At 46.2% G+C, this 288,358-nt stretch overlaps 3 protein-coding genes and 1 long non-coding RNA gene across 13 annotated transcripts; 2 read left to right on the plus strand and 2 right to left on the minus strand.

Annotated features, from left to right (window-relative positions):
* Positions 1 to 42,881: 42,881 nt before the first annotated feature.
* On the minus strand, positions 42,882 to 58,025 carry LOC118984227 (uncharacterized). The gene is made up of 3 exons (XR_005065884.1): positions 57,785 to 58,025; positions 44,833 to 44,926; positions 42,882 to 43,148 (listed from the first exon to the last, which is right to left on the minus strand). It is a non-coding gene; the product is annotated as an uncharacterized LOC118984227 (long non-coding RNA).
* Positions 58,026 to 75,457: 17,432 nt separating this feature from the next.
* On the plus strand, positions 75,458 to 162,295 carry ADRA1B (adrenoceptor alpha 1B). Of its 2 annotated transcripts, none has more exons than XM_037055031.1 (4): positions 75,458 to 75,557; positions 119,612 to 119,674; positions 119,906 to 121,333; positions 161,206 to 162,295. In XM_037055031.1, exons 3-4 carry the CDS (start codon positions 120,385 to 120,387, stop codon positions 161,805 to 161,807), a joined length of 1,551 nt encoding a protein of 516 aa, XP_036910926.1. In that variant the 5' UTR covers positions 75,458 to 75,557; positions 119,612 to 119,674; positions 119,906 to 120,384; the 3' UTR covers positions 161,808 to 162,295. The 2 variants fall into 2 exon arrangements, with proteins under 2 accessions (XP_036910926.1, XP_036911690.1); XM_037055795.1 differs by having other exon boundaries at positions 120,191 to 121,333.
* Positions 162,296 to 183,606: 21,311 nt separating this feature from the next.
* On the plus strand, positions 183,607 to 215,810 carry TTC1 (tetratricopeptide repeat domain 1). Of its 3 annotated transcripts, XM_037057421.1 has the most exons (9): positions 183,610 to 183,694; positions 185,788 to 186,147; positions 203,130 to 203,190; positions 204,604 to 204,716; positions 207,536 to 207,572; positions 209,573 to 209,721; positions 210,613 to 210,667; positions 215,210 to 215,343; positions 215,434 to 215,810. In XM_037057421.1, exons 2-8 carry the CDS (start codon positions 185,818 to 185,820, stop codon positions 215,341 to 215,343), a joined length of 879 nt encoding a protein of 292 aa, XP_036913316.1. In that variant the 5' UTR covers positions 183,610 to 183,694; positions 185,788 to 185,817; the 3' UTR covers positions 215,434 to 215,810. The 3 variants fall into 3 exon arrangements, with proteins under 3 accessions (XP_036914086.1, XP_036913316.1, XP_036912682.1); XM_037058191.1 differs by lacking the exon at positions 210,613 to 210,667 and adding an exon at positions 211,135 to 211,189 and having other exon boundaries at positions 183,607 to 183,694; positions 215,210 to 215,810; XM_037056787.1 differs by lacking the exon at positions 183,610 to 183,694 and adding an exon at positions 184,691 to 184,846 and having other exon boundaries at positions 215,210 to 215,810.
* Positions 215,811 to 223,588: 7,778 nt separating this feature from the next.
* Positions 223,589 to 257,832, minus strand: PWWP2A (PWWP domain containing 2A). 7 transcript variants are annotated; one of them, XM_037061301.1, is made up of 4 exons: positions 257,165 to 257,831; positions 237,439 to 238,403; positions 227,896 to 228,015; positions 223,589 to 225,404 (listed from the first exon to the last, which is right to left on the minus strand). In XM_037061301.1, the coding sequence occupies exons 1-4, from the start codon at positions 257,731 to 257,733 to the stop codon at positions 225,391 to 225,393; spliced, it is 1,668 nt and encodes a 555-aa protein (XP_036917196.1). In that variant the 5' UTR covers positions 257,734 to 257,831; the 3' UTR covers positions 223,589 to 225,390. The 7 variants fall into 7 exon arrangements, with proteins under 7 accessions (XP_036917196.1, XP_036915843.1, XP_036919310.1 ...); XM_037062770.1 differs by lacking the exons at positions 223,589 to 225,404; positions 227,896 to 228,015 and adding exons at positions 251,519 to 251,588; positions 255,844 to 256,320 and having other exon boundaries at positions 235,685 to 238,403; positions 257,165 to 257,253; XM_037059948.1 differs by lacking the exon at positions 227,896 to 228,015 and having other exon boundaries at positions 236,709 to 238,403; positions 257,165 to 257,832.
* Between the last annotated feature and the right edge of the window lie 30,526 nt (positions 257,833 to 288,358).

Below are 288,358 nucleotides of genomic sequence, written 5' to 3' on the forward strand. Positions count from 1 at the left end.
GAGGGGTCGATTAAGCTATGTTTGGGCCAAAGATTCTTTAGAATCAGTGAAATATTATGTGATTATAAATCATTAATCTTTCATCTTATGTTACTATATACAAAGGGGACCCAAAAAGTGGAATTTATTTATAAAAATTTGTGTATTTATTCTTACATGTTTAAATTTCAGTCACCTTCAAAGTACTCTCCATTTGATGCAGTAAACCTATCCAGACATTTTTTCCACTGCTCAAAACAGTTTTTGAACTCAAAGATTTTATGCCTTTTCATGCTTTTGTTGTTTTTTGTTTCACCTCTTCCACATCAGCAAAACATTTTCCCTTGAGGACTTTTTTCATCTGGGTAAACAAAGAAGTTGCTTGGGGTGAGATCAGGTGAATAGGGAGGGTGGGTCATGGGGGTCATGGGGGTTTTGGTCAAAAACTGCTAAACACCCAGAGGGCAGGTGCTCTCGTGAATCACCCATCATGAAGTGGGCAAACACGTTGAAAGAGTCTTCAAAAGAATTCACTGAATTTGTACAGACTCTCCCAACAACGCCAACTGGTAGACTGATGCAGGCGGGCCCCTAGAACACTCAGGTGGTGAAGGAAGCCTGTACCACAAGGGGCCTACCCTCCAGAAGATAATTCTGGGTTTTGGGGGATGCCTCCTCATATGAATGTTTATTATGTATTTATATAAAATGTAATTATCAAAATGTACATCTGTCTAGCCTCACTGCAGTAGATTAATTGCATTTATGGCCCCATTTCTTTTTTTCTCCCTGTTACCCACAGCCTTTACCGTGCAACTCTGTAGTGCCCTCCCACTCTGATTCTGGATTTGACCATGTGACTGGCTTTGGCCAATAGTATGTCAGCACAAGTGACCCAAACAGAAGTTTGAAAAGCACTCATACAAAAGGGCTTGCACACTCCTGCTCCTGTACCTTCACCGTGAGAGCATGCCCAAGCTAGCCTGCTAGCGGAGAGCCACGTTAACTAGTCAGTCACCCCAGTTGAGGTCACCCTAGCCCAGCCAATAGTAAGTCAGCTCTCAGACATATGAGATTAAGCCCAAAGAATTGCCCAGATGAGTCTAGATTAAACTGCCAACTTGCAGATTTGTGAGCTAAATACATGCTCACTGTTTTAAGCCCCCAGATTTCCTAATGGTTTTTTCCACTCATTATTGTGGCAATAGAGAAGTGCCATACTCCCTAACTAGGAGAGCAAAAATCTTGTCATTTATCTCATCCACCATAAAGCTGAAGCTCTCCGATTTCCCCAACCCTCTTAAGAGAAGTCAGAAAAATGGAATTCTAACATTGTGGAAAGCCTTCTAACAATCCAGTGCTCTGTGGGGTAGTTTTTCGTGAAGTGCTTTGTTTAATTTCCACAATATCCTTGCGAAGTAAATCAACATGTTCTCATTTTGCAGATGAAGAAATGAAGGGTCAGAGAGGCAAAGTACGTTACCTAAGATGGGGCAGGAAGAGTGGCAGCTGGATTCTCCCCCAGGTGAGTCTGTTCCTCCTGAGAGTTCTCGGTTTCCACTGCCTTTGCCAGCCTATGTCCATTGCTGTGTCCTCCTACGGTGTTGTTTCCCTTCGCCTTGAATCATAGATCGATCTCTCTTGGATTTTTTCTTCCCTTATCACACTGCAAGATGATCTGTTTATTAGTATACTGATTTGACACCTAAAAAATTCACAAATTATTAATTCCCTTATAATTGTTTCTAAGGAATATTGTTCACTGTAAATAACTGCAGGGGGGTGCTTTCCAAAAATCTTAAGAATCTAGCACTTTCTTAGCCCAAATTTGGCCCTCATTCTGAGTTTTTGGCCCCAATATTTGAGTTGTTCTCCTCTCCACACCCAGAAGAGGTTATTTTTAAGTTGCAGTTTTATCAGAAAAGCATTTTTAACAGAATGCCTTGGAAGGTCCTGCACTTTCTCTTCAGCTGAAGAACGGTCCCTCAACCATACTGCCTTGGTCTAGGAGATTATTTTGGTCCCTGAAAAAGCCACATGTTTTCTTTTGATGAAGTCATCAGAGTGTTTTGCTTCCAGGCCCTTGATCATATTTCCTCAAGGAAGGTTGGACTCTCTGTGAGCTTCCAGAGGCAGAGATGTGGGCACTAGTTGATATCAGGTCAGAAGTGGAAAAGCCACAGACTAAGACAATGCCTCTGCACCCCCAAGCCATGCCCATGCCCATGCCCTGAAGACCCCCTATCTAGTTCCTTTCTTTTCTCCCAACCCATTTTCCTCTCCACAAAGAGTTCCTTGACTCCAGTTTCATGATACTGCCCCTCTTTTCTGAATGATCAGAGTCTAAAACACTTTATAATGAAATACTTAGCACACCCATGTGCCAGGCTCTAACCTCAACTGAAGATAGTGAAGCCACAAACAAATAAGATACAGTTGGATAGTGACAACAATAATTTGTTAAATATAATAATTGGATAAATGAAGAGGAGGGTAGGAAGGGCTACTACAGATAGGGTAATACTGGAAAAGATCTTTAAGATGGTGACATTTACATGAAAGTATCCAACCCTCTCCTCTGAAGGAAGAGTGGGCTGGGTGAAGACACAAATGCAAAGGCCCTGAGGCAGAAAGTAGCCTGGTAAGCAGAGAGGATGAGGGACAGTGGTGCAGGACAGAGCTGGAGAGGAAGGGCTGACCACCAACTCTGCTGGAGTAAGGAGTTTGGATTTTGCTCTAAATACAATTAAAGTATTTGAGGGTTTTAAGCAAAGAAATGATATCTGATCAATGTTTATTAAAGATCCCTTTGACTGCTTGTGTTGAGACTAGATTAACTAGAGAGATGGGAGAGAGTGATAAATATTCTAGAAATAATAGAGATTTGGGTAAAGATAGGAGAAAGATTGTCGTGATTGTTTGCCAACTTTTCTTTCTCCTTCTTCTGTATATTAAGTCTGTTTACTCCTAAACTTGGACTGAATCTTGTTTGGTTCTATTATTTACAAACACAAATCAGAATAGAACTTGTGGTAGGTATTTAATTAACTCTGCTTAGTTTTAAAGGTCGGTATTTAAATTGGGCATCTGGTCAGCCCCCTTAAGCTATACATTAAATTTGGAATACACCCAATAAATTTGGGAATCTTTGTGGTTAACCTAAACTTTTAATCTGCCACCTAGTAAAATCGTCCACGTCAACCTTCTTCTAGACTGAGGCACATCAAAAATTCCCACGGTATTATTACCACTGTGAAACCTACTTCTAAAAGTGTGGCCACCTGGGAAAATAAGCCTCCATCCTCTGTACGCCGTTATCTGGTTCCTGTACCTTGGGGGCACTCGCTGTCCTAACTGATGTAATTGGTCTCTTGAACATCGTTCAGACATGCCTCCACCTGCTTCCACTTTGTGAAACAGTGACAATGGCGGTGGCTCCTGGGGCTCTGCCAGACACCATTTCATGGCTTTCACACATTCACAAGGCAGCAAGTGACGCCTGAGAAGACTCCAAGCATTTCCAATGCCTCCTCTTCAACTCGTTCCTCACTTGCTGTCAGATTTCACACCTCACCAACAGAGCTTATTATTCAAGGTGCCTAAACAACTCCAGGTGAAGTGAGAATATCTTGACCTTTATCTGTGAAGCATCACCCTTTGGGAAAACTGGAGCAGTGTTGCTAATGGAGGATGAGATGGTCTGCCAAGCACCCCGGTTCCTATAGATTCCTTAGGTTTATTTGAACAAGCCTTCTCTCTGCCTTTGGTAGCTGGCTGGACCAAAGAGATGTAAACTGAATGGAACTGAGGATAAACTTGTAGTTTTATCTTAAGCCAAAGGTTTTTTGGGAGTAAGAGACTGGTTGAGTATTTAGTATAAGATTTTTAGAAACAGAGGGTTTTGAGCTAGGAAGGGTCTCACAGTCATCTGGTCATCTGGAAGAAGGGAGATGTAGAGCAGAAAGCTTGATTTAATTTCCTATGACTATGGAGTTATGCAATTTTAGCACCAAGGCAAGGCAATCTCTTACGAATAAGGTGTCTGTATGTACTAGGCACTGTAGTAGGTTTTATACACATAATCTTATTTCATACTCTCAAAAATCTCAGGAAACAATGCTAATATCAGCATATTACACATGGGGAAGCTGAAGCTCAGAAAGCTGTAGTAACTTGCCCAGGGCCATAAAATCTTTAGATGATGTATTAGATTACATAATCAGTTGTAAACAGTCACTTCTGTCTCCCCGTATTGGAGTGTATTTCCCTACCCAATGGATGTTAGGCTTGGCCATTTGACTTACTTTGGCAATGGAACATGAACAGACATGGCATTAAGTCATCCAAGTAAAAATTTAAATGTGATTGTTCAGTTCAATTTTGTTTCTTGCTTCTGTGCCCTCTGCCATGAGGAGTCACGCCCCAGTTGTTACTATTCTGTTAACCTGAAGCCTGGAATAAGAAATGGACTTGAACGCTACCATTGCCTGAAGAAGAGCTATACTGACCTGCAGCCACTACCACGTCACATGAGAAAGAGAGAAACAGCTTCATAAGCCATTTAGACTGATGTTATACAGATGGCCTTGTAAGCCACTAAATACAGATTGACAGAGCCAGAACCCACACCCAGGCTTGTCTGCCTCCAAATCGGATGCCGGTTTGCCCACTTCACATTCCTGTCTGTCTGTTCCAGACTGTTTTGGCCTTGGCCAATGGGTAGTGAGTTTTTACACCCATGCCTTTAATCCCTCCCCTTTCTAGCTCTCAAGACATTTTCTTTTACCATTTTCCTTGTATTCAGAATCCTGCTCACACAGATGCCCTCCTACGAGCTCTCATCAAAGAATGAATCTTCCCAGCTCATAAAAAAGACAGTCTGTAATGAATGAGCTCCTTCAACTTCTACCCTACATTTTCAGATTTATTTATGCCATGGCTCCTCCTTCCTTTTTGCCTCTCAGCTTCACAGAAAAGCTCTCCCATCTCCTGTCCAAGGTAGACCCCTCAACTGTTCTCTTAGTGCTCCTTCAGAATCCCTCTAACAGTTATCTCTTCTTTCTTCATTCATTCACTTCCTTCTCTGCATTTTCCCCCTGCCCACCTACAAACATACAAGTCTTCCTCTTTTTCTAAAACAAAACAAAACAAAAAACCTTTCCTGATCCTCTCTTTTTCTCAGGCTACTTTTCTGTTTTTTACATTCCTTTGACCCCAAACTCCCTTGGCACAGAACTGACTCCCTCACTAACTCGCTTCCTCACCACCCTCACTTTTTCACCATCTTTTTTACTTGTCACCAACTCACTCCTCCACCCATCAATGTCCAGGTTCTTCCCATGCTGTTGTGGTGGTAACACTGTCCATGCGTAGCACCTCAGTGGGTTCCTGATGGTCAGAGCCAATGAGTTCTGGTCAGTGTGGACAACTTGTAGGGTTAGCAGATAAAGTAAAAAAAAAAACAGTTATATGCAATATTTGAGATATATACCTATATGTATTTCAGATACATGTTAACTTTATATATCATATGATAAAGTTCCACTTTATATATAAAGTTAACATGATATATGTCATAGGATAAAAATACATAAAGTTAACATATGAGATATATATACACACAATAGGATATATATGTGTGTGTATATATATATGATAGAACAAATGTGAATGCTTTAATATGATATTCAAGACTCTTCAAAATATGATCTCACCCTGTTTTTTTTTTCAATTTTACCTCCTGACACATCTATTTATAAACCCTACAGTGGATGATTCATCATTTCTTCATCACAAACTAGGTATATTTCATTTGTGATACCCATGTATTTCCTTTGCAAACATTGTAAAAAATATTACCATCCCCTCTACCCCACAGACTTACCCCTTCTGCCCTGCTTACATACTCTTTTTCCCTGGAAAAGTTGTATATACGCTGCAAAGACCAGTGAAATGTCATGTCCTCTCTAAAAGCTCCCCCAATTCCTTCCACAAGGAGTTTCCCTGGATAATTCAGCACATGGTAGATTCCACTTCAGATTTGTCAGTGAGTGAGTGAGTTTTCTCAGACAAGCTCACGTGAATGAGTGCATCTTATTGGACTCATAGGCAAAGAGAGTTCGGTTCTCCTAGACACTGACTTCAGTGTTCAGGTTTAGGTGGTAATGAAGCGTGTGTAGCTTAGTGTCAGTGATGGTGGTGGTCAGGCTCTGTCACGCCACGTTGCCGACACGAATGGACTGCTCTGGCCAGCTGAGCAGATGTCCTTCCTATCCCATCTAACTCCACATGTGCCACCTAAAACTCTCAATTTTGTCAAAGAGGCTGACTACACAAAGCGTAAAATAGGATTTGCTGGGTGACAAACATGGTCCATTCTTAGACCAACACCTTAATCAATTAATAATGCCCTCCTCAAGTGCTATATTAAGACAAATTCTAAAGCCACATCCAGATTTATAAAGAAGAGCGGCATACTTAATTACTTTTGCCCTCTGTAGACCTAGAAAAATGTATTTAGGTCATAATTTTGCCATCTTATGAAGGACATTTGAGTAGCTGCAATCCTATTCTGGAGTCACCAAAAAAACTCTCATGGTTACATTTTTAATGTACAATCTGTGTTTGCCTAAAGTCCTAAATGACAGTGACATTTCCTTTAAATGGCATTTTTGTTTATTATACTTTATAACTCTTATGAGGAATATTTAACACAAATATTTAATTTCAAGAAAACCAACAAATACTTTTTGAGTACACAGTGTACGGCAAAGAAGCATGTACTATATAGTCTCAGCCTTTGAGAAGATTGCTCTCTGGAAAAGAGAAACAAGCCATAAACTCATTAAAAGTTTTTCTTTTTAGCCCTGGCTGGTGTAGCTCAGTGGATTGAGCATGGGCCTGCGAACCAGACGATAGCGGTTCCATTCCCAGTCAGGGCACATGACTGGGTTGCAGGCCAGTTCCTGGCAGGGAACCCACGAGAGGCAACCATACATTGGCATTTCTCTCCTCTCCTTCCCTTCCTCTCTAAAGATAAATAAATAAAATCTTTTTTTTAAAAAAGTTTTTCTTTTTCACTCAGAGTTAAAATAATGATACAAATAAAAATGCTAACTATATCAGAATCACTGCATGGTTAATTGCCAAATGAGCACTTTGAATTAGTGATGGGGAGAGCATGAGATATTTGTTACAGACTTGATCCTCCTGCAATTTGAAGAAAATGGCTGGTGAGATTGGGTTCTCGCTAGACAATGTAAGGCGTGAAATGCACAAGGCATTTCTGTGGGCTCTAACCACAGTATCTCTGAGGAACAGTAAGATAGAGATTTTAGTTTTAAACAGATGACTGGTTGCTGGTAGTGATGACTGATTTACATTTTATTTTCTCTAAAGAGTTCCTCACCAGTTAGTCTTCTTGGTGGATATTTGAACTGTTTTGACCACCCAGCACCACTGTATTTCCCTTCCCCTCCATATGGTGATACACATGGGGCTTCCCACTTCTTACCCCAGGGATAAAACCTCTGTCCCAACACTTAGATCTAAGCCAACTCCATGTCTTGGCCACACTGCTGGAGTTCAGGATAGACATGTGACCCACACCAAACCAATCAATCAGTTAAAGTTAACAGAGGGACTTCACTTGCAGGGCCAAGAAGAAACTCCCCCTTTTCCACCAGGCTTGAACTTGAGAGGCTGTGAAGCTCCCTTGTCATCACACAAGTCTAAGAACAAGGGCACCACACAAAGGAGAGTATTGCTGAGTCCAGATACAAGGTCCTCTAGCCTCTCTTTGTCCTGAATCTAGTTGTGCCTGAAGCAAGATTCAACCTTGAATTTTTCAATCAGATGAACCAATAAAGTCTCTTTTCTTGCTCAACCTATTGAAAGTTAAATTTAAGAATCTTTAGTGTTAAAGTCTTTAGCCTCAGTTTAATTAATATGTGGGATACAACATCGAACACACTTCATATTGAACATCTCGCACTACCTCTTTTACGTCTTCTTCCTAAGTTGGCCCATCCACTGACTGACTGAGTTCCCACCACAATTTTCTGAAGTTGATTTGGGCCAGTGTTATTAATCCTGGTTGACAGAAGCATTGACTGTGACCCAAAGAGGCTGAGTTACCAACACTCCCACTGGGAGTCCCCAGGACTAGAGCCCAGATTCTTCTGCTAAAATTTTCCCCTTCCCAATTTTGCCCCCACATTTTGTTACTGCACCTGCCTCTTGTCAGAATTGTGATTCTAGTTTGATTTTGGTGGAATAGACACATCTTTCTTGTTGAAAAGCTTTATAGAGGTTGCTGCAGTACCAAAGAAATTTTGTTAATTAGGGCCTGTCTGCTTGCACAATTGTCCCTGTTAAGGGACAATTACAAACCTACCTGATGGGGCTTAATCCATATAATAGAATTGATGATGATAATGATGATGGTGATGGTGGTGGTGGTGGTGATGGTAGTGTTGGTGATGACAATAAAGCATTAGAATGAGGAACAACTCCACATGGTGGCAGGCTCCAAAAAAACAAGAGCTAGAGAGAAATTAGCCACCTTTGCCACTTGTAGTGACCACCACTTGACAACTCTTTGCCCTTAGTAGCTTTCACCCTTGGCAGTCACACTCTCTGCTGAATTGAGATGTGCTCAGGCTAGACAACGGAGTGTACCATCACTGGAAATCAGACCCCCCAGGGGCTGGGAGTCAATGGAGCCTGGTATATAGGCTGAGCCAATTGGCAGTACAATGTCCCCCTTGGGGAGCAAACTGGAAGCAAAATAAATGAGGTTAACAATATATGCTATTGTCAAGAGTAAAACTGCTTCCCCTATGCTGTCACTTGCAAGACAATAAGAGAATTCTGTCCTGCAGAGAAGGGGTTCCCAGTGAGAAGGGTAGAACTTTCTGGTGGGTCTCAGCATCATCCCAAGTAGATGCCAATGTAGCATTTGTCAACTTCACCTTGCTGATATCAAGAGCTGATTCACCTCTAAGCCATAGTAACTACCACCCATGGCATACTTGTCCTTCCTCTAAGCTTTGATGGGTCTCCCACATAAAAATTAATTTAACTCCCTCTTCTGGGCCTCCTGGGAATCTTAATTCAGGACCTCTCCATTTGACCGAAGTACTCAGAAGTACCCTCCACACCTCTACCCGACCCAATTCTTCATGGAATAGTATCTACTATTCCAAAAACACTGATATCCTATGATTTATAAAGATGATTTCATTATGTTTAAGTCAAGTTACTACAATCAACCTCAAGTTGACTATGAATGTACATTCATTCATTTCTTTAGCAGAAATTTATTCATCACCTACCATGTGCAAAGCACCAACATGTCATAAACTGAGAGTTCAGACTCTCATAGTGCAGTGCCTAACCCTTGACTTGGCACAAAGCAACATTCAGTAAACATTTGCTGAATAAATTACTAAGAGAGTTAGAGAAATTGAACATAAAAGCATGTGCCTCAAGGAACGTGCAGAAAATGCCCTGCTCTGTAAAACTGAAGAACAGGATTGTTGAGATCTGCCCCCCACCCCTAAAACTCTATGACTCCATGGCTCCTAGTCTTGGTTAGAAGATGTATAAATCAGAAGGCTAAATGACAGAGCAGCAGAAGATGCCACATTCAATAATAAGGCCTTATTAGAGATAAGGATGGATGGTGCTGGAACTGAACAGAAGAAGGAGAGACCCCTGTGGCCTGGGGAAGGAAGTTACGGAAGGACTTGAGAAGGGGCTGGGATGGCACGAGACCCTGAGGAAAAGACATGCTTGGTGTGCTCACAGAGCTGGCAAATCTGGGATTTATTCAAGTGAGACAGAAGAAGCCAGTGTCTGTAGATCCAACTGGGACAGAGCTTTACGGCCAGGAAGAAAAAGACACGAACAGGATTCAACTCTTCTCCATATGCGAAGTACTGTTCTACCTACCTGATGGACTATCTCTGCAGACATTCAGGTCGTAATCACAGCTCCATTATTTATGGAGCATGTCTCCTCACGTGCTAGGGACAGTGTCATGAACAAAATGGGTAAACTCCATACCCTCATGGACTCCATCCTAGTGGGATGAGCCATTCTAGTGAGGTGAGCCATTCTAGTGAGGTGATGGCCAGAATAAATAGGTAGTGGGCTGGATGGTGCCAGGTGCTACGGAGGAAAATAAAGCAGGAAGTAGGGACAGAAATTTGAAATAGTATGAAGGTGATGATCTGAAATAAAGCAGCCAGGAAAACCTCACTGGTATTTGAGTGAGGACCAGAAGGAAGGGAAGGAGTGAGACTTGCAGTGAAGAGCATTGGCAGCAGAGGGAATGGCAAGTGCAGGGCCCCGAGGCAGAGTGTGCCGAGTAGCATGAGGAACAGCAGAGAGGCCAGGGGGCTGGAGCTCAGGAGGGAGCACAGAGTAATCAGAAGGAAGGTCCAAGAGGTGACATGGGTCAGATGAAGAGGGACTCTGAGGCTATTGTGGTGACCTTTGAACCTCAGGTTGACTCATGAGCCACCTGCCATTCATTCTCCTTTACAGAGGAGAGGATTGAAGCTAGAAAAGGTGCTGTGACTTGCCCAGAATTCTACAGAGAACAAGCAGCAGAGCCAGGGTTCTAACCCAGGCCTACCTGGCCCCTCTACTTCACTTGACCCCAGCCTCCCCTCTTTTAGTACAATCCGTTCATGCACACGTGTGGGAATGTTCACACACACACACCACTGCTTTCAGTCTTCCAACCTACCACACTCTTCCCTACTCAGTGACTTCACACACACTGTTTCCTCTGATGGAAATGCTTTCACCCCTGCCCTCCATCCAACTAGTGCACCTGTTGGGCTTTGGTTCGAATACAACAAGGTCAGAGGGGCTTTTCCTGACTCTCCACTATGGACTGCCTTTGCCCCTACCCCACTACCTTCTCTCTCAAAGCCCCCAGTCCTACCTTTGTAATTGCATAGTTATTTCTGTCCATTTAACTTTTCCCTCCTCCCAGACTGTCTCTCTACCTAGCCCAGTGCCTGGCACATAAGAGGCACTCAATAAACATTTTTTAAATGAATGACAAGACCAAAGGGGTAAAGAAGCGAAGTAGGAAAAAAGCACAGAAATGTCCGGGCATCTCTGGTCAAGAGAGACCAATGGCTGCAGTGAGAGAGATTTCGGGCTGTCTTTGGCCCTGGCTGCTTCCTCCTCGATTTTGGAACAAGACAGAGCAGCTCCACAGTCTAATACACACATCACGTGACTCATCCCCTTCCCCCAGCCTCTGGAATGAATGTTATTTGGAGTAATTGGCCAAGCACTTAGAAAATGCTAAGGTTTATTTTTAAATGTGATTACAACCTGTCTCTTGCTTTCCAGAAAATCACATGCACTCCTCAGAGATACAAAGTATTCATGATCGTTAAGCAACTCTTAAAACCAACCTTTTTATCTTGTCTTTGCAATGAACTTGCTAAGCTGGTTTAGGGCAAAGCATAACCATCCCCATGTGGCTGATAGAGAAACTAAGAATCAGGGGCGATTGGATGTGTACCATCCGAGGCTACATAGCTGGTCAGTGGGACCAAGTCAGGGGCCGGTCTCTAAACCAGACAGCAGCCGTGTCCACCCACCAACCTGCCTCTCACTGTAAATTAAAAATCCTTTCTCCATGCAAATAATGCAGATGGTCCCCCAAACAGAGGAATAATCTAGACAAAAGGAGCCGCTGCTTTCTTGATTCAGTGTTTTCTGCAGCAGGGCAGGGCAACCAATCCTTCTAACTAGGCCACAGGAAGCTTGTTTCTCTTTAAGAACCCATTAGCAAGCTGGCAAAATCTCATCCCATTACCATGTAAATAAATAAGGATAAATTTTCCCATCTCAGCCTCCCAGGCCTGAACCAAAGCTCTCCCCCTCTGCACATCTTTGATAACCTGCTCATTCTGGAATACCTTGCAATTAAAGATAGCATGTGCTGGAAGTCAATAATTCATCTTGGAAGGGAAAAAAGAATGAGATAATTAACATTTTCTGGCTGGCTTTGGCTGGGAAATAGCTTAGTAAGCACAAGGACATTTGTGTGGCTATTTCCATCACAAGGGTAGAATAAATAAAATGGATCATTTCCCTCTCTGAACCTGAAAGGCCCATGTCAGGCTGGTTGGCCCCAGGGCTCAGATGAGTTGGGTTCAGACCCTCCACCTGTGGCGAGGAAACTGACCAGCAGGGGCAGCCATGGGGCTGGGCTGAGTGGGTTATAAGGGTTGGGGAAGGGTGTTTCCAAACCACTCCTTAACCTTCTAGCCTACACCCCAAGCTTCAGCTTTCCTGTGATCTCCACTTTTTTTCTTCTCTGACTCCCTTATCAAGTCATGCAACTTGGCTGAGCCTTGCTTACCTTGCCCTTCTGTAAAATGGGAAAGAGCATGCCTAGCGGGCAGGTTACCAAATTGAAACTTTACCACCGTCATCAGCACCCCACCACTAGCCTCTATGAATCATTGACCATGTGTCAAGATTTATGATGTGTTGAATGTACTTCATTTGCATCATTGTATTTGATGCCCACTGGGACAAATGGCTACTCTTTGAACCTCAAACAAAGTAAGCTAGAAATAGAGTTTTTAAAATTCTGTATCACACAGTGGGAAATAAACTAATGAAACACATAACCCCAAGGGGGATGTTGCAGCCACTTGGAGAGGGTTTGAGCATATTTATGCATGACAGAGCCATAAATGGATGCTGGGATATACCTAACCTTTAGGTTGACGTCAGGGGGGAAATGGTTTTTCTGTCTCTTAACCAAGATCAAGAGTGGGTACAGCATGACTGTGCCCTCTGGGTGCTCATCCCATGGGATTCTGTTGGCAGCAGAGGATCAGTCTGTGGGGACCATGGGTCTGTCCCAGTATGGCAATTCTTATATTTTATGGTGTTATGATTCCTAAGATGAAAATTTTTTTCAGCTATAACTCTGGTTTCTATGCTGATCCCCTGACAACTAGCTCAGCCTCTTTCTTCTCTCTAAATTCTAGTTTCTTGATCTAAGTAGTGAATTATTGGACTTAGTATAGCGAGTCAGCAAAGAATTGTCCTAAAATGTCTGAATGCTTTACCCAGCACCTGGAAAGTTGTCTCCACACTCATCCTGACTTACACACCTGCCTTCACCTCCTTCCCTTCGTGCTTGAGGGAAGGCTCATCCTCCTCCGGTCCAAGGCTTATCCTCAGTGGCCCTTGGGATCCCACCCAATATGTACCTCTTCTATGACCTGACCTCAGCCCTTAACTTTGTCTCTCTGTCCTTTACCCTCAGACCTTCCCTAGCCCCCAGCTGGCCCCTTTCCAGATGCAACTAAATGTATTCATGTCTGTCATTCTTTTAAAAAAAAAAGATGCCCTCCCTTGATCCCCATCCTTTTCCAGCTACTGTTTCATCTCTTTCCCTGTCAAAGTCAGTGACCTGAGAAGGCCACCTCCCCCTGTGCCTCCAGCTCCTCACCCCAAACCTGTTTCTCCCTGCTGTCAGGCTAGTTGGGCTCCTGCTCAGCCTCTGAAACTGCTCACAGCAAGGCCGTGCTCTCGGTGATGAAATCCAACGGGAGCTTCCAATCACCTTACAGGATGACTCTGTGGTGGCTGACAGGGGCGGTTCCTTCTTAAAACACTATTACCTTTGGATTCCCCAAAACTAGATTTCCTCGTATTTCTCAAAGTCTTTCTCATTTTCCTTTAAAGATTTCCCCTGAGTTGAGTCCTTGCCAGGTTGTACACTCCTCTCACTCTATACTTTCTTCCTAGGAGGTTGCATGCCATTGTCCAGCCCGCTAGCCAACGACTCTCCATCCTGCCCGTATTTGCAGCCTGGATATGTTCTCCCCAGGGCCTGTGCATCCCCACTTGGATAGCCTACAAGCCTCTCGCAGAGTTCCCTATTGCTGCTGTAGCAAGTTTCCACAAACATAATAGCTTAAAACAACTTAAGTTTATTCTCTTCCCTTTCTGGAGGTCAGAACCCTGAATCAGTCTAAGTGGTCTCAAACAGAAGTGTCATCAGGGCCATGTCCCTTCTGGAGGCCTCAAGGAGAATTCATATTCTTCCCCTTTTTAGCTTCTCCAGCTGCCTGCATTCTTTGGCTCAGGCCCCTGCATCACTCCTGCTTCTGTGGTCATATCTCCTATGACTCTTACCCTCTTCTCTCCCTCTTATAAGGTCCCCTGTGATTACACTGGGCCCACCCAAATAATCCCCAGGATAATTTCCCTGTCTCAAAATCCTTAATTTACATTTGCAAAGTCTCATTTGCCACGCAAGGTAATGTAGTCACAGATTCTAAGAATTAGGACATGAACATCTTTGGGCAGCCATTGTTCTGTCTACCACATCCCTCAAATTTAGCATGTCCAAACTTCTTTTTACCAAGATGCCCCTGCCTTGGTAATGAACCACCTTCCACCCCACTGGGCCAGCCAGAAATGCGGCATTATCCTTCATCCCTTGTTCTCATCCCTACATCCAGATAATCAGCCGATCGTATTGATTCTTACTATCTCTCAGCAAAATCACTTCTCTCCAGCCCTACTGCTTTCTGGAATGTTCATGGCACCCAAACCATCATCACTTCCAGTCCGGACTCCTGCCACACACTCTTCACCACAGTTCTTGCCTCCAGTTGCTGTCCACAGAGTGTTCTCTTGAAAACACACGTATTAATCATCTTAAAATTCATAGTTTCCCACTACCACCATGACCATTAGAAGGATAAGAGCCAAGCTCATTAAAGTAACTGCAAGGCCTCCCATAATCTAGGTCTCTGCTTACCCTTCAGGCCTCATCCCCTGCCACCCTCCTTGCGCCCTCTTAGACAGAACCACTAGCAATTGCCAGATAAGAACTTTAGATATTGGCACATGCTGGTACCTCTACCCCCATTTCCTTTTCCACCACCTGTTGCCCTTTCATTGCACAATTCATTCTTAAAAACTAGCTCAATTATCACCTCCAAAAAGTCTTCCCTGATGTGATATATGGATAAACTGGCCTGAATTCCTTACCCTTCTCTGTATCCTCACCTTTTGCAAGGTGGCTTAACAACTCATGTAGTTAAGAAGTAGAGTCTGTTTCCTCATATCTTATTCTGAGATTGACGATATGGCTTGCTTTGGCCAAGGGATTTTAAAAGCTGTCACACAAGGAGAAGCTTAGAAAAGCAACCATACTTTTTTTTCTCCTCTGCCTTTACTATAAGAACCTACCCAGACTAGCCTGCAGCAGGATAGGTGTGTGGAACTCAGCAGAGTTAGGGCAAAGCAGACCCCAGCCATGGCCGTCCTTGACTAACCAACAGTCAGAAAAAGTCCAAATATGTAAGAGCACCCAGCCAAGCTCAGTAGGTGTCCCACTGCATTGCAGCTGTCTGGTTACCGTCCTTCCTACTAGCACACACTGTCCATGAAATAAGGGTCTACATCTAATTCATCCTTGGCCTTGTACCTCCATGCCTTGCATAGTTCCTGGCATGCAGTAAATATCTGATAAATAAGTTTCAGCAGAGCGACTCCGACACAATTTTTTCATCTCACTATTGTTGAATGGCAGCTTCAACTTACAAATGCTTTCGTTTGTCATTCGAAATAAATAAGCCCTCCTCTGACCCTCTAACCCCAAAGAGCAAGAGAGCAAGTATTCAATCTAGATGCAAGGAATACTTTGCACAACAACAGGGAATGGGATGCACATAGAGTTGGGAATGAATCTGCCAAATAAACGCCTTTAACTGGAGTAGAGCTTCATGAGAATCAACTGTTAGCACAGCTGGGATTTCCTCTCAGCTGAGCTGCTTATTAATGGTTTACCCTGGACAAACTAAATCACCTTTTCAAGCCTTAATTTTCTCATCTTTGAAATGGGGACAGTGGTGCCAACCTCATGGATGGAGCTTCCCATTCCTCTAGCCTAGCAGGGAAACAAAGAGAACGGAAACGAGAGGATGTCAGCAGCAATTATAACAATCGTCTGCCATGGCAGCTGCTCTGATTTGTAACACCCCAAGGTGAAAGGGGGTCCCTATAAAACCTAAGGTAAAATTTCCTGTCAACCTTGGGGGTTCAGCCTTAAAATTAGGGTGATTTATAGAAGGCGAAGGTAGTGGTATTTTTTGCATTCTTGACTTTGTAGGCTACTGAAGTTCATGCCGGCTAGACTAGATCCAATCATGTGAAGTCCTAAATCTTGGCTCAGGGAGATGATAGACTCCCCATGTCCTAGAGGTCCCACCATGTGGGCTTCTTTCAACCCTGACTTGTAGTTCTTTTCCAACATGAACTTGTGAGGTAGCCTTGGGAAGCCCCACCTACAGGCCTCAGCTTCCCTACTGGTAAAATGAGGGGTGTCAACAAGATGAGCCCTATGGACTCTCCTGGTTAAATAACTGGGAGCAGGTCCTGTGGACTGGTGGACTGGATGCCTCTTTGACTCCACTCCAGTGTGCAGAAGTGCAGACGCTGGAAGTTGAACCCAGTGTTTCCCTGACTGCCTTCCAGCTAGGGTTCAGATGTGATTTACGTTAGTCAATGAGATGTAGATGCACAAGATTTCAACTGACTCCAGGTGAGAGGGCAGAGCGAGGGACATACATTTTGCCAGTGCGGGGGGGCAGAGGTATAGCATGATTCTGGAGCCAGTGGCCACTGGTGGCAGTCTGGTGGCAGTCTCCTCACTGTGCGGTTCTGGAGGCTCAGTTCTGGGCTGTCCTTTGCCGAGCTGTCTCCCTGGAAGCTTGCCTAAGAGTCTGTCTGTTCAGCCAACCCAACAATTGTATGAACTATTTAGCAATAATCCTCCAACAATAGCAAAAATAGTAAACCCAGTTGATTTATTTATCATTAAGTCCTTTTCTAATTTAGCTAACTGGAGGAGATTCTATTATCTGTAGCTAGGACCTCTGACCACTGTGGAGGAGGAGGAAGGGAAGAGGCAGAAGAGACAGAGCAGAAGGAAATAAGCAAGCAAGGAAGAGCAATCAAGTGGACAGCTTACTTTAGCTTTAGAGATTTCTTAGCAGTGAGGTAGACCCAGGGGAAAATGTCCAGGGCATACAACATTGTTAAAAATGTTTATAATACCCATTTTTCGGAAAGAAAAATATACACCTACATTCATATATATGCATATTAAACATTTTCAAGAACATAAACTGGAATTAGTAGCTGTTATTTCAAGAGAACAGAATCACAAAGTTTTACATTACCATTAATTGTTCCATAATGAGCGTGGATGATGGTAATGGGTATGTCTCATCTCCCCTGGACCCCACCGTTATTCTCCAACCCCAGCCACCTGCACGTCTATCAGACACATTCATCCTTGTAAATGGCCGAACAAACGCATTATCTCTGAAAATGAACTCTTTGGCAAAAAAGAAAACTGAGGCTGAGAGAGATGTGTAGCTGATGCAGCGTAACTCCTTTTAATGTGTTACCTCTCCCAGGTACCAAATGCCCATATATTGACTGGAAACACTGGTTTCAGAGTCAGTGTCTGGTTTCCAGTCCTGTTTGGTCATTTAACAGTTGTGTAGCCACAGGAGTTTCTTAACTTCTGTGAGCCTCTGTTTCTTTCATCTGAAAACTGGGTGTGATAATGGTCCCTACCTCCCAGGCTGGTCTGAGGGTCCAGTCAGACCCTGCATGTGAAAAGCTTACAACACTGCTTGGCAAATCCTGCTGAATAAATATTAGCTACTACCATTATGATCTTACTGTTAATAGGATCCCTCTGTGCATATTTCTTTAATTTGGAGAGAAATAAGGGCAAGAGCTTTTCTCCTGGGATGCATTAAACCAGGCCGACTGAGCTCTGCAGCAGTGGAGATGTCACCCTGATAATCATCTTTGTATTCTCAGCACCCAGCACAGTGGATGCTAATTGGAATGAATGAGTAGGTAGATGCACAGGTGGATGGGTGGATGGACTGAGACAAATGGATAGGTGGGAGGTAAATAAGTGAGTATATGGATGTGGGGAGGGAGGACCTCAAGTGGCTTAGTGTGTCAAATGCCTGGGTAAAAAGGCAGGTGGCTGAGTGGAGGAGCTGGAGGATGGATGAAGGGTGGAATGGATGGGTAGGTGGGAGGAAGAGAGTCTCCAGTGACTTATTGTGTGGGGAATACCTGGTTAGATGGGAAGGCTGGTGGCTGGGCCAGTAACTGGAAGGATGGATGGACAGCCGGACAGGTGGCTGCTTCCTGGTTTTCCTCCCCTCCATCATCACAGCACACCCTTCCTCATTTCTAAGGCCCCAAGTCACCCAGACAGACCCTGCCAGGCCCCCCCTGAGAGTTGAGCATCCTTAGTGAGCCCGCTGGTGACCGGGCAGCTCTGAGCAGGCCAGGCCATGGGCTGTGAGATGGGCAGGACAGTGGCCCAGGGGCGCCTCCCTCACTGACGGGCTGCAGTGCCCCGCCTGCACTTGGCTGGTCTGCACTGACGTCGGCTCTCCAGAGCCATCGTGAGTTAGGATGCACATCCAGCAAGGCTGATAAAAACGGGGTGGGCTTCTAAAAAACAAAGGGCAGCGACTCACCACTGGCTGAGGAATCCTCCACAAGTGCGGGCAGCTCCAGGACTGGATGGAGGCTGTGACACATGGAGTGCGGGGAAGCAGTAGTGTCTCGAAAGCAGAACAGCAAGGACCGTGGCGCCAGATCAGAAGGGAGCCCAGGAGTCTTCAGGCCTGGTTCCACTGCTTAGAGCTCAGACACAGCCTTTGTTGGGATGAAGGACTTTGTTTAGGGGGTGGCAGAGTAGCAGGTGGCTCACCTTGGTCCTCTCCTATGTGTCCTAAACACTCTCTGGGGCTTCATTCACTTAATTCTCGAAGCGGCAGGTACCAGAGATAATATGACTCTCCCTTTTTTCAGATCAGAATACTAAGGACAGAGAGAGAAAGGGACTTGCCATAGGCAACACAGCTGGTACAACCAAGCCTCTCAATGTATTCAACAAAATTGTCATTTGACATCCACTGCAGAACGCCTGCTGCATGCCTGGTCCAGTGACACAGAGCTGGATGAATGGTCCTGCTCACATGGAGCTCAGTGCCCATTTCTACAAGTGTTTACCTGAGGGAACTGAGTACCCCACAAACATCTCTGAGACTCACTCTGTGAAGAGCGCAGTGGCAGAGGAGACAGATGAGACTTACAATGGTGACTAGGGCAGTCCCCAGCCCCCATTCATTTGCTCACCCACCAAGTAATTGTTAAGCATCTACTATGTGCCAGGTGAGCAAAAAGACCCTGACTGGCCCTTGCCCCCGGGGAGCACCCGCTGCACAGCAGATGGGTAAACGAGGTGTGAGAAGGTTGTGTAAGGCTGCTAGAAAGGAACCACACAGGGGGAGCGCCAGCCCACCCCAGGCAGTCAAGGATGGTGTCCGGATGGAAGCAGCCTTGATGCCAAGGCTAGAGGGAAATTAGAAATTAGCACCTGGAGAGGAGGTGGGTGGGCAGGGATTTTCAGCCAGCAAACAGCGTGTGCCTGAGTCCAGAGTGTGACAGACCGTGGTGGGTGAAAAGAACTGAAAAGCATTCTGTGTACCTGCAATAATGAGGGCAAAGGAGGAAGTGTGGTGAGAAATAGGAAGTGGGAGCCAGGTTAGGAAGAGAAACCACTAAGGATTTGGGACTTAGCCAGAGGTCAAACAGACTAACAACTCAGCACACAGCCAGCCACACTCACAAGGAGCAGTGACATCAGTTCCGTTTGTATGGAGAGAGCAAAACTGAAGCCAGTGCTGGTGGGGAGGGACTGCAGGGAAGGATTTGTGGTGGTGGAGGAGGAGGAGGTGTTCAGGCTGCACCATTGTACATTGAAAGAGGAAGAGGAGAAGAGATAAAGGAATAGTCTGGGAAGTGGCATGGATGCCAGAGAACTTCATCCAGGCTTTTCATAGACCGTCATAAAAAGGCCAGGGAGGTGTTCAGATGATGGAGGCTAACAGCATCATTCCTTCAGGCCCAGGTGTGGACAAAGTTGCCTGCAGTGAGCACCATGGGAACAGAAGACACAGCCCTGGTCTTTAAGGGGCTGATATGCATGAGTGCCGGCAACTGGAAAACAAAATTGTTTAATTCCTCAGCAATATATGTTCCACAGTGTGGAGCCTTCACTGTGTGGCAGGTGCTGTGATAGGCACTAGAAATCCACTGGCGAACCAAAATAGACATGAAGCTCACTCTCATGGAGACTAATTCTAGAAGGAAAAATATTAATGAAAAAAAGACCCAAATCAATAAAAAGACCCAGGCATAGGTGTGGTACTGTAAGAAGGCAGGAGAGTCGCTTTGTTCTGGAGAGCCTGAGCAAGAATCTTCAGTGATGTGATGATGGCGTTGGAGCCAAAGGATGAGAAGTCGGTAGTAACAAGGCAGAGACGGGAGGGGAGAGTGTGTCAGGCAGAGGGACCAGTGTGCACAAGCTCCTCTGGGGGAAAGACGGTTGGGGTGACTGGGATGCAGCATGAGGGGAAGCCTCAAACAAAGTGAGGCTGGTCAGCAGCGTTTTATGAACTGCCATAACTATTGGGAGTTGTATCCTAGCAACAATGAGAATTGAAATGTGTATGAACTGGGCAAATTATAGGCAACATACTCCAGTGCTTGGGATGTGCAGAGAACCAGAGGAATTGGGCTCACCCTTTACTGACCTCACTTGGTATTCATCTCACCTCATTTAACTTTGGCAATAATTCTGCAAGGTTCTGATCTCCATCATGTTAAGGAAAAACCTGAGGCTCAGAAAAGTTAAATGATTTGCCCATGTCCACAGCTTGTTAAGTAGAAGAAACCAAGATCCGAGTGACAGTCTCCATAATCCCCCGATCCTTCTAATGGATGGTTAACCTCCCCGAGGTTGGGACCAGAAGTCAGTGTAGAGTAGGACTTGGGTAGCCTGAAAGGAGGTGAAGAGGCTTTGGAGCTTAGGCTAAGAATGGCCTAGAAGAGAAGCAATGCAGGAGCTGCTTACATGGATTATAGCGCAGGAAAGGGACCTATACAAAGAGGCTGCTCTCAGAGGCTTACCTCTAAGGGTTATGGGTAATTCTGTTTTTTCATTTTTGCCTGACTGTGTTTTCTTACTTCTCCATCATGAATAGATGTTTCTTTTGTAAAAAAGGGAAGCAGTCACAGTTCTATTTTAAGGGGCTCGTGCAAGCTTTTTCAGTTCTTGCAGGCAGTATCTACATCTTGTTTATTTTTTCATCGTCCTATAAAGCCCAGCACAATGCCTGGCGCATAATAGGTGCTTGGTAAAAATAGGTTAAAAGCTGAAGTAGTTGGAAACAAAGGTTAAGGATGGTCGAAGGCCAAATCTGGCTTTTTTTTCCTGAAACAAAGTTCAGATCCACATGTAAGAAATCATTTTGTCTTGAGACGAACTCTGGGAACTGTGACTTCGCCTGAGTCGCCTTCATAGCATGTAGTGCCTGTACCCTCACTGCGTGCCACTCACAGCCAACAAGTCCCTCGTAAGTTTCAGCCGCATTCGTCAATGCGCCAGCCCTGCACAGACTCAATGGGGGCATAGAAACAAGAGCAGTATCAACCAGGGCCCCTTGCCAGAGCAAATCTTTTGGTGCTGAATGATTTGGCTGCATCCGAGCAGGCAAGACCTGAGAACACTCACTCGCTCAGGAGGCTGTCTCTCTCCTAACCAAGTGACGCAGCATACCATGATGTTACAACATTAGGTTCTTAATCATGGAAACACTGGCTTCTGTCTCAGCGGAAGCTCCCTCCCAGATGGCGTGCCCCCTGTTATTGTCGTCTGGAACACTGTGAGGTTTCTTAAATGTCTTGAAGCTTCCTAATCACCCTCTACACCATGGCAGCCTGTTAATTAAGTGGTTCCTTTGTGATTGCATTTGATAAATATGAGATGAGAAGAGCTTATTGAGACGTGAAAATAAAAGCAAGGCAAAGCAACAGGGAGGAGGTCTTAGGGGCAGAAAGGCTGCTGAGTGGGCGTCATCCCATGGGCTCCGAGGGAATGGCGGTGGCTTTGGATGGACAGAAAGGAGGAGTCTGGGGTTCACATTCACACAGACGAAGCCCAGCCGGACGCAAGTACTGTGCAGGACGCTCCCTGGCCTCCGTACTTCTCCACGGGGGCAGGGAGGAGGCTGGAGACCTTCCAGTTCTTTCTCAGAGCTGAGCAACTCCAGCCACTCACTGCTCGCCTCTGTGCAGCTGTCAGTCACACTGCCAGGCGCTGTTTTGACGCCAGTCGTCAAGATTTGGGAAGTGCAGCTCCAAAAAAGGTCTCTGCTTTGGAAGCAGCGGTCCGAGTTCTTGGAGCAGCGGATGGCTGGTGACAACATATAATTAAATATAAACTCTGGGGCCAGAGAGCTTGCCTTGGAGGGTTGGAAGTTTCAGGTCTGACTTGTTAAACTTGGCCTTCACCAAAGAGGAGGTAACTTTTGCCAAAAACAGTGCTCCAGGGAATCAGGCCTAAAGATAAGTGGAAGCTTTAGATGAGCAGAGATCTTAGTCAGCCACCCTCCTGCCTCCAGGCAGAAACATATCAGCCCCAGGCAAGGACCAGTGATGACTGAGGACTTTGGCTCTCCTGCTGGTTTGATCTTAATTCAACATGCAGGCGACAAGTATCAACTGGGCATCTTCTAAGAGGAAGGCTTGTATCTGGGAACATAGTGACCAGGCTGAGGGGCTCCTGCCCTTAGGAGCTCACAATTCTGTGAGCCACTTGGGGACAGAGGCTTTGGCTTTTATTTTTATACTCCCAATACCTAGCACAGTATCTGCTGCATAGTACATGCTCAATAAATGTTTGCTGAATAACCGTGTAAGTGAATACTATTTTGCACCCTCTCTTATAGTTAATATTGTTCTTTGTCTTTGTTAACTTCCTCCTCCCGCTGCTACTACTGCTTCTGTTTCTGGCTTTGGTGGCTGTAGACACCAGCCGTGTCTCTCTTCTGCACTGTAACATTTCGCATACTGAGAAGTAGTTAATAATTCACCTTTGGCCTTCATTCCTCCAGCTCCCTCTCGTCTCCCCCTGGTGTGAGCCTCTGCCCTTGGTGACCTAGAATAAGAACATTAATTTGTTTTGACATCTAATGGTCCTTTACAGCTTGCAATGATTTTCGCTTGTTCAAGTATGATTCCCTCCTAAGAAGCCCCAACATCGTTCAGACTGCACCCACCCAGACACCAGCCCTAGTCCCCACACCAAATTCAAAGTCCAACATTAGCAGATTTAAACTTTCATTCCACCAATAAAATGAGAACAGGCATCATATTGACATTCAAGAGTTTTTTTCACACTATAGTGTACCTTATACCAGACCCTCTGCTGGAGGTGGGTTATGATATAGAGACAAGAGAGCTGGAAAACCTCAGGAAAGCCCACAAATTTTGCCCCAGGTCAGACCTGCTCAGCAACGAATCATCTTTGACAGGAACGTAGAGATTGAGCCATTACTAACATCTCTTTTATCGCTGTTGCTGTCGTTAGGACTCCTACCACTGTGACATTGGTGTGTTTCTGCTATCTCAAGACTAGTCCTACACATTTTCGCTTCTCGGATGAAACATAAGCTTGACTGTTGATTGTTTCTTCATAGCTATCCACAAACTAGACTGATCTTTTTGTTTTTATTTGTTTTAAGTGTCAACAGATGTTGTCTTAAAATACTCACAAGCTATATCCAAGGGGAAGGTTTTGATGGCTAATAAATTGAAATAGAACTGAAATGAAAAGGAAAGGATTTCCTTTGGGTAACAAGCACAAGACAGCATTGTCTTCTGATGAAGATACTTAGTTCCTTGGCTGTTGTAAGCAGTTTCTTCTTCTTCCCAGGAATGGGACATCCTAGGTTTCAGAGGTTGATTTTGGAGGATGTGTGTGGAAACTGGTTAAACTCTTTGTCACATGTTCCAGTGATAAGCCAGTAGCATCCTTGGCTGAGTACCTCCTCCCGCCACCAGGAAGTTATCCGACTTTGTCCTTACCATCCCTGGGGGTGTGAAATGGGGTGGTCCCATTTCATATCATCTGTCCCCGTGGGAGAAAGCTGATAAGAGACTTTCTCATTGGTCAGATTTTCTCACTGCTTCGCATCCATTACCTGGTCTATTCCCTTGGCTTTTGATCTCCTACTTCCCAAATTCCATGTATTTCTTAACTCCTCACCTAAGGTCTGTTTGGACTTCTCCAGATGCTTCTCTGAGATACATGCTGCTGCCCTTTTGCCTAATTTCCTCTAGCTTCCTTCCTGGTCCCCACAAGCCATGCGATCACAACCGCCACAGAGCAAATTCGGAGAACACAAGCCATAACTTGCCTTACAACCCCTGGAGATGACAGAGCGCAGCAATCTGGCTGCAAATTGCTGGACAAGAAGTGGGTCACAATCTGCCACAAACAGGGCCTCGCTCATCCTGATTCTTCCCATCCTCTCACGGCCGCAGCTGCACTCTGGCCCTTCTTTTTTCCTGACTGGCCTGCCTGGTAAGATGCATGACACTGAAGGGCCAGTGGCAAACCCATAGAAAGACTGGAGTGTTGAGCTCTCCCCTCAGCCTTGCTCACAGAGTGCCACAATTTCCCCTAGATCCACGGAGGAGAATGCTGTTGCTGTTTTAACAGACTTTATTTTTTAGAGCAGTTTTACATTCACAGCAAAATGAGCAGAAAACACAGGGAGCTCTGTATAACCGCCGCCCCTTCCCACACAGAGCCTCCTCCACTACCAACATCCTCCACCAGCGGCACATTTCTTACCATCCATGGACCTGCGTGGGTACATCATTCTCACCCGAAGTCCGTGATCTACATTAGAGTTCATTCTGCGTTTGGACAAAGCTATGATGGCATGTGTCCGTCATTATAGTGTCACAGAGAATAGTGCCACTGCCCTGGAAATCCTCTGTGCTCTGCCTGCTCATCCCTCCTTTCTCCCTAACCCCTGGGAAATGTTTATCCTTTCACTGTCTCCATAGTTGTTCCTTATTCAAGGCGTCAGGTATTTTGTATTATATAATATGTAGCCTTTTCAGATTGGCTCTTTTCACTTCGTAATACACATCTAAGTTTCTCTCTGTCCTTTTATGGTGTGATAGCTCACTTCTTCCTAGTGCGGGATAATATTCTGCTCCCTGGGTGTACCACGGTTTATTGATCCATTCACCTCCTGAAGGACATCTTGGTTGTTTCTAGTTGTTGGCAGTTATGAATAAAGTGGCTATGAATATCCTTGGGGAATATTGCTTTCAGTTATATTTCTTATCAATGGTGGCCTCTTGAGGAGCAGGGATGCGTTAAAACAAACATGTGACTCAGCGGGTAGGATGCGTTGCCAAACTAAGACTTCCCAAACACCCGTCCTCAAATTGTTTCTGAGTAAGTCACCCAGGGGCCTGTGAAAGCCATGGGTGTTTGAGCCCCACTCCCAAAGGCTGATCGAGTAGGCCTGGGAAATCACCAGGTATAAGGAGCACAGGCTTAACCTCTGAAAGGAAGGAACGTTAACATCTCCTTGTTCTCACCAAGGAGGATCATGTACAACGAGAAGGCTGCAGACTGACATCCAAAATTCATTTGATGGGGACATTTTGTTCTTCTCGGAGCCTCTAGGGAAAATGACATGGTGACTAAAAAAATTTCTGATATGTGCAATCCTCTCCCATTAAAAGGAGCTAAAAAAGCCATGGGCACCAAGATGTGAACTATTTCCTTCAGGGTAGAATGGAGCCACTAAAAATAGCCTTGGAAAATAAGGAGTTGTAGAGGTTCAACAAGGAAAACAAAGCAGAAATAAATTTGGCTCTGAGTAAGAAAGGAGGCAAAAGAGACGAACCCTCACAGACAGTAGAGAAAAAGAGGCTATTAACTGAGGTTCATAAAAGCAGGTACATTTGTTCCCACCCACAGAGCTGCTGGCTGGCATTTCTGCTGTATAAATCAGTCCCTTCAGAGCAAAGGACGAAGAAACAGAGTCAGCTAGCATAGGTGAAGGTATGCCAGGGTAACAAACAACCCCCCATCTGGGAGGCTTAAAAGCACAAAGGTTTGTGTCTCGTTTGTGCTCTCTGTCCAGCGTGTGTTCAGTGGAGGCTCTGCTCCTTGCAGTCTCTAAGGAACCCAGGCTGACAAAGGCCTCATCTCCATATGGGCTTCCAGGACCACTGTGGGAGGAGTTGGAGGTACTACACTGTCTGGTCCTGACAATTCAGTGCCTCAGCCTGGAAATGACATGTAGCACATTCACGCATACGTATTGGCCAGTGCAAGTCACATGGCCCCGCTTGTGTTCAAGTGGGATAAGGAAGTGCAATCATACCATGTGCCCATGAGGAGAAGAATGAGAATAGGTGCAAACAGCTCTTCCGGTTGCTCTAGCCAGATAAAGTTGCTGAGGGAGGGCAGGTAGGGGAGGCACAGTAGAGAGAAAGGTGTCTTTGGAACCACCAATTTGCAATTTGAGTTTTATCTCACTCCTTACCAATCAAGAGGAGCAGACCCATCCAGTGCCCCTGAGGGTGTCCCGGGCTCCGTGTCCTGCCTGCACATCAAAGGACAATGCAGTGGTGAGCAGCCTGGACCCTGAAGTCAGCCAACCCCGTTCATGTCTGCAACCAACTTGTCGTGTGACCCTGGGCCAGTCAATGAAACTTTCTGGTAGATAAGGAAACAGTACCTTCATAGAAGATAACAGCTCCTTCCTTTGTGGTGGTGGTGTGAGGAGTAGGTGAGATCATCTAAGAAAAGAGCTTCAGGTCAGAGCTGCTCGAACAGGGCTGTGCCAGGGAACCGTTCGGGAAGCTCGTTATCAAGCATGTCTGACTCAGAGGCCTGAGATCTGGCATTTCCAGCAAGCTCTCGGGTGATGCCGATGTTGCCGGTTCACGAGAGGTGCCAGAGGTTCTCCTGCCCTTGCCCTCCTTGAATGGCAGTTACAGCTGCTGTTGGTGCACAGGTTCATGTCTGATGCTTCCAGAGCCACATGTGCCGTGGAGGCCTGGTGGTTAACGGAGCAGGTGCTAGAGTCAGGAGACCTGGGTGTGAACCGAAGTAGCTGAGCTACTCATCAGCCCTCTGGTTTGGACGAGTGGTGGAAAGTCTCTGAACTTTTGTATGTACATCTGTAAAATGAGCACAGTAATACCACCTTCCCTCATCTGGGACTCCACAGTCCAAAGAGCCCTGAAAACCACAAGTTTATTTACCAGCGGCAAAAGCTGACCTACATGGACATGAGGCTATTTATAGCCTTTATGTTCTCCACCTTCTGGGACTATTACTCTCTTTCATCACAGAAGTATGAAGGTGTTTGAAGACGAGATGCTGCTACATGTTATCTTAACACTCACTGCAAACTGATACAGGCCTTCTAGTCAGTGTGCAGAAATACTATCCTAAATGAGAGGATGGAGGGATTTCTTACCTGGTCTTAACTGAAAAATTCTGAGTTCTGAAATATACCTGGTCTCAAGGTTTTAGAGAGGAAACTATGGACCAGAAGTTTCTTTTTCTGCAGTAATTGAAGAGAGTAACAAAAAAAAATGCTTGTGAAACATGTAGCACATACCTAGCACAAAGTAAGTGCTCAATAAATAAGAGCTCTTACCGAAATTATAGTTCCTTCTGGGCTTCTGGCGGACAGAGGGGAAGGGAATGTGAGGAGCAGTGCCTAGGCTTTCTCCTTAAAAAAAAAAAAACTGCGTAGAAATGAATATGTACAGTGAGTGCAGACAGGGCAGCTGAACAAAAGCAAGACTTGGGCAGGTAGGAAGGGCTCTCCCCTGTGCCTACAGAAGCCACCCAGCCGGAACTCAGCTTCACAGGCAACCAAAGACGCTTGCTTTCCTCGAGGCCTCTTTGAGCAAACTGTGGAGAGTCTCACTTGAGCAAGGACTCCTCGGGAGGGAGGAGACAGGATCCTTAGTCTGTACTCTGCCATTCACCTGCCTGGCAGAGTGGAGTTCCAGGATCCTTCCTCATCTTCATCAGTCTCAGTCTCCTGTTGAAAATGGGGCAATCATGCAGCCCCTGCTCCTACTGCCTGATTTTAGGGGACACACACAAAGCAGTCACCAACATGAATGTTTTGAAAGGGAGAATCTGTGTTCACAAGGAGAGTATAATTACTAATTTGACGGCAAGCAGGAGCTGGGTGAGAGGGCTGACTCCACACGGGGAACTCTGGTTAGCACGCTCTTTAATCGCATTTCTGTTGTCGACTCTAATGGCATTGTTATTTGCACTTGGCTCCCTCACCTTGGCCAGAGCCATTTGTGCTTGTCAATTAGGCCAGCCAATTGTGTTTTCATGAGATGTGAATTAACTGAGCCACTCTGTACCCACTGTGGCCAATGAAATCAAAGCTTTTAGCTATTGTTTATCAGGCTGACAAATGACAATTATTTGAAAGAAGGCAAATATAAACAGGACACTGATCTGAAAACTTATCCTCCCCCCACATCTATCTTTATCTGCATCTGCAAACGTTTTTGCTAATGTCTTTCTCGTTGTCTCCATGTCCCATCTTTAGCTTTGGGGTCAAACAGACCAGAGAGAGACCCAACCCAGACTCCTCCACTGCCTTGCTATTTGTCATTTGACAAATCACTGAACTCTCTGAGCCTCAGTGTCCTCATCTTTAAAATGGGGCAATTGGAGCTAGCTGGCATGCATTTAGGTATGTAACAGGGGGCTGAATTTAAATGTCATCAGGGATCTGGAAGAGAGTCTGAGAGCATTCAGGGGTTCAGCTTCGGAGGTCAAAAGATATCACCTCCTGTTTGTGTCCCCCCCTTGAGTTCAGCCCACTCAGTAAACAGGGTACAACTACCAAGTGCTTAACTCAGGTACTGGTACCTATCTCAGTTGTCAGATGATAGTGATTATTCACATTATCTTATCTTTTTAAAAGATTTTATTTACATTATTTTTAGAGAGGAAGGGAGGGAGAGAGGGAGAGAAATATCAATGTGTGGTTGCCTCTCTTGTGCCCCCTACTGGGGACCTAGCCCACAATCCAGGCATGTGCACTGACTGAGAATCGAACTTGTGACTCTTTGGTTCAGAGCTTGGCACTCAATCCACTGAGCCACACCAGCCAGAGCAACTATTATCTTATCTTAACACTCACTGCAAAATGATACAGACCTTTTAGTCAATTACAGAAATACTGTAGTAAATGAGAGGATGCAGAGATTTCTTACCCTGTTTTAAAAAATGTTTAAGGCTGCTGTCTTCACAGGCAAATTTAGAGCTGTCTTTATATCAGGCTGCTGTGTAATCTGTTGATATACTGTATCGAGACCTGCAAGGGCCCTTCTCTCACCTTGGAACATCATGGCAGCGTTGTGTCTGCCACCAGCTGCAGCCACATGGGGTTACTAATGTGGCCCGCTATCTTCCTGGCACCTGGTGAAGGCATCATGAAAGTTGGGTGCTGTTGGACTCCCTCTCATGGACCCCCATCAAAATCTTCCCATTCCAGGAATCCTTTCCTCTTGCTTCTGTTCTGTGCTTTCTGAACATGTCTGATAAATCAAGGCATTTGCTGTCAGAACTCCAAGAGTACGGGGGTCCAAATGCAGATCCTCACCCTGCCATTTATAGTCTCGGATCCCAGGGCAATCATCTTCCTCTCACCTGGCTTCTGTATCCCTCTCTGTAAAGTGGGAGTGGCAGTGCCTGCCCTGTTTCTCTCCCAGGGACACTCAGGGCTCAGGTGCAGCTATGGACGTGGGCTTGGGAAACTTGAAAGCACCACATACATGATTATCGGGATGCTCAGGGTGCAACATCCTCATTCACGGAGCCTGGATAACACTACCTACAAATATGCCGGGCCCCAGCGGACTTTAGAGGTGGGAGTTCTAGCAGTGCAATAGGTCGGTACGGACCGCATTTTGACGAAGCTCAGGCTGTGTCACTGAACACCCACTGTGCTTCTGCTACTAAACATCAGTCCTGCTTCTGGCCTAGTGGCCTCCCAGATTCAGTGTTTGATCTGACTCACCCTGGGATCCACCCAAAATTCTCTGTTCTTTTGTTTTTTTTTTCAATTACTATCAAAATAAGAAGCTTCTTGGGAATTCTCTCCGTCTTCCATGTAAACACTGCCTGGGCTGGGCACTACACGCCCCACGGCGGCCCACACAGTGGCTCTGCTCAGCGTGCCTCTCACACCAGGGACTGCCTTTTGTCTGTGCTCCAGTGCAGACCACCTCACCTGTGCATCTGGTCGGACTCACCTGTGCAGCATTCTGCACTGGCCCAGAATCTTCTGAGGAAAGACCTTTGTCCCCAGTGCTGACAAACAGCCCCAACCCTCTGGAGCCAAGAAAAACATTTTCATAGTCCCCTAAGAGGTAATGTCCAAGTCCAGTGTGGCTCCAGACTGAATCGAGCAATTAAATCCACATCTGCCCCTGCCCAAAACCTCAAAAATGTTAACATCTTGCACGTGTCAAGAGGGTTATTTATGAAACTATTTGCTTGTCAACCCCAAAAGGACATTCTGTACTTTTTTGCTGGAATACTGTATATTTATGAGCCATGGCTCAAAAACTAACTTTGGCAGGAATATTTATCTGAGAAATATTCTCTCTGCCCCTCGCAAGGCACAGCCTGCATTCAGTCACCAGCACAGTGGCGGGGCAGGGTCCGGGCAGAAAGCTGGTCCACGGCATGTTGCTGCTGGGAATGAATCCCAGATGTGTGCTTCTTCAGGAGGAGGGTTTCGGTTTCAGAGAAGAGGCGCTCTCTCTCTCCTCTCTCTCTCCCCTCTTTCGTCTTGCCTCCCTCCCTCTAGCTCCCCATTCCCGATCTTGACTAGTTAGCCTTAAACGTTTAGAGGATGCAGTCTATTTGATTCCTCCTGCACTCGAAGCTCTAGCATCCCTCCCCCTTCCCAGACCTTGTCAAGTCTCCTGGTTTGGACGACTAGCTTCTGAGCTCCCAGTTTTAGGATCTGGCTATGTCCTTGTGTGGGACGCAGAGGGCCATTTGGAGAACAAGGGAGGTTGGTGTGGTGCGGGACAGACTCTAAACTGGGACAGTAAAGTACTGTCCAGAGACAGCCCCCTTGACTGTGAGCCTCCAGCATGTCCCCATGTCAGCTTCACCAACAAACAGAGTCTTCTGTTAATAGAGACGCGAGTCCATTCATCATCCCAGAGAATTTCTTGCTCCCTCTTGAGCTAGGGCAATGAACTTATTTATTTTGCTGTTCTCTTTAGGAATGAAGGACCCAAGGGGAGAGCAGTCTGTGCGTGTGTGTATCTTGTTCAGTGATAGATAAAAGAACATGTATCCTGGGACCTAGAGAGACCCAGAGGAACAACGGAGAGATCTGCGATTCAGAAGTGACATGTGTGGTTGACCCGCATGCAGGCTTGGCAGTGTTTTCCCATGGCTGTAGTGCCTGTAATTTTGTCCTTAAAAGCCTTTGAGCCTTGATTGAGGGCTCATTCTGAAAAGTCTTGATCGGTAATGACACACCTGGTGGGTGTTCTTGGGATATGAAGTGAAGTCCTCTGGCTAGCTTCCTTACCATGCCACATAATAGTAATACCAAGTTATTGCCATCATTGCCACTGATCAAGTACGTAGCATTTAACACACTCTATTTCCAGTTCTCAGAAACTATAAAGATTTTACCACCCCTATTTTACAGGTGAAAAATGTTGAGGCACAGAGAGGTTGAGTGGTTTTCCAACAGCCACAAGGCTGATTATAAGTAGAACTGGTATTTGAACCCACATTGCCCTGGCTCTTCGATGGGAGGCAAAAGAGATAAGAAGTTGGAGGGAGGGAGGGAGGGAGGGAGGGAGGGAGGAAGGAAGGAAGGAAGGAAGGAAGGAAGGAAGGAAGGAAGGAAGGAAGTTAAAGCATAAAACACAGCCATCAGCTCTTGGGAGTTTGGTGTAGTTTACCCCCAACAGCTCCCCCAGCCTCGGTTGACCTCCTTGAGCGATGCACGGTGCCTGAAAGACATGTTCCTGTGGGGGGGCCCAGTGTGTCCATCCAAGGGTGCTTGGGGGTGGAAGGTCTCTGTGGGAGAAGACACATGTCATCCTTGGGCTTTTTGGCATCAGCAGATCTAGCAAGAGGTTACTCAGGGCCAAGTCAGGAATCCAGAAATCACTGAAAGCTTCTGGGGCTGGTCACTGGGACTCGGACTCCCCCAAATGTCTCTGTATGCCAAGGTCAGGGCCCAGAATTCAGTTGTGTCTCTACTTTTTCCTCCCCTGCCCTAGCCTGAGCCCACCCAGCCATGATTGGCATTTTGCCGAAGGGTGCAATGTCTTCTGGGTAAGTCGAGGACTGGCTGTGGGAGGGTCCCCGGGCATGTGAGGGCAGACCAGGGTGTATAACTGGCCAGACTGGGCATAGGCACAGAGCCAGAGAGCTCCCAAACAGCATTGATGACTGGGAGGGAGGACCCTGATAGGAAAGGCCTCGGGCAGCCTCCAGACCTTGGTGGAAGGGCGCTGTGCCTGGAGTCTTCCTCCAAAAGCAACTTGTGTCTTGGAGTCACTAGTACTGACTGCATTTCTGAGTCTCCACATCCTGTGAGTTTGAGTGGAGAGGGGGTAGGATTGTATCACAAAAGCCCCATTTGTTAACCCCTGGCTGGTTCTACCCCTTATCATGCTGATGCAAGAATTTAAGTATATCTCTTGACACTTGGGGAATGAGAAGAACACTGTATAATCTAATAAAGATTAAAAGGTAGTAGGCGTGTATTTTAACTCTTAATTCAGTTTCCTTCACTTCTTAGATATGACTTTGGATGAGTTATTTAATCTCAGTTTCCTAATCCTTAAAATGGAAATAATGAAATACCACCTCCATAGCGCTGTTGTGAGGATAAACTAGACCATGAATATAAACAAATTTGGTTCCTGGCACATAAGTACTCCGTTACTGTGAGCTTTTTATTGTTGTTATTATCAATTTAACTTTCTGGAGATGAAATAAAACTGTGAGAATGTGCTTGGGACACTGTATATTCGTGTGAGGAATTATGAGCTCCTCTGTACAAGAGTGAATTAAGTTCAGAGATGTTACCAGGTTCGACCAAGCAGCATAGCCAGGCATCGCTGGTTTGGGAAATGAACTTATATTGGAGATTATAAGAAAATTGCTCCCAGGCTGACTTTATAAAAGGAAAGTTTATTTGCTGGGGAGGGTGGTGGGCTGGCGGAAGAGCTCTGGATGTGGAGGGATGCACTAGACTGGGTCGATCGATGCCAGTAATGGTGTTGTTAGACCTTCCCAGGAGGGTGAGGCCTCCAAACTGTACCTGTACCAGTCACCCAATGGCCTGCCCTTGCTCAGGTTCACACCGCCTAAGGGAGGGAGGACAGCTACAAGTTCAAGGGCTGGGTCTTTCAGATTTGGACTGCATGCCAGGCACTGGGGATGTGAGTAGAGCAACTGCATTGAAGGTAAAGAATCCTAAATTCAAGTCCTCTGTTAACCATTTCCTCGCTGGCCTTGGGCGACTTACTTGGCCTCTTTGAGCCTCAGTTTCCCCAGGCTCTGCTCTCTCTCAGAGGACTTTAAAGAGAAAAATCACCACATTCCTGGTGGGGACTTTGCACTCAGCAGTTCAGAGGACCACAGGCAGATGACCAACCATTGCAAAAGGAGTCTCTTATTTGCACAGACTAGATTCATCACAAATTGACCAGGTCACGAATTCCAGATACAGCATTTCTGCTTTCACCTGCAGACTGAAAAATGTGGGGATCGCAGCCCCTCCTAAACCACATGTTGTTACCAGAACATGAAGGGCAAAAAGATGTTCACCCTGGGCGGAAAAAGAGTACAATAAAGATACTTGGATTAGGAGAGGCACAGACTTCTTAAATTCACAAGAATAACCCTTTGGGGCAGGCAAAACTGAAAGTGGTTGAACATTGCTAAGGATCAAGCCCCCAAGTTGGCAAGTTGGCGCAAGGACTTTCGGTCGAAGAAGCCCTGTAACACCTGCCCCTCGAGCCTGGGGGCATCAGTAGTGGGGTACATGGCATCTGAACCCTGTAGACCAGAACAAGTGCTGATGCCAGAGCCATTTTCAATTAGAAAATGCAAGTCATCCTTATTTGAAGGTGGTGAGGAAGTGTTTTCATTGAAATATATCTTAAATACCAAAACAGAAGAAGGAGAAAGAGGAGGAAGAGACGGCCATGACAGCTGCAAATGCCAGACCGGTTTCCCTTCCCTCTGCAGACCTGAGCTTGTGGAGGTAGTCTACGTCATACGCAAGCAGGTAGCCCTTTCCCACAGTCCTCCGTGCCTGTCCCTCTTCCACTAGAAGAGGAGGCACAGGGAGGATCACACACCCCGTACAGCTAAGTCCTGCTCAAACAACTCCCAGGTTCTGATGTTCCAGTCACACGGACACGGGCGCTGCTTCAGAGTCGCCGCACAGTTTCTCATCGTTACAGGGGCAGCCCAATAGTGGCAGCTGAAATCATAATTAATGTTATTAGAGGCAACGAGAAGGGGCCCTGGAATTACCTAAGAGTAAAATCAGCCTGCAGTAAACAATCCACACTAATTGTCTAGAAAAGAGAAGCTTCCATCTCTACCCCCACGTCTCCCATCCCCTTCCAGTATCTGTTTCAGAAAGACAAAGACATAAATATAGATGAGAGCTCAAATAAGAGGCATGTCAAAATATTTAATGGGAAGGGATCTCTGATTCAGATGCCTCTTATTGCTGTTGTAAGTGCCCCTTTCATGACTAATGGGCTTCCTGGGCAAGACTGGGAAACCGAGACAGCCCGTTGTAGCAGCCAGTTTCGGGGCTCCCGCATGTCATGTGACTGTGCTGTATCAGGGTCCGGCCTCCTCCGGAAAGTGCCAGATGCTGTGGAAGAAATGTGAATGTGTCGGTAGGGATGCTTGGAATGCTGAAGATTACAGCTAGGGCACAGGGAATTCAGGCTGGAGAGTTGTTCAGAACCAGAGGTGAGGAAGGACAAGACCTGGTGTCCACCCTGCCACTTACTGTGTGACCTCAGACAAGTGACTGAACCTCTCTAAGGCCCGGGCTTCCCACCTATGAAATTTTATGGGGCTATTGAGAAAGTTAAATTTAAACACTGATGCAAACCATGTAGCCCAGGGCCTGGCACATAGCAAGTACTCTGTAATGTATTCATTCGACATGTGTTCAGCGAACAAATAAACAATGACTTGATATTTTGAATGGAAATCTCAGGCCCAGAGGAGACAGGTTCTTGGCCAAGATAAGTCATCTAATCCTTAGAATTCATGAAACCCAACTCGCAGGCCAGTACTGTTGCCCTGGCCTGGGAAGTACAGTCTCAATCTTTCCTCCTGCACTCGGACTAACCTAGTCACGGCGAATCAAGCCTGACTTGTTTGGGGGACAGTCACCAACAGAGCATAGAAAGGGGGTCTGAGATTTTGCTCCACTTCTTGCTCCAGGGAATTTGCTGCATCCTACGCCAGGTGGGAGTCCGAGGCCAGGAAATCAAGCCGAGGGTAGATACTTAGAAGCTAAAACACTAACTTTCAAGAACTGGAAAGACAAAGACTGGCATTCATAGATGTGAGGCTGAGGGGCCTGTTTAAATCCTCCAGGCTTCCATGAAGACCAAGAATAAGGTGAACAAGGAATAGACAAACTCCCGCTAACTCAGTTTAGACCAATCTCCACCACTGATTGAATAGGCAGTGGAAGAAAATTAAGTTTCCTTTGGAGAAAATAACATCATCTAGAACCTCCACAATTTTTCACATACAAAGTCCAGTAGTTTCTTCACTGTGGCCCTGAGAAGCCTGTCGACTTCATAGAAGACCTAATATGAATTCCACGGAAGTCTGAATCCCCTTGGACAGGCCCAGGCAGATCCCAGGAGCAGAGCACGGGGTAGGGAGAGGGATCCGGGGTGAAAAGACAACGATGACAATTTGGAGTTGTTAACTGAGAGTTCAGCTGCCCGGAATTGCACTTGGAAAATGAAAAGCTGCCTACAGTGCCGTCAGCACACAGACGTGGAGACCCTATGCAGAGAGCATGCAAAGCAAATGTCAGCCAAGAAATGATTTCCCTTTTGACCAGCTCTCAAATTGGCTTCCAGTTATTAGAATAATGTAATAGTACAGCTAGAAGGGCCTTGAAAATTTAACTAAGCCAAACCTTGAAACCTTTTGCTTTTATTGACTGACTCCCCAACATAGGAAATGATCCTCCTACGTCCACTCAAAATATTGAGTTCTTTCAGCCCTGGCTGGGTGGCTCAGTTGGTCATCTTATCCTCTAAGGTTGCAGGTTCAATCCCTGGTCAGGGCACATATAAGAAGCAACCAATGAATGCATATATAAGTGGAACAACAAATCAATGTTTCTCTCTCTCTCTCTCCACCCCCTCAAATTAATAGTGCTTTCTTAAACACATATGACTGGACTCCTCACCCAGCTGGGCTCTTCCCCAGCATCACTGCCTCACTGAGGCTCTGGGCTCAGCCAGCTCTAGCCAGCAGCCCATCAACACCGCAGACAGCTTCAACAAGACTATAAATTCGATGTTAGACGTCAGGTGAGAGATAACATGATTCTCCTCAGCAGAGAGAGCCCTACTGGGGAAATGCAGCAGGATTCCCAAGAAACTAAATTCCACATCTCCCCAAGGCCACCACAATTTGCCGTTTATAGCGCTGTCCTGATAAATACAAGGGAAGTCATAATTCACTGCCATTGTTTAACTTAGTCATGCTGTCCTGGCTTTTACAAAGCCACTTGGGCAGGATGTTTTCTATCAAGTAACAGCTGGGCCTTTAGAAAACACAGAGCTGGCGCATCCCTCTGTGTTGTTACCTTGAAGGTCAGCAGAGTCGGGGGAAGGGCAGCCCACGTGGTGGCGCAAGGGCCAGGTTCTAATCCTCCTTTTGGCACTTTCTGGTCTGGATGCTCTGGGCACCTCTCTTGAGCTCAAAATAATGTGAGCCACTTGTTCAGTTCTGTGGTGAGAGCTGACAGGGCTCCTCTCCTATCACCTCCTTGACAAGCTGCTGAGGTAGGGACGGCAGAGATGAAGGCTTAGCGGACAATGGACTTGGGGCCATTGGAACCGGTCTGACAGCTGGGATTCAAACCCAGTTACAGGAAGTTGGGTTCTAAGACCAGAATCAGTTTGTTGTGTTGTGTTCTGTTTGTTTTTGTTTGTTTTAACCCATGTGTGGTTGCCTTAGCTTCCTCATCTGCATGTGACCCCAGTGTCAACTGAAGCTGCCCATCCCTGGGGTATCTAAATAACCTTGACTCAAGCATCTTCCTATCCACAGCCTGTGGGAGACTATAATCTCTCCAGATAATCAAGTAAGGGCTTTTTAGTGAATATAGCTTGTCTAGATTCTCCAAATGCCTCATCATGGTGGTCTTGGACCTCGCATCTGCCAAGTGCTTTCCCTGTTCACCCCATACCAACATTCCCAGATGAGAAACTCAGGTCCCATGCATTCAAAAAATAAAAATAAATAAATAAACAAACAGAATTACAGCTAGGAGTCCGTGGGGTGAGTGACTTTAAAACAATTTGAGAGGTCATAGCCTGAAGTTCGGCCTCCCCCTCACCGCACTCCATCAGCTCTTCTCGGGAACAGTCAAGCTCTCTCAACTCTTCTTCTCCTTCCCCACGGACCCCCCAAATGTCTTGAATGCAGCACTTCTGTCCCTTTCTCAGAAATGTTGAGCTTGGCCAGCACTCATGGACGGTAGAGACTCACCTGGCCAAGCAGGCGATGCAGGCGATGCTCTCACCAAGCACCATCCCCGTAATGCCAGAGCCTCTCTAGACAGTTGCCTCGGGCATCTGCTAAGCACACTAGCCTTTCTCTAGGCATTGCATGCAAAGTGTAGTCAGGATGCCCAAACTCTTCTCTGGACCCCTTGGATCATGAACTATTTTCAATATTTCCAAAACCAGATAACTAGTGCACAACTATCTGCAACAAAGGTACGTACAATATCAGGTGTCTTCGTCTGGGGCTTGAATTATATCAGCTCTGTGTGGTGTCTGTGGTTTGCTCACCCCATCACAGAACTCTTGAGACACAACTATTCCTGTTTCTGGTTAGCTAAAAGAGCTTGCATAAACCCCTATTACTTAGCATGTGTTCATTCACTCCTTCAGTGAAAGTTTATTGATCAGTTATTTTCTGCCAGGCTCCGGTGTTCAGTGATAAGCAAGATAAAGTCCCTGCCTTCAAGGTGGTGATAGGCAGTAAATAAACAAATACATTTGCACAATAGTGTTAGTGACTTGAGGACTTGAAATTTGGAAATATGTGCCTCTGTAATTCCCTCATGCAAACCCAGCGTGAAGAGTTCTAATTGGTTTGACAAGTCTTTCTGCCACGGTTTTAACCTAGAACACGTTCCAACCTAGGATGTGAGTCTAGGTGAGAACTGGCATTCGGCTTCATTATGAACATGAAAATGTTTCTTTTCGGAGGGGGTTGTGGAGCTGGGCAGAAAAGGTGGTGGATTAAGCAGGAAAAAAACAACTCATAGACAGAGACAACAGCATGGTGATTGATTAGCAGAGGGAAAGGGAGGGTGGGGAAGTAGAAAAGGGTAAAAGGGAGATAAATGATGATGGAAGGAGACTTGATTTAGGGTGGTGAGCACACAGTACAGTGTACAGATCATATATTGCACAGTCATATACCTGAAACCTATATAATTTTATTAACCAATGTCACCCTCAGTAAATTCTATTTAAAAAATGAAAAAGAAAAGAAAATACTTCTTTTGAGGGCCATATGATGCTACTTCAGCAAATGCTACAGGCTGCAGAGTTACACCTCTAGTTCAGTATGTGATTCGCATACACTCTAGCTTGGAGCTTAGTTTACACCTGGGTGCCCAAGCCTTCGCCACAGGAAGGGGAGAGGGCTGAGGAAGTGGCTCAGAAGAACAAAGCTCCTTCACGTTCCTCCCTCCTGCTTTAATCTCTGCAGAAGCACAATTAACCAGGCAGCGCCTGCCCACTGCTTTCATCATGCTCACTCAGAGATGAGCTTTCTCTGGGCACAATCAAGTGCTTTCAAAGCTAAAAGTCGTGGCTTTTCAGTGAATGTGGCTTGTCCATTTCCATTTCATGAAGAACATGAGGGAAACGGATTGTGCTTTGTCAAGTGGATAAAAAGAGAGGGGTGGCAGGGAAGACAAAAGACCAGAAAGAATCTACATTCTAAGAGCATGTGAGTTACTCCGAAGTGATGTTTAAATCTACAGGACAGTGAACAGCCCATTAAGATTTTATAGACCCATAGAAGGTAGAGTTGGAAAGGATCGTAGAGACCAACAAGCCCAATTCTGTGCATTGACGTAAGGGGAAACTGAGTCCCAAAAAGAAAACACCGGTCTTCCTAAGGCCCCATAACTGGTTGGTGGCAGAGTAGTGACCAGAACCCTGACATTGTGTCTGGTGCCCTTTCTGTCACACTAGAGTGTTCCCGTATTCCCTTCCTTCACTTACCCTCTTTCAGTTGGTTTTTATAAATTTGTTCCAGTGCACAGAATCTGCCCCCCTGTATACTAACCCCCAAATTCTCTAGTTTTCCAAGACCAGTCTCTATTCTATGTGCTTCAAGAAGTTAACCCAGTTATTCTAGAAATAACTTCTGCTCCATTCTCTGAAACCACGGCATTTGTAATCTGAGTCATTCACTTGTTTGTGTTGTAGCTTGCAAGTGACAATTTACAATTAAATTGTCCTAAGTAAAAATAAAAGGGACAGTTTGTTCACTGGAAAACTGAAAAGCCCAGGGGTAAATCTCACTTCTGGCAGGACTGGATCCCGAGACTCGACTGACAGCATCAGCACTCAGCATGACTCTCTCCACCTCTCTCCTCCGGGCGGGTTCCTGTCTCGCGATCCCCACCTCAAGGTGGCAGGGTGGCTGTCAGCAGCTCCATGTCAAATTTGTCCTCAACCACAGCATCAGGAAGCAGCTTCTGTCTTTCACAGCCGTTCCACACAGTTCCCACGTAGGAGTCCATCTCATTGGCTCTGCGTGGGTGCGTGCCTGTTGTCAGCCTGCTGTGCCCGCCTCCTCCTGGACCCCAGAGGTCATGGTCATCATTAGGTGGCTGTGGCGCAAGCATAGTGATGTTTGGCTGTTATTAGTACATGCCTTGTGGACAATGCAGCATGCTGCTGTCACTGGTGAACTACGACATCAACAAGACTTGATAAAGTTAGTGTGGTAACCATGGTGTTATAGTATAACGCCTCCTGAGACCTGTCAGGGCCTCATGGCTGATGGGCCCAGTTCTGTTACCACCAACCCAAGTGCCTCTCCCATTGGGAACGGGGGCATCTCAAGTAGTTGAGGTCCTTAAACATTCCACAGCCTGTTGTTGTCTCCTGGCGTGTTCTGCTAATAATACATCCTTTGAGCTTACAGAGTACTCTGTAACTTTTGTTAACAGTTTGGTTCAGAGACAGCATTTTCTGAGATGACTTTCTGCCCATCTTTGAAAAAATCACTGGAATGTGGTGCTCCAATTGGTCAGGGCTGGGTCACATGACTTCCTGAGCAGCTTCAAAACCCTCAAGGCAGAAGTGGCTATAATGTTGGATTCTTTAATAATATATTTTTTCTTAGAGACTGCTAAGTGCTCCTAAGAACATGGGGTGCGGAGCAGCAATTTTCCAAACCCAAAGAAAATCGGGTTTCTTGCCAGAAAAAGAGAAAATGGTTGTTCAGCAGGGAAGAAAAATGGTGACTCATCATAGGTAGGGTTTTCTTATTTTTTCATGTGTGTAGACCTTGATTTTTCCAAATCAACTTTAAGCTTCTTGAGAGTGAAGACAGAGCTCAGTGTCTAATCAATAATCACCAATACATTCTTCTTCACGAGTCAAAAGCAAACATTTATTTGGCACCCACAGAGAACCAGGTGCTATGACGCTTCGAGGAGTCTTAAGTATCAGACTCGGACTCCAGTCGGGCACAACAGACATCTGCACATCTACCGTATGCCAAGCACAGGGCTAGTGCTGCAATTACAGAGTTGAACAAAATATAACCTCTGCCCTTAAATAGCCTCATCTGATGGAAGTAAGACCAGTAATACCACCATCCACTGAGTGCCCACAATGTGCCTATATTTCATATACATTAATCTTAAGTCTCAGCACCCTTCCCTGGTATGACATATTATTTCACTATGATTTTACTGAGACCCACAGAGGAACACTTAACATTTGATCATTAAGCTTGGAGGTCAAATAAAGCATTAAGAATGTCCAAAGACACAGGGCTCGTATGTAGTAGAGTGAGGAATTCTGGCTGTAAGGCGTCTCAGAGTTGGTCCTGATCATTTAGGTAAGTAGACATCAGAATAGTGGGGGAAGGAGAGTCCATTGCAGAGGACTTGTAGATGTCTCTCCTCTGAGGAATTCTAAGAAGCCCTTAAGACCTTACTACGCCCCTTCACGTACACACCCGCCCCCACCACTCTATTTTACTTTTGAACACACTGCATTCTCAATCTTTTTCTGTATAAATTACAAAGCCATTCAACCATTAGAGGAGCCCAGTGCCAGATAAATACAATATACTATAATTACCATTCTGATCATAATTCTTTTTTTCTTTAATGGAGCATTCTTTGTATGGCCACTGAACACTACTTCTGGCTGATTAGGCTTTTAGTATTTCATAAGTTTCCATGGGAAATGAGCAGGATTAGTACAGTATCTTGAATAATGAGCTATTAATGTATTTTTAATGACCAAGCTGTTCCGACAAGAAACTTGTTGATTTTTGTCACTGTAACATTATTGGGAAAATGATCTGCACGCAGACTGAGTGGCGCTTTGTTATGTGAAGTGGGATGAGGTTTTGGTGCATTCAGGGCACTTCTTTGGAAGCCCAGCTGATTTAGGAGAGTTGTCACAGAAAGAGAGAAGAGCTTAGATATGAGACTAGAGTATGAATTGCAACATTGTACGGTATTCTAGCCATAAAAATCTGTATTTATTCTCATAGAAGCTTTCATTTTGTCTCCTTTGCTCCTTCCTTGTTAATATCTATTAACCCATTTTACAGGTGGGTAAAGTGAAAAGGCTTGTCCTGCTTCTGTCTGGATCTGACTTTCAAAACAACCATAGAATCAGTTTACTAGAGTTTTGTTTTGTTTTTCGTAGGAGAGATAATATAACTTCTCTGAGTCTTGCTTTCTTCATCTGTTAAATGGAGATAACAAAATGTGTGTTCCATAGGATGTTGCAAAAAGGAAATGAGATCATGTGAAGTACCACTCGGTCTTGCCCTCCTTCAGTCCCTAGACCAAGTCAATGAATGTCCCCATCCTAAGACAGTACCTTTGGGGGAAACTTTGTGTTTTAGTAGCCTCTAATATCCTGCTTGGGTTGGGGCTTCCTGAGGTCAAGGACTATATCGTACACATATTCCTTTTTGGTCCTTCCATGTACACAGCCCTGGGCACAGAGCAGGTGATCAATAACCATCTGTCAAAGACTGCGCCCCAGGCCTCCCAGCACTTACATGCTTTGGCTGGCTCCCGCAGACTTCTCCAGGAGCACTTGGCTCATTCAGTGGTCGTTCGCTGTGACATTAAAACTTTTTATTTCCATGGTAGTAAGAAATTTAATTGCAAGGAATCTATGGATAGACACCATCTTTCCAGCAAAAATGTAGCTGCAAATGCTTCTTAGGGTTAAATTTGAAGAGTAATACTAAATAGAGTTGACCCAAGAAGAGGAGGAAGAAAGGAACCAAGTATCTGGGATATCTGTGTGTAGTGTTCTATTTTAGGTAGCGATTTTGAGTAATGAAGTAGATTGGGTTATTTAAGGTAGCTTAAACAAACAAACAAACAAAAAAGCTATTTACATGTTTCCTCCTTCTCCTTGCTCCGCTCTCCCCAGGGGAGGGGCGTTGCCTTTATCCCCGTGGCCGGGACAGCTCATCACCAAGTCCTTACTCTGTCCAGTAAGGAGAGGAGACAGGGTGTTCTTTCCCTTTAAGAGCACCACCAGAAGTTGCACACGCTTCTGCTCCTAGCTGGTTGGTTAGAGTTTAGTCACGAGGCCATTCTAACCTGCAAATGCAGATGGAAAATATAGTCTCTATTCTCTGTAGCCAAACGCCCAACTGTAAATCATGTAAGTCATGGGTTTTATTGCTGTAGAAGAAGAGAGAAGGGTTACCAGGATATATGACTGGAAGTCTCAGACACACACCATTTTCATGATGTCCTTACTTGTAGAAGGAAGGAGTTTGTCACATCATGTCATCCTAGATCATAAAGCCCAAGAAACTTCAGGGGGTCACCTGCTGTGGCCACCACTTTAGGTTTTAAAGGTGAAACTGCCTTTCACAGGCCTTAGAAGCCCTCAGGAGGCCATGCTTGCTTGCCGTCCTTGCCATCTCAGCACCTGCGACAGAACCTGCCTCGAGGGAGAGGTGCAGTAAAACTTGTTGATACACGTGCACACGTTTCTCAGGTTCATTTCCTCGCTGTGTGGGAATTTCTGGGTCTGGTCCATTAAAAGCACAAGTTGGAAATCATTTGGGGCCCCATTTGACAAGGAATGTTAGGAATCTTCTGAAGCGACTGAAAAAAAGCTCTTATAAAAGGGGGCAGAGAGAGAGAGAAACACCAACAATCTCCTACTCAGGGTGGACTTCGTGAAAAGCCCTGAGCAACTGTGGCCCCACTTCGCAACTTCCTGTGGTTTCAGGCCCTCTCATCCAAAAATGTCTCCCATTGGCCTGAAATCCTGCCACTTGTTCTTTCTCTTGCTTAGCTGAAGTTCCACAGAACATCCCTAGTTTCAGAGCGGGCACCGCCACCCATCAGGTCGCTGTCAGTTAGTACCACTGTTATCTACAGCAGCAAGCAGGGGCCTGAATACAGGAGCAATAAGAAGCCATTTTTTTAAAGATTTTATTTACTTACTTTTAGAGAGGGGGGAAGAGAGGGAGAAAGAGAAAGAGAGAACCATCAATGTGTGGTCACCTCTCGCACGCCCCCCACTACGGACCTGGCCCACAACCCAGGCATGTGCCCTGACTGGGAATTGAACCGGGGACCCTTTGGTTCGGCAGGTCAGCACTGAGTTTATTGAGCCGCACCCGCCAGGGCAAGAAGCCTTTTTTTTTTTAATTGTAGGGAGGAGCTTCTAGAAACAACAGACCAGACTGAGGGGAGAAAGTGAACAGACCAGCCCAGCCAAGAGGCAGCCTGAGCATACCGGGCACGAGGGAGTCCGGGGAATGGACCAGAGACCCAGGCTCACAGCTACCATCCCCCTAACTTCCCAGGTGGTAGCAGGTGCTAGAGAAATACTTGTAGAAGAGGTCAGTGGGGTACAATATTTATTCAGTTAACTTATTTAATAAACACTTATATCATGCTTACTATGTGCCAGGCACCATTCTAAGTGCTTAACAAATATTACCTTTAATTTCACCGGCCAAAGGCCTTGTCGAAAGCCAGAGCTTGAGAGCCATGTCCACTCGTTTCTGCCTGTGTGACCTTGAAGTACTGATTCATGCCTTCTGAGGCTCATCTTTATCTCCTATAGAAGGGGTACCGTAATGAAAGTACCTCAGAGTTATGGTGAAGACCTATAAAGCTAAGAGCTATAAAGTTACTTTATAGACTGAAATCTTTAGCCAAGCATAACTAATACTGTAAGTAAGCCTAGGACTGGCTTAGCCTGTAGAGCCAATAATAACACCAAAAATCATCCACATGGTACGTATCATCGATTACCTACCTCGTGGGCTTTGGAATTGGGTGACTTCGTGCAGGTCTCTCAGTTGCATGGCTTTAGGCAAGCTGCGTTATTCTCGGTGGTTCTGTGTTCCCCTCTGTAAAAACAGGGGTAATAATACTATCTGCTTCATAGAGTTGCTGTGAAAACTTTAAAAAGATGATAAAAATAAGGTGCTTAGGACAACAGCCTAGAGCAGGGATGTCACATTTATTGTCACCAGGGACCACATCAGCCTCATGGTTGCCTTCAAAGGGCCAGATGTAACTTCAGGACTGTATAAATGTAACTACTCCTTAAGGAGGGGCAAAGACCTTGGCGCTGCCACTGGGTAGAAACAAGGTGCTGGGCGGGATAAAACAAGGTGGAGGGTCGGATCTGTGTTTGCCACCTGTGGCCTAGAGTAATATACCATAAATGGTACATGCCTCTCTGCTCTTGTAAGCCTCATTACAAAGTAGGTAATTGTTGTTATTGTCCTTATTTTGCAGAGAAGGAAGTAGAGACACAGAGAGGTTAGGTCACTTGCCTGATGCCACATATCTAGGGAACAATAAAGCTGGGGTTCCTAGACAGGCCTCTCTGACTTGGGCATCTTTGTGGCTGCCTAAGCGAAGATTCATACCATCCGTAATGACATACCAGAACCATGGAAGAAATTCCTGAGCAAAAGAAAGAATTACAAAGCTAGAAAAGAGATAACAAGTACCCAACTTCTCTGTAAATGCTAAGTTGTTGCGAAAGGGAAACACAGTCCATCCACATGGATGCGGGGACTGGAGAGGCCCCCAGAAGCCATCTGCTCCCAGCTCCTGCCCAACGCGGGCACGGCACAGCTGGTGCACTGCAGCCAGACCTGTGCCCTCGCTCCCCTGGGCCCTGACCCAAACCCTGCCATGCTGTATGTGGGTGCTAGTCAATGGAGTGTGAGTGGAAGGCAGGTGTCCCTCTGCCAGGCACAGCCTGGAGCCCCCTCTGTGACCTGAAAAGCCACAGTTGGAAATGATGGAGCCGCCAGATGAAAGGGGCCCGAGTTCCTGAAGCGCTTCCTCTCGAAGAGCTGCCCGCCCATCAAACCCAGCCAGCTAAGACCACATGAGCTACGATAACTCTCTTTGACGACTGAACCGTTGTATAGTTCGGGTCTGTTTGTCCCAGCAGCGGCCATAACTAGCCAGTGCAGGGAGGGGGAGGGAGGGCTTTCTAATGTCCCTGACCATTGGCCACGCAACCTGCTTGAATGTTTTCAGTGGTGGGGAATTTATTTTCTCCTGAAGTATCCACTGGCTTTTCATCCATTCCATCACCAGCTGTTTACTGTGTGCCAGGCCCCACACTAGGCACTGAAGAAGCGAGAATGAACCAGACACAGAGGCCTCTGCCCTCGTGAAGGGTGTTGCTCAGACTGGTTAGTAGAAAGTGAACAAGTGAGCGGCAGTACGCACAGTGTTTATTGGCTTTAATAAGTAAGTTTAAAAAAATAAGCAGACTGATGGCACAGAGAAACGAGGATGGGGGGAGCAGCCGACTTAGCTGGGGGAGTGTGGAAGGAGTTCGTGGAAGCCTTCTCTGAGGAGGTCACGACATCAGCACAGTTGGCAGACAACTCTGTAAAAAAAAAAAAAAAACCAGTTGTGTTTGTTGTTGTTCTGCTTGTATTAACAGAAAAATGTGTCTTCTTTAGCTCTGCCTCCAGTCCTAATTGTAGCATCTGAGGTCCCGGAGAAGTCTGTTTTTCAGTTGACAGCTTCTCCAGCATCCCACTTGTGCAGACAGCTGTCACATCTCTCCTGTCCCCCAGAGTCCCATCCCCACCCCAAGCAGCCCACAGGGTGTAGTGGCCCAGGCACCTGCCCGAGTACACGCTGCAGGTATTAGAAACAGCAAGTAGCTGGTACCAAGGATCCAGGTAAACAAGGGGATCCCATGCAGAGGCTGTGTGGCCACCCCTAGCACCTCGGGGATAATTGGTCCCACTCCGTGACGTGGCTTGCTCCTCTCCCTAGGGCTGCTCGCTGGCTGCTGGCTCCCATCGGACGCTGATTCCTGACACTGTGAGGGAGCAACGGGGTTAGGGCCTTCGGGGGCTCCCAATGGAGCCTCTCTTCTCTCTCTCTCCAAAAATTTATGTTAAAACCATGTCCCTCGCCCCTGGTTTGAACACCAGAACAAACTTCCCTATCCCCAGCGTTGGCCCCAAACCGCAGGCATTTGGCTGGAGAGCCAAGGAGGCAGCGGGAAGAGCTGCTTGGAGTTGGGCTACTCCAGATTCCTGCCAAGTGTCACTCAGGAGGCAGGGAGGCCGAGTTGTACAGAGGCCCAGCCTCCCCCTCCTCAGAATTACCCAGATCAAGGCTGCCCTGCCCCTGCGAAAGCTCTCAGGAGGCAGGGGCTTATGCAAGCTCCGGGGGGCCCCTGGGCTAGCCGACAGCCCCTGTAACAGCCGCCGGCTCAGGGGCTGAACTGAGGCCTTTGACCCCAACATGGTGCCCACGGGTGCTTTTCTTGCTTGGTTTGGAAATAAAAACTGCTGCTACTTGTTTTCTCACCCTTTCCACGAAGATCACTTGGGGCAAGTGTAAGTCGAGGCTTCCAGAAGGTGTGGCGTTATCAGAAAAGCAAACAGTAGTACGATAAACACAGGACACACTCTGACCAGCTCCTTCTGTGTTAGAGTAGAGAGCCATACCACCTGTAAAGCTGGCCTTCCATGGTCTTTACACACCTTGTCCACTCCCTGGGGTCTTCTCCAATCAGTCTGACCTGTAGATATGGGTCCCCTGACTCATGGCTGGTCCTCCTTGCCCCCCTGCACACCCCTGCACACCCCTGCACTCAGGTGAGGGAGTGAGGCACCTAGGGAGCAAAATTTAAGGAAGTGCTCCCTCTCCAGGTCATACAAGTTCAGGGTCATCTCTGAGAGTGCCTCCTTAAATGTGGCTCCCTCGACAACTCCCTCACCTCACCTATTCCTGGCCCTGCACTTGCCACCCAAACTGCTTTCCATGAGGTTCCCTGAGGAAACATTTTATTTCCTTGCTCTCCCTGATCCCCCGTCCACTGGAAAGATCTGCAGATGGCTTTATACTCCTATGTAAAATATCGAATCCAGCTTGGAGAGACAGAAGTGTTTTCTTTGTTTTATTTTGTTTAGGGGTCAGATAGTACTTTGACTTTTGTTGTTGCTGTCGTTGCCAATGTTTAAAATTCAGAAGAGCTCAGATTTTAAAAAAATGTTCTGCTTTGTCTTGAAAACACAGACGATATGACCCCTCTGGCTGGAGCCGGCCATGCTGCTCCTTTAGGCCCATGGGCACAGCCTGGGCTCTCCAGAACCTACTGTCCCACTGTGCCAGCTCACCGTTTTCATTACCTGCTCAGCCCCCTAGGCATTTGAAGTTGCCACCTTTGGTCTAAGGACAGATTATGTCTAGATATAAAGTGCAGTTTCTGGCAGCAGTGGCTGGCCAGCAGGGGGTACTGGGCCAGGGAGCCGGGGGAGGAGAATTCCTGATGTCCTTCGAATCAGGCCACGAAGGCCCTGTTCCACCAGCCAGGGTGCATGAAGAATTGACACCTGCAGCTTGGGAGAAGAAACATGTTATGTGACGACATGAGAAGGGCTGCGGGGCCACACAGACTGACCCTGAATGAGGGTCAGGAGGCCTGCCTGCGTAGCCCACGTCTACCCCTGTAGTTGTGTTGAATACACCTCCGCCTGAGCTCCTCACCCCTTATTAAGGAGAGTTGAGCTGGGTTATTTTTAAGGTCCCTTCCAGCTCTTAGTCTCTTGAATTGAGCGCTTGCTATTCTTAGGTGGAATTATTCTAGTAAAAGAGTCTCAGAACATTGTTCGAGCTTAGCTTAGAAGTGCAATTGAGCAAACATCAGAAACGACATTTCATTGATAGCATGGAATTTTGTAACTTTCTCGGCTCCCTACTTACCCTTTTATAATTTCTCTGATTCTGCTGAGTATATACACTTACAGGAGCTCAAACAATAGCCTGACTCAACGATTTCTTTCCTTAACAATCACTTGTCTGCTTGAGAATTCGCTAGGCTTGAAAAATAGTTTGCTAAAGACAGTCTCTGTTTTTAAAATACCCGAGGAAAAGAAAGCTTCCTGTCCACACTGGGGTTGGCAACCATAGTGGAACCCAGTGCGACCAGCATCAGCAAATATCTGGGCAGCACTCTGCTCTGTGCGAGCTGTGGACCAGGAACTACAATCAGAGTAAAGCCCAGTCCTTGTCCTCAAGGAGTTTCCAGTTGGGCAGGGGGGTTAGCACAGTGCCTCCGGAACCCAAATGCAGGACAGAGTAAGATAAAAGTCTACCTGACTTACAAGGTGCCAGGAGGAGTCCGAAAAAGCAAGTAGTTACATAGGCCAAAGGACAAAGACGATGAGGATGTGCAGAAAGGAATTTGGGCCCCGGTCATTCCTTCGTCTACGGAGGATAAAGGCTTCCTGCTGCCGCCCTCCCCTGCGACACCTGGGATGTAGAGGTCACAAGAGGGGGCGGAGTCCTGCTGTCACGGTGCTTACTTTCTAGGGAGGGACAGACAAGTACGCCAGTGCCCCCAACCTTTTCACATACTGTTGAGTGCTGTGAAGGTACTAAATGACTGATCATCAGGGCGGCAACTACGAGTTGGACAGGGAAAGCTTCTCTGAGGAAGCTCCAGTCAGGCTGTCATGAGATCGCCTGGGAACAGCGCCCCAAGTCATGTCCAGACATTGCACAAGGCCAGATATCCCTACGGGGAGGGACCAGTGCCCCCAGTCCGGGACTGATGTGGACCACACGACAGCTGATACCATCAGGCCACTGGAGCTAATTCTTTCTTAACCCAAGAATCTGATGTCTAAAATGGTTTTAGCCACCAAACCAGGGGCAGCATGAATTGCTCCCCTACAGAGAAAAGACAAATGCCCTCTTGCAAAATGTCGTTTTCCCTCCATATTCTCTGGCATACCAGACTTCCTCCCCAACTACTTTAGTAAGTAGTGAGGGGGCAGGAGTGATGAAGCCTGGTAGTAAGTGGAATATTTCATTCCAGGGCTCTTCATTCCCAGACAAAGGGTGGGGCAGTAGCTCCTATTTGCTCTTTTTAATGCCAGGACCAGCCTCCTATAACCCTGACTTGGACACGGCAGCTTCAGGAATTTATTCAAGCCTCCCCATTGTTTAAGGCACAGTCTTCATAGCTAAGTTTATCTGTTTTTATTTTTTATTGTGTTTTTTAAGGATAACAAGAGGAGAAAATAAAGTGTGATTTGATTCAACAGATATATTCCATGTACCTCCCTTGTCTCCATTAGACCAGCGTTTCCGATGGGCACCAGCCAAGACACAGTGCACTTGGGGACAGCCAGTCCCAGGTCTGGGCCCAATAAGGGGCCAAGCCACAGGGCAAGACTGAGGCCACATCTCTTCTTGAACACCAGGCTAAGGAATTTTACTGTGTCTCATAGGGTACAGACAATAGGGAGCCATGGACGACTCTGAAGCAGGAAGTGTCACTCATTCAATATCTGAGTGGCTTCGGGGTTCATATGCACCTTCAGCAGAGCTGACCCCCAACCCCCAGGCCCTGCATTTCAACTCAGCTCTGTTTCTTCACTGTTTGCCACAATCCAGCGCAAGGGGCCCAGAGGTGGGAGCCAGGAGGAAGACAAGCAATGGCTTCGTTGCTCAGGACAGACTCTTATCCCCAAAGGGTCACAGGGCCTTGCCTCTGAGGGAGGGGATGATGAGCTTCGGCATGACCCAGAAAACAGATACAGCCTTGGCAGCACTTGAGAGCATTTGGGAAACTTCTTACCATATTTTGTTTTGCTCTGTTCTGTTCACAGGCCCTTAGAAGAAGCTGCAGAAGTAGCCTCTGGGGGCTCGGATCCCCCATCATTCTCCAGCTGCCATGAGCTGCCCAGGGCCTTTCCTGACCTGGCACCGCCCACAGCCCTTCATCCGTGTGGTGGTCTTTCCGGAACTGAGCCTACCTACCACAGAGGGAGCAGCGGTCACCAGGTCAGCTCCAGGCAGCAGTGAAGAATGACTACAGGCTATGAATACCCACCACCACAGTCATACCTGTGAGTGAGCCGGATGCCAAGATCAATGGGTGTATCCTATCATCTAGTGGCCAGAACAGCCTAACGAAGTAGGTACCATTACTTTCTTTGTTAAGTAGACTGAGGCACAGAGAGCAACTTTCCCAGCCACGCAGCTAGTGTTTGGCAGAACCTAGCTTTGACCTGGTTCTGACTCCAAAGCCAGATCATTGGCTCCCGAATCTCCCATTTCTCAACACTTCCTTTAGGCACTGCCCCTTCCTCTGCCCGCCAGCCACCCATTGCCTGGCTCCCGACTTTCCTCAGGTCACATCCAGTTCTTCCAAAGCACAGCATATTTTTCAGGACATGGTGGAGTCTCAGCTCCGCCATGAATTGGTTCTATGACCCGGGAAAAGTCGTTTCATCCACCTGGGCCTTAGTTTTCTCATTGGTACAGTGGGGGTGCCCTGACCATCCCAGAGTCAGTACAGGGACGAAATCACTTCGTGTCCCCCAACCCCCCAATAACCTGTGATGGGTACAGAATCAGAAGGTCTTACCCTGATGGTGCAGGGACGACGGGCAGAGTCAGAGGCTTGAGCCCTGCTGTGAGCACCCAGGAGGCCGCCACAAACAGTTTTGAGGGAGAGGCGTCTGCACCGGGGTACCTGCTAACTTTGCTGGCAAAGCTCACTCTAGGCTTTTTCTCCAGAGAAAGGTTGCATTCCACAGTCAGGCAGCCCCACACAAGGGAACAGCCCTGCCCAGAGACATTCACTGGAGAAGTGAACAGGGAAGGGGCTCTGTTTGTTTATAAAAGATTTGTTGCTGAGGCGAGCAACAAACGTGAGGAGGGGAGCGTGCAGGCTCTGTGCTCTCAGCTGGTAAACAGAAGCAAGCAGTTTTGGATCCCTTGGATCCAGACTAGGTCAAGTGCCAACCCCTGAACCGATCACCAGAGTCTGGGTAAGAAGATGAGCCACCTGGCTCGATCTAATCGAAGTCCTCTCTGGAGCTGGGGATGGGATGACTCACCCAGACCACTTGGCTTGGAAACTCTTCATTCTGTTGAGAAATGAGGTTTGCCCTAACTGGTGTGGCTCATTTGGTTGGGTATCATCCGGCAAAGCAAAAGGTCGCCAGTTCAATGCCCAGTTGGGGCACATGACTGGGTTATGTGTTTGGTCCCCAGTCAGGCTGTGTTCGGAAGGCAACCAATTGATTCTCTCACATCAATATTTCTCTCCCTCTCTTTCACTCTCTCCCTTCCCCTCTCTCTAAAAATAAATAAATAAAATCTTTTTTTAAATGAGAAGGTAGGAATAGTTGTTTGAAGAGCAGTCAATGAATGTCCAAGGTAACATCACAGATCTGTATTTATTGACCAAGGAAGATGATCACAATGTGTCTAGTAAAATCCCCATCAACAGAGTTCACATGTATGCATGTGTACGTGTATGTGTATAAACATATATCTTAGTGGCCATGACTGGTGGATAGGATAATGGGTGGCTATGTACTTTTGTTTATTCGTTTGTTTTCTGGTGATCTAAAAAGCTTTTATGTAATAAAAAGTATAATACTTAATGTAAAGTTTCCAATCAGGGACAAGTCTAAGATCCTATAGATTTTTGAAGCATAATCCCCAGCCATGCCATTCTTTACTCCCAACACGCAGTAGTCTCACCTCCTAGGACCCAAGGCTGACCTTAGCTCCTGCCGCCCAGTGGACCCCTAGGGAAAGGAGGGGCTGAGCCAGTGCAAGAAACTTACATTTGCTTAGACACCCCTAAAGAATCACAGAACCAGGATCTCTTGCTCAGAATAGAAAATAGTCTATTTTCATTCATACGCAATTCTAATTTGTATTGGTTGTTTTCCCCTGTCCTCTCCTCTCCCCAAGTCCTCCATCAGCTCCCATGACCTCATCGTGATATTTAGTGTAATAGTTTTTTCCCACAGGTCATCAGCTTCTAAAATAAATATATTTCCATCAGCGGAAGTTGCAGAGTCACCAAAATTATTATACCTCAGTTCAGAGTCACAAGCTCATTAAAGACTGATTATTGTGCTTTTCCAAAAAGAATGGCAGTAGAAGGAGCAAGATGATGCTTTTGCATTTAACTAGGGAGAGAGATGCACAGGCAGATTCACATAAAAGGCAGCAGCCTTTGGAGGAGGTAGCTGAGATGGTTAATAGGTAAGAAAATGAGGGAACAACAACAACAGAAGTCTTGCTTGATAAGCATTTCATTGGCCTCTGAATTTCCCTGGAAGACTCAAACAGCAGTGAGACAGTTTAGTCAAAAGGGAAAAAATTCAAGAACAGAAGTCAGGAATTCTAGATCCCATACTGCATCTTATTCCAGGAGGGACCTTGTCCACCTCCCTGGACCTTTGAAGTTGAATAAAATCAGAGATGGCAAATGACTGACACTGCTCCACTACCCCCCTCTTCATCCTCCTGGTGGCCATCACTAACCCTTTCCCAGTGAGCCCAGATGCGGCCTGAGAACTGGCGCCGTGCTCCAAGCAGCTATTTGCCACTTATCGGTGAACGCAAGAGGCTGTCTGATTTCCCTGGGCTAACAATTTCTAAAATGCCCATGAAATCCTGACTCTGGCTTCCCTTTGTTGACCCAGGCTTACTTCATTTGCTGAATGCTCACCGCTGGCATTTAATAATCAGTCAAAACATTATTACCATCATTCAGAAAAACAACTGAGAGTCATAAGTGCTTACCATGAGAGGAGATTAAAACAATGGCAACACATCTGACTCTGCATGTCAGAGGAATTGTCATGTGCAAGAGACAGGAAAATCTGTGTAACCCCGAGATGGAACTGGGGTGATTCAAGACCTTGGGCTGCCCCATACACACGTATTTCTCTACCTCTGGATGTATTTCCAGCAAAGTAGGCTCAGCAGTACTCCAGGGAGGCTGTAGAGCAGGGTCACAATTATGTGAGATGGACCCAGTGGAAGTGAGGTGACCAAGGAGCACATGTCCAGTCTGAAGGGGACAGGAGCCAGACGTTCCAAACAAGTGCAGCCCCGCGTTTATCTCCCCCTGCCCCCCCCGCCTCCAGCTGTCCTACCTCCTTCCACACGAACTCCCTCTTGTTGTCTCCCTGCTAAGCAACTAGCAGTGTCTGCCACAGATTCGAGTGTACATAACGAGAAGGTGGCATAAATACATAAACAAGGAGCCATTGGAACACAGAGCAAAGACAGGGATTTTGTGTGGTGGGGGTGATGGAGACCTCCTAGAGAAGATGGTGCTGGCTCCAGACTCTGAAGGGGCTTGGAGTCCAACAAGCAAAGACAACAAGGCAAAGGCCCCCCACCCCAGGCAGGAAAATAGCACAGGCAACAGCATGGGGATAAGGAAATGTGGGAGCAGAGGGCCTTTTCTTTTCTTCGCAAAGAAAAGAGCGATACAGCTGGAAACATGGGTCCCACTCAGATCATGAAGGTGCTCGGATGCTCCACCAAGGAAGCTGGATTTCATGATGTGGTTTAGGGCATTAACGCTGCACCCACCCCTCAGCTTTCCCAGAGCAACCCTCCTGGCCTCTCGCCTCATTCCTCCCCAGAGGAGAATGGGAAAGAGGCAAAACTCATCTGATTCTGTCACCCGCTACTTAATCTCATCCCAACTGGTTCAGAAGGACTATGAACCACACCACTCCCTGGGATGGGCTTATTCAAATTATGTGGTCAGTCAACAAACTGAGGACCCATAATGTGTCCTGGGGACAAAATGAGGGACAGAGCAAACTATGTCCTGCTCTCTTATTGCTTCCAATCTACTGGAGGATATAGATGGTAACTAAGTCAATAAATGACAAAATAATTACAAACTATAAGAGCAATAAAATAAACAATTATGGTGCTGAGATATAGAATGGGGGAGGTGGCAGTGATCAGAAGACCTACAGTAGACATGATAGTCAAAGAAAGCCCTCTGAGGATGTAATGTTTAAACAGAGGACAGAAGAGTACAAAGGAACCAGCCAGGTGAAATGAGGGTGGAGGGAGGAGATTTGCAGAAAAAAAGGATGGCATGAGCAAAGGCCCTGGGGCAGGAAAGTGCCAGGTCAGAAAAAAACTGAAACTGGACCCAGGTAGCCAGGATATCAGTGGAGCAAAGACAGTGATTCTCACAGAAACTGGTATTGACCGACTGACACGTGGAACAAATCTACTTGAAATATAACCTGCTGGCCCTCCTATGTATGTATTTCCCATACAGCCTATGGGAAATAACTTCCCAAGTATAATGAATACCTCTGTGAAGCCAAAAGGCATCTCCATGGCCAAAAAGAAGGGGCAGACAAGCTTGACTATATTGTGGGGCAGAGGGTGGTGATGGGAAAACAATGGTGTTCCTGTTGGGAAATACACCTTCGAGGAGAAAAGGGTGTATCCTTTCAGTTTCTTCATAAGTCCATCTGCTTTCTCAGCCAAACATGCCACATCCCAGGATCTTCAAGATACCACGTGTTAGCATCTTTTATGAATTTCCACTAGAATAACAGTGCTCAGTGGGTAGCTTTTCAGGAGGGAAGGGGGAAAATTTTTTTAAAGAATAGTAAAAGTTTCCGTGCCAATCAGAAGGGAGAATGGTGGAAGAATCACAAGTCCCTGGCAGTTTCTCCAAACCAAGTAGTGAATATGACCAAGAGGAGAGAATTAAGCAAACATTCCTTATAAAAGCAAGCTGGTGCTCCAAAAGCATCGATTAGGAGCACTGAGGCTCTTGCTTCATGTATAGAAACTGAGCTCATCTCAAAGATTTGGGTTCAGTAAGAGGGGGAAGGGCCCAGAGATCGTCTTTCTCCCCAGGACCATGTGTCTCTGCTGTCACGGAAAAACACTGCCCGACTTGGACTCGGGGAGAGAAGGCAACGGAGCCAGAAGAAAGTCAGGGACAGAGACTCCTCGGGAAGTCTGCGCAACTCCGGACTGTGTTGCTGTGCAGCTGGAGACGCACCTGCCTCAGCCTGGGGTTCTTCGCTACTTTTTGCCTGTGATCACTCGTCACCCTCCGCACCATCCTCAACTCCTGGCGGTGCTCCCACTCTGCCCAGCCCTGAGTATCCATATGTCCAACTCTCTGCCATGCCCATTGTGGCTTGACAAGAAAACACAAACAAGGCTTTTAGGCCATGAATCTCCAGCCCCCTCCGCTGACCTGACTAAAGCCAACACTTCCACCTATTCAGGGAACCAACCCCATTTCTCCTCTCCTACCCAGGAACATGGCTGACATCTCTGTCCCCATGCTCTCCCCCATGAACGTTCAGTCCTCCATTGGATCATCCCCTAGGCCTATGGACTTGCTGTAGCATCTCTCATCACCTTGGCACCCACAGCCCCTCCAGCCACCACCCCTGTTCCTCTGTTGCCCTCCTTTGCTCTCCTTTGTCCAGCAACCCTCCTTGACTAAGTTGTTTCTACCAGCCACCTTCAACCCCTCCCCCTGCGCCATCTCTGTCATCCTCTTCAGCCAGGCTTCCAGCCATCCACTCTACAGAAACTCAGTCCTCTAGGATCCCTAGCCCCTCCTAATACCATTGCACTGGGGGTTAGGGTTTCAAAATAAGAATTGGGAGGGTGAAACAAACATTCAGGCCATAACATACAAGAATGTAAGCATCCAGGTGTATCCCCAGCCACACCTCAAAATAGGCAAAATTAGTTTGCAAGTTTCCAGTCCCATAATCATCATGTACCCACCATGGACCTACTGGGTGCTCAGGTGGAAGTCAGGCCCAGACCCCCTCCCACACAGTCAGACTAAGAGCCTGGCCTGTTGTGCCTATAGAGTGATTTGAGAAGACTTCTCTTGATAAGTGTTCTTTTAAAAAAGGTACATACCCTGTGTACACTGTGCACTGTTTTTCTTCCTCCTCAAGTGGTCATGAAGTGTATAAAGTTCTAAACCCTAGGATAGAAAAACCTGCTCAACTTGGTTTAACCCAATGCTTCCCCAATTTATTTGCCCATAGAATCCCCATTTTGCAGAGTGCCTATTTGCATCCTACAAATGTGTGTTCCAAGGTACAACCTTAGATAAACAATACCCCACCCTGATGCTTCCACCTCACCCCAGTCAGCCCAGTCCTAAGCGGTGGGTTCTCCAAGGGGGGTCATAGCTAGGCCTGGGGTCCTCCTTTCCCCTGGTCCCCTTCCTTCTCTTCTCCCAGCCTAGTGTCTTTGTCTGGGCTCCAGGGATCCTGGCGGGGAAAGACTGGCTGTCGATCTAGCACCAGGCCTAGGTAAGCGGATTTCATGTTCACCAGGAAGTTGCTCCCTGGAGCAGCCCCGAAAACGGGGCTATTTTGGTCCAGGCAGGCGATAAATCTCCACACGGAGACAGCTGCCCACTCCTCCTCCTGTCAGGCTGCCCTGTGAGATGTTCTCACTCTCCGCCGTCCCCTGCTGCTCTTCTCGAATGTCACCCTAGCTCTGCAGTGTTGGAACAGAGCCGGGCTTACACAACTTGCCGGGATAGTGCATGCTGCCTCCCTGCCCCTTTGGACTTCCTTTCTGCCCAGAGTTACAAGAATCCAGAAGTAGAAGGAGCTCATCTCTCGAGTGCATTGAACAGTTGAGGGAACAGACGTAGAAAAGCTCAAAGTCAGTAATTAAAAGCAGTAGCCCAAGCTCGTGAGCCCCAGGTCCAGGCTGGTTTCCACCCTGTAATGAAGAGTCAGTAGTATCAGCGGGCTGGAAACCAGCTATGCCCTGTATAACTTTCTGTGGCATAAATATATACATACATATCTGTGAAGAATATATGTACATATCTATGCATATTCTTTTAAAAATTATCAGTTGGCTCATACTGAGTGCTCCTGCAGTTTGCTTTTGTTTTCTTCACTTACCAGTGTTTGGAACGTCTTCCTCCCCCTCGATCACAGTTCGCTTTCCATCCGTACGCAGTCCTGGTCTGCCCGCCGCGGCTTTGCCTTTCCACCAGCCTTGCTGAACACTGCAGTCAGAAGAATCTTTCTAATATGTAAGTCAGATCCTGTTACCTTCAGGCTCAGAAAACTCCAGTGGCCTCCTATTACTCTTAAGACAAAGGCCAAACTGATCTCTGAGGCCCCAGGTGACCTCGCTGCTCACTCCCTTCCCGGCCTTAGCTCGGCAGGCACTCAGGCTTCTTTCAGTTCCTTAAAGCCACCCAGCTCCTTCCCCAACCCCACGACGCACTCAGGGCCTTCTAGAATGCTTCCCCCTCTACTTGAAATGCCCCCACACATGCACACATACACATGCACACACACGCACGTATTTATGCATGCATGCATGTTCACATCTGCACACAGACACAAACCTCATCTAGTCTTTTAAGATTTTATTTACTTATTTTTAGAAAGAAGGGGAGGGAGAGGTAAAGAGAAGTAGAGGGACATCGATGTGAGAGAGAAACATCCATCAGTTGCCTCTCGTCCACTCCCCAGCCAGGGGCTGAACCTGTAACCCAGCCATGGGCCCTGACCAGGACTCAAACCAGAGACCTTTCACTGCACAGGACAGTGCCCAACCAGCTGAGCCGCACCATTCAGCAGGGCAAACCTCACCTGGTCTTCCAAGTTCTGCTCAGACACGGCTTCCTCTTTCTCCCGGTATCCCCTCCACTGCAGCCTCACTCCAGACTATATCAGATCTGTTACTATGAACCCTTATAGCAGCATCAGTTTGCCTTTAAGTCTCTATCCAGGTGTATATTTGCATATTAAATATTTGCATATTTGCATATTAAATATTAAATATTTGCTGGATTGTGCGATGAGCGCGTACCTCCCCCTGAGACTGTAAGGTCCATGGGGGCAGGGGCAGGCTTTGTACACCACTGCATCCTCCACACTTAACCCAGCACCTAACAAAGAGTAGACCCTCAGTTAATGTTGATGGACTGAATGAGTACATGGACAGGCCAAAGATTGAGTGCAAGTTGTACTGGAAATATTGCCCGGGGAAAAGATGAGTCTTTGCCCACGGTTAAGAAGGCAAGTACAAATTCCAGGCCTCAGATGCTATCTGACAGAAATAGCACCTTCTGTATATTTTTATTTAACATCACTTTACTTCCTACTCTGAGCCCTCAATCTGCCAGAGTGGATATGGAAGGGGAAAGTCTTTATTGGGAGTCCCTACTCCCTCCCACCCATGCACAGGAACACAGTACATTGATGGAATGCTCCAGAAACAGAAAAAATCATCGGCAACCTCCAGTCTATCATGGAAAGCACTGGTGTCTTCCAGGCCCACCCCTGAGTAGGGGTGTCCAATCTGTGGCCCAACACAAAAATCATAAATTTACTTTCAACGTCATGAGATTCTTTGTGATTACATGTCACAATGTATTTAATGTGTGGCCCAAACAACTCTTCTTCCAGTGTGGCGCAGAGACGCCCAAAGGTTGCACACCTGACAGCCCTACTTGCTCTCCGGCGCCCTCATGGGACACAGCCCTCCTCCACTGTGACCCAGGCCCCCAGGCACAGGGTCCTGCCTTCCCGGGGGAGGATCAGGCCCATCCTCATAAGGTCTTCTCATCTCCTCAGGGAGTTGCTGCAGGACCTCCACGCACAGCAGGAAGCCCCACTCTGAGAGTGTGCCTGGGAGACTCGTCCTCTGCTTGCTAATGTCCTCTGCCCCGACCCAGACGTCCTTCCCTTTCATTCCGGGGAAAACTGGCTCAGTCTCTCCCCTTCTCCTCCCCTAAGGACACCTAATGGCATCTCCTACCAAGATGCAGGTGATCTGTGGGCTGCAGGCTGCTCCTGCCGACAGGAATCCCTGCGGTAAGAAGCCCTAGAGGGCCAAGCTGCTTTCATAAAATGAGCATGGGAGAAGAGAATTGAGGAAGCTGAAAAACAAATTAATATTCCAATAAATCACCTTACCTCACAAGTCGCTTTNTCATCGGCAACCTCCAGTCTATCATGGAAAGCACTGGTGTCTTCCAGGCCCACCCCTGAGTAGGGTGTCCAATCTGTGGCCCAACACAAAAATCATAAATTTACTTTCAACGTTATGAGATTCTTTGTGATTACATGTCACAATGTATTTAATGTGTGGCCCAAACAACTCTTCTTCCAGTGTGGCGCAGAGACACCCAAAGGTTGCACACCTGACAGCCCTACTTGCTCTCCGGGCCCCTCATGGGACACAGCCCTCCTGCACTGTGACCCAGGCCCCCAGGCACAGGGTCCTGCCTTCCCGGGGGAGGATCAGGCCCATCCTCACAAGGTCTTCTCATCTCCTCAGGGAGTTGCTGCAGGACCTCCACGCACAGCAGGAAGCCCCACTCTGAGAGTGTGCCTGGGAGACACGTCCTCTGCTTGCTAATGTCCTCTGCCCCGACCCAGACCTCCTTCCCTTTCATTCTGGGGAAAACTGGCTCAGTCCCTCCCCTTCTCCTCCCCTAAGGACACCTAATGGCATCTCCTCCCAAGATGCAGGTGATCTGTGGGCCACAGGCTGCTCCTGCCGACAGGAATCCCTGCGGTAAGAAGCCCTAGAGGGCCAAGCTGCTTTCATAAAATGAGCATGGGAGAAGAGAATTGAGGAAGCTGAAAAACAAATTAATATTCCAATAAATCACCTTACCTCACAAGTCACTTTAATACCTTACACGCCCCCACTTCCTGTCTGAGCTGCTGCCAACTGCTATTTGCAAGAAAGCCCTCATCACTGGGGCTCAGACCTTATGTGGAGAGGGGGTGAGGATCTGAGGAAAGGGAGGAATTTGAAGAGGGACTGGGGGGAGGGGGCCAAAAATATTGACAGTCAGGAGGCGGGGCATCTGGTAGGTCACTTCCCAAAAGCCTGCACTGGCAGATTCTTCCCCCTCCCTCATAGGCACAGTGCCACCCCGCCCCCACGTCCTCCCTGTACTGCTGTAAGGCACTCTTCCGAGATCTCCACGGTAGAAATGCTTCCACCTCCCTGGAACTTCAGTTGGGTTTAGCCTGGGCAAGAGAAGAATGGTAGACTCAAGAAGAGGACTCTTGCAAAGGGAGGCGGGCCGGTAGGTGAAGCTAGCCCTTCCATATTAGACTGTGAGACAGAACAGGCCACAGGTCAGCTCCTTCACAACCACTCAGCCAGAAGGATCTGCTTGACCCCATGGAACAGGAAGGAGGTGGAGCTCCTGAAATGGCATAAATGTGCCCACCAGGGAAATCCTTTGGAGTAAGTTACGACCTCTGGGCAATTGGAAGACAGGCCGAGGGGTGGACTGGGAAACCATGGCCTGCAGATAAAACAGGTAGTCACACACCCTCAAGCCCGGGTGTCCTCATCTAAAAAGCCCCCACCTGAGCCCCGCTGTAACCTCTGGCGGCTCCCAACCACCCTAGGAAGACCTGCCCAGACCCCACTATGGCGCCAGCTCCTGGCGAACCACAGGAGGCCGGGATGACTTTTTTCCTAGCTGATCAGTAGCAGTCACCCAGGTGGCTCGCGCCTCAAAGGCAGAAATCCAGCCTGTAGTTCATCGGCACTGCTTTCTGCCAAGGGTCAGGGACAGGGACAGGCTCTGGCCTCCCACAGGTCCCCGCCTGCCACATGAGCCCAGACGCAGACTGTGGCCAGTGGAGCCACTGACTACACAGGACCTGAGGGTTAGTCCAAGATGTCATCCGAGGTGGAGTATCTCCTTACCACAGGCCCTCCTGGGCCGGAAATCTCCACCTGGATCCCAGTGGTGATAACCAAGGGCTGATAAGTGCCTCACCTCACCCCCCCTGGGTGGAGATAAGACTGCGGGGACCGAACACCAATGACTGTGTCAGCCCCCAGTGAATGCATGTTGAGTGACTGAACACCTGAGGGGACTGCGTGGCTTTGTATCCACAAACGACAGATTGTGTAGACTACACAGTTCAGAACGTGCTGTGGAGGACGCGAAAGTGTTTGGGGTGATCTTCTTATAGGATTACAGCCCAGGTGAAGACACCAATGAGTGACGTTCATCTGATCAACATTTACTGAGCACCTACCCTGTGCTTGTCACTGTGCTGGCACAATGTCTGTCACCATTTGGGGGCACACTCAAGGAGCTCACTCTCGTGAGTACGACAAGAAATTCAATGAGTAATTCACAGTAAAGTCCAGTGGATATTTCTGAGTGCTGTGAAATGCAAAATGAAGAGAACTTCACTGGAATGCGCTGTTCAGGGAGAGGCTTCCTGGAGAAGGCCGGGGACAGGAGAGAAGACAGGAGCTGTGCTACCAAAGCTCGGAGAACAGGCCATGGTAGACAGGCCAGCTCAGAAGCCAGTGCAGAAATTGAGACGTGACCAACATGTCATATTCAAACGCCACCTCCACTGCTTACCCTCGTTTGATCTTGGGCAACTTTCTCATGTGGAGCCTCGGTACCATCATCTGTGACTAGATGGTGGTAATAATGGTATTTATCTCAGGATGGTTAGGGGGGTTGGATGAGGTAAGTGATACAAGGAAAGATCTCAGCAGGACTGGTCTCCATGTTCAATAGTTAACATTATTGTTATTGTTATCCTAAGAGCTTGGCTGAGGCTGGAGCCAGGGAAATTATAACAATAGGCCGAGTCCAGGCCATCCTGATGGAACAGAGTCATGGGATTAGTGACAGGCCGTGTCTAGGCATCAAGGAAGAGAAAGAACTGGCAATGACTCCCTCATTGCTGGTGAACAGTGTGGAAACTGCTCCGAGCCGTGAAGTAGGGTGTCGGAAGGCCTGTGCACCTCATGAGGTGGTGGTACAGAGCAAGGAAAAGGTGGGCGTGTGGGCCCTTTGGTCGAATTGTGAACCGCCACCAACCTGTGATTATCACTATCCTGAAGGTTCTAGCTTGAGAAACCAAAAGTTCATGTTTAGCATTGTATCCAACAAAGGAGATTCTAGATTTCTTTTTCTTTGCTTTTTATTTGCCTTTGGCTCTGAAGCTGTACTTTTCAAACGTGACTTTCTCTGCAAATCCCCTGGGAATCTCCATAACTGCCGTTTGATCCAGTGGGTCTAGGGTGGGGCCGTAGAGTCTGCAGTTCTAGCAAGCCCGTGGCTGATGGTGCTGCTGGCCCTCGGACCACACTTGGAGCAGCAGGTTCACTAGGGGACCGCACAGTGGCCACATGCCTCAGGCTGAGCTGACAACATAGCCTAAGGGGAGAGATAGGACCCTGTGAGAATGTTCCCGATCCATTGCTGTCAGGGTTCAACCTTTAGTGACAGTCACTCTATGGTGTTTGCTCAGTGTCCAGCTCTATCCTAAATGCCTGGCAAAAATTTATTCACTTAATCCCCATAACATCCAGTTGTGCCCCTATTTTACAGATAAGGAAACTAAGGCCCAGAGAGGTTAAATTACTTGCCCAAGTACACACAGCACAGAGTCTTTATACCTCCAACTCCAGAGCTGAGTCCAGAGCAGAGAATGATAAAATAATACATCCTGTGATCAGTTGTCCCTCCAAACCACAGAGCAGAAAAGCAGCTGCTGACATATCACCCACTGGCAAGGCCGGTTAGAGCAGAGCCACTCGGTGGCAGTGGGCTAGAGAGACAGTGTCAGATCTGCCCTGGGCCCTGTCCTGGCTGAGGTTCTTCTCCCTTCCGTGTTGTGAGCTCTGTAGGATCCGTCCAGTGATCTCTTCTTTTTGGAAGGTGTGGCTTTGAATCCTGACGCCACCACTTCCTAGTCACCTCGCTGCTCCAAGGCTCAGTTTTCTCCTCTGTAGCATGGGTGGGATAACAGTATTGACCCTGCTGAGTTCTCGAGAGGGTCAAAGGTGACTGGGCATGCTGAGCACGTAGCCCCGTGCCCTGTCCCCAGCATGGACTCTGTAACTGTAACCGGTATGATTATTAAGACAGTAGTAAGAACAGGCCCTTAGCTCATGTGCTGTGAATTCAGCCCACAACCACCTGGCCTCGTCTTCAGATGGGGCGGAAGTCACCCAGGGTCTCGTGGTGCCAGCGGCATGAAGAACTTGTACTTCTGGCAGGAAGTTCCAGGCCACTGCACCTGCCAGCCACATTCAACACTGCCTCTCCTAGAAAACGGGGAATGTGTCACAGTTATGGGGCCCTTTATCGCACTTCAGAGAAGCTCTTTGCGCAAATGTTTGGATCAACTCTTCATGATGCTGGCCCCGGGCCCACTGTGAGTCAGCCTTGCAGCCCAGCTCGGCGCCACACTGCTCCAGCAGTGGTCCTGGGGTGCCAGTCCCCAGTGCCGCCTGCCTCCCACGGTCCCCTCCTACCTGCACTTGCCAGCCACCACCCTGCGTCCCCTGTAACCCAGAATGAAAGAGGAAGGGGTTGGCTGATGTGACTGACAATTGCCCAGGAGTCACACCGGCCCTCCAGGATTTGTTGCCTGCTATTAAAAGATAGTCCAAGTCATTTCGTGGCCTTGAGGGTTCTTAGCCAATGGCAGCTAATCCCAGGCTCCCTTTGTGTCCCTAATGGAAGGGAACACCCCATGTGAAAAATCCCATTTTGTGCCTTTCTTCTAGAATTTAGTTTAAGAAAAGTAACTAGAGTCAAATGTGATACTCAGCCATTGAAAATGAGGAAGATCAGCGTGTAGGTACAAAGCAAGGGACTCGCAGAACGGAACTGTCCCCAGTGAGGCGGACGTTAGGGACCACAGACTGACAGGGTTGAGGCACCTGGTGAGCCAGTCGCCCTCCTTCGGTTCTCTTCTGTGCCCTCAGCTCCATCAGTGAGAAGCTCTCCTTTGGAGCAGTGAGCCTTAACACCCTCTGGCACAGCCAGTCTCTCCCTCTTCTGTAACGGGGATACCAACAGCCCCTTTCACAGAGTTACCATGAGGACTGAATGAGTAAGTTCAGAGGAAGCAGGCTTGGCACAGAGCGCTTGGCCGATGCCATTGTTTGGCAGGCAGCAGCCTCCGACTGGACCGTAATTGCTTTGTTCTCATACTTCTTACGGTTAATGTCCGATTCTACTCAGGGACACTATATTTGTTTTCCATTTTTAGTAGTAATATAAGGTGCATTTGTAAAAGAGAGGTGCTCAAAATTTAGCCCAAAATAGTATATTAACAGTGAAATACATAACATGAGGTTGTAAGAAGTTCACTGAAAATAGTATTTAATGACTGAATTTGGGAAGCTTGATTCAGTGGAATTCACTATTTAACCAATGAAGACCTGAAGCCCAGAGAGGGAAAGTGACTTCCCTGAGGTCACACAGAAGGCTAGAGGCAGAATGGTTCTAGAATCTAGAACCCTAACTCCCTGCCCAGTGATTTACCCAAGTAATGTATTCAAGTCACTAAGTCAATAGTGTCATTAGAAAGGGCCAATGAAAGGGCACCTTCGAAGGGAGTGGCCACTCCCTTTGAAGCCCTGGAACTGCGGGCATTATAGTGGAAGGCCTCGGTTACAATGAGGCACCTTCCACACACACACAAAAAAGGAAATATTATTTTCAGGTTTTCAAAAGCTTCAGGCAGGACACAAAAACAACTCAGAACCCGGGATACTGTTTTCACTGGATTATGAGCAAGATATGCCTTTGGCATCCTTCTCTTTCCCTTCCTAAAAGATATTTTGGCTGAAGTAGAAAATACTGTAATGATATTTTTTCTAAAAGCAAGAAGGCAGGCAAGAGGTGTCTGTGTCATTGGAGAACAAAGGCAGAATTTACGCGGTCCAGTGTAACCACAGCCTAACAAGATGACATCGCAGGGGGAAGATCAGTCCAGTAGCAGTTGGAGAGCAAAACCAAACCGCCTCTCAGCCCTGGTCTGAGTGGTCCCTGGCTCCAGAAGTGACATCGGACTCAACCTTCATCATCTCTCTCCCACAGGCAGGACTGAGGGTACCTTCTCAGTTCTGACTTTCCTTGGCACCAGGTTTTTGCAAATGCTAGCACCTAATGAATGGTTGCCTCGTAACATGGGCCCAGCATTGCCAGATCTCTCCATCATCAGAGAGAAGCCAGGAACCTAGATTTTACATCCTATTTGTTCTAATTTTTAAATGTTGATGACTAATTTCTTTCTTATCCAAAATTCAGTGTAGGCTCAACACAGGCACCTAAGCAGCAGACCCAGCCTCCTGGGGCCTCGGCTCTGCACTCGCTCCTGGGGCAGCCTCACCCTCTCTGTGCTTTGGGCACAGAGTGTGAGCAGCGACACTCCAGCCTGGCCCTCACCAGGGCTCTCAGTCTGCATGTCTCAGCACCAGCCTCTCTCCTGATTGTGGTGGTGGTGGTGGTGGTGGTGGTTATTTTGGAGCAACATTTAAGGCATGGATGGAGAAGGAGGCGATGAAAGACACACGAGGAACCTAGTCAACATCATCCAAGAGGGCAGAGAAGTCAGGACAGTCTCTTGTTCTCTCTTGTAGCCTCAACCCTGAACGCAGTGCCTGGTACACAGTAGGGGCTTAATTAATGTTTGTCNCCAGGGCTCTCAGTCTGCATGTCTCAGCACCAGCCTCTCTCCTGATTGTGATGGTGGTGGTGGTGGTGGTGGTTATTTTGGAGCAACATTTAAGGCATGGATGGAGAAGGAGGCGATGACAGACACACGAGGAACCTAGTCAACATCATCCAAGAGGGCAGAGAAGTCAGGACAGTCTCTTGTTCTCTCTTGTAGCCTCAACCCTGAACGCAGTGCCTGGTACACAGTAGGGGCTTAATTAATGTTTGTCCATGGATGACAAATGAAAGGATAAACCAGAAGACAAATAGAGGCACTGTGTTGTCCATAAGGAATAATAACCAGGGTGTGAAGCAGACAATACCAATCACTATAATGGAATCAGAAATGAAAAGACTTGAGCTTATGAAGTCAGAGGTCAAACAAGGAGAGAAAAGAAAGGTAAAGAATTTTAAGTCCCACAGCCTGAGTCAAAGTTGGGATATATCATCTGGAGACAGAAAGCTGGATGTGGGTCATTGCTCTGCTAATTAGTAGCCACACGATTCAGAGCAAGTCATGAACCCCACTGGGCCTTGGTTTCTACATCTGGAAACTGGGGCCAGGATTAGCTATCTCCTAGAGGTGACATGAGGACCAAATGAGATAATGGATTTTAAAATGCTCTGCAAACTGAAAAACACCCCAGAAGTGGGAGAGGGGGGCAGGAGAGTCAAATCACGGAGCGGACTGTGAGTCAGAAGGACGGCGCAGGGCCAACGTGCTTCTTGGGCTGTCTGCACCATTTAATGAGTCAAGACAGCTGTTGGCCTATCCTTCAGCTTGAGTCACCCTGATGAACAGGTGCCTTGCCAGCCAGGAGTTTGCCTCTAAGAAGACTGGACGACTTAATGGGGAGGAGTTCCCTCCTGAACTTGGCTGGTGACCGGAGGAGGAGGCTAAGACGAGCCGAAAGGGAAAACAACTTTCCCCATACAGCCCAAGGACAACTGGGTTTCTATAAAACTCATCCTACAGTCTGTCTCCGAGGGTACCCATGTGACAGTTCTTCCAGGTCTCCGTGGTAATGAAGACAGCACGCCAACAAACAAACTCAAAGCTCATTCAGGGTGTGAATTATTTATGTTTATAACATGCAAATTTACCCAGATCCATTAACAAAAATTACATCTGGCAACCACTTCCAAACAATTGCAGTAACTGTGGTTTTAAGTGGTGACTGAGATAGTAAAATAGAGCAGCCATCCTCAGGCCTGCAGAATATCTCTCCTTGACCTCAGCAGCTGCAAGCTAGATAAATGGTTCAGAATGAGGGCTCTGGGGACAGACCTGGTTCATTTCAGCTCTGTCACCTTGGGTCCCTTACTTAACCTCCCTGCGCCTCAGTTTCTCCAACTGTAAAATGGGAATAATAATAATAAGAGCTGCTTTTGAAAGTGGTTGTAGGATTAAAGGAGATGACCTTTGCAAGATGCTAGGCATAGTGCTTCTCTCAAAGAAAGCAGTCCAGACATGGTAGAAAGCAGGTCTGTTCTACAGCCACTTCCAAATTCTGTCTTAGATTTAGTCCATTTCCAACTGGGATCTGGGGGATTCTAGACTAAGGGAAGTACCACTTAATTAAGGCTAATGAGGACAGAGGGTTTTTTCTTTTCTTAGAGCCAGGGGGTATCTTGAAGACCCACAAAAAACTTCTAGGAGACCTAGAGGACCCCAAATTAGAAAAGCTATAGGTCACTTATGAGTGCTTCAACCAAAATGGATCCATTTTGATCTGTTGGGGTTTTTTTTGTATTAGAGTGTGGTATAGGATTTTGCTTGATGAAAAGTTTTCACCAGTGGAAGTAATTCAACCTCTTCATTTTACGAAGAGAGAAGCTGAAACCCTGAGATAAGTGGCTTGTCCCAGGATATCTTATAAATATGTAACAGACACAGGACTGGCTTTTATGTCTCCAAATGTTTTTTAAGCTTAATAGTAATTAGTCTAAATTATTAATTATTAGGTGATTAATATCCCCAATGCAACTACTCTGTCAGATCAAAGTTACGTTCAGTCCAATATGCTTCTTTTCCTTTGAGACATGGGCTGAAAAGGCATGATCTCAGGTCCAGAGAGATGAGGAATGTCACTAGGCATGTATACTGTGTGCCTGGGATCTGAAGTACAACCCAAGAACCTTCAACTTCTGTGGCTTTACTCTGGCTTTTATTTTCGAACTCGCGAAAGAGCAAGCCAAGCCCATTTAAAAGAGATAGCAAGGAAATAAAGAGGGTGGGAGAAACAAGAATGCATGAAATCCAAATTAGAAGAGTTGTGAATATGCAGAGAGTGTCTAGCCCCCGGGAGCACCATTGAATTACCATCACCCTGTCCCCATGTGCATCCCCAGAGCCAGCAGCTGCGGAGTGTTTATCAGAGCCAGGCCTGGCGCCAAGCACTTTGCACATGTTTTCTCATTTAAATCTCCCAAAAACCCTATGAGGTAAGTATTATTATTCCCATTTTACAGATGAGGAAAGAAATACAGAGACATTAAGTACAAGATCACAACACAGGGGCAGAGCCAAAGTTAGGATTCACATCACAGTGACTCTAAAACTCTTGCTCTTAACCATGGCGTACAGTGGACTCACATACCCTACGGCCACGTGGAACTGGCGCAGATTCAGCTAGATACATTTAAACAAGGAAGAAAAGCAACCAGAGAGAAAAATAACCCAATAGTGTAGGTGGTTCCGGCTGTCCTTCTAACCATTGACCGTGGCCACCTTTTGTAGCATTATCACCACTACGTAGGGAGAGTGATTCCAGACATGTTTTCTCATTTCACCTAAATGGAGGTCAGCTGTGTCATCTGAGGCTCCGAGAAGCAGCAGCGGTCTGGTCCAACACTGGGAGAAAAATGGCTGTGTTTCGGCCCTCGCAGTGTCCAACAAGGGCCAGTCATCCCGAGAGATGTCCAAGGGAAATTTCAACCACACCCAGTTTTTCTCCTGGGTGCTCCCTTTAGAACCCAGTCCCCTTAGAAGTTGTGCATCCTGTCTCTGAACCGACAGGGAGCCTGGTGAGGCAGGAGAGACAGCTTCTGGTCCTACTATGCCACCAACCTGGAGGGACACCCCTTCTCATTCTCTGTTATATGAGGGGCTGGACTAAGCTGATCACTGAGGAGCCAAATGATGAAGAAGCCAGGACCTGGGATTTGGGGCTGGTCTCTGAAGGCCACGGGAACTGGGTTAGACCAAGCTGAGCTCTACAAGGGGCCTGTCCAAACCCACAGGAGAACCCACATTCGGCTTTTTACACAGTGGACACCCACTAACCCCACCCTTCCTGGGAACCCCATGTTGTTTAATGGTTGAGCTTTCTCCTGGGTCTGTGGGCAGATGAAAGGGGACAGCTTCTTGGCCTGGAGGCACAGTTGCAGCTGAGCTGGGGCTCAGACTTGGGCCTGAGGAAACGAAGACAGGCTGCGGAGCCTCTCTCCATCCAAACCAGCCGCCTTCCCTACCCCGGCAACTGGCCACTAATAATTCATAATCTCGCTGACAGAGAGAGGTGGGGAGCCAAGAGAAGACAAGAGAGCCTTTCCAGCCCACTGGGATCTGAGCTGTTGCATCCAGAAGTTTCTTCTATCCAAAATGAGAAGGGACAAGAAAAAAACTGGACCAAGTGTGATTCAGAGTCTGCCATTGCACGTGGCTGGGCTGCCTGGCGAACAGTGAGGACTCGCTCCTTCAGCCAGTGGTTTTGTCTTCCTCGTGCCAAGCAACCAACCACATCGGCTTTGTTTTCCTTAAACAAATTGACCCGTTTTATTCGAACAAATAGACCAATTGATTGAGTGCCATGGAACTTAGCCTTCATGTTCTCCTGCAACTTAGCAAAGTTTCTCATATGACAGCTTTGCCTGCCTGCCCAGGCTGATAAAACATACAACTCAATCATCTAGGGCCCTGAGCCAACGCAATTGCTGGAGGAGACAAACAGTCCATGTAAGGAAGGTCCAAGTCCCCATGGAACCCAGTAGAAAACAGTGCTCTTTGGGGCTGGAACCTAGGAAGGTTCAGTCCTCCCGCAGTGGAGTTTCAATGGTAAATACTGAAAGGATCCAGAACAGGCAGTTCTCGATGGAGCCATTCTGCTGCCCACACTGACTTTGTCATGCAGTACCCCAAACTCCTGGGGTCTGCCACTTGGAGAGGTTCCTCTGTCCCCAACCAGATGTGCTCTGTGCACCAGCCTGCTTGACGAGCCAAGCTCCTCTCTGTCTCCAGAAGTTAAGGCCAGTACCCATTTGTTACTGGTACACTTACTCTCCAGTTTCAGGAAGTTCTGTGTGTGTGCGCAAATATGTATTTAATATTAATGGTATATCTCATACCTGTGAACTATAATACAACCCAAGAATCTTCCTCACTTGTTGCCTGCCTTTTATTCTCAAACTGGTTTGGGGGGTAAGTCTTTCCTTCTCTTTGCAGGCTAGGAATATCTCTTGTTTCTCTAAATCAAGAGAATTCCAGTGGATCTTAAAGTAGGGCTCTTAAAAGTTCCTTTTCCCGTCCAGTGTTTGACTTCCTGTCCCAGAGCCCAGTACAGGATTGGCTTATGGTTGCCACTCAGTAAATGTTTAGAAACTTCATCAGAAGGTTGGTTAAAAGGCTGCCTGGGGCCCCAACCAAAGGCAGTGTCAGGTCCTTGGCTCTGCTTCTTTGACCACACTAGAGCTACAAGGACCTTCCTCATCATCTAATACACATGCATACACGATTGTAAGCTCGTGTAAGCCAGTACAGTAAGCCAACCACTGTACTGTAAGCCAGTACAGTTTGGAATTCCCACTTTCCCAGGGCAGCCCCTGAGCCAAAGACTCAAGGTCAAGTGGTTTATTTCGAAGGTGATCCCAGGAAGCACCGCTAGGGGTTTGGGGAAGTAAGATGGAAGGGAAAGCAGCCAAGACTGGATGTGTTCACAAGCTGCTGAGTCCTGTTTCTAATGGGAACCTCTGGGACAAGGTGGAGAACATGGCCCAGAGGCGTTACCACTAAGGGGTATATTCTACCAGCTCCCATCTGTGAACTGAGGGCTCCTCCTAGAGATGCCAGTCCTCACACTGCCAGCTCCTGGGCTGAGCTTGCTGCTGCTGCCCACGAAAGTCCTGAGGCAGAGTGGAAGGAGCCGGCCCTGAGAAGCTGGTGTGCAAGGGGAGGATGAGTCCTGGGGGAAGGGGACAAGCAGGACACTGACAGCCATGGTTACAGCTGGACTCCTGGGGCCCATCACAGTGCCTGGCATGTAATTGCTGGTGCTCAAAAACAACGTTGTACAAATGAATGCATTTATTCTATTGATTTTTATAAAACTTTTGAATATTTCTTTTAGATTTTATTTATTTATCTTTAGAGAAGAAGAGAAGGAGAGAAGGAGAGAAATATCAATGTATGGTTGCCTCTTGTGAGTCCCCTGCTGGGAACTGGCCTGCAACCCAGGCATGTGCCCTGACTGGGAATTGAACCCCGATCGTGTGGTTCACAGGCCCGCACTCAAACCACTGAGCTACACCAGCCAGGGCAAAACTTCTGAATATTTTTTAAAGGAGGATACTTTCTTCAAAGGAAATCTTATATGAAAAGTTCAGAAGGTAAAAGAGATTAAAGAACAGTGGCCTGACCGAAGGACCGAAGTCCTGTTGCCTCCCCGCACTGTGCACAGGCAGCTGTGAGGAACAGCCAGGTGCCTCGGAATGAGAGATAGAAAGTCCCGATTTAATTCACTCCCCTCATTTTATAGACAGGATCAGGAAGGTGCTGTGTCTCTGGTGACACCATGAGTTAGTGCTGAAAGCCAAAGGCCGCCAAGGAGAGTTGGTCACAGGGCGTGGACACCCCTCTGAGCACGAGCTCAGTCTCAGCAGGAGCCTCTGCTGGAAGCCCCTGGAAAGCCCTGGCTCAGGGGTAGATGCACTGCCTGCAAGGCAGGCCGGGGAAGAGAGAGCTATCTGTTGCAATGTCGTGACACCCCCACTTTCTCCAAGAACACTTTGCTCTCCTGCCCATTCCGTCTCTCCAGGACCATGTGTTAGCAGCCAAGAGGGGTGTCAGCACCTCCCATTGTCACCATTACTGCATCCACTGTCCACGGCTGCCAGAAGGGCTGTCATCTTGGACAAGCAGACCCTGTATCGCATGTGGAATTGAGTCCCCTCTTCCCTGGGAAGGCGTGCCAGACGTGCTGAGGGGAGTGCGCTAGAGAAAAAGTCCTGAAGAACTTAAAAACACATATTTATGCTACAAATCCAAGTTTGAGGCCACTAAACTGGAGTGAACTCAGTCTGGACAGAGAAAAAGATTGACATGTAGAAGGAAATATTTCATTAACTTTCAGGAGCTCTTGGATTTCCAGTGGCAAAATTTGGATCCACACGGCCACCCCTCTGAGTCTAGGGCTCTTGCAGCCAATACTGAAAACCTGGGCTCAGCCAACTTCCTCTTTCCAGTCCTGCCATCAGTCTGAAAACCAGGTGAGGCAGCCAAGACCACCTACCAGTCTTACCAACGCAAGGGGAAATCCCTCTTCCTCAATCTCTCTGGAGCCCCTGGGCCTTCCCTCTGCTGACCACAAGGAGAAAAGAAAGAAATGGTCTGGTGTGAACCCCAGTGGAAAACAGCTCTCCATCCCAGCCTTGTCTCCAAAGAGAAACATTCAACAGACTGTTCCAGCCAGGGCAGTGTGCCCAAACTCCTCGTTTTCACAGGTGAACATCTGAAGCCCAAAATGGGGTAAGTAACTGGACTAAAATTTCAGTTATTCAGTAGAACATCTACAATTGAAGTAATAGTTTTTCCTCATTCCTGGTCCAGTGCCTTTTTTAATACTAATTTTAAGTAAAATCAATCTTTTTTCTTTTTGCTCTACTTTTTCTTTTTTTATTTTTATTTATGTATTTCTTTATTATTTAATGTTTAGTTCTGTGTCTGGCACACAAACTCTTGTCCATTATCTGTGGAATGAAGGATTGTATACCTATATGAATGAATCTCCCCTCCGAGGGAAAGCTTGGGACTTCTTTTTTTGGCCTTCAGAGAACTCCCAAATGGTACAAACACACGCTTATCAGACGAACCACATTCTCGGTAGGAGCTGAGGTTTCCAGATGGAGGGCAGTACACTTGAGTTCAAGATTAGCAGTGATGGAGAGAGAGCAACATTTGGCAGCACGTCCTTGGGGGTTCTTGGATCCCTTTCAATGGCCCAAGGCAGGGACAGTTCATCCAGAGCTTGCCTTGTGGCAACACTGATATCGTTTCCAGTCCTAAAATGCTATAAGCCACTACACCAATTGACTAAAAATTAGGGTGTGTCTTCTAATAGATGTAATCACATGTCCACTGTCCAAATACTTAACATGATGTGATTGGGGGGGGCGGTATTTTGATCCAAAACAGCCACAGTGGTTTCCACCTATGAGAGGAGTCTCCGACATTAGCCTCTCCTTGCAGCCCAGCTTGTCCTGCTTCGGCTTTCCCTAGGTATCATTAGCAGTAGAGCATTGCAGAGCAAGCCACAGGCTTTATCTTTGTGTAAGTTTTGCTATTTTCTTTTCCATAAAACAGGCTTGCTGTAAACACAATTCTTTCCCAACAACACAGACACTGACAATGAAGAAAATAAAAATCACCGTCACCATTTTTATGAGCGCCCTCCCTTTTACATCTCTGACTCTGTGGTCCACGTGTTAACCCCATCATCCTGGCGTTTCCTGTCCCCACACTGGGGGATGTTGGAGCATGTTGGGCTGAGTCTTCATTTAATTCCCACAACCTCCCCACACAGTGACAATCACTATCCCCATTGTATAGGCTGAAAACTGAAGCTCAGAAAAGTTGTGACCTGCCCAAGGGCACACAGCACCTAATTGACAGAGCTGAGTTTCAAATCCAGGTTTACCTTATTCCAAAGATCAAGTTTAAAATATATATATCACTTTTTATATTTTTACTATGTGCCAGACACTGTGCTAAATGCCTTATATATTAACTGAAACCCTTACAGACCGTTGATAAAGTGGCTTTCATTCTGTTGTTGGGAAATATAAAGCATAGAGGGGCAAAGTGACTGCCCCAGACTCGCACAGCTGGTAAAAGGCAGAGCTGAAAAGCAAAGTCAGGATTTCTGACTCCTCGGTCCATGCTGTTGCTGGAACCTGCATGGCGCCTCCACTCCCCTGGTTGAGGCAGATTTACACATGTGGAGACATACTCTACACAATGTTCTATAACTTGTCTGCTTTTTGCATAGGTAAGGGTAGTGGGGTTTCAGTGCTTGCCTTTGAACTTGAAATGACATGACATGGTCCTGATCCCTTTGGGCAGCACTTGGCCCTGACCCACCTGGTGTCCCCTGCTACTTCATCACAGCCCACACCCTGACCATCCATCTCAGCCTCTGGCTCTCTGTCACTCCCCGACTCCTCATGATGTTCTCACCTTCAGGTTGTCGGTTTATACCCACCTCTGGAACTGGGTGCTGCGAACAGACCCTCTGACCCAGACCTCAAGTTCCCAACGAAGGCTCATCCCCGGGGTTGGCCACTCGGACCACTCTGACGTACCACCTCACCCCGTCCGGCCCGCTCCCCAGCACTCAAACTCTCAACACAAGTCTGTACCGTACAAGCACTCGCCACCTGCCCAAGATTGGCTCTGGCTGGCTAAACAAGCCAGCAACAGAGATTCTATCCCATAACCACCAAATGCCCTATAGTTGAAAAACAATACCCAGTGTTTGCCACCTGCACTTAGATGAGGAGATGAGAGTTTCTTGGTAAATATGCACAGACTACACTCCCCGAGGTTGTCTGATGTCCATTGCTCTGCGTAAAGTAATTTCACTGTGTGACTTTGAGCAAGTTGCTTTAGCTCTTGCCATTAGTTTCTCTAGCTGTCCAAAAAAAAAAAACAGGTATAAATAAATGGTCCCAGGCCTTGGCAAACTCCGAAATTCTGTTATCCTGTGATTAAGGAAATAACAAGCCTGGCAGATATTACTCCCATCAGTGTTTTTGTCCAATCATTTACCAGACTAATGAGGCCATTTATGCAATCCAACTGCAAAGTTCACTTTTGGGGACAAGGGGGCCAAACATTAAGTGGATGGTAGAGTGCTGTCCACAGAGAAAGGAAATCAGGGGGATCCTCACAGAAATGGGGTGCATCTTGGAATGAGGGAGCACTTGTGGTGAGTAGAAAACTTATCTGGCTGAAGCCAAGATAAAATCTACTTTTTGAAAATGTTTGTTGTCTTTTAAGTTTGGCTCAATCCCTTGTTTTGCTCTGTTCCTTATGTAATCTTGTGGGATGCGGTGTCAAAAGTCATAAATCATTCATGGTGCTCTAAAGGAAATCACTTTTGCAAAGCAGATGCAACTTAAAATGAAATGGGAGAAGTTTTTGAACAAAACACCAAGAAAAAAATATAACTCACATGGTTCATAACCCACATGGATCGCTAATTCCCGCCGTCACTCTGTGGCTTGGTTTTGTTTCTGGCTTCTTGGTGTGCTTCATTTTCAATGGAGGCTGAGTTAGCCCTGACCAGTGGGGCTCAGTTGGTTTGGTTCCAGTCAGGGCACACACACCTTTTGTGGGTTTGATCCCCTGTCAGGGCCCAGAGGAGGCCACCAACTGATGTTTCTTTCTCTCTCTCTTCCTCCCCCCTGCCAATAAAACTCAATAAAAAATGGCCTCAAGTTAGGATGAAATAAATAAATAAATGGAGACTGAATGAAAGATGTAGCCTGTCACAACCGTACTGTGTTTTTTGAGGAGTCTTAGAAAAGAGGCTGTACTTACCGCATTTGCACGGGCAGCTGAAGTTGGCAGCTTTTATTTCCTGCTTCAAGAAACCAAGAAAGCCCCGTCTTTGTCCAAAATCCCTGTTCCAATATGCCCATCACTGCTGTCCACAACTCCATGGGTTAGTTAAATTCCCTTTGTAAATGTACTCTTCCCCAGAACCCACGTACAAAAAATAAATAAAAAACAAGTAGCCCCCAACAGAGGGAACCCATAAAGCTAACTCCTGAATACTAATGCCTTAAATAAATTCGGTTAGCTTTATAAATTCTAATGTGGCAGCTAGCTGTGATGAGGTTTCTAATAAACAAGAAAATTATGGGTTTCTAGAAATCTTTCATATTCATGAACTCATTGGTGCTTCACAGAAGTAGTGAGCACAGGTATATGTTCATTCATTAATTCATCCCTACCACAAATTTTACTGACTGTCAAGCACTGTGCTAGGGCACTAAGGTGCAGACGATACGAAGCTGCTTGCCCTTGAGCCCCTCGCAGTGTATGGGAAACCTCTGACCAGAGCTGTATAGGAGACACTCAAGTTCTTTTACGCTGAGGGCAGAACAGCAGCCACGGGTGCAAGTACCACGGACATGGGCTTCAGCTTTGTGTAAGGAAGAGCATCTCAGTTGTTAAGGTTCCCCAGTGAGAGAAGCGAGGGGGTCCACATCGCCAGGTTGTTTCAGAAGAGTCTGAAGAACTAACTCTCGGAGTTTCTGTAGGAGCCATTTCTACATTGCACAGGCTAGAAAGTTAGCCCAGGAAGACAGATAGAGATAGATCCACCTAGTTCCAAGTCCCAAAGCCCCTCAGTACTTATCATGATTCACTCATTGATCCAACAAGCAGCTAATGACTGGTGCTGACTTTGGGACTCTCTGGCTGGGTGTGAATCTTAACTCGGCCGCTTTCTCCCTGTGAGACTTTGGGCAACTGAGCTTCTCCCTGTCTCAGTTGCAGCATCTATAAGACAGGAACAATAATCGTTCCTGCTTACAGAGTTGCTCTGAAGGTGAAAGGAGAAGGTTTTGAACAGTGCCTGGCACATAACACACAGTCAGTCACTATCAGACATTGGTATCAACAGGAGCACGTATCAGGTGCTAGGCTGCACCCTAGGTCACCAGGGTTGAGAAAAGAGACACGAACCCTACCTTTCTTGAGCTTAAAATTGGCCAGGATGTGGGAGAAGATAAAAGATATTAAACTAAATGTGACCAAAATACAAATGCAGCCCGAAGCTATGACAGTGGCTATGAAGGGGAAAGAGAGCGCCTCGAGGATGTGTGATGGAGGAGGGGGACTCATTTAGAGTGGGGGCGTGCGTGAGATTTCTCTGAGGAGCTGTCACTTGAGCTGAGTTGCAGTGCAGTTGTGTTCCAGCGGAGTAGTGAGTGCCGCAGTGCCTTTCTTCAAGTCAACAGAGGAAGGAGCCAACCAACTCTGCGAGGGTGTGGAGTCCCCTGTCAGTCTGGGTCCCAGTTTGTGCGTCAGACCTCACATCACACGGTGGAGGTATAGACAGGATCTCTTTGCTTTAGCTATTGGTTTCCATTCGATGTTTCTCTTAACTGTATAAACTCATCAGTTTATCCATCCAACCATGCATTTATCCAGTCTGGGGGGGGGGGGTTCAAAGATATGTAGCCCCCAAATGCAAGGCACTTTTATAAGAGAGGCTGATATGTGCACAGGTTCCCATAAGCAAAGATGCACTGAGGAGGTGGAGGAAAATGTTATGGAAATTTGAGGAAGCTAGAAATGCAACACAGATGAGGGGGTGAAGGGAGAATTGTTTTAAAGGTGGCACATTGAAGCATGCCAGCGAATTCTAAGCAAGTCGAGTCTGAGGGAATCAAATCTTACTCAGCATTTGAGTTCTAAAAATCAATGCATAAAGCCAAAAAAAGTCATGACTAGACAGTAGTCAGAGGTACCCTTGAAAATCCCTTCAGCAGGGACCGTGTTGGAAAAATGATGTAATCTCTCTCAAGAAATCCAGTGTAGTCAGTGTTTCCTCTAGTCCCGAAACCGATTGCTGTTGCCTCAGCGAAGCATCAGATGAATGTGTGAGCCTGCCTTGAGGCACCAAGTTGTGTGAAAAACAGGAATCCTTAAATGCAGAACTCACGCATGGGCAAGGTCCGTGGGCAAGGAGAGCAGGCTGGCATCACCATGCCTCCTGCATCCTCTGTGGAGGGCGCTCTCCGACTGCCCCATGGGAAGTGGGCAGAACTGCTCCCCGTAGCCTCACCGTTCGTTCCCTCTTGCTCCACCCCTCTCTGTCAATCAATTGGCCTATCTCTGTTCATTTTGCCAGATAGTTAAATTTGCATGCATTAAATATAAATATGATACGCATGTCCAATAATAATATAATTAAAGACCTGAGATCAGCAAAGAGCTGGGCTTTCAGGAAATAGCTCAGTGACACAATACAGCTGAAATTCGAGATCTGTGTTAGTTTTCTAGGGCTGCCATAATAAACCACCACAAACTGAATGGCTTAAAAAAAGAAAGAAAGAAATACTCTCTCACAGTTCAGAGGCCGAAGTCTGAAGTCAAAGTGTCAGCAGGACCACACACTCTCTGGAAGCTCTAGGAGGAATGTGTTCTTTCCCTCTCCCAGCTCCTGGTGGCTCCCATGTTTCGTGGCTAATGGCAACACAGCTCCAGCCTCCACCTCTGTCTTCAAGTAGCTGTCTTCCCTGTGCCTCTGTGGCCCTCTCCTTTCTCTTAAGAAGATGCCTGCCGTTGGATTTAGGGCTTGGTCTAAATCTAGGATGCTCTCATCTGGAGATCCTTAATTTAATTAGCATCTTCAAAGACCTCATTTCCAAATAAGGTCACATGCATAGGTACCTGGGGTTAGAATTTAGACACGTGTTTTGGGGGGCCACCATTCAACCCACCACAAGGATCAAGAAAGAGAGAAATAAAAATGGGTTGAAGCTCTATTTTGATGGCTGTAGAATGCCAATTTCAGATGTCTTTGAGGGTCTAGTTATTTGCAGATTTACAATGCTGTTTAAACATCTTGTACTGTAGGGTCTCCTTCTCTACCTCCCTGCCTCCATCTGATGTCCTGAAGCCCTGCTCCCCATACTTTAGTCACTCAGCAGGGCCCCTGCAGCGCAATAAGCCTTGACATATTTTAACATCTGCTTTTCCATGTCCTGATCAAAATTCCCATCTCATATCCCATCCTCTACACAAGTGATGGTTAATCAACAAAAATAGTCTTTATGAAGGCGCTGGCTTGTCAACATTGTTAAAACTTGTACACATAGCCCGTAAAGTGTGATCATGTTAATACCAGCTCCCCACCGTGGAGATACGCTGCTGCCAGAGACACTGCCAGAAGCTGATGGGGAGGAGAGAAACTCCCCCAGCTAGCTGCTGCTTCTTGTCCCCAGAGCTCCCACAATTGGCCAAACTCAGCTAGAAGCCAGCTGATACAGGAGTCTGGGAAAAGTAGCCTGAGAGCTCAGCTCCCTGTGACACAGAGCAAAGGCATGGATCTGAGGACAAGTCGGCTCAGGACCAGCATGTACTATTGCTCCTCATTTTACAGAGTAGGACACGGAGCTCAGAGAAGGTGATTCATCTCCCAGAGTCACATAGCTAGTAAGCATTAGTGTGGACCTTGAATCCAGGTCTATCTGAATCTAAAGTCTGAGTCTTTGCTCTGCTGTGCTCTGCTCTCACCACCATCACAGAGAGTTCAGTGGCTTTGTCCAGCTGCCTTGGTCAAGGACATAATTTCAGGTTCCAAGAGGCTGTTTCATAGCTATCACAGCAGCAAGAGGACCTTCTCTGGGTTTGAGATTTGGATCTTGTGAAGGACACAAAGTTGCCTCGCTGAGATCTCCCTTCAAGGAAGAACTCACCGTGTCTGCCCCTGTGAGTTGCTACGAGCTCATCTTGGCCCATAACCCTTCGATGTACACATACTAGGTGATGATGGGTCACTGTGGGTCACAGTGGAAACACTGGGAGTGGTGTCACCTCCTTTTCTCTCACACAATCTGCAAACTTCCAAACCTGCCCTCCCTAAGATTTCTCTGAGTAATTTAGACTGATAAGCAAGTGAAGATACTATCAGATGATGAGGCATTTGGTCATTCTCTTGATGACCATCCTCTGCAGGTCCCTCCAGAATGAGTCACCAAGAAAGTATTTGATCTCTAGAAACACAACCACAAATTCTTAAACCTCACATCTATTTCTTCTGCAGAGGCCAGGAAATGTCTTCTGAACCATTACTCACCTGGTGGCAGGAACTAAAACCCGTCTCAGAATTGCTCAGCACTCCTGGAGAGGCGGGGCTCTGCCTTTCTGCAGGATGCTCATTCTAAAGAGCCCAGGGTGCTTGGAGGAGAGCTCAGACTCGCTGATTTCTGACTGCCACCCCCTGGGCCAGGATGAAGGCCTGGAGCTTGAAGGGGCTTCTGGAAGCCATCAAGTCCACCTCTCTGCCCTTGACAAAGGGCCGCTTTCTTCGACACAGCCACATTTTTTTTCCTTTAAAAAATATGAAATTCCCTATTTTTTTGGTTACCCAATCAGATGGCAATGAGCTACAGAAGCTCTGTAGGACTGTAGCTGGCCTCCCCCACAGACTGTTTTCTTCTCTGCCAACTAATCCTGCCCTTAACCTTCTTAGGTGTCGGTGCAGAGCCTATTATTCATTCTTCATTGACATTTCTTCTCAATCCCTCAAGCTGGCGGTGACTCACCTGTCTTCTCATCAAAGGGCAGCAGTGGGCTACACACAGCACCCTGCACGGAGTCCCCGTTAGCTCTTCCCTGATGCCTTTCAACACAGGCACTCCGAAAACTTTCCGACTTGGTGACCTCGAGGCGAACCTGCAGATTTCCAATTTCACAGCCTGTGGACTTAAATTAAGCAACTCCCTGGGTCATACCATGGCCAGGACTCTGGACTGGCCATTGGGGAGCAGAGTCCTCGGGTCCATAGAAAGTTACTTTAACAAAGGTCTTCCCTAGTTTGAACCTACCCCCCCACCACCACACCGAAATGCTCTTAACACAGAAGGGGAAGGATACTTCAGTGCAAGCCTCTTTCTGAAAACAGCGTCGTTGAATTTTCCGTGGAATATTTTTATTTCTCTGAAAAGAACTGAGCCCTTACTGGGCTAAACGGGACTGAAGAAGCTTGCTCCCAGACAAAATGTGTGTTTCCACAGCACTGAGGAAGTCCTATGGAATGGCTCTTTCCTGGGAGCTTGCATCCAACTTCCTAGCCTTGTGGCTGCTTGGTGGAATAGATTCTCCGCCTGTCTGTTCTTGGAGCCTGCAACATAGTGGTGCTTGGGTAAGAGAAGGGAGCTTCTGACAGTGGGGCTTAGTGGAGCAAGGCAGTAACCCTCTTGGTAAAATCGCACCCAAGCCCTGTGTGAAGAGAAGGTTTGTCCTAGGGTAAAGGTTTGTTGTCCATAAAATGTTCCCCCTTCACCACAGGCCAGAGTTTTGGTCTGTGTCCTCCTAACCCCCATCTTCTAGCCCCATTTCTGTATCACCCAAGCCCATAACCACAGCCCCACCCAACAGGAGAATCTGAAAGAAGTCACTGAGACCCCACATTGGAGGTCAAGCCCAGGGAGAGATGGAACTCTGGGATTAAAGCCAAGTCACAAATGTGTGCCCTCTGGGCTATGCACAGTGCTCAGAAGTGCTGGTTTGGTCCGAGGAGTATCTTTATTTAAAATTTAAATGCATATATAGAATGGAGAGATTCCATGTAAAAATACAAATTTCTGCTTTCTCTTAAAAAAATAAAATAAAAAACATCTGGCTCTGCTAGCACCCCCACATGGCCACCACCAGTTGGAGCTAGTAGCCAGCACCAGCCCCTTTACAAGGAGCACTCACTCTCCGGTTTGCTTCTCTTAAACCAGAAGCTTCACCGTTCTGCATTACTGCCCTGGCCCCTGCAGGCATCCAGGTCTGTGTCCCTTGGATTGTGGCCGGGAAGGCAGAAGAAAGAAAGAAGGTCAAATGAAAAGAGATTTCCCTGATGTATCAGTTGGGTTGCTTTGGGATACAAGTAACAGAATATCTGACTAAAAGTTGCTTAAACAACCAGGACTGTTAATACTTTAACGGAAAGGCTAAAAGCAGGCTGTTGGATGCAGGGCTGGACTGGTGTCTCAGCAGCTTCAAGGCTCTAGGTCAGCTTCTGTGTAGTGTCCTTGGCCTTCTCCTCATGGTGGCAAGATAGCTGCCACAGCTCCAAACAACCACACCCTCACTCAATGACCTACAAAAGAAAGAAAAAAGAGACCAGAGTGTCTCCTCCCATGTCTCTCTCTTATCAAAGAGCAAAATCTTCCCAAAAGATTCCAAAACTTTGCCTCAGGCCTCATTAGCTACAGATGGACCACATGACCACCTGTAAATCAAACATTGGCAAATGGGGTAGAGTTGTCATGTTTGAGTAAGACCAAACATGGTTCATCTCTGGATCTGGTGGAGGGGTCCCCCTTAGTACATTGCTGCCCACACAGTTCTGCTGAAAAGGAACATGGAGAGGATGGTAGGTGTTTATAACACCTACCCCCTGTGAGAGGGTGGTCAGACAGGGCATCCCAAAATTCCACTGTAATGGCCCCGTATGAACTGGGTTACTGAGGAAGAACTGAAATGTGCCTAAGGGGTATCAGCCACTGTGGTGTTTGTAGGGGATACAAGACAAGGCTGGAATGCAAAGTAAAGGACTATTTGTCCCTTCTTCGAGACTTTCTGTATGCCCAGCTGAGAGTAAGACCATTTCCTTACAAACTCTACCGGCTTTCCCTTCCCTTAGGGGCCTGATTCTTATGTTCTGGGTATTCACTGGCCAATAGGAGGGCAGGTTTCTATCCTGACCCAGTCCCAGAATTTGCTCTCTGGGTTTTCTTCCCACTTGGGTTGCATTAGAGGGCCTGGCCTTTGGTATCAGGCCTGAGACTCAGCCCTGCAGCTGGAGGGCATGCCGTTCATCTGCATAAAGCTTTTTCCTGCAGGGACTGACAATGTGGCTTTTGGAATGCGGGTCTTGGGTCATAAATCAGGGCTTGTTGCTGGATCCTTCGTCACCTCATCTTTGGCTCTCTCAGTCCCAAGCAGCCTCAGAGCCATGGGCTCTGGGAAACAGCAAATAAAGCTTTAGCTCCTGGTCCAGTGTGCCCTGCCCCCTTATAAACCACTCCACTAAGCTGGAAGGACTGAGCAACACTGATGGCCTCAGAAGGCCCCGGGAGGGGCCCTCTCACCCCTTATGCCCACTGCACCAAATTGAAATGTTACACAAGAGCCAGAACTGGAAGAGTCCATCAGGCCCTCTGTCAGCCAGGTGCCCAATCCATGTCCAACAGCTCATCAGTTGACAAAGTTCGAAAACTGAGAAATAAAGTAATTATTTTAATAATCTATGTGATGTCATGCTCTTCAGCCCTCTTTCAAATATGTTCAAGGCTCTTATCTCATCAGATCCTCCTGATAACCCTGGGCAGCCCCTAGGACAGGGGTCACAAGAATGAATCTCAGACACCATAGCCACCATTTCATTGGCTGCCTACTGCACACCAGGCACTGTGCCAAGCACTTCACACCCTTTGTCTCATTTAATGGTCTCAACAGCCTTGTGGGACATGGACTATTACTGACCCCATTTTACAAGTGAGAACCTAAAGCTCAGAAAGATGGTGCAACTCACCTAAGGCCACACAGCTAGCAAGCGACAGAGCCAGGTTTCAAGTTCAGGTCGATCTGGTTAAAAGCCTGGGCTTTTAATAACCACTACAATATTCTGTCAGCCTAGGAAGTGGTGTTTTAATTGTGGCAGGAGTGACTACTCTTTATCTCAAGAATAGGATGGGTGTTATACCATTAAGGTGACTGTCCTCCACTTCCTGACTCTTCCCTCTCTCCTCAGCCTCACTTCCTGCTCTCTTTTGCCCTCTGTCTTCCCTCAGGAGTAAGTTCAAAACTCAAGTGCTGGATTTGGTGCTCTGTATCCTAGAAGATCCAAGTTCAAGGTGCTTCAGCATGGTCCCCTCAGGACTCCAGAGCTAAACTAGGCCCAAGAATCAGAGATGGAAACTAACAGGCAGGAACAAACAGCAGGCCACTCTCAACCCCACCATGTTGGGGAGGTCAGGACCAGCAGACTCAGAGTGAACCACTTAAATCAACAGAGTTCAAGAACAAGCTGTGACTGCTACCTAAGCCATGTTCAGGGCCAGAAGCCAAGGGCCAAAAGGAATTTGTGTGTGGGCAAAGCACAGGGTCTGCACTGACTGATGGGGTCCAGTCTACAGGGTCTCCCTCAACCTGAAACAAAGGTCCAGACACACACAGGTGCCAATGGAGACCAGTGGGAGCTGAGAGGAGAACCCACACTCCAAACAGGGCTTGGGGCGTAGCAGGAGTGCTCGCAAAAGGCCAACACAACAAACACTCCCAAGCAGTCTTGGGGGTCTCTGTTTCCTGCCAGGTGTAATCTGATCAATTAATCCTACTGAAGTGTTATTGGCTAATAATAACTTCATATCTATTCCTCCCAGGATGTGGATATGGATTATAATGAAATAACATACTTGCACCATCTCTAATTCTTAGCATGACCACCAAAACATAGTAAGTATCAGTGAGTCCCCATTTTATAGATGAGCAAACTGAGGCTTGGAGAGATAGGTGGCCTGCCAAGGTCTTTTAAAGGAAGGGGCAGGTTTAGAGCCCTGATCTTCCTGGCTCCCTAGAAAATATCCTTTCCTCTTTAGCCTGCATGGTACCCCAGAACTATAACTGGAGTCCTTGTGCACTAGGAGATTAAAGAGAATATATGCGAACCCATCTTCTGGGTGCTACCTCTATGTCAGTCAGTGTGCTGGGTGCTAGGGGTGCAACAGTCGATGAAATGCAGAGACCGCACTCAAAGAACTCGCTGACCCCACCGTCATCACCACCAACCAGATTGTGCTGGTGCCCCTCAAAGCGCAGCAGAGGGTCAGCTGCCTTTTCCCACCCGGCCCGTGATGGAAGGTTGAGCTCAGCAACATTTTCTTCGTGCCACTTGCTCTGCTCATTACAGAAACCACACTGTTGACAGAGGCAGGACTGTTGGACCGGCGGATTAGACTGGATCATTTTGAATCTAAACTGCATCCTCCCTGATCAGTGGCCCCTGCCGGCCCAGAGAGGTTTCTGTTTGCTTGGAGCTGGGAGGATTTGCTGGGATTAGCATACAGATTGCTGCGCACTGGGGAAACGGGCCCAGTGCTGCCCAGTGGACCAGCTGGAGCACAGTCAGCTCCACTCCTCGCCGTGGACCACAGTCCTAGAGTGACACAGCGCTTCTCGGGGCTCCGGCAGCAACAGGAGCCTGCCTCCAAGATGACACAATGGTGGGAATGACATCTCTTGGCTATCTTACCATCACTGAAGCTCCTTAGGAATGATTTCAGCCTTCTCTCCAGCAACCAGAGCTATAAATAAAGATCCCCAGGGGAGGCTGAATCCTGCCCTCATCCCGGCCGCCCATGACTCATCCCGCAGACAGATTCATCTTCCATCTTCTTGATTATAGGAAGAGGGAAGTGAGAGTCAGTCAGTGTACACGGCCGTGCTCGTCTGCATGCTGTGTGCATGAACTTAGGTGCAATCTGTGTACATGCTTGTGTGTCTGTGCATGGAATTCTCTGTGTACATGTGCCTATTTATGGCCAAGTGTTTCATTTTAAGGGGTAGAAGAAAGGTGAATTCTCATGCAAGTTTTAGTGTGGAGACTGAAAGCTAAAACTCCAAGTTAAATCTCATCTACTGTTACTTTCCAATCCCTTCTTTGTGCACAACCCTATGCTAAGCAAGGAAAACAAGACACAAGCTCTATAATCTGATGGACTGCAGCTGCTTGAAGCAAATACAATTTCTGACATGGCAGCAGCAGTTGAAAAGCAGCATTTCATGAGGAAAAAGGAAAAAAAGCCTGACGTGACAGGAAAGAACCACGAATGCGCTCATGGAGCTCTCCTCAGTGCCTGGCACTGACTAAGGGCCTCACAATGTGCTCCTCCCCACAACACAGTAAAGGAGAGTTTCTCATCCCAGTCTTCACAGATGAGGAAGCAGCCCCAGAGAAGTTAAATAATTTGCTTAAAATCACGTGAGCCGTGAAGGTCCAGGGTAAAATGGGAACCCAAGGCTTTGTGCACAGTCCCAGAGGCCGTATCATCATCCAACCTTCCTTCTGCTGTTTACATCTCCCCTATAAGATCCCTACACACTGGTCATTCAGCCCTTTGGTAGGAGAAACTCAGCCCTTTAGACAAACTGTTCCACCTTGACACAGTGCCCAACCGCAGACAAGCTCTCTCCTGTGTTGAGAATCCCTCGTCTCACTTTTGCCCATCATCTCCCACATGTCCTCAGAGGCTAACAAGGCCAGTATAAGTCCACTTCCTGTCCCTTCCCTTCAGATAAAGATGACAGCCATCATTGTGCCGTTTCCTCACCAAGCCAGGCCCTTCAACCATTCCATACCTGAAGTAATTTTGAATCCTTAAATATTTGTACATCACTGTGTCCCTCCTGCTGATGTCCACAGTTTGGGCACATTTAGATTAAGTAAATATCAGTTGCGTAAATAAAGAGATGAATGGACCCTTGTAGGTAGATGATATCACAACATATTTCATTAAGTCTTTTGTCTTAATTAAGTATTGTCTGGTTGCCAGGAACAGAGCCTATTTTGGCTAAATCAAGTAAAAATTTGAGGTTTAATGGAAGGATCCAAGGGACTCTAAAGAAAGCTAAATGTAGGAAAATTAAAAGGCCTTGTGGAATGAGAACAATATCAGAAAGTGCTCACTCTCTCTCTCCCTCCCCATTTATGTTTTCTGCTCTCTACCTTCTTTTTGTGTCTGTGCCATGTCCTTCTCTTGCTACACCGATTCCCCTCTATTGCTCATGGCCCAGCATGGCAGCAATCCCAGAACCATATTCTCACTTGTCTCCATGTCCATCAGCATATAAATGACAGGAGCTCTGTGTCCCACTAGAGAGGAATGTATTGGTCACTCTTCCATGAAATGGCCACTCTAGACCAATCAGTGAGAGCTGGCAGGCACAGGGAGGAGTCACCTAGCACCAACATGCATCCTTCAGCACCTCTTCAGCAAGGATTTGAAGGGTTTGTTAGAGGGGAGAGAAAATCCTTTGGAAAGGAGTATGGGTGAATAAAAATGCTTGTATCTCTTGTATACCTTTAAGTACCAGGATTATAAATTCATTTGAGAGGCTCAGGATGCTCTCAGAGAAGCATTTTATCTTTAGGATGTCCAAACATGAGTGCTAGGGACTTGCGGCCTTCAGAACTTCTTGTGCTTCTAGAATTCAGCTTTAGGGCTGTGGAGTCATGAAAGGCTTTCCCAGTGACAATAGGTGGCCTGGAAAGAGTTCAAGCTTCCCTTCTGTGGCACATGGTATTACTGAAATTAGTAATGACTCCTTAGCATCTTGTCAGTGATCCTGGTCGTCTTCGGGTTCAACCAGCAAGTCCTAGACATATAAATAGCCCTTCTTGTTCCCTGTGTGCATGGGGAAGGAATGTGTGTATAGTGTGATGAGGGTTATGGTTGGGGAAAGGCTGGAGAAAAGGAGAATGTGACTGTTTTGCAAAAGTAATTCATTGGATTGTAGACTAGAGAGTCCCTTAAAGATCATCTAGCCATGTAGTTATCAAACTGTGCTCCTCAGACCTCTAGGGTTTCTCAGAAGTCCCTCGCTAACCAAAAGAGGAGGTAACAGGGAAGATTGAGTAGGCAGACTTTCAGCCGCCACCACCACCTGGCCCACCAGTATTTGTTCAGCAACCACAGCAATTCTGGTATTCTTAATATCATATATTGGGTTGCTGTGTTATTTACTCTTTTATAGGTGAGGAAAATGACTGTGGAGAGGGGTGGAGTGACTTCCTCGTGGTCACACGGCTGGCGAGAGCCTGAGCTTTGCTGGTTGCCTTCTATGCTGACTCCCAGAGCCCTCTTTCTGCTGGCACAGGTCATACTGAGACAAGAAAGAGAGCAATGATTTTTGACAAGGATAAGTATCATGACAGCTAACCATCTGTGTCTGCAACCTGCAGGAAAGCATCAAGCATTCACTACTGATACGTTCTCGTTGCCCAATAGCCTGCGCATACAGCTGTGCTTGGCAGTGTTCAAGCAGGACAGTGATGAACTGGTAGCTTCAGGGCTCAAGTCCTCTAAATGGTCAAACTTACTCCTTGGGTGCCTATTTTGCAATTAGCTCATTCATAAAGGGACCCTGTAACAGTTAGGGTAATTTAATTACAATCAACAGAACCAAACTCTAACTAGCTAGAAACAGGGACTGAGAGAGAATGTTGAGGAGCTCTCCAAATTGGCAATGTCAGGACACCGTGGCTGGAATAAATGAAGGTCAGCCAATCTTCCTAGATACAGGTCACCAGAGGGAGATTGACAGATGAGCTTAGTTCACATGACCACCTGCTTAGTGGGCACTAATGTTCTCTTGTCCAATTCCTATTCCAGGCTCTCCAGGCCAACATATTTACAGCTCCCCTTGTGCTAAATCTTGGTAACATGGTTCTGACAGTGACAGGCAGTCTAGCTCAGAAGTTGGTCTGACCCCTTCTTTTCTCTCCCATTCTGACCTAGCTCTTGTCGTGCCTCCACCACTCTAAGTATCCTAAGACCAAACTCTTGTCAAGCTCCCAGAGTTTTCTTGTGTTCTTAGTATCTTGCAGCCTGATAGTATGTCTTTCATTTGACTCACACATACAATTTCTTACCTTGCCCTCTCTTCTAGGCACTTGGGAGAGGTTTATTTGGGGCTGGAATAGAGAGCAAGATGCAAAAAGTGTACCATCCAAAATTATTCCCCTTCTTTCATAGGCCATCCAAGAACTGGACTCAAACTTAGAGTCAGTCCAATTCAAGAGTTAAGGGGCAGCCCCTGTTCCCATTTTGGTTCAAGAATTTTAGCCTAGAGCAAACAGTCAACTCCAACACATTCCCTCACTGGTTCCCCTAGAAGGCCTATGGGGACTTCATACAAACAGAATCTTTGCGTCAGAGTCCCAGCAGCAGACACAAATTAGACCCACCCCATGGAATTTGCTGCAAAAACATTCACACACATAACCTCCAAAGTCACTTCTAACTCTAAGGGATCATGATTCTCTGATGAAGCAAAGGGGATTAATTTCTAAGAAGGGGGTAATGGATATCTTATTCAATGACCCATAATTCACTCTGCCAGATTTTGGAGACTTCCCGATCATTGAGAGCACTCCCATGGTGCTTCACTTCTGCCATTTGCCTGGGAGTTTATGACATCAGAGAGCAGGGTCTGACCTGACCCTTGGAGGAAAAATGTTTTCTAAACTATGAGATATTGTTTCTACTCCCAGAACCAAACACATCACTTTCTGTTTGGCTCTGACCAGCCACCAAGGGGTCGCTGATGGTTGATTCAACCAGCCACTTGCAACAGCAAGGAGACAGTGGTCTGTGCCATCTGCTCAACAAACAGCCTTTATAGTGGCCAAAAGCCAAGAATAAATTAAAAAGAAAAAAATCAATTCAATTCTGCATGTGGAACTAAGCTATGTTTCAAAATGGAGGAGCTTAAAAAATTGGTTGTTCCATGATACTAAGGAATATTTTCCCAACCCCCAAATGGCATATCATTATGTTTTCAATTGTTTCTTCAAATAGCAATGTTTTTTCACCAAATCATCCACACTGGTCCTTCTTTTTTAAAAAAAAAAGGTGCACAGTCTGTGACCACAAAACACAGGGGAGGTATCTCAATGAGCTAAAATGCTCAAATCTACAGTTCTTCAATCCAGAACACTATTTGAGGAGGACTTGCCAGCTTGGATAGAGGGAGGATTTTCAGGTAGGTTCCGGAATTAGAAAAAGGCGGATGCTTTGGTATATAATCAACTGTATCCTCGGCTCAGTTACCCAATTCACTGTAGTGAGGGACAGATGCTGGCATCTTGACATCAGCTAAAGCTGATTCTTAGTAGCTTGGCTTGAAGTATTTCTGAGAAGGAAATAAAAATGGTACATTTCAGTGGCCCTCTCATCAGTAGAGTCAGGGGCCAAACTTAGCCCCCCACACACTGAGAATACTAAGTAAAATCAGGCTTCTGAATCTCAGAACAGGAAATAGACTGGGAGAGCAAGTAGTCCAAAGCAGAAACTGATTTAAAAACCAGTAATAATAAAAATAACAACAGTGAATTTTAATGATGGTAGAGATTTCTGTCAGATGCCTAGCCAACATTCCTAACTTCCTTCCTTTCCCAACAGAACTTCAGTTTTCTTTGGGCACCCAACTTCCTTCCATGTACCCTCAGGGGAAGCTGACTGTGCCCCTCACATCCAGGATGAGTTCCATAGGTCAAGTGCTTCTTACAAGTACAGTGTAGCCTTGGTTCTCAAACTTAATGCATTCCAGAAAACTGTTCCAGAAGCAGTTGGGGCAGAAAACGAAGCTCCTTTGTTTGCTGCCTGAGAAATGCATGACTGCTATCAGCATGAAACAGTTGTCAAGCAGAGAATGGAGACCCAAAGTTTCGTTAGGCAACTGAGACATATTTTCTGTGAACAGCTTGGTCAAGAACCAAAGTTTAACCATAATTAGTGAAAATAGGCATTTGACCCAGTTCTGGCTAATAAGATATAAGCAGGTTTGGTGGTGGAATACAAAAAAAAAAGTTTCTCTACTTTACGTAGTCTGTGGAGATACATCCTTCTTCCCCAAGACTGGTGCATCTAGATATGGTGTCTGAGAATGAGGCTGCCACAGTGATATGGGCCTAAAAGTGGAGCCAACTGTCAGGATCACAAAACAAACATGGGAAGAGCCTGGTTCCTGATGAGATCACTGAGAGATTAATTTAACCACCTTTGAATACATCATCTCCTTGAACTTCTGATTACCTGAGCTATTACATTTCCTTTCATAAGCCATTCTGAGCTGGAGGTTCAGTTACTTGCAGCCAAAAGCATCGTAAGTTAGAAAGAATGCTTACCATTGCCAGTTCTTGGTACCCTAGCAGTATTATTTTTCTTAATCTTCGTGGCAACCCTATGAGATGCATATTACTGTTATCCCATTCTACTTTTGAGAAAACTAAGTCTTAGGGAAATAAAATAATTTTCTCAGAATCAGTTGGAAATTGTGAAGATTAGATTTAAATCTAAACAGCCCAATCTACAAGTCCTACACTCTTACCCTCCATTGTTTATAACCCAAAGAAGGGAAGGACTTCAAAAAAAGCACCACAAGTCAGTATCACTCTGGACTTGAAACCAGGGCCCAGGGTTCTTTCATTGCTCATGCAGGTGATGACTTCAGAGCTCAGGAGCCAGTATAGACTCTTCTACCCTTTCCCCAAGGCATCCCTTCTCACAGAACCCAAAGTCTGGCTTAAATGACTGTCTCTTCTCTCTAATCATTGGCTACAAGGCTGGCTCTCCGTGTTTATCTCCCTTCCACCTCCTTCTTCATTGCAGCCTTTTATCTCATTAATTGACTTTCTGCGGCCATTGCAGAGAGACATATCAGTCTCCTGGAAAATATCCCAGGGCAGGGGCAAGATCATTGCTAGTGAGGAGGCCTCACCAGCAAAGAAGTTAGTCTGCTGCTGGAGGTGTGGAGGATGAGTTGGCAGGTTTCCCATGCTAGTCGGTTTCAGTCTTGATTCAGTGGGTCTCCCAAACCAGGCGACAGCTCTATAGTGTCCAGCAGTTCCAGACACAGAAAGAAGGCAAACACTTGAAGCTGCTTCAAGCAAAGGATGAGTCACCAAGAGCTTCACCATAGGAACCCCACAGGCCTGGAATTGTCCATGAGTGAGAGGACAGGCTGATGATGGCATGACAGGCTGACATCACCACGCTAACAAGAGAAACAGGAATGAGGAGCCCACCCTTGTGTGGGTAGTTCTGGAAGTGGGGCGGCAGTGGGGTGCCGTAGTTGTGAGCATGGTCTTATAACTAAGCAGATGTGGCTTTGACTGCAAGTTCAGTTACTTGCTAGCTGATAAATGCAGAAAAAAAGTGAGTAATGGAATTTCTCTGAACCTCGGGATTTTTTCCTCTGTGAAAAACAAGAGTAGGATAGTTGTATTAGATGTGATGAGCATTATGCCTGGCACATAATAAATGCTCAGTGCCTTTGAATATAGTGATACTGGCTGCAAAGCTGATGACAATAATGATGAAAAACTGAGTGGATGGCAAACGTGTGTTCATTCTCATGGTCAAAGTTTCTCCTTCTTAATAACAACCCCAGAAAAGGCCCTGACTCATTTGAAGGGACTCTCATCTCCTATTTTGACCCATGTTCCCACAGTTCTTCCCTCCTTAAAGAAAACAAAGTTCTGTGCACTTGAACTTTACCCACACAAGCAACTGGCTCTTCCGCAACTGGCTACAAAGATGATTTCCTATCATACCAAGTTGTACTAAGGGAGAACACCCACCTCAGCTTAGTACAGCCAATTAATCAGACGACTACATGCAGAACTAGAAAAGGTGAATCAACACAGATATGGTTAATTTCAAGAGGGGATATTTTTATGGGGTGACTAAGCCTCAGCACTCAAAGCTAGTAGAATGATTTTATCAGGTTTATGGTGAAAAGACTTGGTCTATGTTTACTCAAATTTCTCCATAGGATTCCATTTGCATCCACCAGTGAATATGGTGTGGTTATCCAGTTGCCTAAAAGACACGACTTATTTGACGTGGCTTTAGAGAAGATCTGCACCTAAGTTTTTAAATCTGTTGGCTGAAGTAAGGCTGTGGGCAGGCTATCATGTGAGCTGTGCATCATATTTAATTGGCTCAGCTAGTTGTTCCTGTATGTGTAAAGCTGAAATATACAGAAGATGTGACATAGTGCAGAGTTATAACTCTGCTCCACGGAACCCTAAGGGTGTGGAGAAGGCGTCACTCAAGGTCACGACTAAGGGAGCACTGGAGTTCTTAGAACTCTAGAATGCCCACCCCTGGCTTCACCCAGAGCATCTATCTCTGGTTTCTATATTAGGCTTCTACATAACGTTACTCACAACTTTAAAAAAATGTTTGGAAATCACCCTCCTGATTGCACTCGCTCATATTTCAGGAGAGGAAATTATGACCCAGAAAAGTCAGCTGACTTGTCCAAGGTCGCACAGCTAGCTACTGTGAAATATGGACTCAAGTTCTAGACTCAGAGATCAGCACACCTGCCTAAGAAAAGCTACTGAAGCTTTCTCTTGCGAATACACACTTCTGATCTTCGTGACTGTCTCTATAAACACTGCTACTGTCACACACCTACCTGGGAGTGTGTGGTACTGTATTTGGTACCCTAGGGCTTAGGAAAGCAAAGTGCAGAGGCAACATCAGGAGAATTAATGCCCGAACAAAGTTTTGAATAATGCAATGAGTTTACCAAATTGAAAAACGAAGAAATTGGAGCATTTCAAACATTAAACCTCTTTGATTGGGAAACATGTTATAAATGCAAGGCATGTTGTTCTCGCCAAATTATCATGTGTATCAGAGTCCAGTCAGGGAAAAGGAAGCATATTAGTATTTCAAATCAGGGGATTTAATTCAGGGAACTAGTTACAAAAGATTGGAAATGCTGAAAGAACAAAAAGGGGAAAATGAAGTCAGCCAGAGACTAGAAAAGAGCAGAAAGCAGCTACTTCTCTGAGGGCTGGGACAAGTGCAGGTGTGCACTTTTGACTTCACCACTGGGGGTGCCAGAGAGTGTGATGGCACCACCAAGGAGGGACCACCTAATCAGTACCAGGACTAACAGGAAGGGCTGTCCCAGGCTGGTACCAAGCTATAGTGGCTGAAGATGGAATTATCACGGGTGCTGTCACTCCCAAAGATCACATGAAGGAGGAAAGGAGGGAGGGAGGGAGAGAGGGAGAGAGAGATCGAGAGAGAAAAGAGCATGCTTTCTCACTTCCTCTGACCTTTCAACTTCCTATCAATTCTTCCCATTGGCTGGACCTACAAAGGGGGCCTGCAATCTGTGGTTTGCAGGGGTCCAGGCCCTGTGACGTAGGGCAGGCCATGAAAGGGCAAGAATTGTGCAAAGAATAAGCAAGAAATGACTATCATGCCCTATTTCCTAAATGTAATATTCGTTCTGGAAATTTCCCCAGGGTCTGTGCTTCCTCTCCACTACATACACACATTGGCACACTGATGTACCCACATAGGAACGAGTCTAGAACAACCCGGTAGTAGACACTTGCCCTTTTTTCCGTTCCCAGTACCTGGAACCTCTTCCCATCTGGGGAAATCCCCCATGGTACAAAGGTGAAACTAGATCCTTAGTTTCCCAGCTCCTCATGCAGCTAGGTGGTGGCACATGACCAAGGCTCTATGAATTGATGCATCTGTTTCTGGGCTTGGAAACTGTAGCTAATGACACCACAAAGTAGAGACTTGGAGGTTCCATCCCGATGCAGAAATAGCCACACCCAGTTTCCAAGGGCTGTGACTACTAGGCCTTTATTGTACTGGTTTTCTCAAGTGATTTGGCCCTTAATCTCTAGCCCTTTATTGTACTGGTTCTCTCAAGTTATTTGGCCCTTAATCTTCTAGGGTTTTCAGGAGTATCCAGATATTTCCAATAATTTCATTTTGGCTTAACTTATCTAGAGTAACTGTTTGTTGCTTGCAACCCAAAACATCTACTAGCATAAACTCCTCTCTTGTTTTGTGGCTAGAGATCTTATATCTTTTTCTTATTTTTTAAAATGTATTTTATTGATAATGCCATTACAGTTGTCCCATCTCCCCCTTCATTCCCCTCCACCCTGCACACCCCCTCCCACCCACATTTCCCCACTTTAGTTCATGTCCATGTGTCATAAGTTCTTTAGCTTCTACATTTCCCACACTACTCTTGGCCTCCCCCCTGTCTATTTTCTACCTACCATCTATGCTACTTATTCTCTGTACCTTCTCACCATCTCTCCTCCTCCCACTCCCCTGTTGCTAACCCTCCATGTGATCTCCATTTCTATGGTTCCGCTCCTGATCTAGCTGTCCTCTTAGTTTGCTTTTGTTTTAGGTGTGGTTGTTAATAACCGTGAGATTGCTGTCTTTTTGCTGTTCAATTATTCATATTTTTATCTTTTTTTTCTTAGATAAGTCCCTTAACATTTCATATAATAAGGACTTGGTGATGATGAACCCCTTGAATTTGACCTTATCTGAGAAGCGCTTTATCTGTCCTTCCATTCTAAATGAAAGCTTTGCTGGATAGAGAAATCTTGGATGTAGGTCCTTGCCTTTCATGACTTGGAATACTTCTTTCCAGCCCCTTCTTGCCTGTAAGGTCTCTTTTGGGAAATCAGCTGACAGACTGATGGGAACTCCTTTGTAGGTGACTATCCCCTTATCTCTTGCTGCTTCTAGGATTCTCTCCTTCATTTCAATCTTGGCTAATGTAATTATGATGTGCCTTGGTGTGTTCCTCCTTGGGTCCAACTTCTTTGGGTCTCTCTCAGCTTCCTGGACTTCCTGGAAGTCTATTTCCTTTGCCAGATTGGGGAAGTTCTCCTTTATTATCTGTTCAAATAAGTTTTCTGCTTGTTGTCTTCCTCTTCTCCTTCTGGCACCCCTATAATTCAGATGTTGGAACATTTAAAGATGTCCTGGAAGTTCCAAAGCCTCTCCTCATTTTTTTGAATTCTTATTTCTTTATTCTTTTCTGTTTGGTTATTTCTTCCTTCCTTCTGGTCCACTCCATTGATTTGAGTCCCAGTTTTCTTTCCATCATTATTGGTTTCCTGTGCATTTTCCTTCATTTCACTTAATGTAGCCTTCATTTTTTCATCTAATTTGCAACCAAAATCAACTAATTCTGTGAGCATGCTGATCACCAGTATTTTGAACTGTGCATCTGATGGATTGGCTATATCTTAATCACTTAAAATTATTGGCTCTGGGGCTTTGATTTATTCTTCTGATTGAGCAATTTTTGGTCAGTTCACACCTGTTATGTATGAGGGGGGAGCCTGAGGTGTTCACCAGAACATGGCAACCCAGTTGCTGGGATGTGATGCTGTATGTGGGGGTGGGGTTGGTAAGGGAACAATGGCACTTGCCCTGCTCTCTCTCAGACTTCAGTCCCCTCTGCCACTTCCCACAAGCAAATTAGGCCCTTCTGGTGCTGGTTCCAAGGTGGGTGGGCTTGTGTATGTTCTAGGACCCTGTGGGTCTCTTCAACGAACTCTCCTGTGAGACTGGGAGGCTCTCCCAGCACCTCAACCCCAAAAAGTTTTTCCAATTGGTGCTTTTAGGCTTTATTTCCCATTGCTGAAGCCCTGGGTTGCATGGTCTGTCTCACTGCCCATTTTTGCCTGGTTTATCTGCACTCGAATGTGTGTCCGCAGTCAGCCAGCGGCCTTGCGCACCTTACTGGGTTAGGTCTGCTCATTTCCTCCCCGTGCCTAAGTCTGCCAACCACCACTTTTTCCTGCTGCGATCCCTCTCCACCGGCCGCTGGCTGCACTCCTCTTACAGGTCTGTATGAATGGTTCATTGTCGGATTTCTGTACAGTTCAATTTTCTGTCTGTTCTGGTTGTGTCTTTGTTTCTAAATCTTTGTTGTCCTTAAATTTGGTTGTGCGTGAAGGCATAGTGTTTCCACCTACGCCTTCATCTTGGCCAGAAGACTCGAGATCATATATCTTGAGTCTAGTACTTGATTGCCCATAGGTTTTAGGGAGCTTCATCTCCTACAATATCCAAGAGAAATAGGCAATGGGAGTTAAGTAGGTCTTGGCGCAGAACCCCCCAGAAGTCCTGAAGGGCTGCAGTTTCCTGTGAGCTTCCAGCATTTAGAGTTGTAGAAACATGTTATTTCCAACCATGAAAATCAAGAAAGGTCATTTTCCTTGGGGACTGAGTTCAAAACCCAACAGCAGAGACTAAGTCATCTTTATGCCTCTCCCACAAAGATTCGCCCCATCCAGGAACTCTAGGCTTTGTTGCATCTCCTACTCTCTCCCAGGACAAACACCGTCAGACCTTTTTTATCTCTACTTCCCTGCAATTTCAGAACCTCCAACCTCCTTGAAATTCCAGCTAAGGACCTCCAAGGGGTAGGATACTTGCCCTGCTCCTCCTGTTCTAAATCATCATCTATTAAACTGGTCATCTACTGCTGTACAATGAATCATCTCAAAACTTGGTGGCTTAAAACAACATCAGTCCAGTATTACCTCTCATGGTTTCTAGGGGTCACAAATTCAGTCAGAGCCCAGTAGGAATGGCTTATCTCTGCTCCACAGTGTTTGGGGGCCTCAGCTAGAAAACTCAAAAGCTGGAGGTTGCGTTCCTCTGAGGGCTGTAGGCTGGCATGGTCAACTGAAATGCTTCCCGCACATGGCCTCTCCTGGCTTGTGCTTCCTCACAACATGGCAGCCTCCAAGAGCCAGGTGGAAGCTGGATTGCCTTCTGTGATCTAACCTCGGAAGTCAGGTGGCATCACTTCCACCACATCCTGTTGGTCAACACAGTTACTAAGATCCACCTTATTTCAGGAGGAGGAAAGAGAGACCCCTGTCTTCTCAGTTGAAGGCTGTCATGGTCATATTGTAAAACAAGCCTGTGGAATGGGAGATGTATTTACACAGCCATCTTGGGAAAGTACTTTCTGCCACAGTCACCTTCAGTAACTCCCAGGTTAAGAAGGCCTCTTTGGACTCATTCTTCTTGGACCCTGTAGCAACTCATTCTGCTCCTGTTCAATGTATCCCCACCCTCAGTGAGTCCAGAACACCCTTCACCACCCACCTTCTGAGAAGGAGGCTGCACTCAGCGAGTCCCAGATGGTCTTCTGGATCCTTCTTCTGAAGAAAAACAAATAAAGGCAAATATCATCTCAGTATTGCTCCCTGCTACACACATGATCCCAGTGATACTAATTTCGAATACTCCTCGGAGCTATGCATGGCTTTATAGTTCACACTGTGCATTTGCTTGCATAGGCTCATTTCATCAATAAACTCCAATATGACTTTTCTGACAAAAAAATAAATAAATGAAACTACAGTGTTAAGTAGAAACGTGGCTCGAAAATCGCTCACGCAACACTTTCCCAGCTTAACTTCTGCCACCTTTAATTATATTCGTGAAGACCCAGCCCCCCCCCTCCCCAGGGACTGACACCTCCGAGTGAAATGTGTTCCACATCAGCACACTTGTTGAGGTGGGAGGGGAAGCCAGGTAAGAAGGTGGCTTATACAACAAGAAGAGGAGGCCTTGGCAAACTTGAGTTAATGTTCCCAAGCTAAAGATCGTGGAGGAGCTGGGTAATTTGGAGGCGGAAAGGCACCAAATAAATTGACTGTGCTTTAGCTCTCAGGCAAAGCATCAGTGATTCATTGCTGAGAGTTTTCACAACACCCTCCCGCAGTCGGGCAGCCTCCGATCTTCAGCTGGAGGGCAGGTCTGACTGCATGTGAGACGAGGGCAGAGTGGTGTCAGGGAAGCAGCAGTAGGTACAAACTCTAGGCTGGTCAACGGCAGAGAGATTGCAGGCTCCACTCGTGGTGGGGGAGAGTCTTAAGCTTCTACCATGGCCGTAGGATAGGAGTCACTTGAACTTGTCAAAAAGCTTGAGTTGTCAATGCTGAATCTTGAAATGGATTCCTCATGGCAAGTAGAAATAATAACTCTCCTTTGAAGAGGCTTGGTTCATGCCACTCACTGAACTGTGTGACCTTTATAGGTATTATAGGGTCAGCTACATGCTTCCACAGAGTGCCTGCCCTAATTCCCAGCTCTTGTATCAGTTCCCCACAGCTTAGTGGCACCAACCAATTTCAAGTGATCAGATGTGTCTCTGGAACTCTCGGGTGCCCCCCCCCATTCAGATAAAAGGTGTGAGCTCAGGAAAGAGAGGGAAAATCTGACAATCTACTGTTCACTGAACGTGAGTGTGGAAGGGCAGAGAAGGATGGGGCCACACAAGTCCCTTATTTCACAGGGTTTGGAAATTGAATATAAAGTGAAACCAATGGCAAGTTGAAGATCACGTTAGGTCCTCTGTGAAATCCATTGTTTTCTGATGTAATCATCTCAGGGTGACACACCTATCAGCAACACTCCACTGGAATCTCAAATCTCACAGCTCCTCAACAAAATCCTAACGGATAGAAAGTAGTGCCCAGCACCAGGCAGCAGAAGCATCTTAGTTCTCTAAGTCACCAAAACAGAAAGATGCAGGACCACTGCACATGTTCAAGGAGAGAGCAGGTGGCAGTGCCTCACTCAATGCCCGGCACATTGGAATCTAAGAATCCCCTTCTGCAGTGAAAGAGCTCCAAGCAACCAAGCTCTGACCAGATCCCAAATAATTACTTACTAAACATGAGACCATTTGGAAATTGCCCACCTTTCTTTTTGTTTTCTCTCCAGCAACTCTTTGAGGCAAATTGGCAATGGTTTTATCTCCATGGAGATGAAGAGGAAATCAAGGCTCAGGAAATCGAGAGAGTGACCCAAATTCACACAAGGAGGTGGCATGGCTAGGATAGAAGGGATGCTTTCTGGACCCCAAGGGCTGCTTCCTTGGAGTCCTCTGCCTCTCCTACTGGCTGATTTGTCTATGTCTTGAACTGGCCCCACCCATGCATGGAAGCAGGTAGTCATGTAAGCAGAGTGACGTTTTTAACAATTTCTGTACACCCAAAATGTTTCATCCAATGGACTTGCAAGGTGCCTGAAATCCTTGTTCACCTCTCTTCAAGATCAAGTGCTCCACAGAGCTGACCCATATGAGTCTTCAAATGAGCCCAGGCCTGTGCATGTTGGTGAACATTTGAGTCAACATTTTGCTTCTGGACTCCCATTGCCTTCATCTATAAAATGAAGAGTATGCAAAGTCTGATACTAGGACATTCTCTGTCACTCTGATTTAAGCAGACATTTAAGGAGCTTGGCCACCTCTTCTTTGTTTACTTATAAAAGGCCCGGTAGCAAGATAAGGACAAAGAGCACTGGTGCCTGCAAAGAAATGCTCCTGCTGGAGTCTGGCACAGCTCCCTATTCCAGTGCCATCTAGCTAATAACACACCACCCCTCCCTGTTCTCCCTCCTCACTCTGCCTGGCCAGGCTGGCAAACCACGGGCCGACAAGTCCTCAGGCTGCTCTGGGGTGTCTCCATTGGCTCTGCCTGGTTCCACTTAGAGAAACCAGCTGTGCTGGTGGCTGTGGTCCTGCCCAACGTGTGTGGCTACTTCTGCATTGCCAGTGAAAAACACCGAAGGATGGCCTCCCTTGGCACCGGCCACCACCACAACCCACGGGTTCACTGGTTTCCTATGGACACAGACAAGCCAGGGTAGGGGAGAGAGAGAGAGAGAAGAGAGACCAACTCAAGGGATAGCCATGAGGCATGGGACAGAGCGAATTATCACCCCTGGACCTTAAAAGCCACCAGATCACAACACCTGATTTCCAACAGGAATGTGTGTGTGTGTGTGTGTGTGTGTGTGTGTGTGTGTGTGTGTGTAAACTAAAATTCTGATAAATATTTAATTCTCAGTGATATCTAGAAACTTCACCTTTGGTTTATGTTCTTACCTAAAGAAATGGATGGGCATTGGGGATTGTTAACACATCAAATATTTGTTTATAGGCTCTAACAAGGTGATTTTTTAGTATTTTGTTATAAAGTTACTAATTATTGATCACTTGCAAGATGTCAGCCACTATCTAAGAACTTTACTTATATTATCGCATTTAATCCTTAAAACATTCTATTAATATGATGTTACCGTGGCTATATTGACTGTTTTGTGTGGGACTTCTCACTATCTGATGCCAGTATCAATGATTAGAAGCTAAGCAGAGGTTTGGGAGGGAGTCATTCTGAAGGCAGATCTGAGCTACTCACTTTAGTACAAGAAAACAAATAGATTTTAGTTCCAGGGCCAGCTACAGTTGAAAACTGGGAGCAACCTAGAAGGTTGAGAGAAATTCTAAGATTAACTCTGAGCTTAGTTGAAAAGAGTAACGTAACTGACAGGCAATGCCTGTCATGGAGGGAGAAGTGTCACTACATGTGACAAGTAGTTGCCATCCCTGCTGAAGAACAAACCCCAGGTCCATCCTCCTGTGTAGGGCTCCTGTTCTCACCCACACAGGCTGTGCTCTGCACAAGTCTAGAAGGCGCCATTCACATGGACTTCAATTAAATGGAACACCCTGAAGTTGAGCAGCCTGTAACCTGCACAGCTGTGTGGGGCAGCCCTGCACCTCTGGTCCTTCATGGAAACGAAGTAGGAGATGATGACCCAGGCTGTAGAGATGGGTCCTTAGAGGGCAGGTGCTTCAGTGCAAAGAGCTCCAAATGGGAAAGAGTGTGTCCTTGGCCCTGCTCTCAGTTTTTATGTGTCCAGGGCAAACTCTTTCCCTTTGCTGGGCTTCAGCTGTATAGCTTATGAAATGAGCTACTTAGATCACAAGGTCTCCCCAAATTCCTGCCAAATGCGTGTGTGGTGAACTTTGTTGTTGATTTTACTCTAATCCAACATCTCCACCTCTTGTGACATCATACCCCAATTTTGTTTGGAGGAGCTGCCCACCTCACACTCAACTTTTAAACCGCATTCATGAACCTATGATTAAGCTAAACAGAGCAGTGTATCTCATCCACCCCGGACCCCCAGCCACAGTGACTGGTTCAGAGTCAAACCCATAATCCAAACAGGGCCAATGAGACTGAAGTCCGGGGAGTTTTTCTAAAGCTAGCATAGAGATGAGCTTCAACTCTCCTACTGGAAGTGAACTTAGAAGAATGTAGCCCCAAGAAGTGTTGGCAGTCATTTGGGGGATCATGAAGGGACATCCTGATTAAAAATGGAGCCCTTACCAAAGAGGCAAAATCAGAAAATAGAGAGCTGTACACCAGTTGCGTTGTCTGAGGCCTGGACAAGCTACCCCTGAAGCCAGGCATTCTCTGATATATGAGGTATGTATGGAAAAAATCCAGCCATCGTTAATATAACAAGAATGATTCGTACAACATCGATGTAACCTGGCAGCCAAGGAGAGTGGACAGAAGTATACGTGCATGAACAATGTCAACTTCACTGTACTAGTCAGTACGGTTGGTAGACACCCATCAAATAAGCATGTGTACTGTGTGGCCTTCACATTCAAAATGACTGATGAGTAGAGCAGTGAATCTGCATCAGATTTTGTGTTAAGCTTGAACATTCCTCTGTGAAAATTATTCAGATGATTTAGGGGCCACAGCTATGGACAACTGGTGATTGACAGTGTCATCACAACAACATGCCTGCTCATGTCTCATGCAGAGTTTTTTGGTGAAACATCAAATCACCCAGGTGACTCAGCTCCCACTACAGCCCAGGTTTGGTGTCCTGAGACTTCTGCCTTTTCCCAAAACTAAAATCACCTTTGAAAGGGAAGAGATTTTAGACCATTGATGAGATTCAGGAAAATATGACAGAGCGGCTGATGGCAATTGGGAGAACTGTGTGAGGTCCCAAGGTACCTTTTTTTAGCAAAGAAAGTTTTTCAGGAAGTTGCCTATGTCCAAAGACAGGTGAGCCAGGGCTCAAAAAAGATCTGACTCCTTGGTTACTTTCAGGGGAAAATCACTAATCATGGTGACGAGGGGAGTTAGGGTTGTGGTCAGGGTCATGTTCTCTTCTGATTGGTCAGCACTGGGGTGGGGAGTAGGGGTCAGTGCCTCTGGTCCTGGTGTCAGCCATGGTGTTGCTTCCCTGGTGTCACCACTTTTCTGGATCTGGAGCTGAGACACAGCTGAAGTCTAGATGTTATCTGTAGTTTGAGGACTCTGTCTCTGGGGTCCAAGGCTTTGTTCCAAAGATTGTTTGGCGCTGATCAGAACCTCATTGTCCTGAGGGCCTGATGATTAAAGGAGCAGACAGACTTGCAAGGCAGAAGCAGGCAGGTGAGTCAGTGTGCTGGATGAGGCCAGTTTGGATCAAAGGAAGGAAAGGACAAAAGTTCACATTAAAGAAATGAAATTTCTATGTGGTTATATATCCTGGAAGGAAACATTTATTGCATTCTAAATTTATTATGATTATCTCTATTTTCCTCATGTGAAGTAAAATCCCACTGATTTGGGCTCTGCTACATCAGGCATTTCGGAATTCAACATGTCAACATAAGAAACTTCCAAATCTGTAGAAAAAATTATGAGTTTATTTGAGCTGACCAAGGTGCCTACTTTGAAGGGGACAGGGGCGTCATTGTCCTATACATAGTGTTTCTTGTATCTTGTGACCTCTTCAGTAAATGCCTCTATATTTCATAGAATATGGCTGGATACCTTCTGGACAGACCTCGTAAACCAATAAATTCCTTTTGTTTAAGTAGCCTGATGTGGGCTCTCCAATCAAAGAATCCTAACTGAAAACATGAATTTATGGGCCAAGAGAGAGCAAATGTTGCACCCTATAACTGGCTGAAACTGGTCCCAGATCAGTGACAAGAGCCCAACAGAAATGGGCCCCAGTGTGATGCTGTGAGACGCTCAGTGCGCATCCCAGATTCCTCGTGAGCACTGTTCTCACACACGTGACGTGCACATAATGGGACTGGGGAGTGAAATAAATTATTGGCATGCACCCCAAGACTTCCACTCTCAAACGAGTGTTGTCATCAAGGCTGTCACCTGGGGAAGGAGGCTGTGGGTTTATTTCTTTATGTCAGAAATGCTTCCAGTCCCCTGTCTGAAGGCCTGCAGATCCAGTGTGCAAAACCTCCAATTAGGACACTCTCTAGGTCAACATTTCAACAAACTTATATTGACTGTCTGTTAGGTGTAAGAGGCTGTAACAAGCACTGAGAGATGAGCAAACAGCAGTGAAAAAGCCCAGGACCTCAAAGCATTTATAATTTGGGAGGAAGAAAAGTAAGGCATGTGGCCAGTCCATCCAAGCATTATATTCCTGCTGGCTCATTAAACTAATCTTCAGATGTTAAGTGATCTTTCAGGCACACCCTCAGGCTCTGCTCCATCCCATTTTGGATCCTTCTGTGCTCTGTAGTGAATCCTGTGAGACACCTCTTTTCTAAGAACTGCTCCCTCCTTGTGGGCAGAGACACCATAGAAGTCACCCCAGCAGGAGGCGACCATTCTCCCCAGCTGAGGCTGACAATCCAGGGCTAGTCACCTACCCAAGCTGAGGCAGTAATAGAACCATTACCTAGTGGCAGCTGATTGGTCCAAATGTAAGCTCCTGATGCTCAGATTTCCCTGATCCCTTCCGTGGGAGTTTTAGAACAAGACTGGTATAAGGGAGCCAGCTTTTTCTGTGGCTGCTTACACTCTAGAAATGTGAAAAGTAGGACTTTTGTGGTCTTGTATCTCATCATGTGGGTCAGAGAAGAAAAGGTTTTCTTTCTGTTTGGGGGCTGGGGACAAAGACAAAATGCGGTGTGTGAGGCATTGGCCCAATGTCCTAAACCCATGGGTCCAGCTGCTGCTGAAGTCCAGCAGAGGTTTTGAATTGCTTATTATACTCAACTAACATAATAAATTTCTGGTTTTGCTTCCACCGAGTGGAGCTAGTTTTCTAGAACTAAGAATCCTTATAAGCACACGGTCCTGAGAGCTCTCATGTCTTTAAAAAGAAAGACTTGCTAAATACCAACATGTACTAGTGAACTAGCTATAAAATGTCATTTCAATTCTGTATCATTCAAATTCCTTAAAGTCAACCTTGAGAAAAATCCGACACCTTTCTAAAAGCTCTTTAAGGGATTTCTTGTTCATCTCGGCTGTCCTCATCACCTAGTAGATGCAGAAAGAATAAAGCAAAGCTGAAGCCATTTGAATGCCAGCGACTGGCATGCTCACTCTTGGGGCTGTCCCACACTTAGAATCCCACCCTGGTGACAGTCCCCTGTTGCATGACTGAGCCCTCTGTGTAATCAGTAGCATCATTGACAGCAGAGTCTGCGTTTTCCCCACCGTTGGATTTTCCACACAATCCTGCACAGCCTGACACAAAGCTCAGCAAACGTTCGAGCCATAAATGAAGGAGCAGATGAAGTAGGGCCTCGGTGTCGCTGTCCGTAAAGTGGGAGCCTCGAACATCTGCCTTTTGAACAGTCTGTGTGAGGGAGGAGTTACTCTCAGTCTCTCTGCCTGTGGGAGGTGAGAAGGAGGCGGGTTTCTTCCTTCTGTGCCACCCACAGGTGTCTGCGCCCCTCCCGATGAGTCATCTGGGAGCCAGACACCATCCGTCTGGGACAGAACCTGTCAGGTACTAGCTCAGGAACAGCAGGGCCATAAATCCATGCTGCATCCCCTGTGGTTACCTAGGGAACACTGGGGCACAGCCAGCAAGGGGGTACTGCAGCCAGAGAGGGCTCTGGCCAGTGTCCAGGCCTCCAGGTGACAGCCCAGCAGGGAGGGGGCTTCCCATTGCCTAGTTTGGAACCCATGCCCTGTACCCTGCAGAGAGCAAGGTGGCTCCCAGCCAAGAGGACCTGGAAAGCACCACGGTCCCCCTACTGAACATTCAAAGAGGCAAAAGGGGTCCATTAGCAAAATGAGTGTGACAGGAATCGGGGCAGCTGGAGTCAGGCCCTGCGTTTCACTCCTTCACCTTCACACAAAGCGTCATAGCAGGTCCCCCCCCTCGGAGACTGAATGAAACAGTGTATTAAACTGCTTGGCAGCAGCCCTGACCACAGCAAACAATGAATAAAGCAGCTGTACATTTAACTGTTGTTACTGGTATTGGTGGGACTCATGGTACGTTACCCTCACTGAAATCTCCCAAGTAGTATCCCACTTTACAGATGAGGAGGCCGGGCTCAGGGGGACCAAGTGGCTTGCTCAAAGGCCTTCTATACTAAGACCTGGATCCACTGGTGACGGGCCCTGGGTACCCTGAAGCGCGGGAGCTATGCTCGTGGGAATAAGCCCTGTGTGAGCGTGTGGGGAGGATGGACAACACCCTGCGGCTCTGTGCAGCTCCGTTCCTGTACAGGTGCCCTCACTGTGGTCGCACAGTGGCTGGAGAGACCTTGCTCCAGGTTCTACTTCCCTCATCTTCAAATCTCACGGCAAAGGGGTCCCTGGGCTCCTCTGGCTGTCTTTGGGTTAGGGACCCCCTTGAAACACAGGGGAGTCTTAGCCTGGGTCCGTGAGACGGGGGACTGAGGGGACAGCTGTGGGTACCGGGAGAGGGGGCCTAACAGGGTGCACATGTGTGTGTGTGTGCACTTGTGTGTGTGTGTGTGCGTGCACTCGTGTGTGTGTGTGTGTGTGTGTGTGTGTAAAGTCTAGAAAACATTTGCCAAAATGTTTACAGTGATGTCCTCTTGGGATAATAGAAAAAAGGGCAATTTCCTTTTTGTTTTCTATACTTTTTTGTAGTTTTANAGCCTGGGTCCGTGAGACGGGGGACTGAGGGGACAGCTGTGGGTACCGGGAGAGGGGGCCTAACAGGGTGCACATGTGTGTGTGTGTGCGTGCACTTGTGTGTGTGTGTGTGTGTGTAAAGTCTAGAAAACATTTGCCAAAATGTTTACAGTGATGTCCTCTTGGGATAATAGAAAAAAGGGCAATTTCCTTTTTGTTTTCTATACTTTTTTGTAGTTTTACCAAAAGCACAATTTACTTTGGTAATTATTTTTAAAACCAATTTTCCATTTGCTTAGTGATTAAATAAAGTAAATAACATATAGTTATATGAAGCGTATTTATTTTTGAAAGTATGGAGCTGGACATTAGGGGCTTCGGTCCTGGTTCTGGCTCTGGGTGACCACAGTCACCTCACTTGTCTGGCCTCAGTTTCCATCTGTGAGGCGAGGGAAAGGCCACACCGCTTCTGCAGTCCCTTCCAGCTCTGACTCTGAATGTGTCCCTACTGTGCACACACAGCAGGCGAGGGAGTGTGGATCTGCTGGGTCCTAGGGGACCCACTTGAATGCAAAGAGAGTAATGGTGTTCAAATAGAAACCGGTTCTGAATGCAAGTGGTAGTCTTATGAAGTCCAGAAAGTTTCTTCACAAGTTGGATATGCTCCCCAGAACCGCAAAGAGAACCCCCCTCCTCTGTGGAGACCAGCTCACCTACTCCGGCCCTGAAAAATCTCTTCGTCCATTAGCAGGAAGAAGAATTAGTATGGCTGAGTGGGCCTTCTGGGTGTCAGGCCCAATGTAAAGTGCGCTATACACAGAATCTAATTTAAACTCATGGCATTTGTGGCTGCCATCATTTGTTTGGCAAGCAGCATCGTCTCTAAAAGTATTACTTAACTGCCGTTAAATATGAGTACATGGCACCTCCATAAATACCGTGAGAGGAAACATCACTTTTTATTCATCTTTGCATGTCTCTCGGGCGCTAGCACTGGGCTCAGTAGACTTGCTGATCATCAGATTCCTCCCCCGTTGTCAGCGCTGCTGGGGCTCCGTAGAGGGTGATTCCTAACATCAAAGGTTTCGCCAGCTCGTTGGAGCACACACACCTTCGGCTAAGAAAGTGATGAGCTGAGTTCAAATTAAAGGGGAGGAGGAGGGGCAACAAATTAGGTTATGATCCACTGTTGGCAGGAAGCCATTCCTTTGAAGAGTTGTCCTAACACCAGGCCTTCAAGAAATAGGACATTGGACTGGAGTGACGTTGACCAAGAACGGGAGGTTAGACAAGGTCGGGATTCAGCGGTGGCTGGAGGCAGCGGAAGAGCACTGGGACCTTGGGCCAAGGTCAGAGTTGAAAGGAATGGAGGCTTCCATAGAGGAGAATGGATCCCCAACACAAAGGTTGCTGCAGTAATAGGAAGGTTAAAGAAATGATAGCGAAAAGAGACAAAGAGACAAACAGAAAATTCAAGAAAACAAACCTCCTCCGGCACAATTTTGCCCACAGGAAGCTGTGGTTTCAGGGATAGATGGGCAGTTGGGATCAAAGAGACCAAAAAGAAGACCGGGAAAAAAAATCTCAAAAAAGAAAGCTCATTGAAAAACAAAAGTTTCCCAGATTTTGCTTTATTTCGATTTTCAGTTAAGATTGCAATCAACCTGCCCTTTTCATTCACTCTTTCACTCATTCACTCATTCATTTACTTACTATCTAATAAATATTTATTGAGCACCTACGATTTATCTATCACATACTGTGCTAGGCCCTTTCATGAGCAAAAAGAAACCCCCTGCTCTCATTGAGCCTGAAGCCCAGGGAGGGACGAAGATACTGATCCAATAAGCACACGGAGGCTCTGGAACCCCAAACCAGGCTGAACACTGTGAGGGAGGGGGGTGCAGTTTTCTGAGAGCAGAGAAGGCACCTCACCTAAACCGAGGTGGGGAGGAGCAAGACAGACTTTCCCTGAGGAAGTGACCCTGATCTGAGCTGTGAAGAACAGGATGGTCCCTGGCAAGGAACAAGGAAGAGCAAGTGGAGGCCAAAGTCATTTCCAATGGGTCCAGCCGAGGCAAGACTAACAGGACGGGTCAGCAGAAAACCTGGGTTTGAGACCTGGACCCTACAAGACCCCTCTCTGTGAGACATCAGCCCAGTCATTTGTGCTTTCTGGGCCTCCATTTGATGATCTGCAAAATGGGGGGGATGGGCTAAAATAACGTTTCTCAAAATGCAGTCTGCCATCCTTCTGCCGTGGAATCATTTGGGTGACTTGTGAAAAATACGAATCCCTGGACCTCACTCCAGACCTGCTATGGCTGGGACCCAGGAATCTGAATTGAAAGGCCCCCCTAGGTGGCTCATTCCCAGGGAGATGTGGGCGTCTCTGGCTGTGTGGGCAAACCTCGGTCTGCTCCGTGGCTGCATGTCTCTTCCTTCTCCATTCCTTGGCTCCCAAGAGAGCAGCACCAGGAAGTCATAAAGTGGGTCGTCCCCTGGATGGAGCAAAGGGACGTTCTGAAGTTTTCAGGTGACAACAAAGGACTGAACTCTCACACCTAGAGCTGCTTCAGGGACAAGTTCCCCAACGTGGCTTGAGAAAAAAACAGCTCCAGACTGAATACTTTTTTCCTTCTGACTTCTCCACTCGGCCCCTGGAGTCTGATTGAAAATATACGTATATCCACTGCAGTCTGTTCTCTGCCCCTGTTGCTCCTTCTCTTCTTCCCTTTCGTGTGGATCTGGGCCTCTCTGTGATATTGGGGCCAGGTGGAGGTTCTCGTGTGCCCCCTTTCCTTCCCTGTATTTCTAGGGCATGAATGGTCAGACTCTGCGGTGGCAGTTTGTAGTCTGTGAACCTCTTCAGTCTGATTCATGAGGAAAAGTCCCTGTTGACACTGATTGTACAGTGACTGAGAATTATGGGCTGACAGCGCTCCGCCTGTCTGCTGGGCTAAGCTGTTCCCCTTTCTCTCCTCGCAGAGAGCTCACAGGGCCCACTGCCCACCACACCCCATACCCCAAGCCCACCATCACCCACACTGGCTTTGTCTCTAATCCTGCCAGGAGTTCTCTGCGGAAGGAAATATTTCCAGCAAGCCTGAGCGTTCTGGGTGTGGTAGAGGCAATCTCAGAAATTGCATCTCAAAGACCAGATATATTACCTCTGCCTACCTAGGATTCTTGTATTAAAATGAGATAATGGCCCTGGCTGGTGTAGCTCAGTGGATTGAGCGCGGGCCTGCGAACCAGAGGATCGCGGTTCGATTCCCAGTCAGGGCACATGCCTGGGTTGCAGACTGGTTCCCTGCAGGCCAACCCCCAGCAGGGGACGCACGAAAGGCAACCATACATTGATGTTTCTCTCCCTCTCCTTCCCATCTAAAGATAGATAAATAAATAAATAAAATCTTTTTAAAAAATAAATAAATAAAATAAAATGAGATAATGTATGTAAAGCCCATAATGCAAGCCAAGCCCATGGAAAGTTCTCAACAAATGTTAGCTGTTGTTATTTGTATCATTGTAATTTTTCCAGCCACTGGGCTCTTTTTAGGACTATTTGTATTAGGGGGAAAAAGGAATCTATTACATCAATTGGCAAGTAAGAGGTTAGACGATTCACTGAGAAGCCAGCTAAGAAAATCTGTACCTTAATACTCCAGACTCTGAGACATCTGTTGTATGTTTTTATGAGTACACAAAATACCAACAATGACATATTTACTGAGAGCTTCCTGGGTGCCAAAGTCTTGTTGAATCCTGACAATAACTCAATGGGGTAAATATTATTAAAATACCCATTTTACAGATAAACAAACAGATGGAAGTTTAAATAAATGAATTAACCTGCCCAAGGTCACAAAGCTAGGAAGTGCCATAAACTAAAATTTGGTCTGAAGTTTTAATGAGCTACTTCCTTTGGTCTGACTGGCATCTCTCAGGCTGTCTTTGGAGTCTAGGTTCTCTCTCTCTCTCTTTCTCTCTCTCTCACAACAGTTGGTTATCATCACGGGATCAATAACCTTTGTACTCCTTAAAGACAATTATCAGATCAGGTCTTCCACTCTTCTTCTTGGAAGACTAGAGATCCCAGCCTGACACATGACCTTGAGCTCACTTGAGTTTCCTTGCAGGAGCTAGGAGGGGAGCTAGAATCCTTGGACCCCACCCCAGAGAAGGGCCCTCGTTTGCACTGGGCAGTGATACATGGCCCAGGGCAACTTCCGCCTCCCTGAATCCACCCACATCCTAGGCTTGCTGAGGTTCGCCCAGATATTCCTGTAGTTTTGTTTGGCCATGAGGCCAGCCTATAGCCAAATTTGGGTAATCTGAGAGATGAAAAGTATTGATTTTGAGTCAAAGCACCTCTGCCCTAATCCCATCTCTCCGTAGTGTTGGGCATGTTAATTAATCTTATCCTCAGTTGCCTCACCTGCAACTGGAGCCAACAATGTCTTCCACAGACGTGTGGTTGGGAAGACTAAATGGAATGTTGCCTGTGAATTAGCTTAGCACAATGCCCGATGCATCACAGCACTCAATCAGTCGTATTTAATTAAAGTGGGACCATGGGAAGAGGGCGGTGCCTACCTCTCAATGGATAGCTCTCCAAAAGGCAGGGGAGATATTTGGAGGCCCCTCTAGGAACTTGTGATTCGTAGCATGCAGCTAACTGCCATTATACAAGATTGTTCCTGTGTAGAAGTTTCCACAAAATCTCCCTCAAACTCCACCCCCCAAGGACAGTCTCACACGAGGCAGAAAAACCAAGGCTCCTCCTCCTTCCCCTTCATCTTTCCAGGACTCCAAAGGCAGCCTTCCAAATCTGCCGGTTTGGCATCCAGTAAACAGCTGAGAAATGCTGGGCATTTCCTGTCCCAGCATTCCTCATACATGAAGGAGATGGGCAAAGAAAACTGCCTTTCTCACACTCTTCCCTCCTCTTCCATCCCCATGGAGGCCCCAGAGTGAGGTACACACCATTTCCCAAGCATGTCCCGCCCCATCCAGGGTCCCACCCTTTCGTCTCTGCCAGAGAATAGATGAGAAGGCAGAAGTCACCCACTGACTCCACTTCCTTGCCTTACTCCCCGGGGGCCTAGTATGTCCTCTCCAAAGCTGGGCTCTAACATTTAATCCAGATACAATTTTTAGAAGCCCCTAAGGAAAAAGGTTTCCACCACTTCCTGCAGACCTTTCTGAACTTGGGCGCCGCCACAAGTGAAAATCCCCCCAAAGGGTTGGATGGTTTGGTTCAGAGGGCCACGGGAGAGGAAGAAGAAGAAGGGTGGAGAAATCTGAGACCTACATCACATATTTGATTTGTTTCCTTATTTAACTCGTATCTCTGTTCGGTGTCAGACACAATTCTCCGTGCATCCTCAGATGCGCATTCCCAGTATTTATCTTAGACCAAAAACTCCAGGAGGACAGGAAGGCTGGCGTCCATTCCATTCACTTTATTCAGTTCGGGTTCTGTTCCATGATGGATGGGGAAAGGCTGGATTGGTTCTGTTGCCCAGGACTGAAAGAGGTCACACTGAGATACAGTTAGCAGCAGGAGAGAGACCCAGCAAACAAAAATAAGCGATAGTAGGGTGAGTATCAATTAATCAAGGGGCCCTGCGGGGAACTTGGCACTGAGGAAGAGCCCTGTAAGGAATTCAGGAAAAATGTGGAGTAAGGCAATGTGCCCACAGCTTGCAGGAGCTTCTCAATGAGACCTAGGATCTAAAAAGTTAAAGAACCAAGGAATAGCCCTTTCCCTTATGAAATGTAGAGTGGGAAGGACCAGATTAATGCACGTAAAATCACAGAGGACATTGATCTAATAATAGGAGTTGTTTGAGTTTGCATTTTCTTAAGAGCCAGGTCCCAGCCTATGCATTACAGACTCCTCTAATTATCAAAACCACCTACTATGTGCATTATCTCAAGAAATGGAAAGCATTATCCCCAGGTCTCACATGAAAAAAAATGGAGTCTGACTGTGTTTATATAGCTTGTCCAAGGTCATACACCTGGTCAACTAAAGCTGGGATTCAAACTCAGAACCTACTCCAGACTGCAGAAACAGGTGAGCACAAAAAAGAGTCATGTGGCAGAACCAAATCCCAGGCTGCTGATCCTGGCTGTATCTGCAAGCCCCTCCCCCTTTCTGGGCCTTTGTGCCCTCCCATGTGAAATAAGAGGGATGGGCCAGACCAAAGGTCAACAAACAATTTCTACAAAGGGTTAGAGGGCAAATATTTAAGACTTCGCAAGCACAGGGTCTCTGGTGCAGCTGCTCAACTCTGTTATTGCAGCATGAAAGCACCCACAGACAGTGTGTAAGGGAATGGCTGTGTTCCAATAAAACTTTATTCACCAAAAAAAAGGCACAAGGTGAGATTTGCTGCAAGAGTTGTAGTTTGCTGAGCCCTGGGCTAGGCAATCTCTAGGGTCCTTCTAATTCTGAGATTCCTCAAGTCCACAATTCTAACTATTGCAGTGCAGCCTTGAAAAGTCAGCCATAAGGAGCCCATTGCCACAAGTTTTGTTTTGTTATGTCTCACTTTAACCTTTAATGGTCTCAGCACTGTGATTAGAAAGTACATTCTGGCAGGGCAACACAAAGGCAGCTCGGGAGAGTTTTGGTGCCAGTAAAATCATCGGCAGCCTGCCTTCGGTGTTAGGTATGGAGAGTGACATTGGCCTTGTGGAGACATGGTGCAGTCACTATCGCACACCCAGCTCCAAACCAGGTCACGACCTGAAGACCTTTCCCCAGTCAATTTGGGGGTCACCATGGATTCCTGGACAAAGTGATGGGCAAAACCCATGGCCACAAAGGGACAGCTAGAGTCATATAAGAAAATGCTACACTCTCCTCCTGGCCCTCGTCTCTGCAACACCTTGGGCTGATGTGGGCAACCTGTTTATCTCGTCCCACCCTCCAAGGGAGAGCAGACCCATTCTCCAGTTCCAGAGTTAGCAGGTTTAGCACACTCCCCACTCCCGTGTCTTGTGCCTTTGCACCCCAGCCCCCAGGTCAGTGCTGTCCCCGAGCTCGGAATGTGAATGCAGCCCTGCTGACGTGGCAGTCCATCTTTACCAGCCCACTGCCGAGGGCCGTGCCTGAGCTCCCTACCTTGCCTGGAAAGGCTGTGCAGCAAGAATTTCTGAGTTGGGGGAATCAGTGTTCAACAAAGATTGACAAAATGTGATTACCAGAGAGAAAAGCAGGCTTGCCCCGAGGGGGCTGAAATCCCTCACTCCCAGAAGCCTCTGGCCTGCTGCCTTTGGAGGCAGTGGAAATGGCTCTGCTGAAGCCAGTGTCCCCTGCCCAGGAGAAAGCATACCTCTCCTCCTCCCTTCAAGTCCCCGGAGACCCCAGTGTAGCCCATGAAACAGATGCCTCCCACCTCCAATTCTTTTTTTCATCTTTAGCCTCATTCACTGGATGCTTTGTATTCCAGCTGCACCAGCTGCTAACCCAGCGGCCTTGGGCAGCCATTCTGAGACTTGGTTTCTTCGTTTGTAAATGTCAGTAGTAATAGCATCCATCTCATAATGTTACTATCAGGATCAAACCTGATAATGTCCATAAGGCATTTTGGGCACCCAGCCAACACTCAATAACTCTTAGCCAATATTATTCCCACTACTATGCGCTAGGCGCTTTACACACATTCTTGCATCTAACCCTCACCTCAGCCCTCTGAGGCAGAGACTGTTACAGTCTTCATTTCACAGATGAGGAAACTGGGGCTCAGGCTGCTTAGACAGATGACTCGCCCAAGGACACACAGTGAATAAATTAGTGGAACTGCAACATAAATCCAGGCCTGTTGGATGCCAGAGTTCAGGCTCTTAATCACTTTACTCTCCTCCCCAAGGTCATTTAGCAGCTATTAAATGAGGGAAGCGGGATTGGCCTCCAAGTCAGCTCTCAGATTCTCCGCAGACCAGTGCTGGCCAAGGAAGGCCGCCTGAGGACCTCCCCTGCAGGACCTTCTGGCCAGGACAGCTCTGCCTGCCGTCCCCTCCCTGGCCTCTGCCTCACTCGGGAACCTGATCACATCCTGTCTTCTGCTGTAATTTCCTTCAAGGCAAACGCTGAACCTTCTGCTGTCTTCCTTCCTTCCTTCATTCCTTCCTTAATTCCTTCTCTCATTCATTTATTCATTCACTCATTCCTTCCTTGTTTTTTTAAAATCAGTCTGGTGCAGAGAGAAGGATGCAAGCTTTGGAGCCAGACGACAATGCTCTGAATATCAGTGCTGCTTACTCACTCAATAGGCTTGGTCATGTCACAGAACCTCTCTGGGCCTCAGTTTCCTCATTTTGTGAAACGGGGATGCTTCCTACCTTGCTTTGTTGTGAAGATGTGTGTAAATGCACACAGAGTACCCAGCGCAGTGCCTGGCACATAGTAGGTACTCTCTGAAGAGTGCTCTACCATCCTACTCCTTACCCCTGGCACCTAGATCAGTGCAAGATTATTTGTTTGATTTAGTTAATCTTTGACTCACCCACAGCACCTAGCACGGTGCCTCACGTGGAGCAGATGCTCCTGTATATGGCCGCTCCAATGGAAAACTGGAGAGAGCTGGAGAGGGAGAACCACACAAAACTGCATGGCCACACGTGAGAGCTCTCCTCCCAGAGACCCTCAAAGCAGATTTCTGAATCTCCCATTGCCTTGGTCTCCCCAGTGGTCAAACTCAGTGGCAGCTTCTCCTAGACGGCTCACAGAAATGGGAGCCTGCAACATCAGAGGTTGGTAATGTAATCACGGATAATGAAAAGGTTCTTCTCCAAGCCTCGAGTGAGTCAGAGCTCTGTGCTTGGCTCTGGCCCTGGGAGTACCAAGAAAATGAAATATCATCTGTATCCTCATGACACCTAAACAAATGGTCAATTCCGTGGGTCAGACATCAGCTCGGGGGGTTAAGAGGCATCTCCAGCGATGGGAGGGGGGAGCAGTAAGGAAAGGACCATTAGCAAAGGTTGCTTCAGTGGGGTCCTGGTACATGGCTGCTGCTGAGGCTAATAACACCTGTCTGCCCTATGCCGGGATGTTTGTCGGGTCTTGATGAAAGGCACCGGTAAATGACAACACGTCTGAAATCAACGAGGATTTCCAACCTCTCGAAACGGTTCAACAACCTCTCCCACATCCTGACACCCGAATCAAGCACAAGTTCTCATCTAGGTAACACACTGTTCTCTTTCAAAACAAGTATAAACCAACCCTGAAATCTCAGATCTGCTCTTTTTCTTTCCCTGGCCTTTTGCCACCATAGAAAAATGTCTGATAGGCCGAGTTTTCGCACTGCAGCTGGTGACCGCGATTATGTAGACACAGCCTCCGTAAATTCAATGGTGTGTTGCCGGCTGTTCAATAGCTGGTGAGATTAGTGCCCAGGGAAGTGGGAAATGGGCCACCGCCATCGATATGTGGGCTTGGAACTTGCTCTTCATTCTGTCCCACCCTTTCTCTCCCACATCCCTGCTTTTGTGCTAATCGCCAGCTTCTGCCAACTTCCTGGCATTCTCTTCCTCCCCTCACTCCCCCGGGGAATCGACTAGTTCAAGAGAAGCACCATCCTCCTAGATTGAAGAGACACAAGAGGGGTGGGAACTGAGTGTGTGACTCTCTGCTCTACCATCATTGTGGAGGAAGAGGAGAAAAAAGGGCAGCAAGGTGCCTTCAGGGCTCACTCGACCCACCAGGGGAAGCTGATTACCCGGGGCTAAAAGGCCTCAAAACACCATCTGGCCTAGCTCCTATCTCCAGACAGATTAGTACTAGAACCACTGGAACCACCAGGAACAGACCAATGTCCCCTCTTCATAAAGACTTCATATTAGTACTGGAACCACCAGGAACAGACCAATGTCCCCTCTTCATAAAGACCCTTGGCAGATGGCCATCCGAGTCTCACCCTCCGGCCTTGCCCCCTCCCTCTGGGGCAGAGGACAGAGCCCCGCCCTGGGGGCCAGGGAGAGGGTGTTCGATGGCCAGCTCTGCACCTGCTGCTCCCCAATCCCCGCTGCTGGGGACCCCCTCCCAAGTTCGAAAGTGGCAGGAGAGGATTCTAGTAGCTCTTGAACAGTGAAATCACTATAAATCTGTGGACCTCTTATTTTAAAATCTTCAAAGCCAACTTAAGCCAGTTTAATTAAAATAGGGGAAAATATCTGTTTTCAGGGCTGCCTCCACCACAGATGTCTTCATCTCAGGGAACCCCTTGAAACTGTGTGTTTTGTGCACTTGGGAGTCTGTGCATTTGGGTGCGAAAAGGCTAAAACTGTATGTGTGTGATAACCACCTACCCTCCCCCAAAAATATATACGAAAAGTAAGGAGGAATTCAGGGCCTTCCTCTGTGTTGAGGAGCTGAAATGGAAATTGCCCCGAGTGGGTCCCCTGGTCCTGCAGATCCGGTGTGGAGACTGCCAAGGGGAGAGGGGGGCCCTAGGCCCAGTCTGTGGACAGGAAATGGAGAAGCGTGGGGGTGTGCTTTAGGGTGTCCAGCTGTCACAGCCCATTGCTCTGCCACGTGTCCAATGGTCACTCAAACTCAGGATGTACAGACTTTCTCCGAATCATGGTTTCCTCGCCTGTCAGTGAAGACAGGTTATGCTTCTCTCAACGGGATGTTGGGAGGAATAATGGAAAATGAGCAAAGACTTGGCTATCAATAAATGTGGGCTCCCTCCCAGCCCTCAGAGCTTGGGGCCCCAAAATTTACTGCGTGGAAGTCTGCTCCTTCTCTAACCATCAGTCCACTCTCTGTCTCAAATTTATATTAGTACAGTCGCTATGGAAAACATAGGAGTTCCTCAAAAAATTAAAAATAGAATTACCATATGATCCATCAACCCCACTCCTGGGTATATATCCAAAGTGAATGAAAGTAGGATCTCAAAGAGATAGCTGTACTTCATGTTCGTTGCATCATTATTCACAATATCCAAGATATGGAAATAACCTACATGTTCATCAATGGATGGATGGATAAAGAAGATGTGTATACAATGGAATTCTATGCAGCAGAAAGAAAGAAGGAGCTCCTACTCTTTGCAACAGCATGGATGGAACTGGAAAGCATTATGCTGAGTGAAATGAGCCAGGTGGTGAAAGACAAATACCATACGATCTCACCTTTAACAGGAAGCTAGCAACAAAACAAATAAGCAAGCAAAATATAACCAAAGACACTGAAATACACAACAGGCTGACAGGGACCAGAGGGGAGAGGGGAGAGAACCACAGGGGAAAAGGGGAAGGACTCACATGAACAAGTATAAAGGACACATGGATAATAACTAAGGTGGGGGTGGAAATGGGAGGGAGGTGGGGAGCACTGGGGGGGGGCTGGGAATATAAGACAGAACACTGTACTTGAACAATAATTAAATTTTAAAAATACTTAAAAAAAAGAAGATGTGTATATATACAATGATGGGAGGGGGAGCTGAATATTATTCAGCCATGAGAAAGAAGGAAATCCTGCCACTGAGAGCATTATGCTAAGTGAAATAAGATAGACAAAAAAAAAGACAAATGCTGTGTGGTGTCACCCATAGGTGAAATATGAAAAGCTGGACTCAGAACGCTGAGGGGCGGTTACCAGGGAGTCGGGGAGGGGACTAGGGAAGTGCTGGTCAAGAGGCAGAAACTTCCCGTTCTGAGATGAGGTCCAGGGATCTGGTGTCCAGCGTGGTGGCTGCAGTTCACACACTGTGCTATATATTTGAAAGTTGCTAAGAGAGTACATCTTAAAAGTTCTCACCCCAGAAAAGGCATGGTAATTATGTGACGTGATGAAGGTGTTAGCTAACAATATGATGGCAACCATTTTGCAGTTGAGGAGTATATCACATCAACCTGTTACATGTGAACAATGTTATATGTCAATTGTGGACGTCTCCCACCCACAATGATGTCTCAATAAACTTGAGGGGGAAAAAAGCCACTGCTTACCCCACTTCCAGGGGGAAGGGTGTGACACAGCAGCCAAGTGTTCCACTTGGGACAGACCCACAGTTGGGTTCAGTCCCCAGTTTCTCTCCCTGTGGCTGTGTGGACGTGGGCCAAGAGTTAAACTTTGCTGGGTGTTGGTGTCCCATCCACAAAACTGAGAGGTCACTGAGGAGGTTCCTCCTTTCACAGGGCCATGAGGAAACGCACAGAGTGCTTAGCACTCCGTCTATGACCAAGTACCCAAGTGTCGTTCGGTAGCATCCGGCTCTCCCGGGGCATCTCTTGGCCCACACCTTTTTTCCCAAGTACCATTTGCCCACCTTTGGGAGTGTGTACCTAGAGCTGAAAGTCCAGTGTGGCCAACGGACAGGAGGAGAGGGGATCCAGGCATAATCCAGATTCCCCAAGCCCCCCCACCCCACCCCACCCCATGCCCAGTGATCTCTTACCCCCTCCCACCGCCAAGCCTTTCCCCTGATAGGCCACTAGCTGGTTCCTCATTTCTTTCAGGTCTTGGCTCAAATACCATTTCAGTGATGCCCTGAGCACCCATCCAAAAGTTCAAATGCCACCCCCCCCCCCACAATTTCCCCCTCCTAGCTTTATTTTCTGTTATACCTGTTGGCATACCACACGCCTCACGGTGTGCTTACTTTTTAATGAGTGTCTTCTCCCATTAGCATGTAAGCTCCTGGGGGCAGGGGGCAGGGGGCAGGGGTCTTTGTCTGCTTGGTCCGGTTGCTATGCCCACAGCACCTAGAACAGATCCCTGGGCAGAGCAGGGGTTCTCGGTTAACAACCTGTTGAATGAATGAGTGAGTATCTGAGTGAATACGTGAGTGAGTGAGTGAGTGAGTAAATGAATGAATAGAAGAGAGGCCTTATTTTTATTTTCATGGGGAGGTAAAGGATAGGGGCTGGTCCCTCATGTGACTCAAGTCCCCCCCACCTGCCTAATCTTGGAATTCTTCCTCTTTCAGGTGCCGCACAAGTTGCACGTCCCCCTAAATCTGGGGCTTGACTCCAGACGCTCCCCATTACAGGTAAGCATCCCCGCCCCACTTTTTAAAATGAAGAGTGAATAGGAGGGGGAAGAATCCCAGGGGGCCACCTGGGGTGGGGCGCACGGGGATCCCCACGCTCCAGTCGCTTTCCCTCACTCTCCCTCACACACGGGCGCGCGCGCACAAGCGCGCACACAAGACTGGCCCTGGGGCGGCGGGGGCGCCGCGGCGGGGTGCGGGCGCCTTCGCTGGACCCGCATTGCCCCCTAGTGCCGCGCGGAGTCAGGGCGCCGGGCTCCCCCGCCTGATGTCACCGGCGTGCAGTCAGCCCAGCGGAGGCTCATTGAAAGCAGACCCTCCTCGGCGCTGGCTGGGCGGAGGCGCCGCTGTCCGCAGACCCGCCGCGGGCCCGGCCGGGCCGAGCCGAGCGGGCGCCCCCCGCCCGCGCCCCTCCTCCCGCGCTCCCTCGCGAGCCCGGCCGGCGCGCCTGACGTGGACCATTAACTTGGAGCTGCCGCCTGGTCCCCTCTCTCCTCCTCCTCCTCCCTCTGACAGGCAAGCGAGCGGCGGTGCAGGAGGAGGCGCGGGCGCTGCCGGCCGGGCTGCTTGGGGAGATGACTCCTCGCCGGGAGGGTGCCTCTGGGAAGAAGACCACCACAGGGGAGGCAAAGTTTCGGGGCAGCTGAGGAGCCTTCCCCGCAGCCCTTCCAGCCCTATCAGCCCCGTGGCGATGGAGGGCGGACTCTAAAATGAATCCCGACCTGGACACCGGCCACAACACATCAGCACCTGCCCACTGGGGAGAGTTGAAAAATGCCAACTTCACTGGCCCCAACCAGACCTCGAACAACTCCAGACTGCCCCAGCTGGACGTCACCAGGGCCATCTCCGTGGGCCTGGTGCTGGGCGCCTTCATCCTCTTTGCCATCGTGGGCAACATCTTAGTCATCTTGTCTGTGGCCTGCAACCGTCACCTGCGGACACCCACCAACTACTTCATCGTCAACCTGGCCATCGCCGACCTGCTGCTAAGCTTCACCGTGCTGCCCTTCTCAGCCGCCCTGGAGGTGCTGGGCTACTGGGTGCTGGGCCGCATCTTCTGTGACATCTGGGCCGCCGTGGACGTCCTGTGCTGCACCGCCTCCATCCTGAGCCTGTGCGCCATCTCCATCGATCGCTACATCGGGGTGCGCTACTCTCTGCAGTACCCGACGCTGGTCACCCGGAGGAAGGCCATCTTGGCGCTCCTTGGCGTCTGGGTCTTGTCCACAGTCATCTCCATCGGGCCTCTCCTTGGGTGGAAGGAACCAGCACCCAACGATGACAAGGAATGCGGGGTCACCGAAGAGCCCTTCTATGCCCTCTTCTCCTCCCTGGGCTCCTTCTACATCCCTCTGGCAGTCATCCTGGTCATGTACTGCCGCGTCTACGTCGTGGCCAAGAGGACCACCAAGAACCTGGAGGCCGGAGTCATGAAGGAGATGTCCAATTCCAAGGAGCTGACCCTGAGGATCCACTCCAAGAACTTTCACGAGGACGCCCTCAGCAGTACCAGGGCCAAAGGCCACAACCCCAGGAGTTCCATAGCTGTCAAACTTTTTAAGTTCTCCAGGGAAAAGAAGGCAGCCAAGACCTTGGGCATAGTGGTCGGGATGTTCATCCTGTGTTGGCTACCCTTCTTCATCGCCCTGCCACTTGGTAAGTTGGGGCCCTGGGCACTGTCCCATCTCGGCCTTACTGATGAGCTTACTGTAAAGTTTTTGTGTGTGTGTGTGTTTTGTGTTTTTATGCAGTCTCTGTGTGTGTATGTGTGTGTGTGTTTGGAGCCTGGAGAATATTGTTTGTTGTACAAAGGCTTTGCAGATTGGGTATCCGGCTAAGACCCAACTCAGGTGTTAGTGGAACACGCTGAGGGACGAGTCACTTGAAATAGAACCACAGGAGGAAAGTCTGGTATGTGGAATGACTCATTTAGCAGCCTCGGTTTAATAATTAAAAAGGCCACTGGACTTGAACATCACACCAGCCTTATTTCAGTAGTAATCATGTGTTGGCTAAGGCAGCGTCACGAATGCAGCATACAAAGTAGTTTGTAGTTACCGCAGACGCGGCGTTTGGAAAGGAGGGAAGCAGCTTGTACACAGAGAGGCAGCTTTCATTCAGCATTTCCAGGGCTCTTGCAGAGAGCCCCACGCTGCTCAAGAGCTTTGCAGAGGCTGCGTTCCCCTTCCTCCCTTCACGGCTTGCCATCACCTCAGTGCACTCCTTTCATTATGCATTAATAAGAGCATTTTACAGCCCCGCAGCCCCACAGCCCCAATGTGCCGCGCTGGTAACTTATCTAAAGCCTGAGATTCGAAAGAGCAGGAAGATGACCTGAGGATCACACACTCTCACACCCAAAATCCGGTGATTTGGGGGAAAATCACCAGAATTAAATTATAGCTGTCCTTCACCTCCAGCTGCCAGACACCAAACCCTGCTAAAATGAAATTGAGTCCTTCCCCTCCTATAAAAACATGTCCATCTTCTTCTGTGTGGTAGTCCTCCTGAGTTGTTCCAGAGACTCCCCCCGATTGAGTTCTTCTAAGGAAGAAGAGTCTGGTTAAGAGGCAAACTTAAAGGACAGTGTGACATGGTATCCACATGGCCTGGGGGACACTTGTCCCTCCTCTGAGGCCCTGGTCCGGTGTGATTTCTCCTCCTGTCTCTGGGGACGCTCCAGAAAAATGAATGGAGGGAGGCGATCACGACCAAGTCATGTGCCCTGGTGGCAGGAGAGGCACCGGCAGCTACGCCGTGGACCACACACACCTGCAGTCACACCTGCAGTCACACCAGCGGCTCGGGTAGAGCTCAACACAGAGGAATTCCTCACGTAACTGCAACCCTGAGACACACTGCTGCTTTCAAGAGAAAGAGACAAATGGCAAGAAAGCAAATTGATATCAGGAGTTTCCTTTTAAAAAAGATAAAGGAAAAAGGCTGTTTAACCTTCTCTCCACGGTGTCATTTCTAAAGCCCGCTAATGCCCATCAGAAGTGTTTTCGATGTGGTAAGTGGACAGGGTTGAAAGCTCTGCCCCCGCCGACTCCCCACCGGGAGTGATCATATCTCACTGCAGAGAAGCTTGCTTCCCTTTCCCAAGGTCTCAGGATCCTTTTACAGGCTTGTTGGGTTAAGGTGGGTGACACTCATACTGTATTGGGCCATGCAAAGATTGGGGATGTGTGTGGAAGTGATATGACCACTTACTGTTAGCTAAGTGACCTTGGGCAAATGACCACTTCTCTGTGGGCTTCAGTTTCTGCATCTGCATAATAGGGCTAATTATGATTTGCTCCATGGGGTTTGCACTGATACATGCAAAGGACCTCATACAGTGGTGCACCGCTGATGCTCAGGGAGAGTTAGCTCTTGGTACTACACACCCAAGCCCAGTCAAGCCCTCAGCTGTAACTGTGTGTTTTCTCCTTCTCTACTCATGCGCCAACCCCACACCTATTAATTACTAAAGGCTCAGAAGAGAACTGGGCCCGTCTTCCTTTTGCTCCTGCCCCCTGGCCTGCATCCTCAGGAAGGAGCAGACCCCAGCAGGAGTCGGAGGCGGGGCGGGTCAAAGGTGCAGGCTCTCGCTTAGGGGGGGCAAGGGAAACAGCTCCAGATAGGAGAAGAGGCTGCCAGCCTATTGAAATGCTCTGGGGCTCAGGAGCCACCTGGTCGTCGTGAGAGCTTTGCTATCAGGTAGATCTGTGACCTGAGGCTTTGCTTTGCCTCTGTGGGCTTCACAGCCCGCTTCCGGGGAACCACAGGGTTGGACTAGATCAGACTGCAGTAAGTGTCACAATCATCTGTGGTACCTGATAAACTTTCAGCTTCTTTTTTTTTTTTTAAGTATTTTATTTATCTTTAGAGGGGAAGGGAAGGAGAGAGGGAGAGAAATATCAATGTATGGTTGCCTCTGCCGAGGACACACAATGTATTGTGTGTCCCCTGCCCGGGAACTGGCCTGCAACCCAGGTATGTGCCCTGACTGGGAATCGAACCGCGATCCTCTGGTTCGCAGGCCCGTGTTCAGTCCACTGAGCTACACCAGCCAGGGCAACTTTCAGCTTCTTAAGCCTAACCCAGTGAATCTGACTCAGTAGATCGGGTAGATCCCAGGAGGCCGTATGTTTAACCAGCCTACCAGGTGATTCGGAAGAGGTAGTCCACTGACCAGGCTTTGAAAAGCTGGGACAACCCCCCGGCTCCCTGCAGGCTCCAGCCTCCTGGAGGCTGCACTTTGAAATGCTGCAAAGCTTAGCCCTTCCACACCCCTGCTATTGGCGGTGCCTCTCTCTGGGCCTCTCTCTGGGCCCCCAGTTTCTTCTCACTCACATTCTCTCCACTTTCCGAGTTGCAGAGACCTTGTCCCCCTCACATCTCAGGTCCTTGGCTTCTACGCCATCGAAAGTGGGACATTCTTGCTACCGGGATGCCCTCAGAGCTTGTTTCTCCTCTCCTCGCCATGGAAGCATCCATGCTGTTGTCCCCCGAGGTGTCCCAGTGTGCTGTCCCTGACCCCTCTCCACCCGTATTCTACTCCCATGGAGACCCAGGCCTTAGCAGTTGAGGAATCTGGACTCCAGGCTTGGGGTCTGGGATGGGCTCCGAGAGGTTCACACTAGCTTCAAACAGTGCCTAATCAACCTGTCCTTAATGAATCAGCAAGAGCATCCAAGCAGAACCAAGATGTGGGTTTCTCCTTCTTCTGAGTTCAGATAACACCCAAATAAAAGCAGTGTGATATAGAACAATAACTCCTTTGGCATCTGAAGAAGGTTCCAAATTCTAAATTTTCCATGAAAGGCTTTCCACTCGCAAGGCGAGAAAGGAGATCTGGGAGGCAGTGGTTGGCAAACACACGTGCAGATGGGAGTGACTTCCAGCTGGTGACTTCCAGGGGCCGGATGGCAGGAGATTTCCATAGCCATGTTTGTCTTCTCCATGGGGGAGAAGGGTTGGGATTCCTCTTGGGAAGGAGGGCAAATAGCCATGCCCCCCGCGGTGTCCTGGTTAGGGGCCCCCTTTGTTTACCTTCCTCCATTGTTTTTATTTTGGGGAGCAGGGTTGGGCTGCCTGCAGAACAGGACCTCTCATGTCCTGCAGAGCCCCCCCCACCTGTAACACCCTCCCTACCTCCTCCCCACCCTTTCCCTGAGGCCTCAGACCAAGTTGGGCCAGGGACCAGTTCTTACTTACTCAGGAGCAGGGATGGACTCCATCAAACAAGGACCTCTTTATTCAGCCCCTGGAATCAGGCCATGCAGGGACAGGGAATCATTGGAATATAATATAGCAGCCTTGCTACTCACTGGGTCATGTGCAAGATGTCCGAGGAATCTCCAGCCACCCAGCATGATGGTGAAAGCCAGCTCCCATCTGCCTGGGAAAAACCTGGTCAGGGTCTCAGAAAGTGACTGGTCTGTGGAGGGAGGCACACTGCATTGGGAAGAAGGATGGGGTTGGGGGGTGGTTAGGGGATAGCAGGAAGTGCTGGGCAGCCAACTGGTAGCTGGGCTTAGTGCATTACTTAGAAAACACTGGAACCTTGCCTTGCTCCGAATCTTTCTTCCATCTTTTAAAATGCTGAAAGGCACCAGGAAGCCATTATTGAACTAACTGCTTTCCCCTCCAAATAAATGAAGGTCAGTTTCAAAGAAACAGTTGTACTCTCTATATACTTGAACCAAATAGGAATTCCTCTCGCCATTGGTTTGTTTCTCCAGTCCTCTTATTCAAAGTGGAGCTGATGAATGCCCCCCTCCCCCGAGAGCATGAGGGAGGGTGAGGGTCTCAGAGATGACTCAGGACAGAGTCCCCCACCACAAACACACCCTAATCCTCCAGCTCAGAGGCTTCAAAACACAAGGATTTGAGCTGCTCACAAGGAAAGCCGTTAGTTTAAGAGAGAAGAAATTTTTACACGTAGGGAATCCTTCCTGGAAGGGGGAAGTCCTACTGAAGAGATCCCTAATGAAATCATGTGATCCCTAATGAAATCATTAAGACTTCCTAAAGCATCTACTGTGTGCCAGGCACTATCTTAATTACTGGGCTGTTGGGCCAGAGTCAAACATGGCTCCCACCTGCAGGAGTCTTACAGCCCAGTGAGATCCTATTACCATGGAGCACATCCTGTAAGGCAGACACTCTGTTAGGCCCTCCGCAGACAGCGTCTCATTAATCCTCACAGCTGCACTGCAGAAGAGAGGGATTGCTTGGTGTCATCTACAGATAAATATACTAAAGCCCAGAGAAGTTATCTTCTCACTCAAGGTCACACAGTAAGGAACTGACAGCACCAAGAGTTGAATCCAGGTCTGTCAGAGCAGGCACCGACCTGTTCTGCTGCGCCCAGGAGGTGTCTGGTCTTTCTGCTCTCTGGTCCCAAGCTACTCCCATTGCAAATGCTCTCCAGGAACCCCAGAGCCACCTTGCCAAAAGATGGTTATTGTACTTTTGTTATAAGTCCCTACCTTTCCACTCACCCCTGAGAAAAAGATGCACATACAAAATGTCGGGGACATTCATCCACCATCCCAGCCTAGGGCTGGGTTTTCTCCACATCTCCTGCACCTCCTTTTCCTATTCATTCACTCTCTCGTTTCACTGAATAAGTATGTGTTTATAGCATGCCTACTGTGTTCAGGCATGTGCTAGACATGTAGTGATGAGCAAGACAGCCATGCTCCATGTTCTCACAGGATCTGGTTTTAGTGGGAAACACAGATAATTTTAAAAACCCATGCACACAAACATGAATGCAAATTGGGATAAGTGACTTGAAGAAGGGGGGTGAGATGCTATTAGAAGTCTATAGCGGGAATCAGAATATCATAGGGGTCCCTAGGTGACATTTAGGGAGAATCCTGAACAGTTTGGAGGGGCTAACTCGGTGAAGGCAGCGGGTAGAAGGAGAACGGTCTAGGCAGAAGGAAGGGCACACGTGCAGGGCCTGCGGCAGGAGCTAGCAGGAGGCTCACACAGCCTGGAGAACAGGGGAGGTAGGTGCAATTACAGACTGGAGGTGTGTTCAGAGGCCAGACCATGCAGGCACTTAGGCCAAAGTTATATTTTATCTTAAGTTGCATTGGCCACTACCGAAGGGTTCAAAGCTGACAAGAGATAGGATCTGAATTATGTCTTTGAAAGACAACTAGGCTCCCACGTGGAATGCAGACCAGAGATGGGGCAGGTAGAAGGCCACAGTCCCAATGAGAGCTAGTGGCAACTAGACCAAGCGGATGGCTGTGGAGATGGAGAGAAGTAGGCAAATTCTAGAGCTTGGGGTTAGGTTGGTTATGATGCAGAAGGGTTAGCGGGAGCAGGCAACATGTCCGGGACAACTCTGAGGTTTCCAGGTGATGAAGGGACCATTTGTTGAGATAGGGAAGATAGGAAAGGGGGGTGGCATGAAACACACAACCAAGAGAACCCCTCCCAGGATCTTCTTCAGGCCCCATTCATGAGGGCCCATAAGACACTACCCCAGGAATGATCCACCAGACATTCCTGTGAGTTGAGTGGTCAGAATGTCCCAACCCAAAAGCCAGAGAGCCGTGATCAACAGCTAACCGAGCTGCTCGCCAGAAACATGAGGGCTTGGACCCCCCTGCAGACCTGTCCCATCAGTCTCTCCTGATGGAGCTGAGAATCTTGATTTTTAACAAGTCTCTGCAGGTGACCCTTATGCAGCCAGCACAGATGGCATCAGCCCTCCCCATGCCCGGGAACCCCTAAATCAGCACCCCGTGGAGAGCCCAGAAAGCTTGATGAAGCCTCCCCTGGCACAGCCAGAAGCATCCCATCCAGCCCAGTCCCTCTGAGTCCACGTGGGGGAGGGCAGCACGGCTGCCAGGGCAGAAGGGGATTCTTTCAACTAGAGCCTCCCTAAAGACATGGAGGAGGGGAATGAGCCCTGGGGAAGCAGCGCCTTCAGTGTGGCAGGTGCACTGCTCAACCCCTGCCGCCCGTAATGCTCACGGCTGCTCTGCAGAGCAAGCGTCTCCATCCCTGTGTCAGTAGGTGAGGGAACGAGAGTTCAGAGAGGTTTGGTAACTTGCCCAAGGTCACACAGCTAGCAAATGTCAAAGTCCGTTCGACTCCACTTTTGGCACTCGTTACACGATCATTATATCATTCCTTTCGTAATTATAGGGCTTCTCAAACAGTTTTCTGGTGTCTGGTGCCACGCGTGATAAAATTTTCACTGCTCACGACAAAATGAGAAAAAAGGAAATTTCTGTGTTTTTCCAAAAGTAGTTAATATAAAATGTCTTTTTATTCTAAAGACTATGTCCTTTCTATTTTGGGACACTGAAACAGCATTTTTTTATAGAATCATGCTTTTTTTGATGGAATGATGGTAGTAAGTGGTGGTGATAGTGTGTGTGTGTGTTTCATGTCTTACTTGCAAAATAAGAAATTGGTAATTCTGTGTCCCCTCCACAAAAACATTTTTTGAAGTTTCACTGTGAGAAATTTCTAAAGCCTTGGAACCGTGAGCGGTTGGGCACAGTAACTATTTGTGGGAAGGAGCAGTGAGGGAGGGAGGGACAGGGTGGAAAGCAGGAAAACAAGGAGGGAGTGGGTCAGTGTTGGCCTTGGCCTTGCAGAGGGTGGGAGCAGAGGGCGGGGAATGGGGAGGTGGGAGTGAGGGGTCCTGCCTGTCAGGTACAACAGGACGAGGGCCCTTTGGGGTGCCAGAGATGCCTTTACCTGAGTGCGTGTGTGGCTCATGAAAATAACTGGTGGCCTCCGGGCCACACTGGGAAATTACTTTCTCCCGTGTCTGCAGGTGTCACCACAGTCCCCGTGCTCCCTGAGCACGTGTGATAATAACAGTGCCAATAGCTACCATTTATTAGGTCTGGCTGTGTGCCGGGCTCCTCGTACTGCACCAGGCTGCAAGTGCGTCCTGCGTGTTCTCTCCTGCCCTCCTCTCCAGAGGCTTACAGAGGGGACGCCGTTATTTTCCCCATTTGATTGATGAGGAAACTGACACTCAGGGAGACTGTGGGATTTGCCTCGGGTCGCCCAGCTGATTAGTGACAGGACCTGGATTATGTCTAGGCAAGGAGATAATGCTAACCAGTCCATCACTGGGAATACCCTCTGTGTGGGGCTCTGAGCTCCTTTATGGAAACGAGAGCCTGTTCTGGGGGGGAAAGGAAGGTGAGGGGCTGCCTGTGTGTCAGCAACCGAGGGGCACACCATCCTGGTGAGCACATAGAGAATATCAAAATAAGTGGGTCTTCCTTCCTCTAGCAAGGGAGGTCAAAATTTCCCTTTTATTAGGGTACTCCAGACTTTTTTCGGCTTCACAACTTATTCTTGGTCATGTCACACAGCATTTTCAAGATTTGTATGAAATTTGGGAAGCCATCAACTTGGGAAGACTTTTCCACAGTGCGGTTTCTGACGGCATGCGTTGCCGACCTTGGTTCACTCCCCCACCCACGCCCGCGAGCTCCCAGCACAGCAGGGCTCTCTCCTGTGAGGGACCAGCCTCTGGCCCTGCCTCCCCACGCCACAAGTCCCGGTGAGCCGGCATCGTGGACAAGAGGCTATTTCTAGAAGCTCTTTCTCCACTTGGCCCTCACTCTGGCTGGTGATCACCTAGTTATACAGAGAGAAAAACCTGCAAGCCACACACGTGTATTCAACAGAACTGAAAGTGTCTCTTAACTCTCAGCTAGTTCTCCAAAACGCCCATGGCTCTATACTAACCCCACAGGAGGGAAAGTCTGACCTGGGGAGGGGGTCAGAGTGGAAGTAGGCAGTGGCCCTAACCAATTGCGGTAATAGGTCTTACTTGTGAAAACTTTAAAATCATGCAGTCAGGAGAAAATAGTGCTGAGGTTCCTCCCAGGGCCCTGGAGGGCCCCTGAAGAGAGATGGAGTAGGTGCCCCTCGTCCACACCCAGACGCCACAGGGATGGCTCTCTATAGCAGCCTCGTGACTGGTGGGCTTCCCTGTCTTCTCTCCAAACTAGGACCTTCTCATAAGCAGTGGCCACAGTTTGCCTCTCTGCCTGACACAGGTGGTGACAAAAGTTGAAGGAAGGAGTGAGTGCACAGTGCAGTGAGTTCAGAATAAGGAGCATACTCTCTCTCTTAAACAAATTTGCCATTTCACAAACACACCTTGTATTTTCCTGTCCCTGCGCCTTTGTTCCTCTTGTCCCCTGTTCCGGGAACGCTCATCCTGTACCCTCTGAACCTCCAAATCCTGACGCCTGTCAGCCCCCAGTCCTGTGGACACCATTCTCATGACCATGCCTGGTCCCCACTCCCTTTCCGGTGAGCACGCCAGGTGTGTCTTTGGGTACTGGCCACATTTGTCCATGGGGACCAGGACTGATAGGGATACTTTTAACAAAGGTAACTGTTGCAAACTTCTGGAGGACAGGGTCCAGCTTTGACACCTCTTCTTGTCCCCCAGCCCGGGGATGAGTACCTAGATGACTCGCCGTAAACACGGCAGTTGAAGCATTGATTCAGGATGAGCCTGACTTTCAAACCTCCTGACTGCCCATCAGATAGGGATTAGTGTTTCCCCCATTTGGTAGGTCAGGAAATGGGCTCAGGGGGGTGAGTGACTAGTCCCATTCCCTGAAGTCACCGCCAGCCCAGTGAAGGCAGCGCAAGGGGGGAGGAGAGAGAACCTGGCCCCCTCAGCCGCAGCAGTCCAGAGAAAGATTAATAATGGAAGAACGAAGTGAGCATCAATTAACAGAGAAAAGATGCAACTTTCACGTGTGCATTTTCCATGGGAAATAGGAGTTACTGTCAGTGTGGGTTTGACGTTTTTAAAGCTTCAGTTAATTTACCCCAGTTAACACGAGTGAGCGATTGTGCCGGGATATGAATCCATGGCTGGCTGACCCTATGTACTTGGCGAATGAGTAGAGGAAGGAATGGATCTGTTTCCGCACGAGGCAAATGGTGTGATCGGAATGGTGAGTGTCTCAGGAATGGAGGGGAGATAGAAAGAAGGGTGGGCTGAAGCGAGGTGGGGGGGGAGGCGAGCTCCGTCTGAAGGACTTGTAAGGCTAGAGTGACTTGCAGGGGAGGCATCTCACCCGACCCGTCGTCACCCTCCCTCCTGGCGTGACAGAGCGTGAGTCAGCCCAGGGCGCAGTCCTCGCTGGCAAGCGTGTGTTCTCAGGACTCTGGCAGCAGCACACTGGTGACCACACCTACCCCAGCACATCTGAGCCCCCTTTGGACACTCAAGTGCCCCTCTCTGATGGGAGCGCACAGATCGGGCTATAAAAGTTGCACCACTGAGTTCAGTTCAGACCAAAATGTTCAGAAACAGAATGTTCTAGACCCTGTGAGTGGGCCATCCCTCACAGAGCCCCGTTCAACCTTTTTTGTAATAGAGGCCCACAGCAACTTGTTCCCCTGAAGCTGCGATGCTTCGCACGCTTGGCTTTGCACACTTTTCGAAATTCTTCTTTAAGATCGAGTTTCCTGTCAGGCTGACGTGCATCGCTCAGAGGCTGAGCTCAGCACCCTGGCCGGGCCCCAGAAGGAGGTTAAAATGGGACCAAGGGCAAGTCGGGCTCACTGTCATTCACAGGCATGGGCCCCAGGCGCCTTAGCACCAGCTCCGGGCTGGGCAGGAAGCCAGGGAGGCAGCTGGTGGGGGTGGGGGGGAGGTTCCACCAACTGGAACAAAAAAAATTACATCTCCAATTTATATATTCAGGCCATAAATCGCCCCCTGGCATCAAGAGAAAGGGATAGGGCCCCTCTTTCTGCTGGCAGGCACACTGTCACAGTGTCCCTTTGTGACTTCGTGTCCCCAACCCTTCAGAATTTATCTAAACACAAGGGCTCCCTGAGCCCCTGTGGCATCTGGTGAAGCCCCTTTGACAGTAGATGTGTAAAAGAAGAGGCATGGGATTTCAAAGAAAACCAGTGAAGTTGAAATAGTTTATTATAATGTTGAAAAAGCAAATTTATTATAATAGAGTAAAACAAAGTTCTTCGTTACTAACACATTAAATAAACAAGATCTAACAGCAAGTCAAATAAACAACTTCTATAATTTTGAAGTAGTGACTAGTGGAAATATTTCAAGATATCTGCAATAAATGTAATGTGATATCATAAATCTGATTTCTTTGGGTGAAAAATTCTGCTAACTGTGGCTCATTGCCTACATTCCTATCGAAGGAAATGCTAATTTACAGCCAAAGGTTTGTTTTTTGTTTGTTTTTTTATTAAAGGTAATTTTTCCCATTCAAGCTTATGGTCCCCTGAAATAACAACCCTGGATCCCGACATAATAAAGATCTACCTCAGGCAACAGGTTTTTTTTTATCTTTTTTATTTCCAAAAATATAGTCTTAAGACCACAGGGAACTAGGATTATACCGTTGTGCTTTGTAACAACTTTCCATGACTACTTGTAGCAATTTTAGTATTTTTATTAGAAAATAATGCATAGACTTATTTAACAGAAAGGGAAAAAAGCAATGAATAAACTCCTCTGCCCCCACCAGACCCCAGGTTCACTGCCATTGTGCATCCTCAGTTATTTCTCCAGAAGCAACACTTATCAGATTATTTGTTTCCAGAAATATCCTGTAAATATTCACCTGTAAACACATACGCAAGAATGTGTGTATATTTGAATGTGTACAGGTATGAAATGTGTGTGTTTCCATGCTGTTTATTTTTGCACATGGTAATTTATAGACGATTTACACTCAGCAGCGTATCTTGGTCATGCTTCTGTGTCAGAATGTTTAGGGTTCCTGCTCTCCTTTTTGTGGCCATTTAGTAATCCAGTTTGTGGACTACGCTGTGTTACTTAGCAACTCCGCAATTCATTGGCACTTAAGCTATTTTACCTTTTACTGTAATACACATCATTGCAATGAATACTTTTGTATATCTGTCTGTGCCCACATATTCAGGACAAATTAAAGAAGTGGAAGCACTGGGGCGAGAAATATTGGGTATTTTAGGGTTAAGCTAATTATGTTCAATTTTACTAAATAAGGAATTTAAAATACAGTAAAATGTAAAGTTGTGTTAAAACACATAGGTTAGCTCTGGCCAGGTAGCTCAGTTGGTTAGAGTGTTGTCCCAATACACTAAGGTTGTGGGTTCGATCCCCAGTCAGGACGCATACAAGAAGCAACCAATGAGGGCATGAATAAGTGGAACAACAAAGTGATATTTCTCTGTCTCTGTCTCTCTCCTTCTTTCTCTCCCTTCCTCTTTCTCTCTCAAATCAATACATAAAATACACAGGTCAAATCTATGTATATTAAGCTATTGTTTAGGAGGGTCACTCATGATATTTACATTTAAAAAGTTAGGCATAGAGTAATATGTAATCAATCCCATTCTTAAAAGCTACTAACTTAGTCACCTCAGGGGGTAAAATGAAGTGAACAGGAATAGATTAACTTTTTTTATATACTTCTGTATTATTTCATATTCTATTTGTGATTACGAAAATGTAATATACTATAAATTGAGTTGTGATAAAGTTATAATGGGGACCATTTCATTTTTATGATTTTAGGAGAAAAATCTTTTTTCAAAAAAGAAAAAGATTATTATCCTTAGTCATTTCTAATCTTGACGTACATTAATATCATTTACTTGATTAAAACACCCATGTGTGCGCGCACACACACATCTCCTGCTATTTGATCACCAGCTCTAGAGCAGTTAAGAATTCCTTTGACCACTTCTGCTGCTGCATGTAGTCCTGCCCACCCCGCCCCCCAGCTCAAAAGCATGTTGTTTGTTGATTGGGGGGGTTAAGGAGGAGCTTTTTAAAAAGATTTTATTTATTTATTTTTAGAGGGAAGAGAAGGAGAAAGAGAAAGAGAAAGATCAATGTGTGGTTGCCTCTCATGCGCCCCCTACTGGAGACCTGGCCTGCAACCCAGGCATGTACCCTGACTGGGATTCAAACCAGTGACCTTTTGGTTCACAGGTCCACACTCAATTCACTGAGCTACACCAGCCAGGACTGATTTTTGGTTTTATTTTTTCAATGAGAATATATTTCTCTCTTGGTAGCAAAAAAATAATTCACACACAACAGCAAGACATAAAAAGAGAGGAAAAGTCACCTATAATCCTGCCCTCTGTATTACCATGTTTAATATTCTCCTGTGGAACTTCCCAGAATTTTCCATGTGTGTGAGTGTGTACACAGATAGGATCATCTAGTGTTTTTACCACTGAACATCAAGCATGGATTTCTTGACATTTCCATAAATGTGAATCTTTTCATTTTCATTATTTTTCACATCTTCTGAATGCTGCATCACATTCCATAATAGAAGGTATCGTGATGTACTTAACCAAACCACTTATGACAACCCATTTATTTAAATAGGTGAGACATACACAGAGCACAGGGTATCACACGCACAAGGCCCAAGTGTGGAGTGAAAAGAATGTCCCTCTCACCTCGCTGTTCCCCAGATGTCCCATCTCGCTCCAACTGTGAGACAGTTACTGTTACCAGGTTTTTCTTATCCTTCCAGAGCTATTCTATGCAGAGGTAAATATATTTATATATTCTTTTTTCATGGAAATAACATACTATAAACACTATTCTGCACCTTGCTTTTTTCACTAAATAATATATCTTGGCAATCTTTTAACTTCAATATAAATAGAGCCACCTCATTCTTTGTAACAGCTGCATAGTATTCCATTGTAATTTTTTTCAAGTAGACCTGTTTTGAAACATATTTATGTCATTTCAAATTGTTTGTTATTACAAACAATACAGTAGTAAACATTCTTTTTTGTTTTTAAATACATTTTATTGATTATGCTATTACAGTTGTCCCATTTCCCCCACTTCATTCCCCTCCACCCTGCACACCCTCCCCCACCATTCCCCCCTTTTGTTTATGTCCATGTGTCACAAGTTCTTTAGATTCTATATTTCCCATACTATTCTTACCCTGCCCCCTATTTTCTACCTACTGTCTATCTACTTGATCTCTGAACCTTCTCCCCCTCTTCTCCTCCTCCCACTCCCCTGTTGCTAACCCTCCATGTGATCTCTATTTCTGTGGCTCCGCCCCTGATCTAGCTGTCTTCTTAGTTTGCTTTTGTTTTAGGTGTGGTTGTTAATAAATGTGAGTTTGCTGTCCTTTCACTGTTCATATTTTTGTCTTCTTTTTCTTAAATAAGCCCCTTTGACATTTCGATAAGGGCTTAGTGATGATGAACTCCTTGAACTTGACCTTATCTGAGAAGTGCTTTATCTGTCCTTCCATTCTAAATGAAAGCTTTGCTGGATAGAACAATCTTGAATGTAGGTCTTTGGATTTCATGACTTGGAATACTTCTTTTCAGCCCTTTCTTGCCTGTAAGGTCTCTTTTGAGAAATCCGCTGACAGTCTGATGGGAAGTCCTTTGTAGGTGACTATCCCCTTATCTCTTGCTGCTTCTAGGATTCTCTCCTTCATTTTCATCTTGGCTAATGTAATTATGATGTGCCTTGGTGTGTTGCTCCTTGGGTCCACCTTCTTTGGGACTCTCTGAACTTCCTGGACTTCCTGGACGTCTATTTCCTTTGCCAGATTGGGGAAATTCTCCTTTATTATTTGTGCAAATAAGTTTCCCACTTGTTGCTCTTCCTCTTCTCCTTCTGGTACCCCTATAATTCTGATGTTGGAACGTTTAAAGATGTCCTGGAAGTTCCTAAGCCTCTCCTCATTTTTTTGAATTCTTATTTCTTTATTCTTTTCTGTTTGGTTGTTTCTTCCTTCCTTCTGGTCCACTCCACTGATTTGAGTCCCAGTTTTCTTTCCATCACTATTGGTTCCCTGTGCATTTTTCTTCATTTCACTTAATGTAGCCTTCATTTTTTCATCTAATTTGCAACCAGAATCAACCAGTTCTGTGAGCATCCTGATCACCTGTGTTTTTGAAATGTGCATCTGATAGGTTGGCTATTTCTTGGTTGCTTAAAATTATTGGCTCTGGGGCTTTGATTTATTCTTCTGTTAGAGCCATTTTTGGTCCTAACAGATCGCACCTATTATGTATGAGGGATGGAGGCTGAGGTGTTCACCAGGGTGGGTCAATCCAGTTGCTGGGTTGTAACGCTATATGTGGGGGAGGGGTCAGAGAGGGAACAGTGGTGCTTGCTCCACTCTCTCTTGGATTTTGGTCCCCTCTGCCGCTTCCCTTCTGGGCCCTTCTGGTGCTGGTTCCTGGTTGGGTGGGCTTGTGTACGTTCTAGGACCCTATAGGTTTTTCCAACGAACTCTCCTGTGAAGCTTTTCAATCAGCGCTTTTAGGCTTTATTTCCCATTGCTAGTGCCTTGAATTGCACAGTCTGTCTTGCTGCCCATTTTTGCCTAGTTAATCTGCATGCGAATGTGTGACCGTGGTAGCCCTGTGCTGTTTGCACTCCTGGGTTTGGCTGCCACCGCCTTTTCCTGTCATGACCCCTCTCTGCTGGCTGCTGACTTCACCCCTGTTACTGGTCTGGTTGACTGGTTGTCGGACTTCGGTACAGTTCCGTTTTCTTTGTGTACTGGTTGTGTTTTTGTTTCTAAATCTTTGTTGTCCTTAAATTTGGTTGTGTGAGGAGGCACAGTATTTCCACCTATGCCTCCATCTTGGCTGGAAGTCCCAGTAGTGAATATTCTTGTGCATACCCCATTATTTTCCATATTATCTGTAAGATAAAATTCTAGAAATGGACTATTCTGAGTTAATATTTTCACTTTTATAAATATTGCCAGATTGTCCTCCACAGAGATTTACATTTCTGTAGTGAGCATGTGCAAGAGCCCGCATGTTCACCAAGGGTGTGGTACCCAGCTCTGTAATCTTTGCCAACTTGGTGGGTGCAATATTTGTGAATGAGGCAAAGCATCTTTCTGTGTGTTTAAGATAAACTGTCCCCTCGTGATCCACATTCATCCTGAGTTTGCAGCTGTGACAGATATTCTTGTACACACGTTTTTCATCTTTTGTGCACCTAACCTTTAGGGTCTCCTTAGGATCAAGTCCACTTTGAATGGCTAGACCGAGAGGTAGAATCGTGTGAAAGGTCTCAGACACGCACTGTCAGATAACCCCATGAGAAAGGTGTAGCAGTTCGCACTTTGATAGGTATGTCTCGGCAAAGCCGAAGGGACAGCTTTTTATACTGGTAGCTCGTCACTGGCTGAGGCCTGAGCAGTTTCAGGCTTCTGGGTGACAAGTTAGCTTCCCTTCAGAGGTGACAAGATGGCTCGAAAACATCAACTCCTTCCAACTAATTTGGTGTCAGCTTCCCAAGTTCAAGGCTAACAAGCTGCCCTCTTGGAATACAACACCCTGCCCATCAGGGGAGCCAGAGCAGGCAGCAGCCTTGGAATGTGTGTACTTTCCCCCGTATCTGAGAACAAAAAGCAGTCACCCACGGTGTGTAAACGGATTTGATCTTTCTGAGGGCGCCAGGCCCGACACAGTCCACATCAGTGGTTCAAGGCTCTGGGGCTGACTTCCCAATTCAAAACCATAACAAAATCAAAGAAAACACTGGAAAATGATCAAGTTTTCAGCGTTCTGAGGGTGAGTTCATCACGAAGGATTCCTCTGGGCATGCAGGCCTGCCCCACCCGACCATGGGGGCTGTGTGGAGGGAACACAGTGGACCGCCTATATTTAGACAAGGGCATAGCAAATGCACCGCCTTTTACTTGCAAAATTCGGATTGGCTCTGGAAGATGCCACCCTCACGAATTAAAAATTGAGGTGGGCACCATTCAAAAAGCAAGGAGATGGCCAGTTGAGCAGATTCTGCCAGGAAAAGAGGCTTTTTGAGAGGCAATCAATGGGCCCCGGCCGGCCAGGGGAATAATTTAATCCTGACCTTGAACGGCTGCTCTGGAAAGAAAAGCAGAGTTATTTTCAGACTGTACTAAATCTAGAGGTGTTGGAACCAACATCTAGGACAAGACAGGAGTGGATGAACTTTGACCCACTGCCACAGAGTCTGGAGATCAAGTTGATGTTAAACCAGGGGCCTGGGATCAACCAGGGATTCTCAGAACCTGACCAGGACAGCCTCTTCTGCCACTGCCTCTGTCACTGCATCCCACCCCCGGCCGGTGAAGAGGGCTGGCACCTTCCCTTCCCTGCGACATCCTCATTAGCCCTTCAGGAGTGCTGTTTGTGGGGCAGCTTCAAGTACTAGAAAGAATAGGGACACAGAAATCAGACGAGTCCTGGTCTGAAGTCCCAGCTCCACGGCTCCTCTCTCCAAGCCTCAGTTAGTTTGTCTGTGAAATGCAGGTGAAATCATCTGCTTTTAGGATTGTAGTGAGGAATAAATGAGCAAATGGCTGAAAAGGACTCAGCCAGTGCCAAATCCTAGTAAATATTTCATAAACATCAGCTGTTAATATGAGCAGCCTCTAACATACTATCGACTTTGGAGGAGGTGTTTAATAAGTATCTGTTACATCATCGTGATTATGACTAATTCTATGAACAGGCTCTGTCTTTGGGAGGAAACAAAAATGTGACCAATTGCTTCTCATGAAAAGGTTATGGCATCCCTTAAGAAAGACAGAAAGGATTAAAAAACTAAGTAAATCGAGTGCTGAGTGTGATGATCACGTGCTCCAAGTATCAGAAGACTTTAACCTACATTTCTACTTATGTTTCCCTCTTCTTAAAATTGTTTCAGTGTTTAATTATAAGATACCTGTTATTCCAAAAACAACAACAACAATTATTTAAGAGACACCCAAGACTCCTCTACCCAGATTTAACAAATGTTAACATGTTTTTTTAATATATTTTATTGATTATACCATTACAGTTGTTCTATTCCCCCCCTTCATTCCCCTCCACCCGCACACTCCCTCCCCCACCATTCTCCCCCTGCCTTAGTTTATAACCACGTGTCTCAAGTTCTTTGGATTCTGTATTTCCCCCACTATTCTCGCCCTCCCCCCTATCTATTTTCTACCTACCATCTATGCTATTTTCTGTGCCTTCTCCCCCCTTCTCCCCCTCCCACTCCCCTGTTTCTAACCCTCCATGTGTTCTTCATTTCTATGGTTCCACTCCTGATCTAGCTGTCCTCTTGGTTTGCTTTTGTTTTAGGTGTGGTTGTTAATAACTGTGTGTTTGCTGTCCTTTCACTGTTCATATTTTTCATCTTCTTTTTCTTATATAAGTCCCTTTAGCATTTCATATAATAAGGGCTTGGTGATGATGAACTCCTTGAACTTGACCTTATCTGAGAAGCACTTTATCTGTCCTTCCATTCTAAATGAAAGTTTTGCTGGATAAAGCAATCTTGGCTGTAGGTCTTTGGATTTCATGACTTGGAATACTTCTTTCCAGCCCCTTCTTGCCTGTAAGGTCTCTTTTGAGAAATCCGCTGACAGTCTGATGGGTACTCCTTTGTAGGTGACTGTCCCCTTATCCCTTGCTGCTTCTAGGATTCTCTCCTTCATTTTGGTCTTGGCTAATGTAATTATGATGTGCCTTGGTGTGTTCCTTCTTGGGTCCAACTTCTTTGGCACTCTCTGAGCTTCCTGGATTTCCTGGAAGTCTATTTCCTTTGCCAGACTGGGGAAGTTCTCCTTTATTATTTGTTCAAATACGTTTTCCACTCGTGGCTGTTTCTTTCCCCCTTCTGGTACCCCTATAATCCGGATGTTGGAACGTTTAAAGATGTCCTGGAGGTTCCTAAGCCTCTCCTCATTTTTTTGAATTCTCATTTCTTCATTCCTTTCTGGTGGGATGTTTTGTTCTTCCTTCTGGTCCATTCCATTGATTTGAGTCCCAGTTTCCTTTCTATCACTATTGGTTTCCTGTGCATCTCCCTTCATTTCAATTAGTTTAGCCTTCATATGGTCCTCTAATTTGTGACTATGTTCCTCTAATTTGTGACTATAATCTACCAGTTCTGTGAGCATCCTGATAAATAGTGTCTTGAATTGTGCTTCTGAGAGGCTGGCAATTTCTCGGTCGCTTAGAGTTATTGGATCTGGGACTTTGAGTTCTTCTTGCACCATCTTTTGGGCTGTTCATGCCTGTTAAGTAGCCGGATCGGAGCCCTAGGTTTTCACCAGAGCAGGGCAACTAAGTCGCTGGGTTGTGACGTTGTATGTGGGGGCTGGGTCAAAGAGGGACAATGGCTTCCCGTCACCACTGTCACCAGGCCCACGCGTTTCGTTCCACTGCACTCGAGTGTGCCACCGCCGTCAGCCCTCCACCACTGGGTTCGCCCCCTGGGGCCTGCGTGGTCCGTCTCACTGTGCGCGAATGTGTGACCGTGGTCAGTCTGCCCCACTCCCCAGCTGGTTCCGGGCTGCCTGCGTGCCTAGGTTGGGGGATCTGCCCTACCCGACCCAGCTCCGCTGCTGGCTCCGCCTCTCTTACCGTCCCCGTTGAAAGGTTCGTAGTTGTCGGACTTCCGTATAATTCCGTTTTCTGGTCTTTGGGTGTGTCCCAGTTCTCCAAACCTTTGTTGTGTTCAAACTTGCTTGTGGGAGAAGGCACAGTGCTTCCACCTATGCCTCCATCTTGGCGGAAGTCCAAATGTTAACATGTTGAATTTGCTACATAATCTTTTTTCTCCTAAGAAGTGAAATGCTACATCTAAAGCCCCAACTCCCATTCCCATTCATTCCTCCCCTTCGAGTTGGCAGCCACCAGGATGCATGTGACTAAATGGACTTCCTTCTCTATACCTTCTTAAACATGTTCTCTCAGAAGCAAGGAGAAGAGTGATCAACACTGGAACTCTGGATTATGTCTGTCCTGAGTTCAAATTCTGCTCCTGCTTTTTTACTAGCTGTGTGGCCTCTGGCAAATTGCTCGACCTCTCTAGTCCTCCTTCCCCCACTCTCTACAAATGACACTTCCCCCAGGTCATTGTGGGGATGAGGTCAGGTTACTCATGTAAAGCAATGGTTCCCAACCAAGTGGGATTTCTCCCCCAACCCCCCAGGGACATTTGGCAGCGTCAGGAGACATTTTCGACTGTCACAACTGGGGAGTGCTACGGGCATCTCGTGGGAGAGACCAAGGATACAGCTGAACATCCCCTAGTGTTTGGGACAGCCCCACCACAACAGAGAATTATCTGGCCCAAGATGTCAATAGTGCCGAAGTAGAGAAACCCTCGTATAAAGCATGCGGTCACTATTTCATAAGGGTTAGGAAAAACTGTTCCATAAACACAATAACAAAATGATTATTTTTGTTTACAAGGCATTGTGCCAGGCACTTTCACATATACTAGCTCACTAGTACCCAGTGAGTTATCTCTTCCTGGTTAAAAAAAAAGGAAGCAAACACTGTTGCTTCTGCACGTCTGAGAGTATCTATCCTAGTCGCTCAGTCAGTGCTAAGAGCACTTAAAATGTAAAATCTCAGGCTATTAGATTAACTGGAAGTTGGTACTCAGAGCCTAACCCTCCTTGCACCCCAGGAAGAACCAACTGTATCAGCACTTTCAGTCACAAAATTGGCTCATTTAAACCACAAATATACCTTCCACTTAAGCAGGCCCAGAGAGAGGCTGGCCTGGCAAAATATGAATAAGGCATCGTAATTAAGTGAACACTTTTGGCCCCCGTTTACAAGAACTGGCTCTCAAAGGCTCAAGAAACCACAGAGGCAAAGTGGGAAATGAGGGAGAGGGAAGAGCCCAGAGCCCTGCTTCTCCGAACTACGTGGGCTCGGTGGGCTCAGGGGGTTCTGCCCACGGCTGCCCCCCAGGCCACAGCCTCTGCCTGCGCGTCTCTGAAGCCGACTCCTCCCCTCTGCCACCTGTTCTCCCCTGTAAATCAGTTGTATTAATACATTTATATTAAGGTTACTTAGAGAATAAAATGGGATAATCATAAAATTATTCAGCCCAGTGCCTGGTGCACACATAGTAGAAACTAGTAAACTCTTGGTTTTTTCCATCTTCTCCGACACATCAACTGTCGAAGCCACTCAGTTCAGGATTGATTCTCTCAGCGTCTCCTTTGCTGGCCGTTATATTAGCTAAGAAGATGAGTTAATCCCCACCAAGGTGTTAACTCATAGTAATGGTTTTCTGTGTTTGCCTCCAGAACACCATCAGCATTTCAACCAGGGGCCCTCAGTCCTCAAAACTGTGTGGGTTGGGAGTGATGGATGGTGGAAATATTAGGGAATATGGTCGGCCACTGGGGAGCCTTCCCGCATCCTTCGCGTCGCTCCTAATACAACTCCAGCGGGCGGGAATCCCAGGGAAATGGGAAATGAGGTTTTGAAATTTATACACGCCTTCAAGTTTGCACCTGGCTTTGAAGGGGGAAAAATGAGTTATAGGCATTCGAATATCAGGATAGTTGGGAACGATGCAAAAAAGAAAGGAAATCAAAGACTAAATGGGTCATTTGCCAACATTTAATACAATTGTTTGAGAGCTGCGTACTTGAATGTAATAAAGCTTCACTAAAAAGTAGTTATAACAACTAATAAGGCCCTGATTAAATTAGCTTTCACTGGGCAAGCTGCTTGCTAGGTCCTAATTAGGTTACTTGCTGCCATCGGCTTTGCCTGAAAACGAAGGAAGATTCTGTCACGTCTTCAGTGATGTCTAGAAAGCCAGACCGCTGGCTTCACACAGGGCATGCTTGAGAGGCTCTAAGTTTGGGGGGCAGCCGGTCTGTGGCTCTCTTACCCCCCCAAAATCATGGTGTGTGGCTGGAGTGAACACCTTCATAGGCCCCGCTGCCCTTGGGGGCCAGCCAGCGTGGGAGATGGAAAGAGCAGTTAGAGATGAGCATTCCGAGAAGCGCGTTCTGCAGAAGAGGAGACAGGCGGAGAGAAAGGGGTTTATCTAAGGTCCTGACAAGGAGCAGTGAGTGTCCGCTCCCCCTGGTCTTCTTCGCCGGGGCCTGGGACCAACCAGGACTCCTGCCACTGGTGTGGATTTTCATCTGGGAAGAGAGAGGGAAACAAAAAGTTTTGGATTCCCAGAGGCTCTAACCTTTGAAGCCATGTGCGCGTGTGTGCATGTGCGTGCGTGCGTGCGTGCGTGCGTGCGTGCGTGTGTGTGTGTAATGATTCAGTCCCAGGTAAAATGCTGCCCTGTTCGGAGGGAGTGTTGAACTCTCCCCAAACCTGTCTTTGCGTTGCTGCCTCACTGATGGTGCTTAAACACAGACCCGGTCACGCCAGGATCCTGCCCACCTGCCTCCTGCCCACCTGCCCCCAGGAAACTTCCGAAGTCCTGCACGTGGCAGAAAAGTCTCGTCACAACTGGGCTTCAACCCACCTCGTCCCTCACGATCAAGTTGTTCAAGGGCTCACCAAACAAATCCCTCACGGAGCAGGGCAACCTCGGATAAATTGCTTCATTTCTCTCAGCTTCCACTTTCTGCCTACAACATGGGGATGACATTTTACTTCTCAGGCTACTAGGAGAGACAAATGGCAATAAATCAGATAAGCCACACGTGACCCACACAGAACAGTCTGTCTTCCCTCAGCAGCCGGCTCATTCCTGTCCTGAGCCTTCGCACGTGCTGTCGGCTGCGTCCGCAGCCCCCGCCCTCTTCTCTGCACCACGAATTCTTCCAGTTCCTTCGCCCTTTCCCCTTGCAGCCTTCCAGAACTCCGCAGGCACTGCCTGCTCCTCTCCTGTGCTTTCTCTGCCCTCCCTCCATCTGCCCCCAGGAGACTGGGTCTCGCCTGGCACAGGCCTGAGACCCAGCGAAAACTCAGTACATGGACACAGTCTTATCACAGGAACTAGGAGGAGGAACGGCGAGGAAGGAACAGCATTGGTTCCCAGGTCACTTCTGCTCTTGTCCCCAAAAACTGAAATGCAGATGCTGTGCACACACACGCCAGATACCAGAGGAATAGCCCCGGTCGTTTTTTTCCTTCCCATGCTTCTGTGTGGTGAACATGTATTGCCCTTGTACTAAGAAACAAAACAACGAAGACAGGTCTTTAAACCGAGTGAGCTGGAAGCACAGAGGAGATGCACAAGGTGGGGATGTTCCAGACCCGTCCCTGAAAAAGTCAGGAGTTGCCTGCATTTCCTTGTGGTGCCTCTCTGACTGAAGGCATCTCGGCCTCTGAATTTCTTCTTGGTGGTTCTGTGACAAAAGCTAGTTTGCAGCTGCGAGGTGACCAGACAGAGGGAGGGTCCCTTCCCCAAGATCTTGAAGGGGACTTTTTGGGAACTGTGTTTACGGACAGGAGAGAGTAAATAGTGTATGTCCCATACAGTAACCACTGGCCACAAGAGGTAAATCAATTTCAGATTCGTTAAAATTAAATAAAATTTCAAATTCAGTGCCTCGGTCACAGTGGTCCCTTTCATTCGCCACACAGGACTGGCCAGTTCGCTGGACGACACGGGTTTGGGACATGCTCACCCTCACAGTCGTCGCAGGAGGTCCCCCTGGATGGCTCTGACCTAGGGTTTCTCAGCTTGCTGCAAGCGTGGTGGGCGGTGCCTCGAGAAGACGAGCATGTCCATCTGTCCTGTGAACGTGTTGGTCCTTGTTTACAGTAATTTCTTTGTGGCGATGTACAGTGGTGCAGCCATGCTGGAGGACAGTTTGGCAGTTCCTCAAAAGGCTAAACATAGAGTTGCCCCCTGACCCAGCCGCCTCACTTTTGCTCAGTCACCAACAGACGGGAAACATCCGCTCACACAAAAACCTGCACACAATGTGCAATTGGCAATTAATTTTTAAAGCTCTTTATTAACATAAAAGCATACATTGAGAGAATCTCTGTAGGAGATAAAAAGAAATTGAATAAAGAGCAAGTGTGAAAGAAAGAGACTACCCAACGATAATAATCAGATGTTTTGTTAACTGAGCTCTTCAGCGTCTCATGGAAAACAAACTTCGACTTTGCCTTGCCCTGAACATCCCACGGAGCTATTTCCTCTGATTTCCCAGTGAAACAGCCCCAGCCCTGAAGGTCCCTAACTCCCTGCTCCAACCTGATTAAAAGTTGTTGGTCGGATGACTTCCTGTCTGTGTCACCTCTCACTAACCAGGTCTGTCTAGGCCTGGAGAGTCTTTGATGCTGCTCCCTGTGGCCTGTCCTCCGCGGAGATGACTGAAGACTTTGCCTGTGACCTACTTAGGGGGTCAGGGGAAAGAAGAGATTTGGTTTTCATTTGATTTTTTTCCCCAATTTGTTTCAACCTTTTCTCCCCCAGATCACAAGGGGGGGAAAAGAAAAAGATAAAATGCAAAGGAACACAATGGAACACTTTCTCATTTTGTAGCTAAAATTCTGTGCTGGTGTTCTTCCAATCAGTGCGTTATTACCTGGGTGACTGGCTGCGTTCTTCAATGGGCTCTCCCTCCCTCTCCGTCTCTCTCTTTTCCTCCCTCTTTCTCTCTCCCTCTCTCTACCCCCACTCTCGCTCTTCGATTTTATTTTTCTGGGTTCTCTCTTTCAAATCAGTAGCCCTTTGTTTTTCCATGAGGCTCTTCATCCAAGACTTGCCCCCTTGTTTACACTGACATCTTACAGAGATCCCTTTCACCTTTGTGAGCTTCTTAAAGCAGACAGTCCTGTTCCCTCAGAACCTTTCCAAATGGGTTTTTTTCTTTTTTTTAACGAGGCACTTCTAAAGACACCAATTTATTCCAATACCCCAGGAACAAATGGCCCCATTTGTTATAGCGAGAGCCTTGGCAGTCTGCTTTATCGCTAGCCACCATCTCCTGGCCCCGGGGGTCACGCTCCTGTGTCTTCGTTTCTCACCTGTCCAACTGTGATGCACTGTCCTGCGGGCCTCTCCTTCTTCTAGATGCAAATTCCATCTGCCCCGTGAGCAGTGATCGAAGCAGCACAAGGTCTCTGTTCATCAGTCAGTAATTACACAACGCACGGAGCAGGGCCAGGACTGAGCCAAAGACACTTCAGACTCACACGGGGAAATCTGGTCTCCCAATGCGCCCGATTACAACTTTGTCACAGAGCCCTAATAAGAGATGGTTGTTTGCTGGTGATAAATGATGAGTCAGAGGCCTCTGGGTGGGAGGAGATTAACAGAGCCTTGCGTGTGGCACCCAGGGGGCACGGCCACTGTGGCACGACGTGCCGGGCGCCTCGCCTCACACCCACTGCCTCCTGCAGCCTTTACAGCGGCCCCGGGGGTGGGAGGCAGGCCTGTGATCAGTCTGATCTCACAGATACAGAAACTGCAGTGTAGAGATTGAGAAGTTTATAAAGGTCACACAGCCTGCTGTCTAGGAAGTACCTGCGCTGAGCTGGGCACTCTCTTAGGCACCCTTGATGCAAAAGTGAACAAGACAGGCAAAGCCTCCACCTACGAGCTTTCGGTCTTGGGGCGGTGGGGCAAGAAACAGATAGTGCCTGTGTGCGTGGATGACACGATGCCTAGTCACTGTGAGTGCTGCGGTGGAGAGGAACTAAAGGAGGTGGTGTGCTGGGACGGGTGGGTGGTGCAGAGCATGGAACGGCCCAAGCACGTGGAGAGGAAACAGTTCCCTAAGACCACAAGCTGCAGCCTGAGTGACTAGAAGGAGCCGGCCATGCAGGGATCCGGGGTAAAAGCACTGCAGGCAACAAAACGGTGAATGCACCGGGCCCTGACGTGGGGATGTGCTTGGCATGGTCGAGTAGGAAAGATGGCAGCCAGAGTGCTGGAGTGAGGAGACGTGATGGATGATGTCAGATGGAGAGACAGTGTGGACGTCTTGTACAGCCCTGTAGGTCAGGATCAAGGGCAGAGGTTTCAGTAAGTGCAGGAGAAAGTCACTGGAGAGCTTTGGAAGGGGAAATAATATAATCATATTTACATTTTTTTTAAAAAGACCCCTGTGGGTAAACAGAACGGACTGTAGAGTCAGGGAGGCCAGTCAGGAGGCTGGAGCGGGGTCCAGGAGAGGCGATGGTGGCCTGGGGCTACGCTCCGTCCTTCAGTCTAAAGGTCTAGACCCCTCAGGCCAAGGCGGCATTTAGGGTCTACGGAGAGCCCTCTGCCTTCCGGAATGAGTTGACATGACACCACTGTGGGCCATGTCCCATCATAACGAACATGTACAAAGCGTGTGCTGCTTATTTTATTTAAACTTTGTATTAAAATGTGGCATCCACACAGAAAAGTGCCCCGATCATAAGGACAGGGCCCAGTCCGTTTTCACAAAGTGAATGCATCGCTGTGAGCAGTGGCCAGAACAAGAGAGAAAAGATTACCCATACCCCGACAGCTCCCCTCACGCCTCCTTCCAGTCAGTCTCTGGCTTCCAAGTGTGTTTTGCCAGAATGATACTCTGTTCCTCCTTTGGCTGAGTCTCCTTTTGCTGAGTCTTACTTAGCCGTGACCCTTTTTTCTAAGCTGAAAGTCACGTGCCCTCTGCAGTCAGAGATTCTCTTAAACCACCAGCTGAGAAGACCTGAGCTTTGCATTCCGTGATGCGAATGACGAAAACAGCAGGTCTTCGCATTCAAGATTATAGATTGTAGAATAATATGGAATGCGCTCTTTTCAAATGACATAAATTCTCAACCCCAGGCCCCCACTTACGAATCACATGGTACAAATTCTGGGGAGACTACAGATTGCCTTTGTCTGGAAGAAGAGTCTGGAAATCCAGTGGCATAGATTGGACTGGGCTCCGTGAGTTTATAATGCAGGCTGACGGCATGATTTCAGGGCTTCGCTCAGGGGCAAGACACTGGTGGAGAACTAATATTTACTGAGCAGTTATTATGTCTCTGGCCCCGAGCTAGGTGTTTTAGTATGTAATCTTAGTTCATCTTCACAACCCTTTAACGGTGGCAGCATTCCCTACACTGTGCAGATAAGAAATCCAAGGCTCAGAAAGGTAAAATTATTGACCCAAGTTCTCAGGGCTCCTAAGTGACCAGACCTGAGCTTGGCCCCATCCCCTGCTCCTTTCCATCAGTGAAAGCAGCCTCTCTTGTGCTTTTGTTCCTTTGACCTAGACTGAGTGAATTGGTAATGTTGGTCTCCACATTTGGCTGCTGCAATAAACCCTGTTTCTTCTCATGGTTTCTCTTCTACCTTCTTTTGTAATACACTGACTTCCAAATTAGCAGAAAAGCTGTTCATATATGAAGTAGGGCGCCTGGCTGTAACTTTGCTTCTTTCCAGAAAGCAAGGGCCCTGTAAGCCTGATGACGTGTAATGCTTGCTATAAACCCAGGAAAGAAATGAACGAGCACAATTTATATCGCCCATCCCAGAGCCTGGCCGCATGAGGGGCGTGGGAGCCTTATTGCTTCACCATGTTATCCGTTACTGAGAAGAGAGCCAGCAATTAGTAAAGCAATCCAGTTTGACCATGTTAGCATCTCTGGGGGAGCGAGTCACGTCCCCCAGCTTTCTGGAAGCTCTTCCAAGCTCAAGCTGTCCCTGGGTTTTTTGGCTTTGCGTCATGAAGGGAGTTGATTTGATCAATTACATTGCTGGTGTCTAATTAGTAAGCATGGCCACGCTTGCCCATCGGTTTCACGGAGATTAAGCTTGGGATCCTGACTGCAGACCAATTTTTGTACCTGAAAGTCACTGGACCTTTCATTCTCAACCCATACCATTCTCCAGTTCCCCGGAGCTCCTCATCGTCACAGGACTTTGGCCCAGGGCTGGAGGCAGGTTTTCACCAGCTGGGTAGCTGGGCCTCTGGGGCCTTCCCACAGCACAACCCAGACTGTTCACGAAAGCGCCTCGGGGTAAAGCCCTGCGTTCGGCACCTACCAGGTGCCACGGGCTTTGCGAAGGGCTTTCACCTTCACCCTTTCATTTGAGTTTCCCTATATCTCCAGAAAGAAAGATGGTACAACTTTCATTTTAGACATAAAGAAAGGAGCCTTCACAGAAGTGATTACTCAAAGCCACAGTGTTTCTCAACTTAGATTAGTCATCCTGGGTTTTTTTAATCCTCACCCGAGGAAATGTTTATTGATGCTAGAGATAGAGGAAGAGAGAGAGAGTGAGAAACATCGATCTGTTGCCTGCCATCCATGCCCCGACGGGGGGGATCCAACCCGAAACCTAGGCATGTGCCCTGACCTGGGATCAAGCCTGCAACCTTTCACGATATGCGGGACGACGCTCCAAGCAAATGAGCCACCCAGCCAGGGCTCATCGTCCTTCTTTAAAAAAATAAGTTTTACTGGGTTATGTTTGTCTTATTACATAAGGTGTATGTATTCCTTGTAGAAAATTTAGAAGATACAAAAAATCCAAAACAAAATAATACACAGCCATCCTCAAACATAACCACTGAAATATTTAATGCACATTCATTCCGCCAACTTTCTGTGGGGTGATATTGCATATACTATTTTGTAACCACCTCTTTGTCTTTTGATATATTATGAATATTTTCCCCAATCATATGACTAATTTAATCTTCAGTGGTTGAGTTGTATGGACCAGTAAACCAATCATTTGTGTTGGATATTTGGAGTCACTTCCAGTTTTTAGTTTCGGTGATCATGCGGCAACAGAACCCTCGTATCTATATCATAACCAACATGCGTTTAGTTTGTATTGTCTCAGGCACTGCACTAAGTGTTTTCCATGTATTATTTAGTTTACCCTCCCCAGAATCCTGTGGGTAAATAATACTACCTCCACTTTACAGATGCGGAGACTGAGGACTGGAGCGGTTAGGTAACTTGCCCTCAGTGACATAAATAATGACTACAGAGCCAGCAGCCTTGCCCATTGAGATAAACCTTAGAACTGTAATTTCAGGGTAATGAAATGTCTGATGTGGTGAGGTCGCTGAGTCATATCACTTCAGAAAGTGCCCCAGTTTATACTGCCACACTCCAGGTGTGACTGCCTGTTCACTTACGTCATCGCCAGCACGAGGAACCAACCGCTCTTTTTCTTTTGCTCGTTAGAGAAGCGAAGCCCAGACTCCTCGAGGCCTTTGCACACTCACCAGAGCATGCGTGCCACCCGGCTCTTGGCTGAAACACTGCTGTTCTTTCAGTGAGTGCTGCTTATCCTTCTCGGTCCACGGCTCCTTTGAGAATCCGACGGAAGCTATGAAGCAGCTACACAGGAAATGCACATGCACACATCGTGTGACCCTTTAGTTTCCAGGGGTTCACAGACGCTGTTAAGTGCTCCTGTGCTTGTCCGAGGGTTGATATGCCACCAACATTGAGCTTAAAACGAAGAACCCAGTGAAGTGCTGGTTTGACCAGATGGTTTTTAAAACAAACAAACAAACAACCCTGCAGTGTAAGGAACCAGCTCAGAAGAGGCTGGAATAAAGTGCCCAGGCACCGTATTGGTGCATTAGCCATGTGAGGAGGAGGTACCAAGGTCAAGTCTCTGGCCTTAGGTTGTGCTGTCCTCTACCAACCCCGCGAGACCTCAGAGCAGACGGACCTGCCTCCATTTGTGCACTTGACCAGCCACTAAAGAACAAGCCTGAGATCCTCCTGCCAAATGCACTTCCTCCACACTCTGGTGCTTTTTATTCTCTCCCCTTGTACCCTGCTCCTTTGTGATTTGTGAAGCCTCGTCCTAGATCAGTCAAGCCTCCACCAGCTCCTGTCACAAGCACTGGATTAGGACAGTGGGGGAGGGAGTGTGAGGACCAGAGTCTCGCCCGTCCATCTGCTGTGAATGCTGCTTTGCCAGGCAGGTCTTTCCGGGAGTCCTTCTTGGCATGATGAGCACATGCTTCTGAGAGTGATGCGGCCGTTTTTCGTAATGATCCATCGAGGCTCGGTGTCATTTTCAGGATGTGGGGGAGGCGGAACATCCAGTCCCAGCCTGCGAGGAAGGAGGTGGACAGAGGAATTAGGTGGACAGAGGAATTAGCACACTTGAGTGAACTGCCCTTTGGGGTGACCCAGTGGAGCATGTAGCTCCATCTGGATGGACAGGCCGGACAGCCAGGGCCCCGGGAGACACGCACACAGGATGCAGGCAGCTCCTCTGGCTGGAACCGGTGTTGTCCTGGCCTTGCCCCCCACCCAGGGCCACCTTTTGAGTCTTATGTTGCATATGGCTACCACCTCCTTTTCGGGAACATGGGAAGAGTGGTGATGGGGTCCCTACTGTCTTGTCTTTGTATTACCTGGCTTAAATCTGTGTTTTAATCTCTGTTTTTCTCCACCCTATAAAAACCAACCCTGTGCCTCCTCCCCTTGCTTGTGTTCCCGGCGTTGCCAGTCTGCCAATGATGGAAGAATTTCTGAGTTAAACATCCTTCTCCCCCCACCTTCCCGCGTGTCCAGGACCTACTTTCACAAGGCCAGGAGATGGCAGGAGGGTGACTTCTCAGTTCTCCGTAATTACTGATCCTCCTGGACTTGGCTGGGCAGATGAGCCATCTGAAAACCGTTTTCACACCCAAGCCCAGCTCTCCTTTTCCCCTGCACCCTGCACCCCCCTGTGGAACTGGCTCCACTTTTTAAAACATTCTTTGTGTCCTTGGTTTCTCGGTGGCCCACCTCACAAGGTCAAAACAGCAGAAGACGGGCAAGGAGGAACTCGTAGGTTCTGATGAGATTCTGCTACTTAGTAGCCCCGTGACTCTGAGCAACGTGCTTCTCCCCCACCCCGACTCTTCCACTTCAAATCACTTCTCTTCCAAGCCTTGATTTCAGTGTCTGTAAAATGGGGACAGTGACTGTGTTGTCCACATAGAATTGTCTTGGGCACTGAGTGAAATCGGGCATGTTAGGGGTCAGGCACCGCACTTGCCACCTATAAGCTCTTCAATAGAGGGTAATTGCTATTGTCATTGTCGTCATCGTTGTCATCAAATTCAGATCACTGCCGTCTTTCAGATTTTCTTTGCAAACACCATGAAGATGGAACCACGTCTAACTGTTGTGAGAGCCAGCATGCGTGCTCCACGCTCCCTGTGGCCAGGCCTCCCCTCCTAAGACCTAGAGAAGCTGCCAGCTCTCTGACACACACTTGCCCCACGGCACCCCAAGGGCCTGGGGTACTGTTCTCTGCCCTTCCAGCTTCTGTCTGCTTGAAATGTGTGAAGATGGAATCATTTCTGCAGCAAAGTTCTCAGGAAGCAGCAAAGCCAAATCAACTCTCTGCCTCCTTCCTCCACTCTCTGCCACATACGTCTCTTCTTCCCTCCGTAGAACCCGCGCACCCTGGTTTTCTTCTAGGCAGTGGCACCCCAGCTGTTCCAGGGGAACAACAGGTCGTCAGCTTGCAGGAGTCACCCTTGGGGTGGTGCAAGCACCCATGGCTCTGGGCGCAGGCCAGGAATTGAGCCCTGACTCCAGCACTGTGTGATCTTGAAGCAATTTCCTTAATCGCTCGAGCCATAGTTTTTTCATCCATGAAATGGGCATAATAATTATATTCACCCAATAGGTTGTGAGGACTGACTAAAGTAATCACTGAACTCTTGCTTGCCCAGGCAAGGTTGATCTTCTGGGCTAGATTGCTCTCCAGCTGCAGCACCTTGGAGCTTCTAGTAAAGTCGCTGTAATGTGGGGCAAAGCTTGAGGACACCCCACAGCCAGCAGGACTCTAAAAATGTACATCAGAGTGAGAATGGAGCCTTTGTTTGCATGGAACGAGGTAGAGAAAACAGTATTTTCTGAAAATCTAGATTTTCTTTGGGAAAATAACTGAATTAGAGCTGAGGGTGGAACATGAAACCCATCTCTCCCCACCACGGTCCCATCCTCTCCTCCCTGCTGCCCTCAACGAGGCTGGTGCCAAAGCTACTGGAGAGAGAACAGAAATGCTCACCTTTAAAAAGAGTAAGACTGTGGGGCTTTGGAGCAACCTGGGAGGAGAGGAGCTGAGATGGGAGAGGGCAAGGAGGGGCCATTGCCGGAAGGTGCTAGAAGCAGAGCAGGCTGCCAAGGGTCTGAGGCGCAAGGAGAGACAGGGATGAAGTGAGTCCCCTGCCCCACTCTGGAGACTCCTCTGAGGGCTCTGGACACCCAGGAGTTACGGAAAAGGGACACCCGAGATAGTCTCCGCCAGCTTTCAAAGGGCGGGAAGCACCCCCGCTGCACTGATGTGTGTGAGCTACCCACAAACAAACAGCACAGGCGGTAACATCGCACATTCTCCCGTGGCTGCGGCAAGCTCAGCCAGCTCTCTGTCCTCCGCGCCATCTCTGAGTCAAGTGCAGACTCGTCCTCCAGGCACGTCCACCTGGAAAGTTTCCTGGTGGGCAAGGAGCTTCCGAACTGTGACAACGGGCAGAAATTTCAGGGTCATTGTACGACATGCCTGTGGACCTGGACTGAGAAGCAGGAGAAGAAAGACCCACTTTGCAAAAGTCTGGAGAGCGGCATGGATGTGGCAGCGAAGACTAGCCGAGAAGCCTTGTGCCTGGCTCTCTGGTTTCCGAACGGCAGGACAGGGCTCTGGTGAGAAGATGAGACACCTTACAGCCAGCCAGCATCTCTCACTCTGTGGTCAAGAAACTCCGAGGGCTACAAGTGACAAGGAGAGCATGCCCCCAGGTGTGGCCCCCGCGGGTAGGATTGTGTCCCAGACTAGGCAAGATGAGTGCAAAGAAGACGTAGAGCTGTCCAGAGGTCCCGGCTCAACCTGGACCCAGCCAACCAGCTTGGATATAGGGAAGCGTTTGGGTAATCACCCACCAAAGGACAGAGCAGAGGGCTGAGCCAGGGAAGTCAGCGGACCACTGCTGGGAGAAGGCATGAAAGGCATGCACTGAGCCTAACAGCCTGAGGGGCCCGATCTCTGCTGATTCCCTGAGGCCTTTAATTGTCCCTGTTTTCTGGTGACTTTCATCCAAAGACACCAGACCTCTGAGCCAACCAGCAGGTTCATCTGCTGCCTCAGAAGGAAGGACCAAGTGACCTTCAGATGTGCGTTCCGGGTCTAGGCTCAACGACACTCTGATGCACGTGTATTTCTGTCTCCCCCCGAATTTCCATTCCACCTCTAAAATGGGGTGAACACAAAGCTTACAGTCTGAGCAGAAGGGGGCTCTAGTGACTAATTCTCCTTGTTTTATACATGAGGAGGGTGGGCACCCAAAGCCGGTGATCTGGCCTGAAGGTTGACCAGCTGCTCGCCTATTAGCCAGATGAGCTGGGTCTTTCGCCCCTCTGTTTTCCATCTCTCTCTCTCTCCCCCCTACATCGCGCTCGCTCTCTCATTACAAAAGCAATGAATGTTCAGTGCAAAAAGCACTTCAAATACAAGGTGAAAATCTTGCCGTACAGCCACCCTCCAGAGGTAACCCCTGCGAATAGTCTGACGATTTTTTCCTGTGAACACACTGACACTCACATACACACACACCACATTTTCTATAAAAATCACATCACACTAGGCATTCTTTCCTGAAATTTGCTTTTTTCCTACTTAATGCTACCCTGAACATTATTTCATGCGCAATAGCTTACCACTTTAACAGGTGTACGATGTGTCATTTCATGAATGTTTTTACTGTAGTCCTGGTGTATTTCGTAGTTGTCTTTCCATATTTCATGTTGGAATCTAGGTTATTTCTCATTTGGGGGGGCCATTGCCGCAGCTCCTTATGTTTTTATCTCTGCCCCCTTTTATGGGTGGCACTGTAGGATGAATTGCTGGATGTGCAGCGCTCAGATCAAAAGCTGTGCGTGTTTTTATTTTATTAGGTAACACCAGTTTTCTACCCCAAATTTATACCCCTACCCAGGACATATATCTGGTGGGGAAAAAATATCTGCTTTCCCACACCTTTGCCAAATTGAGCACAAGCCAAAAAACCTTTTGGCCGTTTTCCCCATTGTTCCTTTACACTCTGGGCCCCCTGACATCCCTCCTTCCAGGAACACATGAAGCTCTCATGCGTGGAAAACATTGCACGTTCTGACCTTCCACCTGGGGTGCCCTTCCCCGCAACCTCTCTGCCCGGCCAGCTCCTGCTCACCTCTTCAGTCCCAGAAAGGTCTCTCCCTGTCAGAACTGGGACTGCCCTGCCCCGCCCACTGTACTTTGGTTATGACTCTTTTTCCATTAAGTAAACATTTACACTACCTTCTAACTCCACTATCTGAGTATTCTCAATTTCATTTTTTTTCATCTCAAGCAATTTTTAAAATATCTTCCAAAGTAATAGACCTGTAGGATTTTGTCACTCTTTAATTTACATTATTTATTTACTAATTTTATCGTGTCCTCATTCATTCTTGGCTGTACATTGTACTTACTGGCTTATCCGTGTGATTTGCTTTGTTCTCTATCGTGTTGATTTTTCTCTTCTTGATTTGAAACGGAACTTTGCGTGTTAGAAATATCATTCCTTTTACTGTTGTTTGAATCACAAATGTTTCTCTCAATTCTTCTTTTAACTTTGTTTTTGGAGTTTGTGACATTATAGAAATGTCTCAGCAAACCTCTCAGTACTTTTCTTTACAGACCCTGGACTTCTGTTATGCTTATTTCAAAATTATGAAAATATTTACTGACACCTTCTAATATTCTGATAATCTTTACACTCCAAATCTTGGACCCATCTGGACTTATTTTGATGTTAGAAGAAATAAAATAGAACTCCAGCTTTCTTTATTTTCTAAATGGCTAGCCTGTTTTCCCAACCCTGTTTACAGTATAGTCTCTTTTTTACCACACATGTTGAAATGGCATATGAAATTCTCATGGATATATAGTTCTCTCTGCAAACTGCATAATTTCATCGATTTAGCTGCCTTTTCTTGCACTTCCTGCTCTAGTATTTCTTTCTCACTTACTGTGATTTTATGACAGGCTTTAATATCTGTAGAGACGAGTCGACCCATCCTCTTAATCCCATACCCACCATTCTCCTTGTGTGTTTTAATTGACCTGGCTGTTTTTTCATGGTTATTTTTTCATATCTCATATACTCCATATATTTAACTTTGGATCATTGAGGTTGCCCCCTACAAAACAACACCACCACCTCCTGTTGTTATTTTAATGAGATTGTCTTCAATTTCCCAATTCACTTGGGGAGAACTGAAGTTATCTTGGATAGAGACTTCCCGTACCAGAGCAAGCTATTTCTCTCCTTCATGCATATCTTCTTTTATGCCCCTTTATAAAGTTATACAGCTTCCTTCCCACAGATCCCACCAGTGCTCAATTTCTAAAAGTGTTCTACAGGGAATTGCTGTTTTCAGTGAAGTCAAAGCGTGGAACATTCAGTTTGTCCTCAAAGACGGACCTTTAACTGCTGCGGACCCCACGCCACACCATCTGCTCTCAACTCTGGGCTAGGCCAGGAGTTGAGCTTAAATCTGTGTTTTAATCTCTGTTTTTCTCCACCCTATAAAAACCAATCCTGTGCCTCCTCCCCTTGCTTGTGTTCCTGGCGTTTTATCTCTATCCAAGATAACTTCAGTTCCCGGAGCTTTCCTCCTGGAAGATGGAATGGGTCAGTCAATCAGTGGGTAATTGATGGCGCGGCCATGTGCTCAGACCCGTGCCGGAAAAACAGGACACAGACCCCGTTGTCAAGGAGCTTTGGCGCTACCTGCCTAAAGAGCGCAACATCACGTCCTTCAGCAATGACCTTCCATGGTAACCCAGGTGCTATGGACTCTGTTTTAGTGGTAAATCAAGGAGAAGCGCCTGGAGCAGTCAAAAAGGTTTCAGGAAGGAGATGGGAACTGAACTGGGCATTGGCCTGTGTTACCATTTAAATAAATAAAGGAGGGGAAGACAACGGAGTGCCAGCAGGGGTCACCCCACAACCACTGAGGCAGCACCTGCTGTGAACACAGTACATGAGGAGCAGGTTACGTGCCTAACAGATCTTTTTGCATATTCACTGTAAGGCAAGCTCTGTGTTGGGCACCAGAGAAACCAAGGCACGTAAGATCTTGGCCTCAACGAGCTTGAAACAAGGGAAACAGACCCTAAAATTTAAAGTCAGTCCAATAGCTGTTAAGATAGAAATCTGTGGAGAGAATAGCAGAGACCCTTAACATGGTGACTTGCAGACCTTGTGGGTGCCTGCAGCTGGGATTCAGCAGGTCTGTGAGACCCTGAAATTATATGATGCCAAATGATTTGCATAATCAGTATTGTTAAGTTAGGACCAATTGAGGCAGAGTGATTCAAAATTCTTGGCCTCTAGATACTTGTGTTTTAAAAGCCAGAGAAAAGATATGTAAAGACACTATTACAAATAGCAAGCAAACAATTCTAGCCTTCCCTCAGCCCACGGGCGTTCCAAGAGTTTAGAGGCAATCTTCTCTGTTGCGGACACTGCCCAGGTTGGCAACCAGGTGGATCTGGGTTTGAATCCCAGCTCTACCATTTAGTAGCTGTGTGACATTGGGTGAGTTCTGTACATTCAGAGACTCAATTTCCACATTTGTAAACTGAGAATTGAGAATTACAGAACCCACCCCGCCCTCCTACCTGTTGTGAGAATAAAATTAGGTACGGTGCGAGGGTCCCTTGGATTTTGGCAGGTTCACAGCCAAATCACTCCTTCCCCCTGCTTTCACACTTCAGAGGAAGTTGTGCATCGTGGGCCGTGGTTATGAGAAGAAGGCATCTGAGCCAGGCCTGGAAAGGGTGGAGAAGAGGAGGGGAGAGGAAAGGGCTTATCACACCAGTGGATTGCATGAATAAAGGGAAAGGAGCCAGAAGAGTCCACTCACGTTGCGGAGAGTCAGACCATCGCAGCCAAGTTGAGCAGGTCTTAAATTCCAGTCTAAGCAGTTTGATTCTATAAACTCTAGGAGCTGCTGAAGAGTTTGGGGCAAGAAGTCAGTCCCATGGTGAGGTGGCTCTCAGCTGAGCCTCTGCTCATCCATGAATCCCAAGACACCCAGGAAAACAATTTTTAGAGTAAAATTGAAGTGTGGGCTAAGGCCATGCTTCTCACCCTGGGATCTTGTTGAAAAGCCGATTCTGACTCCCTGGATCTTCGAGATTCTGCATTTCTAACAAACACCGGCTCATATCCACGCTGCCTCCGCAGGAACATCACTTTGAGCAGCCAGGGGCTGACATACTTCAGTTTTTTATATTTTCACTATTATTATTGTGTAACACATGTTGGCTGAGTACCTGTCATGTGTCAGGCACTGTGCTCGGTCCTGGGGGGAAAGAGACAAATCAGACATGAATTCTGTTTTCTGGAAGCTTACGTTCTCATCAGGGGACATGAGGCATAGCCCTAAGCAACTGGAACTGAAGGTAGAAAGTGATAAATGCTACATTTGAGGTTCAGTTAAAGTGCTGTGACAATTCAGCAAAGAGAGAGATTGCTCCCAGTTGAGGAAGAAATTGCCTGGTACTTAAAGAAATAAATAAAAGCTGCTTTTTCTCAATATCAAGCAATGAGTAAGACAGGACTTCAGAGCTGAATTTTAAACCTAGCTCCACCACTTACTAGACACATGACTTTGTTAATCTCTTAAACCTCAGTTTGCTCATCTGTGGGACGAGGCACAACAAAGCAGGGTTGTGTGAGCAAAGTTTTAGGCAGAGCACCTAATAACTGGTTCGTCGTAGTTCATTGTAAATGGCAGCTCTGGTGACTATTATTGTTTTCAGCATTTGCTTTAAAACTTGACGTGAATCTGTTGGCCCCAAGGATACTGTATTTGTTGGACAGTTTTATGATCTCATTCCAGGATTAAGTGGCAAATGAAAATGGAAAAACCTTGAAGGGACTTTCCAAATCCAAGGAGACCTCCCTTACAAAGCTGGTACTGAAAGACTCAGCAACTATGTTACATTTCTTGCATTTTTATCGAGCCAAACTGGGGAGACATGGCTTGACTGGAGGTGCAGCAGCTCACCTTCCAGTCCTCGGAAGTGCAGTAGTCACGGCCTCCAGCAGACCCAGGCAGGGCGGACCCAGTCCACCACGGAGTGCTGTCGACTGGCGTGTGGAATGGCGCCCCCTAGGGCAGGGCACGGACATGTCAGGCTGCCTTGGGAGCGGTGACTGTTGGAGGAAGAACTGGAAAAAGCCGGCTAAGCATTTAGCCCAGCGGCTGGCGCGGAGTCAGCTTGTTCAACCGTAGCTAGCGTTCCACAGACATGCCCCGTGGTTTATATGAGCGGAAGTTCACAGAGACCTTGTGTGCACTATCCAGATTTGTCGAATGGCCTCTTAAGGATACCCACTGGGACCCTGTCCAGACAAGAAATGCTTCTCCCTGTGCCGATCCTGCTCAGCTTTAGCTTTTGATCCTTGAACTNCTGGAAAAAGCCGGCTAAGCATTTAGCCCAGCGGCTGGCGCGGAGTCAGCTTGTTCAACGGTAGCTAGCGTTCCACAGACATGCCCTGTGGTTTATATGAGCGGAAGTTCACAGAGACCTTGTGTGCACTATCCAGATTTGTCGAATGGCCTCTTAAGGATACCCACTGGGACCCTGTCCAGACAAGAAATGCTTCTCCCTGTGCGGATCCTGCTCAGCTTTAGCTTTTGATCCTTGAACTTCACAATCCCTAAATCGCCTTAAAGCAGGCAAGGCCCAAGTGATGGGGTGGGCTCACCGCGCCATCTGCTTGTGCTTTTACCCATCCCCCTCAAACTTCACCTCCTCCTCTTCCCACCCAGGTGTCCAGCTTCCAGCCCTTCCAAGCCCTGTCAGAAGTGTTGTCTCATTTGATCTGCTTTAAAAGCCTCAGTAAGAGGCTAAGGGAGGCATCAGAATGGAGCCGTGGAGCCTCCGGCAAGTGCTTCCCCAGGGTTGTGCCTGCTACTCAAGTTCAGTACAGGTCTGAGTGGTGCGCAGACAGCTTGCAGTGACAGCTAGACAGGGCACCAGTCTGTGAATCATGTATTCGGTCCATCTGTCGGTCCCTGAGCAAATGTTTATTTAGCCCCTGACCATGTGCCAGGGGCCGGGCTCCCCAATGAGGACGTTATCCCACGTTCACTTCGGTCTCAATCCTCAGGTCCTCAGAGAGGAATGCCTCTCCGTGCAGGGCCAGCAGGTCTTCAACACCCTTCAACCACTCGAATCTCCCTTTTTGAAAACGAGGGCAGACCTCAGACCCACCGCTGCCTGGAGTGATCTTCTTTTTCTCTACCAGGACATTCTATTTATAGCAAATAATGCAGGTTTTAAAGTAGTGATAAAAAGCTTCCTCATTTTTTTTTAAGTTGACAAAAGGGAACTGACTGCGAGGCAGTACGAGCATGGTGAAAACAGGCGGCTGAGTTCAAGAGTGACTGAGTCTCAGAGAGACTGAGGTGGGCGAGGCTTAACCATGTGAGGGCTGCGGGCTCCTTCAAGCCCATGATGACAGCTGCGGCTCCCCCCTCCCAGAGAAATGCATGAATGCCGCATACAATTTCAGCCGGTTCGAGAACCACCGGGACCCATGCTTGGGTCTGTATTAGAAAGAGCAGCGACATGAGAGTCCTGGCGCTTGGTCAGCACGATTCGCACCCCCTTCCTTGTCTTTGTAGCAGCAATGCTGCAGTACCAGCCGCGTGGGCAGCAGCAGCAGTAGCTGTGTTCGAAGCAGTCCCGTTGCTGCACTCGAGGGCTCTCAACGTGCCAGGCACTTACTGGGCTTAAGTTCATGCGTCCACGCAAAAGAGAACTGCCACTGTCACTATTTCCCAGGAAACTGAGACTGCAGCTCAGGGAGCTTCTCCAGGGCCGCACAGCTGGGAAGCCAGATCTCCCTGCCTGTGACGTCTGAACAGGACCTTAACCACTAGCCACCAGTGCCTCAATAAGTGTTTGTGGAGCCAAATGAATGACAGCTTGAGTAGATTCTGGTGCTTCTTCTGTCATTCACCAGCTGAGTGACCTTGAGCAAGTCACCCATCCTCACTGAGCTCCCATTAAGGAAGGAGGTTTCCCAGCCCTGGCAAGCCATGGCTCTAAGACTTGAGCAGGAGCACTGGACCACTTCAGAAACATGAGAAGGGGAGCCAGGCTCAGGGACATGCACAGGGAGTTTGTGGCCATGTCACAGAGCCCAGCGCTGCCCTGACATCGCAGAAAGCAGGCTTCCAGGATGTTGCATTTCCTGTTGATATTTGCTCCCCTCTCCTGGCCACTTCTTTGCCCCCAAAGGTCTGGTTGGATGCCCAGAAAAAAGGACCCTGCCACCGACCCTTTCATGCCAAAGAGGCTCAGGACCTTCCTTAATCAATAGGCTTCTCATCTCCCATCAGGGCAGACCAGTGTAGCAAAGAGGGCCCCTATTTCCAGTAGCTACTGTGCTGCTCCGGAGAGAAGTGGGGGAAAGGGCGGGGCACGAAATACGAAAGGAATCCCAGGCCCCTGGCGGTTCAGTCGCTGACCCACACTGCCCCTGTGTGGTGGGTCTAGAGAAATCTAGAAATATGGGAGTTTAGATGCTGTTCAGCTACGGCAGGAAAGCTTTCATGGACTAAGGGGAAGTTATGGAGGTTGGCCCTAAATGTGAATGTAGGATTCATTCATTTTGAGAGAAAGGCGAGCATCCCAGGCAAAGGAGTCTGGCAGCATCCTTTGCGTGGACAATGTTCAGGTAGAGCACGCAGAGGAGAGGGCCTGACTACTCACAAACTGCTGTCTGTCTTTCTGCCCCTGCCCACCCCACCCCCTCCCCCTACAGGCTCCTTCTTCTCCACCCTGAAGCCCCCTGACGCCGTGTTCAAGGTGGTGTTCTGGCTGGGCTACTTCAACAGCTGCCTCAACCCCATCATCTACCCGTGCTCGAGCAAGGAGTTCAAGCGCGCCTTCCTGCGCATCATCGGGTGCCAGTGCCGCGCCCGCCGCCGTCGCCGCCGCCGCCGTCGCCTGGGCAACTGCGCCTACACCTATAGGCCGTGGACGCGCGGCGGCTCGCTGGAGCGCTCGCAGTCGCGCAAGGACTCGCTGGACGATAGCGGCAGCTGCCTGAGCGGCAGCCAGCGGACCCTGCCCTCGGCCTCGCCGAGCCCCGGCTACCTGGGCCGCGGGACCCAGCCGCCCGTCGAGCTGTGCGCCTTCCAGGAGTGGAAGGCGTCCGGCGCCCTCCTGAGCCTGCCCGAGCCCTCTGGCCGCTACGGGCGCCACGACTCGGGCCCGCTCTTCACCTTCAAGCTCCTGGCCGAGCCCGAGAGCCCCGGGACCGACGGCGGCTCCAGCAACGGGGGCTGCGAGGCCGAGCCCGACGTGGCCAACGGGCAGCCGGGCTTCAAAACCAACATGCCCCTGGCGCCCGGGCCTTTATAGGGGCCCCGCCCGCCCCCTTCTTTCCCTGGGGGGAAATCACTGTGGGGGCAGGGGAAGGGAGGGGCGTGTCCGCGCCTGGCAGACCCGGGCCCGAGGGCAAACGGGGGCAGGGGGCGAGGAGAGGGGCGGCTGCTTTTCTGGCAGGGGCATGGGTGCCAGGTACAGCGCGGAAAGCTGGGCCGAGCATGCTGAGAGCCTGGGGGCCCCGACGCGGGCCGGGATTATGCCTCTCTCCCTCCATGTATATATCAACGCGTCCCTCCGTACATGTATTTAACCGTGGGTACACGTGCGTGTGTCTGTGCGGTGTACGTGTGGTCTGCATGTGTGCGTGTGTGGGTCAGAGTGAGTGTGCGCCCAGGAGGCCGCGGGGGCCTTGTTTGTCTCGTGACTTTGTACCTCTCAAGCCCCTCTGTCCTACAGGGAGCGCTGGCACTTGGGCGGGATTGGAAACAAAGTCTGACATTAAAGTTAATTTCTTCTGTGTGGCCGTGAGTAGTTTCTGGTCAGGTGGCAGGCAGGGTCTGGTGTTTCCTCTCCCTTCCGGTTCTTCCCTGTCCCTCCTGCTGCCCTGTGGGCAAAAGTGGTGCCCCCCCCAACGCCCCCCTGGGATCCATTACTGCTCCCTAGCACTGCACAAATCTGACCCTGTGGCTGCCAGTGACCCCTTCCTTGGACTTGACCCATAAATCCTGTTTGCCTGCTTTTGACTCAGCAGTATTCTAAGTCGTCCTACTGTATGCAGCACTGGGCAATATCTGGCCTGGCCCTGACCTCTAGGGCCCCGATCCTGGCTGGGCCTCCCTGGCTGGGCCCCTAGTTGTGCCTGTCACCCAAAAGGGATGGGACCCAGGCAGAGGAATGGGTGGGTTCCCTTCCGGCCACTGTGCGACCCCAGGCCAAGCACTCCACTGTTTGCCTGTGCCCACAGGACCTGAAAAAGAAATCCAGGCTGCAGAGTTTTCTGGATAAGACACGGACCCATGTGGCCAAGCAACACACGTGGGCACAAGAACCCTCCTAAGCTCCTCTGACTGGTCAGCCTGCCTGGGAAGGAAACTGAGGAAAGTCACACAGAGGTGGGTCCTGCCTTAGAGAAGGGAACCTCAGCTCTGGTGTCAGGCCTGCTGCCCCTACTGTCTGACCTCAGGAAGGCACATCCCCGCCCTAGAGCTCGGGGTCCTATCTGTGCAACGATGGGGTTGATTCCAAGGTCTTTGCTACCTCCGGAAACCTCCGGTTTGCTCCAGCAATAACCGACAGAGAGCAGAACTGGGGACATTCTTGTCTGCAATTCAAAAACTGCATGAGAGGGACATTCCCACCTCAGTCCCTTTTTCTCCCTGCTTTCCTTTTTCTAAGTTAAGCCTCATAATTTTTCAAAGGGCAAGAGTCTTTTCCAATAATATTACCACTTGGAATGTTTATTCTATCATGAGCGAAATAGAAAATGCTTTAAGGGAGTAGAAGCAGTTGTTCACGCCAATGAAAAATGTCAGGGGTATCAGGCATGGCTGGATCTAGGGGCTAGAACAAAACTGTCAGCATACTCGCAGGTGCTTACTGTTTTACCTAGCTACCACTTTTTAGCTCTTATCTTTGTGCGTTGCCTTTGTTTTCCTTTCTTCAAACAGCTTTCTCATACCATTCTTACAACTTGAATACTGCCCACCCCCCTCAGAAAAGAGACTTCCTACCAATTCTACCAGAAAAAAGTCCTGAGAAGCTAGAGGTTTTATATTGCAGCCCTCTTTAAGACTGATGAAAGCTACATATACACTTTCAGAAAAATCCTCACACTAAAAAATTTTACATTTTCCTACGATGCCAGGTGGCTTGCCCTTATAAGATCTAAGCCTGATAGCCCAGGCCCCCAGGGTATTTAAGCTCAGCTGGATATGCGAAATTATCTAGGCCAAGCGCCTCATCGTCACAGAGGGGGAAACTAAGGCGGGTAACTTGACCACATCACAATAAACTGGACCCAGGGCTGCCACCTCCCTGGCCAGTACCTTTTACAATCCCTTGCGCTACCATCTTGGGATAGAGTACGTCATCCAACAGAGAGCAGGTCTCTTCTTGCTCCTGCAGAGAAAAGGTCCCAGGGAAGAGGAGCCTGAATTCAATTCCCGGGGGGGGGGGGGGGAACAGTTTGGCACAGTCGTCTGAAAATATTTTGTTAGCAGCACAAATCTTTCAAAGCCAGCCTTACACGGAATCCTGATATAGGTGTGGCCCAGAGTGAAGTGGGGGAAAAGGACAGAGCCTCACCCTTTTGGCTACCTCTTCCCCTTTCTCCTCCCCCTCCTCCCCCTCCACCCTCGCCTCTGGCCTGCCCCAGCCCCCTAGGACTTCACACACTGAGGTTTGAAAACTACTGGTTTAGTGCAGGTGAACAGGACTGGGAGTCAGTGAGACCTGGGTTCAAGTCTGTACTCTTTGTGACCTTGAGCGATTCGGCTTGCCTCTTCTGGTCTGCTTCCCCATCTGTCAAATGGATATGATTGTCACAGCCCACCAGGAAGCAAAAGACTCAGTGAGATCATTGTGGTATAAACACTGAGCTGTAAATCACTGGGCAGATGCAAGTTATAATTTGGACCTCGGGATATCTGAAGCCACAGGCACCGAAGGCATTTCCTGAGCCACTCAGCTCTGATGACCTCAGGCCTTGCCGGTGTTTGGAGGCCACCCAGGAGGCACAGGGAGGCAGGGCCACCTCCTGCCTCTTTCCAGAAGGAAGGGTTACCAGGCAGTGGCTCGCATTCCCAGAAGATGCTGGGTTCCAGTTTACCCCCAGCTGGAGCCTGCATCATGCTGACCTCTTCAGCTTACCTCTCTGTGGTGGTGGTAGAAGGTGGGTCTCGAAGTTCAAGAGCCCGTGGTGTTCTACTCTGACCTCTAGGTGGCAGCAAAGCAGCCCTACTTTATCCTCACCAGCCTCCCACAGGCAAGCTGAGTCCTTTGTTACCACTGAGGCAGGCAGAGCAATGCATCTGCCAATCAAAGAGGTAAGTGGCTCAGCGAGGTGGGCTAATAGTTAATCCTCCAGATTTGGGCTCAAATCCCACCTCTGCCAGTTAGTAGCTGTGTGGCCTTCGGCAACACATGGCAGGGATCTAAGCCTCAGTTTCCTTAACTATTTAATAAGGAGGATTACAGGGCCCACTTCACAGGGACATTGAAGGATCAAATGAGACCCTGAGGGTAAGACACCGCCATGCCAGTCACGTGGATAACATCCCAGCGACAACATACCTCTGCTAAGGTATTCATTACTCACTTCTTTATAAAGTTTAGAAAACCTGAATAAAGCAACAGAGAAAACACATTCCATGTAATTCATCAGATTCCAAGGTTTCAGGAGTCAGGGCCTACCTTGAAGAAGAAAGGCACAATCATATGACAGAATGAAAGAACCCTGTGTCCCATGGTACGAAGAAACACATCACTCAAAGAGGTGATCAACCTAAACTAAGAGCAAACATGAAATCTAATAAAAAGTGTGAGTTTGTTACAGCACGACAGATTACCAAGGGAAGGTCTAAGATTTCTACCCATCTGACCTTGGAATTCACTTTCGTAACCATTACCCCCAGCACCTAACTGCAAACGTCCCTGCAAACCCAGCAAAGGTCCATTCTCTCTCGACAGAACTAGTGAGATACTGGGCAAGAGTCAAGGTCTGGCATCTTCTGACCTTGACTTGAAAAGTAGACAGAGGGGGTGATAGGAAAAAATAGAAAATTGGCCCCGGAAGGGATAGATGTACTTTGTGGTTTGATTGGTTTTTCCCAGCTTCATTGAGGTATCGTTGATAAATTAAAATCGTATGTATTTAAGGTTAGAATGTTATGTTTTCATACTTACATTTTCACATTTACATTGTGAAATTGGATTATCACACTCAAGCTAATTAATATACCCCTCACCCCACATGACCTTTTTTTGTAGCGAGAACATTTAAGAAGTATACTCTCACCCGGGCTGGTGCGGATTAGTGGGTTGAGCGCCAGCCTGCAACTGAAAAATCACTGGTTTGATTCCTGGTCAGGGCACACACCTGGGTTGTGGGCCCAGTCCCAGGTTGGGGGGAGTTTGGTTGGGAGTGTGAGAAGCAACTGATCGATGTTTCTCTAGCACATCAATATTTCTCTCCCTCGCTTTATCCTTTACCTTCTCTCTAAAAAAATACATAAAATCTTTAAAGACAAAAAGAACTCTTTTAGCAAATTCCAGCTGTACAACAGAGTGCTGTTAACGATAGTCCCCGTAGTGTACGTTAGGTCTCCAGAGCCTATTCATCCTGCATATCAGAAACTCTTTGCCCTTTAAAAGCATCTCCCCTGCCTCTGGCCCCAGCCCCTGGCCCCTACCATTCCACCCTCTGCTTCTGTGAGTCAATCTTTTTAGATTCCACATACGAGTTTGGTCGTGTAGTTTTTTTTTTTTAATTTTAGATTATTTATTTATCTTTAGAGGGGAAGGAGAGAGGGAGAGAAACATCAATGTATGGTTGCCTTTCATGCGTCCCCTGCTGGGAGTTGGCCTGCAGGGAACCAGCCTGCAACCCAGGCATGTGCCCTGACTGGGAATCGAACCGTGATCCTCTGGTTCACAGGCTCGTGCTCGATCCATTGAGCTGCGCCAGCCAGGGCGGTCGTGTAGTATTTGTCTTTGTGTCTGACATTTCACTTAGTAGAATGCCCACAGGTTCACCCGTGTTAGAGCAAATGGCAGGGTTTCCTTCTTCTTTAAGGCTGAATAATATTTTATTTTTTTAAGATTTTATGTATTTCTCTTCAGAGGGGAAGGGAAAGAGAGAAGGAGAGAAATATCAATGTATGGTTGCCTCCCGTGAGTCCCCTTCTGGGAACTGGCCTGCAACCCAGGCATGTGCCCTGACTGAGAATCGAACCACGATCATGTGGTTCACAGGCCCGCGCTCAATCCACTGAGCTACACCAGCCAGGGCTGAAAAATATTTTAAATTAGGGCAGGCAGCTCTGTGCTCCCCAGTCTCGAGGACCTCCACAGTTTGTTCAGTACTTTATTGGTTGCTGGGGCAGCCATAACAAAGTGCCACGGACGAGAGTTTGAACAACAGAAAGGTGGTTCTTCGCAGTTCTGAAGGCTGCAGGTCCCAGATCAAGGTGTCAGAGGGTTGATTCCTTCTGAGGCCGCTCTCCTGGGCTCACAGATGGACGTCTTCGACCTGTGACCTCACACAGCCCTTCCAGGCTCCGTGCCTGTGTCCAGTTGAATTACGGCCCACCTTAATGACCTCGTTCTCTGTTACCTCTTTAAAGACCCTGGCTCCAAACAGTAACAATCTGAAGCGTTTGGGGTCTAAAGCTTCAGCATACGAATTGGCGTGGGGAGGAGGGGGGCACACCTCAGTCCATAAACACCACTATTAGTGCCTCAGAACAGTGGGACTAAAGGCATGTTAGGACACGGCAATGAGGTAGCACTGTCTCATTTTCAGGCTTAAAGAAGTTTAAGTAACTGTCCACGAAGATGTGACTTGCAGGTGAAGAGGCAGGATTTGAACCAAACAGCCCACCGACCTTGCTCTGCACACTTACAGAAATCTCTTCTGCGTGTGGGAGGAAGTTTCCCTCCTTCTTGTTTCTTCAAGGGCCCTTCTCCCCCCACCCCGACACCTCCACCCTGCCCCACCTCTGCCTCTCTGTGGTCTTGGGCTTTTAGAAAAGTCAGGAAACCTTACAACTTCTGCTTCCCCTCTATCCACACCTTACCTGAAGATCTGAAGCACAAAGCCTAGTGCCCGCTTGAAATAACGGAAGGGGATGGGTGGGGGAGGGGGGCAGAAACATACATCACCCAGTCTCACTACCCAAATGCCTGACCGACCCCCATCTGGAGGGTGAACCAGTATGGTGATGCTCCTCGTCGGTGCCCGCTGACTCAGCCGGGTGTGGAGGGGTCCAGGGCACAGAGCTAACGCAGCTCTTGCAGAGCAAGGGCAGGTGAGGAAGCTTCTGCTGTAGCGTTCAGGGTTGAGGCAACCTCCTTTCTGGCCTCCCTACCTGATTCCAAGATGAGCTCAGCAGGTTTCCCAGGAAGGGCTCAAGGGCTTTCGCACCACAGCTGAGTCTGCAGGGCTTCCCCATCCCTACTGGGTCCCTGATGCTGCCCGCCCGGCTCTGACCCCTGCACCCCAGACAGGGCTTCCCTATCCCCCCACCACTTGGAAAACACCTGGAAGATGATGTCAGGGGAATAAGATGCCCTCGTGACAAACTCTGATCTTGAGTTAAAAACAGGAGAATTCTGCTTGGCACAAGGCATGGTGAGAGCACTGTGAGACCTGCAGGGAAGACACTTCCATCTGGTACCTTCGGTTCGCAGCTCTGAGAGGCCTGGGACTTTGCCCAGAGGGAGACGGCGAACTCCTGAAGCACCAGGAGGCTGAACTGCAGTGCTTCCACTGTGGTCAGCCTTCCTCGGCTTGCAGGAAGCAGTCATTAGGGAGGTGGTGGGAAATCAGGAACTCACAGGGGCTCCCGGGCAGTCTTTCTAAGAGGGCCTGAGGTGTGATAGATGGAGGCCGCTAGCCAGAAATATTAATTATGCACGCGCACATGACCTAGTGTGTACCCTCTGACCGGTGGGGCCACGGATTGCCAAGGAAGGAGAGGGGCTCAGCGGCTGGCTCTTGTATCTGAACCAAAAGCTTTCGGCACCAAGAGCTGGGCCTCTGGCTCTCAAACTCAGGGAGTAAAAGAACCACTTGGGGTCCTTATTAAACATGCAGACTCACTCCACCACCTCTGGCCTCTTCCAGCTGATTCAGTCGGTGGAGGGAAAGCTCAGGAATCTGCACTTTAGCGAATGATCCCAGTGGTCCTTAGACCACATTTTGATGAGCACAGTACTTAACATGCACCCTGTCAGGAAAAGGGCCAGATTTCACTCCCCTCGAAATCCTCTGCTGCCTTCTGGGACCCGCTGTACTAAACACTGAGTTGGAAGGGCCGCTTCCCCCCAGCCCGAGGCCTGCTAGCTCTCCGCTTTAAGCCCAGGATGGCTTCAGGCGAGAAAGCTCTCCTCTGACCCTCACTCCTTAGATTGTTTACATCCTCCCCGAGCCTCCCTGGAGGAAGGAGCCAGGCCTCAGGGCAAAAGGGCGGTGTTGTAAGAAGCTCAGGGAGCCTATTTCGAGAAATCAAACAGCAGTTGTTTTTCATGCCTTTTAAATCACACCGGGGAGGTTTCAATTTCTTCCCTTTGCAGGCTCATACATATTTGGCGTTCCGTTTGTTTTCTTCCACTGCCCGGAGCCCTGATCGCGGGTACTCGGGAGGGGGCGCAGTGCGCGCCCAGGTGCGCGGGTCTCTCCCACGGGCCCAGCCAGCCGGCCCTGCGGCGTCTCCAGCTGCGCAGATTCTCTCCAGCCCCTTTCCGCCTCCTGGAGCCTGGCGTCCTTCCTTCGTACGTGCAGAGCGTAGGAAACAGTTCTTTAGACACTGCAGTGACCGCTCCACGCCCCCTTCCCCAGAGCAGGTGTGCGGAGGGGGGCAAACTCGGCCTTCAGGCAGACCCGGGCGCCACCTGCTGTCCAACGCGCCGCAGCAGCCGGGCTGTCAAGGAACAAAGTTGCTTTGCAATTCTGCCTGCACCGCTCTGCCTCCTTCCTCCGAGACCCCCTTCGGTGTCTCAGCTACAGCTAGACATTCTAGAAATCTAGTTGCTTAACTTGGAGTCATATGCTGGCTTCAGCGGATCTGGGAACTTCCTAAAAAGCTATGCAGGAGGTAGCGTCTCTCTACATTTTTCTGTAAGAGTCGTATACAGCTTTCCTGAGCCTAACTACCATTTTATGACCCGGGGACCCTGTGCCAGGCAACGTGCAAGCCGTGGGTGGTCACTGGTAACCAAACAGGTCACTTCTCCTCATGGATCTTACATGACCTTTACTATAGTCTGTAGTAGGCAGAATAATGGCCTCCAAAGCTAGCCAGCTCCTAATCCCTGGTCTTGTAGATATTACCTTTTCTGGCGAAAGGAACTTTGCAGACGTGATCCAGTTGAAGATCTAGACATGAGGAGATTATCCTGGGTTATCCCAGTGGACCCAATGTAATCACAAAGGTCGTTGTAATAAGAGGGACTCGGGAGGAGTCAGAGACAGCCAGAAGGTGAAGTGACAACGGACACAGAACGGGAGGAAGGAAAAAGCTTGAGGGTGCCGCGCTGCCTACTGTGAAGGTGCAGAACTTGGGTCCGGAGCCTAAGGAAGTAGGCGGAGTCCAGAAGCTGGAAAGGGCGGTGGGGAAGGATTCTCCTGGAGCTGCCAGAAGGAACTGCCGTCCTGGTGACCTGAACTCCGGGAAATGGCTTTCTTGCTTCCAGCCCCCCCACCCCCAGTCTTGTAAGAGAATACATTTGTATCGTTTATGCTACTAAGTGATTTGTTTCAGCAGCAATAAGGAGCTAACGCACATCTTAGCAGGCGTCAGACCCTGAGAGTGGTGAGACCCCTTACTCACAGTCCTTTTCAATGCTGGGGACTTGGGTATCACAGGCCCTCGCCCTCTCCAGGAGGGGACAAGTCAGAGCCAGAGAGCGCACCTAACCCTGAGGACATGGCTTCCCCACCCCCCACCCCCCCTCACCACGCAGTGTCAGGTAAGTCTGCATCCGAGTCCCTCTTCTGGAGAGCTTGGGGATGAGCGGGGAAGGTAAAATTCAGATTGCATTCTTCTGCCTGGGCTATACAGAGATGTGCCAGGGACCCCACAAAGCTGCAGGGTAAGTGTGGGGCATCTCCTCCAGCACCAACTGCCCTGGAAGAGACTAATTTAAAATATGAAACACAATGCGGTCCTGTGAACCACACCATCACGGTTCGATTCCCAGTCAGGGCACATGCCTGGGTTGCAGGCCAGTTCCCAGCAGAGAACTCACAGGAGGCAACCATACATTGATATTTCTCTCCTTCTCTCCTTCCCTTCCCCTCTAAAGATAAATAAATAAAATCTTTAAAAAAATGTGAAACACAAACCTACCCCGGTAATATTGCGGGTTCAGTTTCAGACCGCTGTGGTAAAGCCCACAGTGATCTTTTTGACCGATGGAAGGTCTTGCCTCCAATTTGTAAAAAAAAACATCTGTGAAGCGCAAAAAAGCAAAGCATAGTAAAACAAGGTATGCCTGAATGTGCCAAATGCCACTTAAAGTAACTTTCTTTTTTTAAAAAATACTTTATTTATTTCTCTTTAGAGGGGGAGGGAAGGAGAGACATATCAATGTATGGTTGCCTCTCATGAGTCCCCTGCTGGGAACTGGCCTGCAACCCAGGCATGTGCCCTGACTGGGAATCGAACCACGATCATGTGGTTTGCAGGCCTGAGCTCAATCCACTGAGCTACACCAGCCAGAGCAGAGTAACTCATGTTATGTGTGCGTTTCCACTATAGAAAACTGGAAGTTACTTTGCCCTCATCTCCACTTTGGGACCCTAGTTCCTTCACTAGCGCAAGAAGGAAGTTGATCTCATTCTGTCCTTCTGATCCTAATTTTTTAAAAGATTTTATTTATTTATTTATTTATCTTTAGAGGGGAAGGAGAGAGGGAGAGAAACATCAGTGTATGGTTGCCTTTTGTGCGTCCCCTGCTGGGAACTGGCGTGCAACCCAGGCATGTGCCCTGACTGGGAATCGAACCATGATCCTCTGGTTTGCAGGCCTGTGCTCAATCCACTGAGCTACACCAGTCGGGGCTGATCCTAATTTTTTAAGATGCCGTAACTGCTCAGGTGGTGGACATGGCTCTGCCTATGTGTGGGACGGTTGCAGTGTAACAGGCAGTACTATTGAGCCATAAAATGAGAATTCCCTCTCTTTTTAGTCTCTTTTACTCCATCTGATCATATCCAGTTGACAGCCTCAGTCTGAAGCTAGTAAATCTCTAACACTTGCCAATCTCTCTCTCTCGTGAATATGCACATATATGTGTGTATATATACACACACACACACATTTAAGTAAAGAAATAGCAGGACTTAGGCTGAGAGCTCGAATTTAATAGTACTGTTTTCACCATATTTACTTTTACTGAAAACCCTTTAGAGCTAGCGGCACTGACATTATGCGGATGACATACCATTTTCCATTTAATATAAATTTTATTAAGTGGAAAAGGGTGGAATTTATTAAGTGGAATATAATTTTAACATTCTGGTCAATAACAGAGGAGCACAGAAAGAGCAAAAATCACAGTGTAAATACACTCGTGACCGAAGTACACTGTCCGGTCACTTCTGTTACTTCTCCAGAACTGCAGCCCCTCAAACCTTGAGAAACCACAGGCTGCAGACTGGCTCAGCACTCAGACTGTCCCAGCCCCCACGCACCCTGCCCCTCTGTCACCGCAGCGGAGCTCAGGGAGCGGGCCAGAGAAGCCTGCAGTTTGGAAAGGAAAGCTGAGGAGACAGGAGCTGGCTTCTGGTCCAAGGCCTTCCTAGCTGACGCTGACCGTGATTAGGGGTCTGCTGTGACTCCATCACAGAATTTCCCAGCAGGGAAAGAGGGGACAGACAACAACAGCAAAAAAATGCTCAGTCACTCTCACTGCCTCCTCAACCACACCCCACCCTCCAGAAGGGGCCACGGTAGCCACCCCTGAGCTAAGGAACCGCCAGGGCTGGCCGCCCACTTGGTGAAAGGGGGAAGGGAAAGAGAGGGGTTCAGCACAATGCATCACTTTGAGAAAATGTGGGGCTCACGTACTTGCGTGATTAAGTCCGAGTGTTTGTCAGCTCAGGTGGCCACAACAAAGTACCACGGGACAGGATGGCTTAAAAACCAGGAATTTGTTTTCCCACAGTGCTGGAGGCTGGAGGTCAGAGGTCAGGGTGCCAGCAGGCTGGCGTCTACAAGGCTTCTCTCCTTGGCTCGCAGGTGGCCCCTCCCCGCTGTTTCCTCACACGTGGCCTTCTCTCGGCGTGCATCCCTGGGGTCTCTTCCTCTGCTTACCAGGATGCCAGCCCTATTGGATGAGGGCTCCACCCTTATCACCTCCTTTAACGTTCGTTATTCCCTGTGGGCTTGATCGCCAAACAGCCACATTGGGGGTTAGGGTTTTCTCATGTCACTTGGGGGAGACACGGTTCAGCCTGTAGCTGTCAGGTTATAGGGATCTTCCGGACGGATGCACAGCACGCTGTTGTTACTGTCATGTCTGGGGTGCGGTGCTGGGTTCTGAGGTAGTCCTGCTCTTCCCCCTGAATCATTTTAAGTGGTGTTAATAGGTGGTAATGATGATAAAAGGATAATCATTGAAAGAGGTGACAAATTATTGCCTGCCTAGTACATCTAAAGAGATAATAACCCAGCCCTGAGTGTCGAGAGCCCCGGGCCCCACGTCTAGGTATCTAGGAAGCCTGCTTTGCAGGCATGAGCACGCCAGGTGGTCCCCAGCTCATCAGTGCTAAGGGAAGGACGAGGGCCCTGTGGGAAATGCCACCATCCTATGACCAGACTGTAGGCTACACGCTTCTTTAGGAACCTCCCCTGCCTCTGTCCCCTTGGCCCCCTCCTTAGGCCCATGGGCTCACACATGCCCTGCACTCCCCCTGGGCCCCCAGCTCTGGTGGCAGAAGGCCCAGCACAGTGGCCACTGGAGCAAGGAGGAAGGAGTGGGGCGGGCTTCGGGGTCTGAAGGTCTGCAGCCCCCCACAACCTCTCCACTCACTTCTCATCCTTCATTCTTCCTGTGAAGCCAGCCCTGCTGGCAAAAATAACAGCTCAGGGGCTTAGGCAAGAAGTCAGGGGAATGAACAGAAGTTGCTTCAAGCCCCTGGATTTACGCAAACCTCCTAATTGCCTCCACGTCTGTGGTTGTCAGCCACTAATTATCAGGTGTTTTGTCTCTGTCAGCGTTTTCATAAACTGTCCCTTTCTGTGAGGCATGATCAGCATTTAACCAAGGCTGGGCTGCGGTGGAGGCTGTGTACCTGCGCTGCGACCACAGCGGGCTGGAGGGTGGGGGCGATTTTGAGGCTGTGGTGGGTTTTCGAAGCTGTGAGCCAATGTGGTAGAAAGCGCAGTGATATAAGAACATCTGCCTTTAATGTACGGGGCACGGCGTCACGTCCTTGGTGTCCTCTAATCCCTCGCCAAGAAGCCTCAGACGGCACTCTTCTGGGCGAGAGGCTCAGTCCGCAGCCAGAGAGGGGGGACGTCGGTGGAGACCTGTGTTTGGCAGCACATAACAGAGACAAGTGACAGTGGTTTGGACGCGTCAGAAGGTTTTTTTGTTTCTCTCACTTGAGAAGTCTGGGGTAGCCAGTCCGGGAGTAGCGTGGCTGCTTCGCAGTGTAGGGAGAGGCCCAGGTTCCTTCTGATGCCTGCCTGCACCCTCCTTCCAGTGCGGCCCTCACGGCCCTCTTTCGGGCAGGAGGAGGAAAGGGACAAGAGCAGAGGCCACATACAGTGGACCCTGTCCCCGTTTCAGGGGGATTTCCAGAAAGTCCTGTCTCTATGCTCTGCTGTTGTCTGCCAGATGGCTGCTGTGTGCCTGACACTGTGTTGAGCATCACACATTTCATTGCCCTGAGTTTCCGTAACAGCCCTTGAAGGAAGGCGTTTTCAGCCCCTGGGTCTTGTGTCATCCCTGCTACTCTGCTGCTAAGTAATCCGAGGTCAATCTCGTTCCCTCCCTGCCCCTCAGTTTTCTCTCTTGTTTTATGAGGAATTGGATCAAATAAAGGAGTTCTTAACTTGGGGTCTGCAGACCGCTATACGGACATGGATAAAATTCAAGGAGGGTGAGTCATGCATTTGCATGGGGAAAAATATTATATTCTTGTTTTCATGAATCTCTAGTTAAAATCAAGCTTTTCTTTCTATTATGACTGTAGGCAACAGACCACAGGAATCTTAGCAGCACCCGTGACTTTCTTGCCAAAAGAAATCATAGATTTTAACAGCACCTTTCAGTTTTTCAGCTATGGTTAAATGATGCTTTTTTCTCATCACTACTTCAAAATTATGGTGTTATTACACCTACCATGTTTAATGGGATTAGAGGTACACGTATCTTGAGAATATGATTTATGTCACCAAGATATGTTTAAAATTTTCAGTAACATAATTTTATTTCTTTACAGTCCTGTGTGTTTTGTTTTATGCACTAAAAACATTTTTCTAAAAAGGGTCCATAGGCTCCGTGTCCTGCTGGATGAGTCAAACCCCTGCACTAAGAAATCTCTTAGCCCCTCTGGCTAGGATGAAACTCTGCCACTAGCTATCACGGTCATCCCGAAAAAGTCCCTTTATCTCTTGAGTTCCTCAGTTTTCTCCTGGGTAAGATGGGAATAATACATGCTTTGTCTAGCTCAGAGCTTCCGGGAGAACCAGAGTAATCTACATTAAGCACACCCACTTGCAGAGTTTATGCAAATTCCTTGCATGGAGTCACCTTCTGGAGCGCTAAGCAAATGCTGAGTGTTATAAAATTATTCAACTCTAGCTCAATTTCCCAGAAATGCTGATGTTTTTCTATTGCTTCTGGATGAGTGTCCTGCTACAACCATGTATTGGCTGGTGCCAGGTTGGGATTGAACTAGTAGAAAATTCGATAATAAAGATGGAAGTGCACCTGCATGAACCTACTTAAGAACAGAAGGAGATAGAGTGAGATTTCACCAATGAATCATATAGCTTCAATTGTCTAAGGCTCTTTGGAAAGCTTGAACCGGATATACCATGGTTTTAAAAAAGCCATAGATCAGCAAGTCATTTTCTCTTCAATCTCAACATACAGGGATAATGGGACAAATGACAGGAATGTTGGTTTCCTTTATAATCTGTGCCTTTACAATATCTGCACCTACTTATTAAATATTTATTCACCCAAGAATTCTGCTGAGCTGGCCATAATCAATGTGTGAAATGGGAAAGTAAAGATCTTCAAATGTCTTATTTGTTAAATTATGTTTTAGAAAGAACCTTAAATTATGTTTGGCACCTTGCAGAATTCTTGCCAACTTGAACTCAAAGACACAGGCAGTCTGCTTGGCCAAGCCGGTATTTTGATCAGTTTCCTTGAGGATTTATAGAAATACTTAGGGATGCATGTATTGGAGAAGTTTGGGCTGTGCAGTGGAAGCTGCCCTTTTCTCTGGCTTCGAGAGAATTTCAGTCTGATGCTGAGATCTGGCTGTATAGAGAATCCAGCTAAAAGTTTGGCTTGGAGGAAAGGTTTATGCCACCAAAAAAGAAAAAGCCTCTTACATTTAAATAAAAACAACAGAGAATAAACCCTGTGTTGTTTTGGTTTTTGTCTTGGGTCTAGTAAGAGATCACTCACTTATTCATTCATTCATTTGTTCACTTGTTGGCAAGTTTTCCTGCACTGCATCCTTTCGCAAGGTGCTGTGCCAAGCACTCAGGATACAACCAATGTAGCCCCAGCCCCAGGGCAACTTAAAGGCTGTTGTCAATCACATTCAAATGTTTAAAAGACAGGCTCTGTTCTGAGTGTTTTAATATATCAATTCATTTATGCTTCCCAATCACCCCAGAAGAAAAGTACTGTTATTGTCTCATGTAACAGGGAATCAGAAGTTTATTGAGCGTAAGGAGTTTCCAAAAAATTGTACGGAATGGTCACGGGCTGAGCTGAGATTCAGTCTTGGCTGGTCTGATGCCGCAATCTGTGCACTAATGCAGGGGTTGGGAAACGACAGCCTGCTGGCCAAGTCCAGCCTGGCTTGCATTTTTGTAAATAAAGTTTTATTGGAATACAGACACTCATTTATTTCCATGGTGTCTATGGCTGCCTTCCGGTGAAAACAGTGGTGCAGCAGAGACCATGTGGCCCCCCGGCCCTTAAATATTTACTACCTAGCCCTTTACAGGAAAAGTTTGCCAACTCTTATTCTAAAACTCTACTTGCAAGTGGAAAAGGCAAATAAGAGGTGAGAATAATGATTGAAATTAATTGTTGAAGTGCCAAGGTTCATGAAATGGAGTGCTATGAAAGGGAATAGGGAACTGGAGCGGTTAGAGACATCCTCTTGAATACTCAAGACCCAGGAGAAGGGACCTCCATGCTGAGATCCTAGCCCGGGGTGCAACCTCGTGCTGAGGAATCTATAGATTGCTTAGTTCCCCCAATGTCCACTGCCTCTGCGTGGACCTGAGCAGAGGGTGATAAAGAAACCAGTTTTTCTTTCTGGAGTGGAAAGATTGTTTCCCACTTTAAAGGGAGCCTGGGAAGATTCAGTGAGGGGAATGGCAGGTGGAGCTGTTCAGCACAGTGCTTGACCCCCCGCTGGCCCCTTTCCTTCTGACTCCTGCCCTTGCCCCCAGCCGGACCCAAGTAGACCCACTGCCTGAGCTTGAAAAGGTTTCTACGCCGTGAACTCTGTGCCTCATGCTTTTAAATGGGCATTGACATCTGATGTAGAAAAGTGAGGGTCAGAAGTATTGTTTCCCAACTTGGAATAAATTGTTTGGTTCAGTGGATGAGTCCCAAGGAAAAATATGTGCTAGCTCCATCATTCCATTTGTGGTTGGGGCACAGACTCCCTTTCTTGGTCCAAAAGACCAAGGTTGTGAGGGCAGAGGGGGGTTGGGCAGTGGGGCTACTGGGTGCAGGATGCTTGCCTTGGCAGTCTTCAGGATGACCGCCTCCGAGACCGTCAGTCTCCATTTGTGTGGTGTCTTCATCCACCCATCACCGGCCTTGAAGGCCTTATCTTTAACCAGGCTCTGAGCCATTTACTTAACACTGAAAACCCGCTGAGTTTTCCTGCCAAGCATATAACCCTGTGTATTTTTGATAGATATAGATCACCTTCAAAGGGCATTTCTGCTTTTTGCAGTTAAGGTTACTATATCTGCCCACCTCTTTTGTTCTTTAGAAAAACATACTTTGTGGTTAGACCTGGCATTATGTCCTTGGTTTGTTCTACTCGCTGTGTGACCTCGGAGAAAACGTTCAACCTCTCGGAGCCTCCACCTTATCATTTGTAATAATATCTAACAGTGTCGTCCATTTATACAATATTTGAGTGCTCATTGTGCTCACCAGGCACTGTGCTGGGCTCTGGGAATTTCAAAACAGGGAAGAAAGACAAGATGTTGATCTTTGTGGCTCTTAGAGTCTAGTAGAGGGAGTTATAATAATCAAGTAAATAAATACTCAACATTGTTGCAGATGTGATACTGATGTGGAGGAGATATACAGGGAGCTTCTTTAAGTGACACTGGGGCAAGACCTGAAGAACAAGAATGAGCAGACTGTGGGAAGAGCATTCAGCAGAAGAAACACTGAACCTGGGGTCTGGAGACAGGAAAACACCATGTTTGGGGAACAGAGCAGCTTTGTGCCTCAAGGGAAAGTGGCCCAGGTAAGGTCAGAGGGGCAGGGTCACATGCACCTTATGGGTCGTGAACAGGAATTTTAGATTTTGTTCCCATTGCCGTGGGAAGTTGATGAAGATGGGTAAGCCCCATCCAAGATTCCTGTTGTTAATGATCCGGCTGGTGGCTGAATGGTGAAGGGACCGTAGGAAATGGGTGAAAGGAGGGAGGCCAGGGTTATTTTAAGGATTACGTACAATCACAACTGTGAAATGATGAGCACAACCCTGGACACATAGACGTTCTCTGTGAAGGTCGCTGGCTGCTGTTCCGGGAAGTCTAAGCCTGCCCTGTCTAACACGGGTGGCTCCTAAGCATTTGCAATGTGGCTAGTGCAACCATGGCCGGAAACTTCTCACTTTATTTCATTGTAATTAAATGAAACTTAAATTGAAAAACTAATATTTGATCCAGTCATTGGGAAGTATATATTTTTTAACTTGGATATGTGGATCTACTTTTCTCACAGTAAGCATTATGAAATCTGAGTACAGACTCCAGTGTCTTCAATGAAAACTTGATGTCCGGGTTGTGGTGCACTGCAGGAATAAATACACACGTGATTTTAAAGACTTAGTTTGAAAAAGGGAATGTAAAATATTCTTTTCATTTTTATACCAATTACATATTTATATGATAACTATTTTGGACATACTGGGTTAAATAACCTATTACTTAAATTCATTTCCCTTCCTTTACTGTTTTAAATGCTGCTACTAGAGATGAAATTACATCTGTGGCCAATATTTTATTGCTATTGGACATGCTGATCTAAGGGGAAAAAGAAATATGGGAATTTAAATGTTCAGTGTGTTAACTCTTGATTGTGTCTCCCAACCAGAAGTCTCAGTTTGAGGATTGGAGCTGGGGAAGAATAAAAAGCAGTAGCATCTTTGGGAAACATGAAAGGAATACAGGCTGTACATCTTAATCGTGTATTTAATTCGCATCTCGTCGGCACCACTGACTGTTCCTGGTTGTCCAATCCGCTTTGGCAAGTTCAGGTGCCCCAACTCTGGGGAAGCTGAAGTGCCGGGGTCCAGCCTCGGCAGGTCTCAGGTCCCTGAAGGATGGAGGGCGCAGGGGACAAATGAAGGCTCAGACACCCAATTGGATGCCGGAGAACAGCCAGCCTCTGTGGATCTGACCAAACCCTCAGAGTTTGATTTAGGCTTTATTTTTATAGAGATTGTTATATAACATTAAAGGAACAGGTGCATGGTGTGATCAGTTAAGCAGAAAAAACCAATACAGAGGTAACAAGGAAAAGTACAAGAATTTCCATAGATTCAGTTATGTTAAACAAAGGTTGTTTTGACCAGGATGAAACACTTGTTTGACCACTTAGTCCATTAATCAGGCAATTAGAAATAGCTGTATGTACAAAGTTTAAATGTCTTATTATTTATTAAAGTTCTTAGAATTTAGTATGAGCAGAGGTTATAGGAAATTTATTATAAGGCCTTTGTGATATCTAACTTAGCTACCTATCTTTCTGTCTAAAATGTTTCTTTATGTAATATGGACTCTGACTCTTTGGTAATTGTTTCTATGTGCTTAGTTAGCTATTATAAACAGCTTCTCCTGTTTCTTTGCCTATCTAATTCCATTAATATATATTCCTGTCCAAGGCAGAGGAGGGGCTGTTACTCCATCAACTTCTAGATATTCAGGGGCTACTTCATTAGGGGGAATTTTGTTCTCTGGCCAAGAAATTATTTTGTACAACTTCATTGGAATTCTGCGGATCATTGACCCTGAAACACAGGTGTCTAAAAATCCCACCACCTATTAATCGCAAAGACAGACATGCTGGGAGAGATAGACAGGAAGTCCAGCCACAGTTGCCTCTGCTGTGCAGATACATCTCATCCGTCCGACTGTGTCAAGGGACGGTTGCTGGTCGGCTCCCAACAGTGACGCATGATCCCAGAGTGTGAAAGCTTCATTCCCAAAGCCGGGCTCAGTAAGCCTCGTGGTATTAATATATCCATCCACTTTGGGCACAGAAAGGACTGAGTCAGTCTAGCATAGATGTATTAAGCTTCTCTAGCTCCAGGGAGCAGAGAAGCACAGAACCTCCCAAAAGTTTAGCACAGTGTGTGCATAATAAGTCACTGGGGAGGCAGGAGTGATTTCCATCTCTGCCTGCTGATTCTCCACAAGGCAATTTATTGTAAGTTAAAGTTTGTGCCAGGGTCTGTGCAAAGTGGTTTAGGCTTGTTATTCCATTTAAACCTTGTGAAACCTAGTAAGTATCAAAGTAAGTATCAAGATTCAGTGATTTGTCCAAGGTCAGGTTCCCCAGCTGCCAAGAGGCGGAGTGGGGATTCAAACCCAGGTCCGTCTGACTCCAGAACCTTCACTCTTAACCACCAAACTGGACAGCAATCCTGTTGCCCTGCCGGTGACCCGAAGGGCCACCTTGAGGACAAGGCTCCTCCTCTAGTATCCTCCACGGCTTCCTGCCATGCTGGGAGTTGCTCACCCCTCCCCAGTCTCCACCCTGTCCCCAGCAGAGCAGGCCACAGACCACGAGGGCAGCTCCTTACTGATTGAGGGGCAGGTGTGGGCCACTAAGACACCTCCTGGCTGCTCCCTCAGGTACAAAAGCAGAGAAAATACTTCTTTGCTACTCTGATTTATTGCTGTTCCCACCGCAGGGTCTAGTCTGATGCCTAGCGTTCACTCATGATTTATTTATTCATGTGCAGCTTCCATTCTTTCAACAAACAGGTGATCAGTCCCCGGTCCAGGGGGCGGGGTATGAATGAAAGCTGCACAAATAGCATTATTAATGACATTATTGGTTCTCATTAGTAACACTAGTAATAATTAAATTCCTATCACTGTTAATAATTGATCATAATAGTGGGAATACTGTGAAGCCTTCAAGAGTAATAATTACAATGACAGATGTTTATTGAGTACTTACTGTGCTAAGTGCTGTTAATAGTATTTTTTCCTTTTTCGAGCACTTCACTTTCTGTGTTTCAGATAAGCCATGGCACCATTTAATTCTTACCACAATCCCGTAAGGTAATTCCAGAAGTCTCCAAATCTCTTTACGCAATTCACCAGAGCACTGAATGTCCAGTAACTCCTGGAAGAGGATCACTCACCCATGTGGTAACGGAGGATATTCATTTGTAAGCAAGGCAGACATGGCCTCTACCCTGGGAAATAACAACAGAACTGCCCTCTCAATGAAAAACTTTCCCCCCTTGTACATCATGGGCGTCAGTGCTAACACACACTGTCCCCATGGTCCCAGGAACTGATCAGTGAGCTTCCATCTGTGGAAACCTGTTTCTTGCTTTGTGCTCTATGCTTTAGCCACATCCAGCAATTTATTGGCAAAATCAGAAGCAAATGGAGACCAGCCTTGAAGTTTCCCTGAGCAGATAAAATCAGTTTAGACATCAATTTACCTTATGGCCAGTCACTGGGGAGAATAAACAGTCACTGCTTCCTCACTCACTATATAAGCTGCTTTATAAGGCTGTACCCTGAGCCTCATTCCATGTTTTGAATGCTGCTGGTTTGCAAGCTGTCCTTTTGGTGTGTGCATGATACATGTGTACTAATTACCACTTCAGTGACTCCTGGTCTTACTTTGGCTATTTCTGGGCCTTTGACATTTCATGGCACCTGGACAAGGGCCCAAAGAAGATGAAGCCCTGCAACCCCAAGGCCGGTGAGCAAACCGGGTGCCAGCACCCAAAGAGCTCTTTGTGCTCGCTACTTTCTCACCAGCGTGGGGCTCTTGAGTTAAGTGCTTCTCCAGTACAAGCTCCCCTCTCTTTGCCTTCTGAGCTGTCCAACTCTATTGTGCTTTCCATTTCTGGGTTTTTTTTTCCTGGTGTGTTTCTGTTGAAGTTTCTAGGGAAGTCACCTGACCTGTTTAGAAGTAGGGAAAACACATTGGAAAACGGGGCCCCTTGTAGGTAAGATGTTTTAGGCAATCCAAAAGCGAGACAGGTTGCACCTTGTTCTTGGACCAGGGTTTTGTGCTGTTCTTGAAAAATGGGTGAACCTTTGGATGTTTGGAATTATAATGGCTATTCTGGGGAAACTTGGTTTCAGGTAAGTCCACCTTAAGAACCACACTTGAAAAGGAAAAAAATCTCAGACCACTGGGAGACAATGGAAGGTATTATCTGGTGTGCAGAAACTTTTTAGATACAAAATGACTCCAACCATAGCTCTAAAAATACCTTACAGCACACAAATAAAAATCTTCAGTTAAAGACTGGACATCTGACCCTGGCTGGTGTAGCTCAGTGGATTGAGCGCGGGCCTGCGAACCAGAGGATCGCGGTTCGATTCCCAGTCAGGGCACATGCCTGGGTTGCAGGCCAGTTCCCTGCAGGCCAACTCCCAGCAGGGGACGCACAAAAGGCAACCATACACTGGTATTTCTCTCCCTCTCCTTCCACTCTAAAGATAAATAAATAAATAAATAAAATATTTTTTTAAAAAAAAGACTCTGGACATTTGAGACGTCCAGAAACTGAGATGAAACAGAATTTGGATCTAACCTTGCTTTCGAGTTTGGTACCTGAGACATGGCTAAAAAGTTTAGAAGGCCTCTGTATCTGTCCATCCATTTGAGTGTGTCTGTGTATGATAGTATCGATATGTGGCCTTTCTCTACTTCTGGATGGTACTACCAAAGTTAATTTGTAAGAAGCTCTGTTCCATTGGTTTAAAGACAAATAAGCTCTATACAAATTAAGTGTGTGCTCAGAAATACAGAAACCCAAAATTTTTTCAATTTTACATGGGATAATCTTTGGTACTAGTTTAACAAAAACAGTCATGTCTTAGAATTCGCAATATTGAGTGTACTGCAAATGTACAGGTTTATCTGGGTTTACTAATCAAATAAACTCATGTTACCTCTGTTACCAAATTCAACAACAAAAATAATGAGATGATAGTCAGCTGTTTAATGTCCAATCCAAAAGCAAGTGATTTAAATAAATTTAAATAAAGGTTTATAAGTTCAACTAAATAATGGATATTCACTAACATCCAAATCATTTCCAAGTAAAATAAACTTTCCCCCAAACTTTCTGAATATTTTCATAATGTCCTCTTGAAAGGCACACTTTGAAGACCATTAGAGGGGAATTTTTTATTTTTTAACAAGGTTTATGCTTCAGGATTCTTCTATACACTGCTAGCATAAGAGAGGTCGGAGTGAAGGAGTAAAAGAAACACCACAGACCCAGCCTTCCTCTACCTTTCTTCCTGTGTCCTAACGCGGAGTCTTGCCGCGGTGGTAACCGTCTTAACCCTAGGTGGTAACCGTCACTCGTGTTGCCGTCCGTACGGTGACGTCACGGCGTCGTTCCACTACATTTCCCAGGGTGCTCTGCCAACAGCGACGCCATTGGTCGGCGCCGACGGAAATGCACTTGACTGAACGGAAGTAAAAGGATCTCAGGCTAGGAAGGTGAAGAGGAGAGGAGCTGGGGACCTGTGAGTAAGCACCTGGGTCTTTTTATTTGGCAATGGGGGTCGCAGCCGGGGCACGAGTTGTTGGGAAGTGCGGGGAGGCCCTTATTCTGGGGCCTTCAACTCCTGCGTTCTTCCGGTAGGCCTGGGAGTGGGAAGAAGCAAAACATTGCTTGTGTCAGGGAAGTCTCCTTATTTAAGTGTTGCTGTTTTAAGTTTGGTTGGGACGAGCTGGGGGAAAAGTGGGCTCNTGAGACATGGCTAAAAAGTTTACAAGGCCTCTGTATCTGTCCATCCATTTGTGTGTGTCTGTGTATGATCGTACAGATATGTGGCCTTTCTCTACCTCTGGATGGTACTACCAAAGTTAATTTGTAAGAAGCTCTGTTCCATTGGTTTAAAGACAAATAAGCTCTATACAAATTAAGTATGTGCTCAGAAATACAGAAACCCAAAATTTTTTCAATTTTACATGGGATAATCCTTGGTACTAGTTTAACAAAAACAGTCATGTCTTAGAGTTCCCAATATTGAGTGTACTGCAAATGTACAGGTTTATCTGGGTTTACTAGTCAAATAAACTCATGTTACCTCTGTTACCAAATTCAACAACAAAAATAATGAGATGATAGTCAGCTGTTTAATGTCCAATCCAAAAGCAAGTGATTTAAATAAATTTAAATAAAGGTTTATAAGTTCAACTAAATAATGGATATTCACTAACATCCAAATCATTTCCAAGTAAAATAAACTTTCCCCCAAACTTTCTGAATATTTTCATAATGTCCTCTTGAAAGGCACACTTTGAAGACCATTAGAGGGGAAATTTTTATTTTTTGACAAGGTTTATGCTTCAGGATTCTTCTATACACTGCTAGCATAAGAGAGGTCGGAGTGAAGGAGTAAAAGAAACACCACAGACCCAGCCTTCCTCTACCTTTCTTCCTCTGTCCTAACGCGGAGTCTTGCCGCGGTGGTAACCGTCTTAACCCTAGGTGGTAACCGTCACTCGTGTTGCCGTCCGTACGGTGACGTCACGGCGTCGTTCCACTACATTTCCCAGGGTGCTCTGCCAACAGCGACGCCATTGGTCGGCGCCGACGGAAATGCACTTGACTGAACGGAAGTAAAAGGATCTCAGGCTAGGAAGGTGAAGAGGAGAGGTGCTGGGGACCTGTGAGTAAGCACCTGGGTCTTTTTATTTGGCAATGGGGGTCGCAGCCGGGGCACGAGTTGTTGGGAAGTGCGGGGAGGCCCTTATTCTGGGGCCTTCAACTCCTGCGTTCTTCCGGTAGGCCTGGGAGTGGGAAGAAGCAAAACATTGCTTGTGCCAGGGAAGTCTCCTTATTTAAGTGTTGCTGTTTTAAGTTTGGTTGGGACGAGCTGGGGGAAAAGTGGGCTCTTATCGCGACACAAAGGTCGTTGGCGTGGTTTTGCTGCGACCAGAGGGGTGGGGCTGTGACGGTGTGACTCAGCTTCTCGCACAGTGGTTCTCAGTTGGCAGCATATTAGCATCACCTGGGACGCCTTTTGAAAATACGGATGCCCTAACTCAACGCCAAACCAATAAATGAGAATTGTGGCGTCTAAGCTCTGGGCTAAAGCTTTCCAGGTGTTACGCTGTGCCTAATGTAATGTCTGATTTTAACCCCCACGGTAATCCTGATTTGGACCACCAGCGCCAGTATAACCGGCATGGGTTTATCTAACGGATTTGGGTGAAATTAACGATAACTGGGCACCCATTGCATTTCGAGCTCCATGAGAAACTTATTATTGACCTTGGTGTGGTGATGCTGGAAGGACGAGTATTTTCTTCCTGACAACCTAGCTGTTCATTTGAATAAAGATAGGGTCGTTTCGTTTATCTTGGCGTTTTAGCTTGTGCCTATTTCTTGCTGTCCCGACAAAATGCGAGCAGTGGAAGAGCAGTGGAAGTTAAAATCGGTCCCTTTTGTTTATAAGAATTTCTGAAAGGGATATCAGTTTGTCATTATTTATGGACTCATAATAACCTAGTATAATGAATTCTAATGAAGTTAGGGTGTGTTTTGAAACGTGATAGGATTGCTTTTGAAAATAAGCACCATTGCCAAACGTGTTTTCTCCTTTCCCAGAGCCATCTTCATCTCCCTCACTGATTCAGCATGGGGGAGAAGTCAGAAAATGGTGGCGTTCCAGAGGATCTGTTCAATGGTTTGAAAGTTACAGATCCCCAAGGAGCAGCGTGTGCTGTCCCTCCAGTTTCTCACCCCAAAGACCACCAGCCCCAGAGCAAGCTGCTCCGGGAGGCTGAGGCTCATCTGCAGGAGGAGCAGGGAGAAGAGGAGCACTTTCATGACTGCAGCGCCTCCTTTGAGGAGGAGCCAGGTGTGGACAGGGTTGAGGACAAACCTGATGATGGTGTGAACTCCTCTGAGCTCGATGAAGAATACCTGATGGAACTGGAGAAAAATATGCCAGATGAAGAGAAGCAGGTAAGTGGTTTATTTTTTATTTTTTATTTTTATTTTTTTTTACTTGTGCATGATCTGCCACAGAAACTGCTTTTTAAAGTGAGTAAATGTGGTTGGCCCTGTTGTAGACCGCTTCATCTGTGGTTAAGAATAACTTGCCCATCTGTATCTTTATTGCCTTAGTAGGGATACATCTGAGATAAATCAATAGCATGGTAAGGAAGCAAAGAATGTGTCTGCTTAGCAAAATTACCATTTATTTTTCCATGGACTTTGATTTTTAATTATATTTTATATAATTTATTTTATATAATATAAATTATATTTTATGTAATCATATAATTTTAATATAATTATTATATAACTATATAATTATACTGTCACAATTTTTCCGCCTTAATCCCCCTCCACCCCCCAACCCTCTGGCGTCCTCTCAGTTCATGTCCATGGGTTGTACATGTAAGTTCTTTGAGTCCTCTGCTTCCTATACCATTTTTGACCTCTCCCCATGTATTTGATGCCTACGGATTATGCTTCTTTTTCCCTGTACCTTTCCCCCCATTTCTCCCCTCCCCACTGAAAACCCTCCATGTGATGTCCATTTCTCTGATTTTTGTTCCTGGTCTAGTTGTTTGCTTAGTTTTTGTTTTTGTTGCCTTCTTTTATTTTTTTTAAGTTCATTTGTTGATAGTTGTCATTTTACTGTTCATGTTTTTGATCTTCCTTTTCTTAGGTAAGTCCCTTTAATGTTTCATACAATAATGGCTTAGTGATGATGAACTCCTTTAACTGGACTTTATTTGGAAAGCACTTTATCTGTCCTTCCATTCTAAATGATAGCTTTGCTGGATAGAGTAATCTTGGATGGAGGTCCTTGCCTTTCATGACTTCAAATACTTCTTTCCAGCCCCTTCTTGCCTGTAAGGTTTTTTTTTGGGGGGGGGGGAGTTGTTTGTTTGTTGTTGTTTTTTATTCAATAAATTAGCTGATAGCCTTATAGGAACTCCTTTGTAGATAACTCTTTCCTTCCCTCTTGCTGCTTTTAAGATTGTCTCTTTGTCTTTAATCTTGGATAACTTAATCATGATGTACCTTGGTGTGTTCCTCTTTGGGTTCAACTTCTTCGGGACTCTCTAGGCTTCCTGAAAGTCTTACTTCCTTCACCAGGTTGGGGAAGTTCTCCTTTATTATTTGTTCAAATAAGTGTTCAATTTCTTGTTCTCTTTCTGGCACCCCTATAATTCGGATATTGGAATGTTTCAGGTTGTCCTAGAGATTCCTTAGCCTCTCTTCATTTTTTTGGATTCTTGTTTCTTCATTCTCTTCTGATTGGATGTTTATTTCTTCATTTTGTTCCAAATTGTTGCTTTGAGACCTGGTTTCCTTCCTGTCACTGTTGGTTCCCTGAATATTTTGCTTTATTTCATTTTAGATATCTTTCATTCTTTCATTTTTTCAGTCAGACTCAACTGGTTCTGTGAGCATTTTGATTATCAGAGCTTTAAATTCTCCATCAGATAGGTTGGCTGTCTCCTCCTTGCCTAGCTCTCTTTCTGAGGTTTTGCATTGTTCTTTCATTTGAGCCATATTTCTTTGCTCAGGGCCCCTGATAAATTGTAAAGGGGCGGGCCCTGAGCAGGGCAACCCTCCTTGCTGTGCTGGGTGCTGCCTGTGGGCACTGCCTGTGGGGGAGGGGCCAGAGAGGTAACCGTGGTCGCCTGCTCTTCTCTAGCACACTTTCCAATGAACTCTCATGTGAGACTGGGAGATTCTCCCACCATGTTGGCCGCCGTAATCCATAGGCACCTCTGAGTCTCAGTTTCCCCTTAGGTCAGCCCCTTCTGTGCAGCCAGCACTGCCCTTGTGGCCTGCTGCCTTACTGGTCTGGTTGTTCTGTTTGACTGTTTCTTTAATTCCATGGTTGTCAGAGTTCCGTGCAGTTTGATTTTTCTGGCACTTGTGGTTATTTATTGATTTTTAGATTGTTTTTTTCCTCCTTTTGGTTGTGCGAGGAAGCAAAGGGTTTCTATCTACGCCTCCATCTTGGCCGGAACTCTGACTTTGATTTCATATGTTCATCTTGTATAATTATTTTCTAGCTTGTATATATATACCTTTTCTGCTTTTTTGAGACCTCATCTATGGTTGGCTGCTGAAAATCACGTAATGGACATTGTTTTGTCAGACTTCAGAATGAGGGAATGCTGCCTGTTTATGTTAGTCCCTTGTTAGCAAAAAATGACTGCCTGGATATCCTGGTGGTGGTTTGGCTACAGAGAGGAGTGACTGGGGTTTGTATCAGTTATACAGCCTTCTCAAGGACCAGAATTGTGTGTGGTAGAAGCTATAGTTTTTTAAGTACCTAGAATGTGCCTGCTGTTGAGCTTAAAATGTTAGTTGTGTTTTCATTGTGTCTTACCAACACGCCTTATGAAACATACTATTCTGTTAGCATTCCTTGAGAGAACCATTCGGAGTGGTAAAGTAACTTGCCGAAGATCACACAGCTGATAACTGGCAGGACTGATTCTAAAGCCCAGATTTGCGTGATTCCAGAGCCAAAGGAAATATAATGTAGAGTTTAATAACAAAATTAGCTGTTTTCTTACAAAGCTGATACACTAGAGAATGTACACCTTCCTGCTTCTTTGTCTCTGGGCCTCATCCTTCGCTAGGCAAACTTTCTCTTGGAGACAGAAGTCTTGGTGCCCTACCCGAGTCCCTCTGATCTCACAAGCAAGGTCATTTGAAGAGTCACCATAATGTCTCAGCTTATGTGCGGAGAACTTGAACGAGATTTGCAGCTTAGCCTCTGAAGATGCTGCTGCGCAGAACGGGTTGTGACGGATTGGTAATGGGCTGGGGTAGTAAACGCGCAGCCGCAGTGGGAGTGGGCAGGTAGCAGGAGATGAGAGGAGCGTCTTCTCTTTGTCTCTCGTTAGGCACTTGTCGTTATTAAATCTGTGGGTTTCAACATGCTCGTGTTAGCTTTTGTGCTAGTTGTGTGCCACCAGAAGAGGAGGGCAAAGGGCAAAAATGAGCCGAGTTCAGAAACTTAACTCAGCAGAAGTGACTTGGAAGATTAAATCAGTGTTTTAACAGCAGGGAAATGATTTTCCAGAAAGTGTTTGGCTTAGTTTTCCTATCTTTGGTGCAGGCTTTTTAGAAAAATTTTAAAATGGTAGCAAAGCTTTTCTGATGCCTTAATATATTTTGCTGATATTGCAGTGAATTTTCTACAGTGCCATTGGTTTCACAGTCGAGTGGTGTGGCTCAGGTGTTACACACGCTCTGCACCCCATTCCCAATTTAACAAAACTTCGTGTGTCTCCCTGCCAGGAAGTGACATTTGAAGTTCCAGAAATATTTAAAAGTATTTTTATTGCCCATCAACTAAATATTCTGAACAACACAATACTTTTTAAACTTTACAAGTTACATAGAGTGAAACTGTTTCTGTTCTAATGTGTGCAGTTCATTGAGTTTTGATACTTGCGTGCACCTGTGTAACTCACACCCTGTCAGGAAAGAGAACACTTCCATCCGGCCAGAGACTCCCTTTGTGCATTTGCCCATTCATTCCTCTCCCAACCCAGGGACCACTGTTCTGGTTCCTGGCCCATGGGTTGGTTTTTCCTGTTCCAGACTTTTCTGTAAATGTAATCACTTTTAAAATATAAACGTTTGTAACAATATCCCCTGCAGTGATAGCCATTGCTATTTCAAAGAGAGTGTAAGCCATCAACTCCACTGTAAGAAAACACCCGTGAGAATGCAGACTGCCTTTTGCTAGCTGGGGTGCTCTCTGTCGGCTCTTTTCCTGCTGTCCTGATAAATGTCTGTGTGAAGAGCTCGTTGGGAAACCAGAGAAACAGGAAGTGCTACACATGGTTAGGTTGTACGGGTCATTGGGAACAGGGTATCCTTCAACTTGACTCTTAAAATAGACAAAGTTTAGATAATTCAGCAACAAAAATAAGCACAAATGGCCAACAAATGTGAAAAGACTTTAGCTTTTCTAATAATGTAAATGTAAATTAAACCGTATGTCTCATCTGTCAGAACATTGATCTGATACTGACAAAAAGTGGATGTAGGAACTCACGCTGGGAGTTTATGTTGCTACATCATTTTTATGGGCTACAGGGAACACATTTTTATGTGAACTTTTCCATAAACCAGGGCCAGCAGTAGAACCTTCTGCAGTGCCAAGAATGCTCTGCATTTTCACCGTCCAGCAGGGTAGCCCCTGGCCTTCGGCTACCATATTTCCACAGTCATCTGGCGGGCGAGCGCTGGCAATGTGACTCGTACGGCTGAGAGGCTGAAATTTTAGATGTTTTATTTTAGATCATTTAAATAGTCGCGTGTGGCTAGCGAGTACTGCGTTGGACAGAACAACTTTAGACCTCTGATTCCCTTCTAGTCATTTAGGAAGTTACCAGAAACGTGCACACACATTTATAGGAAGATGTGTTGCAGCATCGAAATTTGGAAAACTAGAAATAATGTTAAGTAGAGGGTATTACTTTAAATATATTTGGCATTTTGATGCAGTAGTGTACACTGAACTCATTAAAAAGGAGTTGAGTCATGGCAATGACATAGAAAAATACCTGTAACGTAGTGTTAAATGAATTAAGCAGATGTGATGATATGATTTGTAATAAATTTATAACTGGTGTTTTTCCAGTTCATAGCACAGAGTACCTACAGCCCTTGGAATTTCCTAAGTGAGAAGAGGTAACAGTGTATTTTATTCCTAACAGTCTCCTTTCAGCCACATCTAACTTGATGTCAGCAAGTTGACTGTTGAGGTACTGGTTGCCAGTTGGGAGCTTTCGGCCCCACCCCACCCCTTAGGAGGGAAAGGGGCTGGAGGTTGAGTTAATCCCCAATGAGCGATGATTTGGTCAGTCATTCTGACCTAATAAAGATTCCATTATGACTCCAAAAGGAGGGAGTTCAGAGAGCAGAGTTGATAAACCCTTGAGGGCGCTAGGAAGGTGACCCACCCAGGGGCATGTATGGCCTCTTCCTGTGTATCTTGCCCTATGTGTCCCGCTCACCTGGCTGTTCCTGAGTTGTATCCTTTATACTAAACCAGTAGCTATTAAGGCCATTGTTTTCCTGAGTTCTGTGAGCCACTCTAGCAAATTAATTGGTTTTGTGGAACTGTGGCCACACTGAGGAGACAGAGCCAGATGACACGGGTGACTGATCTCCCAAAGCGAAGTGGTGACCTAACCGGTGTGCTGGCTGCATCCGACATCACAGGGTAGTTCACTGATAGTACGTTTAACCCTCCCCTGGGCTCTAAAAAGGGCTTATTTGGGGGGCAGACTTTAAGCAGTACCAAAATGAGGAAATGTATCGCTATTAAATTGAGTTTTGGGGAAATAGACTTTTTGGGTTAAGAAACAAGGAAGTGTTGTCAAGATTAATCCTCAAAGATCCATCATCTTTTCTCATAAGAAAACCTTTCTGATCAGACTTAGTAGGAGTCAGGTTCTGACCACAGCTTAAATCCAGAGATCCTCCCTCCAGACTTCCTGACGGGCTTCTAAAGGTGATTTGTGGAAAGAACAGAGTGTCTGTACGTGGAGTGGAAGTGATGTCTGGTTTCACACAAAACTCGAGCTTTTGCTTATTTTTAATGATGAAGAATTCCCTTTCAGAATAATTTGCAAGGCTGCTGTCCCTAGCCCTGTCGGTGTGGTGTTTTCTCATCCCGCCTGCACTGTACTAAAGTGAGTTTTGTTGCAAGTGCCTCCACTTTCCAGCCCTTTAACAAGTATGTGCCTTTTTAAATCTGTCCTTTTACCCAGATGCAATTGATCTCTGGGCGACTGACTGTTTGACTTAAAAGTTTCTGCTGTTTTATCTCGTAGCAATTACTCTACAAAGCTGCAGTGGGCAGCAGAGAGCCGCTTACAGGTTTACAACATGGACATTGCTGATGTTAACCTCTAGGCTTTTTCCCTGTTGTCTATTAAACACAAGCTCACTGCAGGATTATTTAAGAGAATATTTTTAAATATATTTAATGCCAGTTCTTATCACTTAATAACGGTAGAAGTCATACATGCTTGTAAGTGCCAAGTCAAGTCACTGACCCGGAGTCCAGGGAATGTTCCCCGTCAGCCACTGCACTGAGAGGTCTGTGGTGGGGAGTGTGGCTTTGGGACTGCAGAGGATTGGAGGCCCACCTTCAGACATTTTGCCAGGTTGTACCAGGATTGAAAGTTGTATCGATTGGAGTTCTCTAGGATTTTTTGAGTACAGTCAGAAAGCCATTTCTACACACTGAGGTCAAAGTAGAATTTACCTATGTGTTTTTCCTAGTACTTGTATGATTTCACTTTTTACATTTAGCTTTCCAATTCACTTGGAGTTTATTCTTGTGTATGGCGTTACATACAGCTCTAATTTTACCCTTTTCCAAATGACCAAGTTGTCCCAGACCATTTTTAAAAGTCGTCTTTGCCTCAGAAATCTAATTAAATTTTAATATCATCTAAGACCAAGTCTCAGCTGTACTTGTTTATCAGATTATCATTTAAGGCCTAACTTAGTTTATAATGGCACTATTATCAAAATAAAGAACTTTGTTCAGACTCAGATTGGATCGCCATTCAGATGTGAGTAATGATAAAATTTAAAAATAACTGGGGAATTGAAAAGTTTAAGAAGTAGAGAAACAGACATCCAGTCAAGAGGGAGGCATAGGTAAACACACCTCGCCTCCATGCATAACCATAGCAAAAAATAAAACCAGACTACAAAATAAGTGTCATCCACAGTTGTCAGAAACTGAGCTGTGTGTGTGGAAGTCTGACAACCAAGGATTTAAAGAAGCCACACTCATCCAGACCGATAGGAGGAGCAGGGAGGTGGAGAGGTGTGGGGACAGGAACAGGCGGTCCCACAGCCACATGTGGTAGATAAAAATTGGGAGGGATACCTCAGGAGTGAGGGGTCCCAGCCCCAGACCAGACCACCCAGGCCAGGGTTCCGGTGTCAGGAAGATAAGTCCCCATAGCTTCTGGCTGTTAAAACTAGTGGGGGTTGGGGTGGCAGAAGAAACCACAGGATTCTCCAGAGACTCCTCTTGAAGGGCTCACAACAGACTTAGGACTCAGTTGACTCACCCACTCTGGGGTTCAGCATCAGGGCACCAGCAGCATATGGGGAGAAGGTGAAGTGACTGGCATCAAGGTGAGTACCAGGAGACATCTTCCTCCTGGGCAGAGCTGCAGAGGCCAGAGGCATTGTCCCCTCTCTGAGCCCTCTGCCACGGAGTGGCAAAGTAGGGACACATTCGGGACACCCAGTGACACGCGAAGGCTCTGCCCCGTACAGCTTAACAGGTGTGCTGGTGTACAACAGGCCACACTACTAAGACAAGAAGTCAAAGCAGCTCTACCTCATACACAAACACACACAAGAAGGCTGCCAAATTGAGAGGACAAAGACGTGTGGCCCGAATGAAAGACCAGAACAAAAAATTCCAGAAAAAGAACTAAGTGAAATGGAGATAAGCAACCTGTCAGATGCTCAATTCAAAACACTGGTTATCAGGATGCTCCAGGAATTCATTGGATATTTCAGTGGCATAGAAAAGACTCAAGCAGAAATGAAAGGTTGCATTAAGTGAAATAAAGAAAAATCTATAAGGGAACCACTAGTGGAGGGGATGAAGCCGAGAATCAAATCAATGATTTGGAACACAAGGTAGGAAAAAATATTTAATCAGAACATCAAAAAGAAAAAAATACTTAAAAAATAGGTTAGGCCTAGGACCTCAGGTACATCTTTAAATGTACCTGAATCTGAAATGTACCAACATCTGAATCATAGGGGTGCCAGAAGGAGAAGAGGAAGAGCAAGAAATTGAAAACTTACTTGAAAAAATAATGAAAGAAAACTTCCCTAATTTGGTGAAAGAAATAGACATACAAGTCCAGGAAGCACAGAGAGTCCCAAAGAAGTTAGACCCAAAGAGGACCATACCAGATACATCATAATTAAAATGCCAAAGGTTAAAGATAAAAAGAGAATCTTAAAAGCAGCAAGAGAGAAGCAGATAGTTACCTACAAAGGAGTTCCCGTAAGACTGTCAGCTGATTTCTCAAAAGAAACTTTACAGGCTAGAAAGACTGGCAAGAAATATTCAGAGTGATGGAAAGCAAGGACCTACAACCTAGATTACTCTATTCAGCAAAGCTGTCATTTAGAATGGAAGAGCAGATGAAGTGCTTCCCAGACAAGGTAATGCTTAAGGAGTTCATTGTCACCAAGCCATTATTACATGAAATACTCAAAGGAATTATATAAGAAAAAAAGATCAAAATGATGAACATTAAAATGGCAATAAATTCATAAGTAATTGAGTTCTTCAGTAATTGAATCCAAATAACAATTGAATCCAAACTAAGCTAACAAGCAGAACAGGACCAGAGTCATAGATAGGGAGATTATTTGGAGGGTTGTCAGCTGAGGGGGAATGCACAGAATGGGGGAAAAGGTACAGGGAGTGAGAAGCATAAATGGTAGGTACAAAATAGGGAGATGTTAAGAACAGTATAGGAAATGGAGAAGCCAAAGAACCTACATGCATCACCCATGGACATGAACTAAGGGGAGGGGAGATTGCTGGAGGGAATGGATACTGGGAAGAGGTGGGCAAAGGGGAAAATTGGGACAACTGTAATAGCATAATCAATAAAACGCATGTGTATTTAAAAAGACTTATTTCCAAAGAGACAGGAATGGAGGGAGAAAGAAAGAGAGGGCGAGAAACATCAATCTGTGAGAGATGAATTGTTGCTTCTCGCACTCCCCAACTGGAGTCCTGGCCCACAACCTAGACATGTGCCCCGGTGGGGAATTGAACCAGTGATCCTTTGGATTGGAGTGCAGTACTCAATCCACTGAGCCATACCAGCCAGGGCACAATAAAATGTATTTTTTTTAAAATAGAGAAACATACTCTTGAATGGTTTTTTTGTAATAGAGTTTTTCAGAGTTCTTTCATCTTTAAGTACAGTTTCCTGTGTAATGCAAAATTTTTTCACCCTGTGGCCCGAGAAACTCATTCCCTGGAAATAAATTACCTTTCTTTAGAACAGTGAAGCATGTAACTCTGTACTTACCTTTTACAGCAATTTCTGTGCCTTACTCTTGAGATTTTAGTTCCATACTTTGGAAGACAGTGAGTCGTCTTGTGGTTAAGATCATGAAAGCTTAGACACATCTGTCCTAACCATCATTTAACTTGGGATAATAATAGTACCAGCCTCATGAAGTCCTAAGGATTAAATGGTTAGCCCATAAAAGGAACCAGAAGGTATTAGCTGTAGCTGTTAAGTCGTAATTCAACACTGAATATAGACTGTAAAATACCTGTAGGGGTCTGGAATCTCTAAGATCTCTTAAAAGTCGTTTTTGAACACATTACCCCCAAGGTGTCAAGCATAAGTGAATTCTACAACATTTTAGAAGTATGCTAACCTCAGTCAATTGTCCATAAATTATCCTTCAACTTAAGAAAAACAAATTGGAGTTTTGGTTGTGGCTGTTGGGTACAGGATGTGGGAGATAAGCGTTTTGAACTTGAAAGGGGCAGGTGAGAAGCTTCTGAGGTTCTAACAATTTGTTCTGTTTCTTTTTCAGTAGTAGTTGTGCAGATGAATGTTTCACAGCAGTGTGTTAAGCTGTACCTTGTTTTGTGTGTATTTCTACATGTGTTTGTCTAATTTTATCAATTTCTGAGAGTGGGGTATTGAAATCTCTAACAATTGATGTTGGGTTGTCTCTTTGGAAGAAAAACAAGGGCATTCCTTGCATAAGCAAAAAAAATGGAATGAAGACTAAGCACACTGAGTTAGAGAGATCAGACTGTTGATAAGAGAGGACTTGTTTGTGTAGGGTAGTAAGAGGGGTTAAGGTTGAATAGGCTGAACATTTGATGTCATATAAAGAACAAGAGATTTTTAACCTGGAAGTTCTTACCCGTAAAATGGATACCTGAATACTTCCATGCCCACCTCTTAGAATTGTATTAAAAAGCAAATAAGCTAATAATGTATGTGACAGCGAATTTTAAGCAGTGAAATGCTATGCTGGTATAAGTTATATTGAACTGACTGCCAGGCTGAAAAGTCTGTGGTTGTGGTAACGTTGACACACTCCATGTAACCCTGCCCGGCATAGCTCAGTTGGTTGAGCATCATCCCACTGCATGAAGGGTCACCACTCCAGGTCCTGGTCAGGGCGCAGGCCTGGGTTGCACCTGTCCTGGTTGCCTGGTTGGAGGTGAAGAGACAACCGATCGATGTTTCCCTCCCACTTTCCCTCTCTTCCCCTCTCCGTAGAAATAAACTAGTAAAATTTCTCTCCCCTCTCCCTCTCCCCCCATATGTATAATCTCCCATTTATCAAGGGCACTGTCTGGGGTTTCCCTTGACACTGCCAGTGATGATTTTGCAATGCAGAACATCGCTGTTTCCCCCGGATTTTCAGAGATGGGGGAGGAGTGAGGAGTAAAGAGCCCTGTCAAGTTCCCGGGTTCCCATTGTTATGGAAGTAGGATTCTAGAGCAGATGGCTCCCTGCGAGGCCTCCCTGGGATGTGTGGAAAGGCATCGCTCGAGGCCTGTGAGAGGCTCTAACCTTGTCAGACCAGCGCCTGGGCAGGTCTGCACCTGATGGTGCTGCAGAAAGTCGGCGCTCCCTTACGTGTGACTGCACTTAGCGTGGTCCGTAGGGCTTCACTGTAAAGTCTGTCCTTGAATTCCAGTAACATTACGCAGTGTGCATGCCGTCCTTTGGAGAAAGACTATGTTCCAGCAGCAGAATAAACCCTAGTCTTTGCACTGGGATCAAGTTAGTCTCTTGGCACAGCTGGGAGATAGTGCAGCTTTCTCTTCAAAGTGCTATTTTTAGCTGTTTCCAAGGAGATGTTCAGCATGATATTGATAATTGCATTAAACCTCAATTTACACAATCTGTGGAAGCAGCAGCTCCTCTCCAGTGTTTAGTGCTTCATGTGTCACTGAGTTGTAATTGATCAGCCGAAAAAATAAAATGCCTTCCTGAGAATAATTGGCCTTAGAACTATGTCCTAGAGCCCTTCCTTCTCTTTGCCAGTTCAACTTTCAGTCCTAGTTAATAAAAGATACCGGGACCTGGCTTGGACTGGCTGCTCAGGTTCGCCCGTAAACAGCAATTCCCCCTGGGTGCACCTTGGATCTGGGCTTTGCCCACTGGGGTCTTGATGTTCCAAATGTACCAGAGAATGGTGAAACCCCTCGCACTCATGCACTCACACACACTTCACAAGAGCCTGCCCTGGCAGACTGAGGGGTCATCTGTGGCCGCAGAACACTGTGATGAGCAGCCCCTGGGGAACAGATTACAGACGAAAAGAGTCTTAAATTAGAGTCAAAGGAGAAGAGATTGAAATTTCTTAAAAGATAGACCTCAGACTTTATTAACTTGATGAGTTGCTTTTCTCCAAAGAATTTTTGTTTTTGAAATAACTTTAAAAAAAATATTAAAGCTCTTTAAGGCCTGTGGTGCATTTATTCATGAGATCATCTGGCTTTCTCTTTTAACTCAGTAAAATGGTACCTTGCATTGGAACCAACTTTTCATTTCGCTACCAAAACTTTATTGGTGATGCATTAAATGTGTATGAATTTAAGATTAGTGGATGTGTTCCCTAATATTTATAGGGTTTTATTTTTTACCTTAATTGAAGTTGTTTGTAATTTTAAAATTAAATGTACCAGGGTAACTGGTTAATAGCATAAATGTTATATTCCAGATGTGCACCACTGTAACCAACACCCGCACACTCGTGTGTTTGCCACTGCAAGCCTAGTCCCCTCCCGTGCCTTTGGCCCCTCTACCCACTTGGCCCTGCCTGTCTGCGGACCACCGTTCTGTGGTCTGTGAGTGTGAGTGCGTTTTGTTTGCCCATTTGTTGCTTTTTGTTATATCCCGCCTATGAATGAAATCATACAGTTTCTGGTTTTTTCCCTGTGACTTATTTCACTTAGCATAATACTCTTCAGGTCTATCCATGTTGTTGCAAAGAGCAGTATTTCATCTTTCATGCCTGAGTGTTTTTCATTGTACATGTGCACCACATCTTCTTCGTCCACTCACCTGTCGGGGGGCACTTAGGTTGTTTCCATGTCTCGGCTATAGTAAATCATGTTGCGGTGGACACCGGGGTACATACATCTTGCTGAATAAGCGTTACTCAGATTTTAGGGGTAGATACCCACAAGCTTGCTGCATCACATTGTAATTCTATACTTAAGTTTTTGAGGACCCTCATACTGTTCTCCACAGTGGCTGCACCAGTTTACATTCCCACTGGCAGTGTAAGGAGGTTCCCTTCTCTCCACATCCTTCCTAGCACTGATTTGTCTTTTTGTGAACTTCTGTTCTCACAAATGTGAGGTGATATCTTACTGTGGTTTTGATTTGCATTTCTTAAATAACTAGCGATCTTGAACATCTTTCATATATCTGTTGGCCATCTGTGTATCTACCTTAGGAAAAGGTTTGGGTGCTCAGTGTTGGGAACCCCTCTGTTTGGTTTTGGGAGTTGTAACTGTCCCCCATGGCTAAGGCTGAGTGAGCGACCTCCGGAATGCAAGCCACTGAGGAGACAAAGCTTGTCCCCTGCCCCCAATGCTTGGTTGGTTAGTCTAGGATGGGTACGACCCCTCAGAGGAGGGGCAACCCAAGCCAGACATGATCACTTGGGAGGCCATCATAGAAGGACTGGGGGGTGGCTGCAACAAAGAGGGAGTGACGGACCCTCACCCCCCACCCCTGCCCCACCCGGCTATTCTGACATAGCCCGAGTCCCCATTTCCGTCTGGAAGAAGCGCTTCCTGACTCTAATCCACTTGAGCCTAAAAACCTATGGTGGGGAAGGTGGTGCAGCCTTTTGCTAGAGCGGGATCCGGGGTATTCAGGCCTGAGAAAATATGTAAAATCCTGTACAACCTGCTTTGTTTAGAATGCTCTCATTTAAATGATAAGGGTCCAAGCAAGAAGTTTGTTCCTCAAAGTTTTATGGCTCTTTAGCTATCTGGCCCTGACTGAGAATAAGTCCTCATAGTTCTTTAAATGCTATCTATTGTTTAATTGTTACCTGTATTCTTGTGCAAATGAACCCAATGAAAGCCCCTTGAAGAAGGGGCTCTTGGCCTTTCTCCTCGGAGAGATTGGCCACCTCTCCTCCCCAAGCAGATCATGTCTTGGTAGTTTCACTTTCATCTGTGGCAGATGGGGTGGGGGGTACTTTGCAGGCAAACTCGCCCCCACGGGCTCAGCCTATTTTTTAACTGGACTGTGGTTGGTTGGCTGGTTTGTTTGTTGTCATTAAGTTGTATGAGTTTTCTAGCCCTGGCTGGTGTAGCTCAGTGGATTGAGCGCAGGCCTGCGAATCAGAGGATCGCGGTTCAATTCCCAGTCAGGGCACATGCCTGGGTTGTAGTCCAGTTCCCTGCAGGCCAACTCCCAGCAGGGGACCCACAAAAGGCAACCATACATTGATGTTTCTCTCCCTCTCTCCTTCCCCTCTAAAGATAAATAAATAAATAAAATCTTTTAAAAAAAAGTTGTATGAGTTTTCTAAAAGTATTTAGATGGCAACCCTTATCAGACATTCAATTTGCAAATCTTTAGTCCCATTCAGTAGGTTGTTTCTTCATTTTGTTAATTGTTTCCTTTGCCGTGCAGACGCTTTTTCGTTGGATGTAGACCCGCTTTTTTTTTTTTTTTGCCTTTGTTGCCTTTGCTTTTGGTGATAGATTCAGAAAATCAACACCGAGACCTCTGTTAAGGAGCTTACTGCCTGTGTTTTCCTCTGGCAGTTCTGTGAATTCAGGTGTAGCATTCAGGTCTTTAGTGCATTTTGCGCTGATTTTTGTGTGAGGTAGTGGTCTGGTTTTATTCTTTTGCGTGAAGCTGTCTAGTTTTCCCAGCACCATTTTTTTAAAGACAACTTAATGGGGTTTTGTTTGTTTGTTTGTTTGTTTAAGACTTTATTTATTTCTAGAGAAGGGGAAAGGAAGAAGGAAACATCAATGTGTGGTTGCCTCTCGTGTGCCCCCCACTGGGGACCTGGCCTGCAACCCAGGCATGTGCCCTGACTGGGAACCCAACTGGCAACCCTTTGCTTTGTAGACCGGCACTCAGTCCACTGAGCCACACCAGCCAGGGGTCCCAGCGCCATTTATCAAAGATACTGTCCCTTCCCTATTGTACATTCTTGGTTCCTTTGTCATAAATTAATTGACCGTGTATGCCTTGGTTCATTTCTGGCCTCTACTCTGTTCCATTGACCTATGGTGTCTTTTATGCCAGTACTGTATGGTTTTAGTACTTACCATAGCCTTGTAATAAAGTTTGAAATTAGACAGCATGATGCCTCCAGCTTTTTCTTTCTCAATTTTGCTTTGGCTATTCAGGGTTGAGATAACTTTTAATTAATTAGATTTATTGCAGGGTTTCTTGGTTTATACATCCAACACCCCTTCATACTTAGAGGAATTCTCCTCTGTTGTAAGCTTGCTGAGTGACAGTACCCCATCTCCCTCATTCCATTCTCTGACAACCAAGGTGTGTGACCTGCACTTGGCTCATTTGATGCTTCTGATCAACACTGAACGTGGGGCAAAGAAAGGGGAATGGTTAGGATTCATTTGCTACTATTACAAGCCTGACTTGGCTGGATTCTTCCACTAAAAGACGCTTAATGTCTCCTTGCATCTTGACTTGATCGAGCTGCATTGAGTCTTGCCTGTTTTCTAAGCTTATGCCTTAGGCCTCTCATTGATTCTGTAAGCACCTCATATCTCCCCAGTAAATCTGCCCCTTTAAAATATTTTGGCTCAGATAATATTTTTGCTTACATCCAAAAACCCTAATCAATACGGCAGAGAACACTGTAACCCAAGCACCTCCCCCCCAGGTGGGACCGCCTAAGTATGGCCACATTCTTGTTTTTGAGTCCCACCACCACCTCCCGTTTTACTTTTTCTCCGCGCCCTTAGAGTGGCCCTTCTTCAGGTGTGTTATATCTTAAAATGAATTATTTTATCTGCTGTCATATGACACATAGTAGATACCATAAGAATTTGATTCAGTCTATTCCTCCGTTTTAGTTTCTGTATTAAAATTCATCAAGTGCTCTGTTTCATACAGAGTACAGTAATAAGGCATTCGGGAAGCACCCGAAAGCATATTTACGAATCCCCAAAGACATAATATTTTTACTTTGGTTCCTAATCTTAAGAGTACCAGTTGTTTAGGCTCCAGGCTTCTCCTGTGCATCCAATACCCTGCTAACTGTATTTCCTCCCTTTGAAGTTTGCGTTTAGTCAGAAGCTTCAAGTGTGGAGGAAGCGACAAACGGTGCCCGCCTGCCGGTTCTGCTTGTGCCGTGCTGCACAGACAGCGGGGCTCAGGGCGCATGGAGATGCCGCACGTGTCGTCTTTGCTCTTCGGTCACGTTCCCTCTGTCTGAGTGTGGTGGGTGGGTGCGTGGCCACCTGCGCGAGTTTCTGAGCTGTTAGAAGAACTGAGGAAAGGGAGATTCGTCTATCTGGGTGTCCTCAAATTTCCTTGTGTTCTCCTGCTAACAGCATATTGCCCTGACCCTGCAGATGAGGTGTGTCCACCCATAATGCACTCTGCCATCATATACCTGTGCCACCTTCATGACATAAACCACAACTGTAGCTAAATAAATATAAGTGATTTATTATACAGAAGAATTATAGATCATATTTACAGAGCCCTTACTTGCTAGTCACTGTATTGGGAGCTTTACAAGTCTATCCAGAAACAGACCAGCCATTGTAATATAACAAGAACTATTTGCTCCACATTGATGTAACCTGGCAGCCAAGGAGAGTGGACTGGAATGCTCATGCATGGACAGTGATGACTTCACTCTACTAGTCAGTGGGGTCAGTAGATGATGTTGAGTGAGCATGTGTACTGTGTGGCTGTTGCATTCTAAATGACTGAGCAAGTAGAACAATGAATCTGCATCCAGTTTTGTGTTAAAGCTTGAACATTCCTCTGTGGAAACTATTTGGATGATTCAGAAGGTCGCAGCTATGGGCAGCTGGTGATGGGCAGCTTCATCATGACAGCACATCTGCTTACACATCAGATCTTCTGCAGAGTGTTTTGGTGAAACATCAAATCACTCAGGCGACTCAGCCCCCCTACAGCCTGGATTTGGTGCCCTGCAACTTCTGGCTTTTCCCAAAACTAAAATCACCTTTGAAAGGGAAGAGATTTCAGACCAGTGATAAGATTCAGCAAAATATGACAGGGCAGCTGATGGTGGCTGGCCAAACTGTGTAAGATCCCAAGGTGCCTACTTTTTGAAGGGCACTGAGGCATCATTGTCCTGTGTACAGTGTTTCTTATATCTTCTTCAATAAATGTCTCTATTTTTTGTATTACATGGCCGGATACTTTCCAGATGGACCTCATCATGTGTACATTATTACATTTATCCATAAGTGTATTAAATCACTTATCTTCACTTTTTAGAAGAAGAAAATAAGGCTCAGGAAGATCTGGAAGTTGTCCAAGATCATGTGATTAATAAGTAGCAGATACAGAATTTGAATTTACAGTGGCATGTGTACCAGTGGGTATATTGTTTAGTTTCAGTTTGAGTAAATAGAAATTAAATACCTGAATTACCATTTGTGCAAACGATAGTGGCATAGGAAATCCAGGTTTCCTGTTCTAAACACAATCACGAATGCAGTAGATGATTAGCCAGGTGACTGCGTTTTTCTCTGTATCTGTTAGAGATTTAGAAAGAACTAACCCAGTTCTGAAAAGTCAAGTTGCTACCTATTAAATAGCCCGATGTGTAAAGAAAGCTGACCTTTTCATTCACTTAAAATAGTACTGTGACAAGTTACGTGATTCTCTGGTCTCTCTTAGAAAAGGAGAGAAGAAAGCACTAGCCTGAAGGAGGAAGGAAATGAGCAGTTTAAGAAAGGAGGTAAGAGGACTCTTTCCGAACTGATGTCTGCTCGTCTTGGCTCCTTGTTCTTTTGCAGAGTCTGAGGAAACCCCAAAGAGCGTTTGGAATCAACTACCAAATAAACTGCCCACAATACAGCACTGCTTCCCCAGCCCTTGGGATTTTGTTTTTCACCAGGTTCACATTGTTCTCAGCCGACGGGAACCAGCGAGCTTGTGTCTCTTGGCCTGGGCGCAGTTCTTCTTTTCTGTAAACCACTGTCTGTAAATCCCGAAGTGGGGAGGGAGAGCTCTGCAGCTGTTGCTCTGGAAAAGTCCGGCCGGGAATGGTAAAAGGCTCTTTGCTGCATTGCTGTGAAAGCGGCGCCCCATCCCCGCTTTGTAGCAGCGGTGTAAAACCCAGCCCGACGGCTCCAGCGGGGCCTTGGGAGGAATTTCATTTGTACCCGGGGGCTCCTCGTGGGCCTTTATCGTTGGTGCTTTAAAGAGTCTCGTCTTGTCCTTCTGGGTTTCCCACCTGTACTTAGGAATGCCATATTTTGTTGTGTATGGTGGGTGGTTTTTGGCCAAAATTTTTGAGGGAAAGTAAGGATGTGCATTATACGTGTCTAGTACTAATTCCGTATCTATATAAATGTTTTTAATTATTTTATTTATGCTTATGTGTTAAAAGTGTAACTCTAGAAAGTAATAAAAATGTATGTTCACAATAAATGCTAAAATTCCTTTATAATACAAAAAAAAGGTATCTAAATGTAAATAAATAAATAATTGAATTAAAATTAAAACAAAAAATTTTTTCCTGAAAGTTTGGGCTAAAAATATGGATGTACATTATACATGGCAAAATATGGTAAGCTGGGTTCATTCTGTTAATTCAGGGGAACGGTTTAATCTCCTAGTAGCCTTCCTCATGTCATAAAGTGTAGATGCTAAGAACCTAGGAGTAGTGATGTTTTCCCCGGTCACTTTTGGGTTTAAATTTTTTTTCTTACATCCTGGTTTAGCAGTCATTACTTCTTTTGTTCTAAGAGAACTGAATGCTTCTCACGTTGGAAACATAACTCTTTGCATTTTAGTACTAAGTATTTCTAACCTGGGAAGATGTCAGTAGGCAGTTTTCCTTCAGGACCCTGGCCGTCATTCTGTGTGTATCAGTGAATATATACATTTATCACCACTTGCTCTTTCAAGGTCTTTAGTCAACAGGCCGTTGATTTCAGACTTCCGTCTCTTTCATCTGTCCAGTGTCCAAATCCCCTCTCAAAACTCCTTACTAAATTGACAAGTTAAATGGAAGCTGCACATTTAGAGTGTTCTTTTGGTGTCCTCTGTGCAGTGAGTGGAAGGCTGTGCACTCTGAGATCCTCTGGAGTGTGGTAATGTTGGGAATAAAATCATAATGACCTCTCACCTTTGACCTTACCCTCAGATTACATAGAAGCTGAAAATTCTTACACTCGTGCCCTTCAGATGTGCCCATCCTGCTTCCAGAAGGACAGGTCCATTCTGTTCTCAAATAGAGCTGCTGCAAGGATGAAACAGGTATGTAACTTGGGCCTTTTTTTAAACACGCACGTGAACTTGCAGTGTTTTCCTAGGGTAGCCTCTCCCTGAAAACCAGCGTGTTGGTGCCTCCTTTTTCCTGCCCATATATGTCTCTGCTGTAAAGGACACAGGAAAGACAGAAATGTATTTTGAAAAACTGGAGTCGGGTTGCTGTTAACATTCTTCATGAAAGTGGCTGCATGAACACTTTCATGGCAAGAAGGCTGGCAAAGTTTCTGCCAGACCAGGCAGGTTACCGAAGCCAAGGCCCTAGTGGTGCACTGCCTAGGACAGCTCCACAGCTCATGCTGGGCCTCTGGGATTCTAGACAAAGACCCGGAGGGAAACACTGATTAAAATCTGGATTCCAAGATGCGTGTTCTCTGGTTTTTCTGTTGAAAGTATGGACGTGGGAAGAAAGGTCCACTGGTTGGGTGGGAGGTGCCCCTAAATGCAAAGTGGGTCTGGGGAAGTTCAGAAGCGTTTTGCCTTTCTATCGGATTGAGCACCTGCTGAAGCAGGGTGAATGCAGACAAGTAGGGAAGAGTGTAGTTACACCTGTTTTGTACTGTGTTGCTATTAAAAGTGGGGTCTCTAGTTGATGTGTCTGATCTATTTAGTCAACACAGTTAATTACGCTGGATTGGAGTGATGAGAGTTTGGGGGGAAATGCACTTGTTTAACTATGGCTACTGTGTCCAAAGTGCAAAAGGTAGCTTATTCAGCGTGCCTCAAGCAGCCACGAAGGCGAGTCCTAGGTTGGGTGGAGTGGTTTTGTGTCCGTTTGTTTAGATAAAGCATCTGTATCACTTTCTCTTTGGTGTGGCCTGAAATTCTCTAGTGCCAGGACCAGAGTCTCTCTGGATAGCCAGGTCTGGAGGGAAAAAGGGGGGCGGGGACTGGTGTTTGAAGGCATGGGCGTGCAGGTGGGTTTTTTAAACCTGAGCTTGTATGTCTGATTATTGGATTTAGTCCCCAAAGTGAAGTATTTGGGGAGCGATTCATGTGTCACTGGAGAAGAAATAATTCTAGAGTATATAAACAGACATCATGTATTAGGGGTAATAAAACAATTAAGTTTACTTTAAACAATACTTGTTAATATATTCTACCATCAATCAGAATTCACACCTCACAGTTTTTACACTTAGCTTGGGAAATTCTCATCTCTTGCTTTTGCTTCTTGGAGACATCTTGCCGCGTACTCAGACTGGAAATTATCATTGCTACATGAAATCAAGGACACCTTCAATGTCAGAAAAAATGCACCCTACCCATCTGGCTCCTGGGACTTGGGGTTCTTTGTTCCACAGGCGCCGAGTTACTGATATCACTAGGGCTGGCCTAGCGTGATGGACAGGCGCTTGAGTCAGGGCAGTGCGTGTGGTCCCTGACACGCCTGAGGGGAGCCCAGGACGGAGTTGCTCTGTGACCATTTCCTTTGACAGAGGTTAGCTTTGCTAGTGGAGCGAGTGGTGGTTATTTGCTTTTTTAAGTTGCACTCTTTCATATTTTTAAGAAGATTCTAAAGTTAGACACTTGAAAACTTCCAGAATTCATGCATTCTAACAATTTAAGGACCAATTGTGAGTTTATTCACAGAGGTAATACCACTAGAGCAGACATATGCATAAATGTAAAGGTTCACTCCTAGTTCAGAAACTGTAACATAAGGGTTTTGAGTGTTAGCTGTATAGAAAGCTAATAAATTGGGGAAATACTGACTTACACAAAGTTATAAATTTCTTTACTACAATACTTATTAGAGCTATTAATGTGTGAATTGCTATGATGAACATCGGAAGAGATACAGTGTTTCCCAGACTACTCAGGAGCCTTCTGTGTTTATTTTGGTAAGATACACATGACATAAAATTGACCGTTTTAACCATTTTAATAGTATACAATATAATGCCAGTAAATACATTTATAAATCTTGTGCCACCATCACCATCTGGTTTCAGAACTTTCTCATGGCCCCAAAAGGACACCCTGCACCAGTTCAGCATTCACTCCCCATCCTGGAACTGTTTCTGATTAAATCTTAAAATTCTGTTTGGCACGACACGTTGCTCTAAAATATTCTGCGAAATGTTTCGTATCTGCTGCAGGAGCCATTACAGAAGTATTGGACACTTATCTGAGCTAACGTTTCTGTGATAGTGGAGAACGCTGATTGGGGGGAAACAGGCGTGTCAGAGCGGGAAGAATTAAATGGCAGGTTTGAGTCAGCTGGAACTGGCATGGAATCGAGTTCTTTGGACGTCTAGTGTTCTTTCTGCGGCGCCCCGCCTTCTGGATCCATCAGGTTAGACCAGGGAGGCGGTGGTGTAGTTTCGTTTCATCCATGGATGAATTAAGGCTTGTAACTGTGCGACAGGCACACTGTGCTGCTGTAGATGTGCCGTCTGTGTGCTCTCTGGAAGATAGCGCTTTGGGTCAGCTCGTCAAAGAGGGGGCGGTAATGAGTTCAGTTGTTCGTGTACCAGTCATCTGTCCGCTCACTGATGAAATTTTCTTAGCGTCAGCATTCTGGCACAGAGCATCTCGCAGATCTGACAGATCATGACAGTGATCTTGAAAGACACTTCAAGGAGAAGCTACTTGAATATTGTGTTGGCAGAAAACTTTGAGGTCAGAACTGTCACCATGTTTGAATTTTAGCTTGGAAGTTGCGTGTTTTTGTGTGATTTATTTGAGGAGAATTCCGCATCTTTGCAAGCAGTTAATAATGATGGGCCCATATCATTGAGCTTTGGGCCATTATGTCAGAACTAGGCTGACACATATTAATGTTAGATTTTTTTTTTTTTTAGGACAAGAAAGAGATGGCCATCAGTGACTGCAGCAAAGGTACAGCTTTTTGGTCTTGTTACATGTTTATATCCAAGAGCATCACCTCAGCTAAGCCAACCAAGAGGCACTCAGTCAGGTATCCCCTTCCTCTGAGGCCTTTAAAGCAGAAGCTTTCTGCCCTGGCTGGTGTGGCGCAGTGGATTGAGCGCCAGCCTGCAAATCAAAAGGTTGCCAGTTCGATTCCCAGTCAGGGCACGTAGTTGGGTTACAGGCCAGGTCCCCAGTTGAAGGCGTGCAAGAGGCAACCGATTGCACACACCGATGATTCTCTTCCTCTTTTTCTCCCGCCCTTCCCCTCTCTCTAAAAAAAGAAGAAAAAAAAACTTAAACAGGAAGAAACTTTCTGGTTTAGCCCTTCTTAGAGGGATTATGTAGTAGTCATATTAGGGTAAGTGTCTTTTCAGAGGGATACTTCACCAGTTTTTCTGTCTTACAAATGTATAAATGTATGTGAAGGAAACTTCAAAACTGCTTTGGTGGCCAAATCTGATGGAACAGAATTTACCTCCTGTTGGGTCCAAATTACTTTACTGTGAAACCGAAGATCTTAGCTGCCGTGAGGGCATCTGGATCTGTGTTTGGGGGGTCAGTTCTGTTAGGGAGTTTGTACCCTGCTCAGATGTAACAACTCTTCCACGCCAGCTTCCCGTCATTTTAATGACCCTTTCAGGTTCCACACACTGAATCCAGACTTGGCTGTCCGACACCTGAGTTCTCTCTGGGTCTTTTCATCCCACCAACAATACGGAGACAGCCAGACTTAGGGTCACTGTTGTTCGTTTGGGTTTCAAAAGTGTCTTGATGGGACAGGTAGTTTTTCTTGCCTTTCTAACCAGCTTGGTGTAGAGAGCACATGTAATCACTTTTCCTTGCATCCTACTACATACTCAATGAGTTTTTCTAGCTAATTATTACTTTTTGTAATTTGTATTTTTTGTTTTCCTTTCTTTGGATAATAATTTGAGAGATAGGGTTAGAAAGAACCTTATGTTGTCTAGTCAAACCTTTCTATGAACCACAGGTTCCCTTTTCTATTACTTTCTTTACATTAGTTTGTCACCCTCTCTGCAGGGGCTCTCTTTTCTTTATATCTGGTGCTGATTCATAGTATCTGAGTGAAATCATTAATACATTAGGATCTAGCCAACTACTTCTGGTCTGATACTCTCTTGGCCTGAAGCTAATTCTGAACATACTGTTTCATTTGGAAGACGGTGCTCAACTGTCATCTGGATGTGTAGGTTTGAAAAGTTCAATTTTCCTATTTCCTTTCTCTTATAAGCAAATGGTGAGACAATGCCTGGTGAGCTTGATTAGCAGGGCCTGGTGTCCACTAGGAAACGGTTTGTTTCCAGCTCTAGCCCGAAGTGTAGCAGCCTTGTCAGGGAAATAGGAGGAGGGGGAGGAGAGTGTTTTCCAGATGTGTGCTCGGATCTGGTTGAACCAGTGTCCGTGTGCTTGTACATAGTCACTGGGCAACATGCACGGTAGTGTAGGCAGAGCACACTGACACTGGCGTGGTGTGGTGTGTGTGTGGCGGACCTCACCCCACCCCAGCGCACTCACAGCCCCACTCAGGCCAGAAACCTTCTCGGCAGGGCACTTCACATCATCTTTCTGGGGTCACGTCAGAGTTCATTACCACTAGTCATGGGACAATGTTTAACGCCTCTCACCTGAGGGTTTTCAGCCTTGGTAGTAAAGAAACTTGAGCCCTGGCCAGGTAGCTCTGTTGGTTGGAGCATCATCCTGATACGCCAAGGTTGCAGGTTCAGTCCCTGGTCAGGGCACATGCAAGAATCACCCAGTGACTGCATAACTAAGTGGAACAACAGATCGATCTTTCTCTCCTTCTCTTCCTTGCTCTCTCTTTCTCAAAATCAATCAGTTAAAAAACTTTTTTCTTTTTCTTTTTTTTTTGAAGAAAAGAAACTTGATATAGCTGAGTATGTATAGGCCCTTTTCCTCCGTAGTAACAGCGATCTCTTCGGTTTCAGCCATTCAGTTAAACCCCAGCTACATCAGGGCCCTCTTGCGGAGGGCGGAGTTGTACGAGAACACTGACAAGCTCGACGAAGCCCTGGAGGACTATAAATCCGTACTAGAGAAAGACCCGTCAGTACACCAAGCAAGAGAAGCTTGTATGGTAAACCTCATTTTTTTTCTTTTGCTCAGTGTTGCTACACAGCGAAGTTTAAATAATCCTTTGGGACACAACTGCATTCCATTTCTATACTTTTGAGGAGCTAGGAGCTGGTCGAAATATCTGAGCACCCTGGCTGGTGTGGCTCAGTGGGTTGGTTGTTTTGAAGGGATGTGGGTTCGATTTCAGGTCAGGGCACATACCTGGGTGTGGGTTCGATCCCCCATCCGGGCACGTGCAGGAGGTTTCACGATAAATTAGATCATATAAAGAAAAGACTTCAAGTTAAAAATATAAATGAGCAAAAAAACTAAAAATATAAGCCCTGGCTGGTGTAGTTCAGTGGATTGAGCGCGGGACTGCGAGCCAGACGATCGCGGTTCGATTCCCAGTCAGGGCACATGCCTGGGTTGCAGGCCAGTTCCCAGCAGGGGACTCACGGAAGGCAACCATACATTGATATTCCTATACCTCTCTCCTTCCCTTCCCCTCTAAAGATAAATAAACAAAATCTTTTAAAATTAAAAAAAAACTAAAAATATAAGTACCACCCAAACTTCACCTCCTAAGTATACATTATACATACTACTGCAAACTTCTGGTAGGTTTTTTTTTCCCCCGAGTGTTTTTGTATATGTATTTATTTACCAGATTTTTAATGGAGGTTTTCTCGATCCACCGTTGCCAAGATCTAGGCAGAGAGCAGTGAACGAAACAAAACTCCTGCCTTCCTGTACCTTGCCCACAAACAAATGCTCGGCTTTTCTGTAACATCACATGTCTTGCTTATCCTTATCTCACTTTCACATTAGTGTTTAATGTTTTTCAAATTCAGAATAAGCTCGGGGATTTGGGGGGCTTTTGCCAACGCCTGTTTCCCCTCTACCTCCTCAGAGATTACCTAAGCAGATCGAAGAACGGAATGAAAGGCTGAAGGAAGAGATGCTAGGTGAGTTTGCTTCCCTTCCTCCCTCTTGACGCCAGGCAGCCGAGAGCAGGGTGGGAACCCCAGTGCTTCCCTTCGCAGGAGGCCAGCACAGCAGTCTGAGACGACTTCCTGGCTCTTGGCCTGTCGCGGGCAGCAGTTCTGGGGGGCGGCGCATTCTTAGCTGTTTTCATTCCAGATGGACCGCTGTGGTGTACAGGGGGGTGTCAGCATTTCAAAGCCAGGCTGCCATTTTATTTTTCTTGGAAAATGTCCCTGCCTTCAAGATGCAAACCCAGTTCATTTGCAGCCTGGGTGCCAGCAACCTGCGTCTCTCGTCATGAGCGTCTTGCAGACAGCTGAGTGTCTGCACTGAGTAAACAGCATCAGGTTCTCAGCCCACCGGGATACGGTCAGGACAAAACGGTGCCGCNTAAGCTCAGGGATTTGGGGGGCTTTTGCCAACGCCTGTTTCCCCTCTTCCCCCTCAGAGATTACCTAAGCAGATCGAAGAACGGAATGAAAGGCTGAAGGAAGAGATGCTAGGTGAGTTTGCTTCCCTTCCTCCCTCTTGACGCCGGGCAGCCGAGAGCAGGGTGGGAACCCCAGTGCTTCCCTTCGCGGGAGGCCAGCACAGCAGTCTGAGACGACTTCCTGGCTCTTGGCCTGTCGCGGGCAGCAGTTCTGGGGGGCGGCGCATTCTTAGCTGTTTTCATTCCAGATGGACCGCTGTGGTGTACAGGGGGGTGTCAGCATTTCAAAGCCAGGCTGCCATTTTATTTTTCTTGGAAAATGTCCCTGCCTTCAAGATGCAAACCCAGTTCAGTTGCAGCCTGGGTGCCAGCAACCTGCGTCTCTCGTCATGAGCGTCTTGCAGACAGCTGAGTGTCTGCACTGAGTAAACAGCATCAGGTTCTCAGCCCACCGGGATACGGTCAGGACAAAACGGTGCCGCGTCAGACCCAAGGGCAGCGCTGTTTGGGAAATGCATGGACTCGGAGAGGGCAGGAAGCAGGAGTGAGCAGGGAGGGAAAGGGCCGTGGGTGGAAGGCAGGGCAAACAGATTTTTGGTCGATGGTTTAGTTAGTTCTCTCACTTGCCAAAGCAGGTAGTCAGAATAGTTAGACAACCCCTGTCCTGAACAGTGCTTGACTAAGGGGAGTTACAGTTCCTGACCAGAGACCTGCCCAGAATGTTCTGCTTAAAGCCTGTCTGGTACTTCCCTGCTCAAGGTTGGCTCTGGGGTCTTCCTCGTGGATATTTTCCAAATCTGCGTGTGAGTTACATTTAATGTATTGTAGTCACATGGGCCTGAAGGATAAATTATGTACAGTAAATTGAGCCTGGCCATTTATGACCTTGGGGCATCGTGTCCAGAGAACGAGAACCAATTTTCCAGTGGCTTGCTCCGACAGCAGAGCCGGCCGTGGGGAGGCCGTGAACCTAGACAGTCCGCAGCCCCCGCTCTGCTGGCTGGACTCGGACCGCAAGGAGAGCTGCTCCAGACTTGGACAACTTCTAGAGCCTTCCCCAGGTTTTTCCCCCAAAGGCTCTTGCCCTAATTTTCATATTTAAACTTTACTCTGTGAGCAAAAGAAATTATTTTGGAGCTACTCTCGTCAAAGAGCGAAAAGAGCATTTTCTCTCCTATTCTAATTATGATGCTTTATTTTAGCCACAAAAGAATAAGTATTTGCATTTAGCTGAGCTGGACGTCGTGCTAAAAGAGCTACTTCCTGAAGACGGCCATGGGCATGGAGCGGACGCCTGGGCACTGGTCTCAGGTGTCCTCACTGTCTCTGAGCCAGAAGGAAACCATAAGGGGTGGGTGCAGACTGAATCCTTCTGCGTTGTCAGTTCCAGTTGGAACCAAAACTCATCAGTCCCTGTCACTGTAGATTCTAATGAGCTGAGGCTTCCTGTCTTGTGGCTTTGGGTTTTCCATATATTCCCTTCATGTGAAATATGCACAGTGAATTCATTCTGTCAGTTGCTTCTGTAATGAAATATCTCATCAGACTTAAACAACTTAAGTTGCTTGGTAAGTAACATGTCAGTTCGTTGTTACACAGTAATACTATGAATGGCTAGGCTCTTTTATTCTTTGTGACTATAAGGACTGTGAGTTGCCCACGTAGGAGAGCCTGGGGGGCAGGAGCCGCTCCCCACACGAGCTTTTGGCCGCCCTTCCCTCCCTGTTGTGGGTGGTGGGCCGCGGTTCCTGTGCCATCTGGTCTGGCGGGGGCAGGCACTCTGAGTGCAGGACGACGTCACTTCCCGAGAAGAGGAGCAGGTTGTTTGCAGTGGATACATGATGTTTAGTGCTTGTTTTCTGTGGGAACGATGGCTTCTGCTGGGGGACTGGCAGCGAAAAATTTAAAAAACTGCTTGGTGTCAATGGTCAGTTTATGAAATTATGTGATTATTTAAGAAAAGGAGCTTTTATTTAGATTTGTTTGATAATCTTTGACATGCTCGTTCCTTTCTCTCTATAACTTCACTTCCTTCCTGTTAGAAAGAAGACCTGTGCTCCCCACCCTTGGGTGGCACACGCTTGCCCGTCCCCTCCTAGCCTGTCGGTTACGAGCACCATGAGGAGTGGGGACCAGAGCCGGCAGTCTCAGTGCTGCAGGCCTTGCCGAGCACAGCAGGGCCACGCTGGCCTCAGCTCTGAGGAAAGCAGTCAGCGGCTGAGGGTTCTCGTTGGTCTTTTCCTCCGGGAGGCTTGGCCATGGCCCTGAGAGCAGGGAGTGTCGGGTTTGAGAGGACCTGAGGGCGTGTGGTCCGTGTGATGAGCTTCGAGCAGGTGCCTGGACGGAGCAGCTCAGGAGGCTCGGGTTCTTCGCTTTGTTTTGAGCAGCTGGTGGTCCTGGTGACCGACGCCGTTACTGGTCTTTGCTCTCATCTAGCCATCTTCACATTTTGTTAAATAATAGAACTTTGTTTTTAAAAAATTGTGTATGAGCCCTGGCCGCTCAGTTGTTTGGGAATCGTCCCACAAACCAAAAGGTCTCGGGTTTGATCTCCGGTCAGGGGACATGCCTGGGTTGCAGGTTCAGTCCCCAGGTGGGGCGCGTGCAGAAGGCAGCCAGTCCGTGTTTCTCGCTCACACGAGTGCATCTCTCCCCTCCCTCCCTTCCTCTCTGTAAAGTCAAAATTAAATTTTAAAAAAATCGTATGTGAAACCATTAGAAAACAAGAAGTATTTTATCTGTATAAATTGAAATGTATGTCATTTATAATGACATAGGTAAATAGATAGTAAAACATTTCAAAGGAAAGCTGATGGGACATTTTCAGGAGAGCTGCGTGGGGGAAGGCGCACCCCCTGTGGGGCAGGCTCTGTCCACAGGAAGGGGCGAGGGGGCCGATTGCTGGGCAGCCCCATGGGACACCAGGCACTGAGCTGACAGGGGTCTCTGAACAAGTTGGGATTACAAATGACAGGGTGGTAGGATGAGGCTTTTGTCACCATCATTTGCAAATTGTTTTATCCTGTGTCTTGGCCCAGCCATGAAATCCTCAAACAAGTGGAATTGCTGAGATTCTGTAAGTTATTGGTTCTTCTCAGATCTTCTGTTGCCTCGGTGTGTTGGACCGTGGGGAAGAGACAAAGCCATCTGCCTTCTCCAAAAGTAACTCAGGCTTCCTTTCGTGTCATTGTTAGAGGGGCGCTCCTCCCAAGCCCTGTACCTTTCGTAACTAGAAAGAGCTGTTTTCAATTAGTTTTTAATACCAGCCTTCTGATCAAGGTCCCACTCAGCAACAAAGCAAGTTATCTTTCGAAGATGCTTCTCAAAATACAGTGCCCAGACCAGCCTCACTTGAGAGCTTGTCCAAAAAGACACATTTCCAGCCCGCTGAACCAGAAATGGGGGTAGCGCCCAGCACTGTGTTGTAACCCCCGGGTGTTTCTGACGCGCACGCCGAGTTTGTCCAGCAGTGGTGCAGGCGCCAAAAGCAGAGCAGGGCGTGGCCACAGCCGTGAGGCGAGGAGTGGCTGGTGGTCGGCAGCTCTGCCCTGAGGGCTCCCTGCTGGGCAGAAGCAGGCGTGCCACTGAGAGTTTTATCTTTCCCTCCTTGGGCTGTGGCTGCAGCAGAGAAAAAATAGAAAGTAGACCCATCATCGAAGGACACGGGCTCTGGGGTGTGCGCCGGCCAGATCACCTGCTGCTGAGCAGAATTAGGGAATTAGTCAGCGAGTGGCCGCTGCTGTGTCATAGGGAACAGACTCGGAGGGACCTCTGTCCTCACTGCCAGGCAGCAAGCAGGGCTTTGGCAGGGTGCCTTCGTTCTCCAGGGAGCAGCAGGTGATCTGGCCACAAGCCCTGCTCTCCTGGGATCCAGCCGGGCCCCTCACACTCATCGGCACAAGCACGGGCTCCGGGCTGGACAGCAGTGAAGTGACCGCACTCCCGAGGGGAAGTGGAGAGGAAGTGGTGGCATCATTTGAAAAGCAGGAGCTTCTGTAACCACCAGGGGCCACTCCATATTCTGTAATCAGATAGGAAGACACGCTTCTGTCCATTCCCCGTATTGACTTGAGTTTCTGCTTTTACCTTGCAGGTAAACTAAAAGATCTTGGGAACTTGGTTCTCCGACCTTTTGGACTCTCCACAGAAAATTTCCAGATCAAACAGGATTCCTCTACTGGCTCCTACTCCATCAATTTTGTTCAAAATCCAAATAACAACAGATAACAAACATAACAGTAGCTTTTAAAGCCAGCTGGTACATTGTGTGTGGCTTGCTGGCAGCTGCCGTGTTTACCTTCTAAAAGCATCTTATCTCAAAGATAGGCTCTCCAGTGCAGCCCGGCTCCCTCCCCCGGTCACTATCTGGGGGAACCACACTTCCTTGTGTGATGAGCCTCATTTGATTTCCGTTTTAATCGGTGTCTGCGCAGCTGCCGTCCTGGGTTCTGGCTGGCCTTTGTTGTGTCCAGGATGAAGCCTGTGGAGGCTGCCCCCCGAGCCTCACGAACCTGCGAGCCCGGACCCAGTCTCTCCTGGACCGAGCAGTCCTGCTTGCTGGTCAGAGACTGCGCAGAAGGGGTGGATGGGGCCCTGCCTGCTGCCCCCGCTCCCTCGTCACGCGCGCTGCCCAGGCTGCCCTGCGTGGGCTCCTGATTCTCTCTGTGGTAATAAATGCTTCTGTGATGGTCTGAGCTGGGTTGTGAACTTTGTCCCCCTAACAACAGCTGAGGTGGAAGTTCCCCGGCCCTGGGGGCAGCGCCCCTGAGTGCCACCGGGTTCCACAACTCTGCCCAAAGTCTGAGTCCCCACCGTGAAGATGACCTGGAAGAGTTGACCGTTCTGCCACTTACCAAACTCAGAAACCACCTCGCAAGCTTTGGGCCTCTCCAGGTCCGCGCAGAGACTTGTTAAGTCATTTTTATTTTGACCAAGCATCTAGCTTAATGATTCCAACTTAAAATAGCTTCATTCAGGAGTGGTGATATGTGAACCCAGAACAAAGCCTTTTTTAACATAGTTTTTTTATTTTTAATTTATTTTTTTGAGAGACACCGATTTTTATGTCCGGCTTATTTTGTGTGTTCGTTTCTTGATTCTTGTATGTATCAGAGGTCGAGCCTGCAACCTTAGCCTATCAGGGCCACGCTGTAACCACTGGAACTACCCAGCCAGGGCCCCAAACTGCACAAACCCAGGGGTTTAAGAGGGAGGTGGCGGTTTGTATTCACTAACCGATGCTGGTAAGCAGCTCTCAGCTGTTCTGGTTTGATCTCAAAGGGCAGTGACTGCAGGCCTCCTCCCAGAAACGCAGTGCGGGCATGGTCTTGTGAGTGCGGAGCCGTAGCCCCACCCCCCAGCTAAGGGTCGTGCAGGTTCTGTGACCTGCAGTTCGAGTCCCTTAGTCTGTGTTGGTGTGTGGTGGCGAAGTGAAGTGCAGTGTTGACTCTGATTTGCTAAATAAGCTTGTCTCCCAGATTGAGGTAGATTTTTCGTAGAGTTTACTAGGGGAGAAGGAAAATGAACATGGTTAATGTTGGTTTGCTTTCTTTATGATAAGTCTGACACCTGATTTTCCCAGAAAGGTGTATGTGAGAAGTCCCACGTGTTGTGCAGGAATCTCGGGTGGAAGCCGTGGGGCCTGCCGCTGACCATGACCGTGACCGTGAGTGTCCCCGAGCAGCCAAGCTCGGCCAGAGCAGTCCTTGGAGCACACGGTCTCGGTACCGCATCCCACTCAGTATTTGCAGAGCATTTAGGCTCCTGAGCATTACAGCTGTTGACATTTACCACCTTAGAAATTGAAACAGAAATATTTCTTAAATATCTAGTTAATTCCTTTAATTCCTTCTCCACAGAAATACTTCTTAAATATTTAGTTAATGCCTTTAAAAGGAATACATTTCAAGTTAATATAAATATTTTTAGAAAAATAGCCAAAGCAAAAACACATTTTAGTAAGAGTGACATTTTACATTTTTGCAAATCTTTTCAACGTGAGCCTTGACAGATTCTCGTGTCAGCATCTGTACTGTTTGTCACAATATGTCGTGTAGTCTGGAAAACTACTGCACACTGATGACAGGAGGACTGAAAAAAGCAAATAATCCCCTAGTGGTGCTGCGAATACATTATGAAATGGGCTATATTTTGAGAACCTATGGTTAGATTATGACTTGAGGTTAATGGCTGCCACCCAGCAAACGTTGGGACTGAGGGTCCGGAAAGGGTGAGCTCCAAGGAGTAGGAGCTGGGCTTGTGTGCCTGGAAAGAGCCGTCCTTACGGTCCCGGCCATCCTGCAGGGTGGGAAAGCGCTGCTTCTCAGGCCCCCTCTGCTCTCCTGTCCTCCCCTCTCCCGCCCTTCCCACCACCCTCCTTAAATCTTACAGGATGCCAAGCAAGGCCCACGTTCAATTCTTACAGTGAGTGGGCCCTGTAAGGCCCCTGGGAAGGAAAGAAATGGAATCTAGGTGTGAGTTTACTGAAGCCAAGAAGTTTTTATCTGCCACTGTTGCTTTTCTGCTTCTGAAATCTGGAAGAATAGTAGAGATTCACACTTTTCGAACATTTGACAATAGATAAACCTTGCGGCGGTTGAAGAGTAGGTGTCAGTGTAAGGGAGGAAGGTGGCCTGTATTTGCCTACTGTTGCTGAGGAGTATGATTTCAAGTTCTGCGATGCCTTTCTCCAAAAAAAGTATGCCAAAATTTACTTTGAAGGTAATCACAGTGTGACATTGTATATATTCCTATTCCACCAACATTACAGTGGACCAAAATAATTCTGGATCTCTTTCTAGAATATTTCTGAAGACTCAAAACTTTTTTGGGGGGAGGGGGGGTGTAATATGGCTCTTCCCTGTCTCCATGGAGTGTAGGTAGACCAAGAGCTCCTAGAAGGCAAGGGCCCTGTTTATATTTGAGACAGCACCAACACCTGCTGCTCCCTGGAAACGTAGTAAATCGGTATGAAAGGACGTTCCTCAAGAAGTCACCATGTGAACCATAGCTATCCAAGTCTTCCAGTTCCATGCTTTCTTAGCACCTGTGTTTTCAAATGTGTCCTTTGCTACTACTTGTTATCTCAAGATAAGTAGAAACTAGTCATCTTTCTCGAAATTTTCAGATCCAGCAAGTGATTCAGATGTCAGCATAGAAGTTTATGTGCTGTTTTTCCTTCTGAAGAATGGGGTGGGAAGCGGTGGGAAGCAGTGAAAGGCAGCCCTGCCGTCTTCGCAGTCAGGGCCAGTGGATTGATCTGTGACTCCGGGCACCGCCCCGAATGGCCTCAGCACCTTGCTCAGGGTTCCAGTTACCTTTTTGCGGTAGAGGTCCTTCCAGTGGGTGTGCTGGCCACTTTGGACGGCTCAGCTAGGATTTCTCAAGTGAACCCTATAAAGAGTCAAGTAAGCCTATTGTGTGTAGCCATGTAGAATGTGCTCAGATGCTGAACACTGAACTTGGCTTCTGTGGTTTTTGTAACTGAGAGAGAACATTGATTTGTTATTCTGCTTGCTTATGTGTCAATCATTGGCTGATTCTTGTATGTGCCCTGACCAGGGATCTAACCCACCACCTTTTAACCGGATGATACCGTAACCGACTGAACTACCCTACAAGGTCTTTTCTGGTTTTTTTAATTGTCATGTTTGCATCTTGGATATTTGCAAGGATTTGTCTTGAGGCTTTCAGAAATCCCCAACTTGTCCTCTGGTTTCAGCTTCCCACTTTCTCCCACATTTGCATTGCACCTTGGACGGTCCACTGTCCCCTAGCCACCTCTTGCACTCGTGGCTCTCCCATTCACTGGAGCCTCTGCACGGAGCCTACCCAGGGAGTTGGGACTATTGCCACAACAAGGTCATAGCCAGCGGTGGTTTTTCTGTACACATCACAGATCTGAGCTGTGGTTAAATTCTGTTCTTTAAATCCAGCCTCTTTTCTAAGAACTCTTGACTTTTCACGGGTTTCCCTTCCACCAAAAGCAGCAAGGCTGGGTTTTTCTATTCTCGTGCCCTGTGACTCACCCCACACTCCCTACCTCCTTACAAGTTATTGTGCTTATAGGGAGAGAGACTTCCTGCACCAGGCGGAGATGTGGAGGCTGCGGAGTGGCTGGACCTGCTAGCTTATGGCCCGAACACTGCAGCCCAGGCCTGCATCTGGGCTTCAGTACAAAGACAGGACCTCACACTTCAGACCTCAGAGTTGCTCAGGTATGGTCAAGGCACAAATGTTTGCTTAATCCATAAATGACAGGCATATTTTCGACAACATCTTGTGTAGCTGAAGGTAGGGAACCGCTTTTGGAAATGCTGCTAGGCCTGGAGATTGTTTCTGGTGCCCCTCCGGTCTTGGAGCTGGCCTCTGGACCCCTGCCAAAACACGTTTCATAAGGCGTCAAGCTGGGTTCCAGACTGAGTAAGAAAGAGCAGATGCATCTTACTGTCTGAACAGGATCCTGGGATGGGAAGCAGGTGACAGGTGTTAAACGTCAGCCCGACTGTAAACATATTTGCCAAGGTCGCCTGATGCCCAAAGCTAGGCAGACCTGCAAGTCTCGTCTTTTACAAACTGGCTTAGCAAAACCGAGCTGTTGAGGGGCAGGCTCTGGTAGGAGGGAAACCAAGGAAAATGGAGACAGCCATAGAAGTTAACAACAGCTTTTCTCTCTTTAGGAAAGATCTTTGAAGGGAAAGGTCCAGTAACCCTCCAAGACCAGGTGCACATCTGAGGCACTGCACAGGACAGGAGAAACCCGAGTTAAGCCCGTCTCCACTCCTTCATTACCTTCAGCTCACCGCTGAGATAAGGGGGAAGCCTGAGCTGCAGGAGCTCAGTCTCACAGATGACTGCCATTCATGTGCTGTGACCACTGTCCTCACTGCCCGGCCTCATCCCTCCCTTTCTTCTTCAGGCGTTGAGCTCTAACGCTCCTGTCGGTGCTTACTGTGTACTTGGCACCCACTCCCACCTTAGAAGTATCTCCTTGGGTCTGGGTCACCTTCAGTGAGACGCCCCTTTCAGCGTGTCCCCCTCAGTCCTGTGCTAGTCAGACTGAGTCCTTCTGCCATGTGGATTTCCTTTAAAAAAGAAAGTATGTGCGTGTTGTACCAGGAGTAGCTAGAAAATCTGTTCCTTCAGGGAACTGCACAATTGAAGCTGTACAGGGAAAGGAGGGGAGCGTTTCCAACCACTTCCTGTGTCCTGCAGAGAGCTGCCCTGAGGCCCCCTCCAGACTGAGTCCACTAATGCTCCCCAGAATGAGAACGGTTTCCTTGCTACCAGCCTGAGAGGTGTGGCTAAAAGCACTGCAGAGCATCAGAACCGCGTACAGATCAGTGAGGCTGCCCTCGTACTTCAGAGCATCAACAATTTCAACCTCCCTGACTCTTACATTGGTGATTGCTGAAGTGAGGGATGAGTACATAGGATTCGCTATTCTAGTGTACTGAAGACCATTCAGTTTTCTTCTAATTTTCTAACCCTCTGAGGTCTGCCAGCTAGGAATAAGCTCCATCACACAGCCGTGACGCTCCATCAGCCAGAACTAGAACAGGACTCCCTACCTTCCTTTTCCTCAAGGGGGCCCACTGCTCACAGTCTGTGGCTGAATCGGTCCCAACAACTAGTTTCTGGCTTGCTGAAAAACATGGCCTACTCCGGTGGGAACCCATCAGGCACTGGGGCTCCCAAGCGGTCAAGAATCACAACAGATGGGAAGGGAAACAACCCAAAGGCTGGCCAAGAAGCTCAGTCCCAGCTGTGAGGTGCTGGATCTGAAGGTACTGTAACCTCAATGTCCCTCTGGGGGGCTCTGTGCCAGACACCCCACCTGCACTCACCAGGCAGATGCCTTGGCACGGAGGTGCCTCCAACTCCCCAAACACAGAAAGCCACAAATGTACACGTCTTCAAGCACACCAGAGTGAAGTCCTCGGGGAGGCCAGGGGATGGAGTGAGCTGAGGGGAGCTGTGTGCATTTGAGAGGATGGAGGCTTTGGTGGGCTCACCCTGACACTTGGTCTTGAGTACACGAGACTGTTTTGTAGGGAGGCGTTAATGGCCCCCAAGTAGGATGTACTGTTTGCAACTTTTACCTGGAAGGAAAGGTCTGATGGTTTCTTAGGGCTGCTGCGGGACATTGGATTCTGCCATTGGCAGAGCTGGCATCAGAGGCTGGATTTACAGCCTCAGCTTGTCTACAATAGCTCTTCCAGGCCATCATTTCCCCCAGATGGTAAAGCAGCTGCGTTTGCATGTGTGAGGACCACCCCTACTGTCCCCTGTACGGTGGTCTTGTGTCTACTGAAGCCTCTTCTAGGACTGTGACACATCAGGACCCCTCTACCTTGTCACGTGGGATACTGTGCCTTCTTGAGAGCACAGGTTTCTGCTTTAGACTCAGAATCCACAGGAGTTAAGGCCTGAGCTTTAGAGAATTCAGAAACGAGATTATCAAAGATTTCACTCAAGGGGCATATCAAAATCCCCGTCTCCTGCGTTTTGGGTCTTGGCTAAGTAGGAGCTGAAGGGCTCGCCGAGCAAGACCCCTTTTCCACACCCCATCTTGGCCTGTGCTGCCCATGCACGACTTCTGTCGGGAAGGTCACTGACAGAACTGAGGTAAGAGCTCATGTCTCTGCTTTAGACTAACGTGGTTATTCGTACAGAAGCACCTTCCTTTGAATATATCACCAACTCGCCTTCCCTCCTTCACGTCAGAAGCTTCCACTTGCGTGCCTCACAGGGGAATGAGGAAAGAGCTAATCCCCAAAGTATTCTTAACACTTAGGGTCAATGACCTAGTCACTTCCTTCCTCTGGCACAGTATTCTTGAACCTTCTTTCATCCCAGATTCGTTACCTTATTGAAATCCAAGCAAAGGAGTTGTTAGGCATGAAATTTCATAAGCAGAGATTTAGCAGGACCCTCATCAATGGAGAAAATATGCTTAAAAAACACTATGCTCTATTCAAAGCACCAAGGGAAGCATCATCACTGAAAAGAGACATGAGCTCAGATATGAAAGCAGCAAAACAGCCCCTGCCTGCAGTGCGTGTTTGCAGTGACGGCCCCACCTCGCCCAGGGCGGTGCTGGCGCAGCCCAGGCTCGACTCCAGGACAGGAATCTGAGTCTGCTTATCTGAAGAGGGTGCCAGAAAGACCCTCAGTGTATCCAAGGGTTTCATCCCTCGTTCCCTGTTTCCTGGAGGAGTTGTGTCTATACACGCACTGGCACACGTATAGGACACCATCAGCTACTGGGGGATGAGAGGGACAGTCTCATCTGGGCCTAAAAATAATGAGCTCACCTCCCCTGGTCCTCTCTACCTCCCTTATCAATAGTGGAAAACCTGAGGAAGAAAAGACATTACCAGAGCCAGATTCCAGTGGCCTCCTTTGTACACTCCTTAGATAGGCTGAAATGGGAGAATGTTTGATTATTAAAGACTCCATGTGCACTCCGGAACAGCAGGCAGCCTTCCAAAGGACTGCTTTACACAAACGGGGGGAGGGGCTTAGGTTAACAGGCTTTTTCCTAACAACTGAGTATTTCTGGTCAAATACTTGCCCTCCCTTTCACCTTTCATATTGCATACACTGGGCTTTTTTTTTTTTTTTAAGATTTTATTTATTCCTTTTTAGAGGGGAAAGGAAGGAGAGAAGTAGCAATGTATGGTTGCCTCTCGTGAGTCCCCCGCTGAGAACTGGCCCGCAACCCAGGCATGTGCCCTGACTGGGAATCGAACCACGATCCTGTGGTTCACAGGCCCGCGCTCAATCCACTGAGCTACACCAGCCAGGGCTGCATATGCTGGGCTTTTAAAGAAGCAACCATTTATCCATAAAGACAGGACTCCTTAAAATTGAAACAAAACCCCCACAAGTAGATGCTTATTTACTCACACCCAACCCTGAAGGGCGTGCTGGCTCCGTGAGAAAGCAGTCCTGTTTGTGCAAGGGTCTCACAACCCAGCCTTGGTGGCTAAGGACCTACAGGTTCTGCACAGGAAGCAATGCCACTCAAAACACTCTAAAGGACAACTAGTGGTTGGATTTTAATAAGTTAAAAAAATAACCTTTAAAACCTAACTCCTAAAATACAGTCTTTAGGTAACTAAATTTTTAAAAATATCAAGACTTTATTGGATAAATGTTACACAACATTCTTTAACATTTATTTCAGCATACTTTAGATGAAAAACGGTTTTTGTCATTCAAGTCTACAAAATGAAATAGGCTTCTGAAGAGTTGAAATACAGACAAAGGTAGCATGAAGCAAAGCTTAAATATTAAGCAACTAAAGCAATGAAAGTGAAACAGCAACATGGTATATCTAGATTTTAAATACCACTAAGTTTCATTTTTTTAAAAATGAAAATCTGGTTTATAACAAAACACCCTTGCGAACTTGTCATGAGAAAAAATTAGGTATTTAAAACCTGATCTCAATTCTTTTGCCTTTACCTTACTTCTTGGTCATTCCCATCACTCGGAACGAGTAACCCTAAACCTTAACTGAAACTCCTGCCAAAGACGCCCACCCTGACTCGGGCGTCTGGCAGGTCAGCCAGGACGGCCAGGCCTGCGCCCCGAGGCCGTGGGGGTCGCACTCTCAGACTCCCTCCCTGCTGGCGTAGTTCCTGAGTGGGCTTCTCCACAGGTGTGCTGACTTCGTGATAAATGCTTTCCCAAAAAGACAGTTTTAGAAAGCCAACAAAACTTTTAATTACTTACAGTGTAATCAGGATTTGCATTAAACTCACCAAAGCAGAACTGCCTACCTTTTCCTCTTGATTTGTACAACAAATCCTTGGTCAGGTATATTAAATGTTCTGAAACTCTCACCCAGACCTTGTACTAAGCCTGAGTGTGGAGCCAAGTGAATCCAAACGTGTCTAGTGAGAGTATATGGAAAGTTTAAACATTTAAGCCAAATGCTCAGTTAATCTGTTACGTAGCTTCAAATGATTTGTTTTTTGGCATTTTCCCTTTTTTTATATTAAGTAATCAATAAGGATTATCTTTCTGGTTTAAAAAATAAATCAAGTATTGCCACTAAAAAACTTGTTTTATTATTATTAAAAGTACGGCACCATCAAATATAAAATGCCTTAAAAATGTAGTACTAACAGGTCAATCTGGTTTCTCATTGTTTTCTCCACTCAATAAAAAAGAAAACTTTCTTTTTAAATATGTAGTTTCCAAAGATAAAAACATTACAGTCTCCATTACTGACATGCTCTGTTCATGAAAAGCCCGACACCGTCTTCACAGGTCTGTTCCTGCTGCTTATTCCCCGGGCCAAGGCCCACCTGACACCTATAAGAATTTCCTGCACTGAGATGGAAGGAGGGCTCTCTGTAGAGAGAAGCCCACATCACAATTCAGATTTGTCACCATTTCTGACCGAGATAAAATTAGTGATGGTAGGAAAATAAAAGCCATTCCAACTCAGTGTGGATTTAAAAACTAGCTCTCAGAGTAAACATTTTCACTCCAAGGTCGACACTAGCCTATCTACTTTGACTCAGAATTTAAAAGTATGTAATTATGAAAATGTGCACAGAATGTTAAAATACTGGTGTCAAATAAATACATCTTAACATGTTCTAACAAGCAAACATATATTCAAGGTAATACAGCCCTGCTTTATCAAAGAAAGAAAAGATCCAAATTTTCAGGGTGAGGTGGGGGTACCTTGCCATCCTTTCAGTACAAAGTCAAACCTTTCCTGTTGTCTCCACTTGGCACCCTGAGGGGAGCAGCGGCCTCAGCACATGTGACGACTGCGGTGTCACAGGCGAGCCGTTTCAGAAATGCCTCTGCTCATATCTGAACCGAGTAACGTAAACCTTGGAGAAAGCAGAGTTTTAGTATGAAAGAGAATCACCATCTCTACCATCATCCCATGCCTTTCGGGCCTGTCCGAACTATCCTGGTAAGAACCTCCTAATCAAAAGAAGACGGCGATTCTTCACACATAAAATTCAAATGAGTTCTTTGCGTATTTCACATCACTCTTCTCATCTCATGCATAATTTATTGCAATAGTTTCTATTTTAGAAAATATTCCCCTAATACCTTTTCTTCGGTTTAATATAGCACCATTTGCAGGTGCCCCTTGAGAGACCGTGGGTTCCGACCACTGCCTGAACATTTCGCTTCTTAGTGCAGCTTTAGAAGTCTGAGTCCCCCCATTTCCCTCGGTGCTGGTGTCCTGGCGTCCTCCATGTCGCTGTGGGACGGGTGCGTGAGCCCGGCGGCCTGCTAATGCCTTTGTGCTGCAACAGACGAAAAGGGAGGTAAGTCCAAGTAATTCTGTGAGAAAAGTGATGTCCTTGTTGAAATTAAGCCCTGTAGAGATTGTGGGATCACACCTTTCTTTTAAATCAGATGAACTTTATGACTTTTTTTTTAAACCACTTACTGCCAACTCGAAACCAGCAGAAGCAATCATTTTTTCTGAAGCATATCGGGACAAATGTCAACACAATTGTCATCTTCACATAATCAATCTGTACTTGAAGACTTCTAATGAAGGGAATTTCAGCTTTGTTCTTCCCACTGCCATTTCACAGGCTACAAGACTAAGTCTGGGAGTCAGCCTAGCTGCTGTGGGCTGCTAGGAAGTTCCAGCAGCCTTCCTTTAGCATAGGCTACCTACAGGTGGGTAAAAAGCAAATTTACCCACAAAACCTGGCTATATAAAACTCGACTGCAGATCACCCTGCACACGTGCAGAGAGCATGAAAGAGGAAGGTGGGGTGGACTCCCCAGAGGAAGGCACAGCGCGTCCGAAGGCATCCAGGGCACCCTGTGCTGCTGGAGGCCCGCTTCTGCGCGCCGGTTACACTGAGCACAACCTTCCCCGTCAACACGCACACGGCAGCAGGGGCGCTCTGGAACAGACCTCCTACAGAAACTCTGAACAGAACATTCAGAAAGGACAAGGCTTATGGGAATTACTGCCAAATGGCATGAATAGAGTGCCTACTGTTCTGACTTCCCTTTATTACCAAAAAGTAGCGAGAACCCCATTGAAACCCTCTACAATCCCTGGGAACCCAAGTAACAATAAGTATTTGAATACTGAAAAGAGGTGATCCAGTAAAGAGAACAACAGTGAGGGGTTTTTTGGTCAGATGTATTTTTAAACCAAAGATAGGGCATTCTCAGTGGAGTGACAAATACAGAATGCAAAACGGAAGAAAGAAAAGCCATCGCCACCCTTCCCAGTATTCGCAATGGCATCTTTTCTTTACCTGAACTCTTTTTCTAGGTTTACTTCCAACTGCTCACGGGCCTCACTTACTGGACCGAGGCCTATAAATACATTTCACATGGTGTTCCACCACATTCCTTCTCAAGCTATGAAGGTCAATGTTAGCCATAATGCAGCACGTCGGAGTGGAAGGGGAATGCAGTCCTGGCTTCTGAAGGACCAGAATGATTAACACTTTTAAAATTTGACATTCAGCTAAGGAAGTTTTTCTTTTCTAAAGCTACTATACTAAAATTTAGACTCAGAACTTTGGTAATAAGCCCTGGCTGGTGTAGCTCAGTGGACTGAGCGTAGGCCTGCAAACCAAAGGATTGCAGTTCGATTCCCAGTCAGGGCACATGCCTGGGTTGCAGGCCAGTGCCCATACATTGATGCGCAAGAGGTAACCATACATTTCTCTTCCTCTCTCCTTCCCTTCCCCTCTAAAGATAAATAAATAAAATAAATAAATAAAATAAAGAATTTTGGTAATAAATATCTCACTTTATAAACTGAAGGAGAAAAAGAATAACTAGCCAGTCCCATGTACGTTTCCATTTCCTTCTATTTATGACTGTCAATATCTGGCTTCAATCTGAGTGAGGCCTACTCAAGTTGGCAGGAAAGTCAAGGATTAAAACAGATCATACTACTCATACGAGAGGTGCAGAAAACTGAAAAGACTATTCCCTCAAGAGATCATTGTAAGGGGAGTTGCCAGCCCTAAACAGTTAAGAATGCAAAACATCCCAGCCTCAACCTCTGATCCAAAATGTGCCATTCTGACCCAGGTTGCCAATTACAGCTCCTACGCAATGATCCAGCCCAATTACAGCTCTTCACTAGCTGCAAACACCAGATGGTTAAATAGCCTTGATTCGGGGAAGCAAGAAAAGATCACAAATTCAAAAGCAGCACAACAGAATCCCTAAACCCTTCCTCCTGTAAAAGAGCCCAAAATCAGCCTTTTAGGCATTACCCACGGTTTTCACAAATGTGCTTAAATAGATTACAGCCACATTTCCACACTTTTGCCACCCTCTGAGTTTTGTAAATGACAATGGTTTTTAGGTTAATCACTAAGAATATATATGCTTATATACATTCTTACATGTACATTAAGAAGAAATGACTATTAAGAAGTTAAAATAAGGAACGTAAAGTGACAAAGAAGGGCTGAGGTGGTGCACAGGTGACGAGCCCACTCCCTGACCATCCAGGGAGGCGCAGGTGCCACGAGGTAACCCTGCAACCTGCTGCCCAACCTCTCCCACCATCGGAGTCTCGGAGGAGGCCGGCTCTGCCTTTGAGTTCCCCAGTAACAGCAAATGGAAAGTTATCTCCACTCATCAAAACAATCACCTAATGACGAACACGCAGCTACTGGTGAACTCCAAGGAAAAAGAACTAATGAACGGCTTCTTTTACAGCTAGCCTGATCTACTTGGGGAGTGACCAAGTGATGACATGGTGCCCTCTTCACTTTGTGGCAGGGCTTAACACAGACAGACCTGCCCGTTTCACTGTTAACTTCAATGCTCCCAGTCTGAATCCACAGTGGTCTGTCAGACACTGTAAGGGAGCAGCAGGATTCGTCACTGTCTGATGTAATAGCTGCCATTTGTTGAGACCTATGGTAGAAAAAACCAAGTTAACAAAAGTAGAGAAGTCATTTGAGTTCTTTTTAATCCATTTTACAAAAAATTTAAAAATAAGACCAAAATTCAGTTGAATTTTCATAATGAATTTATTCTACATAACTTGCTGGCTTCACAAAATATGAAGCTTTGGCTATAAAATAAGGGAAACAGACTTGAGGTGTATGCACCAGCCTTGGCCAGGAGAGGGCACTCTCCGGCCCAAGTCAATTCAGCAGAACACCTTCAGCCACAGCCAAGATGCTGCCCTCACATTTAATGTTCCTGACAAAAAGAATTCTTACAAACCTAACACTAGCCTCCTTCTGGAATATCCCTGATCTTAGTACTCAACAAGGGGTGAAGTTCCCATCCCTATCGCATTGCAACATCAACGAGGCCCTGTTTTGCAGAATAACCAAAATGTGCCTGAATCCCTTTCTCCTCTGAGGCCAATGCCCATCTCTGCATAGTATTCAGGCCCTGAGTTAACACCTGCTTGAAATAAGCCTGAGAAGATAAGCTTTCTCACTTAGGCTTTCAGAACTGAGACTTCAAATACTAAGCACAATTTGAATGAAAAATTGCTATTTTAAGATTGTTTAACATACTGTATTTGCTAATTGCTTCATTCCCTACTTTAAGTATAAATTTAAAAAAAGTCATCTGTCACATCACTATAGTAACTCTAGAGTCACTGAGTGAGATATTGTTTGGTCCTTATAATTTTTAAAATGCTAAGTTAGAAGCAGCAGTATATGATCAAATCTTTTAAAAAGACTTTTCTGACATTGAACAGGAGTAATTGTATATACCTGATCAATAAACACTTCAGATTTAACCTAGAGCAATTTTCTTAAATGAGGCTTAACAATGAAGTTGTTTCCCCTTTTGTTCATGGGAAAACTTAAATATACTACTATAATTAATGGAACAGCAGTCACACCGAAGAAAAGGAATCTGAATGTACATGAGTTTATCTTTTGAACCTCTCCCTCCATAAGTAAAACCTGTTAGGTCTCAACAATCACTCTCAAGAATCTCCTTTGCAATTCTAGGCAAGAGAGTCAAGAAGCTGCAACAAAGAGAGACCGACGTTTCCTGGGCATTTCTCCCCAGACCCCAGCGCTTGGCTCATGAGCCCTTTGTGCCAATGCTGAAGATGAAGTTGGGGTCTCAAGGTTTTTCTTTAGAAACTGACCACACCTACAAGATCCATTAGAAAAAGCCAGAGAGGCCCTATGGTGATACAGTAAATGAAGGGACACCCTCCTTTAGCGATCTCATTGGAATTACTCATTTGCCCATTAAGACAAAGCTGACATGTGAACGTGGCAACGATTCCTGGGAGGCAGCAAGAGGTATGAAAGGACAACTCAGAACAGGGTAAGTACACAGTCTCCCATTTGGAGCACATGAAAGAAGGAAGCAGAGGTCACACTCTCAGAGCACAGCCCAGGATGGAAAACTAAAGAATTAAGATTATATACATGTACCTGTTAGTTTGGTGAACACTCAACATTAAATATTCTCTTAATACAGTCCAGTACGATGTAACATGAGCAAGCAGGAAAAAGCATAAACAGTAGCTCGTTTTACAACAGACATTCTGGTTTCTAGCCTTGGTACTATTTTCCTAACCAGTTACTTCCAGGGTTTTATACAAACTGAGCCTAGTCCTTCCCAGCACACCAGGAGTCACACCTATGTGTGGCACTCCAAGCCAGGTTCCCTGCTAAAAGCTAAACTGTGCAGGAAAATCACAGGTTTGTCACCAGCATCTGAGAAATAAGTAAAAATGACTACCCTCTGGAAAATGTGGCCACAACACACACAGATCAAGGCCTTGGAATGTGAAGTATTTCCCTCCTAGAAGCGGAAATAATCTCCTACTCAACCATACCAATAGCAACAAAAAATAAAATATCCAAATTAATGTTCACTTTTCACCATTCAGCAAAATATCATTAAAATAGTACAACACCAGGGTCCCAGGGAAACACCTCATCCATGCAAATCAGCGAGTTTACACCAACAGCTGGCAAGGGTAGCGCTGTGGTTCGAATAGCTTTGGAAAGCTCCCTTAAGGGGACCTCTGCTCCCCCGAAGCCGGCAGCTCAGACACTCCTCATGTCTCTGCAAGGACGTGGGCTGTGCTGGGACTCCGAAGTGGCGACTGGTCATCAGGTCATCAGTGCCGGAGCAGCACTCACTCTCCCTCACGAGTAGACTATCATTTCTATGTCAGGCCCCATGCTTGGCCTACAGGAGGGTAGAAATCAGCGAGTAACAGACTCCTAGAATTTGTGTGATACATAAGTGAATGGGGCAAGTGCCGAAATGTTAATGCACTTCTCCCTTCACGGTAATTCCCTCGACCTCCAACCCAGCTACTCCCCACAAATGCCTGCTGGAAATAATTCATACCTACCTAGAGGTGTTTATGGATGCCCATCCTATGATTATTGTAATTTCCATATAACGTTGCTGGTGACATTTTTTCACTTATACTGAGTATGTTGCAGGAGGGTATTATGAAAAGCTACCTGAGTGAAATTTCAATGCTGTGCATAGAAAGTGGTGGCTGTAATGATAGCAAATATTTACATGTCTTGTACTGAACACTTTATTGCTTTAGATGTTTAAATGAGTCAATTACCTTGTGAGGAAATAACAATACTATTATTTCCCCTATTTAACAGACAAGGACATTGAGTAATCTAATGTCACACAGCTTTTAAGTGGCAGACCCCTTTGAATCTAGGAAATCGGGCCCAAGAGCCTGTACTTGCAACTCTGTGTGTCTGAAAATTGGAGAAGGGCCTGGCCCGGCTCAACGAAAGCCCGGTGCCAGGTACTCCTGGTGCACAAACGCCCATGCATGCCCCACCTCACCTGCGTCCCTGGCAAGTTATAAACTGGGAACCATTCATTTCTACCTTCCACACTCAGTAGTAAGGACCCTCACATTTCTACAGAACATTCTCCCCAAGCAACAAATTCTTTTATATTTTAGGGGGGGCAGGGGGGCAGTATTATTCCTTCTAGGCTTTTTCAATAGCTTTTAGGTGGTGGATCTTCGTGTTGAAAAGAACTGAGACAGAGGATTACAAAATTACCTTATATATTTTTAAAAGAACTCCCTGAAACTTGATATGCAATATAATTACAAATTTTTTAATTTGTGTGAAACAAGTATGATAAAAGCCTAGCACTTCAGCTATGAAGGAGCTGGTTTTCCTTCTAAATACAGACTCTAGGGTAGAAAATAATTTTAAGAAGTTTTAAATTATGATTTCTGGTTAAGACTCATATCTAAGGCAACAAAAAGAGATCAACTGTCACATTCTTATTTTACAAGGAAAATTTTTTTAAAATCTCAACTCATGTTTAAATCAAGTTTTAAGACCAAGTATTTCTAAATGGGCCCGTTTTCAACAGCAGAGCTCTCCGAACTTGTTTTACAAGTGTCCACCAGAAGAGGGCCCGAAAGTCAGACATGTACTGTGAACATCTCACATATTCTGTTAGAAAACGAGAACCTGACCCACAAATTCAGTATTTTGATAAATCCTGATAATTGAGTCTACAGTTTCTTTTCCTTTATACCTCCCAACAACCAATCTTTCATTTGTGCCAGAAAATGAGAATCTATAAGAAAAAACTCAAGTTTTGTGATTAGTTTTTTCAGATTAACTAGATGCATTAAAATTTGATTCAGCCCTGGCTGGTGTAGCTCAGTAGATTGAGTTCGGGCTGCGAACCAAAGGGTCACCAGTTCGATTCCTAATCAGGGTACATGCCTGGGTTGCAGGCTAGGTCCCCAGGGGAGGCCACATGAGAGGCAACCACACATTGATGTTTCTCTCCCTCCCTTTCCCTGTCTCTAAACATAAAAAATCATTAAAAATTTTCTTTGATTCAATTCAGCCCAAGATGGATTTAAAGACATAGTATAAAAAGTCATTCTTTCCTACCAGTGTGATACAGAAGATGATCTCAGAACTGTATTTTAATAGTTACCTATCTGTCAAGGCACATGTTTTCCATTAGTTGTACAGACATAAAAAATGGGAAGTATAAATACACAAATTTGAAAATATGGGGAAAATAGGATGCCATGTAAATAAGTTTTGGCATCTAATTAATTTTATAACAAATAATGTAAATGGTTTCCATATTCATAAATTTATCGAAAACAATTTTATTATCCCTGAGAATGGTTTTGACCTAAAAATGTACTCTTAAGAGTATTTAATGGGTAAAAGCAACCACACTAATCCACCTAGTAATTTTATAGCTGCCTCACTAAAAGGCAGCTCCAGCGCTAAAAGCAGGAACGGTGTGAGCACTGTGCAGGCTGCAGGCTGCAGGCTGGGTCGGAAGAGACCCTGGAGGCCAGGCGGCCAGTAGCACGTTACCATCAGTGCTGACCACGGAAAACACTCCTATGGCTTCATTTCCAAACACCTTCTAGAACAGCATCCCAAATTGAAAAGATTTCTATCAAAAACCAAATTATAAGCCCTGGTCTGGTAGCTCAGTTGGTCAGAACACCGTCATGATTTGCCGAAGTTTAGGTTCAATCCCCAGCCAGGACACATACGAGAACCACCAATGAATGCATAAACAAGTGAAACAAGTCCATGTTACCCTCTCTCCCTCCCTCTCTATAAACAAAAATAAATTTAAAAAAATTTTAATTACAGATGATGGTGATGGTTACGCAGTGTGAATGTGCTTAATGCCATAAAAACTGTTCACTTTACCTAATGGGTAAATTAGTAAATTTGAGGTTCGATGTTTAACAACATAAAATACAAAAAAATTATAGTGATCTGTTGATATGACAAGAATTTCCACCTAAAAATCACAAAGAAAGTAAAAAAAACCCTTGAGTCCATAAATGTTAAGTCTCTTACCTGAGTAAAAATTTTTTAAAAAGAGTTGAACTATTTCTCCTCTTAGTGTCAACTATCTGTGATCAAGATACTATGACATCTTGGAAAACTAAGAATATATAGACCATGTATATCACTACAACCTTAAACTTCCTATTCTTTTATTCAAAATAGCGTATCAGAATATTAATTGCTAAAGCTTTCACTTTTTAATTGTTCCCTTTGTTGAGTACAGTTAAGTGTACATACACTATATATACAGAATATGAAGGGCCTATTGACCAAGTCAGAACTAAGCACAGGTAACTACTGCGGCTCAGCCATTCTCTTTCCCCTGCCAACTGGCAAGGCACCGACCAGCCTCCTGTTCCATTTCTGAATTCCGTGTCAGGCACTTCAACCACAATATAACCCCCAGGCAAACCCTAACTTTGCCCCAACTTAAAAGTAAGGTCTTCACTGTCCCTGCCAACTCCCTATTGGAGGGCATCAGCTGACTCAAAACACCCGAATCAGTGACATTTAGACAGCCGCCAGTCTCTTCTCTGCTTTGACTATTAACAAAAGTGAACCAATGCAGCACAAGCCATAGAAAAGTCCACAGTTTAAGAGGAAAGCTAAGTTTTTATCCAAACCCCAATTCAGCTATATAAAGGATACATACAAAGGAAATATAAAGCTGTTGCTCTCCTCCTGCAAAACACATTAAGTAAACCTGCTCAGAGGTGTGGCAACACAAGTCTTTTACAAGTTAGAAACTCACTAATGTATAGTTGACTTTACAATTCCTTATTTTATTGCCTGCAGTCCTATATTCCTATTGTGCTTAGCACTGATATAAAATTACTATTTACAGATTTCTCTCATCAAAACCACATCAGGCTCTGGTTGGGTGGCTCAGCTATACCAGGAAGATGCAGGTTCAATACCAATCTGACCAAGTGTGGGAGGATGCCATTTGTTTTTCTCATGCCCTTCCTCTCTCTAAAATCAACACATCCTCCATTAAGGATTAAAAAAAAACCCCACCTCAGGACACACTACCAAGCAATGCAAATGGACTTCCTACTATGTATTTTAGGTCTCTGGTTCGACATCTGAGTTGAATGGATCCTTCTAAATGAAGTCAGCTTTCTAGTCTATAAATCCTAGAAAACTAAACGAAAAATACTCTCACAGGTTTAATTTCTGAGAATTTCTGGAATTAAATTCATCTTTGGCTTTGACAAAGCTTCACTCGATTTCTCCCCTTGCCAGTCCTTGGTTTTAGCCACTTTTCTTAACCACTGGAGATCTGGCCCAAGCCTAGTTTTTGCTTTGCAAGGGGAAAAATTACCCATTTGGTTAGTTCCATGCAAGTAAATGACTTTTATCATTTTAAAGAGAAATGTAAAGAAAAAGGGGCTACAATCACCCACTCTAGATCTGCAAATGTATCTAGCTGCTTAAGAAGTTTTTATTTCAACATTAACATAAAGCTAGTGGTGTTCAGTTCTTTGAAACTTGTCTCACTGTTGAAATTTCAAATGAAATACGCCAGACTTGCTAGTTTATAATGGAGGGACTGTTCTGCATTGACTGCAGACCATGCGCATTGTGATTATGCTTCGAATCTTTCCTCAAAGGGATGGACTACATCTAGTTCAGTGTCACTTCTATACTCAACAACCATGACTCTTTCCTTTCTTTTCCCCTATGGCTTCTGAACCCAATTGAATTTGGTTTGTCACAAAAGCACACTTGCCAAAGCACTCGACTTTATTAGCAGTATCGCTGTCAAAACCAAGATGTTAACGTAAGACTCACCTGGATTACAGGAAGCCTTGGAATCACGTATTTTAGGTGACTTTTTGCTCTGCCTTGTTTAAATCTGAACCTCAGAATCAAACTTTCAAAAATATCTGAACAAGTTCATTAATCTGAAACAGATACTCAATAAATCTTCTAAGATACTTCCTTAAAATTCCTCAATGTGAACTTTCGCCCTGTTATCAAAATTTTTTGAATAGTATACTTATTTCTGTTTGCAGGAAAGAATATGTTCTATTCAAGTGAAATATTTTTTTCAATTGTGTGTTTATTATAATCAAAAAGCATTGACTCAGTTCCCCAGAAGAAATTCTTTCTTTTGCAGAAATCAGTATATAGATCATGGAAGTCTGTAACCTTCAGGGAGCTGACAGAAGTCTATTGGTTTTAAATCTCCATTAATCTTTTCATCATTAATTCCATAGTATCTAATGTATTTCAAATTGGATTACTTAAAAACCACAAAAAAATGCTCTTTAAAACGCAGTTACCCAAAGTGTTAACTTGACATATCAAATTTACAAGTTAGACACAAAAAGTATGAAAGGAACTTAATCTTTGGATAAGCTTGCCTCTCATAGGCAATCTGATCTGTTTTTCACTGACACAAAGCTAAAAATGGAAAATCAAATCAAATTGTAGAAACACATGGACCACGTAGAAAAATGAGAAGCTAAGGTACCAGCCCCAAAAGCAATGATACTGGAGGCAGACCAAGAAGAGACTGATTGGAATTACCCAAATATTAAAAAATGGAGCATGTAATAATGAAATATTAAGAATAATGAAAAAATTAAAACCCATACATTTAAGAGAAACTGGCAGAAGGGTCTCAAATCTATAAGCATATCAGACCTCTGTACTACAAAACCTCATTTTAAGCATATTATCTATGCTCAGATACTATATTCTGTGATAGAGCAAGTAAGAAAATAAGTTTGGTTTTTCACCTCCTCTATAGTTACAAAGAAGTTTTCTACCATCTTCAAATTTTTCAAAGCTTTTTGAGAAACACACACAAATAATTTGGATTTAGTCGATTTTATTTACAGCTTGTGTTTTTACATCAGAGCATTACACAATTACATTTTCTCATTTTCTGACCTGCAAACAGATACCTTAAACGGAAATATTTTTTAAATTATCAAATTAGGTACATCCAAAATGCAACAATTACACATACGACAATTAATTCACAAAGTGTAATTCATCAGGACGTATCCTAAGAATTTAGGAACAGCCAGTCAGGAGAAATCTGACCAAATGTAGCAATAAACTATTTACATATCCAAAGACAAACAAACCTATCTGAACTCCCAAACCAGAAGTTTGAAAGCTTTTGTTAAATCCCCACTGAACAAAGGAGAGTGATGAGTCAACCCTAGCCAGCCTTGACAGTCGGAATCCGGAGCACTGGGCCATTTCCCCAGCCTGCGGCTGAATGGCAAGCATCTCAGTCTGTCAAACACCTTAGAATCAAGCTCTTGCGCCACTATGCCCATAGAAAAGCTACGTGTTCATTAATTAAAAAACAAGTAGTCATTAAATATCCACACTATCCCCTCCCAGCTCACCAGCCCTTACTGCAATTCCAAATACGCAACCTGTGTCACACAGTGACAGGTTATATTTAAACATAGTATGTGTGTATACATACACACATACACACAGTACTAAGTACAAATGGCATAATAGTCCCTGCAAAAATTCATTTTCAGTTGAGGCTATGGCTCCTATGCCTTGGGATGGTTTTAGACTTCAAAACTGAAAAATACTGCTAAAGTCTCACTTCCTTAAGATAAAATTTGATTGCTTGTTCAGTTTAGCTTCTCAGTCTAAAAATGGCTGTAAGTGTTTATTTTTAAAAAGCAGCCAACTGAGTGCAGTTTCTCTCTCCAATTTGGCTACACTATTTCAAAGAAGTTATCCCTAACTAGACTAGAAAATCTGTGGCGCCTTTCAATGGTTCTTGCCTACCTTACTGTCCACGTTCACGTTTCAAATTGTGTCAACAGAGCCCGCACTTCGGGGGTCAGCTGCTTGGCAGCCTTAGCGGCCTCTGTGATAGCCTTGCGATACAGGCCCTTTCTCTTCTTATTAAAGCGTGTCTGGAAGTTTTCTAAAAAGGGGGACAGTTGCGAAAGAGCAAGGAAAGATGTTGTTGGAGACCCGAACCATGAAATACGGGCCTCCTGTCGAACTAAGAGGCCGTTATCTTTCCGGCTCACAGTTATAGTAAGAATACGGGCTGGCCACCAAGGGAAGCCATATATCTTTGCCCAAACAATGTCCCCTACACATATGGTCCTGCCATCTGGTGTGACGCATTTAGAGACGTTTTTGGAAAAGACTTTCATTTTCAAGGAATTACTGAGCTTTTTCTCTTCCTTTGAAGAGGAGGATGTGGAGGAGGTGGAAGGTGCATGCATACTGCCTGGAGGAAAATCAAAGCTTTCAGAACTACACTCAGAGTTGGAGGATTTCAAATCATCTGTGCTATCAATGCTACACACTGAAGCACTGGAAGAGTCAGGTTTCTTTTGATTAAGGGTCATGTAAACAGAGATATTGCTTTTGCTGCCCTTTTTGCCCAGTGTCTGTGGTTCATCCTGCTCACCGGGCACAAGCACTTCCTTTGTGTCCTGAACCTCACTGCTGGCCTCTTCAGGGCCTTCTGAGGGACTCTGATTTTCTGAAGGGGCCTCACCTGCTGAGCGGGTAGAGGTGCAGCGAGACTGGGGCTTGGGTGCCAGCTTGCCACTCCGCATTTTCTCAAGTCCTGTCTTCAGAGAAGAGTCATTTTCTTCATTCCTGTACCTTTGTGGTTTTAAACGAACCCGGGGTGGAAGGGAACCTGAGCTAGGATTCTGGTATCGACGTGTGAAATGGACTTTTGAATGTGCATTTTTGGACGTAGAGGTTTCACTTTGCTTCTTTTGTGCCTTTTCTTTGGCAATTTTCAACACTTCCCGAGCTTTCACATGATCCATGTTCTTACTCTGGAGCACTTTTTTAGTACTTAACTGAGCTTTTGATGTATTTGCCTGAGCAGAAACTTTGACTACTCTGCCTCTGCTGTGAGCAATATTTGAAACCTTAACCACAGCATTTCTTTTCTGGCTTTCATTTTGGTTTTTCCCATCTACTTTATGGTCAGTTTTCAGTTTTTTGTTCACAGTAGTCACACTTTCATTTCTCCGCTTTTTATCTTCGTATTTAGAAGAGTCACTTGCACTACTACCTTTTCTAATTTCCTTTTTTTCCGCAACAACACTGTTTTTACACTTGTCACACAGGACTTGCCTTGGTCGTAGTTTAATAGCATTCATTATTGAAGTAGGTTCTTCCCTGTACATTTTTCGTTTGGGCCGTTTAATTTTCCGAGGAGGTGGCTGAGGTATTGACTGGTTGTATGTGTCCCTGATAAACAAAGGGGGAGGGTAAGGTGCTCCTTCATGGAAGAGAGGTGGTGGTTTAGAAGTCCACAAGCTTTCAGCCAAGCTCGGCTCGGGCAGCGGGACAGGTGAGGGGTCATCGGGAACAGCACCATTCACTTCACACTTGACTTCTGTCCCCTCTGGGAATGTATTACTTTGCAGCTGCATGGCTTCAGGCTTATCCTTATATTCCCTTTTGGGAAATACTGTCACGGGGATCCCATGGGGCCCAAACCTTTGAAAGAAATGGAAGAAAAAAGGATTAAAGTTAATGGCTATAATACAACTTCTTAAACAAGATCTAATATTTATTTGCACCTTTTCTGAAAATTATTTCATATTAAACAACAAATACAAACTATCTCCCCTCCAAAATCCCAAAGCCCTCCATATTTTATTGGTCCCACATTTTAGGTTAAAATAAAAATAAACACTTTCTCTATGCAATGCCAGAATAGCTGGACTTACTTAGAAGAGACCTTCCCAGTACTGAATCAGAAAGGATACCAGACACCTTAAAATTAAACATCTGACATTACATTCACTGAACTATACGCAGAATGTCCACTAAATGCAATTATAAATTTACAACATACACATCTTCCTCTGATTACATGGCTTTCAAAAAAGCTTCATAAAATAAATTCAGCCTTAGCTACCCCCAAAATATTAAATCAGTAAAACCCCATTTCTACTTTATTAATCACTAAAGTATCAAAGAGTTGCCCCTTTAATCTTGCATCTGAACTCTTAAGCCATTCATCCACACCAACCCCCAAACAAATACTAGAAACTCAGATACTGAGAAGCAGTACCTCAAAAGCAGAGAGATATAGAGCTGTGGGGTTTCTAACTTTTTAAAATCCTATTACACATTAAGAAATACAGCATGTAGCCCTGACTACTGCGGCTCACTGGGTTGGCCATCATCCAGGAAGCCAAAGGGTTGCCAGTTTGATTCCTGGTCATGGCACACGCCTGGGTTATAGGCCAGGTCCCCAGCTGGGGCTATGCAGAGGGCAGCCAATATTGCTCTTGCACATCGATGTTCCCCTCCTTCCTTCTTCTTCCTTTCCCCTCTCGAAACAAAGGAAGGGAACAGGAGAGGGAAGTTTATTCTTGTACTGTATTATAATTTATTAATTATTGTATTTCCCATAGTTAATTAATTTATAATACCAGAATAAACTGTGTTTAAAGTACTCAAAACTGTGAATCTATTTCTGCCCCAACATGTATTTTCACATCAGTCCAATAAAAATGTTTATGTATGTGCACATGCCTGCGTACATACATACATAAACACACCCTTTCTTTTCACACTAGTCAGAGGGATTAACCCCTCACAGATCCAGATTCATGCGACACAAATCTTTACACCATTCTCAGTTTCTACTAAAACAGGGTCAATAACCTTGTTTTTTTATGTACAATTAGAAGTAACTGTGGCTTAATCTGCCTGGGCTAAACATCAAGCACCTTTACACTAAACTCACTATACTAAGATTCCTGAACATAAAAATAAGTCACACTACTGCCCTGGCTGGTGTAGCTCAGTGGATTGAGCGCGGGCCTGCGAACCACACGATCGTGATTCAATTCCCAGTCAGGGCACATGCCTGGGTTGCAGGCCAGTTCCCAGCAGGGGACGCATGAGAGGCAACCATACAGTGATATTTCTCTCCCTCTCCTTCCCTTCCTCTGTCAAAAAATAAATTTAAAAATCTTAAAAAAAAATAAGTCACACTACTAAATAATTTCATCATATGCATGTTAAACATATTAATTTTAAACACTATGAGTCAAACAGCATTAAACACAATACAATTATTGGATTGACCAAAAAGTCCCTTTATTTTTTTCCATACAACGGCTCTAGTAGTGCTTAGTTGTCTTTAACTTCATTCCAAATAATTCTGTTAGACTGTATTGTGACAGCTGTCATATCCACTTGCATTAATAAAAAAAAAAAAAAAAATCAAGCCCTGGCTGCCGTAACTCAGTGGACTGAGCACAGGCCTGCGACCCAAAGGATGGCTGCTCAGTTCCCAGTCAGGGCACATGCCTGGGTTGCAGGCCGGTTCCCAGCAGGGGACTCACAAGAGGCAACCATACACTGGTATTTCTCTCCCTCTCTCCTTCCCTTGCCCTCTAAAGATAAATCAAAAAATCTTTAAAAAATATATCAAAATAGGTAAATTTTTGTACAGCCATTTTAATATTGAAGATAGAAGGAATATGTAACATTTTCAGCATATTATGCTTTATTATTTCAAGAAAGGTAAAAATGCAACTGAAACACAAAACATTTGTGCAGTGTATGGAGAAGATGCTGTGACTGATGAAATATGTCAAAAGTGGTTTGTGAACTTTCTTGGTAGTACTGACATTTTGGCAAAATAATTCTTTACTGCGGGGCTGTCTTATGCATTGGAAGATGCTTAGCAGCACCCCTGACCTCTGCCCACTAGAAGCCAATAGTGAGAGATAGTCGACATACTCAAAATATCCAAATCCATAAAGTGATTGGCGAAAATGAAAAATGTGTCTTGTCTTTTACAGAAAAAAACTAAATGGGACTTTTGGCCAACCCAATACAATGCCAACCCTTAAAGGCAGAGGTGTTCAGAACTCAAGGATTAACCTTGGACAGTCAGGCAAAACTCAGACATTAGATGCAGGTGTTTTGTACGCGTGTTTTCCCAAAAGGTTCAGAGTATCTGTTAAAAAGAAATCTTGACATTAGGCAACTAATGGCTAGGCTGTGGACACACCTAAAATCAGGCAAGGATACAGCAAGAGCCAACACTACCAGGGCATCTGCATCTAATAGTTTTTTTCCTAAAGTGTTATTAGCTTGACTACCACAAACCAGCAACTTACAGCAAATACTTAGAAACCACAAAGGAAGAGGAAAGCCTTCTTTTTTTTAACCTAAGGTGGGGCAATTTGGGGTCTGGACTAGCCCACAAAGGACACCCTCCTCACTGTCAGACTTTGCAAAAAGTGACTTTTTATTTTAGCATAGCAGCTGGTACCTAAATGTTTGCTTCCTGACTACTTAATTGCAAGGCATTTTGAGCATTTAGCCTTTTCTGATATTAAGTGCTCAACCACCTTTTCAAGACTACAGGACAAAGGAGAGGCAATTCTTGCATTTTATCATAGAGCTATGTGAAATAATACAACTTATCTGAGGTAAGACTACTATTAACAAGTTTCTAGCTCATAAGAAGCCATCCTTTTGCCCCCATTATATTTTCACATATTTCCACAGCTGAACAAGCAACAAATTTTCTTCCCTTTTTTAGGAATAACTAAACCATAGTCATGTTAACATCTGACACAGTTTCACAGCCATCTCCTATCAACCCTGTATACTTCAGGTGTTACTAACCCTCTCTAAACTCAGTTTTCTCATGTATAAAATGGGTTAACATTCTTTCCTACCTTAAGGATTAAGGCCGGCAAATGTTAGCCCTTTTTCTTGGCTAAAATTTACTTCATTTTAAGTAATTTGAATTCATTTTCAACAATTAATTAGATCTTCCTATATCTTAAAACTTTATAATCTCAATGTGAGGATAACCCAGCCAATCATTAAAGTTGTTTATGTCAAAGTGTGGAATCGGATGTGTTTTACCCTTAGGAGATTAATAAAGAACATTAATTTCTCACCTGGGTTTTTTTCCCTTGTCTCTCCCTCCTAAGCAGATAAAATACAAGCATTAAATGTTTTAATAACACAGGGAGGTACTTAACTGTGCGGATAAATGGAAATAGCACCGAAAGAAAAAAATAATTACAAACTAGTAATTCTGGGTTGTGCATGACTGGCAAAAGCAGAAAAATAGTTTAAAGTAATAAGAGTTCCTGAAAGAATCAGAAAGATAAAGCACTTCAAGAGGGATCAATATTCTACTCCATCCCAGTAACCATGCCGCCACCCTCACGTGGGTAGTACCACGACAATGTTTCCACTGAGGGTGGAGGCTGGTTGTGAAATCAGTTTCAAGGGTTTTGCAACTATGATTAAATTTTGAAAATCAGTGTAAATATATGTAACAAGAATGAATCTGCTTCGTGTTTGTGTGTGTGTGTATATATATATATATATATATATATGGATTCACATATAAAATGTATTTGTAACTATGCTCAAAGTTTGAAAACTACTAACCTATGCAACTTAACTTTAATAAGAATATAAGGTAGCAATAAAACTATGGTGTCTTAAAATCCTCAAATCTAATTTCTCAAGAGCTGTCTTTGGAAATCTGCCAGACAATACTCTGGGTGTTTGAAAATAGATTCCTAAGCCTGCTTCCGTGACCGTATGCCAACACTCCCCTAGGGTGGACGCCAGGACCTTAATTTTTAGCGAGCACTTTTGCTTTAGCTTTTTCTAAGGTGAGGACATTTCTGTCCCATGTGAATGCTCAAACCTCAGCAGAGGGAGATTTCAATGGCAGTAGCAAGGTAGGAGGCTGATTAGAATCCCTTGCCTGAGCTTTTTCTGTAAGAACTTTCACAAATATTCCAGGATTTGAGTAATAAGATGCAAAATATCTCTCCTCTTTTTTCTACCCCTTCTTTGTACAGCATGAAAATATTAACATTTTAAAGACTCATTCTACCACTTATCCATTTTCAGTCTTCTTTAACCACTACCCAAAAATTCTGAAGGAAAATTATTCAGGTATTATGGCTTAAATAAAAACAGCATGTGGGGCCCTGGCTGGTGTGGCTCACTGGATTGCACGCTGGCCTTCAAACCAAAGGGTTGTTGGTTTGATTCCCAGTCAGGGCACATGCCTGGGCTGTGGTTCGGGTCCCCAGTGGGGGCGTGCAAGAGGCAACCACACATTGATGTTTTGCTGCCTCTTTCTCCCTCCCCTCCCCTCTCTCTAAAAATAAATAAATAAAATCTTAAAAAAAAAAAAAAAACCAGCTTGTGGGGAAAACCAGATGAATTGTACAAGACTTCTCTGGCCCTGGCTGGTGGGACTCAGTGGACTGGGCGCCGCTCAGCAAACCAAAAAGTAGTCAGTCAGGTCACATGCCTGCTTTAAGAGCCGGGTGGTGCGAAGGGCAATAGATACTTCTCTCCCTCCCTCCTCTCTAAAAACAATAAAAAGTTTTTTGAAAAGACCTCTCTGTATGATCTTTGCAACTCCCTGTGAACCTATAAAATGTTTTAAATACAGCTATCTTCTCAAATCATTTAGAAGTAACGACTGCCGAAATTTTGAGGGAGAATACTTGGGCTTAACAATTATTTGTGTCAAGGCAAGAGAAAGTTGCTATGAAAAAGAATCCTTGGATTATAGAAAGGTGAAATAAATGTAAATGTAAAATATTTAATAGTCACAATATTCAAAATGTGACTATTATAGGAAGGAGAATATTTTCTATAATTTGGGTTCCACTATAGATGTATGAATTGTATTGACGATTGTAGCTTTGACTAAATGCAGTCTTTATTGCCCACTGATGGAATTATGGTATTTGCTCAAGATTTCTAGCATTACCAATCAATCCTACACCTAAATATGCATCACTTCTTAGACTGAAGCACATAACCATTATCCAAATTCCCTTTCCAAAAGAATACCTCAAGTAAAACTAAAAATGTTACCAACTATTCAGTTTTTTAAAAAGCCAGACATAGTGATAATTCTTACCTCTCATTTTGAAAATGTTTTCAACAGCTAATACAGTGTTCATCAGCTGTAAGTTCACAGCAGCCTCAAACAACTCATCTTGACCTAGGGTTATAGTCTCTTTTTTCTTTCCTTCCTGTTTACAACAGTTTAACAGTGCACAACTGATTCTCATTTTCTTTCCTCCAACTCTGTTGCCAAGCTCCAACTGCAGGAGATTCTTTCTAAAATACTATAAACTAAAAATAAAGAAACACAAACTAAAGATTGCAAACTTTAGGCACACACACTGGGCCTGGAGAACTCGAGGCTCAGAAAAGCAGCAGCTCAGGCGGGTCAGAGACGGGCCACGTTCTGGGTGGGCCAAACCTCTGTCCATCACACAAAACAGAAGATGAAAAGAGGAAACTTTCCCTCCCAGAACTTTTCTCCCTTAAAGAACCGCCAGTAAGAAAAAAAATTATATTCAATTAACCACTTAAAAATATCCAGATTTACTCCATTTCAAGGAGGTTTTTAGTAACTACCTCTCTTTAAACGATAAAGGAGGGGAAAACTGTGAAGCTTATTCTGGTAAACATTTCATCTGATTGGTTATGTCCGGTTATGTCCAAGTTAACCTTAGCACAAATGAAATTCAATAGTCAGCCACATGCAATAGAAAATCTTACAAAATAAACATGTACATCTATGCCTCAAAAAATTAAAAATATAAACCAGCATACCCATTTACCACAATTTAAAATTATTTTAATTGTGTATCTACCTAATGGAGAAGGAAAAAGTTTGGTGAGAAGCAGTGTATTTTCATGGTATAAAGAAACTACTACCTGGGCAAATGTGGCTGATTTGGTCGAGTGTCATCCCATAAAACCAAAGGTTGCCAGTTCAATACCCAGTCAGAATACATGCCAGGGTTGCGGGCCTGGTCCCTGGTTGGGGCACAGGCAAGAGGCAACCGACAGATATTTCTCTCCCTTCCTTTCTCCCTACCTTCACGTCTCTCTAAAATAAATAAAAATTTTTTAAAGGAAGTACAAAAAAAATAATAGTGCCCTGGCTAGTATGGCTCAGTGGATTAAGCACTGGCCTGAGAACCAAAAGGTCACCGGTTTGATTCCCTGTCAGGGCAAATGCCTGTGTTGCAGGCCAAGTCCCCAGTTGGGGGCATGCGAGAGGCAACCACGCATTGTTGTTTTTCTCCTTTCTCCCTACCTTTCCCTCTCTCTAAAAAGTAAATAAATAGCTCTGGCTGGTGTAGCTCAGTGGATTGAGCGCGGGCCTGTGAACCAGACGATCGCGATTTGATTCCCAGTCAGGGCACATGCCTGGGCTGCAGGCCAGTTCCCAGCAAGGGACACACCAGAGGCAACCATACATTGATATTTCTCTCCCTCTCTCCTTCCCTTCCCCTCTAAAGATAAAATCTTTTTTAAAAAAGTAAATAAAGTCCTTAAAAAAATAAAGAAAAGAACAGTAACTACCCTGGGGAATAACAACAAGACTGACCTGAAGGAGAATCCAGGTGAACATCATGGCTGGAGAAAATCATCATCACATGCCTACAGGTGAGGTAGCCCAAGAACACATCACTGACTGAAGCTGAACGCTCATGCGCAAGTATCAGAGACAAACCTCAACTGAGGTATAGTCCCTATGGCATAAACTCTTATTTTTTATTGATTTTAGAGGGAGTGAGGAGGAAAAGAGGGAGAGGAAGGGAGGAAGAGAAACTTCGATTTGTTGTTCCACTTAGTTATGCACTCATTGGTTGATTCTTGTATGTGCCGTGGCTGGGGATTGAACCAACAGCTCTGGCATATTGGGTCAATGCTCAAACCAACTGAGCTACTTGGCCAAAACACATGTGCTCTATTTTACATTGCAAATAAATGCAATACATAATCATTTACTGAGGCAGAAAAAAGCTTCAAAGAACATTACTGGGAAAAAACTGAGAAAATAATGAAATATGGACTGCAAATTAGATACAAGTACTCTTATCAACACTTTGAGTTTTAAAGCTATATTGTGCATATAGGAGAGTGTCTTTGATCTTAGGGAATAAATGCTCAAGTATTAAGGGGTAAAGGAGGAGGATGTATGTAACCTTCTTTGAAAGAGTTCAAGGAAAAATGTTTATATGAAGAATGAAAGCAAATGTGGTAACATTAGTAAATCTAAATAGTTTATAATATTTGAAAAGATTTCATGCATAAAAAAATTTTGCCCTGGCTGGTGTAACTCAGTGGATTGAGTGAGGGCCTGTGAACCAGAGGATCGCAATTCGATTTCCAGTCAGGGCACATGCCTGGGTTGCAGGCCAGTTCTCAGCAGAAGACACAGAGGACGCACGAGAAGCAACCATACACTGGTATTTCTTTCCCTCTTTGCTTCCCTTCCCCTCTAAAGATAAATAAAACCTTTTTAAAAATGTGTCCTATATTAAGCATAAATCCCAGCAAACCCACCTTAAGTACCAGTAAGCACAAAATCTACATTCAAATACAAGTATGCTAGTTATAGTCAAATAGCAAAACCCAAGGTCCAAGCCCTGGGACCCACTTCCACAGGTGGGACTACGATGGGCGAGTCATTGCCAAGAGGCTGAAACTTCAGAGGGAAAGAAATGAGTGGAGCTGTGACCAGGCAGCAGGCTGTGCAGGAAATGGACTGTGCCTTGAAGGGCTGAAGCTGATTAGGTGAAGAGTGAAATAAGGAATGGTGAAGACTGGTTACCCACTTTTGAATGTGGGTAACCAATTAAGTTGGTTTAAAATGAAGAAGTAAAACACTGAGCAGGTGGGTAAAAGCCAACAGATGACCGACCATACTATAGCCACAGGAGTCACCAGTGAACAAGGAGATTCCCTCCTCCATAGGAGAGGAAGATTCAGAAGCTTAAGTAAACAATAAAAAAAGATAACCCATCTGGCAGAAAGAAAGGAAGGTGTGTTATCAGGGTTAGGTTAGTGGGATGGCTGACAAATACTAGTCTCTTAACAAGACAAGGCCAGTGGAAAGGACTGAAAGTGTCTAACTCACTTGGTTAAAAACGTAGGCTGTTATACTAGGCATTTAGTTAAGTACAAAGAACATAAAAAATTTCCTTCCCTAAATTCCAAATGTGTCATTCTCAAAAGTGATTCCTTTTCAATTAGGTTTTTAAAGCATACAGGAAGCAGAGAGAACATAAGGACTCAATTTCCCTAATTAGACTTTAATTTTCTCTCCATGACAAAGACCAAAATTTCCTCCCAAAACCATCTGCCCAGGTGTTAGTGGAAAGAAAAGACTGAGACACATCTCCCACCCTCCACTTGCAAAACAACTCCTAGTTATTTCATCCCCAGTAAAATGTAAATGCCACGTGGTCTTCCTTACTAATTTAAAGGGGAAGTATACTTCACCAGTACCACCTGAAGTTTCTACACATTCTTTCAAGATGTTTTAAAGATGCTGATTACACTGTAGCCCACACCACCACAGGATCTAGGTTAACTGGCTATTCAAGCCAACCCATATTAAATGACTGCACTAGCTGTTGTCGCCTTCATCCAAGTTCTGCCACTTCATACCACTTCATAATAGTTAATGCTTATACAGTCCTTGTTCTGTGGTATGCACCATTCTAAATATTTACTCATTTACATTGATAATCATCACAAGCACCCTATTAAAGTGCTACTGCTATCCCCATTTTACTGTTGAATGAACTAAAGAACAGACAGCATAAGTGATCTTCCCAAGATGACACAGCTAATAAACAGCAGAGCTAGGGCATAAATACAAGCAGTCAGCTCAAAGTCTGGTTCTGCACTACCGCCTCCCCTCACTCTCCTCTTCACCACTTCGCCACTACAGAAGTGGAGCAGCTGTCCACGTGCTCTTTTCTGAATCATACAGATGCAGACAGGCTTCAGAATTGATGATTTTTTTGGTTTGCAAAAGATGATGAGCACCCTATTATCATGCATGTTAATATTTCACCAGTAAAATGTAAAGCATTTACACTAAATGGGACAGATCTACTAGCCTCACATAATTTCAGGTCATGATGGGTTTTTTCCACCAAAAAAGTAACAAAGTTCTGTTTCCAGAGCTTTGGGATTTTGAAATTGCAGTTAAGTAACTAGGTAGAATTGTCATCAAGATAACAGAATATATATAATTGCTTACCATAGGGCCTAGTACACAGTAGGTAGGCAAAATATATGTGAACTATTACTGTATTAAAATTAAAATGTATTAGATTTTATTACTTGTTAATTAAAAATCCCACATATTACAAGGGCAATCTGTAAGGATACGGGTACCCAAACAGGTGAGAAGGATGATGTTAGCAAAATAAAAACACAGCACACACCAACTATGAATGAGATTCCAGGGAATATCTTTTTAAATTAATGGGTAAGGAAGGGGCTGCATTAAAGTCTCATAAGAATCTCTCTCTAACCATAGAAATTTACTCAATCTTTTAAAGGCTATTCAATCCTCTTATACTATCACACATAGCTTTTGAAGAGGGGGGAAAAATTTAATAATGTAGATTTCTAGCTCCCAAACATGTACCTTCTAACAATCCTCTTAAAAAACTTGCCTTAATAACTAGGTTTATAAACAAAAATGAAAACTATGCAGGGGTGACGAATCTTTTGGTGTCTCTGGGCCACAATGAAAGAAGAGTTGGCTTGGGCCACATATTCAATACATTGTGACATGTAATCACAAAAAAAATATCTCATAATATTTTAAGTAAATTTATAATTTGTATTGGGCTGCATTCATTGCCAACCTAAGCCACATGCGACCTGCAGGACACACGTTGGACACCCCTGCAAGAGAGAAAACCTTCATGCTTGTCTTCTTAAAAGCAAAAATAGAAATAACATCTATATAGTGTTCAAATTATAACAGTAAATTCTTTTAAAATAACCATCCAGCTTTGACCGGTGTTGCTCAGTCGGTTGGGCATCATACTACAAAGCAAAAGGTCACCAGTTAGATTCCAAGTCAGGGCATGTGCAAGAGGCAGCTGACCAATATTTCTCTCTCACATTGATGTTTCCTTCCCTCTCTCTTCGCTCCTTGCCCTCTCTTTAAAATTTAAAAAAAAAAACCAAAAAACTACATTTAAAATAACCATCCAAAAAAAAATGGTAACAGCCACAAAGCGGCAAAATATTTCTACAAGCAGACACAAGAGACTCACTTTTGTACATCACTTAGAGCAACATGCTTGAAATTTTCCCCAAAATGAACACTGCTACAAAAGAACCCTTTTCATTATTAATGTAAATACTCATCAGTTTTCAAACACTTAAATAGAATTCCCTTGGTCCTGGCTCTAAGATCCAATACACAGTTTAAAGCAGTTAAAATCGTATGTTTCCATTATGATTTCTACATACTTTTTAACATTCCTTTCACTGTTATGTTCTGTAGGGTTCACCACACAGAAGTCTAATTATTTCTCAACAGGACTTTTTTTAAAAGGGGAATGTAATCAATTTATTTCATTATTCCTATTTTACCATAAACAGGTTGTTCAGCAACTTGTAATTCAGTCTTTAAAGCCCTTTTTCCGCTTAGTCCCCCAGCACTTCAATAAACGCCGGGCTCGTGCTCTAGAAGCTCCAATCTCACTCTTCTCATGCACAAGTGACCTCCAGGGTTGCCAGGGCCAGGCCGATCAAGGCATAACAAATGATATCTAATTTAAGACCCAGGACCATAAACGAAGAAATTCCAATACCAAAGTGCCCAAAGAGGTCACTATATTGCAGTTTGCATTTTCAGAGCAGCAGCTGTTGCCTGGTTGAGTGAGGAACAGAGCCCTAATCAGCCTACCGAGGTAACACACCACCAAAAATCGTAAGCTAAAATGGTAATGATAAAATTTAGTTAAGTGTATTATAACGGGTTATCAAATCTTAGAGAACTATCTTTCAAAAAGGCATTGTCAATATACCTACTACTATCTGCCACTTATATTTTAGGCAATTTACTTAAATCTCTCGGAGCCTCAGTGTATTTATATCTGTGAAACTAGATTAGAATTTACTTCATTGGCTGTTCAGAGTAAAATGAAACAATGCATAGAAAGTGCCTGGCACAGTATCTGAGTAAAGCGGAAAATACATAGTAGCTATTATTAATTACAGAAAGTAAAGCTTGGCAACTTTCTTACATGTTAGGAATATGAAGAAAAGTGAAATCAAATATTACAAGTGCAAGTTTTACAAAGGTAAAAACTGCACTATTCTGCAGTAAATTGACTATATAAAATTGGTCCAGAGAGGCCCTGGCCAGATGGCGCAGTAATTGGAGCACTGTCCCATGCACCAAGGAGCTGAGGATTCTATCTCTGGTCTGGGTATATGCCTGGGTTGTGGGTTCGATACTCAGTTGGCGGGGGTGGGGGCATGTATGGGAGGTGACCAACTGATGTCTATGTTTTTCTCTCCCATCAATGTCTCTCTCTACCACCACCTTCCTCTCTCTCTAAAATCAATGAACATATTGTATCCTCTGGTGAGGATCTGAAACAATTTTTTTTCATTGGTCTGAAGAGAAAAAAGAAGAAAATTATGGTCTACCTAAATTTCTAGTGGGCAACCAGATTTAACTATTTGCAAGTTTAATTACCAGTTCTACAAAAAGGACCTACACCCACCACCCAAGTGGCTCATACCTACACATATTGCTACTTTGTAATTTCATCCATTTGAAAGTAACCACTAACTTTTCAAGCAGGCTTAACAAATTTATCACTTTACTTACTATCTTGGCAAAACCCCTTACTCCCTAAGAAAATTAATTATCTCCAAATATGGTCTGAGAATTGCCTGCATTAGAAACACCTTGTTAAAAATGCAATGTGATGAAGAAGACCCCAGAAGTCTTGTGCACATGTGTCTGAATTAATTCGAGAATTTAAGAACAGGGCCAATAAATACTAAGAAGGGCCAGTAAATACTAAGAAATAAGAATGCACTTTACCGTCACAAATACCACTAAGGACATCTTTCAGTTTTTTATTAATGTGAAATTGACTCGGCCAGAACAGATGAGCACATGATACACAACCTCTTTAAAAACCCTCCACAGGAAAACTGATCTTAGGAAGATTAAAACTAGTTAGTTGCATTGACAGCACGGTACACAGTGAAGTATTTACACAACGCACACTGAAAAAAAAAAAAAAAAAACCAGCTGAAAATTAACCTCATTAGAAATCCCAAGTCCAATAAAACATTCCTGGCACAGTTTGTGTAGAACACATCTAGTTACCTGGTTTATACAATTTAGTTATAAAATTTATTTTTAATTCCATGACGTGACAGGATTCTTTAAACTCAAAACTAGGTGTTTAACATTGAACAACTAACCACTTTCAAAAAAATTTCAGTCTAACATGCATTGCAAGACCTCACTCTCAACAGTGTGTCTACACCAGTATGGTAGTGCACCCTACCATCCTACAGCTGTCTGGGTCAGAAAGTGGCTGGCCCCTCCCTCTGTACGAGGCCTTTATCAGCACCTTGGGATATGAGCAGAATCATCACCAAAAAATAGTTCAGTGTTTTAAATATGCACAACTCAACAAAATCATTTAAGCATACTACTAGAGAGCCTAAATTCTCAACCTGGATGCTTAGTATAAGCTACTGATACCACTACTCACTGCTTCACCAGAATGGCTGTATATTTTTCCCACCAAAAGTAGGGCTATTGCACCATACGTTTCATGGTCTCTGTAAAGAAAAAAAATCATTGTCTTGGTTTATATTTCCTTTAAAAAAAAAAACAAACACATTTTCTACAAATTGACTTAAGAACTTAGTGAAATCTGAAGTTTTCTAAAGAAATCACCTCAATTCTTTTTAATGCAACAGTATACCATATACACAGTCAATATTTGTAAAAAATCAATTCTGAAATACAAATTAACTATAACCTTTAATAAGTATGTACCACTAAGTTAAAATGCACAAAGGTTTTTAAGCATTAGTCTTAACTTCATGATTCCTTAATTTATGCCAGGTCCAAAAATAGAATTCAAAGAGCTTTTTCAGGATTTCAAAGTGGCTTGATAATTATTTTTTAAGATATGTATTAAACAATGTAAATGATCCATGTGTGTAGAAAGAAACCACAGGTCTCAGAAAATGCTGTCCCTTCAAGTATGGACAGAGAAGGCTGAGAAACCTCTTGCCTTTGCAGGTAATTGTGACTGGTTAAATTTTTCTACGCTTGTAACTACTAAAGTTGGAGGTATATTTAAAGGATAGGTCTAAAACGCTGCTGGCAGGGAAGAGATATCCATGTCAATTCTGATGATTCAAAACAAGGCTTTCAAAAGAGGCCCCCACAGGACTGTGGGTTTTCCTCCCCGTCAGGAACAAACTTAAGGGCAAGAACGATTTTAAAAACATTATGGAAATGCATCTAAGGGGATGCACTCAAAAAAAAAAAATACAGAATGTGGAAAATGCTACCGAACTATGGTTTAATGTAAGGGAATAAAAGTTAATAGCAAAAATGCAGATGAAAAATTGATGAAACTAATCAACCAATTGCAATGTATAAACTTCACTTAGGACGCTGATTTAAACAAAACAGAAGTTGACTGAGATGTTTGAAACAGATCCGGAAAAATGTTAAGACTGACTAGATATATGATATAAAGGAACCGCCGTTATGTTAGGTACAACAATAGCAATACAGTTACGGTTTTAAGTTCTCAACTCTTTGGAGATCTATGCTGTAATATCTACGGTAAAATGACATGTTTAGGATTGTTTCAAAGTAATCCAGTGGTTGCCTTGGTTGGGTGGCTCAGCTGGTTGGAGTGTTGGCCCACACACCAAAAAGTTTTGGGTTTGATTCCTGGTCAGGGCACAGACCTAGCTTACAGATTCAATCCCAGGTCAGGGTGCATATGAAATGCAACAGATGGATGTTTCTCTCCCACATCAATGTTTCTCCCTCTCTCAAAAAATCCAAACAGCACTGGCTGGTGTAGCTCAGTGGACTGAGCAAAAATTTTTTTTAAATTTTTAAACAATTAACAACTTGAAGGAATGCTTATTATATAATGCTAAATGAAGAAGCAAATGTACACATGTCAAAATCTCAAAAGGATGTTAAAGAAAAGGAAACAGAAAAACCAAACTGAACTTGTGGGCTAGTTGATTATTTTTATCTGTTAGTATTACACTACTGTCTGATTTTAGCAATAGGCAGGTAATTTAATCTAAGAAAGCTGGGTATAAAATAGTGGAGAAGCCTAGAGTAGACTACAGAATGCACTGCTCACTTTAAAGGTCTTCAGTTTCCAATAAATACTAAGATACATAAAATCTGTTTTAACCTGATATTCAAATATCCTCATTTTTAGGGTTATTTATCAGCCACAGCATCCTACACTGAAGAATAAGAGGAGGAAGTAACCATCAAAGCAGGATGAGACAGGAAAACCAGACCGACTGGCCACCCTGTTCACTTTACATATATATAAACTGAGACAAGGTTTGTTTGCTTGTTTATAAGCTGACTTTGGTCAACTGCCTAAAGTCAGAATGAATTAGCCTCAGAAGAACTAGAGACTAGAGTCCAGAGAGGCACAGATTTACCCAAATTCACAGTGCTAATCGGAGACCAGTACTAGAACCCAAGTACCCTGTACCCTGACACTGTCCAGATCTACACTATTCAGAACCACTTTTCCTTCTGTTTTTTAGTTATTTGTGTCCTGCTCCTTTTTTCCATAAAAAGATTATCCTCAAAAATGTGCTATTCACCCTGGCTGGACAGCTTAGAGCGTTGTCCTGATATGCCATGATTGCCAGTTTAATCCCTGGTCAGGGTACAAACAAGAAACAACCAATGAGTGCATAAAAGAATGTTTCTCTCTCCCCCTCTTCTCTCAAATCAATAAATAAAATAATACCTAAAGTAAAAAAAAATGTGTTCTTCAATCAACTAAGTCTAAAATTAAGGCAAAAAAAAGTAATACAATGAGCCCTGGCTGGTGTGGCTCAGTGGATTGAGCACAGGCCTGCGAACCAAAGGGTCACCAGTTCAAACCCAGTCAGGGCACATGCCTGGGTTGCGAAGCAGGTCCCCAGTGTGGGATGCATGAGAAGCAACCACACATTGATATTTCTCTCCCTCTCTTTCTCCTTCCCTTCCCCCTCTCTAAAAATAAATAAAATATTTTTTTAAAACTATCATTTAAAAATGGTAATACAATGACAGGAAAGTGAAGATGTCAAATATTTGACAAAAGTAGACTCTTGATCAATCCACATATATATATATATATATATATATATATGTAATCTAGAATCAAATGCTTTCTACATGGTGAACAACTCTTTCAACCTTGAAAGACATTTGTCTACCATGCATAATGTAAGAATAAAATAATTACTAAAAGCAGTAACTAGCCTTTTTTTAGACTGAAGAAAAGTACACACACATTGAAGGGCTTAGTGGTGTCCCAAATGTTAACTCTTTCCAACTATCACTGAACAGGCAACAACCAACACCTGGGAGCCTCCTATGCATTCCAGCACACAGCTGAGGAAGTGAGGGGTCTCCAGGCGGAAGCTCTTTGGCGATTAGCTGACTGAAAATCTGCTGGGCTCTAACACCCACAGCCTTGGAGTACCCCACACTGCTACTAAAACCAAGAAAAGCACTAAATTTCAGAAATATGCAATTTTTTACTTACTACTTAAAAGAAAATTTGCCAGCCCAACTAACTTTTAACATGAAAGTAGAAATATAGGCTTTTTAGATCCAGATCAACCTATATTTGAAGCTCTACTTTGTCATTTATAAGCTAAATGACTTCCCAAATTAAATGAACCTGTTTCCTCCCACATAAATGAAAATACCACGAGTTATAAAGACTAAATAAAACATGTGGTGCAAGGCCTGATACATAACAGGTGCTCAACAGGAAGCTCTTACTTTTACCTAAAGGTCTACTTCAGTGCCAAATTCAAATAGGACAAACTGTTCTTAAAGCTACTGATGACTATACTATGGCCATGGTCTTGCTGGTTCACTAACCCCAAAGTGCACATAAGTACGCAGTGAAGATGAACACAGAGTACAAAAGATACTGGCAGTTTCATTTTTCCAAATTATATTATGAAAAAGGGTTACCCAGTTAGTCAAGCCCTGGACCAGTAATAATTCCTTTAAGTGCTAAATTTTTTTAAAAACCTGTATTGCCCTGGCTGGTGTAGCTCAGTGGATTGAGCGCGGGCCTGCGAACCAGAGGATCGCGGTTCGATTCCCAGTCAGGGCACATGCCTGGGTTGCAGGTTGGTTCCCAGCAGGGGACTCATGAGAGGCAACCACACATTGATATTTCTCTCCTTCTCTCCTCCCCTTCCTCTCTAAAGATAAATAAATAAAATCTTTTTTAAAAAGTAAAAAATCCTGTATTTAATTTCCTTACCACTTCTAAAACGGGTGCCTCCCGGGTAAATTAACAGAAGGCAGAAACTGTGCCTAACACATACCCAGATATACCTCTGACATATTGTGGCTCAGTTACAGCCCGCTGTAATAAAGTGGGCATCACAATAAAGCAAGATTTAATCTGTTTCATGGCGGAGGGCTTTGCCTTCAAGCTTGTAAGCAGCACCTGTGAAGCACAATAAACCAGGAATACTTGGGAGGGTGTCTCACATACAGCTGTGCTCAATAAATATTTGTTGAATAAAAAGTTGTTTCCCTTAATTACGTTTTAAAAACTACTTTATTATTAACCTTTTACATTTTAATGTTTTGAAGTGAAAGTATAGAAAGTTAAAGGTTAATAAAAATAGCTTCCCCAACAGAAGAAATTGCTGTTTATAAGAAACACTGTTAGCAAAATAGATCAAAACTTTAAAAATTGGAATTTGCTCACGAAGAAAATTTATTAAAACAACCATGAGCACCTCAAAACAGAAAGCACCATCCATTCCATTTCTAGAAAAAACTTACCTTTTTGCACCTTCCTTTTGCAGATTTGAAATCCAGATTCTCACGCAATCACCGGCCTTCATTTCTGTTTGATTCAACAGCATACACACTACTAAGTCTCTCTTTCACTATTAAATACATCAGTAGAAAGCCCACTGGTGTTGTGCTGCTAACTATGAAAACAAAAATGCAAAGTCCGAATCAGCATTAAAAAACTCTTTTAAAAACTGAGATTAAACAACGTGCATAAATAATTGTAAAGGCTCCCCATCTTTTCGCTCCAATCATCATATTTCAGAATGTATTTTAAATAGTTTTTTCCCCCAAATGGGAAAGAATTCTTGTGCCTTGACGGAAGGACAAGAAGTTCAAAGTGAAACATACTAAAACAAGCCATTTCCACACAGGCGAGATGCCCTCAGTGTGTGAGTGTGTGTCTGTGTGTGCTGTTGCAGGAAACAGAACGGAGAGCCGTGAATGGGAGTCTGCACTTCAGATCTGCAAAAGAAGAGTGAAAAGGTTAATTTAACTCTAGACTTAAACTATCCCCTTTTACCTGTTTAAAACAATGCTCGTAATCACTTGTTAAAAAATAAAAAAGAGCGAAGACAGGTTTGTCTTTAATACATAAGTTCAAACTATATCTACAGTATTATAAGTCTGTATTTGACGCCGTACTATCTTGATATTCAAGGTATTAAAAAAAATCAGACCTTTCCTTTAGACTTTCCTTACAACTACCATCATAATTAGTCATGTGTTTCCTGCTGAACAATTATCCAAGCAGAATTGGTGCTAACAGTTAAGAATAACCGTCAAAAGGCTCGTTTTAAATAAACGCTCTTCCTCTATAAGGAGTGATCCAGATAACCTTTTGCGAACTCCAGTGCGGACACCCCTTTCTCCAACTTCATTAAGGGTTAATTTGAGAAGCGCCTCACAAGCAATCTCCCCAGCCCAGCACCCCGTTTTCCGCAAAAAATCCTCCGTATTCTGCCTTAGCCACCCCCTCCCTCGCCCCAGTGTGGGTGAGCCGCGCGGAGGGAGACCAGAGGTGAGAGATGACAACGGTGAGATCCGCGATCCCGCGGCGCACCCTCCACCCCCATCCGGTGTCACACCTGCGCTGGCAGGCGCTCACCTGGGGCAGGGACCGCCCTCTCCCGGCCTCCAGCGCCTGCCCCACTCGGAACCCGCGCCACGCGGGACCCGAGGGAGATGCGGGCAGCGGGACACTGGGGTGGCGGCAGGCGGGGGTGAAGGGGCCACCCCAGCACACATCCTCCCTGGGGACCGAGCGGACCTGGGCGGCCAAGGGGCGTGGTGGGGGTGGGAGAGGTACCTTTTGGACAGATCCATGAGAACCCCGGAGAAGAGCTTCTCCCCTAGGCGGAACGACACGACGAGCGCGTCCTCAATGATGTGGTCCAGCGTGACCCGCACCTCCGAGCCGGGGATGAGTTGCGACACGGCGGAGTCCCCACCCGCGGGCGGCACGAGCGCCGGGGCTGCGGGCTGGGGCAGCGGCGGCTCCTGGGACTCCTCGGGAGCCGGGGGCTGCTCGGACGGCGGTGTTGGGGAAGGTTGAAGGTCAGGCCCTTCCTGAGGGGCGGCTCCCGCCGGCTCCACCACCCTGGCGGGCTTCTCCTCAGCCTCCAGCTCCGGCCCCGCCGCCTCCGGGCTCCGGGCTCGCTCCCGCGGCGGCGAGAGCGGAGGCTCGTCGGCCTGAGGGGAGGACTGCTTCCCGTCGGCCTCGCCGTCGGGCACAGATGCTTCGGTGGCGGTGACCGGAAGGGTGTCAGTACCGGCCTCGCTGCCGGGGATGGGCTCCATCTCCGGCTCGGCCTCGCCGGCGCCCCCCTCCCCGGGGGACGCTGCTGTCGCTGCCGCCTCTGCAGCCACGGCCGCCATTTTCTTCCTGGCTTCTCCCTCCTCCAACTCCGGCTGCAGCGGCAGTGGCGGCAGCGCTGCTTGGTTCCCTGGGCCTTCCCCTCCCTCCCGCGAAGAGTTTCGTCCCGCCCTTTCTCTGATGCTCGTTATTGGCACCGTGCCATTGGTTCTGTCCTACACTCCTCCCTCACTTGTGACATTCCATTGGCCAGATCCGGACGTCTATTTTCCTGTCGGTCACCCCGCCCATGCAGAGTAGGAACTTCTCATTGGCCAGGTTAGTTGTCAAGTGTCGAATCAGAGTGGAGGAGTGGAGGGGCGAGCTCAAAGTGGGCGGGGGAAGTAAAAAAGCTCAGCCATATACGTACCGCTTCTTTCTATTGGCTGGAAGAGGAAATAAAATTTTAGGGTTGGCCTACATGCCTGCCGGTTATCCGCCAGGCTTTCAGAGGTGGGAGAAAGGAGGGAATCACGTGGCTTGCTGGTTCTTTCAAAGGCGTTGAAGGGAAGGAGTAGCAAGCGAATGCGGGAGGGAAACTGCTTCCCAAGAATCCCTGCGCAGAGGTCCTTAGAATAAATGTTATTTCTAGGCGCGGACGTGCTTGCGGCTGCTTGTGAGCATGACAAGTTTTCTTGGGAAGGACAACTGAAGTTTGAAAATAATTCTACAAACACGTTTTGAAAACAGTTTTTGATTTCCTTTTATGCCAGCACTGTGCTAGGTGCTGAGGATAAAAGGATGTGCAAGACATTCTCTATAACCTCATGGTAGCCGCTCCAGCCTCACACAAGGAAGGAGTGTTTTCTTTGACTTCACTTTCCAGGAAAATGCTAATGGAAAGAGGAGGGACAAAAACACAATGTATTGAGCCAAGAATTTTCAACTTTTTTCACCTCATGGCACACATAAAGTAATTACTAAAATTCTGAGACACACTGAAAGATAAATTTTGCAGCTCTAACAAAAAAAAAAACCTGGTATAATTGTTGATGCACTCCCACGAAATGGCTATTGTTCTGTTGGCATTTTTTTAAATTTGACAATCTAAGGGAAGAGTCAATGCCCCTGACTAAACAGTCAGGCGTTGCATGTTTTAAAATCTCTTGCAGCACACCAGTTGAAAATCACCAGGGTAAGCTGATCAGAGCTCCAGAGAGCACTCCAGCCGCACCGCTGGGCTTCCACACCAGCACTGCCTGTCCTCTCAAAAATCTCTGAGAAACAACCACACCTGGTTTCTTGTTTCAGTGGTATTTCTTTCCTGGCCCCTCATAGGCCACAGATACAGAAGGTGCCTCTCTTCAGTGTCATGAAGCTCCAACTTCTCTATTCTTATTTAAGTCTCTTGGTTTGTATGTCTGGAAGAAGCTACTGAACGCAAATTGCACCTTAGAGTCAGCGTACTCTCCAGAAGAGGGAGTGACTACTGAGAATTCCTAGAGGAGGGAGGGGAGAAAAGTTGCCAGTATTGAGGAGCGTAAAAATAAGATTCTAAAGAATTACAGCTAACATGTGAGTACCTACTATGTACCAGGTACTGCACAGACACTTAGGATACCATCTCATTTAATCTTTACATCTTTACAATATGCCTATGAGACAGGCTCTATTATTATTTACCCATTTTAAAGAAACTGAGGCACAAAGATGGTGCCCAAGGTGACTCAGCTTATAAATTGCAGAGTCACAATTCCAGATTTAGAGTGGAAGGACTGAAAATAGCAAAAAGTAAATATCACCATATGCTCTGTTTCAAGCCACAGGACTCGGGAAAAGGCCAGTAGGAAATCCCTGTCAGGGCAGGTTCAGCATCTCCAGAATCTCCAGAATCTCCAGAATCTCCAGAATCTCCAGCATCTCCAGCATCTCCAGAATAACAGAAGGAAATTAATTTACTGGGTGTCCACTTTGTGCCAGAGATTTTCCCATAAGTTCTCATTTAAAATCCTGTGAGTTAAGTCTTTTTTCTCTTTTATGGATAAAGAAACTGACCTAAGCCAGGTTAAGTATCTTTTTAAAGGTCGCACAGATGGCTAGAACCAAATCCTCTCCTAACCCAGGTCTAAGTGAATGATTGTTTCATTCACTCATTTATTGAAAAGTAATTTATCTCCTGCAAGTCTGAAGCCTATAGTAAACAGACAGGGATCCCACCTTACAGGGTTTTCACTGTGGTTACTTTGTATATAGTTCACCATTATCAATTAATTAGACATTATATACAGTTCTATGAGACTCCTAGACCCCCACACTGAGTTCCCACATTGTATAATCTCCTACAGGGAGAAAAATACAGTTCGGATCCTAGGACCTTATTAGCTCTTATAATTATAATTCATTGCAAGACACTGCAGTTAATTATTTAAATTAAGGATTTATGGCAAATTGTGGCATACCGAGTCACTCTCCTAAATCATTTCTTCATTCTGCAACTCGAGAGCGTCTCCTAGCTCTCAGTGTACACGTCAAGTGTACACATGAAGTGTACCCTCTTCTGCTTGTCTTTCAAGGCCCCTTATGTTCTACTCTATCTTTCCAGGCCTGTTTTCTACTACTCTTTGAGCTCCCTATTACTGGAAAGATCTGGTCATAAATTTTTTTCATCCATTTATTCAACAAATAAATATTGAAGGCCTACTATGTGTTGGTTACTGGGCTAGGGAGGGAGAAGCCATGCCGAAAAACACATGAAAGACTTGGTACTTGGCCTTCTGGGGCTTATTTTTCTGGTTAGGAGGTTAGAAATAAGAAATAAGAAATTAGAAATAAGAAAAAAACAAGATGACTACAGACTGTGAGCAATGCCTTAAAGAAATAAACAGGGTAGGGTGATAGGGAATAGCTAGGGAGGGAAAAAGAATGTCTACTTTAGATAAGTGGTCAGAAAAGACTTAACTAAGGACACGACATTTTAGCTAAGATGCAAAAGATAACAAAGGGCCAACTGCTGACATTGTTTGATGACTATTTGGGTCAAAAGGAATGGCAATTACTGAAGTCCTGAGGCAAAGAGGTCTCATTCCGGGAATGGAAAGGAGACCAGTGTGATTGAAGAAAAACAGCAAGATAAGTAGGTGAGATGAGACTGAAAAGGAAGACAGGAACTAAATCATATTTTATGCACCACAGATACAAAAATAAGAGATGCTGCCCCCCACCCCCCGGGAGTTCTGAATCTAGTGAGAACCAGCCTTCATAAGTGCTGTTGTATCCTGGTCACTTCTGTATTCAGCTTCCTCCTGGCCCAGAATCAGCAGAGAGGAGAACTTTGGTATTTGTGGCTTGATGGTTAGATGAATGGATTGGATAGAGGAGTAGATGGATAGTTGGATGGTGTCTTAGTCTGTTCTGGCTGCTAGTACAAAATACCACAGATTTGGTACCTTATAAACAACAGAAATTTATTTATTTTTATATGATTTTATTTACATTTAGAGAGAGAGGAATGGAGAAAAAAGAGAGGGAGAGAAACATCAGTGTATGAGAGACATACGGATCTGTTGCCTCTCACATGCCCTCAACCAGGGACCTGGCCCACAACCCAGAAATGTACCCCAACTGGAAACTGAACTGGAAAACTTTCGGTTCATAGGCCAGCGCTCAGTCCACTGAAACACATCAACCAGGGCAGAAATTTATTTTTTAACGTTCTGGAGGTTGGAAGTGTAAGATCAGGGCATCAGCATGATCAGATGAAGGCCGACTTTCAGGCTGCAGACTCCTCTTTGTATACTCACATGGCAGAAATGGGCAAGGAAGCCAGCTAGCTTTCTTGGGTCTCTTTTGGAAGGGTATTAACTTCACTCATGAGGGCCCTCATGACCTAATCACCATTCAAGTCCTCTCCTCCTAATACTATCAATTTAGGGTGAGGATTTCAACATACAAATTTTGGAGGGACCCAAACATTCAGACCATGGCAGTTTCCGTGGGTGATTGAACAAATCATTAAAGGGATGGATGGGTGGGTGGGTGGATGGCAGGGAGAAGGAATTCAGCTGACTACTCAAGCACATCCTCACCACTGCAAGCAGACTTTGATCTCAAGCTCTGTAGTGATGCTATAGTTTGGTGGCTAAAAACTCACAGAGAATGGAAATAAATGATCCTGTATGTGACTCCCAGTTGGCCTCTGACATGATCTTAAGGCAAGTTGCTTAAACTCAGTTTCCTCACTTATAAAGTATCTTAATAATAACTAACTTCCTATCAGGTTGGTGTGTGTTTTTAAATTACGTAATATACATAAAGTACTTAACATAGACCCTAAATCATCATAAGTAGAAGTCAATAATTGTTAGTAACAAGATATACAAATTCAGTCTCATCATCCCTTGTATCTGGGATTGATACTCTAAGGCTCTGACTCCCAATAACCAAATTTGTGAAAGACTAAGAAGGCCCTGGCTGGGTAGCTCAATTGGTTAGACAGTTGTCCACATACATCAAGGGTGCAGGTTCAATCCCCAGTCAGGACACATAAGAGAATCAACCAATAAACACAGAACTAAATGGAACAACAAGTTGATGTCTCTCTTTCCTTTGCTTGTACTCTCTCTCTCTCCAGTAAATAAAATGTTTCTTTAAAAAGACTAAGCAAAAGCCCAGACATTGGTCTGTTGCTTTATAGAGAGGGATAAATATTTCTAATTGTAACTTAGTCAGGTTATGAGGGTTTTTGCTTTGTTCTGATTTTTAAAAAGAGAGAGAGAGAAGGTCTCTCGGTTTTATGGCCAGAATCACGGTGCCAGCAGGGGCTACAGTCTCACTGAAAGCTTAACTAGAGAAGGGCCCACTTCCAAGCTCGGTCACAGGATTCCTGTCAGGATTCCATTCCTTGGTGGCTATTGGCCAGAGGCTGCCTTCAGCTCCTTGTCACACGTGCCTCTCCATAGAACAGTTCACGGGCTGCAGCTTGCTTCAGCAGACCCAGCATGGAAGAACAGCCAGAGAGAAATAGTGCAAGAAAGAGAGAAGCCACTATCTTCTATAGTCTAATCTCAGAAGGGGCATCCCCTCACTTGCACTATGTTCTGTACAGAACAAGTCACGAGGTCCAGCCCAAACAGAAGGGGAGAACATTATACAAGGGCACAGGGTACCAAGAGATGGGGATCATCACACTAGTTAAAGAATCAAACAATATATAGTTCAGAAATCCCCCCCCAACCTCCACCGCCCACATACTCATCCCCAGACCCCTAAGTACCTGATATCTCATATCACCTGCCCCCTAGTGACAGATCCTCGCTTCAGCCTGGCATGTGGAAAAGGCTATCCTGTTTCAAAGGTAAATCCCAATATTGAGGACAATCCATATAAAGAGAGTTGAGCCGTCACTGATTCAACCCCAGATTAAACCTGATTGGGGTGTTAAGATTCTGAACCTCCCTGATCGAACTCACCCCCTCAAAAAAATTCTAAGAATGTTTATTTACTTGACATTCTTGTCAGTGGGGTTCTTCTATCATTTACTGTAGTAGGTATTAGATTATTAGACCCCCCAAAAGGACTTTATTTTATAGCTTCCTTAGCATTGTGCTGGGCCAAGTAATAATACCCAAAACTGATCAAGCGTTTACTTCATATCATGTATTACATCAGTTAAAGCTCACTATATCCCTATGAGGTACATCCCATAATTATCACCAGTACAGATTTAGGAAACTGAGGCACAGAGATGTTAAGCAAGTTGCCCAAGATCACACAGCAACCAAGTATAGGGCAGAGAGTAAAACCTATTTGCTCACTGATTACAAAGAGCTCCTGTGATTTCACTGGGAAGGCTATCATTTGCTCTGAGAGCCTTAAGTGCAGCCTTCTGAAGAATGGGTGGAAACCTCAGCTAATGAGATACATGCGATCTGAGAGCCATCCTTGAAAAGCCACACACCCAACATCATTTTGTCAGAGTTGTTTCTGAATCATCACAGTTCCTCTCTGTTTTGGTTTCCTCATCTGTAACATGGGAATGATAATAACCGTCTCTACCTCGAATGGTTGCTGTGGAAGTCACCTTAACTTGGGTCATGACTGTGCAGAAGTAACCATTCCTATCCCGCCCAGTGGTCTGGAGGCCTGAGTGGGAGCAGGGAGGTGATCTGGTTCATCCAGTGTAAATTCTGAGCCACAAGCTGAGGTCAGGCACTGGTCTCAGCTTTTACTTCACGGCTGTTCATTTGCAAGTAGATATTTCAGTGCTTCCCCCCCCCCCCGTTATTTCTCTGACTACATAGTTGCTACATATGCAAATACAAAAATGACCTGAATATTCACTTGTAAGTTACTCTGGTTCTTTTTTTTTAAACCAAATTCTTACTTTCTATATATTTTATTTGTATCTGTTTGCTTTAAAAACAGCAGAGTTGTTTTTTTTTAAAGAAAGGAATGTGCGTACAGCTATACAAAGAAAGAAGCCCCTTGTTTAATCTTGTCCATCACAGGGGTCACAGTGCCTGGCATACAGGAGGCCTTCAAAAATGTTTGTAAATTCATAAGCAAATGACTCAACAAGTGAACAGTTATTTCCAGGGGTTTGGATCACTGCGGGTTTTCTTTTCCTTTTGCCCATCGACATGCCCCAATTTTCCTAATTTTCTCATTTTTGTACAATGAACACGTAATTCTTAGGGGGAAATGTTTAAATTATTTTTTTTAATTTTTGAAAATTGATTTGAGATTGCATACGCCAGAAACGTGGATTTTGTTGTTCCACTTATTTATGCATTTGTTTATTGCTTCTTGTATGTGCCCTGACCTGAGATCCAGCCCTATCGGATTGACGCTGTAACTAACTGACCTGCCCTACCAGGGCTGTTTAAATTCTTCATCACATAAATACACAAACAAGTGAATAAAATGGGGCCTGGCTAGTCTTTTTTTTGAAGATTTATTTATTAATAAATAAATAGGGGTGGGGACAGAAAGAGAGAGAGAGAATCATCCATTGATTGACTCTCTTACACGCCCCACCAAGACCAACGGCAACCCAGGCATGTGCCCTGACTGGGAAAGGAAAAGGGGACTTTTGACTTGGGGAATACGCCCCACAGCCTGAGCCACACGGGTCAGGGCTGGGTAGTCAGTAATCGGAGGGTTTCCAAACACCGGCAGCTGTGCCGAGCCCCAGGACTGACCCGGTGGCTGGGCATCTGGTGAGGACAGACAACAGAGCCCCCATGCTAGAACCGGAGGCTCTACAGCCTGCTGTTTCCGCTCTCCTTTGAGTCACATCTCCTTTGCTGTGGTGTGTTTGCTGGGTGAAGGCGAGCAGCGAGTCCCAGAAGAGTTTTTCAAGGACTCTAAATGATTCATAAGGAGCTCTTCTCCGGCAGCAGAGGCCAGGGTCCTGGTTTCCTCCGTGGCTGGCGCGGCATTGGAGGTAGCGTCCCTCCCACCCCCGCCCGCCGCGCCATAGTCCCTGAACTCCTACAAACGACCCCCTTCTCTTTGAGTTGGCGCCTCTACCCAAATCCACTCAGCCCACTGCATCCAGGTCTATGGAAGATGACGAAGAAGGGAATAGACAAGGCAATTTACTTGTCGTCCTCTCTTTGTTCCCTTGACCTTGAGGCACTTCACTCAGCAGAGCTCGCTGGTGGGGGAGCCCGGCAGAGTCCCGGAATGAAAGACAAGAGACCTTGGAGGGCTCTTGGAGCCCGCACTCGGCCTCTCCGCTTTGGTCACCATGGTGACTTCTCTCTGAAGCCTCACCCCTGTGGTTTTTGCTCGATGTTCATTCATAATAAAGCCACCTCTGCGTTTTCCGCCCACTGGGGAACAGAGCACCACATGCATTCACAGTCACGTGGCTGACACACTGGGCCTTTAAAACTGTGCCTGGTGTGTGCATACGTGTTTGTGTGTGGCGAGGCTGGGGGTGGGAATCCTCTGCGGTGCAGAGGAAAGGGTCAGGGCTAGGAAGGAATTCAGATTTCTCTGGTTCTGTTTCCTCCGTTTCCATTGGAGAGGGGTCTTGCCCAAGGTTGCTCAGGCCCTCTGAAGGGCAGCCCTGACTGGAACACTGGCGCACTCCTGGCCCAGTGCTCAGACACCCGACATACAGGGGCATGCAGGGCCCACTGACCTTATCCCAGATTTTCTAACGTATTGGCCTTTGGTGCTCAGCACTAAAGTCCCTGGCACTGTCACTCAAGGTTACCAAAATTTCCTGGCACTGCCACTCAAGCTTACCAAAATTTATGGTGATCAGACCTCGACCCTCTAGTGAAAGGCCAGAGCTAGAGCTCCTGTAGCAAGACAAAGCACTTCCATTGCCAATACAGATTTGCAAGTAAATTAGCTCATTTAATTCTAAAAATTAGTCTGCAAAGTGACTATTATTCCTTTTTAAACTGAGAAACTGCAGCTTCAGAGTGGTTGAATGCATCACCTGGGGGTCAAGGGTGAATTTGAGACCTAACTCTACAATTTTCTAATGATAAAGCATGACATAATCTCTCATTAGTTTTGACACTGCCTTCATATTCAACGACTTCCAGTCTGGTCTGTTTCCCTGCTGTGTGACTTTGGACAAGTTACTTAACTTCTCTGAGTCTCCATTTGTAAAAATAGCATAATAATAGAACCTCTTTCATAGGGTCATTGCAGGGATTAAGTAAAGTAATGTATGTAAATCACTGAGCACTGTGCCTTAATAAGTGGTTTCTATTATTCCAAAATTAGGAGGCATTCTCCTGCTAGGACTGCTGGTTATCCACAAAAAAAGAAAATCTGCATCCCACTTCCAGGCTGATCCTGAGCCCAAGGCCTTCCTTTGTGTCAGCCTAGGAACTGAGTGCCTGTGGGGGATGGTGGGGGTGGGGAGGAGACATGCCAAAGAGAAAAGTGAATTTCATAGCTTGATTTTGCATTTTTAAAAGATTCAGACAAGGAAAGGGAAGTGTTGTAATCCTCGCCTCTCTGCAGCTTTGCTGCTCCACCCTCCCAAGCTAGGTGGCCGCCAGCCTCCTGCAGTTACTCAACGTGGGAGAGGCACCCAGTCCATATCCAGATGTGTGTAAATACAAAGTGCGCATCAGGTCTTAAAGACTTGGTGGGGGGAAATATTATAAAGTATCTCAATGATCATTTTTATTGATTACATGTTGGAATGCTTTAAATAAAACACATGATTAGAATTAATGTTTACCCATTGGCTTCGATATCTTAAATATAGCTTCCAGGAAATTTTCAGGTATGTACGTGGCTCACCTTGTATATACAAGACTGAACCGGTACAGAACAACCTACTTCCTGCTCGGCTGACTGTGCAGGGCATCTCCCCATGGTTCTCTTTCAACTCTCACAACAATGTTGTTTGGAAGGTACTTTTATCTGCTTTTTACTCCCGGAGGAGAAGCGTAGTGACGCCAGCCTTCATATTGCCAGGTAAGGTTGCCAGAAACCACTAATACTATCACTTCATAAAAGTAAGACTGTTTTTAATACTAACAAAATTAAACATTTCAACTAAATGAAACAGTGCATTGTCCCCTACAGCTGTCACCCTGTAAAAGCAGCTGGCATTCCTTTATTTTTTTTAAAGATTTTATTTTTTAGAGAGAGGGGGAGCAAGGGAGAAAGAGAGAGATGTGCGAGAGAAACATCCATCAGTTACCTTTCTCGTGCCCCAAACTGGGGCCTGGCCCACAACTCAGGCACGTGCGCTGGCTGGGATCCAAACTGGCGACCCCTTGGCTTTCAGGATGACGTCCAACCCACTGAGCCACACCAGTTAGGGCAAGCTGGCATTTTAAGAGCTGATTACTTTTGTAAAACCCATAAGGTTGGTACTATTATACCCCTATTTAACAGATGAGGAGACTGAGGCTCTAAGAGCTATTTGGCTAATTCAATGGGGGCTATAGGATTTAGCCCCCACATTGGGTGGGGGAAGGAACAAAATTTCTTCTACCCACAAGGTTCTTCTGATTAATAACCAAATAGACATGAGACAGATTAGCAAGAAAAAATAACCAAATGCAATACATACATATGTATTGCAACGCCACATACATAAGAGTCAGAGACCTCGCCTGCAGGGAAGATTCAGAGGTAGAAAGGGAAATTGAGGCCTATGAGACATCCTGAGCTAGGGATGATGAGGTAATAATACACCTTGGGGGCTTCAAAGGGTCATGATAGAATGGTAAGAAGAGCAGAAGTTTAATAAATGAAGTTTGCCCTCCAATATAAACAGTTAAAAAAAGCTTATCTCTGATAATCTTTTATTGTGCGCAAGGTTCCTGATTCAAGCTCCTCTATCAGGGGTGTCCGCCCCACCACTGGCTGCATGCAGCCCAGGATGGCTATGAACGCAGCCCAACACAGAATTGTAAATTGACTTAAAACCCCCCTTTTTTGCTCATCAGTTTCTGTTAGTGTTTGTGTATTGAAGGTGTGGTCAAGACGACTCTTCTTTTTCCACTGTGGCCCAGAGATGCCAAAAGGCTGGAGACCCCTGCTAGGTAGTTAAAGGAAGGGATAGAAGTTTCTCTTGAACCTGAAACAAAAACTGTCTTTGGCTCAAAGTCATCTGTGTATCAGATTACTCTGAAGCACATCTTGGGGTGGCTCACTCTGGACCCCCATACTGGCAAACTCGAAAGCTTGTTCTGCATCACAGCTGCCTCCCCATAATTGTCCCAGGAAGTGACTGCAGTTTGCATTTGGCTAAAAGTTAGATGAGTTTTGAGTTTTTGTGGGGTTTTTTAAAGAATCTCATTATAGATTCATATCCTTTCCTGCCCTAGTCTGTACCTGAATGTGGGAAAAGGTAATCACTGTTGAAATGACAGGATTACTTAAAAAGAAATCAAACACATTTGCCTTCATCCTGCAGGAAAATCGAAGAGGGGTTTCCATCTAACCAGCCCTGCTCATTTTCCCTTCAAATAGGAAATGTCAGGAAGCTCTGGCTACTCACTCGAGCCCACCAAGAAGGCCCCAGCGCCCCACATCCAGGGAAGGCCAGGCTGTAGGTGGGCTGCCTGCTTCTTCCCCCCTCGGGCCTTCATCTGCATCCTTCTAGGAAGTACCTGAGGCCCTGGGGGACCAGGGCCTGCCGGGGGGGTCACCACTCCAAGTCAGCCCTTTTACCACCTGACAGGGTTTAGAACCCAGCTCTCTATGCCTGAGTTACAGTGGATTTCTGACTTGTCCACTTCCCGGCTTTGAGCTTTGGGAGCTCAGCCCTTATGGAGGTCTGCCTGACTTGCAAAACTAAAAGGAAATCGGCTCGGCATTCACCTTCTCCTACTCCAAATCCGAATCCCAAAGTTGCAGATTTGCAGGCATTAAGGAAGCTGGCATTTTAAAGTCACAAGTATAAGGGGAGGCCATGATAATCCCATCTTTTAGTCAGACTGGGCTTTGTGAATATGACTGTTACTTGCCAGGAGCTTTGCAAACATGCTCTCATTTAGTCCTCAAGCAACCTAGAAGGTCATCACACATGTAAGAAAACTGAGGCTAAGAGAAGTGAAGTGACTTACCCAACGTCACACAGCTGGTGATGGCTGAGCTAAGTAAGACCCAACACCGGGACTGTCAGACTCCAAAGTTTAGAACTGTGACCTAGTTTGTTCATGGTCACATCATAGCTAGTAAGTGAGGGAGCCAAAACTCCAAGTAAAACAGAAATGAGAGGTTGTGCCTTCCCCAGCAAAAACGATGACACCAAACGAGATTCAAGGAGCGACGACATGAGCATCCTTTCAAGCACTCAAGCCTCTGCAATTTGACAGTTAACCTTTTGGAAGCAATTTGATATTGCATGCAAGGACCTTAGTTTTTCAATTCTGTTTCTAGGGTAGCAATTTTTAAAAAAACTTTATGTATAAAGAAGTTTATCACTACATAATTAAAGGAGAGAGAAAGGAGCAACCTAAATTTCACCAACAAGAATTTGTAAATGAGTTTATAATGTGTTCACTCAATGGTATATTCTGCAACTTTAAAAAAGTGTTAAACACCTGATAAAGATTTGCATTAACATGAAAAATGTTTCTGCCATGCCCTGAGTCATGTGACTCAGGGGGTTGAACATCATCTAGTAAATGGAAAGGTCACCAGTTTGATTCCCCATCGGTGCAGGTGTCTGGGTTTCGGGCCAGGTCCCCAGTTGGGGTGTGTGTGAGAGGCAACCAATCAATGTTTCTATCCCTCTCTTTCTCCTTCCCTTCTCCTCTCTCTAGAAATAAATAAACAAATAAAGTCTTAAGAAAGAAAGAAAAATGTTTGTAAGCCTAAAAGTACAGAAAGTACTACAATGGTTAAATTCATACAAAAGTCCTGAAATAAATCATCTCAAATATTAATAATGGTTTTGTTTGAATGTTAGAAATAAAATCCATTGTAATTCTTCTTCTTTCTATTTTTCTGCATGATAAAAATTCTCCATAAGGATTTTTTTCCTTTAATGGATAAATATTGGCCAGTCTAAAGAGTATTCATAAGTGTCTGCTCTGTCTCCGAAAGCTCCTCTAAGAGAAGGAAACCCATAATGAATAATATCCACATCTTTGGAATAAGAGTAAAGCAGCTCAATGTGGCTAATTTGAGAGGAGAACGACAACTTATCCAGTGACAAATGGATAAAGGATTACTTAAAGAAATGACAAAGACTCTGCACCTCCCCCTCGCCCATCTCCCCTATCTTCACCTGTTTCATTTTCTTTTCCCCACCAATTGCTATGTGAAATGACAGGTCTTATTTACTTCTCTACTTATGTACTTCATTGTTGTCCAGGGGGTTCCCCCTGCCCCCCATTATCCCCACCCCTGCAGCTACAACAGTCTCTGGCAGTCAGTAGGCCTCCATAAAAATTTGCAAGGGGAACGAATTCATTCTTGCCCTGACATTCCCCTGAGGCCAAAGTGCTGTTATGTTCACTTAAAATCAGCAGCTCAAAGAAGAGAAACTGAGAAGGGAAGGATAGGAAGTTAATTGGACAATATCTCTGATCTAGCTGGCAGCCGGCGTAAGAACTGTTGACAGCTTGCAATGGATCGGGAGGGTTCCCATAATGAATCACTCCCATTGCCCACCTTACCAAGAGAACACTCCCTTAGTAGCCAAAAGTACTCATAAAAAGAACTATCATATTTGGGGGGGTTACTGCATGTCAAGGGCTCATGTATTGATATCATTCATCTTCATGATAGCCCTTTGGGTAGATATCCTTTTCTTACTAAAGAAACAGAGTCTCAGAAAGGTTAAAAAACTTGCCCACGTTCACCCAGATGGTTGGTGGTGGAGCCAAGACTCAAAGTGAGAACTCTGTGGTTTTCATTCCTCGCTGCACATGAGAAAATGGAGATTACCAGACCCCACCTCAAGTCACCCCCTCAGGACTTCCCAGAGTGTGGCCCTGGGACATCATGACAAGTCTCCACAAGTGATCTGAACACCACCAAAAGTTGAAGACCTGGGCTTAGTTTGGTCTTAACCCAAAACTCACCTTTTTTAACCACTCCCTAGTCTTGACCCCAATGCTAACCACATTTTGTTACTGCTCCGGAAGGATGTCCGTTTGGTAGAGCCACTCACGGCCTTTGAGAAGGCTTTGGTCCAATGATTAACTTTTAAGATGTGACTCTGTCCTTGAAGTAATGGAAGACAGCACACAGGCTCCGAGGATTCTAAGAGCACAGGTCTCAAGACCCAGATGATCCAGTATCTCCCGAGCTCAGGAAAGCCGATTTGCACTCCCCTGGGGCCCTGTACCCTCCTCCTTGTCTCTTCAGCGTCTCCCCATTTCTCCTTCAGATCACAGTGTCCTGCCCAGTCGCAGGAACTGGCACCCCCCTCCCGGCTGTTTCTGTTTACGTGTAGGTTACCTACTGGTGGTTTCCCTCAGTGCTAGACCAAAAGGCAAAGACCAGGCCTTGTCTCACTCATCTCCAAACCTGAGCCCCAGGCCTAGCATGCAGTAGGCACCCAATATATAATGCCTCGTCTTTGTAGACCTCCAACTATGTATAGGTCAGGGACTGTGCTGAGCACTTTATATATTTTCATTCACTGAATTCTTGGAGCCCTCTAATCCCCATTTCACAGATGAGCAAGCTGAGGCATAGAAAGGTCAAGTGAGCACTTAAGCTTAAAAGGCTCGAATATACCAAGCTAGCCAATGGCAAAGCCCATATTCAAACCCAGGCAGTGGAACTTTGAATTTGAAAGTCTTGATTGATAGTTTAATTAAGAGCCTGTGGAATACGCCCCCTGACTGCCACCACAATTCATCTGCTGGAGACTAGAGCTAATGCCTGACCAGATAGGGCTGGTCGGTGTATCCAGGCAGTGTGACCGGATCACCAGCCCTGAGAGATGCCAGGTACCCTGGGAAAGAATGGGTTTAGGAGGCTGTTGAGAAGTTACATTCTGGCTTGCAGTTCTTCCATCTGCTGTGTGGGTTAACCGTTCCTACTGGCAATAGTATTGTGAAGACTCAATGACCTAATGCCCATGAAACAACTGGCCACATGCATCACACCTGGCAGCAGGTGTTCCACACATTCATTTACTTTCTCTAGTCAGTCTCCCTCTTTCTGTCATCAGCGTCTAAAGACGGTTCTAATAAGGCTCTAGCTTTTTCTAAGGAACATTCCCCAGCTGGGACACAAAGGCAGCTGCAGCCTCTGCTCACGTGCGCCTGCTCCCTCACTTCCCCTGCTCTTTCTAGCTCATCTCTCATCAAAGTCCCTTCCATTTCTCCACCGTCGCTAGGAGACAGACTCGTGAGGCCTGGCCCTGAATTCCCTGAGGTGGCCAAAGCAGGGCCTTGGATAGGTGGACACAAGGGGAAGACAAAAAGGGCAGAATCGATGGAAAAAATTATCCTGAGAATGAGGGCAGAGCTTCTGCCTCTAAAGTTTCCACCTTGCACGGGTTCAAAATTGGAAGATTAATTTTTTAATTGCCAAAATCATTGTGGCTTCCACCACCTCCAGAACAGCTCCCGTTATCAAATTTGCTACAGTGACCCCCACTCCCTCCATATCTGCCACCACCACGACTGTCACCCAAACCACCGCAACCTGGTTCATCCAGGTTACAGCATAGGCTATTATTTGGCAATAAAAAGAAATAAAGCACTGACACCTACTGTAACCTGGATTATGCTAACTAAAAGAAGCCCGTTCCAAAGGACCACATGTATGATTCTGTTTTTGTGAAATGTCCAGGATAGGGAAATGTATAGAGGCAGAAAGTAGATTAATGGTTGTCTACAGCTGGCGGGGAGTGGGAAAGAAATGGTCAGTGACTGCGAATGGGCAGGGATTTCTTTTGGGGACGATGAAAATATTCTAAAATTGATTTTGGTGATGGTTACTCAGGTCTGTGAAAAGGCACTGAGCTATATTCTATAAATGAATGACTGGTGTTTGAACTATATCTCAATAAAACTATTATAAACATACTAATAAGGTCTGTGTTACCACATGGCTTCTCAGGGGCTCTGTCAATCATTTAACGAGTATTTGTTGAGCCCTCCCATGTGTCAGGCACCATTCTGGTCCCTGGCAGAGTGGTTTACAAGCCAGACAAGGGCCCTGCCCTCATGAGACTAACCTTCTAATGAAGGCAGGCAGAAAAAAAAAACAGGTTTTAGAGAGATCCTTTCAGATAGTGGTACACGCTTGTAAACAAATTGAATTGATGGTGTTGTTTTTTTAATCCTCATCCAAAGATATGTTTATTGATTTTAGAGAGAGAGGAAGGGAGGGAGACAGAGGAACGTCAATGTGAAAGAAACATCAACCGGTTGCCTCCTGTCTTAACCCTGACCGGGGATCAAACCAGCAACCTAGGTGTGTGCCCTGACCGGGAATCAAACCCATGACATTTTGGTGTATGGGATGGTGCTCCAACCAACTGTGCCATCTGGCCAGGGCTTAAATGGATGCTTTTAAGATAGAAAGTGATTGGGTTGAAGGGGGAAGTTAGCTACTTTAAATAAGGTTGCCAAGCAAAGCCTGTGTGAGGAGGTGGGCTTCAGTTGAGTTATTCAGTCATTCATTCATGCATTCATCTATGCAAACATCCCTTGAGCTTCTGCAGGCACTTTGATAGGAACTCATTTCACTGCAAACTCAGCTTCAATCAACGCTTTTTCTGAGTGACTAATCTGTTTCCTTGCTCAAGCCCGTGCCCAACTGATTTGTGAGAAGTCTCTATGGCCTCTTTCCCTTTCTTTGTGGGAGGGAGGAGGTAGCAAAAACTGCTTTCCCTTGGGACGGTAAAGTAAAAATCTTTCAGCAGTTACAGAGAAAACCAGGATACAAAACACACATTTTCTCAAAGCCGGTGCCACAGACTAAACACATTGGTTTTGTTCAAGCCCCTGGGTATTTGTATCTTACATAACCCTGGTTGACAAATGAGAAATGAAGCCCCAGAGGATGAAGCTGTGAGTCGGCCAGGTCATGGCCTTGGCCCAACAATTCCAGTGGGCCCTGGGGTCCAGACTGGGATGGTACAGAACAGTCCTTTGAGGTTCTTTACAAGCTCGTGGCTTCCCGTATGAGACTCTAATCCCAGTCCGATGATCGGACAGCACTTGATGGCTCAGAGACCCCTGACTCCCAAGGGTGCACCACCAATATGAGTGCCACTCAAAGTGGGTATTTCTGAGCTTAACTACAGCAAGCAGCCCCTTTCTCTGGATCTCAGGGAGAGGCACGAAAGGCAGACTGACCTCTGGAGACAATGGGAAGAATCTATTGCCCAAATTCTGGCCCCGGTTCTGCCGCCAACCAAATCTGTACTTTACTGAAGTCTCATCAGGTCTTTGGGCCTTAGTTTCCCTGTTTGTGAAGCAAGGGGGTCGGACCAGTTCTGGGATGACTAAGACCAGACCTACATTCTGCCATACGTACTCCTGTCATGGCAGATGCCACTACGTGATCACGGAACTCTCGGGAATCAGCCTCGGAATCCTCCTCCCCACAGTGTTCTAATCAGGTACTGCCAACGGATGAGAGTTGGCACGTAGCTTAGCAGTTAGCAGCCTTGTGCCTGAACTGGGTCATTTCTTAGGGCCCCTCCAGCTCTGATCTTCTGAAGCATTTTAGCCTCTAGGCTTGCAACCACAACAGGAGGCCTCCATGGGGTGGTAGGGAAGGTGTTAGAATATAAAAGTCCTGGGTTTGAATCCCAGCCATTCTGCTTACTACTTTTGCAATGTTGGGTGACTTAGTTCTCTTTGAAAACAGGATCAGAGTGCCTGACACATAGGGGTTGTACAAATTAAACACTTATAAGGTACCTTTTGCTTGCACGTGGGACACAGACACACCAAGCAAATGTGCACACCAAGAGGTGCACACTCGCCTTCCATCCTGCTCAGGCTACCCTCTCTGTCCCACACAACAGACTTGCCCCGACAAGTGGCTTCTGACTCGTGCTGCCTCCCCTCCTCCACAGACCGTCACGTCTGCCGGTGTCAGATTGTTCTCCACCCCTCCGACGCTCCCTGGGGCCTGCCCTCATGCCAGGGAACTCAAGCAACCTGGCAGCCCTTCGGACAAGGCAGAAGCTCAAGAGGATCATTAGAGATTGGTGAACCGTGGGCTTCTCCCACCCTGTACCTGTTTCCTCGTTTGGCCTCTGCTCAATGACAGCAGCACCAGATGCTGGGTGCAGGTGGGAATGTAGTGTCCTAGAAGCTGGGCTGTTTTTTATGCTCTCAGTATAGGTACCATGGGCCAGTATGGGGAAAGTTGCTTTATAATTTCTCTAGACCAGAGATGACAAATGCATGGCCCAACTATCACCAACCCCTTCACAGACACCACACCCCCATCACTGTGCTGTTGGAGACCCGGGTTCTCTGGGAAGGAGGCTCTGAGAGATTTGCAGGAAATATACTGGGGATACTTTCAGGACCAACAGCTATGGGAAGGAAGGGAGGGAATTAGGATGCAGCAGGGGAGAAACTGAGTGACGATGTAGGTGCACCGAAGGCCCTACTGGGAGCTCAAGCGCTGGAATGACTTGTGTGAAGCTGTCTCCTATGGTGGGCCCCTCTGCTGCCCGGTGGGGTAGCACTCTTCTGCCAAGGGAAAGGCTCAGAGAGGGGCCTGGCTGAGTTCACCCCTGCAGCACCTAGCAGCTGGGGAAATGCACAACTCAGTCCTGGAGCTGTAAGCCTGCAGCACCCAGCAGGATCCACCACAAGTGTTCGTATAGACATTGCTTTCCTCCTCCCAACCAAGAAGGGGCTTCAGAATTCTCCCCCAGACTGTGCTCCAGACAGCCATCAGCAATCCTTGAGGGTTGGCAGGCCAGAAGAAACATATTTGTCATCTCTAATCTAAGCTTCATGCGTCATTTTACAGAGTCAGAAACTGAACCCAGAGAAGGAAAGACACTTGCCCAAAGCCACACAGATGAGTTAAAGTCAGAGGCAGGACTAGAATCCTAACCCCTTGACTCTAAAACTGATGCTCTACACTTGTACAGATTCAGATTTAAATTAATCAAAGTTAAATAAAACAAAGAGCTTCTTAGTTCCTCATTTGCACTTGCCACATCTGAAGTGCTCAATAGCCACATGTGGCTAGGGGTACCATAGATGAATAGCACAAGGTTTTTAGAACAGTTTCATCACTGTGGAAAGTTCTACAGGACAGCTCTGGCCTGGACCCACCACTCCATGCTGCCCCTTTATCTTCAACTTCAAAAGTTAGGACATTGCCTAACACCTGTGCTTCCCTTAGCAACCCATCTGTCTATGGGTGGTGATGGTGAGCAGTGTCATGGGATACGTAAATGTGGATGCTAACAGAAATATCTACAAAGTGCAACCCCTACTGGGCAACTAGGGAACCAGAGATGGATTCTTCTCCTCAAAAGTCAGTATTTGTAAGGAGAGATGGATACATCATACTTCACTTACTCATTCATCCAACAAACCTTTATTGAGTTCAGTCTAGAGCCAGGCACTGAGCTGGGTGCTGGGGATATCAAGGTGAATCAGACATGGTCCTTGCCCTCAGGCTGCTCCCAGTTCAGTGGGAGAAACACAAGGTGCAGCTTGATGGGGAACATGCAGGAGGGACCGGAAGAATGTGTGTAATTTCATCAGGTGGCTAAATACTCCTGCAACCGCAAAGGACGGAGAAGGGAGTAGGCACAGGGTGACTCTGCCCCCTGGGAGACCTATGGCAACATCTGCAGACATTTTTGGTTGTCAAAACGAGGGGAATGGAATGCCAGCAGCTTCTAGTGGGTAGAGCCCAAGGATGCTGCTTGACATCCTATAAGGAATGCACGGGGCAATTCTCACAAGGTAGAATGACCCTTCCCAAAATGTCAGTAGAGTCAAGGTGGAGAAACCCTGGGCACTGGAGAGGGGCAGGTCCCAGCCTTCAGTCCCACGGGTGTGCACAGGGAAGATGAACAGGAACACACAGGAAGTAGTGAGCCAGTGTAGAGGACCTTGGGAAGACACTGAAGAATCTTAATGCATTCAGTGTCAGGATTAAATCTGAACGTTAGAAAGGCCCCCTGGTCACTGGGTGAGAAAAGGACTGGAGGGTGCAGAAACTGGGGGAGCCTTCCCAGGCTGTTGACAGGGTGGCCGTGGAGATGCAGCCGAGAAGGTGGGGCTGAGAGCTCTGGGGCAGCTGTGGGTATCAGCGATCAGCTGTAGTAGAAGACACAGCACTTGTCACAACTGTGACGGAGTGACTTTTGTGTAATCAGCTGCTCACAAATGCTGTTCTTCTCCCCTGACTGTAAACTCCGGAAAGCTAGGGACCACGTGTTTTTGGACCCACTTCCTGGTCTTGGGCAAATTACTTCTTCTGAGCCTTCCTTTTCGCATCTACAAAATGCAAATGATACTGATTACCTTCTTCAGTTAAATATAAAATTAAATGAAGGATCCAGCAATCCCACTTCTGGGTATTGTTAAAAAAACAGAATGCATCCCAGTAAACTTTAAAGATCTTACTGGCTTTCTTTACTCAATGAATCAGGCGGCAACCAGTCTAGCAGACGGAAAGGGGCTCTGAGAAGTAGTACAGAATGAAAGACTTCTACACGCTGGAGGGAGCGGAAACGAGAAGGCAGTGAGCTGAGCCAGGAGGCAGAGACAGAATCACTTTGCCTTAGCAGATGGCAGGGGTCTCTCAGGCAGGTGACCTCACTAGTGCTGGTTGCTGACGGGCCGGTGTGAGATTCATTTCCAGGAGAGCTGAAACTGTGATTCAGTCCTGGTTTGGTGAGATGGGCCTTAACATAAGTGACTCTATTTCGAGCCTGCTGTCTTGTTTTTTTAATAATATATACCCAAAATAATTGAAAGCAGGGACCTGGGCAGATATTTGAACCTCCTTGTTCATGGCAACCTTGTTCACAAATAGCAAAGAGGTGGAAACAACCCAAAGTCCATCAGTGACAGGGGACAGGCTAGTAAGCCAGGACAAATGGAATAGGGAAACTGAGACCGACAGTTAAATGAGAATTTGCAGCCACCTAGTAAATCCTATCTTCTCTAAACCAAGGACACTTAAAAGTAAACCGCTGACATTTCTCCTCCCCAACCAAAGAAGAAATAGCTTAAAAATCACCCTGCTCAGAGAGAGAGAGAGAGAGAGAGAGCGCGCAGAAATCCAATTAGTGGCATTTTCCAACCACACTCAAGGACAGATGACGTTAAAGGAATAAATCTCATTTTGACACATCAGCATAAAACTGATGAATATTCTATTGAGATCCTCCCCAAGACCTTCCCTAAACCCCTCAGCCCCTGCTCCCCCTCTCAGGAGCATGCCCTCGCAGTTCCCTTCCTTCTCCTCTTCCCCCACAGGCATGCGTCTCCTAAATTCTGAGGGACCCCAGGAGGCCTGCAGCCAGCCAGCAATGGGCAGCGGCAGCTCTTCCCAGGCTAACCCTGTCCCCAAAGCAGCCCAGCCGAGGCTCCTTTCCTCATCCAGTCCCTCTCCTGTCACTTCTTCCAGCCTAGGCCCTTCCTTGTTTCACTGTCCCCAGCTGTAGTAAATGTCCCCTGAAAATCACCTGGACTTGTACTGTGAAATCTTTCCTGCACAAAGTCGAGAGCCTACACACTACTGGCCGGCCCTCAGCAGACCTGCTCAGGGCCGGTCAGTCCCCTTTCTGGGAACAGAATGAAGAATCAACAAAATGGGAAGTACACATATAACAGAATATTATTCAACCTTAACAAGGAAGCACATTTTCAGACCTGCTACGATACGGAAAAACCTTGAAAACACCATGCTGAGTGAAATAAGCCAGACACAAAATGACAAATATTGTGTGGTTCTACTCCTATGCGATGCCTAGAATAGCAAATTCATAGAGATGGGAAGTAGAATGGCTGTGACCAGGGGCTCATTGCAGAACAATGTAAAAGCATCTAATACCATGGAACTGAATACTTAAAAATAAAGGAAATGGTAAATTTTATGTTGTGTATATTTTACCACACCAGCAGCAAACAAGATTAAATGAGATCACTGCATAAGGCCTCTTAGCGTAGAGCCGAATGAATGCCCAGTGTTATCACTTTTTTCCTAGAAGTACTTTTTAAAAAAATATTTTTAAGATTTCATTTATCTATCTTTAGAGGGGAAGGAAAGGAGAGAAGGAGAGAAACATCAATGCATGGTTGCCTCCCATGCGTCCCACACCGGGAACTGGCCTGCAACCCAGGCATACGCCCTGATTGGGAATCAACCACAATCCTATGGTTTGCGGGCCTGCGCTCAATCCACTGAGCTACACCAGCCAGGGCCCTAGCATTACTTTAACAAAGAAAAGAACCAAGAGCTAGAAGTGCAGAAGCATGCAAACCGTCAGCCGGCTACTGCCTGTGGTCTGCTTTGGGGACTGTTTCACAGCCAAAGTAATAACGGCTGAGACTTGGCTGCAGCACCGGAAGGGGGAGCTTGGGGAGGCCAAAACGGCAGCTCCTGTGAGCTTGAAACCCCCTGGCTATAATCTCTGGTAGCTAGCTCCACAGGCTCAGACTGCTTAAACCGAGCTGCAGCTGGGTGGGGTCCACGTGGGTGAGCCCTGCTTTGTGGCTGTCTGAGGTCCCGTCCTTTGTCCTCACCATCTCTTGGCCTGAGACATTTGCATTTGGTATGTTGACTACAAACCTGTTCCAGCAGCTGTGAAACCACTGATAGGCTTTCTCTGAAACCCCAGGGGACCAGCAGAGAGAATAAGTGAGCCTGGCTCTCCCAGCGTTTGTCTGGAGAGAAAATAGCCAGGGCACCTGTTCTTAGAGGCATCGGTTGCCACGAGATCGCCTTTGTACTTCCTTTGTATAGATATGATTTTAGAGGAAAGACCTTCAGGAGTTATCTTAGTCCAACCCACTCCAACAAAATGCCAGGGAAGGAAACAGACTTGGCATGCAAAGGCTGTGGTTCAAATCTCATCCGGCCACTTCAAAGCTTTGCAACTTCTGGAAGCCTCATTCCCCCTCAGTAAAATAAGGATAATAATACATTCCTCTAGGAGACCTTCTGAGAATGAAGGCCACAGTGGAGTTGAAACTGGCTGACAGGCCCTGGCCCGGTAGCTCTGTTGGTCAGAGTATCATCCTGATACACCAAGGTTGCGAGTTCGATCCCCAGTTTGGGCACATACAAGAAGCAACCAGTGAATGCATAGAGAAGTGGAACAACAAATCCATGTTTCTCTCCCTCTCTTCCTCCCTCTTTCCTTCCCTCTCTCTCCCTTTCTCTACCTCTCTAAAATCAATAAATAGAAAAAAGAAACCGCTGACAGCTGGCCATCCGAGAGCACTCTCTGCACCAGCCCCATCGCCTCACGCCCCACTCCTTGCCTGCTGCTGTGTTTATCCTTACCGGAGGGTGTTTGTGTGTGTACCTGTGGGTTTCATTCATCCCCCTTCCTCCACTAGAGAGTAACTCTGACCTGCTCCAGCCCAGCAGCTAGGGCTGCACATCACTGATATTTAATAAATGTCTGTAGAATAAATGGCACTCTGGCACCACTCTGGGCTTAGATCAAGCTTGTTTGTTCAAATGCCACACAACAAATGGCCACTTTAAGGAAATTATTTCAGTAACTGTCAAGAAGCCATCAGCCTAGGAGAGATATATTTAGCTGTGTGGACAAGAGGTACCTCGTCTCTCCAGGGCCTAGGGGAGTAGATGAAATGAAAGCTTGTTGTACCAGTACCTCCTTGGGTGGAATCCAGTGTCAGGTAGCCCAGGAGAAGTACTGGGGAGCTGAGGGTAGAGGTAGGAAGAAGGTGGGTGTGAGGTGAGTAAGACAGAGAAAGACAGTGGGTGAGGGGAATAAAACTACTCAGAACTGGACTGGCTTTTCTAGGATTTTGAGTTCTTAGAAATTATTGTGTTGAACCAGGGCAGATTAGTAGGCTCTGGGTCTAAAACTACCTTCATCTCTACTGCCTATGTGATCTGGAGTCAGGTTTCTTGACTCTCTGAGCCTCAGTTCCCTTATCTGTAAAATGGGATGATAACAATACAAGGTACTTCACGAAGTTATTCCTTGGTTAAATGAGAACAGTTACGTAAAGGTCAGCATAATGCACTGTTGAAATACACTGCTAGGCTCAGGACGGAGCCACTCATGCAGTGGGGGCCAAGTCAGCAAAACAACACTTAGATAACTTTCTATCTGAAAATGCTCTGCCTAACCGGAAGTGTAGTATCTCCAGTCAGCCAGTTCCCAACACCAACCTACTTCTGGGCTCTGTACTTATTTCCTTGTTCCTTATTCATTGTCTCTCTCTTCCTTGTTCCTTACTCTTTACTCTATGACAGCTTCCTTCTTTCCAGCCCATTAAATTTTTTTTGTTGATTTGAGAGAGTGCATGCACGAGAGAGAAATCAATTGTTCCACTTATTGATGCATTCATTGGTTGATCCTTTTTTTTCAAACCCTCACCCAAGGATATGTTTATTGATTTTAGAGAGAGAGAAAGGGAGGGAGGGATGGGGGAAGAAGGAGAGAGAGAGAAATACCGATTAGTTGCCTCTGGACCAGGGATGAAACCTGCAACCTAGGTATGTGCCCTGACTGGGAATCAAACCCACAACCTTCTGGTGTACAGGGGGCAGACAATGCTCTGACCAACGGCCCCACATGGCCAGGACTCATTGGTTGATTTTTGTATGTGCCCTGCCTGGGGATTGAACCCACAACCTTATTGTAGTGGGACGATGCTCTAACTAACTGAGCTACTCAGCCCTGAGCTACTCAGGGCTCCTTCTGCCCCATTTTACAGTTCTCTGGATGGTTGAAAATGAAGATTGCTTGCTTCATGAAGTATTAAATAAAGATCCTTTATATCACCTAAATTGCCTTCTTTAAGCATTTTCAACAGTGCTCAGCACAGGGGAATAGCTGAATAATTCTTAGCTACACTTTCATCCAAATGAAATACTGAGATCCAGAGTAGAGACATGACGGCCAGCTGGTGTCAGAGCACAGGCTAGAACTCATCACTCTCGGTTCATGCTCTTGGTTCCACTATCTGTTGTGGCTGCTATTTCTTGTCTCCAAGGGCCTTAGGGTCTAAGAGGGGAACCTGAATATGTAAAAAATAAACCTCAGGAACATACAAGGGTGACCAATGAGGCTTCTGTGCAGTATGGTAGACGGCCACTTTGTGACTTCGGGGTCTTCAGAAAGACCCCCTTAACCCAGAATGATGGTGACAAACACAGTTTATATGTGCAAGACACTGGTTGAATGATTTAAATGAATTATATCATTCAATCTTCAAAGCCACCCTAGGGAGTAGGTAGGAACTGTCCAGACTCCCATTTTATAGAGATGGAAACTAAGGCCATGAATTTAGTTCAAGGCCATGTTACGAAAGCTCTAAGCAAAAAAAAAAGAAAGAAAGAAAGATAGTCCTAAGCACAGCCATTCTATGCAGCTTCCTCACTCCTTGTCCCACCACAGAATTAAATTCCCATATTAAAACATCCTGCCTCTGAATCACAACCTCTCCCCCTGCAAAAATTCAAGACTAAGCTCTGCCAGCTACGCACACATCAAAATGTGTGAATCTGTTCTCAGTAGCCTCTCAGAGTTGAAAGAACTATGAGCAATAATGATAGCCAATTACTATTGTGAGTTCACTTAACCTTTAAAAAGACCACAGAGTAGGTGCCATTGTTATTCTTGTCTTACATCTGCAGAAACCGAGCAGAGAAAGTTTGCGTAGGCGGGCACTGGAAAGGCACAGATGACAAATGGGGCAAGGCCTCGAACCCGGGCCACAGGTCGTCTTGTGAGCCTCACTGTGCAAGGTCCTGCCTTGTGGCTGCCTACTCATCCACGTGCTTAATATTGATATCTCTCTACAGGCTCAGGTGCTCCTTTTTGACTCTGAAAGAAGTCATAAATATTCTCTCAGACACATAACTGTAATTTTAGGGAGTTCTAAAAGCCTCTGATATTTACCAGAGAACCTCCAAAAGGTCATCTCAACCCAGACTCTCCACCTCTTATCTTCTTCCCAAGATGTCTCCAGCAGTGGCCTTCAGCCTTGCTCAACCATCTTTAAAAGCGGGAGCTTCCTGTCTCCCCAGGCAGCTCGTTCTTCAAACAGCAAGACTCAACAGAAACTTCTTCCCTCCCGGGAGACATCGGTCACTGCACAGAGCCTGGAGCCTCAGAGAACGAGTCAGCTCTCAACTCCCAGACAGTTCTTCAGAGGACAGTGCTTGGTCCACCCCACCCCACCCCCTGCGATCCCATCCCTCCCTCCTTCCTTCTTGGAAGGCCTCTGAAAGGCAGGGGCCCGACCTCTCATCCTGCTGCTGCCCCCTCAGCAAGGGGCTTTTTCTTTTCTTTTTAAGTTTATTAATTTCAGAGGGGGGGGGTGGGGAGAGAGAGAGAGATGTGGATTTGTTGTTCCACTTATTTACACTGCTTCAGAAAGGATGCCCTGGTCCCTGCTGAGGGCAGATGTTGCTGGAGAGAGCCCAAAGCACCGTCCCCGTCCATGAAGCACGGGTGCAGACACCCGAGACTGGACTGTACCTTTCTGGGCCCAGACTGTCCTTCTGTAAAATCAGGGGGGGTTGCAAACCCACAGGCTCACTGGAGCCAAGCCAGTGAGAGGAACCTCAAGGACTACTCATTCTGCAAAGAGAACCTACGTTCTCTTCTGATCTCCTTAAAACCTGCTACCCTCTCACTCTCTCATTTCTAATTTCTGAAGGCACCATAGAGGCAAGCTAGCCAAAGTAATAAAAACAAAAATGCCAAGGGTGAAGACAGGGAGAACAGATTCACGCATTTTGATTCGCACTTGGCCTCGATGGAGGAAACCAAAGGGTCCTGTGGCCCCCTCCCTGTCCACAGGAGCAGCTAGCTGCAGGATGCCTGCTCTCTGTCTCCCTCGGCGGCTGGGCGCTGACACTCTGCATTGCAGCAGGTGCCATGTGGACAAGCAGGCCATGTTAACAGATCTTGCAAGCTTTTTAAAGAAGTTGAACACATGAGTTTTTATGCGAAATCTCCCAATTTTTAAAATGTTGGCTCAAATTTTTCTTAAACCGTGGGAGGGCCAAATACAACATGTTCTGAACTGTAAGCCGCCAGTCTGCAGTCTCTGGAGTTGGGTGTTCTGAAAGCTCCCTTTCCGCTGGAACACTCTGCAGAAGAAGTGAAGAGGGAAAGACAGGAAGGAAGGAAGGAAGGAAGGAAGGAAGGAAGGAAGGAAGGAAGGAAGGAGGGAAGGAAGGAAGGAGGGAGGGAGGGAGGAACTACAGGGAAACCTCTCCGAGTCCTGAGCCTCTGAGCCTCTCTGCTTGTTCCGCAGTGGGTGGTGGGAGAGACAGGGAGGAAGGCCTGGCCTTTCCATGCTGTTATGCTTTGCTTAGGTTAACGACCTTTCCTCTAGCTTCCAGCTCATACTTGGTAGAAACATAATGGCCCCAGGCCTCAGGAGTGTCTTAACAGGTCTGAACAGCATGTTCTGGTTTGTGGTTGGAGAGGAGGGGCCCTCCTCGCTCCCAGGGCTGGTGGAAGGAGGAATAGGTGGGGAGAGACACTCTGAATCCTGGGCAGGAGAAGGGCTCTGAGCCCTAGGCTCAGGCTAGGCTGCCCCTGCACTCTGGCTTGCTTCTAGCTCCCCAAGGAGACCCGGATGTTTCCAACTGGGCCTCTGTGTTAAAGAGGGAGTGTATAGCCCATGGCTGATGTGGCTGACCGCCAGTCTGGCAGATGGCCAGATCCCAAAGCTCACTGGGAAGGAGTATAAACAAGGCCTCTGGTGGGCAGCTGTGACCCAGGATGTTCCAGCAGAAGAGAAGTGAGGCGGGAGAGGGGACACCAGAGGGACCCTTCCACATATCCCTCAGGCGGCCCAGGACTCAGGCATCAGTCAGGGACAGGATGGGGCTCCCCAGGGCAACAGGCAAGTAGCTGTCACAGAAAGGGCTGCATGAGCCCACTTTTAAGGAGTCTTTCTATTCCAACCTCCTGAGCCTGTGATCCCACAGCTCTGTGATCCAGCTTTCCTCACACTGGAGACATTTCTCTGCATAGAGGGCATCTGTGGTTTTCCCTGCTTGGAATCCACTCCGCTCCTCCTGTTAGCAGCACCCTAGTTATCCCTCCTCCACTCTCAGTCCGTGCAGTTTGGGTGGGGCTGAGGTTGACCTGGCCTTTCCACCCTCGTGACTCCAGGGTGGGCACGTGTGCCAGGCCTGGCCTGGCTGATCAGCCTGTTTCTTCCCCTGCCGGGTCCAATAAGACCCAATCCAAGGAATCTTGGAACTCTGGGGAAAAGAAAAATTGTCAGCTACATCTGGAGGGGCTGGAGACCATCTGGTCTCCTCTGACATGGGAGGAGCCTGCTTAAGAATGGAACCATTGCAGAAGACAGCACAGAAAGGGAGAGAGAGAGGTAGAAAGAGAGGGAGGGAGGGGGAACAGACTGACCCGTTCATTGATGTGCGTGAGAGAGACAGAAGGACCTGAGACTCGGCAAAGGGGACTGAGCCCCTGGGTCTAGCTTGAACTGATGAAGTATCAAATCCCTGGACTTTTTGGTGAAGGGGTCCAGAATACGCCACGGTGGCATAAAAATTATTTGGAACAGAGGCATTTGAATTCCTAATACCTCTTGTCTGCCTAAAAGCACAGACGCCAGAAAGAACTCCTCTGTTCTAAACAGGGAGCAGCCGGGGAGGACTGGCAGGCATCGCCATGCGTGACCAGACCTTGTGAAAAACCACGGTACGTCCACCTCTGCCCCTATGGGCCCAATTACCTTTCATAAAAGTCACTTGTTTTCCTGTAAAAGCCCTTCTCCCTCCTCTTCTCCCCCTTTTAATATGGTATATAAACCCCCCAGTTCTAACCACCTTATTGAGTCACATTTTTCTGTAAAATCCCGAATGTATGTAATTAAATATTTTTTTTACTTGTTAATCTGTCTGTTGTTAGTTTAGTCCACAGGCCCCCAATTAACAGAACCTGACAGAACAGAGGAAAAGCTTTTCCTCCCCGACATCCGTTTTATACGGGAAAAATCGCCCCCCTGACATCAGCTTCCGTGACTCCAATATTCCACACAAGTCTATGACTGACTGTATAATTGACCTGGGAACCGAATTCCACTTTACATTTTACAGGGCATAGAAGAGCCTCTGAAATCACAGAAATCTGCCCGTGCAGCCTCCAGACCCTGGCTGTATTCCCGCCCTGCCTGCACCCCCAACATCCCCCTGGGCAGCCCCGGGCAGCGCTCAGCTTGCAAGAGGGAATGCTGCGGGCGCTTGTTCATTGGTTGATTCCACACACAGTTCTGGAGCACCAGCTGTGTTCCGAAAGGAAGTTCTTAGGGTCTGGTGAGGAAAAGAGACCAGTGGAAAGAATGGGATTCGTGATCTGCTGGCAATAAGCACAGAGAGGGGGCCTGTGGAGATGGGAGGGCAGAGGGATGTCCCTGAAGCTTCCTGAAGGACCATGACCCCCGAGCTGGATTCCACGGGCTGAGAAGCCAGCTGGGTAGAGAGCAGAGGCAATGCCTTCCAGGCAGGTAAAAGGAACAGCATGAGACACAAATTCCAGGTGATGGGAGAGGCTGTGGCCTGTCAGAGGAGCTGGCTGGGGAGAGGTACAGGGACTCCTGTCAGGGCACAGGGTGGTTGGGCCACTGACAAGCTGGCGTTGAGGAGGACCACTTCCTGTGTGTACAAAAACCCAGAGAGCAAGCAACATAGCTCAGCCCTGACCCCGAGGCCAGGGAAAAGCCATAGTCATGCTCCCAGAGGAGGAAACAAGCTGGAGGATCCCCAGCTGGGGTCTGGAGTCGGGGGGAGGGGGGGCGGTAAGACAGAGCCCTTGGGCACAATATATTGGTGAGCTCCTTGCCCACACAAAAACCTTGGACCTTCCGACTGGAAATGACCGTAGGGCAGTGAAACCAGGGCCCAGTGCGAAGTCTTCCATCTTTTCCCCCAACTCCTGAGCCCTCCCAAAGTCCCCCTTCCCTGTCTGTGTCCTTGAGCTCTCTACAGGGCCTGTGAGGACAGGCACGGCCATGGGTAAAAGCAGGTACTTTTGGAGTCAGACAATCCTGGGTCCTAGTCCTGGCTGGGCCATTAAGTGTCACCTTCTTATTCAACCTCTCCATCTGTCTCCTCCTCTGCAAAATGAAGCCAACAGCAGTACAGATTAAATAGAGTCACACATACATGGCAACAGTCAGTTCATTCCTCTACTTTTTCTTTCTATATTGTCTGCAGAGCATTCCTTTCTTTGGGATCCGCACCATTCTACATGCTCTGTTGAGACTTCCAGTCACAGGGCCTGGGCCTCTTCCTGGCCACAGGGAAGGGACACTGGCCATGCCCAGACAGTCACGATGTTCCCTTCTCAGCAACAGCGATTGGTTTCTAGGATGAGCTCAAGACTCCTGCAGGCCAACCAGAGTCTGCCTTGGGAAAGGATCTTTCCTCCATGCGGTTACTGAGCTGGAAAATGTGAGTCTGGGGAAAGGCTGTCTAACTGCGGATTAAGTAATTTCTTACAAGGAAACAGAACCAACATTATGATGCTGATGATGCTGACGATGGTGCTGATGATGGTATCACCATGCATCTCCTGAAGCCAAACCCACTCCTGGACTTCCCAGTTCCATGAGCCAATTCATTAGCATTTTTTTCTAAGCCAATTAGTAGGATTTTCTTTTTGTACAGGCAGCTACAAATCTGGACTTGGCTTGTAAGTCCAGAGCACAGTATCTGTCACCAGAGGAAGAGCTCGTGAATAATAACTTCAATGAAGAATGAGAAAATGACCTTATGTTCCTTCCCCACCACCTTTTTCCCTCCCAGAAAATACTCTCATCCCTTTCCTTCTAAACTGGGGACCAGTCTACTGGCTGCCTTAGCTTCCCATTTGCAAGGGTGGGCTGAGTGTGGGTAAGGGATATGGTGACAGGCAGGCCAAACTATTCAGTGGCCACTAGCCAGCGTGGAAGCTGCAGCAGCCCCACGGAAGTCCCCAGCCTGCCTCCCAACTGTGACTTGATTGGCTGCAGGGCAGAGTGGGCATAAACGAAAGTCCCACTGACCAAGTCCGAATCTCATTGCTAATGCTGAGTGACTTCGGTCGCTTTAGCTCTCTGGGCTTCT

This window comes from Sturnira hondurensis, unplaced genomic scaffold (assembly GCF_014824575.4).
Source record: "Sturnira hondurensis isolate 20B ecotype Veracruz unplaced genomic scaffold, ASM1482457v3 Scaffold0000022, whole genome shotgun sequence".
Lineage (NCBI taxonomy): Eukaryota > Metazoa > Chordata > Mammalia > Chiroptera > Phyllostomidae > Sturnira > Sturnira hondurensis.

What these genes read in the sequence shown, in the direction of transcription:
- ADRA1B (XM_037055031.1), top strand. Translation starts at nt 120,385, where the DNA reads ATGAATCCCGACCTGGACACCGGCCACAACACATCAGCACCTGCCCAC. An exon ending in CTTCATCGCCCTGCCACTTG is followed by an intron (nt 121,334 to 161,205) that starts GTAAGTTGGGGC and finishes CTCCCCCTACAG; the next exon opens with GCTCCTTCTTCTCCACCCTG.
- TTC1 (XM_037058191.1), top strand. Translation starts at nt 185,818, where the DNA reads ATGGGGGAGAAGTCAGAAAATGGTGGCGTTCCAGAGGATCTGTTCAAT. An exon ending in TGCCAGATGAAGAGAAGCAG is followed by an intron (nt 186,148 to 203,129) that starts GTAAGTGGTTTA and finishes GGTCTCTCTTAG; the next exon opens with AAAAGGAGAGAAGAAAGCAC. An exon ending in CATCAGTGACTGCAGCAAAG is followed by an intron (nt 207,573 to 209,572) that starts GTACAGCTTTTT and finishes CTTCGGTTTCAG; the next exon opens with CCATTCAGTTAAACCCCAGC.
- PWWP2A (XM_037059948.1), bottom strand. Translation starts at nt 257,733, where the DNA reads ATGGCGGCCGTGGCTGCAGAGGCGGCAGCGACAGCAGCGTCCCCCGGG. An exon ending in CTCATGGATCTGTCCAAAAG is followed by an intron (nt 238,404 to 257,164) that starts GTACCTCTCCCA and finishes TTTCTTTCAAAG; the next exon opens with GTTTGGGCCCCATGGGATCC.